Source organism: Leptodactylus fuscus, chromosome 5 (assembly GCF_031893055.1).
Source record: "Leptodactylus fuscus isolate aLepFus1 chromosome 5, aLepFus1.hap2, whole genome shotgun sequence".
Taxonomy (NCBI): Eukaryota; Metazoa; Chordata; class Amphibia; order Anura; family Leptodactylidae; genus Leptodactylus; species Leptodactylus fuscus.
In genome coordinates this window covers 182,824,709-183,079,850 of record NC_134269.1, presented here as the reverse complement: position 1 = coordinate 183,079,850, position 255,142 = coordinate 182,824,709, and the positions used below count along the sequence as shown (strand labels likewise).

The 255,142-nt window shown below is 44.1% G+C and overlaps 1 protein-coding gene across 3 annotated transcripts; it reads left to right on the top strand.

Moving 5' to 3' along the window:
• The first annotated feature begins 64,585 nt into the window (after positions 1–64,585).
• On the top strand, positions 64,586–202,436 carry JADE2 (jade family PHD finger 2). Of its 3 annotated transcripts, none has more exons than XM_075274856.1 (13): positions 64,586–64,601; positions 64,935–65,225; positions 99,033–99,090; positions 99,872–99,957; positions 140,505–140,662; positions 155,839–156,008; positions 161,042–161,253; positions 163,546–163,713; positions 165,334–165,450; positions 181,771–182,259; positions 189,193–189,310; positions 192,757–192,846; positions 195,456–202,436. In XM_075274856.1, the coding sequence occupies exons 3-13, from the start codon at positions 99,033–99,035 to the stop codon at positions 196,325–196,327; spliced, it is 2,538 nt and encodes an 845-aa protein (XP_075130957.1). In that variant the 5' UTR covers positions 64,586–64,601; positions 64,935–65,225; the 3' UTR covers positions 196,328–202,436. The 3 variants fall into 3 exon arrangements, with proteins under 3 accessions (XP_075130957.1, XP_075130956.1, XP_075130958.1); XM_075274855.1 differs by lacking the exon at positions 64,586–64,601 and adding an exon at positions 64,682–64,830; XM_075274857.1 differs by lacking the exons at positions 64,586–64,601; positions 64,935–65,225; positions 99,033–99,090; positions 99,872–99,957 and having other exon boundaries at positions 140,560–140,657.
• Positions 202,437–255,142: the final 52,706 nt, after the last annotated feature.

Here is a 255,142-nt window from a genome sequence, read left to right as displayed (position 1 = left end):
TTGGGGTTACGTGCACCCACAATTTTTGCTACTGGTATATAGTGCCATTGTCTCACTGGGAATTCAAAGAATATATGGGGGTTACGTGCACCCACAATTTTTGCTACTGCTATACAGTGCCATTGTCTCACTGGGAATTCAAAGAATATATTGGGGTTACGTGCACCCATAATTTTTGCTACTGGTATATAGTGCCATTGTCTGACTGGGAATTCAAAGAATATATTGGGGTTACGTGCACCCACAATTTTTGCTACTGGTATATAGTGCCATTGTCTGACTGGGAATTCAAAGAATATATGGGGGTTACGTGCACCCACAATTTTTGCTACTGCTATACAGTGCCATTGTCTCACTGGGAATTCAAAGAATATATTGGGGTTACGTGCACCCACAATTTTTGCTACTGGTATATAGTGCCATTGTCTGACTGGGAATTCAAAGAATATATGGGGGTTACAAATACCCTCATTTCTTGCTACTGCCATATAGTGCCAGTTTCTGACTGGTAATTCAAAGAATATATTGGGGTTACGTGCACCCACAATTTTTGCTACTGGTATATAGTGCCATTGTCTGACTGGGAATTCAAAGAATATATTGGGGTTACAAATACCCTCATTTCTTGCTACTGGTATATAGTGCCATTGTCTGACTGGGAATTCAAAGAATATATTGGGGTTACGTGCACCCACAATTTTTGCTACTGGTAGATAGTGCCATTGTCTCACTGGGAATTCAAAGAATATATTGGGGTTACGTGCATCCACAATTTTTGCTACTTGTATATAGTGCCATTGTCTCACTGGGAATTCAAAGAATATATTGGGCTTACATATAACTTCAATTCCAGGGAGAAGCTTGTCAGTGTAACGTGGCACTGACGGGCTCAATCGCCGCAACCCAGCTTTCCCAGGATCCTGAATGGAACACACTGACAGTGTATTCCCGTATACCCCATATATACACCCCAAATCCCCGTTCCAACGGTGTGCCCCCCCACCTTCACCTCAGAAATACCCTGCAAGTCCCCTAGCAATAGAATTGGGGCTATATACACCCACTATTTTTGCTACTGGTATATAGTGCCATTGTCTGACTGGGAATTCAAAGAATATATTGGGGTTACGTGCACCCACAATTTTTGCTACTGGTATATAGTGCCATTGTCTGACTGGGAATTCAAAGAATATATGGGGGTTACGTGCACCCACAATTTTTGCTACTGCTATACAGTGCCATTGTCTCACTGGGAATTCAAAGAATATATTGGGGTTACAAATACCCTCATTTCTTGCTACTGCCATATAGTGCCAGTTTCTGACTGGTAATTCAAAGAATATATTGGGGTTACGTGCACCCACAATTTTTACTACTGGTATACAGTGCCATTGTCTGACTGGGAATTCAAAGAATATATTGGGGTTACAAATACCCTCATTTCTTGCTACTGGTATATAGTGCCATTGTCTGACTGGGAATTCAAAGAATATATTGGGGTTACGTGCACCCACAATTTTTGCTACTGCTATACAGTGCCATTGTCTCACTGGGAATTCAAAGAATATATTGGGGTTACGTGCACCCACAATTTTTGCTACTGGTAGATAGTGCCATTGTCTCACTGGGAATTCCACAAATAATTTGGGGATTCATTCACCCTACATCTCAGGCTCTTGCCATATTCACCCAGGTTGTCAGTGCTGCACCAGCTCGTTCCCAGACAGCTCGGCCCGAAAAACACGTTACCTATATAGAGGATTTGGACAATGAAGACAACATGTTCTAAATCTAATGTCTGCACCTTCTCCAGAATTAAAATAAAGGCAGCGTTTAACTTTCAAATAGCACTGCACAAAGGAAGAGCTTATCAGCTTGTCTCATGACATGCTACTGAAAAGTGTCATTTGTGTATCTTAATGTAAATATAGTTGTATAAGCTTTTTGGGTTTTAGGCACTGCCAAGTTATTTATTACCACCCGCTCCCTTATAATGATGATGACGCCAAAGTCACTGTGGGTGTTCAGAGCTCACAGCTTTGGTTGACATTTGTCTTGCTCTCTGTCGGTACCAGCTGTCTTTTTGGATACGGTAAAGTTATGTTGACTTTATTAACAGCTATAGAAGCTTTAGCCAGGTTGTGACGGTGTGTAACCCTAACAACACTAAGTGGGATGCACATTAATAGTCAGTCTATGTACGCTAAACGTATCACTGAAGTAATTTTTTTTCCCTCTCCCCTAATATAAGAAAAGAACAGACATTAGACCTAGACCGGGGTTCGAGGCTTGTAAAAATCCAGTATTATTTGTTCTTCATGATGTGAAATATGTGTTGAAAAGCAACCCAAGATGAAGTCAGCCATGTGTGCCAATGTGTTACTTGGCATGCCTTTGCTGGCCCCAACTGTAAGGGTCACTCTCCATTTCCTCCATTTTCCACTCCCCTTCAAACCATTTGTGGTGAAGCAATGGGATGCACTGAAGTGCACCCTCTAGCCTCGTGTGGGACAGGGACATCAGATGCCACTCCAACCCCCTCGTCTTCCTCCGCCAGCCAACGGTGCGAAGATGAGAGGAGTGTGCTCTGAATGTTTTCTGCCTAGCAGAGGCTAGTTCTCACTTACGAAAATGGCCCCACTTTGACCTGTATATCAGGCACAATGGTGTAGGTTTCAAAGAAACATGGCACCAACAAGTTGAAAAACGTGGGCCATGCGTGGACCGTGTTTGAGTCTGGCAAGCTCCAGATCTGCTACCAGGTTCCAGCCATTATCACAGGCGCAAAAATGCCAGGCCCCAGGTGTAGCAGGGAAAAAAAAATGCCATCTCAGCCAGGATGGCATCCCTGACCTCGGAGGCACTGTGCTGTCTGTCCCCCAAGCTGATCAGTTTCAGCACGACCTGCTGACATCTCCCCATGCCAGTGTTACAGTGTTTTCCGCTAGTAGCTGGGGTGGAGGTTGCAGCATCGTAGGGTTTCAGTCTACTCCTGCCATGAATTTTGGCCTGGGAGAGGAGATAGGCCACCCCAGTTTGCACCCGGGGAACAGACTCCACCACATTCACCCTGCCTGTCATTAAAGATAAGCACTGCAGCATCCCTGACCACAGGCGCTTGTCCATGTGTTGGTGGTCAAGTGGACCTTGCAGCAAAGCGCAGAGCTCTGGGCCCGAATGATGTTATGGGACACATGCAGGCGCAAGGCAGGGACAGCACACCAAGAGAAGTAGTAACGGCTAGGCCCAGCATAGGGAGGTGCCCCAGCTGCCATCTGCAGTTTATCGATGAGGCTGTTAAAGGCTTGGGCATGGGGGTGGGTTGTGTTGTACTTCTGCCTGCAATGAAAAGCTTGGGAAATGTGGAGTGGCTGGGAAGAGGCGCATGATGGTGCAGGCCAAAAGGGCGCATGAGGGTGAACTCCCCAATGTGTCAGAGATAGGTGTGTAGGTGTCCTTGCATCATATACTTGCACCATATTTGGCTTTGGAAGTTAATTTTGTGCCAAAAAGTGGTTAAGACAGCGATCCCTCAGCTACTCCCGTTACACTGTCTAGTGAAATTACCATCTTTGGAAGTGGACCACCACTTGTAAGATCCCAAAGGAAGCCGGCAAGAGATGTGCAGTGCAGAAAAAAAGATGAGAAAATAAGTGTAGACTGTAGAGCACAGAGGGATCGGAGAGGACAGAGCTGGTGTCGGCCAGGTATTCCCACAACATGCACCTATACTTGTCCCTCCTGGTGACACTAGGCCCCTGAGTGGCAGTAATTTGTCCAGGGGGGCCATTAACGTGTTCCAGACCTAGGAATAAGTCTTTCAACAGGGTAGAGTTTTGCATGCCTTTGCTTCTACCCACTGTTTTTGCTGCTTAGCTTCCCTCCACATCTACACTGCTTTCACCCCTAAACATCACCCCAGTTTATGCCTTTGTTTCTACCCTGTTTTTTTTGTTGAATTAGCTTCCCTCCACATCTACACTGCTTTAGCCCCTAAACATCACCCCAGTTTATGCCTTTGCTTCTACCCTGTTTTTTTTTGTTGAATTAGCTTCCCTCCACATCTACACTGCTTTAGCCCCTAAACATCACCCCAGTTTATGCCTTTGCTTCTACCCAGGTTTTTTGTTGATTTAGCTTCCCTCTACATCTACACTGATTTAGCCCCTAGACATCACCCCTGTCCATGTGGGGTCGGTGGCCTCGTCATCCACCAACTCCTCTTCCAATTGCGCACTGGCCCCTTACTGCAAACCGCACATGACCACAGCTTGCCCTGATGGCAACTGTGTCTCATGATCCCCACTTAGGTCCAGACAAGTCGGTGGTGGGTCCAAAACCCCAAAATTGGAAGGAAATGGCGGATGCTGCAGTATTTCTAACACCTGTTCCTGGTGCTCGGGCCTGGTCTGTGTTGTACCCTGCACCCTGCTTAACGCAGCTGCCATATCCGAAGTTGTGCTGAGCGCATGCTAATGTTTCGTGTCCAGTGCAATGGATGGGATGGGATTTCACATAAGTCTGCCACCCATGGCCACTCATGGTTGAGCAACTGAGGGAGTTGACTTTGACGAACCCGAGGGTTTTGGAGTTGGAACTACATCAAAGGTCTGTGCTGCTCACACACTCTGCTCAACACATGATATGTTTAGTGCCAGCAGTGTGGAGACGTCGCACAACAGCCGTTGTTCCAGCAGGTACAGGCGTTGTAGGAGTGTATAGAGGCTAGCAGCGGCAACTATAGACTTTAAAAACTATCCGCACAAGCGCCACACTTTCACCACTAGCTCAGGAACATTGGGGTACCTTTTTAAAATGATTAGCAGCAATGAGTTAAAAACGTGGCCCAGGCATGGAATATGTTGCAGGCTGCCAAGCTACAGAACCAATCCCAGGTTACGGCCATTATCACACATGACAACATGCCTGGGCCCAGGTGCAGTGGCAAAAACCACATTGCCGTCTCATCGAGGATGGCATGACTCACTTTGTAGGCAGTGTGCTGTCTGGCCCCCAAGCTGATGAGCTTCAGCACGGCCCGCTGACGTCTCCCCACACCAGTGTTGCAGCGTTTCCAGCTCGTAGCTGGGGTCAATTTAACAGCGGAGGAGGGTGGTGTTTCAGCCCTCCTCCCAGGAATGTTGTGTGGGGAGACAAGTCAGGCCACCACATTTTGCGACCCGGTCCACGCCTCAACTACGTTCAACCACTGTGCCCAAATTGAAAGGTAGCGTCCCTGTCCGCATGCACTTGTCCATTCGTAACTGGTCACATGGAACTTTAGGGCTAAGCGCTGAATTTAGGGACCGCCTCATGTTTGGGGGAAAGTGCTGGTGTGGACGGCACAGTGCGGTGGCGCAGTAGACACTCTGCCCAAAAAGGGCAGAGTGTCCCCCAGCCGGGATTCCAACATCTCCTGGGCCAGATTTCTTGAGATGAGGCCGTTGAAGCCTTGGGTATGTGGGTGGGTTGCGCTGTACTTTAGCATGAAATGAAAGGCTTGGGAGATGGGGAGTTGCTGGGAAGAGGCGCATGATGGCGCGGGCAAAAGGAGAAATGGCAGGAAAAGGTGAGGATAAGGGTGAACTCCCCAAAGTGTCAGAGGCAGATGTGGAGGTGTCCTGGCTGCTGGTCTGGACTGCAGCGCCAGCCCTGTCAACAGTGGGAGAGGCAGTGGCCGCCAGGCCAAACGACGATTATCCTGCGCTTGCTCTCACCCACTGAGCCCAGGGCTTGCCTTCCAAATGATGGCACCCGCAAGAGGTGGTGAGATTCCTCTCCGCAGATCTCCAACCCATCTTGGACTTGCAAATTGCACTAAATTTGTCATGTAACTGACATGTATATGATGAGTCTATCCATTGTCTGTTCATTTTGGTGAAAGTCAGCCTGTCAGCTGACAGACAGCTGTGCTTGTCAGTGATGATGCCACCGGCTGCTTGTACCCCCAGTTTTTGCTGCTTAGCTTGCCTCCACATCCACACTGCTTTTGCCCCTACACATCACCCCTATCCATGCCTGTGCCTCTAGCCATAAGTCTGCCACCCATGGAAACTCATGGTGCAGAAAGTGAGGGAGCTGACTCTGAGGAACCCTTGGGTTTTGTAGCTGGTACTCCATCAAAGGTCTCTGCTGCTCACACACCCTGCTGAACATACGGTATCTAGGGTTAGAGCGTGTGGTGACCTCGCACAACAGTAGGTGCTTCAGGCAGATGTAGGCCTTGCTGGAGTGTATTGCGGCTAGCTCCAGGTACTGTAGACTTGGGAAAGTGGGTGTCCAAGTGCCGCACTTTCACCCTTAGCTCAGCTAATTTGGGGTATGTTTTTAAAAATCATTGCACCACTACATTGAACACGTGGGCCAGGCATGGAACGTGTTGGAGGCTGGCAAGCTCCAGAGCCCTCCAACAAGACAAAAAAGCCTGGCCCCAGGGGCAGCGGGGATAAACAAATTGCCATCTCATCCAGGATGGCATCCCTGACCTCAGAGGCAGTGTGCTGTCCGTCTCCCAAGCTGATGAGCTTCAGCCCAGCCTGCTGACGTCTCCCCACACCAGTGTTGCAGCGTTTTCAGCTCGTAGCTGGGGTCAATCTAACAGCGGAGGAGGAGGAGGGTGGTGTTTCAGCCCTCCTCCCAGGAATGTTTTGTGGGGAGACAAGTCAGGAAAATTCTTGAAACAGGGGAGAGTTTTGCATCTTTGCCCTTGCTGCCTATGGACATCCCTTTGCCTCTAGCCACCATTTTCCCTGCTTTGCTTGCCTCCACATCCACACTGCTTTTGCCCCTAGACATCACCCCAGTCCATGCCTTAGCTTGTACCCCCAGTTTTTCCTGCTTAGCTTGCCTCCACATCCACACTGCTTTTGCCCCTAGACATCACCCCAGTCCATGCCTTAGCTTGTACCCCCAGTTTTTCCTACTTAGCTTGGCTTCACATCCACACTGCTTTTGCCCCTAGACATCACCCCAGTCCATGCCTTAGCTTGTACCCCCAGTTTTTCCTGCTTAGCTTGCCTCCACATCCACACTGCTTTTGCCCCTAGACATCATCCCTATCCATGCCTCTGCCCCTAGCCATAACTCTGCCACCCCTGGAAACTCATGGTGCAGAAACTTTGGGAGCTGACTTTGAGGAACCCTTGGGTTTTGTAGATGGAACTCCATCAAAGGTCTGTGCAGCTCACACACCCTGCTCAAGATATGGTATTGTAGGGTTTCAGCGTGTGTGAATGACGGACAACAGCCTGTGTTTGGACAGATGTAGGCCTTGCTAGAGTGTTTTTAGGCTAGCAGCGACTCCTGTGCACTTGCAAAAGTGGGCGCACAAGCGCCGCATTTTCAACAGTAGCTTCGGTACATTTGGGTATGTTTTCAAAAAACTTTGCACCACTAGGTTACACGTGGGCCAAACATGGAACGTGTTGGAGGCTGGCAAGCTCCAGAGCCGCTACCAGGTTCCAGCCATTATCACAGGCGTAAAAATGCCAGGCCCCAGGTGTAGCAGGGAAAAAAAAATGCCATCTCATCCAGGATGGCATCCCTGACCTCGGAGGCACTGTGCTGTCTGTCCCCCAAGCTGATGAGCTTCAGCACCGCCTGCTGACGTCTCCCCACACCAGTGTTTTAGCGTTTGCCGCTAGTAGCTGTGGTGGAGGTTGCAGCGTTGTAGGGTTTCAGTCTACTCCTGCCATGAATTTTGGCCTGGGAGAGGAGATAGGGTACCTCAGTTTGCACCCCGGGACCAGACTCCACCACATTCACCCTGCCTGTCCTTAAAGATAAGCAGCATCCCTGACCACAGGCGCTTGTCCAAGTGTCGGTGGTCAAGTGGACCTTGCAGCAAAGCGGGGAACTAAGGGCCCACCTGATGTTGAGTGACACGTGCTGGTGCAAGGCGGGGACGCCACACCGGGAGAAGTTGAGACGGCTAGGGACGGCATAGTGAGGTGCCACAGTTGCCATCAGGTCTGGGAAGGCGGGAGTTTCAACAAGCCGGAACGCCAACCTCTCCTGGGCCAGCAGTTTAGCGATGTTGGCGTTCTAGGCTTGCGTGGGTGGGTGGTTAGCGGTGTATTTCTGCCGGCGCTCCAATGTCTGAGAGATGGTGGGTTGTTGTAAAGAACAAGGCCTGATGGTGCCTTTGATGGTGCAGGAGAAGGAGATAAGACAGAAACAGGGGAGGATGAGGGAGAAGTCAACAAAGTGGCGGAGGCAGATGAAGTGATGTCCTGGCTCGTCCTCTGGAGTGCATCGCCAGCACTGTGAGCAGAGGCAGTGGCATGAACGGCGGGCGACGTTTGTCCTGCCGTTGCTGCCTGCCACTGATTCCATTGCTTGGATTCCAATTGACGGTGCATTGAAGTGGTGGACAGGTTGCTCTTCTCAGGGCCCCTACTCGATTTCGAGAGGCAAATTGTGTAGACGACACTATATCTGTCCTCCGCGCATTCCTTGAAAAAACTCTACACCTTCAAGAAACGTGCCCTCGATGGGGGAGTTTTTCTGGGCTGGGTACAAAAGGGAACATCTTCGGACATTCCGGGTCTGGCCTGGCTTCGGCAAAGCAGCTGACCTCTGCCTCTGGACATGTCTCTGCCTCTAGCTACCCTTTTTGGTGCTGCACCTGCCTCAACATCCACACTACTTTCCCAGCTTGACATCCGCCTTGTCCAGGTGGGGTCGGTGTCCTCGTCGTCCACCACCTCCTCTTCCAACTCCTGTCTCGCCTCCTCCTCCTGCACAATGCGCATGTCAACTGGCTTCCCTGACAGCAACTGCGTCTCATCGTCGTCGATGAGGGTGGGTTGCTGGTCATCCGCCACCAAATCGACCGGAGATGGAATGGAGGAGACTCTAGTGTTTGAGCATCTGGACACACATACTCGTCTGTTAGGTCCGTGGAATCGCGAAATGGAGGGGCAGGTTGCGGTACAGTCAAAGGAAGGGAGAACAGCTCTGGGGAGCAGGGACAGTTGGGGTTATTGTTCTGGGAAGATTGGGAATTTTGGGTGGAAGGAGGACAAGACTGTTGGGTAAGAGGAGGTAGAGGCTGACTGGCTGGTGGACAATGTGCTTTAAGCGTTATCCGACAGCCATTGCAAGACCTGTTCCTGGTTCTCGGGCCTACTAATCTTTGTACCATTCAGCCTAGTTAATGTGGAACTTTTGTGCAAAGCGCAGAACTTAGGGCCCGCCTGATGTTAAGGGACACACGCTGGTACAAGGCTCAACTCACCCTAAGTGCCAAAAACACTGCTGGTGCAAGGCTCTACTCATGCCAAGGGCCTCAATCTCTGCTGGTAGCTCAGCTTAAGGTCCTGTAACTTTGTTTGGAAGGGCTCATGTTAAGGGCTAGAAAAGTGAATTTTGGAAGGTCTTACCACATCACACACACACACACACACTCAAAATGACAGTTAAGGGTGAGGGCTTTTGGAATTCCCATTGCCTATTCCATTTGTGGTTGTCATGGGGAACGTGATTTAAAGGGGTGGTTGTTACTGTTTGTTGAGCTTAAATTGGGGTTTGTGTCCATCCATTTGGGGAGTAAAGAAGGTTTCCAGGTATTTTCCCACTTTGATAGAGTTTTTTTTGAATGTGGAAAGTGTGTAGTTGTTAGGCTGTGATGTTGGGGTAATAGAGGGTCTTTGGTGTGTTAGATGCCCCCAGACATGCTTCCCCTGCTGTCCCAGTGTCATTCCAGAGGTGCTGGCATCATTTCCTGGAGTGTCATAGTGGACTTGGTGACCCTCCAGACACGGATTTGGGTTTCCCCCTTAACGAGTATCTGTTCCCCATAGACTATAATGGGGTTCGAAACCCGTTCGAACACACGAACATTGAGCGGCTGTTCGAATCGAATTTCGAACCTCGAACATTTTAGTGTTCGCTCATCTCTAGTGCTCAGGTAGATGAGGCCACATTCCAAGTAAGCCGAACAGCAAAAATATACATGGGTTAAAAGTTTTAGGGTTTTTTTGGCAGCAAGATTTCACTTTGACACAAAGAAAAGTATGTTCTCTATAGCACTAATAAATTCTACAGCAACGTACTACAGGACTACATAGTATGAACTCAGTCCAGAATTTCTCAATGGGAAATTCAGCAGCATTCTTCTCTGCAAGATGCTGAAAATCATGTTTTTTTGCTACGGCTCACCTAAAGATTTCACTAGGGGTCCCCACAGCTTTTACAGCATTATACAGTGTGGGGAATCGCTGTAGCAGTGCAGGAAGCAGGGACACAGACACTGGATTGCACACAAGTTTAGGCTTTATTCACTTGTAGCGCATACACTGCTTTTGCAAAGCCACAGGATAAACAAAACAAAACCCTTCTTGGCTGAGAAACTAACTTAAATGTAAGGAAACTTTTCCCTGACTATACAGGAGACTGGCTACCAGTCTCCCACCTTGGCAACAACAACGGGTGGCACAGTATCTGCTTTGGAGGTCCAGCCTGGACAGTTCAACTCACACACACAGACTATTATGAGGCTTTGATTACCCAGCTGACCTCCCTGGTGTGAATCTTTTCCAAACACCCTTTAGCTGCCTGGCTGGGACATACCTGCAGGGCCGGCTCCAGGTTTTTATGGGCCCTTGGGCGACAGAGCCTCAGTGGGCCCCCTTGTAAAGGAGGTGGGGGAGTCGAGACACTGTGTGTTGCAGATGAAGCGAGTGACGTCATGCAGGAGTGTGGCGTCACCAATGCCATACCTCCCAATCTTTTAAAGAGTAGAAAGAGGGGCAAAATGTGCGCCGCTGCAAATTTAGCTCCACCCACTTTTATGTTGATTCCACCCATTCTCATTCATTTATTATGTGCTCCCACACAGTATAATCCTCCTACAGTCACCTGTAAATTATATGCACCCCCCTCCATCTCTCCCCCAGTTTCATATACACCCTTCCTCTGCCCCCAGTTTCATGTCCCCCCTCCATCTCTGTCCCCAGTTTCATCACGTTCTCCCCCTTCATCTGCCCACAGTTTCATGTCCCCCGTCTCTGCCCCAGTGTCATGCCGTTCCCCCCTCCCCTTCATTTGCCCCTTCAGTTTCATTGGGCCCCCTCCATCTCTGTCCCCAGTGTCATGCCGTTCTCTCCCCACCCCCTCCATCTGCCCTAGTGTCATGCTGTTCTCCCCCCTCCATCTGCCCCAGTGTCATGCTGTTCCCCCCTCCCCTTCATTTGCCCCCCAGTTTCTTTGGGCCCCCTCCATCTCTGTCCCCAGTTTCATGCCGTTCTCTCCCCACCCCCTTCATCTTCTCCAGTGTCATGCCGTTCCCCCCCTCCCTTTCATTTGCCCCCCAGTTTCATGGGCCCCCTTCATTATGTTTCACCTTAATATGTAATACAAAACAAACACTTACACTCACCTTCTATCACTCACCTTCCATCGTTCCCCCGACGCTCCTCTCTCTCTCCCTCCAATCACATACGCGATGCAGGAGCTGTGAGATCAGCTCCTGCTTAGCTCCGGCCCGGCTTGCGTGTGTAGGCGTGATGCGATGACGTCATCGCGCCTACACACGCAAGCCGGGCCGGAGCTTTAAAGCAGGAGCTGATCTCACAGCTCCTGCATCGCGTATGTATTCCAGCTCATCGGCGGACGGCACCGGCACTTGCCCGACTATGCCGTGCGCTGACGCCGGCCCTGCATACCTGTCTTCCCAGACCACACCCTTCACTCTCTCACAACAGGTTGAAACCCAAAGCATGCACATGAGATTCCTTTAACAGTTTTCTGAACTCCACAGCACAGGTATGGCAGATGTCAACAGTTATCAACAGACAATATGCTGCTCACTTACAAAATAAGTGAGTATAACAGGAGAGCAGCTGCCGGGAATTCAATAGCGAATGTGTTAGTGGGACCAGCATGATAATAGCGACAGTGGTCCAGCTATCATATAAGATAAGATAATTCTTTAATAGTCCCACAATGGGGAAATTTCAGTGATACAGTTTCATAGATGGTACAGTAGTTTATAACAAGAGAGTAACACATACAAGCTCATGGCAGATAGAGGAATACTAAGAATCATAGCAACTAAAAAGAAAGAAACACAGACACACTGCAGGATCATTTAGTTCTCTGTGCGAAGTGATGTTGATAATACAGCCCGACCGTGGTTGGAGGACACGAGGAGGGAGAACAGCATGTGGATATAACAGGCAGAGACGTTTTTTGCAGAGGTGGGGGACATATGCTGCTATCATAACATATGGTAGTTCCTTTGGTAGGTAGTGAGATTTCATGCTCACAGCTGATAGTTCGGTATCTTGCATCAGCACTATTGCTCCTTAACCACAAAATATGTCCCAAATGTCCTTCATCACTAGCCCTCCCTTCTTTCTTCTTACCACTGTGTTCTACTGCCCAAAGAAGTCTGCTCTCTTACCAAGCTTCCATAAACTCATGGGGTAGGTGGGTGATGGTAGGTTCCCAGGCTGTAACAGAGTCCCACGTGTCCACAGTAATAGAAAGAAATACCAGTCAGCCGCCCGCAGGCATATTCACACATCAACAATAGACGCCAAAAATCATCTCCTTGAAAGAATAAATCCACACTTCCATGCAGGTTTCTCCTCCATGCTTTGTCTGCCTCATGGTGACCATGCTGTCATTATCTCTTGGGGGGATGGTAATAGGCACATGTCCACATAGGAAATTCCAGCTCATCAGGTCTTGAGTCTTGTCCATGCTTTAACAATAGAAACCTATCCTTCAAGTCACACGTTCAAACCCTCAACACCTCCTGCCGCCTCCAGCTCAAGAACATCCATCGAATCCGCTCCTTCCTCACCCCTGAAACTACTAAGATGCTCGTCCAGGCCCTCATAATCTCCCGCTTAGACTACTGCAACACCCTTCTCCATGGACTCCCAGCAAACACCCTCGCCCCCCTCCAGTCCACCTTAAACTGCGTTTCCCGCTTAATTCACCTCACCCCCCGTTCTTCATTGGCTGCTCCCCTCTGCCAGTCCCTCCACTGGCTACCTATAGCCCAGCGAATTGAGTTCAAGCTACTAACGTTAACATTCAAAGCCATCCACAACCTGGCCCCTCCATATAACTCTGAACTAATCTCCCACTACCTGCCCACACGTAACCTCAGATCCTCCAATGACCTCCTACTCTGCTCTGCTCTCATCCGCTCCTCACACAACCGCCTCCAAGATTTCTCCCGTGCAGCCCCCATACTCTGGAACTCCTTACCAAGACACATAAGACTGATCCCCACAATCGCAGGATTCAAAAAGGCCCTGAAGATTCAGAAAGGCCTACAACCTCCAATAACACTATCACCACACCACCATCTGAACTGTCTCCCCCTTTCCTTCTGTCTCTACCCCTTCCCCCGTAGATTGTAAGCCCTCGTGGGCAGAGCCCTCTACCTCACCGTGCCAGTCGGTCACTGTTAGTATTATATCTACCTGTATATTCTGTGTACTGTATGTAACCCCCAAATGTAAAGCACCATGGAATTAATGGTGCTATATAAATAAACAATAATAAAATAATAAATAAATAGAAACAGAAGGAAAAAAAAATACTCCACATGGTTCGATTTATAGTTGCTAATTCATAGTGCCAGTTGCTTTAGTAGAGGATTCTTGAAGATACAGACAAAAAGAGTAAAAAGGAAAGATAAAGGTTGCTCTCAGCTTGGAGCTCTGTATTGAGGCTGCCACTCATGCGGCGCCATCTCTATCCCTGTGCTGTAACACTCTGTCATAGTAAAGGGATAGCAAAAAAAAAAAAAAAAAAATTGGTGGCAGTGGGTAAAAAAAAAAAAAAAAAGCAAAAACAAATCATAGTGGATCTAACAGCACAATTGCTGGCAGTAACCCTGTTATGTATGGACACTTTAGCTACTTGCATTTAGCTCCAAAGAAATTGATTTGGTGCTAAATTCAAATGTGCAATTCACAGGAGAACCCTGTGATAAATTTATAGCTTGCACAACTGTGAAGCTCACTAATTTCTCAGATTCATCCGGAATTTTTATATATGCCACATGCCTCAGTTCTAAAATCTACATCAGAGCTCGTTCACACGGGGCAAGAGGTGGCAGATTTTGGCGCTGAATCCATGTCATAATCCGGCCTCTCATAATAGAGGGCTATGTAGACCGCTTGCTTACTACTGTCGCTGACGGAAAAAAAGAAGCGTGCTGCCCTTTCTTCAGGCAGATTCTGCGGCTGATTCAGCACCCTCCGGACTAGACCCATTCATTTGGGCCTACTCCGGAGCGGGAAGCCGTGACTGTCGGAAGCTGCAACAGTCGTGGCAGGCGCATTTTGGCATTTGGCTTCCCGCGTCAAAATCAGGACCAAAATACGTCTAACCATGCCCCGTGTGAACTAGTCCTAAGGCCCATGAATCTTGAATTAAGGATACGTAACAGGCAACATATGGGAGGTATTAAGGCAGCTAAAAATGACAAGTAAACAATTTGAAAAACTGAAAGTTATATGTCACAGACACCTAGCAGCCTTCCTGCTCAAACAGGGGTTGTACTCAGCTCATACAGGTTCTGCAACTCCAGGTCTCTACTCTTATTTGTATTGTTAGTTTTTGGGAAGAGCCCAGGTAATGCAATGACCACTCCACCTGTACCTATATTTTGGACCAGACTCTCGAAAGGTGCAGGAAAACCCCTATTAAAAGCATATTTTCCTGCCGCAGGCATGACAGTAGAGGATCAGTCCACAGTGTTCATAAGTTGTAGCTCAGGAAGCACAAAAGTCACTGCACAACCAATCGGCAAAACAGAGTTGTGTGTGTTTAGGGAATTATTGCACCTCCTCCCATTCAAAAAGTACCAGAAGTGGCAGGATGACACAGTTAGGCTCACACGGGGTATTTTGGTCAGGATTTTGAGGCGTATCCGTCTGAAAATCCTGACCAAAAGATGGCTCCCATTGAAATCAATGGGAGCCGGTCAGTTCTTTTTTATGGAACCGTTTGTACCGGCTCCCGGAAAAAAGAGGCGGCATGCAGAAGACGGAAACCATAGAACGGAGACCCCAAACGCAGGTGTGAACCCAGCGTCAGTTTGATATACAGTGTCAGATTAAATTCCCTTGGGCCCATCAGATAAAATGATTTTGGGGATCCAGGCTCCAACATCACCTAATAAAAAGACCACACTACCATTTCAATTTGGTTGTCTGCCGTTGAACAATTATTGTGATATAGTCTGGGCCCACCAGTCCAACACTACCAACATAACTGGTCACCACAGACATGGTTGGCATTTCAATCCAACCTGAACCTTTGCCTAAGATTTGTAAAATAAGATATAGGATACATGGATATATGAAAAGTAGAAACAGAATGTAAGTCAGCTCACCTGTGAAGTGCATAGCTAAAAAAAGACCATCTGAAGTCTGGATAAACAAAAAAAACAAAGAACCAACACTTCCCAGGGCTAAAAAAATACTTTATTGTTCCATCAACAGGGGGCAAAAAACAGCAATATGAACTATCCAAACAAAGCGTCATAGACCATTAAGGACTCAGTGTGAGTCAGAAACGCGTCAGAAAGGAAAGGAAGCTTTGTTTAGATAGATCATACTGCTGTTTTTACCTCCCATGGATGGAACAATAAAAGATTTTTTAGCCTTGAAAAGTGCTGGTTCTTTGTTTGTTTTTTTATACATGGCTATATACACTACTGTATGATGCAAAACATACACCAAGAGAGGCTGCTGTGGGTGTGTTGGCAGCTTGACTCACTATTTACATATGTAGAAGGATCAGTGTAAATAATGCAAAATATGATCATGAAACAATGTAAGTTGTGCATTGAAGATTCCCAAGTCTATTATGGTGTAGTACAAATGCTATTGTTTTTATTGGCATCATTAAAGATCTGGGTGTCCCAGCAGTACTAGGTGTGAGAAACTATGTATATAGCCACCTGTGTTATTAGTTATGTTCATATTTACTAATTATATTCTATTATTGGAAACTGGCAGCGTTTTTAATAGATTGCCAGGCTTTACATTACCTGCAGATGCCTATAATGCTACCAGCTGAAAAGAGTTTTAGATTTACAACTACAGATGCAGCTTTCCACCTCTTTTCAGCTAGAAGACAAAAGATAAGCCATCTAGTTGTCTACAAAGCAATCATGGCTGTCACTAGAGCCATAGTTACTTTCTGGGATGTGGACCTGAAACTGTAAGAGGCAGTTGATAGATATGCTTGTCTTTGCTGCTCAGCTGAGAGGAGTTACTGGTTTTCAGCTTCTATAGGTAAAACAATAGTGTCCTCAATCACTCACATAAAACTAATATTAAAGAGTTTTCAGATATTAAAACAATAATAATACATTTTATTTATATAGCGCCAACATATTTCGCAGCACTGTACAGTTTGTAAGGTTCAAATACAGACAAAAAGAAACATTACAAAGAAAGTCATTTCACACAATGGGACTGAGGGCCCTGCTCGCAAGAGCTTACAATCTATGAGGTGGAGGGGGTGACACAAGAGGTAGCAGGGGCGGCATTGCTTATACAGTGGTCAGACAATTTTGTAATAGAGGTGACTGTCATCACACAAACATAAAACCTTATGAGCCTTCACCAGTTGTGTCCTTTAACATGTGGATGGTGCTTGGACCTATAAAGTTAGCCTGAAATGGCATCATATCATGTGGGGTAATGTGAGAGCTGGAACAGAGTAGGTTACGGTATGGAAGGGTTTTTACATTAGGAATTGTGATAGCCTGTCTGAAAAGATATGTCTTTAGTTTGCGCTTGAAGCTGTAGAAATTGGGAGTTAATCTGATTGTCCGGGATAGAGCATTCCAGAGAAGTGGTGCAACCCGGGAGAAGTCTTGTATATGAGCGTGGGAAGTTCTGATAATAGAGGATGTAAGTGTTAGGTCATTGAGTGAACGGAGAGTAAGGGTTGGGTGGTAGACAGAGATGAGGGAGGAAATGTAGGGAGGTACAGTATTATGGAGAGCCTTGTGGATGAGGGTGATAACTTTATATTTTATTCTATAATGAATAGGCAGCCAATGTAGCGACTGGCTGTTACGGTTCTGTATGTATGTATGTATGTATGTATGTATATATATATATATATATATATATATATATATATATATATATATATATATACAGGACCTCTTAGCTGTAGAACACTACAGCAAGGTCCACAGGCCCAATGGTGGGCCGCTGTATGTCTGAACTCAATGTGAACTGCTGCAAAGACACTGCAGCGTGGACTCAATGTGAACTACTGCAAGACACTGCAGCCTGGACTCAATGTGAACTACTGCAATACACTGCAGCCTGGACTCAATGTGAACAGTGTGTACTGTGCGACACTCCATGTGAACAAGGTGCAACTAAAATCCTGCCAGTTTAGCTCACTGGCCAGGTGCACCAGTACAAGTGAAACACACACGGCTGCCAAGGGTTAACACTCACCCCAGGCCAGCAAACACACACACTTACCCCTGCGACAGCTAGCGGCCACCAGGGAAGTTTAGAACATTCTCCTGCACACAGCTTGGAGTTACCAGGGGAGTTTGCATGGTCCTGCACACAGCTTGGAACCAAACACCCATGCTCCCGCACACAGCTAGGAGCCATACATGAAGTCAGACGGTAACACATAGGCTATCTCAGAGACCAAGCCTGCTGCAGCTCCACAAGCTGGAACGGCATCTACTGCTCCTAGCTCTGGTGTAGAGCTGATAGTTCAGGGCTTACAGACCCTAACAGCTCCCAGATTGAAGCAGAGAAACCCCACACAGAGGCCTAGTCTGACAACCTGCCTGAATACTGGAGCCTATCCCTGACTACTATCATTCACTCTGTGGACCTTGAGGAAATTTTAGACAAAGTGTGAGCCCCCGCTGGGCGTCTGCTCACACTATTTAAAGGGAAGTCCCCGCCCAATATGATAGATAGATGGTGATGACCTCACTGCTCATGCTCAATAGGGGAGAAATGGCACTTAGCTTGTGAACAGTTCCAATATGTCTGAGCATGCTCAGTAAGGTGAAAGCTGGATGGTTAGACTGACCCGCAGGTGGCGCTGTGCGCTATGATAGCAACCTGTGGGACCCATTCCTAACACTGGCACAGATGAGAAGCATCACTGTAGCGTCTAGACTGATAGATGAGCCTGGCCGCTGCATTCAGAATAGATTGTAGAGGGGAGAGTTTAGTAAGGGGAAGGCCGATTAGTAAGGAGTTACAGTAGTCAAGGCGAGAATGAATCAGAGAGACAATAAGTGTCTTTAATATATCTCTGGTAAGGAAAGGACATATTCTGGAGATGTTTTTGAGGTGGAGGTGACATGAGCGGGTGAGTGATTCAATATGGGGGGTGAAGGAATGGTCTGAGTCAAACATAATCCTGAGGCAGCGGGCATGCTGCCTACGAGTTATAGTAAGGCCTGAGACTGCAAAGGATATATCAGGGACAGATCTATTAGATAAGATAAGATAAGATAATCCTTTAATAGTCCCACCTTGGGGAAATTTCAGCGTGTTACAGCAGCATAGTAATACAGATACAGGATAATACAGAGTAATATGTTACAGACGTAGACACAGATAAGCTGAGAAGAGAAGATATACTAGGAGTCCATGGCAGCTAAGGAAAAACAGAAGAGAAAGAGGAAGAGGAAGACCTCATGGTCATCCTCATAATCATTAGTTCTCTGTGCGGAGAGCTCTTCGTTTGGTCTGATGTAGATTATACAGCCTGGTCGCGGTTGGAAGGAAGGACCTGCGATAGCGCTCCTTCTCACACTTGGGGTGAAGCAGACGGTCGCTTACAGTGCTGCCAAGTCCCATCAGGGTCCCATACATGGGGTGGGATTTGTTCTCCCGCATGGAGGTCACCACAGACAGTATCCTTCTGTCACCCACCACCTGTACTGGGTCCAAGGGGCTCCCCAGGACAGAGCTGGCCCTCCTGATCAGCCTGTCAAGTCTATTTCTGTCCCTGGTTGATATACTGCTTCCCCAGCAGGCCACACCGAAAAAGATGGCTGAGGCAACCACAGAGTTGAAGAAGGCCCTAAGAAGTGTCCCCCGGACTCCGAAGGCCCTCAGCCTCCTGAGCAGGTAGAGTCTGCTGTGGCCCTTTCTGTGCAGCGCCTCCAGGTGATCAGCCCAGTCTAGTTTATTATTGAGGAGCACGCCCAGGTACTTATAGGTCCTGACTATCTCAATACATGTTCCTTGGATCTCCACCGGGGTCGGAGCACCTCTCCGTTTACTAAAGTCCACCACCATCTGCTTGGTCTTCCCAGCATTAATCCTGAGCTGGTTCTGCTGGCACCATTCAACAAAATCCCGGTTTAAGTCTCTGTATTCCCTACCATCGCCATCAGTGATAAGGCCGACTATAGCAGAGTCATCGGAGTACTTCTGTAAGTAACAGCTGGATGAGTTGTGCCTGAAGTCAGCAGTGTACAGTGTGAAGAGGAATGGGGCAAGAACTGTACCTTGAGGTGCCCCCGTACTACAGATCACAGTGTCAGACACACAGTCCTGGGCTCTCACATACTGAGGGCGGTTTGTCAGGTAGTCTAGGATCCAGTTGGACAGGTGATGGTCCACACCACCAAGGTTCAGCTTCTCCCTCAGTAGCCCTGGCTGAATGGTGTTGAACGCACTGGAGAAATCAAAGAACATTATTCTCACAGTGTTCCCGGGTTTCTCCAGGTGAGAGAGAGCTCTATGAAGAAGGTGGATGATGGCATCATCTACCCCAATGCCTGGCCAGTAGGCAAACTGGAGGGGGTCCAGAGCGAAGCTCACTAGGGGGCGTAGGTGTGTCAGGACCAGTCTCTCTAGGACCTTCATCAGGTGGGATGTCAGTGCTACAGGTCGGTAGTCATTGTAGCCCATCGGGTTGGGTTTCTTTGGGACTGGTACCACGCAAGATGTTTTCCACAGTTGAGGTACCACCCCCAGCTTCAGGCTCATATTGTACATGTGCGTTATAATACCACACAGCTGGTCACTGCACATTTTAAGAACTCTTGCGCTTATACCATCTGGTCCCCCCGCTTTGTTTGCTCTAATGTTCTTCATTTCCTTACACACCTGAGACTCCTGCAGGATCAGATAGTCAGATTGCAGTTGACCGCAGGTCGGTGGGGGTTGGGTCTTGGTGTGTGAGGGGAGGGCGGTTGGCTGACATGCTGGTGGAGGGAGCATTTGCTTGGAGTCGAATCTATTGAAGAATAGATTAAGCTCGTTAAGCCACTTCCTGTCCCCTACTGTTCGGTGCCCTGTCTTTTCCTTGTGTCCTGAAATTGCCTTAAGGCTGTCCCACACCTCAGAGATTCTACCCTCCCCCATCTGTAGCTCCATCTTCCGTCTGTAGTTGGCTTTCCCTTCTCTGATCAATTGTCTCAGCTGTTTCTGAACCGCCCCCAGGCCATCTTTGTCCCCAGACCTAAAAATTCTCTTTTTTTGCTTGAGGAGAGTTTTAATCTCAGAGTTAATCCATGGTTTGTTATTGGAGAAACACCTCACCTTCCTAGTTGGTACCGTGCTGTCCACACAGAAATTAATGTAGATGGTGGAAACAGTAGTAGTTCAGTCTTAGAGAGGTTTAGTTTCAGATATTTGAGACAGCAGAAAGACTATTGGTGCAGTGGTGATGTCACGGGAAGATGTGTATAATTGGGTGTCATCAGCATAAAGATGGTATCGGAAGCCAAATCTGTTGATGGTTAGTCCAATGGGGGCTGTGTAGAGAGAAAAGAGCAGGGGACCTAGGACCAAACCCTGAGGAACCCCAACAGCAAGGGAAAGAGGGGATGAAACAGAGCCTGCAAATGAATACCTGCGGGGCCTTGTTGGGCAATCTGTTCTTTGGTGTAAAAGCTTTCATATGTGGTGTTCAACCAGTTTTTCTGTGGATAATAGCCCCGTTATGGCTGCAGCAAAACTACTTTTTCTCCCTGAGGCAGGGAGTATGTACAATAAAGGCCAGTCTACCCCTCCCCTATCCATTATTACTACTACTACTGATTTTCTGATGTTCCATGTAATTCTGCCAGGAGTATTAGCAAATAGTTGAGAAAACCCCAAGTGACCATATTATAGGAAATTGAGGCATGAGCGAACCTTTAACGAGGCGAAGTGAGGCGGCCTCCTCAGGCAGCACTATCGGGAGGGGCGGCATGGAGGTTCTCTGGTCTGCGTGCATCCCGTCAGGTACATTGCTCTGCAGGAAACTTTATCTGACGTGGCGCACGCAGCCTAGGCTTCCCTAACTGCTAAATCCTAGTGGGCTAAAGAACCTTTGATGATGTCATAACCATGTGATTAGATTTGTGTGGGCGGATCTTTTTTTTTTTTTTTTTTAAATGTAGATTGTGAGCCCCACATAGAGCTCACAATGTACATTTTTCCCTATCAGTATGTCTTTGGAATATGGGATGGAAATCCATGCAAACATGGGGAGAACATACAAACTCCTTGCAGATGGTTTTTTTGCCCTTGGCATGATTTGAACACCAGGACTCCAGTGCTGCAAGGCTGCAGTGCTAACCACTGAGCCACCGTGTGGCCCCTGTGGGAAGATCTATTTTGGATAATACAGGACAGTGTGATGTTACAGAGAAAGATGAAGCTGCTGGGAATGGAGACTGGTAGAAGATAAGGAGGAGAGAATAGACAGCATATGAGCAAGAGGCAGGAACTGGGGGCAGATGGAGGAGGGACATTAAATTGATGGCAGATGAAGGGGGACATTAAACTGGGGACAAATGAAGGGGGACATTAAATGGGGACAACTGGAGGACATTAAACCATGGGGGGAGGGGGACACGTCTGCCACTAGTTGCCCCCAGTTTAATGTCCCCGTCCAACTACCCCCACTGTTTAGCCCCAGTCTAATGTCCCCCCTCTAGTTTCTGCCAGTTTAAACTAGGGCACGAGGAGAGGGACTTAATACTGGGGCAATTGAAGGGGAACATTATAATGTGGGGACATATAATGTTAGGCTGATTGTACGGTAGGAGCATTATACTGTGTGGAGGCACATGGAAAAATTGATGAGAATGGGCGTAGTCAACTTAGAAGAGGGTGGAGCTAAATTTGCCACGGCGCTCACATTTTGTCCCTCTTTCTACCCCTCTAAAGTTGGGAGGTATGTCCTAAGCTGCCCTGAGCCCACTGCCTCTTTGAGGCCCACCCTAGGGCCGCCATTAATATATACTTTACCGTTAACTAGATCAGCGACTGTAAGACACTGATCTAATTAAAACTCAATCTGCGATTCTGTTTTGTAAACAGTTCGGTAGAAATCCTGTTTTTTTTTCTGTATGCAAATGAGTTATCTTGCAGCACTGGGGGGCGGTCATCAGCGCTCAAACAGCACTGGGGGCGTCCCCAATGCTACGAGAGAAATCTCCAGCAAAGCCTCTATCTTCTTCTGGAATGCCCTCTCCGTGTCTTCTTCCGTTCTGGGTTTCAATCTTCTAGGCCTCAGGCAAAGCCGACTGCGCATGCCCACAGGCCACAAGAAAATGGCCGCTTACACCAGCTTACTGTGTAAGCGGCCACAAGAAAAAGGCTGCTTACACAGCTTACTGTGTAAGCGGCCATTTTTCCTGTGGCCGTGGGCATGCGCAGCTGTCCCCACTGCACATGACCGCTGAGGTTGCTGACATAGGACGTCACATTGCTGTGGGAACTTCCGTTGGAAGAAAACACTGGAGCAGCAGGATTACAACATGCTGGGAGACACTGGAGCACCTTCTCAGGCCTTAAAAAGGGCCTTTCACCATATGGGACACATGCGGTTTAATACAGCGCTAGAAGCCGACAATGCTCTGAAATCGGCTTTCCCGTTCTGTGCCCCAGACGCTGCTTGAGGAAGGGCATTCCTGACTGACTGTCAGAAATGCCATTCTCATAGTGAAGAGCTACGGCACCGATAGCTCTTCACTGGAGGCGTTTTATGATCGTCTGCTTCAGGAAGCAGAGAGGCTAGGTTCACCACTGGTGACGGGTTGTGTTTCATTTGCCACCATTTTGGGGTACATATAATGTTTTCATTAGCTTTTATTTATCTTTTTTGCATTTTGTTTTTACGGCACTTATTCTACATTAAAAATTACATGGTAACTGTGTGCAGTGATACATTACGATCACAGCAATACCATAATTTTATTGTTTTTTTATTAAGTTTTACTGCTTTTTCAAATAAAACGTAAATTTTTGAAAATGAATGATTTTCCTGGTCTCACCATATTCTGACAACTATAACTTTTTTAAATTTACTGTTGGAGATATATCAGGGCTGTTTATTTGCAGGATAAGTTGTACTTTTTATTGGTACCAAGGTTTGTTATGTATGACTTTTTGATCACTTTTTATTGTTATTTTTTTGGGAAAAGCAAAGTGACCAAAATATGTTAATTTGTGCATCGGGGAATATTTATTTTTATGGCGTTCAGCGTATGGGTGTTTTTGTTTTAATTTTTTATTTATTTATTTTTGTTTTTATGATGTGTGCATGTCTGTGTGTTTCTCACTTTTTACATGTCCTACAAGTGGACCTGAAGCTGGAATATTTGATCCCCTGTGCAATGTCCTGCAATCGCACAGTACTACCTATGAGAACTATGCACAGACATTTAGGAGGCCATGCCCTAGCTCAGAATCACACTCCTTGTCTGCTCATGCCTGACCCCGCCCTCTTGACAGTATGGAGACTAAATAGCATATCAGTCACCAAAATGAACAGCATTGATTGCTTGGGAACAGTGCGGGCTAAAGAAAAAATTCCAACTGTGCTAAAATCAGTAGAGCAGTGCATGTTAGATTATGTAAATGCTGGATATGTTGGAGGTAGTGAAAGGTCCTCTTTAAAGAAGTTGTCAATAGCAAAAAGCTATTTTTAAAATAGGCTGGAGAGGTGGGGAAAAAAAAGAAAGAAAAAGAATCATACTCACCTGTCCTCGATGCTCCGGTGTCCTCCCAGTATGGTCTAGTCCTTCTGCTCCAGTGTGTTCCAGAAGCCACTGATTGGCCTAAGCAGTCATGTGACCACTGATGTCCAGCAGCGGCCTCAGGAATTGACTCCGGGACGTAAAAATTTCCAATCAGTGGCCACAGCGGTCACATGCATCGGAGGCTTCAATGGACCGGCAGTACCGGGCTGCGCCAAGAGGCATTGGAACACCAGGGAAAGGAGAGTATGATATTTTTTTTTAAAAAGTTTTTTACCGCCCTCAACCTATTCAGAATATAAAATTTAGTAATTTACCGCAATGAAGTGGCCTGTGAATTATGAGATCAATTGCAGAGCAGCAAGCTGGCTCTTTGCTAAACCATGGTGTTCCATTACTATGCCCTACTAATCAAAATAACAGCGTCATCTTGTCTCTCTGGTATGATGACACTCTTGGTATTGATGCTTGGCCTATCAACCTATCGGGCTATAAACCCTGCAAGCGGCACTTTTCTCTTCGCATGTTTCGTGTGAAAACTGAACAGAAACCACACGGACTACATTCTAGTCCATGGGGTCTGTAGGTTTCCTTAGGTGACCGCTTTTTTTCTGTGTTTAGGTTTTTGTTTGGAGGGTTCCCAAGCAGATTCCCCAAACAGAAACCCGAACACAGATATGAACCAGGCTTTACTGTAAAGAAGACCTATTTATGACTGTGGTAAAGCCTTATTTTCTTCCAGAGGTATAGGTATTTCTGGTCATAGAAGCTTGGGTGTAATCAATGGGAAGATAGCTGTACCTTTCTATTGATATATTCGTACATTGTAATTATTGTACATCGATTTTTTTTTTTCCAACTATTCAACCCCAATTTTAAAATAACTGGTCTTTGTAATCTAACCCAACTATTCCCTTCATTACTTTGGTCACCCTGTTCTGCATCTCCTTTAGTTTAGCTATGACCTTCCTATATAATGTAAGGGATGCATATAACTCATCTGCCCTACCACCCCTAGGCAGATCAGATCACAACCTGGTACATCTGCGACCCACATACATTCCACTGGTGCGCAGAGAACCGGCGGTTACCCGTACCGTGAAGATTTGGTCAGAGGGAAGTGTCGAGTCTCTAAGGGACTGCTTTGATATAACTTTATGGGAAGTGTTTCAAGACTCATTTCCAGAGGACATTGAGGGACTCACACATTGCATAACGGACTACATTAATTTCTGTGTGGACAGCACGGTACCAACTAGTAAGGTGAGGTGTTTCTCCAATAACAAACCATGGATTAACTCTGAGATTAAAACTCTCCTCAAGCAAAAAAAGAGAATTTTTAGGTCTGGGGACAAAGATGGCCTGGGGGCGGTTCAGAAACAGCTGAGACAATTGATCAGGGAAGGGAAAGCCAACTACAGACGGAAGATGGAGCTACAGATGGGGGAGGGTAGAATCTCTGAGGTGTGGGACAGCCTTAAGGCAATTTCAGGACACAAGGAAAAGACAAGGCACTGAACAGTAGGGGACAGGAAGTGGCTTAACGAGCTTAATCTATTCTTCAATAGATTCGACTCCAAGCAAATGCTCCCTCCACCAGCATGTCAGCTAACCGCCCTCCCCTCACACACCAAGACCCAACCCCCACCGACCTGCGGTCAACTGCAATCTGGCTATCTGATCCTGCAGGAGTCTCAGGTGTGTAAGGAAATGAAGAATATTAGAGCGAACAAAGCGGGGGGACCTGATGGTATAAGCGCAAGAGTTCTTAAAATGTGCAGTGACCAGCTGTGTGGTATTATAACGCACATGTACAATATGAGCCTGAAGCTGGGGGTGGTACCTCAACTGTGGAAAACATCTTGCGTGGTACCAGTCCCAAAGAAACCCAACCCGATGGGCTACAATGACTACCGACCTGTAGCACTGACATCACACCTAATGAAGGTCCTAGAGAGACTGGTCCTGACACACCTATGCCCCCTAGTGAGCTCCGCTCTGGACCCCCTCCAGTTTGCCTACCGGCCAGGCATTGGGGTAGATGACGCCATCATCCACCTTCTTCACAGAGCTCTCTCTCACCTGGAGAAACCCGGGAACACTGTGAGAATAATGTTCTTTGATTTCTCCAGTGCGTTCAACACCATTCAGCCAGGGCTACTGAGGGAGAAGCTGAACCTTGGTGGTGTGGACCATCACCTGTCCAACTGGATCCTAGACTACCTGACAAACCGCCCCCAGTATGTGAGAGCCCAGGACTGTGTGTCTGACACTGTGATCTGTAGTACGGGGGCACCTCAAGGTACAGTTCTTGCCCCATTCCTCTTCACACTGTACACTGCTGACTTCAGGCACAACTCATCCAGCTGTTACTTACAGAAGTACTCCGATGACTCTGCTATAGTCGGCCTTATCACTGATGGCGATGATAGGGAATACAGAGACTTAAACCGGGATTTTGTTGAATGGTGCCAGCAGAACCAGCTCAGGATTAATGCTGGGAAGACCAAGGAGATGGTGGTGGACTTTAGTAAACGGAGAGGTGCTCCGACCCCGGTGGAGATCCAAGGAACATGTATTGAGATAGTCAGGACCTATAAGTACCTGGGCGTGCTCCTCAATAATAAACTAGACTGGGCTGATCACCTGGAGGCGCTGCACAGAAAGGGCCACAGCAGACTCTACCTGCTCAGGAGGCTGAGGGCCTTCGGAGTCCAGGGGACACTTCTTAGGGCCTTCTTCAACTCTGTGGTTGCCTCAGCCATCTTTTTTGGTGTGGCCTGCTGGGGAAGCAGTATATCAACCAGGGACAGAAATAGACTTGACAGGCTGATCAGGAGGGCCAGCTCTGTCCTGGGGAGCCCCTTGGACCCAGTACAGGTGGTGGGTGACAGAAGGATACTGTCTGTGGTGACCTCCATGCGGGGGAACAAATCCCACCCCATGTATGGGACCCTGATGGGACTTGGCAGCACTGTAAGCGACCGTCTGCTTCACCCCAAGTGTGAGAAGGAGCGCTATCGCAGGTCCTTCCTTCCAACCGCGACCAGGCTGTATAATCTACATCAGACCAAACGAAGAGCACTCCGCACAGAGAACTAATGATTATGAGGATGACCATGAGGTCTTCCTCTTTCTCTTCTGTTTTTTCCTTAGCTGCCATGGACTCCTAGTATATCTTCTCTTCTCAGCTTATCTGTGTCTACGTCTGTAACATATTACTCTGTATTATCCTGTATCTGTATTACTATGCTGCTGTAACACGCTGAAATTTCCCCAAGGTGGGACTATTAAAGGATTATCTTATCTTATCTTATACAGGTGCCCAAAAGTGTCATCAGTATTGTGACCTCTTCACTGTTTTCGTCTATTTTATATCAATTATGTGATACATTTACAACCTTGTCTCATAGAAGTGAAAGGGACTAAACTGCAATTGCATTGTACGCTGGCTATGAAACAGTGAAAAGGTCATGGGACTTGTACATAAGTTAGTGGGGGTATGGGTGTTGAAACCCCACCAATCTCAAATGAGTTGGAAAGCGCCCCCTTTGATGCCACAATGACAATAGGTTCATTTATTCACTGATGGAAATCCTTATATAACGTGCTAGTAGTGGTAACTACGGTTATCCTGAATTTAGTGTATTCTTGGTTTGCCAAGTGGGCGGTGAATTAAAGTATGTGAAAAGTGTAATTAACACCGGTTCACTGAAAACTAGATAAACCATTTTTCATACAGTAAAGACAGGAGGATACATTTCAAAAGCTTCTGACTAGTAGAGGATTAAACCTCGAGTTGGAAAGCTTTCTGTGTTGGCATGAAACTATACAACTATTATTGTGAATAGCAGCACAGATCTATTCATATGCATCAGTATATAGTTTTAAAGATGCAAGGTAGTTTGGTAATTACAGTGAGGCAAATTTTTCATATTTTCCATCTCCACCCTTCAAGTTTCATAACTGTTTTTAATTTTTCTAGCAACAAAGCCATATAACGGTTTACTCTTTGTGTACTGAGTACTTTTTGTTGGCACCATTTTGGGTGTATATAGTGTTTTGATTAGATTTTAATAATGTTTTTGGGGATGTGTGTAAATTCTGTCATTAATTTTTGCATTTCTTTGATGTTTGCGCTGTATTAAAAATGACATAGCAGCTTTGTGAAGCAGGTGTTTACAATTATGGTAATAACCATATTTATATAGCAAGGGGTCAACACGTATGTGAGGGTTCTTTTAGTGGGTGACACGTTGTAGTTTTTATTGGTACCATTTTCTGGTATATACCACTTTTTTATCCCACTATTTTTGTGGGAAGAGGTGAGGTGACCAAAACACTTACCGCAATGTAATTTATTATTATTAATAATAATAATGCCATTTTATTTAAATAGGATAAATCATGTTACTTTGGATAGCCTAAATGTATAACGTATTTATTTTTGTACTTTTTGTTGCCAAACTTTCAAAATTCCTTTTACTGTGTCCAGGGGCGTAACTACCGTAGAGGCAGCGGAGGCGGCTGCCACAGGGCCCGGGCCATTAGGGGGCCCGGTGACAGCCGCAACCGCTGTTTTTTTGGGTTTTTTTAATAGGCCGTTACGGGCCCTATTCACTTGCCGATCCTGGCTGGGATCGGTAAGTGACACAGCGGGCCCCGCAAATACTATCATTATACTCGGGGGGGGGGGGGGGGGTGGGGGTGTATAATGATCGGAGGCCCGAGAGAGGTAAGGGAACATAACAAATACTGTTACTTACGATCCTGCCAGGCCTCCTTCCTGACGTCCTTTCTGATGTCACATGAACCTGGCCTGCGGGTCATGTGACGTCTGACGTCATTTCAGAAGGACGGCAGCTGAGAAGACAGCGTAGGAGCCGGGGGACAGGTAAGAAACAGTAATTTTTTATGTTTTTATTCCCCCGAATCTCCGATTATTATACTCTGGGGTCTGAAAAGACCCCAGAGTATAATAATTGTTTATGGGTGTCCACTATGGGGTATAATACTGTGTGCAGGGGACACTATTAGGGATGATACTGTGTGCAGGGGCCACTAAGGGACATAATACTGTGTGCAGGGGCCACTAAGGGACATAATAGAGTGCGGAGGAGGGGGTCGGTCGAGGTCTTCGACGTCGGTGTCGGGACCCAAGTCAAAAGTTCGCCACGGGGCCCCACCATTCCTAGTTACGCCACTGACTGTGTCTCACAAGGGTACTCAAACCTGGAATCGCTTTATCCCTTCTTCAGTATACTGCAATACTTCTTTATTGTAATATATTGTACATAGACTGCCTAGGGTAATAGTTAACCAAGAGACCATTGAGCACAATCTCACCACAGGGAGCTTCACCCAGCCACTCAGATGTCATGATATCATGATGTCACGATCAGCCCCCCGCTGCATCTGCAGCTCAAGACACGCTCCTGTTTAGGCCCATTCATTTGGGCCTACTTAGGAGTGGGATGCAGCAATGGAATGCCAGTGCTGCATCAGCATCCCGTCGCGGCTAGACCCGTGGAAAGTTCACAAGGCGGAAAAGATTTCCGCCACCTTTTCCTCAGTGTGAACATACCCTAAAGGTAACAAGTTATTTATGCCCAATGCACCATACATAATTCAGATCATAAGAAAGGATTGTGAAACAGATTTTTTTTTTTTTTGCCCACCAAACAAAGAGTGATCAATTTTAGAATGACAGCAAAATAAAAAAGGAAAAAAAGTGTCCTTAAAGGGGTTGTCCCACGTCGCATACTCGCTAGTCTTTGCTGCAGTAAATTCTTCTGTCTTCCGGCTTTGTTGCGTCATTGGTGGGCGGGGTTACATATGCAAAGCCAGCGGCGAGAACTCGTCGCTTCTATGCCGCTGGCCCTGCGTGTGCGCTGCCGATGCACTAGGCATCGGACGTACAGCCTTCACAATGTAATACAGACCCGGCATCCGCTGTAATAGAGAGGCGGATGCCGAGGAGTGTAGATGCCGGCACAGGTAAAGCCAGCAGCGGCAGGAGTGATGCTGCTATTCCCCTCCTCCGCCCCCCCCCCCCTCCGGAATAGCAGCATTGCTCTTGCCGCTGCTGGCTTCACCTGTGCCGGTGTCTACACTCCACGGCATCCGCCTCTCTATTACAGTGGATGCCGGGTCTGTATTGGTGGCCCCTTCCCTCCCCCCAAAGTGTAAACTACCCCCCTCCAGGCTCGCTCCCGTGCACTTAGCCCCTCCTCCCTCCCCCCTCAGAGCAGCAGATACATCACTTGACTTATGACCAGATAAGTCAAGGGATGTGTCAAAAAAAATGAATAACGTAAGATAGTGGACAAACAAAGCAGTTTTGCTGAAGCAGTGTATTTAGGAAAAGTCTTACATTCACATTAGCAAACAGTATAGATAGGATCCTTGTGATGGGACAACCCCTTTAACTGTCCTTATGAGTTAACAACCATCAAACATCGAAATGTAACTTGTACCTAATATTTAAGCCTTTTGTCTGCACTAGTTTTGCTCCTTCCCTGTGTATTCATTTCCATTATGGTCTTGCAGATGTAAATCACAGTGCAGGTGCAATGAATCATACAGTGTACAGGCTCTGACTGGCCCAGAAGGGTACAGGTGAATCCGCAGTAGGTTCTTAAGCCACGGTGGGCCCCTAACCCCGAACCACTGCATGAGAAGTATACAGCAGAATACACTCAGTGTACTACATAGAAATAGACAACATACAGCATCTCAATCAGTCTATGCATCCATATATATAATGAAAACATAGAGTCAACAAACATCTAAAACACATATATGACTCTAGATAAATGGCCCAATCATATCAACCATCTCTTAACCAGAAAATATGAAATGCAAACAAAAAAGACTCAAAAGTTCAATCAGTCAAGACATTCAACATATAAATAATATAAAAATATTTTTATTAATGAGAATATCTAAAAATACATATAAATATGAAAATATAACACATAGACCCAGACAATACATACTGTACGAAACAGGGCAACCCAGGAAGGGAACCTGTGGCACAGATCACCATAAGAGACCAACAAGTAGACAAAGCAGCATCAATATCTTTCATATATTGTAATAACACAAGTGTGTAAAGAAGGAAAGAGTATAGGGCAAAGAGCCACTTCAATATGGAGGCAACTGAGTAAGATATAGTAAAGTAGATTATCTGTCCAAATATATGTGCACAAAAAGGTAAATGCACGAATTATTGCACATGAAATAAAAAACTTAGTGAAAAGCATCCTCAGCTACACCTCCGTCTCTAATGTGTATCCAAACATGTTAACAGCATATCTTACCCATGGTTTTAGGTGATCAAAGGTGCTAACACAGGACCCCGCCGTATGGGTATAGCCCACCCAACACGCGTTTCGGCACGTGATACCAGCCTTCTTCAGTGTGTAAGGCCCGTGCACGCGGAGTTTACGTGCATACATTTTAGCATAATACACGTGTATAGCATACACGTGTAAAAATAGCAATCCCATTGACTTCAATGGAATTTTTTTACACGTGTGCATCAAACTTAACTGAACTTGAATTATTTTGTAAAGAGGAATGGTCCAAAATACCTTCATCCAGGATCCAGGAACTGGTTAAAAGCTACAGGAACCGACTAGAGACTGTTATCTTTGCAAAAGGAGGATCTACTAAATATTAATGTCACTTTTCTGTTGAGGTGCCCATACTTTTGCACCGGTCAAATTTTGGTTTAACGCATATTGCACATTTTCTGTTAGTACAATAAACCTCATTTCAATCCTGAAATATTACTGTGTCCATCAGTTATTAGATATATCAAACTGAAATGGCTGTTGCAAACACCTAAATATTTAGAACTAAAAATGATTAAGATTAATAGGGGTGCCCAAACTTTTTCATAGGACTGTATGTTTGCAGTCAGTAATGAGGGATTGGTTGTATATGCATTACCACAGTATGAAGCTGATGTAGAAGCTGATGTAGCAGAGCTGGATTTGAGTCAGCTTGCATTACATACAGAGGTAACAGACTCCTAATCTCAGCCCTTATTAGCCAAATTCAATTAAACCAGCTAATAAGTGGAAGAGCCGAGTTGAGAAATCCTGGAGCTCTCACCTCCCCCCTCCCCATCTAAGGAGCTCCGTTACTTGTCAGACATAAACAGCTCAGAGCTGCTGCTGAGTACTCGGCCCCTCCCTCCCCCCTTGAGAGCAGGCAGCTACGTCACTTGGGAAATGAGCAGATAACCCCCGTGGCCATAGAAACTAAGTGTAAACAATGAAGTGAATAAATTAAGATAGTGGCCAACAAAGCAGTTTTGATAAAGTAATGTATTTAGGAAAAGTCTTAAATCCACATAAACTAGCAGTATAGATAGGATGCTTTTCATGGAACAACCCCTTTAACTTCACGTTGCCTTAAATAAACGTCAGTCAGTTCACCTCGGCTGAGAGAGGAATGAATACCAGCAATAAGCGTCTGGTGTCATTATCCTTAATGCCGGCCCTCAGCCTTATCAATTAGGACGACGACAGTTACCCAGGTTTACTGGTCATTTGGTCATAAACGCGACTATGACTTTATCAGTATGATGCCCCATTGTGGCCCTCCCATGAACAATTATTATACTCTGGGGTCTTATAATGATCAGAGACCCAGGGGAGGATACAAACATCAAAAAAAAATGTTAGTTACCTCTCCTGGTCTAGACGTCACCTGATCCAGGCTGGCGTCATGAAGCATAAGGACGCAAGCACGGCCCACGTGAAATTTGGGATGTCACCAAATAGGCCTGAAGCCTTCCAGAGCCTTCCAGAGCGGGGTGCCGCAGGGCTCTGTTCTGGGCCCAGTACTTTTTAATATCTTTATAAATGATCTGGACGATGGAATTATTGGGGAACTCATAAAATTTGCAGATGATACGAAGATAGGAGGAATAGCCAACACTAGAGAGGAGAGAGAGTGTATTCAAAAGGACTTAGACACACTGGAACAATGGGCTGAGGCCAACAAAATGGTATTTAACAGGGACAAATGCAAAGTTCTACATCTGGGTAACAGAAATGTAAAAAACATATACCGTATTTTTCGGACTATAAGACGCACTTTTTTTCCTCCCAATATGGGAGGAAAATGTGTGTGCGTCTTATAGTCCGAATGCAGCGTGCGCAGCGTCTGTGTCCCGTCTGTGCGAATGAAAAGAAGAGCAGCACGGTGCCTGCCTGCCTGCTCTGCCCCTCCTTCCCTGTCTGTGTCGCGTGTTTGCAGGAGCGAGATCTGAGAGGCAGGGAAGTAGGGGCGGGCCAGACAGGTGAAGGAAGCGTGGTTTCAAGCTTGCCGAGAAAACCACGCCTCTTTTACCCGTCTGGCTCGTCCCTCCTTCACTGCCTCTCAGATCTGGCTCCTGCAATAATGCCACACAGACAGGGAAGGAGGGGCGGGCCAAACGGGAGGAGGAGGCGTGGTTTTCTCGGCAAGCTTGAAACCACACCTCCTTCACCCTTCTGGCCCGCCCCTACTTCCCTGCCTGTGTGGCTTCATTGCAGAAGCGACATCTGAGAGGCAGTGAAGGAGGGACGAGCCAGACAGGTGAAAGAGGTGTGTTTTCAAGTTTGCTTAGAAAACCACACCTCCTTCACCCGTCTGGCCCGCCCCTTTTTCTCTTCTTACATAGCTTCACTGCAGGGTGTCTCTTTCCATCCATGGATGAGATTAGATAGAATAGATAGACAGACAGATAGACAGACAGACAGACAGATAGATAGATAGGAGATAGATAGATAGATGGATAGATAGATAGATAGATAGGATAGATTAGATAGATAGGATAGATAGATATGTTCAAATCACCCCCATGGCCCTACAATACATATAAAACAAAAACATTACTGTGAAACACATACACATTTGGTATCCCTGTGTCCGAAAGCCCCCGGTTCTATTTACATTGGTGAAATATTATATTATTAGGTTATTAAATATTTCACCAATTTTTTTTCCTTAAAATTTTTTTTTCCCCTATTTTCCTCCTCTAAAACCTTAGTCTTATGGTCCGGTGCGTCTTATAGTCCGAAAAATACAGTATAGTATGGGAGGAATAGAACTAAGTGATAGCATAGGGGAAAAGGACTTGGGCATAATAGTAGATCACAAATTCAACATGAGCCAACAGTGCGGTGCTGCTGCAAAAAAGGCTAATAAAATTCTGGGATGTATTAAGACAAGCATTGAATCTAGATCAAGAGAGGTCATTATTCCGCTGTACTCTTCCCTGGTCAGACCACACCTGGAATACTGTGTACAGTTCTGGGCGCCTCAATTCAAGAAAGACATCGATATATTGGAGCAAGTCCAGAGAAGAGCAACCAAAATGGTGGAAGGTCTGCAAACCATGTCCTATGAGGAGCGGCTAAAAGAACTGGGATTGTTTAGTTTGCAGAAGAGAAGGCTGAGGGGAGATTTAAAAGCAGTCTACAAATATCTGAAAGGTAGTCACAGTGCAGAGGGATCTACCCTATTCTCATTAGCACAAGGAAGTACAAGAAGCAATGGGATGAAACTAAAGGGAAAGAGATACAGATTAGACATTAGGAAAAACTTTCTGACAGTGAGAGAGTGGAATAGGCTGCCACGGGAGGTGGTGGGCGCTCCATCAATGGAAATCTTCAAGCGGAATCTGGATAAACATATAGCTGGGATGATTTAGGAAAACCTGCACTCGCAGGGGGTTGGACCCGATGGCCCTTGAGGTCCCTTCCAACTCTACCATAAGAAAAAAAAAAGAAATAAGAAATAAGCTCAGAAGAGGTAAGTAACAGAGTTTTTATGTCCCCTCACCTCTCCTAGCCCTTCAATTATTATATGGACAGGTGTAGGGGACCAGGGGTCCGTTATGTAAAACTCGCGCTCTCTGGAGTATAGAAGAGGATGGTAGACCAGGGTCTAAACTCAAACAATTTATTGGATAATGTACAGTACAGAACAGCACGACGCGTTTCGGGCCGCACAATGGCCCTTTCTCAAGTGCAAAGAAGAAAAGCTGTAAAACAGTGTAATAAAAGTAGTTAAAAAAAGGAAGACTACTATCGGACCACCATAGTAAAAACATAAAAATACATACAAATACAGGCGTCTGACCCCTTAAAATTTCTTATCATGTATGGATAAATATTAAAAAGGTAATATAAGTACTAGAGATGAGCGAACAGTGTTCTATCGAACTCATGTTCGATCGGATATTAGGCTGTTCGGCATGTTCGAATCGAATCGAACACCGCGTGGTAAAGTGCGCCATTACTCGATTCCCCTCCCACCTTCCCTGGCGCCTTTTTTGCTCCAATAACAGCGCAGGGTAGGTGGGACAGGAACTACGACACCGGTGACGTTGAAAAAAGTAGGCAAAACCCATTGGCTGCCGAAAACATGTGACCTCTAATTTAAAAGAACAGCGCCGCCCAGCTTCGCGTCATTCTGAGCTTGCAATTCACCGAGGACGGAGGTTTCCGTCCAGCTAGCTAGGGCTTAGATTCTGGGTAGGCAGGGACAGGCTAGGATAGGAAGGAGAAGACAACCAACAGCTCTTGTAAGAGCTAAATTCCAGGGAGAAGCTTGTCAGTGTAACGTGGCACTGACGGGCTCAATCGCCGCAACCCAGCTTTCCCAGGATCCTGAATGGAATACACTGTCAGTGTATTCCCGTATACCCGATATATACCCCGATACCCGTTCCAACGGTGTGCCCCCCCACCTTCACCCCAGAAATACCCTGCAAGTCCCCTAGCAATAGAATTGGGGCTATATACACCCACAATTTTTACTACTGGTATACAGTGCCATTGTCTGACTGGGAATTCAAAGAATATATTGGGAATACAAATACCCTCATTTCTTGCTACTGCCATATAGTGCCAGTTTCTGACTGGTAATTCAAAGAATATATTGGGGTTACGTGCACCCACAATTTTTACTACTGGTATACAGTGCCATTGTCTGACTGGGAATTCAAAGAGTATATTGGGAATACAAATACCCTCATTTCTTGCTACTGCCATATAGTGCCAGTTTCTGACTGGGAATTCAAAGAATATATTGGGGTTACGTGCACCCACAATTTTTACTACTGGTATACAGTGCCATTGTCTGACTGGGAATTCAAAGAATATATTGGGGTTATAAATACCCTCATTTCTTGCTACTGCCATATAGTGCCAGTTTCTGACTGGTAATTCAAAGAATATATTGGGGTTACGTGCACCCACAATTTTTACTACTGGTATACAGTGCCATTGTCTGACTGGGAATTCAAAGAATATATTGGGAATACAAATACCCTCATTTCTTGCTACTGCCATATAGTGCCAGTTTCTGACTGGGAATTCAAAGAATATATTGGGGTTACGTGCACCCACAATTTTTACTACTGGTATACAGTGCCATTGTCTGACTGGGAATTCAAAGAATATATTGGGGTTATAAATACCCTCATTTCTTGCTACTGCCATATAGTGCCAGTTTCTGACTGGTAATTCAAAGAATATATTGGGGTTACGTGCACCCACAATTTTTACTACTGGTATACAGTGCCATTGTCTGACTGGGAATTCAAAGAGTATATTGGGAATACAAATACCCTCATTTCTTGCTACTGCCATATAGTGCCAGTTTCTGACTGGGAATTCAAAGAATATATTGGGGTTACGTGCACCCACAATTTTTACTACTGGTATACAGTGCCATTGTCTGACTGGGAATTCAAAGAATATATTGGGGTTATAAATACCCTCATTTCTTGCTACTGCCATATAGTGCCAGTTTCTGACTGGTAATTCAAAGAATATATTGGGGTTACGTGCACCCACAATTTTTACTACTGGTATACAGTGCCATTGTCTGACTGGGAATTCAAAGAGTATATTGGGAATACAAATACCCTCATTTCTTGCTACTGCCATATAGTGCCAGTTTCTGACTGGTAATTCAAAGAATATATTGGGGTTACGTGCACCCACAATTTTTACTACTGGTATACAGTGCCATTGTCTGACTGGGAATTCAAAGAATATATTGGGGTTATAAATACCCTCATTTCTTGCTACTGCCATATAGTGCCAGTTTCTGACTGGTAATTCAAAGAATATATTGGGGTTACGTGCACCCACAATTTTTACTACTGGTATACAGTGCCATTGTCTGACTGGGAATTCAAAGAGTATATTGGGAATACAAATACCCTCATTTCTTGCTACTGCCATATAGTGCCAGTGTCTGACTGGGAATTCAAAGAATATATTGGGGTTACGTGCACCCACAATTTTTACTACTGGTATACAGTGCCATTGTCTGACTGGGAATTCAAAGAATATATTGGGGTTATAAATACCCTCATTTCTTGCTACTGCCATATAGTGCCAGTTTCTGACTGGTAATTCAAAGAATATATTGGGGTTACGTGCACCCACAATTTTTACTACTGGTATACAGTGCCATTGTCTGACTGGGAATTCAAAGAGTATATTGGGAATACAAATACCCTCATTTCTTGCTACTGCCATATAGTGCCAGTTTCTGACTGGGAATTCAAAGAATATATTGGGGTTACGTGCACCCACAATTTTTACTACTGGTATACAGTGCCATTGTCTGACTGGGAATTCAAAGAATATATTGGGGTTATAAATACCCTCATTTCTTGCTACTGCCATATAGTGCCAGTTTCTGACTGGTAATTCAAAGAATATATTGGGGTTACGTGCACCCACAATTTTTACTACTGGTATACAGTGCCATTGTCTGACTGGGAATTCAAAGAGTATATTGGGAATACAAATACCCTCATTTCTTGCTACTGCCATATAGTGCCAGTTTCTGACTGGTAATTCAAAGAATATATTGGGGTTACGTGCACCCACAATTTTTACTACTGGTATACAGTGCCATTGTCTGACTGGGAATTCAAAGAATATATTGGGGTTATAAATACCCTCATTTCTTGCTACTGCCATATAGTGCCAGTTTCTGACTGGTAATTCAAAGAATATATTGGGGTTACGTGCACCCACAATTTTTACTACTGGTATACAGTGCCATTGTCTGACTGGGAATTCAAAGAGTATATTGGGAATACAAATACCCTCATTTCTTGCTACTGCCATATAGTGCCAGTGTCTGACTGGGAATTCAAAGAATATATTGGGGTTACGTGCACCCACAATTTTTACTACTGGTATACAGTGCCATTGTCTGACTGGGAATTCAAAGAATATATTGGGGTTATAAATACCCTCATTTCTTGCTACTGCCATATAGTGCCAGTTTCTGACTGGTAATTCAAAGAATATATTGGGGTTACGTGCACCCACAATTTTTACTACTGGTATACAGTGCCATTGTCTGACTGGGAATTCAAAGAATATATTGGGAATACAAATACCCTCATTTCTTGCTACTGCCATATAGTGCCAGTTTCTGACTGGGAATTCAAAGAATATATTGGGGTTACGTGCACCCACAATTTTTACTACTGGTATACAGTGCCATTGTCTGACTGGGAATTCAAAGAATATATTGGGGTTATAAATACCCTCATTTCTTGCTACTGCCATATAGTGCCAGTTTCTGACTGGTAATTCAAAGAATATATTGGGGTTACGTGCACCCACAATTTTTACTACTGGTATACAGTGCCATTGTCTGACTGGGAATTCAAAGAGTATATTGGGAATACAAATACCCTCATTTCTTGCTACTGCCATATAGTGCCAGTTTCTGACTGGGAATTCAAAGAATATATTGGGGTTACGTGCACCCACAATTTTTACTACTGGTATACAGTGCCATTGTCTGACTGGGAATTCAAAGAATATATTGGGGTTATAAATACCCTCATTTCTTGCTACTGCCATATAGTGCCAGTTTCTGACTGGTAATTCAAAGAATATATTGGGGTTACGTGCACCCACAATTTTTACTACTGGTATACAGTGCCATTGTCTGACTGGGAATTCAAAGAGTATATTGGGAATACAAATACCCTCATTTCTTGCTACTGCCATATAGTGCCAGTTTCTGACTGGTAATTCAAAGAATATATTGGGGTTACGTGCACCCACAATTTTTACTACTGGTATACAGTGCCATTGTCTGACTGGGAATTCAAAGAATATATTGGGGTTATAAATACCCTCATTTCTTGCTACTGCCATATAGTGCCAGTTTCTGACTGGTAATTCAAAGAATATATTGGGGTTACGTGCACCCACAATTTTTACTACTGGTATACAGTGCCATTGTCTGACTGGGAATTCAAAGAGTATATTGGGAATACAAATACCCTCATTTCTTGCTACTGCCATATAGTGCCAGTGTCTGACTGGGAATTCAAAGAATATATTGGGGTTACGTGCACCCACAATTTTTACTACTGGTATACAGTGCCATTGTCTGACTGGGAATTCAAAGAATATATTGGGGTTATAAATACCCTCATTTCTTGCTACTGCCATATAGTGCCAGTTTCTGACTGGTAATTCAAAGAATATATTGGGGTTACGTGCACCCACAATTTTTACTACTGGTATACAGTGCCATTGTCTGACTGGGAATTCAAAGAATATATTGGGAATACAAATACCCTCATTTCTTGCTACTGCCATATAGTGCCAGTTTCTGACTGGGAATTCAAAGAATATATTGGGGTTACGTGCACCCACAATTTTTACTACTGGTATACAGTGCCATTGTCTGACTGGGAATTCAAAGAATATATTGGGGTTATAAATACCCTCATTTCTTGCTACTGCCATATAGTGCCAGTTTCTGACTGGTAATTCAAAGAATATATTGGGGTTACGTGCACCCACAATTTTTACTACTGGTATACAGTGCCATTGTCTGACTGGGAATTCAAAGAGTATATTGGGAATACAAATACCCTCATTTCTTGCTACTGCCATATAGTGCCAGTTTCTGACTGGGAATTCAAAGAATATATTGGGGTTACGTGCACCCACAATTTTTACTACTGGTATACAGTGCCATTGTCTGACTGGGAATTCAAAGAATATATTGGGGTTATAAATACCCTCATTTCTTGCTACTGCCATATAGTGCCAGTTTCTGACTGGTAATTCAAAGAATATATTGGGGTTACGTGCACCCACAATTTTTACTACTGGTATACAGTGCCATTGTCTGACTGGGAATTCAAAGAGTATATTGGGAATACAAATACCCTCATTTCTTGCTACTGCCATATAGTGCCAGTTTCTGACTGGTAATTCAAAGAATATATTGGGGTTACGTGCACCCACAATTTTTACTACTGGTATACAGTGCCATTGTCTGACTGGGAATTCAAAGAATATATTGGGGTTATAAATACCCTCATTTCTTGCTACTGCCATATAGTGCCAGTTTCTGACTGGTAATTCAAAGAATATATTGGGGTTACGTGCACCCACAATTTTTACTACTGGTATACAGTGCCATTGTCTGACTGGGAATTCAAAGAGTATATTGGGAATACAAATACCCTCATTTCTTGCTACTGCCATATAGTGCCAGTGTCTGACTGGGAATTCAAAGAATATATTGGGGTTACGTGCACCCACAATTTTTACTACTGGTATACAGTGCCATTGTCTGACTGGGAATTCAAAGAGTATATTGGGAATACAAATACCCTCATTTCTTGCTACTGCCATATAGTGCCAGTGTCTGACTGGGAATTCAAAGAATATATTGGGGTTACGTGCACCCACAATTTTTACTACTGGTATACAGTGCCAATTTCTAACTAGGAATTCAAAATGCGCAAGGCTCCCGGAAAGGGACGTGGACGAGGCCGTGGGCGAGGTCGGGGGAATGGTTCTGGGGAGCAAGGTAGCAGTGAAGCCACAGGGCGTCCCGTGCCTACTCCTGTGGGGCAGCAAGCATTGCGCCACTCCACAGTGCCAGGGTTGCTTGCCACATTAACTAAACTGCAGGGTACAAACCTTAGTAGGCCCGAGAACCAGGAACAGGTCTTGCAATGGCTGTCAGAGAACGCTTACAGCACATTGTCCAGCAGCCAGTCAGACTCTGCCTCCTCTCCTCCTATTACCCAACAGTCTTGTCTTCCTTCCTCCCAAAATTCCGAAGCTTTACAGAACAATAACCCAAACTGTCCCTGCTCCCCAGAGCTGTTCTCCGCTCCTTTCATTGTCCCTCAACCTGCCTCTCCACGTCACGATTCCACGAACCTAACAGAGGAGCATCTGTGTCCAGATGCTCAAACACTAGAGTCTCCTCCATCTCCGTTCGATTTGGTGGTGGATGACCAGCAACCCACCCTCATCGACGATGATGTGACGCAGTTGCCGTCAGGGCATCCAGTTGACTGGCGCATTGTGCGGGAGGAGGAGATGAGACAGGAGTTGGAAGAGGAAGTGGTGGATGATGAGGACACTGACCCGACCTGGACAGGGGGGATGTCAAGCGGGGAAAGTAGTGTGGATGTTGAGGCAGGTGCAGCACCAAAAAGGGTAGCTAGAGGCAGAGGCAGAGGTCAGCAGCTTAGGCGAAGCCAGGCCACACCCGGAATCTCCCAAGATGTTCCAGTTCGTACCCAGCCCCGAAAAACTCCCACCTCGAGGGCACGTTTCTCGAAGGTGTGGAGTTTTTTCAAGGAATGCGCCGAGGACAGATATAGTGTTGTCTGCACAATTTGCCTCTCGAAATTGATTAGGGGCTCTGAGAAGAGCAACCTGTCCACCACTTCAATGCGCCGTCATTTGGAATCCAAGCACTGGAATCAGTGGCAGGCAGCAACGGCAGGACAAAGGCCGCCTGCCGTTCACGCCACTGCCACTGCCTCTGCCTCTGCCTCTGCCACTGCCACTGCTGACTGTGCTGGCGATGCACTCCAGAGGACGAGCCAGGACACCACTTCATCTGCCTCCGCCACTTTGTTGACTTCTACCTCATCCTCCCCTGGTCCTGTCTTATCTCCTTCTCCTGCACCATCAAAGGCACCATCAGGCGTTTCTTTACAACAACCCACCATCTCTCAGACATTGGAGCGGCGGCAGAAATACACTGCTAACCACCCACACGCGCAAGCCTTGAACGCCAACATCGCTAAACTGCTGGCCCAGGAGATGTTGGCGTTCCGGCTTGTTGAAACTCCCGCCTTCCTGGACCTGATGGCAACTGCGGCACCTCGCTATGCCGTCCCTAGCCGTCACTACTTCTCCCGGTGTGCCGTCCCCGCCTTGCACCAGCACGTGTCACTCAACATCAGGCGGGCCCTTAGTTCCGCGCTTTGCACAAAGGTCCACTTGACCACCGACGCGTGGACAAGTGCATGCGGACAGGGACGCTACATTTCACTGACGGCACACTGGGTAAATGTAGTTGAGGCTGGGACTGCTTCCCAAACTGGCCCGGTGTACCTCGTCTCCCCGCCTAACATTCCTGGCAGGGACACGAGAAGAACACCCCCCTCCTCCTCCTCCTCTACCGCCTCCTCCTCCGCCTCCTCCTCCGCCACCGCCTCCTCCTCCGCTGTTAGATTGACCCCAGCTACGAGTTGGAAACGTTGCAGCACTGGCGTTGGTAGACGTCAGCAGGCTGTGCTGAAGCTGATCAGCTTGGGGGACAGACAGCACACTGCCTCCGAGGTGAGGGATGCCCTCCTCGATGAGACGGCAATATGGTTTGAGCCGCTGCACCTGGGCCCAGGCATGGTCGTTTGTGATAACGGCCGGAACCTGGTAGCAGCTCTGGAGCTTGCCGGACTCCAACATGTTCCATGCCTGGCCCACGTCTTCAACCTAGTGGTGCAACGTTTCCTAAAGAGCTACCCCAATGTTCCAGAGCTACTGGTGAAAGTGCGGCGCATGTGCGCCCACTTTCGCAAGTCGACAGTAGCCGCTGCTAGCTTAAAATCTCTCCAGCAACGCCTGCATGTGCCACAACACCGGCTTTTGTGCGACGTCCCCACACGCTGGAACTCAACGTTTCAGATGTTGAATAGAGTGGTTGAGCAGCAGAGACCTTTGATGGAATACCAGCTACAAAACCCTAGGGTGCCACAAAGTCAGCTGCCTCAGTTTCACATCCATGAGTGGCCATGGATGAGAGACCTTTGTGACATCCTACGGGTCTTTGAGGAGTCCACAAGGAGGGTGAGCTCTGAGGATGCGATGGTGAGCCTTACAATCCCGCTCTTGTGTGTTCTGAGAGAATCCCTGATTGACATCAGGGATAACTCAGATCACACAGAGGAGTTAGGGATAGCATCCGATCCGTCACAGCTGGAGAGTAGGTCCACACATCTGTCCGCTTCACTGCGTTTAATGGAGGAGGAGGAGGAGGAGGAGGAGGAGGAGGAAGAAGAGTTGTCCGATGATGTGATGGTGATACAGGAGGCTTCCGGGCAACTTCGAATCGTCCCATTGTTGCAGCGCGGATGGGTAGACATGGAGGATGAGGAGGAAATGGAGATTGAACTTTCCGGTGGGGCCAGAGGAGTCATGCCAACTAACACTGTGGCAGACATGGCTGAGTTCATGTTGGGGTGCTTTACAACCGACAAGCGTATTGTCAAAATCATGGAGGACAACCAGTACTGGATCTTTGCTATCCTTGACCCCCGGTATAAAAACAACATCTCGTCTTTTATTCCGGTAGAGGGGAGGGCCAATCGCATCAATGCTTGCCACAGGCAATTGGTGCAGAATATGATGGAGATGTTTCCAGCATGTGACAGTGGCGGCAGGGAGGGCAGTTCCTCCAGTAGGCAACCAAGTTCTCACCGGTCCACACAAACGAGGGGCACACTGTCTAAGGTCTGGGACACCTTGATGGCACCCCCTCGCCAAAGTGCCGCCACGGAGGGTCCTAGTGTCACCAGGCGTGAGAAGTATAGGCGCATGTTGCGGGAATACCTTTCCGACCACAGCCCTGTCCTCTCCGACCCCTCTGCGCCCTACACGTATTGGGTGTCGAAGTTGGACCTGTGGCTTGAACTTGCCCTATATGCCTTGGAGGTGCTGTCCTGTCCTGCCGCCAGCGTCCTATCTGAGAGGGTGTTCAGTGCAGCCGGTGGCATCATCACTGACAAGCGCACCCGTCTGTCAGCTGAGAGTGCCGACCGGCTCACTTTGATAAAAATGAACCACCACTGGATAGAGCCTTCATTTTTGTGCCCACCTGTGTAAAGCACCCCAACATGAAACTCCATGTCTGTACTCAACCTCTCCAATTCCTCCGCATCCTCATACTCATCCACCATAAGCGTTGCACAATTCTGCTAATACTAGGCTCCCTCCAACATGATTTCCCCCAACTCTGCTGGTTAGAGGCTCCCTCCACCCTGATTTCCACCAACTCTGCTGGTTAGAGGCTCCCTCCACCCTGCTTTCCCACAACTCTGCTGGTTAGAGGCTCCTTCCACCATGAATTTGCCCAAACTGGGCTGTTTAGAGGCTCCCTCCACCATGAATTGGTCCAAACTGGGCTGGTTAGAGGCTCCCTCCACCATTAATTGGTCCAAACTGGGCTGGTTAGAGGCTCCCTCCACCATGAATTTGCCCAAACTGGGCTGTTTAGAGGCTCCCTCCACCATGAATTTGCCCAAACTGGGCTGTTTAGAGGCTCCCTCCACCATGAATTGGTCCAAACTGGGTTTTTTAGAGGCTCCCTCCACCATGAATTGGTCCAAACTGGGGTGGTTAGAGGCTCCCTCCACCATTAATTGGTCCAAACTGGGCTGGTTAGAGGCTCCCTCCACCATGAATTGGTCCAAACTGGGCTGGTTAGAGGCTCCCTCCACCATGAATTGGTCCAAACTGGGGTGGTTAGAGGCTCCCTCCACCATTAATTGGTCCAAACTGGGCTGGTTAGAGGCTCCCTCCACCATTAATTGGTCCAAACTGGGCTGGTTAGAGGCTCCCTCCACCATGAATTTGCCCAAACTGGGCTGTTTAGAGGCTCCCTCCACCATTAATTGGTCCAAACTGGGCTGGTTAGAGGCTCCCTCCACAATTAATTGGTCCAAACTGGGCTAATTAGAGGCTCCCTCCACCATGAATTGGTCCAAACTGGGTTTTTTAGAGGCTCCCTCCACCATGAATTTGCCCAAACTGGGCTGTTTAGAGGCTCCCTCCACCATGAATTGGTCCAAACTGGGCTGGTTAGAGGCTCCCTCCACCATGAATTTCCCAAAACTTGGCTGTTTAGAGGCTCCCTCCACCATTAATTGGTCCAAACTGGGCTGGTTAGAGGCTCCCTCCACCATGAATTGGTCCAAACTGGGGTTTTTAGAGGCTCCCTCCACCATGAATTGGTCCAAACTTGGCTGTTTAGAGGCTCCCTCCACCATGAATTGGTCCAAACTGGGGTGGTTAGAGGCTCCCTCCACCATTAATTGGTCCAAACTGGGCTGGTTAGAGGCTCCCTCCACCATTAATTGGTCCAAACTGGGCTGGTTAGAGGCTCCCTCCACCATGAATTTGCCCAAACTGGGCTGTTTAGAGGCTCCCTCCACCATGAATTTGCCCAAACTGGGCTGGTTAGAGGCTCCCTCCACCATGAATTGGTCCAAACGGGTTTTTAGAGGCTCCCTTCACCATGAATTGGTCCAAACTTGGCTGTTTAGAGGCTCCCTCCACCATGAATTGGTCCAAACTGGGGTGGTTAGAGGCTCCCTCCACCATTAATTGGTCCAAACTGGGCTAATTAGAGGCTCCCTCCACCATGAATTGGTCCAAACTGGGTTTTTTAGAGGCTCCCTCCACCATGAATTTGCCCAAACTGGGCTGTTTAGAGGCTCCCTCCACCATGAATTGGTCCAAACTGGGCTGGTTAGAGGCTCCCTCCACCATGAATTGGTCCAAACTGGGTTTTTTAGAGGCTCCCTCCACCATGAATTGGTCCAAACTGGGCTGGTTAGAGGCTCCCTCCACCATGAATTTCCCAAAACTTGGCTGTTTAGAGGCTCCCTCCACCATTAATTGGTCCAAACTGGGCTGGTTAGAGGCTCCCTCCACCATGAATTGGTCCAAACTGGGGTTTTTAGAGGCTCCCTCCACCATGAATTGGTCCAAACTTGGCTGTTTAGAGGCTCCCTCCACCATGAATTGGTCCAAACTGGGGTGGTTAGAGGCTCCCTCCACCATTAATTGGTCCAAACTGGGCTGGTTAGAGGCTCCCTCCACCATTAATTGGTCCAAACTGGGCTGGTTAGAGGCTCCCTCCACCATGAATTTGCCCAAACTGGGCTGTTTAGAGGCTCCCTCCACCATGAATTTGCCCAAACTGGGCTGGTTAGAGGCTCCCTCCACCATGAATTGGTCCAAACGGGTTTTTAGAGGCTCCCTTCACCATGAATTGGTCCAAACTTGGCTGTTTAGAGGCTCCCTCCACCATGAATTGGTCCAAACTGGGGTGGTTAGAGGCTCCCTCCACCATTAATTGGTCCAAACTGGGCTGGTTAGAGGCTCCCTCCACCATTAATTGGTCCAAACTGGGCTGGTTAGAGGCTCCCTCCACCATGAATTGGTCCAAACTGGGGTTTTTAGAGGCTCCCTCCACCATGAATTGGTCCAAACTTGGCTGTTTAGAGGCTCCCTCCACCATTAATTGGTCCAAACTGGGCTGGTTAGAGGCTCCCTCCACCATGAATTGGTCCAAACTGGGTTTTTTAGAGGCTCCCTCCACCATGAATTTGCCCAAACTGGGCTGTTTAGAGGCTCCCTCCACCATGAATTGGTCCAAACTGGGTTTTTTAGAGGCTCCCTCCACCATGAATTGGTCCAAACTGGGCTGGTTAGAGGCTCCCTCCACCATGAATTGGTCCAAACTGGGGTGGTTAGAGGCTCCCTCCACCATTAATTGGTCCAAACTGGGCTGGTTAGAGGCTCCCTCCACCATTAATTGGTCCAAACTGGGCTGGTTAGAGGCTCCCTCCACCATGAATTTGCCCAAACTGGGCTGTTTAGAGGCTCCCTCCACCATTAATTGGTCCAAACTGGGCTGGTTAGAGGCTCCCTCCACAATTAATTGGTCCAAACTGGGCTAATTAGAGGCTCCCTCCACCATGAATTGGTCCAAACTGGGTTTTTTAGAGGCTCCCTCCACCATGAATTTGCCCAAACTGGGCTGTTTAGAGGCTCCCTCCACCATGAATTGGTCCAAACTGGGCTGGTTAGAGGCTCCCTCCACCATGAATTTCCCAAAACTTGGCTGTTTAGAGGCTCCCTCCACCATTAATTGGTCCAAACTGGGCTGGTTAGAGGCTCCCTCCACCATGAATTGGTCCAAACTGGGCTGGTTAGAGGCTCCCTCCACCATTAATTGGTCCAAACTGGGCTGGTTAGAGGCTCCCTCCACCATGAATTTGCCCAAACTGGGCTGGTTAGAGGCTCCCTCCACCATGAATTGGTCCAAACTGGGTTTTTTAGAGGCTCCCTCCACCATGAATTTGCCCAAACTGGGCTGGTTAGAGGCTCCCTCCACCATGAATTGGTCCAAACTGGGCTGGTTAGAGGCTCCCTCCACCATGAATTTGCCCAAACTGGGCTGTTTAGAGGCTCCCTCCACCATTAATTGGTCCAAACTGGGCTGGTTAGAGGCTCCCTCCACCATGAATTTGCCCAAACTGGGCTGTTTAGAGGCTCCCTCCACCATGAATTGGTCCAAACTGGGTTTTTTAGAGGCTCCCTCCACCATGAATTGGTCCAAACTGGGCTGGTTAGAGGCTCCCTCCACCATGAATTTCCCAAAACTTGGCTGTTTAGAGGCTCCCTCCACCATGAATTGGTCCAAACTGGGCTGGTTAGAGGCTCCCTCCACCATGAATTTCCCAAAACTTGGCTGTTTAGAGGCTCCCTCCACCATGAATTGGTCCAAACTGGGCTGGTTAGAGGCTCCCTCCACCATTAATTGGTCCAAACTGGGCTGGTTAGAGGCTCCCTCCACCATGAATTGGTCCAAACTGGGTTTTTTAGAGGCTCCCTCCACCATGAATTTGCCCAAACTGGGCTGTTTAGAGGCTCCCTCCACCATGAATTGGTTCAAACTGGGCTGGTTAGAGGCTCCCTCCACCATTAATTGGTCCAAACTGGGCTGGTTAGAGGCTCCCTCCACCATTAATTGGTCCAAACTGGGCTGGTTAGAGGCTCCCTCCACCATGAATTTGCCCAAACTGGGCTGGTTAGAGGCTCCCTCCACCATGAATTGGTCCAAACTGGGTTTTTTAGAGGCTCCCTCCACCATGAATTTGCCCAAACTGGGCTGGTTAGAGGCTCCCTCCACCATGAATTGGTCCAAACTGGGGTTTTTAGAGGCTCCCTCCACCATGAATTTGCCCAAACTGGGGTGTTTAGAGGCTCCCTCCACCATGAATTTGCCCAAACTCTGCTGGTTAGAGGCTCAATCCACCCTGATTTTCAAAACAAATGTTGGTGCCAACCTCAACTTACTACAAGGGCCAAATTCACTGCTGGTGACAAGCTCTCCTCACTGCAAGTGCCAAATACACATGTTTCAAGGTGTTTTCCTACTGTCAGAGAGGTGGTATTGAGTGTGTAAAGTGTGTAGTTGTTAGGCTGTGATGTTGGGGTAATAGAGGGTCTTTGGTGTGTTAGATGCCCCCAGACATGCTTCCCCTGCTGTCCCAGTGTCATTCCAGAGGTGTTGGCATCATTTCCTGGGGTGTCATAGTGGACTTGGTGACCCTCCAGACACGGATTTGGGTTTCCCCCTTAACGAGTATCTGTTCCCCATAGACTATAATGGGGTTCGAAACCCGTTCGAACACACGAACATTGAGCGGCTGTTCGAATCGAATTTCGAACCTCGAACATTTTAGTGTTCGCTCATCTCTAATAAGTACACATAATGAAGGTATACAAAAAATATAAATAAAATTCTCTGTAAAGGTTACAAAGTAAACACTTAGATAAAATAAAATCTTTGCTCGTACAAACAATCGTTCGAACAAAGATTTTATTTTATCTAATGTCCCAGGCACTGTGGCAGTGGCTACCGCTGTTTTTATTTATATGCCCCTGAATGGATTTGAATTTCTACTGCATTCTCGAAGTGGTTACTTTGTATTTGACTTTTAACCCTTGATCAGGAATCTGAACATCGCTACTGGGAGTCCACCTGGTTAGTACCTCTTGAAGGAGTCTCCACTCAGCAACAAGTGATCCAGCTGGGTAAGCGAAGCTGATTGCAGGACTCTAAATGGTTAGGCAAAGACATGATCAGTGAACCAGGTCAGGACAGGCAGAGTTTGTGCACAATGAAAATATAGGCAGAGGTCAGACAGAGTCAGGAAGAGGTCAGGACAGGCCAGACCGGGTCCAATCAGATAGCCGAAGAAGGTAATATGGACAGTACAATAGCAAATATCTGAAAAATCACTAAAGCTGGCCATACACACTACAGCCACCAATTTAGTTGGAACTCTAATGTGTACGGGGCCTCTTGACACTCGCTCGTTGGCAAATATCAAGCTGTTTTTCAAAATGTTTAATTCTTTTGTTATTGAGGGTTAAGTTTCTGCCAGGTAAGTCTGGCATCAACGTTCTCATCTCTTGCTACTGATAACACATGAATGTTTAGGTGAGACAAGTGTGTCTATGTATGGAGGGTGGAAGAGATAGCTATTGGCCAATAGCTTCCTTATGTGTATGGCCAACTTAAAGAACATGTGCCACCAAAACTACGTAATTTTTTTTTAAAACCAAGTGTTTAAAAAACTATTTTTTAGACTCCATCATTCATTAAATGTTCCAGGTCACTGTTTTTAAAAAAAAGTACTACAGTACTGTACAAAAGTTTTGGCAGGTGCAGGAAAGAATTCTGCAAACAAAGGCTGCATTCACACAGAGTAACGCCAGGCCTCATTTGTGTGTAATTTGTGTGTCTTTTACGGCCGTCATAAAACGTTTACATAGAGTTCTATAGGAAAAGACGGCCGTCATTTACAGCTGTCATTTACGGCCGTCATTGTAATGGCGGCCGTAAATGACGGCTGTAAATGACGGCCGTCTTTTCCTATAGAACTCTATGTAAACGTTTTATGACGGCCGTAAAAGACACACAAATTACACACAAATGACGCCTGGCGTTACTCTGTGTGAATGCAGCCTAAAAGAATGCTTTCAAAGATAGAAGTGCTAGTAGTTTATTTCTGTCAATTAACAAAATTAAGTGAATAACAAAAAGAGAAATCAAATCAATCTTTGGAGGAGAATTCCTAGAAGTGCTGATATGGTCCTCACAGAGTCCTGATCCCAACATTAAGGCCGGGGCGCCACGGGCTGAAAATGCCGCGATTTGCTCATGGCGGAAACGCCGAGCGAAAAATCGCGGTGTTATACAGTACATGCAAAGTGGATGGAATTCATGCGAATCCCATGCCCACTTTGCAGGAAAAACAGCAGCGCGGACATGCAGCGATTTACAGAACTGCGGCAGTTTTGGAAATCGCAGCATGTCAATTATATCTACGGAAACGTTGGTGGCATTCCCGCAGATATAATGGTAACAGAAAGTTCGTGGAGGAAAACTCTGTGACCTTTCTGTTTAAAGAGCTGCGGGAAGAACTGCAATGTGTTCCCACCGCGGTTGTTCCAACAGTGCTTTAGCACGGCGTTTCTGGCCCGTGAGGCCTTAGCCTAAGGCTGCGTGCAGACAGAGTTTTTTGGACCGGATTTTGAGGTGGAGGCCACCTGAGAATCTGGTCCAAAAAACTGTTAGCCATGACTGAATACCAGTGCAGTGCATACAGTGCACCAGCATCCAGTCGTGGCATTCTGCTCTGGATTAGGCCCAAATGAATGGGCCTAGTACAGAGAGAGTGTTGCGAAGCAGACGTTCACGGCTGAATAAGCCACGGAATCCGCCTCAAGAAAGGGCTGGTCGCTTCTTTTTTCAGTGAGCGGGAACAAACCGCTCATGGAAAAAGTAACTCAATGATTTCAATGGGAGGCGTTTTTTTTAAACCAGATTTTATAACGGATTCCGCGTCAAAATCTGGACCAAAAAATCCGATGTAAACCCAGCCTAAGAGGCAAAAGGATTTCATCAAGCCTGAACCAGCAGACGATTTGTTGTTAGTTATCCAAGATGTTTGGAACAATGTTCTTACTACATTTCTTCAAAACCTGTGTTCAAGTATACGTAGAAGAATTGTGGCTGTTTTCGAAAGCAAAGGGTGGTCACATCAAATGTTGATTTGATTTACATTTCCCTTTTGTTCATTCACTTTGGTTTGTTGATTGATAAAAAAATAAAAACTTTCTTTTTTAATCATTCTCACATTGAAGCTTTTATTCAACACCTGCCTAAAACTTTGCACATCACTGTATATCTAGCAATTTTCACTTGAGCCACTAATCCTAATAATAAACTGACCCTTACCAAAGTTACCTTACCAGGTTTTTTTTTTTTTATTCAACAGTCACCTCATTTTCATGAAAGACAAAATAGATGATAACACATAAAAAACCACCATTGTACAGACAGTAGATGATGTCACGGGATATCTACTCACTCTACCTGCACAGAGCATATCTAAAGCTTTCTCCATAGTCACCTAACCCAGGCACTCCCGTGTTCCCCTGCCATAGTCTGGTCCAGCAACACTGAGGGTCTTGTTCTGGTGGAAGTCCTTGCCTCAAGTGACCACTGAGGCCAATCAGTGGTCACAGGAAATGACCCATGAAGCCACAGGAAAGTTTTTTTTCTGGCCTTCTGCCCCAGTCCTGTATCTAGTCTATAGCTGCCTATGACCATGACTATTCTGCAAGGCTTTTATCACTAAACCAAAAAATGAAAGAAGTTTTCTGGTGCACAAGGTATAAAATGTTGCATTTTTTGCACAAAATGTATGTTTGCGCAAAAAAAACCCCTACAACATTTTAAAATCTGTGCTGCCTTCAACACTTTCCCAAAATAGGGACTTGGTGAAGGCTGACAGGGAACAGGGCTATCAGCCCCACCAGATTTACTATAATTTGTCAGAAATCTGCCAAAAATGCTGAGTGAAATGTGCACTATGTGATCAAAAGTATCCGGACACATGGTGAAAATGACTTACAAGTTCGTGGCGCCCTCCATCCCCTAGGGGAGTAATGATGATGATGGGGGGAGAGTTGGAGTACTGGGGGGAGGCGGGTTTGGGGTCCTGGGGAAGGGGGCTTTTGGATGTCTGTCTGCCCCTTACTTGGGCTTGAGGACTTTTTTTTTTTTTTTCCACGGTTAAAGAGTAACTTTCATCACTTGGGGCACATGTGATTTTTATATACCGCTGGAAAGCCGACACTGCGCTGAATTCAGTGCAGTGTCTTCTTTCACGATATGTGCTCCAGGTGAAGAGTTATTGGTGCCAGTACCGTAGCTCTTCACCGTCAGAAGGGCGGTCCTGACAGTCAGTCAGGAACGCCCTTCTTCACAGCAGCGCTTATAGCGCTATAGCACTCCTGATAGTGTTTGTCCATAGATGAGTACTAGGGGGGCGTTCCTTCCCGGTCTCACAGCACAGCACTATAGGCACCTGCTGTGAAGAAGGGCGTTCCTGACTGACTGTCATGAACGCCCTTCTGACGGTGAAGAGCTGTGGTACCAGCACCGATAGCTCTTCACCTGGGGCACAGATCGTGAAAGCCAATTCAAAGCCAAAGCTGAATTCAGCGCACTATCTGCTTTCCAGCGGTATATAAAACCGCTTGTGCCCCAACTCATGAAAGGTCCTCTTTAATAATAGTTTATGGGTGTGCAACTGTGGGGTATAAGTTGGGTGGGCAACTGTGGTGCATAATAGAGCTTGAAGGGTCCACAGTGGCCCCTGTAACCTCTATTATGCCCCACAATCCATTGTACCACTGTGGGGCATAATATAGGCTGCTGGGACTGCTGTGTGACATTATATATGGCGGTTGGGTGCGTGGAGAAGTCAGGAGTCAAAGATGTCTGTGTTGCAAACCTTACAAGTCACAGCTGGAAGAAGTAGTCATGGCTGTCCAAAGGGAAAAGACAAGAAATGTGGGAAGACGTCTGCTGTATGCCTGAGGCGCACGACAGAAAGGCGCCCCCCCTCCCCCGGACAGAATACCGTTGAATTCAGCGCACTGTCAGCTTTCCAGCGGTATATAAAACCGCATATGCCCCAACTCATGAAAGGTCCTCTTTATATAGTGCCCCTTATTAATAAAACCCCCTTATATTAATATATAATTGGGTTTTATTGAAATTTTTGCAAAAGAACAGTATAAAACACAGAAAACAAAACAAAACAAGGGTCGTCAGACCAGACGCACAGGCCCCAAACAATATGAATTGGCAAGGGGGGGAACCCCCCGACCCAATAACGTATAGGACCACAAGGGCCGCGTAAACACAAAAATAAAAGAAGGTGTACAACAGGAACAGGCCAAAACCAGGCCGTAACCAGGAAAACAGAAAGAAAGGGGGGAAGGGGAGGACCCCCTTATATTAATAATGCCCCTAATAGCCCTTATATAAATAACTCCTGTTAATAAATAAAGTGCCCCCTCCTAACGACCCCTTAAATACCCACAACCCGCCTTAAAAAATAAAATAAAAAAGTTATACTCACGTACCTAGGAGTGCTTGATGCAGCCGGCGTCTCCTCTTCATTAGCCGGGATCACAGCGCGCAGGACGTCTGTAGCGTCTCAGCGTAGGAGGCATGTGATGTCATCACACGGCGCCTCCCTCACAGAGAAGCAGACATGTTGTCTGTCTTCTCTGTGTCTACAGCAACACGGCATTAGTTTTAACCCCTTAAGGACCAGGCCATTTTTTGGTTTCGCATTTTCGTTTTTCCCTCCTCACATTTCAAGAGCCATAACTTTTTCATTTTTCAGTTCACAGAGTCACATGATAGCTTATTGTTTGCGGGACAAATTGTACTTTGTAATGGCACCATTCAATATGCTGTGCAATGTACTGGGAAGCTGGAAAAAATTCAGAATGAGGCGCAATTGGAGAAAAAATGCATTTGCGCCATTTTCTTATGGGTTTAATTTTTACAGCATTCACTGTTTGGTACAAATGACATGTTACCTGTGTTCTACGTGTCAGTACAAACGCGGTGATACCAAATTTATATAGTATTTGAAATTTTTTGATACTTTTAAAAAAATGATAAACTTTGCAAAATAGAAAAAAAAATTTGTGTCATCATGTTCTAACACCTGTAACTTTTTCATATTTCCATGTATGGAGCTGGTTGTGGTGTCTTTTTATGCGGGACAAGATGACGTTTCTATTGATACCATTTGGGGAAAGATCCGATGGTTTGATCACTTTTTATTCAATTTTTTATAGGAGGCAAAGTGTTGAAAAAAACGCTTTTTGGCTGTTTTTATTTTTTTTGCCGCTACGCCGTTCGCAGTACGGGATAAATGTTTTAATATTCTAATAGTTCAGGCATTTTGGAGCGCAGGGATACCTAATATGTTTATGTTTAATGTTCTTTAATTACTTTTATAGCTGATCTAGGGAAAGGGGGGTGATTTGAACTTTTATATTTTTTTATTTTTTTAATACTTTTAAAAACTTTTTTTTTTCTTCTGTTACATTTATGATCAGACCCCTTAGGTACCTTGAAACCTAGGGGGTCTGATCGCTCATACTATTCACTGCAATACTACAGTATTGCAGTGAATAGGAAAATCGCAGCACTTCTATTAGACGATGCCTCTGGCATCGTCTAATAGATCTAGTGCAGAGACAAGCCTGGAAGCCTTCAATAGGCTTCCGGCTGTCATAGCAACCGATCACCGCCCTCTTGTGACGTTCAGGAGGGCGGCGATCGGCGAAACATGGCGGCGCCCATGCCGCCTGCGCTGTTTACACGCTGCGGTCGTGTTTGACCGCAGTGTGTAAAGGGTTAACAGCAGCGATCGGCTCGGGCACCGACCGCTGCTGTTATTGGCAGGTCCTGGCTGTATTATACAGCCGGCATCTGCCGTGTATGGAGCGAGCTCAGCGTGTGAGCTCGCTCCATACATCCCCATGCGACCCATGACGTACATGACCCATTACGTCTTGTAGACGCCGATCTATTTAACAGCGCAGCCACTATCAGGAGAGGCGGCATATAATAATGGTCTGGAGCAAATCACGCAGATCAGCGCTCCTCTATGCTGCCCCCCCCGCCTGATAGTGCCGCCTGAGGCCGTCGGCCCTAATTACTGTACAAAATATTACTGCATTGTATTTATTGTAATGTTACCACTAGCATACCTCCCAGCTTTTGGAAAGTCGAAAGAGGGACAAAACGTGTGGCGCGCGCAGCGCGCGGTGGCAAATTTGGCCCTGCCCACTTTTATGTTGACTCCGCCCATTATCATTCATTTTTCACACTTTCACATTTTGCTCCCACACAGTATAATCCTCCTACAGTCACCCGTAAATTATATGTCCCCCCTCTATCTCTGCCCCCAGTTTCATGTCCCCCATCTCTGCCCCCAGATTCATGTCCCCCCCCATCTCTTCCCCCAGATTCATGTCCCCCATCTCTTCCCCCAGATTCATGTCCCCCCTCCATCTCTGCCCTCAGATTCATGTCCCCCATCTCTGCCCCCAGATTCATGTCCCCCATCTCTGCCCCCAGATTCATGTCCCCCATCTCTGCCCCCAGATTCATGTCTCCCCCATCTCTACCCCCAGATTCATGTCCCCCCATCTCTGCCCCCAGATTCATGTCCCCCCATCTCTGCCCCCAGATTCATGTCCCTCCATCTCTGTCCCCAGATTCATGTCCCCCATCTCTGCCCCCAGATTCATGTCCCCTCCATCTCTGCCCCCAGATTCATGTCCCCCCATCTCTGCCCCCAGATTCATGTCCCCCATCTCTGCCCCCAGATTCATGTCTCCCCCATCTCTGCCCCCAGATTCATGTCTCCCCCATCTCTGCCCCCAGATTCATGTCTCCCCCATCTCTACCCCAGATTCATGTCCCCCCATCTCTGCCCCCAGATTCATGTCCCCCGCCATCTCTGCCCCCAGATTCATGTCCCCCGCCATCTCTGCCCCCAGATTCATGTCCCCCCCATCTCTGCCCCCAGATTCATGTCCCCCCCATCTCTTCCCCCAGATTCATGTCCCTCCATCTCTGTCCCCAGATTCATGTCCCCCATCTCTGCCCCCAGATTCATGTCCCCTCCATCTCTGCCCACAGATTCATGTCCCTCCATCTCTGCCCCCAGATCACATCGCATCTACACAGCGACTAGCAGCGGCAAAGCAAGGAGCTGAGCTGTGACAGCTCCTTGTTTTAGCCGCGTCTGTATTCAACTCAGATCTGAGTTGATATCGGGACATACCTCCCTCCAACCGGGACCGCGGGACACGTCACCCAAATCGCGAATGTCCCACGGAAATCGGGACGGTTGGGAGGTATGCCACTTGCATACCGCCTGAGGCGGTTGATCAAAAGATGAACCAGACCCTCCCCCCCACACACACTCAATACCGCCTCAGGCAGCAGAGAGGCTAGGTTCACCACTGGATAGAATCCCTTTAAACGATGATGTGAACTTATCCATACAAATGTGAATTTTTATCATTTGTTATGAAAATACTTGATTACTTTTAGAAGTTGGCTTGTGGGTGAACGGAAGTGCGGAAACTGTAATCTGACCATGCCCAATTTTACAATAATCAGACTGACCCTTTTGGGGATGTCATATTAGGATGCAATACGCCCCCTTGTGACGTTGACACAAACTTTGCTGGTCATGCCCCTATTTTACTTGCAAACCACTAAAATAAAATACTCTTTATACCAGCATACAGTACTATGTTGTCATTCCTCAAGCTTCGTCTCGTATCAGGCCAGAGAACAGAGAGAATGGCCATTTATTGAAGCAACAGTGAAGAACATCACACCTAAAGTGCAAATCAATACAAGGTAAAATGGGCGCTGGGCTGTACTATGATAGCTACGGCCACATGATGGGGCGGAGAAGATGACGTCACATAATAGCAGCGAAATTGGCAACTCCGTTGAAAGCGGCGGCGGGCACCGTCAGCGAGCTGTCAGGTTAAAGAGGCGTGGCTCCGATTAACTAGCTTTGGAGGTAGCCAAGCCCGCAGTTATGGGAGGAGGCGGGGCTTCGTGGTCGCGCGTAAAATGTTGAGGCGGGAAGTGGTGGGTGTGGTTAGTAGGCCACTTCAGGCGCCTGAGTGTTTCACATATCACGCAGTAAAAATTCAGAGACCGTGAAAAATCCTGTGTGGTGGGCGGCAATAACGTAATGTGTCTCCGGCAGTGTTTAGTGACTGCCCCGCTCTCTATAAGAGCACACCCCGGTCTCTCATCTCTTACTGCGTGACTGTGTCCTACAAGGGACCGCTCACTTAACTCTGCGCGTCCTGGGAGGCAGGAAACACCTGCACTTGTTGTGTCATTACAGAAAGCTGCAGGCGACAGAGGCGCTTACTAGTTGTTGCAGATTATGTTCAAGGCCTGAGGTGTTTGAGGAGTTCATGTAGCAATATAGGTGTGAACACTATATATGTGGTGATGACTAGTTTGAACATGGTTCGAGCATGCCAAGCTGTGTAGGCTAGTCCTACGCACTTATCCTCCATACTAATTACTGTGCCCTTCATATACATACAGTCCTGTGTGTATAGAGGGCATAGTAATTAGTATGTGCTATGTAAATGTATCCCTTGATATGGTGCATGCTATCATACAATATTAGGCTGGACGCTCCAACTAGGAAAACATTCATAAAGAACCCCAAACCAATGCAGAATGAAGATTGTGAAGCCATAGGGACATGTGGATTCCAAAGTAAAATCCTGACAGAATCCATTGGCATTGTGTATGAAGGGGTATGTTACATTCACATACTCAGGAAAAAATCCACTCAAAGTAATGCACTGTAGATTGCACAGCATGTGTATTATTGTGGATTCAAGGTGAAAAAGCTATAGAGCTATTACATTTGCATATTTGGCAGAATCTGGAGTTTCGGCTGTCGATTATCTTTAAAGGCTTTTTAGAGACTAATATTAAAGGGGCTGTCTCAGATCAGAAATGTAAATGCAACCAGCAGGGGAGGTAGAAACTGAAATTACACAGATACTTACCTTCATTAGTTCTTCCGTCCCTATGCTGGGCTATAGTGGTGATGTCAATGAGACCACTGTAACCAAGTATCAAATGTCTTATCTAGGACAACCCCTTTAATTAGATCAATCCATTATATCAGTGGGGGTCCAATCACCCACATCAAACAGCTATTTGAGGAGGTAGTGGTGGTTGGCTGGGTGTTACAGTCTGTTCACTACTTACCACGCTTACAGATGAATGCGACATCATTGGCCATTGACACCACAAATGCTAAAATTAACTGAACTGTAGGGTGCTGGGTGTCATTCCCCTGTTCACCCCATCTGATATTGGTGATCAATAGAGTCCACAGCAGAGTCACCCGGGTCAGATCCTGACCATGTTAAAGGAATGATTGCTTAATAAATATGGCTTCCATGCTCAATTCCAATTTTTATATCTTATTACTTAAAACTGTGATACGTACCTGCTGAGGCGTACTGTCCCTGTAAAGCCTGTATATAAAAGACAGGTTGGGATCCAATCACAGCCTTTGCACGTCATTTGTGCATGAAGATGTAATATGGCCATGTACATAAGCTGTTTTGAGTCTTCAAATACCACTGAGAGTGCCTTCAAAGAACGAAAGCTACTCCTGACTTTGGTGCAACAAAAATGCAACTTTTCCCAACTTGTGTGGCCTAAGCCTCAATGGGTTTTCCACTAATGACTTATCCCTTATTAGGGACCTCTGTTCTTGTGATTGGTGGGGGTCCTGACTGTCAGACCCCCAGCGATCAGACATTCCCTATTCTGTGGAAAGAGTAAAAGTGTCATTAGCATATACTACATATTAAAATCAATCTTGTGCTGTGATGTAGTGTCCACTGAGTTTCCCCAACTGTGAAGTGTCCTAGGCTCTCTACACTAAACATACCCAGTTCATTCCTATATAAACTGACATGAGATTGCTACAGTTGTCACTCAAGACAGAGGGAGGGGTTGAGGAGCATTTAAAGGGGTTTTACTGTGACGTATCAATTCATGACCTAACGTTGGGATAAGTTATGGATACATAATGAGTGGTACTCCACAGATGTTGTGTGGCCTCTTCACTGAATACCAAGCATTTTGCTTTACATTGTGTAATGTATTGCAGCTCAGCTCGATTCACATAAAGAGGACCTTTCATGTTTCTTTCAAACATAGCATTTTCTATTACTGCAAAGCTGAATTTAGTGCACTTTCAGTTTTGAAGCTATGTGGCTCAGTACCAGAGATATTGGTGCTGTTAGATATAGCTACTGATATCCCTGTACTCTCAGAGGGGCCAGCCTCACAATTCACCATCATTGCTGGGCAGTGACGAATGCCACTCTTTACAGTACTAGAAGGGGCTTTCCTCACTGCCCAGATATGACTCTGAACTGTGAGCCCAGCCTCTCTCACAACACAGTGATATCAGTAGCCGAAACTAACTGCACCCATATCTCTGACACTGGGGCACATACAGTCCTATGAAAAAGTTTGGGCACCCCTATTAATCTTAATCATTTTTAGTTCTAAATATTTTGGTGTTTATAACAGCCATTTCAGTTTGATATATCTAATAACTGATGGACACAGTAATATTTCAGGATTGAAATGAGGTTTATTGTACTAACAGAAAATGTGCAATATGCATTAAACCAAAATTTGACCGGTGCAAAAGTATGGGCACCTCAACAGAAAAGTGACATTAATATTTAGTAGATCCTCCTTTTGCAAAGATAACAGCCTCTAGTCGCTTCCTGTAGCTTTTAATCAGTTCCTGGATAAAGGTATTTTGGACAAACAATTCAAGTTCAGTTAAGTTAGATGGTCGCTGAGCATGGACAGCCCGCTTCAAATCATCCCACAGATGTTCAATGATATTCAGGTCTGGGGACTGGGATGGCCATTCCAGAACATTGTAATTGTTCCTTTGCATGAATGCCTGAGGATTTGGAGCGGTGTTTTGGATCATTGTCTTGCTGAAATATCCATCCCCGGCGTAACTTCAACTTCGTCACTGATTCTTGAACATTATTCTCAAGAATCTGCTGATACTGAGTGGAATCCATGCGACTCTCAACTTTAACAAGATTCCCGGTGCCGGCATTGGTCACACAGCCCCAAAGCATGATGGAACCTCCACCAAATTTTACAGTGGGTAGCATGTGTTTTTCTTGGAATGCTGTTTCTTTTTGGACGCCATGCATAACGCCTTTTTTTTTTATAACCAAACAACTCAATTTTTGTTTCCAAAATGAAGCTGCCTTGTCCAAATGTGCTTTTTCATACCTCAGGCAACTCTATTTGTGGCGTACGTGCAGAAACGGCTTCTTTCTCATCACTCTCCCATACAGCTTCTATTTGTGCAAAGTGCGCTGTATAGTTGACCGATGCACAGTGACACCATCTGCAGCAAGATGATGCTGCAGCTCTTTGGAGGTGGTCTGTGGATTGTCCTTGACTGTTCTCACCATTCTTCTTCTCTGCCTTTCTGATATTTTTCTTGGCCTGCCACTTCTGGGCTTAACAAGAACTGTCCCTGTGGTCTTCCATTTCCTTACTATGTTCCTCACAGTGGAAACTGACAGGTTAAATCTCTGAGACAACTTTTTGTATCCTTCCCCTGAACAACTATGTTGAACAATCTTTGTTTTCAGATCATTTGAGAGTTGTTTTGAGTAGCCCATGATACCACTCTTCAGAGGAGATTCAAATAGGAGATCAACTTGCAATTGGCCACCTTAAATACCTTTTCTTATGATTGGATACACCTGGCTATGAAGTTCAAAGCTCACTGAGGTTACAAAACCAATTTTGTGCTTCAGTAAGTCAGTAAAAAGTAGTTAGGGGAATTCAAATCAATAAAATGATAAGGGTGCCCATACTTTTGCACCGGTCAAATTTTGGTTTAATGCATATTGCACATTTTCTGTTAGTACAATAAACCTCATTTCAATCCTGAAATATTACTGTGTCCATCAGTTATTAGATATATCAAACTGAAATGGCTGTTGCAAACACCAAAATATTTAGAACAAAAAATGATTAAGATTAATAGGGGTGCCCAAACTTTTTCATAGGACTGTAGCTGTGGAAGTGCTCTGAATTCAGAGGACTGTTATCATTGCAGCAGCATTTAACATGCCACATTGTAGAGGACATGAAAGATTCTCTTTAAACAAAACTGAGTGGCTGCTGTACCATGTGACTGATGAACATGATGTCATTGGTACAGAGAAAACGTGAACACCACAGCCTATTCCAAAAACTCATCTGCATGTTGATCTAAGGACAGGTCAACAAAGTCTGCGAACCCCCTTATCACAAGGGCTCAGGACACTTCAGCAATGTGACAGACTAAACTCTAGACAAGCTCCCTTTAAGTCTGCTTTACGCATCTGTATTACATCTGCATATTAAAGTCCATATTGAAGATTAAAAAACTGTCAGCTGATTTTTACATAACTGAATTTAGATGATCATAGGACTCTATTAATGGTCTAGTTCGGTTCAGTAGGATGGTAGAAGTGACATTACAATGACAGGTACCAGTAGTAATAAGGATCCCTGTGATCTCAGTAGGATGGTAGAAGTGACATTACAATGGCAGGCACCAGTAGTAATAAGGATCCCTGTGATCTCAGTAGGATGGTAGAAGTGACATTACAATCACAGGCACCAGTAGTAATAAGGATCCCTGTGATCTCAGTAGGATGGTAGAAGTGACATTACAATCACAGGCACCAGTAGTAATAAGGATCCCTGTGATCAGTAGGATGGTAGAAGTGACATTACAATGGCAGGCACCAGTAGTAATAAGGATCCCTGTGATCTCAGTAGGATGGTAGAAGTGACATTACAATCACAGGCACCAGTAGTAATAAGGATCCCTGTGATCTCAGTAGGATGGTAGAAGTGACATTACAATCACAAGCACCAGCAGTAATAAGGATCCCTGTGATCAGTAGGATGGTAGAAGTGACATTACAATGGCAGGCACCAGTAGTAATAAGGATCCCTATGATCTCAGTAGGATGGTAGAAGTGACATTACAATGACAGGCACCAGTAGTAATAAGGATCCCTGTGATCTCAGTAGGATGGTAGAAGTGACATTACAATGACAGGCACCAGTAGTAATAAGGATCCCTGTGATCTCAGTGGGATGGTAGAAGTGACATTACAATCACAGGCACCAGTAGTAATAAGGATCCCTGTGATCTCAGTAGGATGGTAGAAGTGACATTACAATCACAGGCACCAGTAGTAATAAGGATCCCTGTGATCAGTAGGATGGTAGAAGTGACATTACAATGACAGGTACCAGTAGTAATAAGGATCCCTATGATCTCAGTAGGATGGTAGAAGTGACATTACAATGACAGGTAATAAGGATCCCTGTGATCTCAGTAGGATGGTAGAAGTGACATTACAATGACAGGTACCAGTAGTAATAAGGATCCCTGTGATCAGTAGGATGGTAGAAGTGACATTACAATGACAGGTACCAGTAGTAATAAGGATCCCTGTGATCTCAGTAGGATGGTAGAAGTGACATTACAATGACAGGTACCAGTAGTAATAAGGATCCCTGTGATCAGTAGGATGGTAGAAGTGACATTACAATCACAGGCACCAGTAGTAATAAGGATCCCTGTGATCAGTAGGATGGTAGAAGTGACATTACAATGACAGGCACCAGTAGTAATAAGGATCCCTGTGATCTCAGTAGGATGGTAGAAGTGACATTACAATGACAGGCACCAGTAGTAATAAGGATCCCTGTGATCAGTAGGATGGTAGAAGTGACATTACAATGACAGGTACCAGTAGTAATAAGGATCCCTATGATCTCAGTAGGATGGTAGAAGTGACATTACAATGACAGGTAATAAGGATCCCTGTGATCTCAGTAGGATGGTAGAAGTGACATTACAATGACAGGTACCAGTAGTAATAAGGATCCCTGTGATCAGTAGGATGGTAGAAGTGACATTACAATGACAGGTACCAGTAGTAATAAGGATCCCTGTGATCTCAGTAGGATGGTAGAAGTGACATTACAATGACAGGTACCAGTAGTAATAAGGATCCCTGTGATCAGTAGGATGGTAGAAGTGACGGTACTATTCCGTTATCGGGCCAGCAGCAGCGCAGTTCAGCAGCAGCTTTCGGGACAGCAGTTCAGCAGCGGGAATTACAATGACATCCGAGGACTGCTGGCCCGATGCTTGTGCCCAGTAACCAGTACATCGATGACCCCCCTCCCCCATCCTTCTCCTCCTGCCAGTGCTGCCCCCCAGCTCTCCTTACATCTTCCCCGTACCCTCTCCCCGCCACACGACTAGGCCTCACCTCAGCGCTAGTACCGAGACCGAAAGGAAAGACACCGGGGCTCAATCCAGGCCCTGACAAGAAACACGCCGACTATAGGAACGGTGAGCTACAGCGAGCCGGAGGGACAAACTTTCTGCAGCGTCCGGCGGCTATCTAGTAGCATTCATTGCTCAAGATTTACGGTGAGGCCTATTACAGGGAGAGGGTACGGGGCAGATGTAAGAAGAGCTGGGGGGCAGCACTGGAAGGAAGAGGAGGATGAGGGCATCGATCGATGTACTGCCTACTACACACAAGCACGGCCTCTATCATCGGGCCAGCATCGGCTTAGTCATGTGGCGGGGAGAGGGTACGGGGTAGATGTAAGGAGAGCTGGGGGGCAGCACTGGAAGGAGGAGGAGATGGAGGGGGGGTCATTGATGTACTGGCTACTGGGCACAAGCATCGGGCCAGCAGTCCTCGGATGTCATTGTAATTCCCGCTGCTGAACTGAACTGCTGTCCCGAAAGCTGGTGCTGAAATGCGCTGCTGCTGGCCCGATAACGGAATAGTACCGAAGTGACATTACAATCACAGGCACCAGTAGTAATAAGGATCCCTGTGATCAGTAGGATGGTAGAAGTGACATTACAATGACAGGCACCAGTAGTAATAAGGATCCCTGTGATCTCAGTAGGATGGTAGAAGTGACATTACAATCACAGGCACCAGTAGTAATAAGGATCCCTGTGATCTCAGTAGGATGGTAGAAGTGACATTACAATGACAGGCACAAGTAGTAATAAGGATCCCTGTGATTTCATACCTAACTTCTACTTTTATCCCAATTTGTCTGGCGATAAATGAACTTGCTAGAGGTAATTGGTGTAAATACTTGTGATGTTATGAATTGGACCAGACATCACTGGATAGACTAGGCCTGGTTTGGCTATGAATTAGCAGTCCCTTGCGTGCAGGCAGTAATCGTGGCCCAATGTGACTTCCTTTGCACTTGCAGAGTACACAGCTCCCGCCCCTGTCACCCATCCGTCATCCTCCAGAGTATTTAGAAAGCAGCAGCAGCAATCCAAATAACAAGTACGTCACTAGTATTCCTGAGCATCATTAGAGTAAGGTGAAGGGAGGAGGAGCTGGGAATACTTCTAGAAGGGGAAGATAGAGAGAGGGGCGGCAAAGTAAGGGGCTGCGAGTAGTAACTTGAGTAGTGAGTGAAGGTGCACTATGACATGGTGTCTCCTAGGAGTGTCAATAAAGTGTGTACAGGGCTCTTCCACTTGTGTTCTGTTGTGTATAATCCAGTGCAGCGGTTGATGTTACATGGCAAAGAGAGGATACCATCAGGCTGCAAGGGACAGGGGTTACACCCCCTCCCTAGCTGGAGACTGACATAGGATTGAGTGCAAAGTAAGCCTAACAGCACCCTCCCCCTTTCCCAGCAGAGCAGCCTGCAACCATTCATATCAGCATACACACGCACATAGAAACATGTATATGTGTATATTTTACAGCAGATCAAGGAAGTCTGCAGCCGAGGACGATCAGCCTGGAAGAGTGGGATCTGCATGAGCAGCCATTTCACTTGGAAGCAGAGGATTATGCTGTGACATACATGGGAGTTACTTTGTATCCAGTCCTAAAAGGAGAGAGCAAGAGAGCTTGTTTGGCTACAGTGTGTGTGCGATGAACCGCTGGACTTTCTCTACAAGGCTCATGGTCTTCCCTGTCTTTTCCGTGGGATCCTCCCCTATTTTAACCTGAGCTTCTTTCCACAGCGAGGACACCACCGACCCCAGAAAAAGGTGAGCGCCCTGCAAGGGGAGGGGGTGTTCAGTGTCTCTTTGGGGTGTGATACCCGTGTGTGATGGAATGATGGTAGTTGTGGCTGCTCTGAGAGCTGGTTGGATTCTGCTGAATTTCTACTGAGCCCTATAGAGGAGGAAGCAACTAGAGGTGGGGGAATGTGCAGCAGCAGTAGCAGCATTAGGCATTGCGCATGTTGGGCAGTCATGTTTAAAGAGTAAGAGGGAGGGGAGAGCTGGAAAGAGCAACTTTTAGCAAAACCTTCCATGGCTTGTTTACCTATAAAACTCTTTATTAATGACTGCGGCACTTGGCACACGGGCATCCTGCTCAGTCATCCTCCTGCGCGCCTGGTATGGCCCGGGGGCAGCTCCCCTGCTTGGCACACTGTGGCTCCATGTTGCTGTGATCACTGCTGGATGGTGCAGCTACTTTTCCTCCAGGTGCACCTTCTGCAGTTCTAGGCGATGTGTTAGGTCGCGCAGGGTTTCTATCACATGGCTGTTACTCAGCATTGCTCAAGGTGATGCTAATACTGCTGGATGAGGGGAAGGTTTGTGATATACATAATTTAATATGTTCTGAATATCAGGAGGTGGCTGAGAGCCGCTCTGCTAATGGAAATCTACTGCTGGCCTCATGCTGCACGTTGAGGGAGAAGACTGTAGGGGGCGTGGCTGTTGTTTACCTTCTGAAACTCACGGTTCCCATCGGGCTGTTCTGGGGGCGTTTTCAAGATGCTAATCATAATGGGCTCTGAGTATAAACATCTCCCCAGCCACATAGTTAGGGGCATTGTGCACCTCCACTTCTGTCGGTGCAGTGCCGGCTATAACCGGACCTCTGATTCTCGGGGATCATACTCAAAACCTGGCGGGAATGGCCTACAAGTCGTGCTGCATACTTACAGAATGGGCTCCAAACTGTGATAGATCTAGCCAGTTATAACACGGCCACTTCCTGGATTGTGCTGTACCTCTCTAGTTCAGGCAGTCTTTAAACTTTGCCCTACATGTACATGTGTATAGGACCTCAGGTAGGTCCCACATACATACATGTACCTATATAGGACCTCAGGTAGGTCCCACATACATGTACCTATATAGGACCTCAGGTAGGTCCCACATACATGTACCTATATAGGACCTCAGGTAGGTCCCACATACATGTACCTATATAGGACCTCAGGTAGGTCCCACATACATGTACCTATATAGGACCTCAGGTAGGTCCCACATACATGTACCTATATAGGACCTCAGGTAGGTCCCACATACATGTACCTATATAGGACCTCAGGTAGGTCCCACATACATGTACCTATATAGGACCTCAGGTAGGTCCCACATACATGTACCTATATAGGACCTCAGGTAGGTCCCACATACATGTACCTATATAGGACCTCAGGTAGGTCCCACATACATGTACCTATATAGGACCTCAGGTAGGTCCCACATACATGTACCTATATAGGACCTCAGGTAGGTCCCACATACATGTACCTATATAGGACCTCAGGTAGGTCCCACATACATGTACCTATATAGGACCTCAGGTAGGTCCCACATACATGTACCTATATAGGACCTCAGGTAGGTCCCACATACATGTACCTATATAGGACCTCAGGTAGGTCCCACATACATGTACCTATATAGGACCTCAGGTAGGTCCCACATACATGTAACCTATATAGGACCTCAGGTAGGTCCCACATACATGTAACCTATATAGGACCTCAGGTAGGTCCCACATACATGTAACCTATATAGGACCTCAGGTAGGTCCCACATACATGTACCTGTATAGGACCTCCAGGTAGGTCCCACATACATGTACCTGTATAGGACCTCCAGGTAGGTCCCACATACATTTACCTGTATAGGACCTCCAGGTAGGTCCCACATACATTTACCTGTATAGGACCTCCAGGTAGGTCCCACATACATTTACCTGTATAGGACCTCCAGGTAGGTCCCACATACATTTACCTGTATAGGACCTCCAGGTAGGTCCCACATACATTTACCTGTATAGGACCTCCAGGTAGGTCCCACATACATTTACCTGTATAGGACCTCCAGGTAGGTCCCACATACATGTACCTATATAGGACCTCCAGGTAGGTCCCACATACATGTACCTATATAGGACCTCAGGTAGGTCCCACATACATGTACCTATATAGGACCTCAGGTAGGTCCCACATACATGTACCTATATAGGACCTCAGGTAGGTCCCACATACATGTACCTATATAGGACCTCAGGTAGGTCCCACATACATGTACCTATATAGGACCTCAGGTAGGCCCCACATACATGTACCTATATAGGACCTCAGGTAGGTCCCACATACATGTACCTATATAGGACCTCAGGTAGGTCCCACATACATGTAACCTATATAGGACCTCAGGTAGGTACATGGGAAAAACAAGCTTCTGTGTCATCAAACTCTGTAATGGAGACCCCACTTAATATGTGATAACTCTAATACCAGACTCTTTTTATGTTGCCTTTGGGTCCCTTCAGTGTCCATGGCCCATTACCTCTGTGCCCCCCACATAATACTACAGCCTTGGTTACAGGTGGTAGGGCCTGAATCCTTCCAGACATTTGCCTCTTTTGTGTTTTTTTTTTTTTCCTCGTCCACCGTCCAAAAGAAGTGCTTTTTATGTTTTTCTCAATTGCATTGCAAAGCAAGGGTTTTTTTGTTGTTGTTGAGCAAGTAGTTCTTTCTAATATTATCAGTTCATATTTCATTCCATTTATTAGAAAGCTGTACAAAATATTCATTGGAGGGAATAAGAAAAGGTGAATTTATGCCATTTATGTCTTTTTTTTTTTTCCCCCTGGCATTCACTGTGTAGTAAAAATGACCCTTACCTTACCTTAGTTTTGGAGGTCAGTAGTTATAATGTGTTCACTTATGCAACAGAATCTCTGGGGCAGAAATCTGAGACAAAGAAGCTTAACTTGTGTATGTTTTAGGCCAGGGCCTCACGGACCAGAAACTGCGAGAAAAATCGTGGCGTTGTACAGTGCAGGCAAAGTGGATGGGATTCATGCGAATCCCATCCCCACTTTGCAGAAAAGATGGCAGCGCGGACACGCTGCGATTTGTAAAGCCGTTGCGGCTTTGCAAATCGCAGCATGTCAATTATATCAACGGAAACGGCGGCAGCTTTCCCGTAGATATAATGTTAAGAGAAAGTCCGCAGAGGAAAACTCTGTGAACTTTCTCTTAAAAGCGCTGCGGAAAGAACTGTTCACGCAGCGGTTCTTCCCGCAGCGCTTTAGTGCTGCGGATATGGTCCATGGGGCCTTAGCCTTATCCATTTGTCTTCTTAAAAAAGTAATGTATACCCCATGGACTCTATTATAGTTATTAGGTTTCCTCAGGATCAGTTGTCATCAAAAGATGAACCCCAATGCAGATGTTAAATCAGCCTTAGGCTGTATTCACACAGAGTAACGCCAGGCGTTTTTTGTGTGTTTTTTGCACATAGCGCCGCGTTTACGCCGCGTAGCGCCGCGTTAACGGCGCGTTAACGCCGCGCTATTTAGCGGTGGCGTTGCCCGGCGTTAACGCGGCGTATACGCGGCGTTAACGCTGCGCTACGCGGCGTAAACGCGGCGCTATGTGCAAAAAACACACAAAAAACGCCTGGCGTTACTCTGTGTGAATACAGCCTTAGGTTGAGACATGTCTCCAGGCTGTGATTGGAATGCACCACAAGGGTGACCTACATGTACCATCCGTGCCTCTATGGCCCCATTCAGTGAGGTCAGTGAGCACAGGCTGTAAAACATACATGAATAGGACCTGTACTGAGTTTTGCTCATGGCCCTGTACATGGGAATGTGAAAATACACAGTCGTGTGTATGGGGCCATGGAAATAAACATGTCAGTGTTCTAGGCATGAAAAATACGGCTAGCACACTGATGGTGCACATGGCTGTGTACAAGAGACCTTACAGAAATGTCAAATTTATATAGTTGATGCTAGGTTCACACTAGCGCCCGGAGTCCGTTCTGAGCTGCATGCAGAAGACGGAAAGCTGTCAGACCGGGTCCGGCCGTGTGCGCCGGTGAGCTCACCGGCGCTCACGGCCGGACATCTTTCAAACCCATTCAAATGAATGGGTTTGAAAGAGTCCTGCAGGTTTCTGTCTCCTGCTCAGTTTTGTGCAGGAAACGGAAACCTGCATGAACGGAGACCGGGCGCAGATGTGAATGAGCCCTTATTTTAATACGATAAGGGCAAGCTGTAACAATAAATACATTTCTATCTTATTAAAGGGGCTCTATCACTGGGAAAAGTCATTTTTAATTAATCACATCTTTGCATAGCCTTTAGAAAGTCTATCCCACACCTACCTTTAGTATAGAGATTGCCTCAGTGGTTTCTGAATAATTAGACTGTTGCACGATACATCGTGCACTCCTCTCCTGTTGTTTCCTATGGGAGGCTGCTGCTGCTGCTGATGACTCCGCTTCCTGTTTGCTTCACACACATAGGAGATAATAGGAGAGAGGAGGCTGCTGGGAACTTCCTGTGCTGGCTGGAAGCTCATTAGCATATTAATAAAAACGGACTTATTCAGAAACCACTGAGGCAATTTACATACTAAAGGTAAGTGTGGAATAGCATTTCTAAAGCCTATGCAAGTATGTGTTTAGATAAAAAAGACTTTTCCCAGTGATAGAGCCCCTTTAACTCAGACATTTTCTGATGTCTTTTTCTTAACTTTATTTTTAGTCCTTCTTGGGGGATATATTTGCTTTACCGTGGAATGCAATTCTACTGTGTGTGACAGAACTCAATAGTAACTTTGCATTGACAGGCTTTAGAAGACTCCTGGCTGCCATAGCAACCCAATGGCTACCTTAATCTTGCCATGGGGCCTGTTCACTTACTAGAGAGCCCCCTCCTTCAAAATAAGCTATGTGATCATGGCATTTGAGAGGATAAATGTATGTGATCTTAGATGTCTTAGATCACAAATTCCGCTGGCAGATGACTGCTGTGTAAAACATCAGGCACTTGCTGGCCTTGGCATGTGCTCCGCTCCTCAGTGGGCATCATGTTTAAAGGGGCTCTATCATTGGAAAAGTCATTTTTAACTAATCACATCCGTGCATAGCCTTTAGAAAGTCTATTCCACACCTACCTTTTATATGTAAATTGCCTCAGTAGATTTTGAATAAGTCCGTTTTTATTCATATGCTAATTAGCTTCTCTGTGCACCCCGGAAGTCTCTTCGTGTACTGTCTTCTGTATATACAGCACAGGCTGCTGCTGACTCCTCCCTGCTCTCTTACATAGCATAGGAGAGCTGGCGGACAATTTCCTGCGCACGCTGGAGCCTAATTAAGCATATGAATGAAAACGGACCTATTCAAACACTACTGAGGCAATTTACATACAAAAGGTAGGTGTGAAATAGCCTTTCTAAAGGCTATGCAAGGATGTGATTAGTTAAAAATGAGTTTTGCCAATGATAGAGCCCCTTTAAACACCTGAGACCTACCTGTATATATATGGCAGATTTCAGGAACGGGTTAAAGGGAAATTCTTGGTCATAAAACTTTAGTGTATTCTTAACCGTTCTCAAGATCTCTGATATTAGATGACACCCTTTATTATTGCTAAGGGAAGATATCATGATCAAAGATGCTAAGTTTATCAATCTCTGTACAGTGCTGTAAAGCCTCTTTTCCACTGAATGGTACCAGACTACTTCAGCTCACTTTTTTTTTTTTTTTTTTAAATGTAGATTGTGAGCCCCACATAGAGCTCACAATGTACATTTTTCCCTATCAGTATGTCTTTTTGGAATATGGGATGGAAATCCATGCAAACACGGGGAGAACATACAAACTCCTTGCAGATGGTTTTTTATCCTTGGTGGGATTTGAACACCAGGACCCCAGCGCTGCAAGGCTACAGTGCTAACCACTGAGCCACCGTGTGGCCCCTGCTTCAGATCACTTTGAACTAATTCTGTTTTTGTTCTCAATCGAAGGACCTCAGAATACTTGATATCAGGTAGTTTTTCGTTATCTTCTTTAGGTAAGCCAAAGTGGTAGTCATGGTCATGGTAGTGGTCATGTGTCATTTATCAAACAGGGGATAGGAAGTAAATCTATAACCGCTTACAACAATTTATTGTAATCCTAAAACTTTAGCTTTTCTTAGTAATTATAAAGTATGTTTGAATGGTGACAGTTGTGATGAAAACTTTTGGTCATCGATTGCTGTCCATTATCATGAGACCATAGCTAAATTCTAACAAATATCTGAACGGAGTAGACCTACGGTGAGTCCCCTGTCTCCAGACATCCCCTAATAGGTCATTCCAAACTTCATTATCCACCTGTAGCCAAAACCATCAAACTACGGTATGTTCCCATTTCAGTCTGAACTAGGTACAGCTAGCGACAGTGGTGACACGTTTTTGGTGGTAGTCTTTCAACCTCCCTAAACTAACAAATCTCAATCTTTCTGAAAAGGACTGTATATTAGGCAGGATGCTGGAAAGTATATTGTAAATATAAGTTCAATTTGCCGAGGTGAGGACAGTTAAAGATTCAGTGAGCAAGCAGATACAGGGTTAATGTTCCATAAAAGTTAAATCTTACAATTCCAGTACATTGTTGTAAACCCTGTTCTGCTTTACTTGAAGTGGGTACTTTCTGCAGTGGGAAACAAACTGCATCTAGTTGAATCTAGATAAAATAAGCTGATTTTAAAATATTAAATTTTTTAAAATTTCCTGTGTTACTCTGCCCACTAAGGCTATGTTCATATCTGTGCCAGAGTCTCCATTACAGTGTTTTCCTGAAAATCGGCAGAGGAAAAAGTCAGTTATGGAGGTCTATTGCAGCTTAAAGAGGACCTTTCATGGTTTGGGGCACAGGCAGTTCTATACACTGCTGGAAAGCTGACAGTGCGCTGAATTCAGCGCACTGTTGGCTTTCCCGATCTGTGCCCCGGGTAAAGAGCCTTTGGTCCTGGTACCATAGCTCTTTACAGTCAGAAGGGCGTTCCTGACAGTCTGTCAAGAACATCCTTCTCCACAGCAGCGCCTATCGCGCTGTACAGTGTGAGCGGGGAGGAACGCCCCCACTCCCTGCTCACAGTGCTCGTCCATAAAAAAAAGTCTGCAGTCAGAAAATAAAAACAGATTAGAAAAAAAAATTATAGATTTTACTGTCTGGGTTTAATAAATAAAAGAAAAGTTGGTGATATTTTCTTTAAGACAAAGGTGAGAATATCTCATGGCAAGTACACTTTCTCTTCTTGTGTTCTTTAAATCGTTATTATGACCAATGCAAATGAGCCTTTCATCCGAAAGCCTAAGCAAAACTCCTGCTTTCTGCCTTGGCTTTTGCTTGCTGAACAGCCTCTAATGCAAATATCTCAGCTCACCAGCAGTGGATCTGCAGTCTGAAAAGACTGGTTCCAATGGAAAACCTTTTATAGGCTATTTCGGTTGAAGGGGTTGTCCCATCTCAAGTCCCATCTTGTCCCATGTCTCATTTGTAGAGCCCTAGAGGTACCATGACAGTGGAAGACTCCCCCCAAATTGACCCCATTTTGGAAACTAGACCTCTTAGGAAACTAGGAATTCATTTAGGGGTACAGTGAGCATTTTGACCCTACAAGCTTTTCTATATGGCACTGCACAACAGATGGTACAGAAGGAGAAATGCAATTTTCAAATCTTTTATTCTATTTCAGTGCCCAGCATGTGCCACCAGAAACATAGACCCCATAAATTGTAATGTGGATTGTCCTGAATATGGAAAGACCTTACATGTGGCTGTTGTGTGATGCCTGACCAAACGACAGGGCTCACAATGGAAAGGGATCATGTATTTGGCACTATAAAAGCATTTCCACTAAGGCATGTATGTAAGGCCCCTGAGGTACCAATAGTGTTGAGAATCCAAAGAAGTGACCCCATTTTAAAAACATTACCCCTTTAGGTATTCATCTAGGGTGTACCACCCTAGGGTGTGAGTGAAGGGTGTGGTCTGGGAAGACAGGTACATTCCAGCCAGGCACCTAAAGGGTGTTTGGTAAAGACCCACACCAGGGAGGTCAGCTGGGTAATCAAGGCCTGATACAATCTATGTGTGAGGACTGGGAGGTGTGGCACCACACTGACAGAGCTGACCTGTCCAGACCAAATCTACAGAGCAGGTACTGTGCCACCCTTTGTTGTTGCTAAAGTGGGAGTCTGGTAGCCAGTCTCCTGTATAGTCAGGGAAAAGTTCCTTATGCCGATAAGTGCCAGAGAAAGGTTTTGTTTTGGTTAGTTTGTGCCTTTGCAAAGGCAGTGAATGCACTACAAGTGAATAAAGCCTGAACTTGTGTGCAACCCAGTGTCTGTGTCCCTGTTTCCTGCACTGCTACAAGCATCTAACTGAGTGATTCCTCATAAGGGGTACAGTAAGCATTTTGACTCCACAGACTTTTTCAAATGGTATTGCACAGCAAATGGTACAGAAAGAGAATTGCAATTGTCAAATCGTCTATGCCTTTCAGTGCCCGATATATTAGGCCCACTTTGTGAGACAACCTGTGCTTTTTATTGGTACTGTTTTGGGGCAAATGTGACTTTTTGATCCCTTTTATAGTGGTCATGTTTAACTGCAGCATTCAAGGGGTTAAAGACTGCGATCAGAGTGAAGCTCTGTGTAACTTAGCCGGTAGCTGTCAGTAATGCCGTGGAAACAGCTTCTGTGTGCGGCATTACAGCACAGTACTGTACTGAGCTGAGTGTAAACAATATACATGCCACGATGTACTATTACGGCACAGAGCGTAAAGGGGTTAACCTCATCCACACATGGAAAAGCTGCTCTTTCAAAAAAAGCAACATGCTACTTTTAGCTTGTGGAATCACAGGCATTTTACCTATAGATGAATGGACCAATGAAAAACGATGTGGGGGAAAAAAAAATACACTGCTTTTTTTGTTTTTATTTTTTTTTTAGCTGTATTTCACTACTTGGGGCCATAGCCTTTGTGCCCCTTACTAGACTTGTCACTGGACACAATCAGACTAGGTTCACACTACTGTCACAGGATAAGGGCAATGGACATTAAATGAGAGATGCAGATTGAGTTTCTTCCATCGGGAGTCCATCTGCCTTCACCTCAATGTAAAAAAATAAAATAAAAAAAAGTGAGAAGATTTTTTCTGTCATGTTTTTTTTTTTTACATTTTTACACGTAGGACTGGTACAGAATGACTGGTACAGATGAAGCACCCTCTGTCTGCATCCACTGTATTGAAAAAATCATGCTGGAAACTTCCTTCTGTCATGTTTGTTTACTTTTTTTTAATCGAAGAGACAGATGAAAGCAGTGGATTGTAATCAATGTTTGGGAAAATACTTTGGGAATACATTCATCCCAAAGTATTTTAAAAAGAAATACTAAATACTACTTCAAAAGTATTTTAAAAATACTTCAAAAATGTAAACAAAAAATTTGATAAAAAACAAAAAAAAATAACTTACCCTTAAGTGCTTAAAGAGGACCTTTCACCATATCCGGGCACATGCAGTTCTATATACTGCCAGAAAGCTGACAGTGCGCTGAATTCAGCGCACTGTCGGCGTTCCCGATCTGTGCCCGGTGTGAAGAGCTTACGGCCCGGTACCGTAGCTCTTCTATGGTCAGAAGGGCGTTTCTGACCATTAGCCAGGAACGTCCTTCTGCCTCGCGGCGCCAATCGCGCTGTGCTGTGGAGCGGGGAGGAACTCCCCCCTCCCTCTGCTCACACAGCTTGTCTGTAGATGAGCATTATCAGGAGAGGGAGGGGGCGTTCCTCCCTGCTCCACAGCACAGCGCGATTGGCGCCGGGAGGCAGAAGGACGTTCCTGGCTAATGGTCAGAAACGCCCTTCTGACTGTAAAGCGCTACGGTACCGGGACCGATAGCGCTTTACACCGGGCACGGATCGGGAAAGCCGACAGTGCGCTGAATTCAGCGCACTGTCAGCTTTCTGGCAGTATATAGAACTGCCTGTGCCCAGATATGGTGACAGGTCCTCTTTAAGGAAGTTGGACCTTGAGTTTATTTGACCCGTGATTAACTTGTTTGGACGGGCTTTGCAGTGAGCATACATTTTTTGTCCTGCCCCTGCCGCTTCGGATTTAAATCTTGTTAATTTTTAAAAAAGTTCCGTCCAAAATTGCAGGGAGATGTGTGTCTTTAAGATCTGAATCATTGTCAGTTGCGTCCTCTTCACTGGTATTACGATTTTCCTCCATTTTTGCAGTAAATTTATGGAATGGATTAGGCGATCGGGATGATTAAAAAATAAAAATAAATCACGCTTCACTACAAGGCGGACTTGCGTTGCTGGAACGCGCTGGAATATTCCTTCCTCTCGTCGCACCTCGCACAAGATATGAGAAACGAGAGTGATGACGTGACTCGCACTGTCTTTTTTTTCTTTTTAAATGCGGTGAGGCGGGTTATTTAATTTACAACGTTTGTTTGAATTTAGACAGTAATTTAAAATACGTAAAATACTTACTAAAAGTGTTTTAATTACAAAATACAAATACCTGACAAGTATTTTAAATACTCCCGAACACTGATTGTAATAATGGTTTTATGAACTTATACCTCAACTAGAAGTTCAAACCACAATTCTAAGGAAAACTAGCAATTGGTTCCAAAGACCCCAAAAAGTCGCCTTAAATAAGAAAAAATGAATCATAATCTACTAATATTGATATAACAAATCCTTACCAAAAAAAATGTCAGAGCTGCTGGAAGCTGTAAATCACTTTCTGTAATGGTGACAGGAGCCTTTCCAGGATCCTGAAATGTACTATAGAGTGCACTGGGCAAATGAAAAGGAGTTGCTCTCACTTGTTGTCTAAAGCAGCAGCTCATCCTGACACCGGTAAATATAAGTACAGAACATGTACTGCACTATACTATAGAGCGGCACTACTAGCTGATCTGTACAGAGACCTCACTAATACAGACATTTAGTAGTGAGTTGACTTGTTGGAACCTCCAGAAAAGCATTGAATGTTCAGTCTGGTTTCAAGGTGCAGTGGTCCAGACAAGGCCATGATTATGGTCATTGTAATCTGATGCACCATTTGTGTAAGTTGTGCACTATAACTTTAGTAAGTTTAGTAATGTTAGGACTGGCATTGGCCATCAATCAAATTAGAAGGGAAACCGTCAACTAATTTTTCAACACGTGCCGGAGGTCCTTATGTACCAAACTCTGTCTATACCAAAAATGTCTGTTATTTGCCTCGATCCTGCTACTTCTGGATCCAGAAGTACAACCCAGACTCACTGCACATGCACTAGACCTTGGGTACAAGCTGCATGATCCTCGGAACAATGAGACTCCTATCTAGCTAAATTTGAAGGTTTTTGTTTTAATTGTTGCCATGCATAGTGAAGTTATTGACCTATTTTGGGCCACTAAGCCATGATCCATAAGCAGCTGTGGGTAGTTTGTGTCCAAAAAAGGCAAGTTCCCTTTAGGTGGTCATTCCTCTAAGTGGTATTGGTGTTTACTTCTTACTATTCTAAGTAGTTTATTGTTGTATAGATTAACATCAGTGATTGCTGGGTTGGATGCAGCACAAGTATATCTGGTGATTTCTAGATAGCGCCCTCTGCTGGACGTTGTGTTTTTACTGATAGCTTGGTCCCTGTAACTGTACTTTTTTGCTTCTGCAATTGTAAATCGTAATAATATGGTGATACCTTTTATGTTTTATCCATGTACGCCTGATATGCTATATGTAGTCAAGGCGTTTGTTCAGTTTTCATATGTGGTGTTTTTTTGTTTTTTTTTCCAGTGATGACATAAGTTGTTGATAGTTTTGAACTCAGTTCATGTGTATTCTACTGGCATAGGATTTTTTTTCTCCTTCTTCATGTATTTGTTGTGGTTGATCTGCTCTTACAAATATGTACAGATGTAGTTTATAAGACTGCAATCTCCATTTTGGTGGGTTTCACATCATTCCGCACATCTCTACATAGCAGTTAATCTTGCTTGCTGCTGCTGAAGATCCCTGGCTCCCACACAGTACAGTATGAAGCCAATAGTAGTTTCCCTGACATTCTGCAGAGCTGGAGGAGAGAGACTGAAATAGCGATTGGTGGAAGTGATGCTGCTCAGCTATTGGTTTCACAGTAAGTGGGAAGGCGTGAAGAGGAAATGTTTCTTGCACTCAAATTTCAAGTTGGTATGTAAAGCTAATATCTCATAAGATTAGGTCATGTCACATTTCCAGGACGCGGAAGATCTATTAACAAAAGTATTATAGAAACCTGTTATTGTCTGCTGCATATTACTAGTTGTGCTTTTCTATTGTCATAGCTTTGACACTGCAAAGACAATGTAAACAGATCCTTACATTGGAAGGATATCCCAATGTATACCACTGTGGCGACAGGTAATTTGTGCCTCTCTTCCCCCCCCCCCCCAAAAAAAGGACCACTAAATCCAAACAAATAAAAAAACAACAAATTAAATTAGAAAAGCAATATATTCCTCTCTATGGTAAGAGCTTTGTTTTTCTTTCCCCACTCCCCATCTAATTTACTCCAGGTGGGCCATTAAGTTTAAGAGGGGGTTTAGGTTGCAATGCTTTCCGTCAAGTGTGGCCTTTTTTTTTTAAGTGACCTGCAATATGAAATGGATACAAACAGTGGTACCACTTATACCAGCAGTAATGGTGCCAGCAGTAGCATAAAGACAGAGATCCCATCTGGCTGTACTTCATTAACTCATACTGACAACAATACAAGTCAGCTCAGCTACCCAGGGAGAGTCTCCTAACTTTCCCAAACTGAATGGCAAATCTGTGTAGTTATTCTTCGACAATTCCCATCTTTCTTATATCCGTGCAATATTATACTTGATTACCTTTGAGGAGCTTTGGAAAGCTGAGAAACAACCAGTGGATAAGTATTCTGAATACCAGACCACACTTGTCCCTAAAACTATATGCATATGTATTTAGTATAGCATACCATTCAATATTTGCTTTTTAGGGTCCTGGAAAAGCTGGGTAGCATACCAGGTAATGCTATAGTAAGGAATACTGGGAGGCGTGGCCTGGCGATGAAAGAGTGAGGACGCGTCTCGCCTCAGCTCCATCCCTGGACTTCGGTACTACGCAGCTATATTGCTGACCGGCTCACCTGTACCTCCCGCAATCATGGGCAAATCTCGGCGGAATACACAGCGGTTGCTGCTGCGGCCTGTCACGTGTCTCCTCCCTCCCCCATGTTGGCTAGGGGCTCCAAATCAGCATGGCTGTCTCTCCCGCCCTCCCCAGCAGCTCCTGCAGCATCACCTCATCCCAGCTCGTCACCGGTCTCCCAACAGTTGTCTGGCAGTGGAGGTAAGCCCCCTCATCCACCACTGGGCTCTCCCTCCTTCTGGCTGGCCCCAGCAGCGCTATTCAACCCTGGCTCTCCATTGCATGTGCCTCCTGTTGCTCCTCCTGGCATTGAGAACTCTGCTTCTGACCTCAAGTGTGGCGTTGGGGCCTCCTTCTCACCACCTTTGCATAGAGCACTGGGACTTAACCCCTTGGTTGCCCCGTGGTCATCTGTCGTGACCTCTAGCCTCCAGACCCCCCTGACACCTACTCCTGGCACAAGCTCTCTCACTGCTGCTGTTGATGGAGGCGCTCCCTGAGGCTATGCTGTCCCTGTTACTTCTCTGACTGACACCTTGGCTGAGCTTCGCCGCCTCAGCACTCATTTGGCGGCGGTTCCTACTAAGTCTGACATGGAGGAGTGCGTGTTGCGATTGGAATAGTCTTATAAATCTGAACTCACTGCAGTTCGTTCTGCAGTTCAACAGCTTGAGGAGAGAGTCGACAGCCTTGATTCATCCACAGCCTCCCATGGCGCCCAACTCACTGCCCTAGATTCCTCCGTTGCTGCCCACACTCAGCAGCTGCAGTACCTGACGGATCATCTCGATGACTTGGAGAACCGCAATTGGTGGAATAACATCAGGTTGCAGGGTCTCCCCGAGTCTGTTGAACCTCAACAATTGGATGCTACTCTGAGCTTTATCTTCAACTTGTTGCTGGGGGCTTCTCCGGACTCTCCTATCGAACTTGACCGTGCCCATTGGTCCTTGGGCCACGCCCACCTGACTCTTCGCTCCCTATTGTCTTGTCCTTTTATCTCTTCCCTTCGTATTTCCTCTTGTCCCTTTGCTCATGTCCTCTCTCAATTTTTGTACATTGAATGTTAGGGGCCTCAATGTACCCCAAAAGCGTAGGCAGATTCTTTATCAGTTGCATAAGAAGTGCTCTCATATTCTTATCTTGCAGGAGACCCATTTCAAGAAGGACCACCTGTCTGACATTTGTCGTTGTTACTACCCTCTCAGGTTCCACAGCGCCAACCCGGTCTCCAAATCCAAGGGGGTCTCTATTGCCCTCCACCGTTTCCTGCAACACGAGGTACTAGACACCCTTATTGACTCTGACGGCAGATTTGTGTTCTTTAAACTGCGCATCGCGGGCACTGTCCTCACTGTTGCTGGTTGCTATCTTCCAAACCAGAACCAGCTGGTGTACTGTAAATCCCTGATTGGCAGGTTGGCGGACTTTTCCGAAGGCGTGGTAGTCCTGGGAGGCGACTTTAATTCTGTTCTGGATCCTCTTATAGATTCCTCTCCCCCCCCCATACTTTACGTGGAGGCTGAATGAAAGCCTACTTAAAGATCCCACCTGTAAGTCTGCCATTGATACGGCCATCAGGGAGTTTCTCCTCACCCATGCTCAGGACTCTACCGCTATCCTACTACAATGGGACGCCTTGAAATGCGTGCTCTGGGGGATTTTGATCCAACACGGCTTGCGCCTGAAAAAGGAATGTGCTGCCTGGGTTGCTGATCGACTCTGGCTTATTCATTCATTGGAGTCTTCTCACAAGCGCACCAGATCCCAGACGACTCTCACCGAGTTGATCAATGCTCGAGAGGAGCTCCGCTCCTATCTCGATGAAATGTATCTGCGGACTAGGGACCGGGTTAGAAAGCATTACTATGAGTTCACTAATAAGTGCAGTCGCTCCTTGGCGCACCGTCTCCACCCACATGAATCTCTCTTGTCTGCGTAACGCGGTGGCTCAGATGCTGCTTAACCCCATGGATATTGCTGCAGAATTTCGGTCCTTCTATCATGATCTATATAATATCTGGGGCCACTACGCGGACTTGGCTCCTTCGGCTCTCCGTGATAAGATCCGGACGTATGTCATGATACACCCATCCTCTCAAGCGCTGGTAGGGTGTCACTTGAGGTGCCCTTCTCTCTGGAGGAACTGTCCCTCGCCATTCAATCTTTCCCTCTGGGCAAATCTCCGGGCCCGGATGGGTTTACAGCACGTTTCTATAAATGCTTCAGTAACCTACTCACACCTGTAATGACGCGCGTCTTCAATAGCGTAGATGGTTCGGCGTAGTTTGCGTCCCATTCTCTCTCCGCTCTGATCACGGTCTTCTGATCACTGTTTATCGCAATGATAAACAGTGGGTCTCCATAGAGACCGACCTGATCTCTCGTTTGCTTTTTTCCTTACCGTGGATCCTGCCACATTTTTGGCCTAAGTCCCCTGGCCACTCTCTTCTCTCCTTGCATTTCCTTAAAGTCTGGGATCTGGTGTGCTCTGCTGGGAGACTGGCTCGGGTTCCGGGCCCTTTGACTCCTTTGTTTGACAACCCCATGTTTCCCCCGGGCCAATCAGTAGCTCAATTTGTTGGCATAGAGGGGATGATGTTCGCCTCTGGCAGGTTGTTAGTGACACTTCTCTCCTCCCCTTCACCCAGTTGTGCCTTTCCCATCCCGATCTCCACCTCTCCTGGTTGGAATATGGTCAGTTGTCGTCCTTCCTAAGGAAGTTTTCACTCCCACCCCTCCTTTAAACGCCCTTGACAGCAGTGGAGTCCTCTGCTGCGTGTACAGCCCCTCCCCCATGCGCACTTTCGGCCCTTTATGATTTTCTCCTTTATGACGCCACTCCAAGGCTTCCCCTTTATGTAGAACAGGGGTGCTCACACTTTTTCAGCATGTGAGCTACTTTATAACATGACCAAGTCCAAAGATCTACTACCCACTTCTTTTGGGTGGGGTCAGGGTGGGCGGGGCCGGGCGGAGCGTGAGAGCAGGAGACAGCGGCGTTCTGTGGCCGCCCAGGGATCCCCGCTGTCTGCTTGTTGGCTGGCTGCATCCCGCGATTGACCCATACGTCCATTGCGATCGACCGGTAGACCGTGATCGACGTATTGGGCACCTGATGTAGAAGCTTGGAACTCTGATCGCCCTTTAAGTCTGCTGCCTGCCGATTACGTTGTCTCACTGCCTTGCAGTGCGCAGGAAAGGAATTTAAAAATTTTGACCTGTTGGTACACGTGTCCCGACATCCTCCACAGGATCTTCCCCACTGTTTCTGACCAGTGCTGGCGCTGTGGCACTGAGAGAGGCACCATGCTTAATATCTGGTGGGATTGTGATGTTCTCCGGCCTTTTTGGGATGCGGTCTTCTCGCTTTATTCTAAGGTGTATGATCACCCCGTTGTCGTTGCTCCCCAACTGGCCTTGTTGTCAGTTATACCTGGTAATCTTTCCAGGATTAAAAAGAACCTCTTGGGACGTTTCCTCACGGCCGCCAGGGCCGTCATTCTGAGACACTGGTGTAGCTCTACACCGCCCTCGTTGCTTGAGTTCCTAAATGAATTCTCCCCATACGGAGAATGGAAGCTCTGGATGCGGAGGACTCTCCCGACCCCTCTTGGTTTGAATGGCTCTGGCGGCCCTGGGTGATTTTCCAGGGATCTTCTGCTTTTTTGTCATCCTTCTCTTTTTTTTTTCTTGACTTCTCTCCCCTTTTCTCTTTTCTTTCCTCCCTCCCTAGTATTCGAAGCGGCCATTTTCTCGTGGTCGGCGGGCATGTGCAGTCCGCTTGCCCGAGGCCTAAAAGTTACAAGCCGCCACCGGAAGAAGACGCGGTGAAGACCTCACTGCAGAAGAAGAGGCGGCGGCGCTGGAGAGAGTTCTCTCGCAGCATTGGGGCCGCCCCCAGTGCTGCGAAAGAACTCATTTACATACCGAGAAAAAACAGGATTTTAGGCGAACGGCGGCACGGAGAAGACAACGAAAGGTAGGAGACTAATAGCCTTTCTTAAGGCTATTCTGACATGTTCGAAAACAAAAGTGATTGAATGATAGGATCCCTTTAAAGGCTGAGGTCATATGAAGTAAAACACTGTTGTAAATAAAAGAAACAGAAAACATTATCCCAAAAATGCCTGTATTTTTCACTACATTTTTCATTCCCCTGACAAACATGTATAGGAAAAAATACACATAATAGTATGTTATTAAGCATTTGAACTTAGAGGCATTTCCAGTAGCAGAATCATATTTAACGCAATCGTGACATCCACCATACTATTACAGTACATACCATAGTGTGCTAGGTTTACACAGCATAATACAGATGCATTGATCAGGGGCATAAACCTGAGGCCTGGTTCACATCTGCGTTAGTTGAGCTGAGAAACTACACGGACCCCATGGACGATAACTGGTTCGGTATTCCGTTCGGGGGGTCCTTAAGCGGACTCCCCAAACGCAGATGTGAACCAGGCCTGACCATGATGTCTTCTTTCTAGCAACTTTCATGGTGGTGATGATCACTGTGCCCTGGAACCAGATCCATGGGTAGAGATCTGTAGCTTTAACAGCTAGAAGCCTATTCAAGGCTTCCAAGATTGTGATTTGTATAGATGTATTATAAAGTGCTGTAAGCAGCCTGTAATAGACTTCTATCAGCTTTTTAGTGTGTTGTAGTAGTGAGCAGACTCCGTGGGTTTAAGACTCCTAGGTGTTCAAAAAGAATCATTAAAAAAATTAAAGGGGCTCTATAGTTGGGAAAAGTTATTTTTAACTAAGCACATACTTGCATAGCCTTTAGATAGGCTATTCTATACATTTTGTATGTAAATCACCTCAGTAGTTATTGAATGAGGCCGGTTTTATTGATCTGTTAATGAGCCTCCAGCGAGCCCGGGAAGTTCTCAGTGAGCACTCTCCTGTGTGTGAAAGCAAGGAAATGAGTCATCTACACAGCAGAGAGAGCTCACTGAGACTTCCAGGGTGCACGCTGGAGGCTAATTAGCATATGGATAAAAATGGTCTCATTCAAAAACTACTGAGGCGATTTACATACAAAAGGTATGTGTGGAATAGCCTTTCTAAAGGCTATGCAAGTATATGTTTAGTTAAAAATAACTTTTCCCAATGATAGTGTGAAGGTTAAAATCATGTAATGTATGAAAAAAAAAAACAGTTATCCTTAAAAGCTGAATGCTAGATATAGTTGCTTATGCTTGAAACTGGTATAATGTTATATGATAAGATGGTGCCTGCATCCAGGATGGGTGCAAGAAAAACAAATGCTTGGCTTGCTGCCAGAAGACAGCCATACTATGTGCACCACTGCACTACCTAAACCCACCGCTACACACTGTATGTGTAAGGATTGGAGTCAGGGTCAGGCAGTGCAAAGTGACACAGCTGGGAAAGCAACACTGTGCAATTAATGACAAAAGGGGTCGCAGGCCCTGCAGCTATAACTATGCTGTAATATCTGAGATGAGGCAGACCAATGCACTTCCTAATTGAAGTGCGCCTACCACAGCTCCTAACCTTCTATCCGGCGGCTAGGATAAGGGGAGAGGAGGCCCTGAAAGTGCTAGCTACTGGAGTCACCTGGTCACACCTAAACAGAAAGCACAGTGTAAATGCAATGCCAAACAAAAGACTAAACAGCATGGAACCAGGGAGGACCACAAGTCCCAGCAAGACACAGAAGAGAAGGCGAGGTCAGACGAGCAAGAGGTCGAGCCAGGAGATATAATAAAGGTACCAAATCAAAAGACAAGGGATAGTCAAAATACAAGCCGGGTATAAAAACCAAGGAACAGATGGAATACAAACAGACAGGGAATCAAACTGAGCAGGGGAACCAGGAAACACAAGTGAATGGCTGGCAAGGATCCATGCCTGGGTGGGGTTTAAATAGCAGCAGAGAACACACCTGATGGCTAATGGCATGGAGACTGAAGGCAAGGAAAAGATTAACCCTTAATGACCTAAGCACACCCAATAGAACTCCTAACACGTCTCCCAGGGAGACGCCGCGCAGCAAGGAGACCGCGGCGACTCCGTATCCTGACAGTATGCCAAGTGAGCAGCATGGCTTCTGAAGTTATTAATATTACCTGTGACCACACTGTCCTGGAAAAGCTGATCTAAGGAGGTCCTGGCTGTCAGACTCCTGCAGATATAATATTGAATGCCTATCCTGAAGGCCATCAATATTAGAAAGATGGATTAAATCTTTAAAGAGGTTGTTCAGGAATTGGAGCAACACATGTGGCGACAAGATCTAAAGTAAAATTAACAAAAAGTATACTCGCCTGTCCCCAGTAATTTTACAGTTCCCTGGCTGTCACAAGGGTTGCTCTAAGTTATGGACAACCTCTTTAAAGGGTTGGGGGCTAAGACATTACAGTGTGTGGGGCAGTGAGGAGTAGTATTAAAGGGGTTGTCTGCTTAATTCTTCTTATGGTCTATTCTCAGGATAGGCCATAAATGCCTGATTGTTAGGGTTGACACAATGTCCCATCACATCAATGATGTGAGGCCAATGAAATACTTGGGCATCTGTTTCATAGCCGAATACCATATGATCCCTTTATGATGGGTTTTTGTCAACACTATTTACCACTCTAGACTTGGGATGTGATTTCCAGTTTTAATTGCAGTACTACATGCCATTCTTCAAGCAGATGATCTATGTATGCAAAAAGCTCACCTCCTTGCACTTTTTTGCTATCATTCGAATTTGTCTGCCACCACGGCACATAATGTTGAACAGTGCTGACGTTTTGGCCTAGGTGTACAGTGATCTGCTTGAATCATAAACCAAGATCTAGCAGTTTAAAGGGTTCTGTCTTTCTCAACTTGTGACAAGTGGTGATAACTGGCATGTTAATTGACAGGAGGCATCGCGCGATCATCCCACAATACATGATCTGATTTTTTTAAAGTTTCGTTTTACAATAACATTAGAACTGGTTCTTAAAGGGATCCTATCATTCAGACGACCACATCGGACTAGCCTTAAAAAAAGGCTATTCTTCTCCTACCTTTCGTTGTCTTCTCCGTGCCGCCGTTCGCCTACAATCCCGGTTCTTGTCGGTATGTAAATTAGCTCTCTCACAGCACTGGGGGCGGGCCCCAGCGCTCAGACAGCACTGGGAGCGTCCCCAATGCTGCGAGAGAACTCTCTCCAGCGCCGCCTCCATCTTCGTCAGGAATGGCCTCTTCATTCTCTTCTTCCGGCGGTGTCTTCTTACTTCTAGGCCTCAGGCAGAGCAGACTGCGCATGCCCACAGGCCCCGAGAAAATGGCCATTTTCTCATAGCCTATGGGCATGCGCAGTCTGCCCTGCCCAAGGCCGGAGGCCTTCGAAGTTTCAAGCCACCGCCGGAAGAAGAGGCTGAAGATGACGCTACTGAAAAAGAGGAGGCGGCGTTGGAGAGAGTTCTCTCACAGCATTGGGGACGCTCCCAGTGCTGCGAGAGAGCTAATTTACATACCGACAAGAACCGGAATTGTAGGCAAACGGCGGCGTGGAGAAGACAACGAAAGGTAGGAGAAGAATAGCCTTTCTTAAGGCTATTCCGACGTGGTACTTAGAAAAAATGTCGTTTGAATGATAGAATCCCTTTAATGTTGCAATTTCAATGTGAGGAGTATAATTCCTCCTTCACCTTCTTGTCATGGCTAGCACAAGAAATTTCTATTGACCTTGGTCGTTGTCATGTTGAACTTAAGCCACTGGGTGGTGTAGCGTATTTCTTTTAGGAACGTAATACTTGCTGCTTTGTTTTGTTGAAGAATGATGATGAATTATTGAGATATTTATAGGAAAATTGCCTGGTTTTAAATTGCAGCACATATTTTGTTTCACACTCGTGAATCTTCTTGCCACCTTAAATGAATAAAAAAACAAACAAAAAAACATGGTAAGAAAGCAATTGACACTCATTGACAAAAAAAGATAACGCACCCAGATAAAAATGTTACATTGCATTAATACTTGGCATGTGTTTATATCTCAAGCAAGCACATAAACGATTAGGGGCAGTTCACACGGTAAACTGGCGTGCAATCTGGCATGTATGCGCGTGTCAAAGTATGCGCGCTCAAAAGAGATCCCATTGATTTCAATGGGGGTTACGATCGTATACAGCACGTAATTTTGCGGCCGCAAAATTATGGGCGTAAAATAATGCGCGTTATACGATCGTAATCCCCATTGAAATCAATGGGATCTTTTTTGAGCGCGCATACTCTGACACGTGTATACATGCCAGATTGCGCGCCAGTTTACTCCATGTGAACTGCCCCTTAGATATGTGGTCTGACTAGTCACTTGGTCTTCTCACAATAGGTACTCCCCCATTGCCCTATATAAAGGTACACAGAGGCTACTTTGGGGTAGTATACTTCTTGGTCAGACATCATGGACTGCTAGACAAGCCTCTATGGCACAATAAACACATTATACCCACTTGACACACTATCTGAGAAGTCATATCAATGGATTGAAAGAAGCAACATGATTGTTTCAAAAAACTGCCAAACATCCAGGCCATTCTAACCTAGCTGGTGCTGTGAGCAGTGGTTACGTGAAGGTACAAAAACATGGCGAACAGGTTCCAGACCGCCCAGTTAGTGTGATCTTCCAAATTGCACAAAGAGCTCCAGTTTTCTTCCTCACCATACCAGGAGGGTACTTAGTGTCATGTTGCCCATTACATGTCATGCCAGCCAAGCCCATGTCACCTTTGTTTGCAATCTTGTCATGAACAAGAAATCTAGGATGCTACAAACCTATCATCTTTAGTCACAAAAATGCCGATTCTGTTTGGGGTCGATGGCAGTTGGGTTTTAATATGGAGGTCCCATGGTGAGTTCTTCAGTTCTGCCTTTATTGTAGAGCAGTATATTGCGCCAATTTCTGTATTGATTTTCTAGGGATCCATTGCATAACAGTCAGACACCTGATAGTGACACGAGGGAAACTAACATCTCAGTGATATGTACAGGACATTTTGTGGCCGCATTTGTTGCCTTTCATGGCAGTGCTTTCAACAGCTCACACATGGCAACATTTCTTTGGTGTCTCCGGTTGCAAGATTGGTCTCCAGTCAAAATTTGTGGGACCACCTTCAGCAACCCACTAGTGTGTAGAATCTACAGGCAAGGCTGCAACATCCATGAGAAGATGTGCTGGAGGATATCATATAAACCAGGGGTCTCAAACTCGCGGGCCGCATGCGGCCCCCCGAACAATTTTGTGCGGCCCGCACAAGCCTAGGGACGCCGGATCCAAGTTGAATCCGGACGTTTCACCATTTTGCCCACAGGCAGTTTTATATACTGCCGGAAAGCTGACAGTGCACTGAGTTCAGCACACTGTCGGCTTTCCCGATGTGGGCCCAGTGTGAAGAGCTTACGGTCCGGTACCGTAGCTCTTCTATGGTCAGAAGAGCGTCTCTGACACTCGGTCAGAGACGTCCTTCTTCACAGCACAGCCAATCGCGCTGTGCTGTGAGAGCCGGGAGGAACGCCCCCTCCCTCTGCTCGCAGTACTCGTCCATAGACGAGCATTATCAGGGAGGGAGGGGGCGTTCCTCCCGGCTCTCACTGAGTGTCAGAGACGCTCTTCTGACCATAGAAGAGCTACGGTACCGGACCGTAAGCTCTTCACACTGGGCCCACATCGGGAAAGCCGACAGTGTGCTGAACTCAGCGCACTGTCAGCTTTCCGGCAGTATATAGAACTGCCTGTGAGCAAAATGGTGGAAGGTCCTCTTTAAACATTGAGGTGGAATAAAGGGGCTCATGACACTGGGGGCAGACGAAGGGAGGGGGGAGAACGGTATGACACTGGGGCAGAAATGGAGGGACATGAATCTGGGGGCAGAGATGGGGGGGACATGAAACTGGGGGCAGAAATGGAGGGACATGAATCTGGGGGCAGAGATGGGGGGACATGAATCTGGGGCAGAGATGGGGGGACATGAATCTGGGGGCAGAGATGGGGGGACATGAATCTGGGGGCAGAGATGGGGGGACATGAATCTGGGGGCAGAGATGGGGGGACATGAATCTGGGGGCAGAGATGGGGGGACATGAATCTGAGGGCAGGGATGGGGGGACATGAATCTGAGGGCAGAGATGGGGGGACATGAATCTGGGGGCAGATGAAGGGTGTATATGTAACTGGGGGAAAGATGGAGGGGGGACATATAGTTTACGGGTGACTGTAGGAGGATTATACAGTGTGGGGGCACATGAAAAATGAATGGGTGGAGTCAACATAAAAGTGGGTGGAGCTAAATTTGCCACGGTGCGGCCCGCCAACTGGCTGGGATCTTGCTCTGCGGCCCACATGCTGAGTTGAGTTTGAGACCCCTGATATAAACCCTGTATGCCTCCATGCTCAATCATATCTTATCTTGTATCCAGGTAACTGAGTACTAGAGCTTCCATTCAATAGCACAGTTTTCCACAATAAACTTATCTTTTCCTCTAATATTATAATCACTTATTTTTATTATTGCATTCACATATAAAGTTTCATTCATTTCCAACAACACCTACTTGGTGTGGCATATTTTTGTCAATGAATTCATTCATTCATTCATTCATTCATTCATTCATTCAGTAGAAGTATAGTAGATAATTTAGCAGTAAGACTAGATGTTTAACTGTAACAAATCAAGCGCTGGTGTGAACCCAGCGTCAGTCAGGAGTGAACTTAATTGATGGGAAAGTGCTTTTTGTATAGTTTCAATTCCTTTTCAACCCACTCCTGGCTCAAACTGCTGCAAAATCTGCAACACAAAATGCTGCATTTCCGGAACGTGGGGACTCAACCTTAGCTATATTTATTACTAGCTTTTACCCGCGACTTCGTCTGCGGTGATTTGAGAATTGAGTGGACACAGACGTGTGAAACTGTAAAAGAGCTTTAAAAAGTTTGGTGGGATAGCAAATGTGATATTTTATATTGTGTATGTAGTAATACAGACAATTTGTTATTTTTGGAGGCTTTTTTTTTTTTTTTTACTTTTAGCTGGTATATGGTGAAGTAGTAATGTACATACTGTACCTTTTTTATGCTCTCCGCTGCAAAACCTTTTTTTTTTTTTTAAACCAGAAAGTCGGACATGCAGTACCCTGTGTGTGATTTAAAAAAAAAAAAAAAACGGTTTTGCGTCGGAGAGCAAAAAACACTCACTGCCATTCATGGCCGGACCCGGTCTGACAGGTTTCCGGCTTCTGCATGCAGAAGATGGAAGCCTAATATGGAGTGCCGAATGGTAGTGTGAACCCAGCGTCAGCCGCGCTTAGGGGCGAACTGTATGACAACAGAAGATGGAACCGCATGAACGGAGAGCAGACGGTGGTGTGAACTGAGTGTACGGGAGCCTTGACACGGAGTGAACGCGTGTGTATTTGTGCAAAATACGCGTGAAAAATAAGACTCCTATTGACTTCAATGACATTTTACAGGCGTGTAAAAAACATCATTGAAGTGAATGGGAGTCTTATTTTGACACGTGTATTTTTACACGTGTATTTTGGCAAAATACATGCGCGTTTACGCTGTGTGAAGGCTCTCTAAGGGTTTTTTTTGCAACCACAATATGGCGGGGCCAGATTAACGGTAGATATAGCATTCTGAGGAATGTGTATTGGTTAGATGAGCTTTTATTGAAATGATGGTCCAAAGTGTGAACCAAAATGGTGGTTTGTTACGTGTGAGTGTGACGTTGAGGGAGTAGGACAAATAGTTTATTAGTAGACGGGGCATTTTTGGGTGGAATGGTAACTAATATGTATATGCATCACAGTAGTTTGGAGTTTTATATGTGTTGTTAGATGATTTTTTTTTTTTTAACTTTTTTTCTTCGTTCCACTGAGGGGTGTGAACCTGCAATCATTTGATTGCAAGTCTCCATAGACGGCATTTTGCCGTCTATGAGAGTTTGTGTGCCTTACTATCGCGGCTGTCCATAGCCCAGCTGCGATAGTAGTATTGTAAACACAGGTGTGGGAGCATTCAGTATACGGGTGTTTGAGGGGGAAGGAGTGTTTGAGGGGGAGGGGGGTCAAGTGTTAATGCCTGCAATCCCAGTCCATTTTAATTGCAGGCAGGAGCAACGGGCCTCCGTGGAAAGCTATATGTAAATGTGAGTGAGTAGAGTGAGGGCTACTCCTGATGTGACCGTAAGGAGTGTGCAGGCAATTTGTGGCAGGAAATGCGGGGCAGTGTGTGTGAGTCTATAGCTGGGGTTAGGAGTCCTGCTTTTGTGAGTCTCCTGCTAGGAAGCCATGTTGTTTAGTGGCACCAAAAGTAACCTATGTTTCAATCCCAAGGGAAAACTATGTTTTTGGAAAATTGCACGCAAATCCGTCCAGGTGTTTTAGCGTGATTGAGGAACAAACATCCAAACTCACAAACATCCAAACACTTTAGTAGGATAATTGTCTAATGTCACTTTGGGGTACCTCTGCTGGCATTGCGGCTACTATAGGTACTACGGCTGGCAATGTTACTTCTGCTTGGTGTTACTGTTGTTACGGGTTCCACATCTATTTTATACTATCAGGTGATCACAGCATTCCTTTCAATAAAATGATCACACTTATTGGAAGCAATTTACTTTAGACCCTGTGCAAGAAAATTGGCATAGATGTGGGGCATCTGTGGTGCACCGTTCGGATTTGCACCAGATGCCTAACTGGCCACTTTCTAAAACAGTGGGTAAAGCAGATTGGAAGTCAAATCAGGGCAGTAACACCTCGACCTGCCATATTTAATGCAATTCCTGCTAGAAAACTCGCAGAGAAGTGTCTATTGCTTTACAATTTCCCAAGCGGACACCTAGTTGGGTCTCTGCTTAGTACCGTGTTTCCCCGAAAATAGGTCATCCCCCGAAAATAAGGCATGGGGGAGGTTTCTATTTAATTGCCTAATATAAGGCACCCCCTGAAAATAAGGCATCCCCCAAAAACCATTGCACTGTGCGCGATGTTCTGTGTGCACAGGAAAGCCGGCTGCTGCCTCTACTGTGATACCGTAGGTTGTATCCACTGTCCCTGCTGTAGGATGAGCTGGGAGATGCCCGCTGTGCATATGCTGCGGGTAGTTGGCTCTCCCAGCTGATCCCACAGCAGCCAGTATCACAGCAGAGGCAGCAGCCAGCTTTCCTGCGCACATGGAACACAGGGCACAGTATTCAGCTGGCTGCAATGCCCACAAAGTGAGGCTCCCTGGCAACTGCCGGCAGCCTCGCTAAGCCCCGCCCACCACTTCCGCCGCCACGATCAACAGCAGCACCAGCGCTGCTATGAAGATGGGGAAGGTAAGTAGCCTACCTCCCCCTCCCATTGCCTAACCTCCTGCATGTCTTATGGAGCGGGTTGCCACTTTGCAAGAATCCTGTCTTAAGACAGGCTTGCACATTCCAGTGAGCGCCCTCTATTGGTTTGCAATACTGAGGCAGCAACTGTCTTCCTAATTACATCATGGAAGGCAGATTTGCATATTCTTCCCATAGTTCCTTGCAAAGTGGAGTGCTAAAGGCTTAACAAGTCTCCACACACCTATATGGTGGTCTCTCCCTAAGGAGTGACAATATCCCCCGAACCCTGTCTAAGCCTCTCACCTCTACCAGGTTATAGTCCTCTCTACATCGGGCTGAAGAGATCCAACCAGATCGAAACAGCTGTCCTCGATTGAGAGACTATACCTGGTAATAATCCCAGCGTCATTGCTAAACAAAGGCCTCTTGGAAGGTCGGGCATGAGGCTAAAGGGAGCAGCCATTATTGGGTTATTTCACTGGAATCCTGTCTTAAGACAGGCTTGCACATTCCAGTGAGCGCCCTCTATTGGTTTGCAATACTGAGGCAGCAACTGTCTTCCTAATTACATCATGGAAGGCAGATTTGCATATTCTTCCCATAGTTACTATGCTACTGTAACAAACTGAAATTTCCCCACTGTGGGACTATTAAAGGATTATCTTATCTTAACTCTTATTTGGCAATCTGATGGATGAGTCTGATTTTGGTGAATGTCATTAGACGTTTTCTTGCCTGTCTGTGCCAACTGTAAAGTTTGATGGAAGAAAGATAATGCAATAGATAGAAGTAATTGGGGTTGGTCTAAGCCCCTTCGTTCCAGTGAAGGAAAATCGTTGCAGTGCTTGGTATGGAAGAACTTGACTGGCCTACAGAAAATCCTAGCTTGAACTATAATTCCGGTGACATATTAAAGGAAGTCTTTCATCACAAAATTGAAATATGAACGAGTCAAAGTACCTTGTGGGGCTGTCAGCACAGTTTACAATGATGTATTTTTTTTCATTCTTGTATAAATCACCCTATAATTTTTTTTTCTTGTTAAATGACTCCTGCATGGCTGGATTGCAGAAGACTCAGTTGTTTTGGCAACCAAAAGCTTTCTGGAGGAATCCATGCTTGCCATAGCAATATTAATATTGGGGAATCCTTTTCCTGGGACACATATAAAAATAAATAAACACATTAACACATTAGGCATGCTCTTGTCTTAAATTGCCAGACTCTAAAAACATAACTTTTTATTATAAGGTACATAGAACACTGTTGTTGGGGAAAAAAAAACTCTAACTGCCCAAATTTGAAAATAAGGGATCTAAACATATTCTCCAAAATGGTATCAATAAAAACTATATGTTGTCTCCAACAAGAGTCCTTACACTGCTCCGTACAAGGAAATATAGCCAAGTTTTTATGAGTGTCACAATATGGCAAGAGATACAAATTTTTCTTTATTTCAAAGTATTTTATATTCTTTATTAGGGTCCATTCACACTGAGTTTTTTGGCGAGGATTTTGGTGCTGAATCTATGTCAGAATCCACATGGAAAAAACGCCTCCCCACAGAGTTCTATGGGTTCTGCTAGCTTTTTTTTTCCACTAGCGGAAAAAAATCTTCTTTCAGGCAGATTCCGCCTACAAAAACCAACTCAATCAATGGGCGGCGGAAAATCCAAGTGGAATTGGCAAAAAAAACGTATGGAAAAACTGCTAGCGTTTTTTTTCAAGGTCTATACACTGTGCTGGAGGAAAAAAAACATTTCCTAATTACTGAAGCTGATTTTTTCCTCCCCAAAATCCTCGCCAAAATACTCCATGTGAATGGACCTTTAGCACAGTTTTTCCTGCTTTATTTCCACGTTTCAAATAGTCTGGAACTTGGATTAGTAAGAAGGAGGCCCTGCATCACACGTTAATTACATGTTTTGTTGTTTTTCTTTTAACATGTAAAAAAATTAAAAACAAAAAACATTAGACTGTAGTCCAACTGGGGGTAGCATGTATTTCAGATTGTGGAATGAACTTCCGCAGCATTCACAATAGACTGGGCAGTGTTTGTGTGCACAATGACCATTGGTAGTGTTTACACTAGACTAGGCAATGACTGACATCAGCATGTACACTAGACTAAACTGCACTATGCAATAACTATTTGTAGCATTAACTGTGCCTTTGGACCTACTAATTGCCTGTAGTATTTACAGAAAAAATATTGATCATTTGTCTAGGTGCTAGACATATTATTCAGTAAGCTCCTAAGCTGGCTCTAGTGGTAGATGTAGGCAGTCAGAATGTCTGTGCCAAGGGTCAGCAACTGTAAAAAAAAATAGTCAGCTACATATATTACTGGCAAACTAAAGAATATAATAATTAAAAAAAAGTATATTACAAAGTTGGAGGAGGGGGCATGAGAGAGAAAATGAGAAAAATAAATACCTGCCCGGCTAGACTCTAACTAAACATAGAATAGGTTACCTCACCTAGAATCACAGAAACCAAAAGCCAGTTGAGTCATTCAGGACACAGCTCCAAAAATATGACCTCTCTCTTTGGCTCTCCAGCCAAACTCTGCCCAAAGTCTGCTGCTGGAGCTGACTTCTTAAGCCTCCTTGACGAGGAGACTCTCAACAGCTGAGTCCCTGCCGGAACTTCCCCAAATTGTGGACTGGAAGGGGGTGGAATGACAGGTCCCACTACCAACCTACTTGCCATTCCTAAAAATCCAGCCCAGTAACCGGAACTGTGAAATAACACTCAGCAGACAGAATTATCTGCTGAGAAACATTCTTTCTGGAGTTTTCTCATCTCACCCACCTTAGTAGTCTGGATGAGATGTACATCCCCTTCATTACCTGGCCGGCCATTGGCTTACACCTTGTTGAAATGAACAAACTCCCTGTGCCGGGTAAAGATGCATGAGGTGCTCACCCCTGCACATTTTTTGAGATCAGTGTGTGTCTCAGAAAGGGGAGTCCTTTCCCTTACTGCGCATTCAGTCTGACCAAAGCCATGCTGAATGTGGCACGACTGGTAGTGGACAGAAATCCCATTCACTTCAATGGGAGCATTGTAGACCGCTGAAATAAAGCTCTCTGCTATTTCCGACACTCTCAATTGACTTCAGCACATTATACTTTGCAAAATACTTTCCCTTCAACATGTACTTGACATTATTTGGGCTGTTTGGTCTGTCTATTGTTTGTGAAACTTCAAATTTCCTTTGTATCCTCAACTTCCAATTTTATTTACACAAGTATTTATCTTAAAGCCAATGTCAGTGTCCTTTAGGACTCTAAGTAATGGAAAGATGGTAATAACTAGAGAGAGTTCATATTTCTTCCATGTTTAATAAGCCTTTTCTGAATGGCAAACATCTTAAAGTGGTTCTTAACTGCTTCCCGCTGTAGCCATTTTTCTATTTTCGAGTTTGACTCTGCCTTCTAGCAGCCATAACTTTTTTTATTTTCTGTTCATAGAGCACTTAATTTTTTCGGGGCTAATTGTATTTCGTAATGGCACCATTTACATTTCAGAATTATGTACTAGGAAGCTGAAAAAAAAATCACAATAGGGTTTTTACGGTATTCACCATGCAGCCAAAATAATGTCTCCTGTCCTGTCCTCCTCTTCACATTGGCCTATTGTGTTAGTTGGCTTCAGCTGGGTTCAGTAGATATACTGTCCTATGAAAAAGTTTGGGCACCCCTATTAATCTTAATCATTTTTAGTTCTAAATATTTTGGTGTTTGCAGCAGCCATTTCAGTTTGATATATCTAATAACTGATGGACAGTAATATTTCAGGATTGAAATGAGGTTTATTGTACTAACAGAAAATGTGCAATATGCATTAAACCAAAATTTGACCAGTGCAAAAGTATGGGCACCTCAACAGAAAAGTGACATTAATATTTAGTAGATCCTCCTTTTGAAAAGGTAACAGCCTCTAGCCGCTTCCTGTAGCTTTTAATCAGTTCCTGGATCCTGGATGAAGGTATTTTGGACCATTCCTCTTTACAAAACAATTCAAGTTCAGTTAAGTTTGATGGTCGCCAAGCATGGACAGCCCACTTCAAATCATCCCACAGATGTTCAATGATATTTAGGTCTGGGGACTGGGATGGCCATTCCAGAACATTGTAATTGTTCCTCTGCATGAATGCCTGAGTCGATTTGGAGCGGTGTTTTGGATCATTGTCTTGCTGAAATATCCATTCCCGGCGTAACTACAACTTCGTCACTGATTCTTGTTCTGATTCATTATTCTCAAAAATCTGTTGATACTGAGTGGAATCTATGCGACCTTCAATTTTAACAAGATTCCCAGTGCCAGCATTGGCCACACAGCCCCAAAGCATGATGGGACCTATACCAAATTTTACAGTGGGTAGCAAGTGTTTTTCTTGGAATGCTGTTTTTTTTTTGGATGCCATGCATAACGCCTTTTTGTATGACCAAACAACTCAATCAATGTTTCATCAGTCCACAGGACCTTCTTCCAAAATGAAGCTGGCTTGTCCAAATGTGCTTTTGCATACCTCAGGCGACTCTGTTTGTGGTGTGCTTGCAGAAACGGCTTCTTTCTCATCACTCTCCCATACAGCTTCTCCTTGTGCAAAGTTCGCTGTATTGTTGACCGATGCACAGTGACACCATCTGCAGCAAGATGATGCTGCAGCTCTTTGGAGGTGGTCTGTGGATTGTCCTTGACTGTTCTCACCATTCTTCTTCTCTGCCTTTCTGATATTTTTCTTGGCCTGCCACTTCTGGGCTTAACAAGAACTGTCCCTGTGGTCTTCCATTTCCTTACTATGTTCCTCACAGTGGAAACTGACAGGTAAAATCTCTGAGACAACGTTTTGTATCCTTCCCCTGAACAACTATGTTGAACAATCTTTGTTTTCAGATCATTTGAGAGTGGGCTGTCCATGTTCGGCGACCATCAAACTTAACTGAACTTGAATTGTTTTGTAAAGAGGAATGGTCCAAAATACCTTCATCCAGGATCCAGGAACTGATTAAAAGCTACAGGAAGTGACTAGAGGCAAAAGGAGGATCTACTAAATATTAATGTCACTTTTCTGTTGAGATGCCCATACTTTTGCACCGGTCAAATTTTGGTTTAACCCCTTCCCGACATGCGCCGTAATAGTACGGCGCGTGTCGGGTCTGTAACTATGGTGACCGCCAGGGAGCCGGGCGGCCGTCATAGCCGCCGGGTGTCTACTGCTTTAAGCAGTAGACAACCGGCTCTGATGCCTCCGATCGGTCCGCTGCTGTCAAAGGCGCCGCAGGTGCCATTTTCCCGGCGGCGCATGGGCGCCGCCATTTTGGCAGGGATCGCCGGCTCCTGGAGCATGCTCCAGGGCCGACCCCCCCGTTGCCATGACAGCCGGGAGCCTTGTTAAAGGCTCCCAGCCGGTCTGCAAATTCTCTCTTTTGCAGGCTGGTGTATACAGCCTGCAAAAGAGATGATGATTTTTTGCAATGCATTGCAATGCATTAGCATTGTAATGCATTGCATTAGTGATCAGACCCCCTGGGGTTCAACACCCCTAGGGGGTCTAATAAATGCAAAAAAAAAATTAAAAAAAAAGTAAAAAAAAAAATATAAAAAGTATTAAAAGTTCAAATCACCCCCCTTTCCCTAGAACAAATATAAAAGTAGTTAAAAACTGTGAAACATATACATGTTAGGTATCCCCGCGTCCGAAATCGCCCGCTCTACAAATCTATAAAAATATTTTTCCTGTTCTGTAAACGCCGTAGCAGGAAAAATAGTCAAAAGTGCCAAACCGCCGTTTTTTCACTGTTTTAATTCTGATAAAAATTTGAATAAAAAGTGATCAAAGCAATAACATTTCCCGAAAATGGTAGAAGTAAAAAGTACACCCGGCCCCGCAAAAAAAGACGCCCTATGCATCCCCGTACACTTACGTATAAAAAAGTTACGGCCGTCGGAATATGGTGACTTTTAGAAAAAAAAATTTTTAACACCGTTTTGGAATTTTTTTTAGGGGTCAAAATGTAAATAAAACCATATAAATTTGGTATCCCTGGAACCATACCGAAACACAGAATACAGGGGATATGTCATTTTGGCTGCACAGTGAACGCCGTAAAACCAAAGCCCGTAAGAAAGTCGCAGAAATGCATTTTTTCTTCAAATCCACCCCATTCTGAATTTTTTTCCTGCTTCCCAGTACATTATATAGAATAATTAATGGTGGCATCATGAAGAAAAAATTGTCCCGCAAAAATTAAGACCTCATATGACTCTGGGAGCGGAGAAATAAAAAAGTTATGGGGTTTAGAAGGAGGGGAGTCAAAAACGAAAAACGAAAATCAAAAAATGCCATCGGCGGGAAGGGGTTAATGCATATTGCACATTTTCTGTTAGTACAATAAACCTCATTCAATCCTGAAATATTACTGTGTCCATCAGTTATTAGATATATCAAACTGAAATGGCTGTTACAAACATCAATATATTTAGAACTAAAAATGATTAAGATTAATAGGGGTGCCCAAACTTTTTCATAGGACTGTATAATATGGACTGTAGGTGACCATGTGGATGAAACATTGCAAAATGTTTTCTGTGAATCTAAACAAAAGTGGTGAATCACATGGAAATGGGGCACCAAAGCCAAATAATAGAGGCATATTTGTAAATCTGTAGACGCTCCTCTACAAGGTACTGTGCTTTTTTTTTTTTTTAAAAGAATTTACTGCTGACAGATAACCTTTAAACTTATTCAGATTTTATCTGGTCAGAGAGAAAGAATTGCGTAACCTTTCATAACAAAAAGGATTCAGATTGAATACATAGGGTAATGCTATCTGAATTATAAATTGCACTATAATTAAAAAGAAAATCACCAAAGTGTTTTTTAAAATGTGGAGACATTGCAGATCTTGGAGATTATTTGTGATGATCTTATTAACTTAACTTTTTCAGCCACTTGTAGGTACAGGATGCTCTGCAGTAGCATTTTGATCAAGCTTTGGAATGGTCAAAATACTTGTAAACCTACCAGTGATGGCCATTTGCAATACAACAAATACAGTGTCCGTGTTTACAAGCTACAAGGCATGTCTAAACTTTCATCATCTAGTTGGAGGAAAACACCTTCTTGTACCTAAAGGAGAAATTGCTACTTTAATAATTGTATTAAGTAGGGTAGTTTCACAGTACGTAATATTGTTTTTAAGTTTTTTTCTTTTTTCATTTTATTTTGCAGATGGAAGAGAAGAGAAGGAAGTTTTCTTTAAGCAGCGATGACTCTGATACCACTGACAGTAAGACATAAATATCATGATTTTTGTAACTTAAAGATGTTGATGGTTTTAGGACATCTTTATAAAAACCAAAAATAGGAAGGGCCTAGCAGCAGGCGTTTATTGGCTTAGAGGGAACTTGTCAGGTGTTTTTTCTACCATATGCTGACTCAGTCATCTGCAGGATCAAGTTATTCCCTTTTCATTGGTGCTCTCAACTTGGAAATAGTGGTAAGGAGGGAATCTAATGTCCAAGTATTTGGCCAAAATCTCATCTTGGGTCTGCACTCACTTGTAGTCAAGATGTATGATGTGTGTAATCGAAGTAAGGCTATGAGTATGCCAATACTTGTGGATTGGCTGTTCTGGAAATCTGGGTTTGACATTAGGGACAAAGGCTTGAGGAGAGTCCTGAACTCCCTTTCGTACTCGGTACCAAGCCTTCCAGATAGGCAATAGAAATAGGTTAGATTCTTCCTTTGGTAATAGAACGTGGAATAGGTTGTGGCCAGAGCATTGGGTAGCCAGGCACCCATCCACAGCGATGTGCTCATAACAAGATGTCCGATGGAGCCAATCAGCCACAATGTGATACAGAGTCGCTGTGTTATAGTGACGTATATAACGGAAATTGATTCCTCCATTCACTTTGCACTACTGTAATATATGCCATTCAATGTGGGATCTGGAATTTAGTTATTTATAATGTTATAGTTATACAATTAATTTACTGTGAGCGCAAAATCTTGCCACGGTACTTAAAGGCATTCCTTCACTTGCATGCTTGTTTCCTTAATTGTAGGTCACATAACATCTTGGTCAAGATGTTCCCAAACACCAACCACAAAAAATTCCTGGGCCAGACAGAAGGAGAAAAAACCATCTGAGGTTTGTTTTTACATTCCTACAATAAGTAATTGAATGTTCTTGCTATGTCAGGTAAATATGTCTGTAGATAGAAAAAAGTATACAGGAAATTAGGAATATGTTATGAAATCACCACACATAGATGAACAAAAAACTTGATAGTCTTCAGTAGTTGATACCTTTTTAATGGCTAACTAATAATGATGACAGATTACAAAGGTTCCAAAACATTGTGTGTGACTAGTGTCACTAGCCCGCAGAGACCTGTGACGCAGAGATTAGAAGCGGGCTGTGCAAAGAGCTTTGCAAAAGATGACCCCAGATGATGACGTAGAGGCCTTCCTGACTGTGTTCGAGAGGGTGGCCGAACGGGAGAAACTGCCAGCTGCGGACTGGGCAGACGTCATCGCTCCCTATCTGACCGGTGAGCCCCAGAAGGCCTATTATGACCTATGCCAGCAGGATGTCCAAGACTATGACAAGTTAAAAGTGGAAATCCTTGCTCAGCTGGGGGTAACCACTGCTGTCCGTGTCCAGCAGGTGCATACCTGGAGCTACAATATTGACAAGCTTGCCAGATCCCAGATGTACGATCTGATACACCTAGTGAAAAAGTGGCTGGAACCAGACACCTGTACCCCTGCGCAGATGGTGGAGAAGGTGGTCCTAGACCGGTTCACCAGCGCTCTCCCTCCTGCGTTATGGTTCTGGGTTGGACATGGAGACCCCAAAGATGCCAACCAACTCGTCAGCCTTCTGGAGAGGTACCTGACTACTGAGGCTGAACTCCACGATGACCCTACAGCGCGACCATCCTCCAGTCAGCTAGAGGTCACCAATATGTTCTGGTTGTCTTGGATTACGCTACTCGCTATCCTGCGGCGGTTCCCTTTCGTAATACGACATCAAAGAGTATTGCCTGTGAGTTGTTTTACATGTTTTCAAGAACAGGCATACCTAAAGAGATACTGACCGACCAAGGCACCCCGTTCATGTCAAAGGTGATGAAGGAGCTTTGTAAGCTGTTCAAAATTTCCCACATGCGGACCTCTGTGTATCACCCCCAGACAAATGGGCTAGTGGAACGCTTTAATAAAACTGTCAAGCATATGCTTGAAAAGGTGGTAGAAAACCTGATGTTCTCTATTAGAGAGGTTCCACAAGTGTCTACCGGTTTCTCCCCTTTTGAATTAGTCTAGGGTAGACACCCCAGGGGCTTACTTGATATAGCCAAAGAAACCTGGGAAACAGGTTTCCCCATACCGTAGTGTCATAGAGCATGTAGCCCAAATGCAGGACCGCATTTCAACAGTCATGCCAATTGTAAAAGAGCATCTGCAAAGAGCACAAGAGGCCCAAAGCAGAATTTACAATCGTTCTGCCAGAATCCAAGAGTTTAACCCAGGGGATAGAGTCCTTATTTTGGTGCCGACTGTGGAATGTAAGTTCTTAGCGAAATGGCAAGGCCCATATGAAATTGTGGAAAAAGTAGGGCCAGTCAACTATAAGGTTCACCAACCAGGGAAAAGGAAGCCTTTTCAAATCTACCATGTGAATTTGATTAAGCCCTGGAACCAGAGGGAATCCTTGGTGGCCTCAAATACAGAGGTGGGTGATTCTTTGCCACCAATCTCTCCCGTCTGCGTGAATGAGACCCTATCAGTGCTCCAGCAACAGGATTCAAGAGAGTTCCTGCAGAAGAATAGACGCAAGTTCTCTGATATACAAGGGCGTAACACACCTAATAGAACACCATGTAGTGACAGAACCTGGGCGGAAAGTACAACTCAAACCCTGTAGGCAGAGGCATGTAGGGAGGTAGTGTCAGCCGAAGTTAAATGTATGCTGGAGATAGGTGTGATTGAGGTGTCTAAAAGTGAGTGGTCTAACTAAATTGTCTTGATACCAAAGCCCAATGGTACTTGGAGGTTCTGTAATGATTTTAGAAAACTGAATGAAATTTCAAAATTTGATGCTTATCCCATGCCCAGGGTTGATGAGCTTATTAAAAAGTTGGGTCATGCCAGGTACATAACCTCACTGGACCTTACAAAAGGTTACTGGCAAATACCTTTGTCAGAGGAAGCCAAAGAGAAAACTGCCTTTGTTGTTCCTGAAGGTCTGTTCCAGTACAGGGTTATGCCATTTGGTTTGCATGGAGCTCCTGCTACCTTTCAGAAGTTGATGGACCAGATCTTGCGGCCACATCATGACTACGCGGCGGCTTACCTGGATGATGTGGTCATTCATAGCCCAGACTGGGGAAGTCATCTCTGTAAGGTGCAGGCAGTACTAGACTCCATAAGTGAGGCAGGCCTTACTATCATCCCTGAAAAATGTGCTTTAGGGCTGGAGGAAGCCGAGTACCTGGGCTATGTTATTGGCAAAGGGGTAATATCAATAAAGTGGAGGCAATGCAGAACTGGCCAAGACCGCTAACCAAGAAACAAGTCAGGGCATTTCTTGGCATTGCTGGCTACTACCGGAGGTTCGTGTGAAACGTTCCCTCTATTGCAGCTCCTCTCACTGACCTGACAAAACTTGGGAAGTCAGTGATGATCCACTGGACACCAGAGGCAGAGCAGGCGTTCCAGAAGCTAAAGTTAGCTCTTTGCAAGCAGCCAGTGCTGATAACCCCTGACTTTAGAAAAGAGTTCCTGGTGCAGACAGATGCCTCAAATGCAGGTCTAGGAGCAGTGCTGTCCCAGGTGGTAAATGGTGAGGAGCATCCAGTGATGTACCTGAGCAGGAAGCTGTCCCCTGCTGAGAAAAATTACGGTATTGTAGAGAGGGAATGTTTGGCCATTAAGTGGGAGTTGGATGCCCTAAGGTAGCAAACACTAATGAGGCGATTTACATACAAAAGGTAGGTGTGGAATAGGGAATAGGAAGCAGAAACTGTGTTCTGTTTATACCTGTAATTTGCAGGTATAAAAAAAAACACCTAAAAATTAGTTTTTCATTCACTTATTCAACTTTGCATTATAGCCTTTTGTCAAAGTAATGCAATAGTGTTAGAAGTAAATATATATAGCTACTTTTGAATTATTTAGAATAAATATCAATAATATAATAAAAATAATACAATCCATTAGGGCTCGTTCATATGGGGCAAGAGGGGGCGGATTTTGGCGCTGAATCCTCCTCAAAATCCACCCCCTCACAATAGAGGTCTATGCAGACCAACTAGCGTTCTTTAAAAAGAAAAAGTAGCGAGCTGTCCTTTCTTCAGGCGGATTCTGAGACGGATTCAGCTGCTGCGTCCGCCTCACGGCAGCACCCTCCGGACTAGGTATATACCTAATGTATTTCTTTGAGGAAATGTGTTAAATGCTGTTAAGTTAATTGTATTATAAATTATCTACAAATCATGGTGTCAATAAGACTCACTGGCCCGAGATATGGATCCTGCTATCTTCATTATAACACTCTATCATCGCACCTATGGGGCTGTAATGTGCATGCTCTAACCACTTTGTGAGGAGGAGGGTCACGTAACAGACAAGTACATGTCTGCACATGAGCTATAACATAACAAGAAACTATCGCAGCCATCGTGCAAATGGATATAAACTATATACATCAGGAAAATGATACTTGGTCTGTTAGCAACGAGCAGGTATGTCTTATGCATAAAGTGATATAGAACCCCTAAACAAGGGCAGGGCCGCCGATAGACCAGTACTACGGCTACTGGCGTCAGGGGCCCGGCCAAATTTAAAAATGGGGTGAGCCCGGTTTTGGCCCGCCACCGTGTGCCGGCCCCCTGGCGCCGGCAGCAGTCATTGTATGTCCTGTTTCAACTCAGATCTGCGTCCAGAGAAAGCAGATCTGAGTTGAACACATACGCGGCTGAAGCGAGGAGCTGACACAGGTCAGCTCCTCGCTTCGCCACTGCACGCCTCTCTCGCTGACACATATGCGGCTGAAGCGAGGAGCTGACCTGTGTCAGCTCCTCGCTTCGCCACTGCACGCCTCTCTCGCTGACACATATGCGGCTGAAGCGAGGAGCTGACCTGTGTCAGCTCCTCGCTTCGCCACTGCCGCCTCTCTCGGTGACACATATGCGGCTGGGGGCAGATGAAGGGTGTATATGAAGCTGGGGGAGAGACGGAGGGGGGACATATAATTTAGGGGTGACTGTAGGAGGATTATACAGTGTGCAGGCAAATGGAAAATTAATGAGTGGGCGGAGTCAACATAACTGGGTGGGGCTAAATTTCCGCACATTTTGTCCCTCTTTTGGTTCTTCAAAAGTTGAGAGGTATGGGTACAGGGGGCAATGGAAAGATGTTAGAAGGTGGACGGGGGGGATTGTTGGGACATCGGGTGTGCGGCACTGCGGAGAGGGAACTGGGGCAATAATATATAATATATAAGTTTTTAGCTGGAGAATAATAATGATGTAGGCCGCTATGCTACTAACATAGCAGCCTGTTTGGGGTTGGGACTTTCACTTTAAAGGAGTGTTCACATTGCGTTTTTGGCCTCCCTTGCCGGGATACGTTGGTAACCAGTCACAATCAGCTCCCCACTTATCCCTGCATGGAGAACTGCAGGCCCCCCTTTTTTTTTTTAATGGCCAGTTCTTCGTGCAGGGATAAGTTGACAGCTGATTCTGACTGGTTACCAACGGATCCCGGCAAGGGAGGCCAAAAACGCAATGTCAATAAACCCTGAGGATTTATTAGGAGGGCTCTTATAAATGGTGTTGGCAGTCTATAGGTGCTGTCACACGTAGCAGATTTTACCTGCAAATAGAATCTGATTAAGCCTTGTAATGCTGCTAAATAAAGGGAACTGTAATACATAATTGGTATGACGCAAAATAAGGTAGGGGGGGGCCTAGACACTTAGGCCATATGGGGCCCCAAAATTCCTGATGGCGGCCCTGAACAAGGGGAACAGAACACTGTATCAAATAGGTATCAGAGTACCTTGACGTAAATATTTTATTCATACAACAGCTTTAGAAAGCGGAGGGACCTCAGAACATAGCTGGGTGTATTCATTCTCCCAGACCTCTTGCCACATGTAACATATGTCTGTTTCTGTTGCACTGCACTATGAACTATGTTATGGACATTGTAGGACTGTGCATGAAGTCTTTTTACTCTTTTTTTTTTTTTTTTCTTATGGTAGAGTTGGAAGGGACCTCAAGGGCCATCGGGTCCAACCCCCTGCAAGTGCAGGTTTTCCTAAATCATCCCAGCTATATGTTTATCCAGATTCCGCTTGAAGATTTCCATTGATGGAGCGCCCACCACCTCCCGTGGCAGCCTATTCCACTCTCTCACTACCCTCACTGTCAGAAAGTTTTTCCTAATGTCTAATCTGTATCTCTTTCCCTTTAGTTTCATCCCATTGCTTCTTGTACTTCCTTGTGCTAATGAGAATAGGGTAGATCCCTCTGCACTGTGACTACCTTTCAGATATTTGTAGACTGCTATTAAATCTCCCCTCAGCCTTCTCTTCTGCAAACTAAACAATCCCAGTTCTTTCAGCCGCTCCTCATAGGACATGGTTTGCAGACCTTCCACCATTTTGGTTGCTCTTCTCTGGACTTGCTCCAATATATCGATGTCTTTCTTGAATTGAGGCGCCCAGAACTGTACACAGTATTCCAGGTGTGGTCGGACCAGGGAAGAGTACAGCGGAATAATGACCTCTCTTGATCTAGATTCAATGCTTGTCTTAATACATCCCAGAATTTTATTAGCCTTTTTTGCAGCAGCACCGCACTGTTGGCTCATGTTGAATTTGTGATCTACTATTATGCCCAAGTCCTTTTCCCCTATGCTATCACTTAGTTCTATTCCTCCCATACTATATATGTTTTTTACATTTCTGTTACCCAGATGTAGAACTTTGCATTTGTCCCTGTTAAATACCATTTTGTTGGCCTCAGCCCATTGTTCCAGTGTGTCTAAGTCCTTTTGAATATACTCTCTCTCCTCTCTAGTACTCCAAGACAACAGGTGACTTGTATCTTATTTATAGCTACTGTGACAATTGGGGGTAATTTAGCATCAAAGGTAAGCGGTGTTCCTGCATTTACAGAGGTATTGGTGGCGCTGGGTGCCAAATAAACAGCAGATCAGGTGGTACAATGCAAAATAAGTGGCTTTATTCAGCTTATACAGTAACGAAAACAACAAACAACCTAGCCCACACACAGGGCAATACCTCACTTCTTGAACCCTGACTAAGCTGGAGTTGGGCTCCTTTTGGATTCCAGCCCTCTTGGGAACAGACCTCCTGTTTGTCTCCAACTGGTCCAGTCCACCTGTTCCTGCAGGCCACCAGCAGCACTCTCCTGCTGTGTGCACTTCCTCTGGAGTCGAGCCCCTTTCTCTCTCTGGTATGGGTGTGGTCCAGGTCCTTTTTAACCCTGTTTTGGGTCGCTCTACAGCGCCCGCTTGGTTCACACCCTCACACTACACAGGAATGTTTTGTAATGAAAGTTCTAAACCGTTACAAAGAGCAGGTTGATAATATTTTATTAAGGATTATGTAAGAGGGCGTTCACACTTGCGCCCGTGTCCACCCACCTGGTCTCTGTCCTGTTCCCTGGGGAAACTGGATAGGGGACGGCTGCCCGGCAGTTTTAAAACATTTGAATGGGTTTTTAAAGCAAATCACTGGTGTCCATATGCAGCCTCTCCAAATGGAAACCGTTTTTTTTTTTTTTTTTTTGCATGGACACAAAGTCGAACATGCAGTTACTTTGTGTCCGTGCAAAAAACGGTTTCCCCACGGAGAGGCTGCATACGGACATCGCCGGTTTGCTTTAAAAACCCATTCATATGAATGGGTTTTAAAACTTACCGCCGGCAAGGTGCCCCCTATCCAGTTTCTCCAGGGAATTGGACAGAGACCCAGCGGGTGGATACGGGCACAAGTGTGAATGCCCCCTAAGTGGCACAGCAGTTCCACTGTTTCTGTATCTCTAAGGGTGGGTTCACATCTGAGCCCTGTGCGTTCTTTGAATTGAATGGGTTTGAAAAGTGAGCGTTTTGTACCTGTCCGCGGCAAAAACGTTTTTTGTTTTTTTTTAACCGGTCACAAAATCGAACATGCAGGACTTTGTGTCCAGTTAAAAAAAAAAGGTGCTCACAGGTGCTCACTATTCAACCCCATTCACTTCAATGGGTTTGAAAACTGACTGCCGGGTTTCCGTCCCCTGTCCAGTTTCTCAGGGCAGAAGACGGAAACCTGCAAGATTGCTTAAAGCGTGCACGGGCGCAGATGTGAATCGACCCTAAGTTGTGAAAACCATATGTCACAGTGTTTTGGTGTGCTATAATGTTTTCGGAACTCCTATTCATGTATGTGGGAGTTATGAAAACCGTGTAGTACTGCTGTGACTTGTTTCCTTAACTCCTGGCCTGGTAGATGGGGCTTAGCTGCATATTTTCATCTTAGCCATGACTGTCAACATGGGAATACTCCTTTAATATTACACAGTTCCTTCCACTGAGGTTAATTGGCAGAGAGAAAAATCTTTTCTCTCTGCCAGTCTGCAGAAACCTGATGGTCCGCGGGTAACTGCTGTTTTAGCGGATGGGCTCTCTGTCATTCAGGTCACCCAAATGAGGGAGAGCCCATCACAGCACAATGCAACCTTAGGAGAACAATGTTTCATGAGCTTGTTGTTGAAGATCTAGCTACTGAGACCCTCAGCTATAAGCAGTTTGCTACTATTAGAAACAAAGTGATGTTAACCTATGGGATGACCTGCTACTTGCATATAATTGGTCACTAATTGAAGGAGCTTTGGCACAATAAATCTTTAAAGACATAAGTGAACTTGAAAAAGTGCAAAGACGGGCAACCAAAATTATTAGGGGAATAGGTGGATTGGAGAACAATGATAGATTACCAAACTTGAGGTTATGAAATGAAAGAAATTTTTTGAGAGAAGTCCTCAATAGTTGACTTGAGGTTATTCAGTTTAGAGAAAAGACGTCTATGGGGAGATCTAATAACAATGTACAAATACATGAAGGGACAATATAAAGAAATTTATAAGGATCTTTTTACTCCTAGGCCAGTGACAGTGATAAGGGGACATCCTCTACGTCTGGAGGAGAGAAAGTTTCACCAGAAACATAGAAGGGGATTCTTCATAGTAAGAACAGCGAGGCTATGGAAGTCTCTGCCCCATGAAGGGGTGATGGTGGATTCATTGAGGGCCTGGATGCCTTTTTTTGAAAAGAACAATATTACAGGTTATGGACTCTAGATTTTAAAGACACGTTCATCCAGGGTTTTTAGGGTCCTTTCACATGGAGGAAAATGGCAATTTATTTGGCGCTGAATTTTCCACGCTGATTAAAAAACCCCTCCCAGTGACTAGCAAAAAGAAAGCGAGCGGAAACCATTGAAATCAATGGAGGGTTTTTTTCAGCACTGAAATTCCATACCAAAATCCTCACCATTTTCCTCTGTGTGAATGGACCCTTATACTGACTGCCAGATTGGAGTTGGGAAGGAATTTTTTCCCCTGAAATAGGGCAATTGGCACGAATTTTGCCTTCCCCTGGATCAACACTGTAGGGGACTGTAGGGTTATAGGTTGGACTTGATGGACTAATGTCTTCATCCAACTTCATCTACTATGTAACTGTTTAAGAAATGATACAGAGCATAGTTTTTCCTTTTTTTTTTTTTTTTTTTTTTTTATTTATGTAGCATTTTTCTTTATGTAGCTTGTTGAAAATTTTTCACAGAATTTTTTTTAGAAAAACACACACACAAAAAGTTTTTGCTCTAAAGCCTGTAATGGATGATTTTCACAAGTCCCTCTTACATTTCAGTGTATTGAGGGGTCCATAAAAACAGAACGAGGGTAAGGCCCCATGTAGCAAGTTGCAGCTGAGACCACAGTGGAAACACATTGCTTTTATTCCGCAGCGTTTATTTCGCAGTGTTTTTCAAAGAATTTCCGCTGAGTTTTCCTTGCAGTCATTCTGCTTCTATTATATAGAAAACGTCAGCATTTCTGTGGGTATACACTCACCGGCCACTTTATTAGGTACACCATTCTAGTAACGGGTTGGACCCCCTTTTGCCTTCAGAACTGCCTCAATTCTTCGTGGCATAGATTCAACAAGGTGCTGGAAGCATTCCTCAGAGATTTTGGTCCATATTGACATGATGGCATCACACAGTTGCCGCAGATTTGTCGGCTGCACATCCATGATGCGAATCTCCCGTTCCACCACATCCCAAAGATGCTCTATTGGATTGAGATCTGGTGACTGTGGAGGCCATTGGAGTACAGTGAACTCATGGTCATGTTCAAGAAACCAGTCTGAGATGATTCCAGCTTTATGACATGGCATTGCATTATCCTGCTGAAAGTAGCCATCAGATGTTGGGTACATTGTGGTCATAAAGGGATGGACATGGTCAGCAACAATACTCAGGTAGGCTTTGGCGTTGCAACGATGCTCAATTGGTACCAAGGGGCCCAAAGAGTGCCAAGAAAATATTCCCCACATCATGACACCACCACCACCGCCTGAACCGTTGATACAAGGCGGGATGGATCCATGCTTTCATGTTGTTGACGCCAAATTCTGACCCTACCATCCGAATGTCGCAGCAGAAATCGAGACTCATCAGACCAGGCAACGTTTTTCCAATCTTCAATTGTTCAATTTCGATGAGCTTGTGCAAATTGTAGCCTCAGTTTCCTGTTCTTAGCTGAAAGGAGTGGCACCCGGTGTGGTCTTCTGCTGCTGTAGCCCATCTGCCTCAAAGTTCGACGTACTGTGCGTTCAGAGATGCTCTTCTGGCTACCTTGGTTGTAACGGGTGGCTATTTGAGTCACTGTTGCCTTTCTATCAGCTCGAACCAGTCTGGCCATTCTCCTCTGGCATCAACAACGCATTTCCGCCCACAGAACTGCCGCTCACTGGATGTTTTTTCTTTTTCGGACCATTCTCTGTAAACCCTAGAGATGGTTGTGCGTGAAAATCCCAGTAGATCAGCAGTTTCTGGAATACTCAGACCAGCCCTTCTGGCACCAACAACCATGCCACATTCAAAGGCACTCAAATCACCTTTCTTCCCCATACTGATGCTCGGTTTGAACTGCAGGAGATTGTCTTGACCATGTCTACATGCCTAAATGCACTGAGTTGCCGCCATGTGATTGGCTGATTAGAAATTAAGTGTTTAACGAGCAGTTGGACAGGTGTACCTAATAAAGTGGCCGGTGAGTGTAATTGGCATGAAAGTGCTTTTAAAGTTGCAGCTTTTCCACTGCAGATTTTTTTTTCTGCAGTTTGGGGATGGGATTAGCCAGAATCTCATCCACTTTGCGGGTACTGTAAAACGTGGTATTTTTGCAATGTCAGGACCTGTCCAAAGCAGGACATGACTTTAGTTTTTGAAGGTTTATTAAAAAAGACCATCAAAACATTGGTCGTGTGAATAGCCACTATTCACTTACGTAAATTTAATGTGACTGATGTAACAGGGCAAATTTTCACTGTTGCATGAATATAGGCTGAGTGCACAAATTGTGAAAATTGGGTTAGCTGCTTTGACAAAGTTTGTGGCTAACCCATTGTACAATAGCAGTGCATAGACTGACTCTCATTTATTCAATGCAGAAAGACAGTGGTATTCAGCCTTTGCAGTGCAAAATTTAAAATCTTGGCCAGCCTCCTGAAATTGTAGTGGAACTTTGCTAGGTGATAGTTATCTGCCTCCATGTTCACATTTTTTCCCGTGTTTCCATTGTTCTGGTCCATGTAGGACCAGAACATTGGACGCCAATTGTGCCCAATAAACCTCTTTGGCTGTAATGGGATCTGTCAGGTGCCTGTTTTTTAAACTGAAACTACCAGACAAAAAACTCAGACTTTTGGCACCATTTTGTTTGCCAATTTTGGACACTGTGACGGAGACTCCAACATAGGTGTAAACCCAGCAAAATTAAAACCCAGCAAAAGTAAAAATTCATTATTATCTTCCATCAGAAAAACTACCTTATATACTTGAGTATAAGCCGACCCGAATATAAGCCGAGGCCCCTAATTTTACCACAAAAAAACTGGGAAAACTTATTGACTCGAGTATAAGCCGAAGGGGAAAATCCACCATTGCTGATAAAAAGTCTGGCCATGTGCATTGCAGCTTAGTAACTCCATGGGGATCATAGGAATAGCAGTTAACCCCATCATGTCCCTCACATTAACCCCCTGTGTGCCTCAAATAAGAGTTACTGATATGTGGGATATGTGGAGGTAATAATTAGGTATCTTCATAATTAAGGTACTTTATTAGTTATTTATTAGTTGAGACACATGAGTAATCCTTATATGGGGCACACAGGGGTTAATATGAGGGACATGATAGGGTTAACTGTTATTAATGTGAGGCACATGGAGTTACTGAAACTAAATTAATAACCCCAAATGCCTGACATGAATAGGCAGAGTAACTAAAGGAAGGTACCTGTATGTTTCACTTTACTGTAGCTTCCTCTCCTCCATACAAGAGACATCTTCCATAAGACACAATGACATCTGCAGGGTAGCTCCACAGGTCTACTACCATCAATAAACAGATGTCCCATAAATTACGGTATCCTACCAGTCAAATAATGAAGTATGTATAAAACGTAACTTTTAATAATTTACTTAAAATCCTCCAACTCGGAGGTAGTATTGTAAACACGTCCAAACTATCGACTAAAAATGGGTGGGTGCCGTCACTAAGGTAAGTATTCCCCAGAGAGAGTATTGAGATGACGTCCTCTCCTCCAGGTAAACCTTTAATTATAATGTATCCGACTCCCCCAATAACATTGACTATACACCGATGATTTAGGATTAGTGCATGTGTCCCAATATCACGTTTATCGGATGCATGTTAGGGCTCGTTCACATCTGTGCCCAGTCTCCGTTCTGCAGGTTTCCGCTTCCTGCACAAAACAGAGGCAGGAGACGGAAACCTGCAGGACTCTTTCAAATCCATTCATTCATTCCACTGAATAGTCAAAAATCAAGTGTCCCACTGCCACTAAATTAAATGAATTCCCTGTGGCTGGATCAGTGCTCAATATGTAGCAAAGTCATGTAGCAGGTAGATACAGTAATAGTGCGCTCAGCCCACTCTCATTAGATACCCCCATAAGAGCCAGTATGTGTACCCCGGCTTCTATCCTAACTACTGTGAGGTTGCTGAACTAACTCCGCAAAGTTGATTCACTAATAGCTCTATTTGCTATCTCTCAATGCGTTTTCCGTGAATTGACAGGTTCATCAGGAGCTAGACACTGATTATTTCTAATGTTTGATAGTTTCTTATGTGGCAAAAATTCAAAGAGACAAAATAATAAATGCAGTGATAACTGCAGTTACCGGCACAGCTCTGATGGTGAGCTGCCAGTGTCCATTGATGTAAGACTGACACCGGGTAGTGTAGATGCTAAATCCTAGTGTGCTAAAGGACCTCTGATGGCGTCATGACCATGTGATCGGACTCTGGTGTGGGTGGAGCTACTAGGATTTAGACTCAACCTTATCTGCAGATGTTACATACCAGTGGCTACAGGACCTTTGATGACATCACAGTCACGTGACCTCATGATAAGCCAATCACAGAGCAGTAGCACTAAAGGACCGCCCCCTTCCAGGTCCTTCCAGTTTTCTGTGCTCCGTGGACAGGGCCGGCATAGTCGGGCAAGTGCCGGGGCCCGCAGAGCCTCTGGGGGCCCCCCAGCACTTGCCTGCCCCAGCACTTGCCTGTCCCGATTTCAGCTCATCAGCGTCCAACGGACGCTGATGAGCTGAATACATAGACAATAAAAGGGGCTTTATCAGCAAAATCATGCTGATAGAGCCCCACATATGCGTGAATAGCCTTTAAAAAGGCTATTCAGGCACCGTAAAAGTTATATTAAACTACCCCCCAGTTTTAAAATAAAACCCTATACTCTGGAACTCCTTACCACGACACATAAGACTGACTCTCACAATCACAGGCTTCAAAAAGGCCCTGAAGACTCACCTATTCAGGAAGGCCTACAACCTCCAATAACACTACCACCACACCGCCATCTGTACAGTCTCCCTCCTCTCCTTCTGTCTCTACCCCCCTTCCCTCATAGATTGTAAGCCCTCGCGGTGCTGGGCCCTCTACCCCACTGTGCCAGCCGATCACTGTTAGTATGATATGTACCTGTATATTTTGTGTATTGTATGTAACCCCCAAATGTAAAGCACCATGGAATTAATGGTGCTATATAAATAAACAATAATAATAATAATAAAAACCCTAAAAAAGAATGTGATCTACTTACGCATCGTGCACGCTGGGCGGACATTCAGGGTGCGCCGTCTTCTTCATCCACGCCTCTTCTTCCTCCGATGTCCTCGGGTCCCGTCCTCCTCCGGCGCTCGCGAACTCACACTGATATAAAAAAATGGCCTGGGCGCATGCGCAGTAGCATGCGGCTTCTACTGCGCATGCGCCCAGGCCATTTTTTTTATATCAGTGTCAGTTCGCGAGCATCGGAGGAGGACGGGAACGGAGAACATCGGAGGAAGAAGACGCGTGGATGAAGATGAAGACACACCCTGAATGCCTGCCCAGCGTGCACGATGTGTAAGTAGATCACATTCTTTTTTAGGGTATTATTTTAAAACTGGGGGGTAGTGTAATATAGCCTTTTTAAAGCCTATTCACGCATATGTGGGGCTCTGTCAGCATGATTTTGCTGATAGAGCCCCTTTAAAGCAGGAGCTGTGACAGCTCAGCTCCTGCTTTAACGCTGCGGTGTGTGTAGGCGTGATGTGATGACGGCAGGGAGAACGGCATGACACTGGGGCAGATGGGGGGGGGGGAGAACGGCATGTCACTGGGGCAGGTGAGGGGGGGAAACGGCATGACACTGGGGCAGATGAAGGGGAGAAACAGCATGACACTGGGGCAGATGGGAGGGGAGAATGGCATGACACTGGGGCAGAAGAAGGGAGGGGAGAATGGCATGACACTGGGGCAGATGAGGGGGGGGGGAGAATGGCATGATACTGGGGCAGATGAGGGGGGGAGAACAGCATGACACCGAGGCAGATGAAGGGGGGTGGGGGCGGCATAACACTGGGGCAGAGATGGAGGGACATGAAACTGTGGGCAGATGAAGGGGGAGAACGGCATGAAACTGGGGACAGAGATGGAGGGGGGACATGAAACTGGGGGCAGAGGAAGGGTGTATATGAAACTGGGGGAGAGATGGAGGGGGGCATATAATTTATGGGTAACTTTAGGAGGATCATACTGTGTGGGAGCACACGAAAAATGAATGAGAATGGGTGGAGTCAACATAAAAGTGGGCAGAGCTAAATTTGCTGCGGCGCGCAGAGCACATTTTATCCCTCTTTCTACTCTTCAAAAGTTGGGAGGTATGGCATTGGTGACGCCACACTCCTGCGTGACGTCACTCACTTCATCTGCGACGTGCAGTGTCCCAACTCCCTCGCCTCCTCCACAAGGGGGCCCACTGAGGCTCTGTCGCCCAAGGGCTCATAAAAACCTGGAGCCGGCCCTGTCCATGGACCCTGACTTATGTGTAAGCCGAGGAGAGCTTTTTCAGCATGAAAAATGTGCTGAAAAAGTCGGCTTATACTCGAGTATATACAGTATATGAAACTAATAGAGATGAGCGAACAGTGTTCTATCGAACTCATGTTCGATCGGATATTAGGCTGTTCGGCATGTTCGAATCGAATCGAACACCGCGTGGTAAAGTGCGCCATTACTCGATTCCCCTCCCACCTTCCCTGGCGCCTTTTTTGCTCCAATAACAGCGCTGGGTAGGTGGGACAGGAACTACGACACCGGTGACGTTGAAAAAAGTAGGCAAAACCCATTGGCTGCCGAAAACATGTGACCTCTAATTTAAAAGAACAGCGACGCCCAGCTTCGCGTCATTCTGAGCTTGCAATTCACCGAGGACGGAGGTTTCCGTCCAGCTAGCTAGGGCTTAGATTCTGGGTAGGCAGGGACAGGCTAGGATAGGAAGGAGAAGACAACCAACAGCTCTTGTAAGAGCTAAATTCCAGGGAGAAGCTTGTCAGTGTAACGTGGCACTGACGGGCTCAATCGCCGCAACCCAGCTTTCCCAGGATCCTGAATGGAATACACTGTCAGTGTATTCCCGTATACCCGATATATACCCCGATACCCGTTCCAACGGTGTGCCCCCCCACCTTCACCCCAGAAATACCCTGCAAGTCCCCTAGCAATAGAATTGGGGCTATATACACCCACAATTTTTACTACTGGTATACAGTGCCATTGTCTGACTGGGAATTCAAAGAATATATTGGGAATACAAATACCCTCATTTCTTGCTACTGCCATATAGTGCCAGTTTCTGACTGGTAATTCAAAGAATATATTGGGGTTACGTGCACCCACAATTTTTACTACTGGTATACAGTGCCATTGTCTGACTGGGAATTCAAAGAATATATTGGGAATACAAATACCCTCATTTCTTGCTACTGCCATATAGTGCCAGTGTCTGACTGGGAATTCAAAGAATATATTGGGGTTACGTGCACCCACAATTTTTACTACTGGTATACAGTGCCATTGTCTGACTGGGAATTCAAAGAGTATATTGGGAATACAAATACCCTCATTTCTTGCTACTGCCATATAGTGCCAGTTTCTGACTGGGAATTCAAAGAATATATTGGGGTTACGTGCACCCACAATTTTTACTACTGGTATACAGTGCCATTGTCTGACTGGGAATTCAAAGAATATATTGGGGTTATAAATACCCTCATTTCTTGCTACTGCCATATAGTGCCAGTTTCTGACTGGTAATTCAAAGAATATATTGGGGTTACGTGCACCCACAATTTTTACTACTGGTATACAGTGCCATTGTCTGACTGGGAATTCAAAGAGTATATTGGGAATACAAATACCCTCATTTCTTGCTACTGCCATATAGTGCCAGTTTCTGACTGGGAATTCAAAGAATATATTGGGGTTACGTGCACCCACAATTTTTACTACTGGTATACAGTGCCATTGTCTGACTGGGAATTCAAAGAATATATTGGGGTTATAAATACCCTCATTTCTTGCTACTGCCATATAGTGCCAGTTTCTGACTGGTAATTCAAAGAATATATTGGGGTTACGTGCACCCACAATTTTTACTACTGGTATACAGTGCCATTGTCTGACTGGGAATTCAAAGAATATATTGGGGTTATAAATACCCTCATTTCTTGCTACTGCCATATAGTGCCAGTTTCTGACTGGGAATTCAAAGAATATATTGGGGTTACGTGCACCCACAATTTTTACTACTGGTATACAGTGCCATTGTCTGACTGGGAATTCAAAGAGTATATTGGGAATACAAATACCCTCATTTCTTGCTACTGCCATATAGTGCCAGTTTCTGACTGGGAATTCAAAGAATATATTGGGGTTACGTGCACCCACAATTTTTACTACTGGTATACAGTGCCATTGTCTGACTGGGAATTCAAAGAATATATTGGGGTTATAAATACCCTCATTTCTTGCTACTGCCATATAGTGCCAGTTTCTGACTGGGAATTCAAAGAATATATTGGGGTTACGTGCACCCACAATTTTTACTACTGGTATACAGTGCCATTGTCTGACTGGGAATTCAAAGAATATATTGGGGTTATAAATACCCTCATTTCTTGCTACTGCCATATAGTGCCAGTTTCTGACTGGTAATTCAAAGAATATATTGGGGTTACGTGCACCCACAATTTTTACTACTGGTATACAGTGCCATTGTCTGACTGGGAATTCAAAGAGTATATTGGGAATACAAATACCCTCATTTCTTGCTACTGCCATATAGTGCCAGTTTCTGACTGGGAATTCAAAGAATATATTGGGGTTACGTGCACCCACAATTTTTACTACTGGTATACAGTGCCATTGTCTGACTGGGAATTCAAAGAATATATTGGGGTTATAAATACCCTCATTTCTTGCTACTGCCATATAGTGCCAGTTTCTGACTGGTAATTCAAAGAATATATTGGGGTTACGTGCACCCACAATTTTTACTACTGGTATACAGTGCCATTGTCTGACTGGGAATTCAAAGAGTATATTGGGAATACAAATACCCTCATTTCTTGCTACTGCCATATAGTGCCAGTTTCTGACTGGGAATTCAAAGAATATATTGGGGTTACGTGCACCCACAATTTTTACTACTGGTATACAGTGCCATTGTCTGACTGGGAATTCAAAGAATATATTGGGGTTATAAATACCCTCATTTCTTGCTACTGCCATATAGTGCCAGTTTCTGACTGGTAATTCAAAGAATATATTGGGGTTACGTGCACCCACAATTTTTACTACTGGTATACAGTGCCATTGTCTGACTGGGAATTCAAAGAATATATTGGGGTTATAAATACCCTCATTTCTTGCTACTGCCATATAGTGCCAGTTTCTGACTGGTAATTCAAAGAATATATTGGGGTTACGTGCACCCACAATTTTTACTACTGGTATACAGTGCCATTGTCTGACTGGGAATTCAAAGAGTATATTGGGAATACAAATACCCTCATTTCTTGCTACTGCCATATAGTGCCAGTTTCTGACTGGGAATTCAAAGAATATATTGGGGTTACGTGCACCCACAATTTTTACTACTGGTATACAGTGCCATTGTCTGACTGGGAATTCAAAGAATATATTGGGGTTATAAATACCCTCATTTCTTGCTACTGCCATATAGTGCCAGTTTCTGACTGGGAATTCAAAGAATATATTGGGGTTACGTGCACCCACAATTTTTACTACTGGTATACAGTGCCATTGTCTGACTGGGAATTCAAAGAGTATATTGGGAATACAAATACCCTCATTTCTTGCTACTGCCATATAGTGCCAGTTTCTGACTGGGAATTCAAAGAATATATTGGGGTTACGTGCACCCACAATTTTTACTACTGGTATACAGTGCCATTGTCTGACTGGGAATTCAAAGAATATATTGGGGTTATAAATACCCTCATTTCTTGCTACTGCCATATAGTGCCAGTTTCTGACTGGGAATTCAAAGAATATATTGGGGTTACGTGCACCCACAATTTTTACTACTGGTATACAGTGCCATTGTCTGACTGGGAATTCAAAGAATATATTGTGGTTATAAATACCCTCATTTCTTGCTACTGCCATATAGTGCCAGTTTCTGACTGGTAATTCAAAGAATATATTGGGGTTACGTGCACCCACAATTTTTACTACTGGTATACAGTGCCATTGTCTGACTGGGAATTCAAAGAGTATATTGGGAATACAAATACCCTCATTTCTTGCTACTGCCATATAGTGCCAGTTTCTGACTGGGAATTCAAAGAATATATTGGGGTTACGTGCACCCACAATTTTTACTACTGGTATACAGTGCCATTGTCTGACTGGGAATTCAAAGAATATATTGGGGTTATAAATACCCTCATTTCTTGCTACTGCCATATAGTGCCAGTTTCTGACTGGTAATTCAAAGAATATATTGGGGTTACGTGCACCCACAATTTTTACTACTGGTATACAGTGCCATTGTCTGACTGGGAATTCAAAGAATATATTGGGGTTATAAATACCCTCATTTCTTGCTACTGCCATATAGTGCCAGTTTCTGACTGGTAATTCAAAGAATATATTGGGGTTACGTGCACCCACAATTTTTACTACTGGTATACAGTGCCATTGTCTGACTGGGAATTCAAAGAGTATATTGGGAATACAAATACCCTCATTTCTTGCTACTGCCATATAGTGCCAGTTTCTGACTGGGAATTCAAAGAATATATTGGGGTTACGTGCACCCACAATTTTTACTACTGGTATACAGTGCCATTGTCTGACTGGGAATTCAAAGAGTATATTGGGAATACAAATACCCTCATTTCTTGCTACTGCCATATAGTGCCAGTTTCTGACTGGGAATTCAAAGAATATATTGGGGTTACGTGCACCCACAATTTTTACTACTGGTATACAGTGCCATTGTCTGACTGGGAATTCAAAGAATATATTGGGGTTATAAATACCCTCATTTCTTGCTACTGCCATATAGTGCCAGTTTCTGACTGGTAATTCAAAGAATATATTGGGGTTACGTGCACCCACAATTTTTACTACTGGTATACAGTGCCATTGTCTGACTGGGAATTCAAAGAGTATATTGGGAATACAAATACCCTCATTTCTTGCTACTGCCATATAGTGCCAGTTTCTGACTGGGAATTCAAAGAATATATTGGGGTTACGTGCACCCACAATTTTTACTACTGGTATACAGTGCCATTGTCTGACTGGGAATTCAAAGAATATATTGGGGTTATAAATACCCTCATTTCTTGCTACTGCCATATAGTGCCAGTTTCTGACTGGGAATTCAAAGAATATATTGGGGTTACGTGCACCCACAATTTTTACTACTGGTATACAGTGCCATTGTCTGACTGGGAATTCAAAGAGTATATTGGGAATACAAATACCCTCATTTCTTGCTACTGCCATATAGTGCCAGTTTCTGACTGGGAATTCAAAGAATATATTGGGCTTACGTGCACCCACAATTTTTACTACTGGTATACAGTGCCATTGTCTGACTGGGAATTCAAAGAATATATTGGGGTTATAAATACCCTCATTTCTTGCTACTGCCATATAGTGCCAGTTTCTGACTGGTAATTCAAAGAATATATTGGGGTTACGTGCACCCACAATTTTTACTACTGGTATACAGTGCCATTGTCTGACTGGGAATTCAAAGAGTATATTGGGAATACAAATACCCTCATTTCTTGCTACTGCCATATAGTGCCAGTTTCTGACTGGGAATTCAAAGAATATATTGGGGTTACGTGCACCCACAATTTTTACTACTGGTATACAGTGCCATTGTCTGACTGGGAATTCAAAGAGTATATTGGGAATACAAATACCCTCATTTCTTGCTACTGCCATATAGTGCCAGTTTCTGACTGGGAATTCAAAGAATATATTGGGGTTACGTGCACCCACAATTTTTACTACTGGTATACAGTGCCAATTTCTAACTAGGAATTCAAAATGCGCAAGGCTCCCGGAAAGGGACGTGGACGAGGCCGTGGGCGAGGTCGGGGGAATGGTTCTGGGGAGCAAGGTAGCAGTGAAGCCACAGGGCGTCCCGTGCCTACTCCTGTGGGGCAGCAAGCATTGCGCCACTCCACAGTGCCAGGGTTGCTTGCCACATTAACTAAACTGCAGGGTACAAACCTTAGTAGGCCCGAGAACCAGGAACAGGTCTTGCAATGGCTGTCAGAGAACGCTTACAGCACATTGTCCAGCAGCCAGTCAGACTCTGCCTCCTCTCCTCCTATTACCCAACAGTCTTGTCTTCCTTCCTCCCAAAATTCCGAAGCTTTACAGAACAATAGCCCAAACTGTCCCTGCTCCCCAGAGCTGTTCTCCGCTCCTTTCATTGTCCCTCAACCTGCCTCTCCACGTCACGATTCCACGAACCTAACAGAGGAGCATCTGTATCCAGATGCTCAAACACTAGAGTCTCCTCCATCTCCGTTCGATTTGGTGGTGGATGACCAGCAACCCACCCTCATCGACGATGATGTGACGCAGTTGCCGTCAGGGCATCCAGTTGACCGGCGCATTGTGCGGGAGGAGGAGATGAGACAGGAGTTGGAAGAGGAAGTGGTGGATGATGAGGACACTGACCCGACCTGGACAGGGGGGATGTCAAGCGGGGAAAGTAGTGTGGATGTTGAGGCAGGTGCAGCACCAAAAAGGGTAGCTAGAGGCAGAGGCAGAGGTCAGCAGCTTAGGCGAAGCCAGGCCACACCCGGAATCTCCCAAGATGTTCCAGTTCGTACCCAGCCCCGAAAAACTCCCACCTCGAGGGCACGTTTCTCGAAGGTGTGGAGTTTTTTCAAGGAATGCGCCGAGGACAGATATAGTGTTGTCTGCACAATTTGCCTCTCGAAATTGATTAGGGGCTCTGAGAAGAGCAACCTGTCCACCACTTCAATGCGCCGTCATTTGGAATCCAAGCACTGGAATCAGTGGCAGGCAGCAACGGCAGGACAAAGGCCGACTGCCGTTCACGCCACTGCCACTGCCTCTGCCTCTGCCACTGCCACTGCTGACTGTGCTGGCGATGCACTCCAGAGGACGAGCCAGGACACCACTTCATCTGCCTCCGCCACTTTGTTGACTTCTACCTCATCCTCCCCTGGTCCTGTCTTATCTCCTTCTCCTGCACCATCAAAGGCACCATCAGGCGTTTCTTTACAACAACCCACCATCTCTCAGACATTGGAGCGGCGGCAGAAATACACTGCTAACCACCCACACGCGCAAGCCTTGAACGCCAACATCGCTAAACTGCTGGCCCAGGAGATGTTGGCGTTCCGGCTTGTTGAAACTCCCGCCTTCCTGGACCTGATGGCAACTGCGGCACCTCGCTATGCCGTCCCTAGCCGTCACTACTTCTCCCGGTGTGCCGTCCCCGCCTTGCACCAGCACGTGTCACTCAACATCAGGCGGGCCCTTAGTTCCGCGCTTTGCACAAAGGTCCACTTGACCACCGACGCGTGGACAAGTGCATGCGGACAGGGACGCTACATTTCACTGACGGCACACTGGGTGAATGTAGTTGAGGCTGGGACTGCTTCCCAAACTGGCCCGGTGTACCTCGTCTCCCCGCCTAACATTCCTGGCAGGGACACGAGAAGAACACCCCCCGCCTCCTCCTCCGCCACCGCCTCCTCCTCCGCCACCGCCTCCTCCTCCGCTGTTAGATTGACCCCAGCTACGAGTTGGAAACGTTGCAGCACTGGCGTTGGTAGACGTCAGCAGGCTGTGCTGAAGCTGATCAGCTTGGGGGACAGACAGCACACTGCCTCCGAGGTGAGGGATGCCCTCCTCGATGAGACGGCAATATGGTTTGAGCCGCTGCACCTGGGCCCAGGCATGGTCGTTTGTGATAACGGCCGGAACCTGGTAGCAGCTCTGGAGCTTGCCGGACTCCAACATGTTCCATGCCTGGCCCACGTCTTCAACCTAGTGGTGCAACGTTTCCTAAAGAGCTACCCCAATGTTCCAGAGCTACTGGTGAAAGTGCGGCGCATGTGCGCCCACTTTCGCAAGTCGACAGTAGCCGCTGCTAGCTTAAAATCTCTCCAGCAACGCCTGCATGTGCCACAACACCGGCTTTTGTGCGACGTCCCCACACGCTGGAACTCAACGTTTCAGATGTTGAATAGAGTGGTTGAGCAGCAGAGACCTTTGATGGAATACCAGCTACAAAACCCTAGGGTGCCACAAAGTCAGCTGCCTCAGTTTCACATCCATGAGTGGCCATGGATGAGAGACCTTTGTGACATCCTACAGGTCTTTGAGGAGTCCACAAGGAGGGTGAGCTCTGAGGATGCGATGGTGAGCCTTACAATCCCGCTCTTGTGTGTTCTGAGAGAATCCCTGATTGACATCAGGGATAACTCAGATCACACAGAGGAGTTAGGGATAGCATCCGATCCGTCACAGCTGGAGAGTAGGTCCACACATCTGTCCGCTTCACTGCGTTTAATGGAGGAGGAGGAGGAGGAGGAGGAGGAAGAAGAGTTGTCCGATGATGTAATGGTGATACAGGAGGCTTCCGGGCAACTTCGAATCGTCCCATTGTTGCAGCGCGGATGGGTAGACATGGAGGATGAGGAGGAAATGGAGATTGAACTTTCCGGTGGGGCCAGAGGAGTCATGCCAACTAACACTGTGGCAGACATGGCTGAGTTCATGTTGGGGTGCTTTACAACCGACAAGCGTATTGTCAAAATCATGGAGGACAACCAGTACTGGATCTTTGCTATCCTTGACCCCCGGTATAAAAACAACATCTCGTCTTTTATTCCGGTAGAGGGGAGGGCCAATCGCATCAATGCTTGCCACAGGCAATTGGTGCAGAATATGATGGAGATGTTTCCAGCATGTGACGTTGGCGGCAGGGAGGGCAGTTCCTCCAGTAGGCAACCAAGTTCTCACCGGTCCACACAAACGAGGGGCACACTGTCTAAGGTCTGGGACACCTTGATGGCACCCCCTCGCCAAAGTGCCGCCACGGAGGGTCCTAGTGTCACCAGGCGTGAGAAGTATAGGCGCATGTTGCGGGAATACCTTTCCGACCACAGCCCTGTCCTCTCCGACCCCTCTGCGCCCTACACGTATTGGGTGTCGAAGTTGGACCTGTGGCTTGAACTTGCCCTATATGCCTTGGAGGTGCTGTCCTGTCCTGCCGCCAGCGTCCTATCTGAGAGGGTGTTCAGTGCAGCCGGTGGCATCATCACTGACAAGCGCACCCGTCTGTCAGCTGAGAGTGCCGACCGGCTCACTTTGATAAAAATGAACCACCACTGGGTAGAGCCGTCATTTTTGTGCCCACCTGTGTAAAGCACCCCAACATGAAACTCCATGTCTGTACTCAACCTCTCCAATTCCTCCGCATCCTCATACTCATCCACCATAAGCGTTGCACAATTCTGCTAATACTAGGCTCCCTCCACCCTGATTTCCCCCAACTCTGCTGGTTAGAGGCTCCCTCCACCCTGATTTCCACCAACTCTGCTGGTTAGAGGCTCCCTCCACCATGAATTTGCCCAAACTGGGCTGTTTAGAGGCTCCCTCCACCATGAATTGGTCCAAACTGGGGTGGTTAGAGGCTCCCTCCACCATGAATTGGTCCAAACTGGGGTGGTTAGAGGCTCCCTCCACCATTAATTGGTCCAAACTGGGCTGGTTAGAGGCTCCCTCCACAATTAATTGGTCCAAACTGGGCTAATTAGAGGCTCCCTCCACCATGAATTGGTCCAAACTGGGTTTTTTAGAGGCTCCCTCCACCATTAATTGGTCCAAACTGGGCTGGTTAGAGGCTCCCTCCACAATTAATTGGTCCAAACTGGGCTAATTAGAGGCTCCCTCCACCATGAATTGGTCCAAACTGGGTTTTTTAGAGGCTCCCTCCACCATGAATTTGCCCAAACTGGGCTGTTTAGAGGCTCCCTCCACCATGAATTGGTCCAAACTGGGCTGGTTAGAGGCTCCCTCCACCATGAATTTCCCAAAACTTGGCTGTTTAGAGGCTCCCTCCACCATGAATTTGCCCAAACTGGGCTGTTTAGAGGCTCCCTCCACCATTAATTGGTCCAAACTGGGCTGGTTAGAGGCTCCCTCCACCATGAATTTGCCCAAACTGGGGTGGTTAGAGGCTCCCTCCACCATTAATTGGTCCAAACTGGGCTGGTTAGAGGCTCCCTCCACCATGAATTTCCCAAAACTTGGCTGTTTAGAGGCTCCCTCCACCATTAATTGGTCCAAACTGGGCTGGTTAGAGGCTCCCTCCACCATGAATTTGCCCAAACTGGGCTGTTTAGAGGCTCCCTCCACCATTAATTGGTCCAAACTGGGCTGGTTAGAGGCTCCCTCCACCATGAATTTGCCCAAACTGGGCTGTTTAGAGGCTCCCTCCACCATGAATTGGTCCAAACTGGGGTGGTTAGAGGCTCCCTCCACCATGAATTGGTCCAAACTGGGGTGGTTAGAGGCTCCCTCCACCATTAATTGGTCCAAACTGGGCTGGTTAGAGGCTCCCTCCACAATTAATTGGTCCAAACTGGGCTAATTAGAGGCTCCCTCCACCATGAATTGGTCCAAACTGGGTTTTTTAGAGGCTCCCTCCACCATTAATTGGTCCAAACTGGGCTGGTTAGAGGCTCCCTCCACAATTAATTGGTCCAAACTGGGCTAATTAGAGGCTCCCTCCACCATGAATTGGTCCAAACTGGGTTTTTTAGAGGCTCCCTCCACCATGAATTTGCCCAAACTGGGCTGTTTAGAGGCTCCCTCCACCATGAATTGGTCCAAACTGGGCTGGTTAGAGGCTCCCTCCACCATGAATTTCCCAAAACTTGGCTGTTTAGAGGCTCCCTCCACCATTAATTGGTCCAAACTGGGCTGGTTAGAGGCTCCCTCCACCATTAATTGGTCCAAACTGGGCTGGTTAGAGGCTCCCTCCACCATTAATTGGTCCAAACTGGGCTGGTTAGAGGCTCCCTCCACCATGAATTTCCCAAAACTTGGCTGTTTAGAGGCTCCCTCCACCATTAATTGGTCCAAACTGGGCTGGTTAGAGGCTCCCTCCACCATGAATTTGCCCAAACTGGGCTGTTTAGAGGCTCCCTCCACCATGAATTTGCCCAAACTGGGCTGTTTAGAGGCTCCCTCCACCATGAATTGGTCCAAACTGGGCTGGTTAGAGGCTCCCTCCACCATGAATTTCCCAAAACTTGGCTGTTTAGAGGCTCCCTCCACCATTAATTGGTCCAAACTGGGCTGGTTAGAGGCTCCCTCCACCATGAATTTGCCCAAACTGGGGTGGTTAGAGGCTCCCTCCACCATTAATTGGTCCAAACTGGGCTGGTTAGAGGCTCCCTCCACAATTAATTGGTCCAAACTGGGCTAATTAGAGGCTCCCTCCACCATGAATTGGTCCAAACTGGGTTTTTTAGAGGCTCCCTCCACCATGAATTTCCCAAAACTTGGCTGTTTAGAGGCTCCCTCCACCATGAATTGGTCCAAACTGGGCTGGTTAGAGGCTCCCTCCACCATGAATTTCCCAAAACTTGGCTGTTTAGAGGCTCCCTCCACCATTAATTGGTCCAAACTGGGCTGGTTAGAGGCTCCCTCCACCATGAATTTGCCCAAACTGGGCTGTTTAGAGGCTCCCTCCACCATGAATTGGTCCAAACTGGGCTGGTTAGAGGCTCCCTCCCCCATGAATTTCCCAAAACTTGGCTGTTTAGAGGCTCCCTCCACCATTAATTGGTCCAAACTGGGCTGGTTAGAGGCTCCCTCCACCATGAATTGGTCCAAACTGGGGTGGTTAGAGGCTCCCTCCACCATTAATTGGTCCAAACTGGGCTGGTTAGAGGCTCCCTCCACAATTAATTGGTCCAAACTGGGCTAATTAGAGGCTCCCTCCACCATGAATTGGTCCAAACTGGGTTTTTTAGAGGCTCCCTCCACCATGAATTTGCCCAAACTGGGCTGTTTAGAGGCTCCCTCCACCATGAATTGGTCCAAACTGGGCTGGTTAGAGGCTCCCTCCACCATGAATTTCCCAAAACTTGGCTGTTTAGAGGCTCCCTCCACCATTAATTGGTCCAAACTGGGCTGGTTAGAGGCTCCCTCCACCATTAATTGGTCCAAACTGGGCTGGTTAGAGGCTCCCTCCACCATGAATTTGCCCAAACTGGGCTGGTTAGAGGCTCCCTCCACCATGAATTTCCCAAAACTTGGCTGTTTAGAGGCTCCCTCCACCATTAATTGGTCCAAACTGGGCTGGTTAGAGGCTCCCTCCACCATGAATTTGCCCAAACTGGGGTGGTTAGAGGCTCCCTCCACCATTAATTGGTCCAAACTGGGCTGGTTAGAGGCTCCCTCCACAATTAATTGGTCCAAACTGGGCTAATTAGAGGCTCCCTCCACCATGAATTGGTCCAAACTGGGTTTTTTAGAGGCTCCCTCCACCATGAATTTGCCCAAACTGGGCTGTTTAGAGGCTCCCTCCACCATGAATTGGTCCAAACTGGGCTGGTTAGAGGCTCCCTCCACCATGAATTTCCCAAAACTTGGCTGTTTAGAGGCTCCCTCCACCATTAATTGGTCCAAACTGGGCTGGTTAGAGGCTCCCTCCACCATTAATTGGTCCAAACTGGGCTGGTTAGAGGCTCCCTCCACCATTAATTGGTCCAAACTGGGCTGGTTAGAGGCTCCCTCCACCATTAATTGGTCCAAACTGGGCTGTTTAGAGGCTCCCTCCACCAATAATTGGTCCAAACTGGGCTGGTTAGAGGCTCCCTCCACCATGAATTTGCCCAAACTGGGCTGTTTAGAGGCTCCCTCCACCATGAATTGGTCCAAACTGGGCTGGTTAGAGGCTCCCTCCACCATGAATTTCCCAAAACTTGGCTGTTTAGAGGCTCCCTCCACCATTAATTGGTCCAAACTGGGCTGGTTAGAGGCTCCCTCCACCATGAATTGGTCCAAACTGGGGTTTTTAGAGGCTCCCTCCACCATGAATTGGTCCAAACTGGGGTTTTTAGAGTCTCCCTCCACCATGAATTGGTCCAAACTGGGGTTTTTAGAGTCTCCCTCCACCATGAATTGGTCCAAACTGGGCTGGTTAGAGGCTCCCTCCACCATGAATTTGCCCAAACTGGGCTGGTTAGAGGCTCCCTCCACCATGAATTTCCCAAAACTTGGCTGTTTAGAGGCTCCCTCCACCATTAATTGGTCCAAACTGGGCTGGTTAGAGGCTCCCTCCACCATGAATTGGTCCAAACTGGGGTTTTTAGAGGCTCCCTCCACCATGAATTGGTCCAAACTGGGGTTTTTAGAGTCTCCCTCCACCATGAATTGGTCCAAACTGGGGTTTTTAGAGTCTCCCTCCACCATGAATTGGTCCAAACTGGGGTTTTTAGAGGCTCCCTCCACCATGAATTTGCCCAAACTCTGCTGGTTAGAGGCTCAATCCACCCTGATTTTCAAAACAAATGTTGGTGCCAACCTCAACTTACTACAAGGGCCAAATTCACTGCTGGTGACAAGCTCTCCTCACTGCAAGTGCCAAATACACATGTTTCAAGGTGTTTTCCTACTGTCAGAGAGGTGGTATTGAGTGTGTAAAGTGTGTAGTTGTTAGGCTGTGATGTTGGGGTAATAGAGGGTCTTTGGTGTGTTAGATGCCCCCAGACATGCTTCCCCTGCTGTCCCAGTGTCATTCCAGAGGTGTTGGCATCATTTCCTGGGGTGTCATAGTGGACTTGGTGACCCTCCAGACACGGATTTGGGTTTCCCCCTTAACGAGTATCTGTTCCCCATAGACTATAATGGGGTTCGAAACCCGTTCGAACACACGAACATTGAGCGGCTGTTCGAATCGAATTTCGAACCTCGAACATTTTAGTGTTCGCTCATCTCTAGAAACTAACCTTTAACTGTGTGGCATTTTCTTTTCTTTCTGTTGCATATTTGAATGATTTTACTATGTTTGTTGTAACATGCACATTTTTTTTCTGTAGAAGCTGTGACTCATTCTTTTTTTTTTTATTATTTAGAAAAAAAAAAATCTTTAAGAAAAAAACCCAAGAACTATGTGGTACCTTTCTGTGCCGTTGCAATTATTTCATTTTCCTGAACACCATTGCTGGGTATTTCAGTTGTCATTTGGCCTCCTAAACAGTTGCTCACATTGTTTGTTATAGCAATTAACATCACCCATGCAAAACCGTAAAATGCTGTGTTGCTAAGCAGCCAGGTTTTTATAGACAATGTGTACATTTCTGCAGAACACAAGAAACCGTAAACAGTCATAGTAAAATAAAAAAAAAAAATGACTTCCCTTTTTCCCCCTAAATTTACTCCATTCTATCAAACCTCTTGTTCATCATTGTCCAATTTAACATTTGTTCTACTTTCATAAATAATTCAGGGGAGTTTGAGTAGAATAATTGAGTTTTTTTTCACTCAGTCTTAAACAATTCACTTGTGAAATGCATTTCGATTAGTGCTTGAGTGGCTTAGTTGATGCAGGATTTCCCATTTACTGATAGGTATCTCTTCAGGCACTCTTCACTGAAAATTTAAAGTCTTAAATTTGTTACATCAAGGTCTGCTTTGTTTAGAGGATTTACAAGTCAGACTGATTTTCTTCGATCCTCTATGCATTGCATCCAATACACATGATATACCGTATATAAGTATATCGAGTATAAGTCGACCCGAATCTAAGCCGACACCTATTTTTACCACAAAAATCGGGGAAAACTTATTGACTCGAGTATAAGCCGAGGAGGGAAAATGCATGACATTCTGTTTGTGCTCATTACCGTATAGGCTTCAGGCCTATACGGTAATATCCCAGATGTCACGTGGTCTGGAATATTACCTTATAGGCTTTGGGCCTATATTACCTTATAGGCTTTGGGCCTATATGGTACTGCTAGCACAGGCTTTGGGCCTATATGGTAATATCCCAGACCACGAGATGTCTGGGATATTACCATATAGGCCTGAAGCCGGCTAGGATTAACATCGGATCCCGGAGAGGTGAGTAAAACTGTTTATTATTTTCTCTCACCTACCCTGGGGCTCCAATTATTATGCTCGGGGGTCTGAAAAGACCCCCGAGTATAATAATAGCGGCAGTGGGATCGCGTCCGGGGCTCGGGCCTACTCACTGCCGGCCTCTGCGGCCTATAGTATAAGGTGAAGCGGGGGCGGCAGTGAGCAGGTCCGGGGAGGTTGGTAAATATTATATAACAAACAAATATTGAGTTCTCATACTTACCGACCTCGCGCTGCTGCTCCTGCCGCTGCTCGTCTTCTGCCGCCACTGCTCATCTTCTCCCGCAACTGCTCACCTTCTCCCGTGGCTGCTCCTGCGTCTCAGCATAGGGGGTGTGAGGACGCCGCCTGTGCTGAGACGCAGTAAGACATAATCGACACGCCGGATGCGCGCCTGAGCTAATGTGGCCACGTCACCCAGCGTGTGATGTAGCCGAGGGAGGGGGCTGGGAATAGATCGGAGGCCCGCTGCAGCCGAGTCAATACGGTCAAGTCAATTACCGTAGTGACTCGAGTGGTAATTGAACTGGTCCACAGTGAAAGACATCTGTGGGAGGCCGCTGGAGCAGGGCCGCAGGGCTGGAGCAGGGCCGCCTTAAGATGTTTCCAAGGCAGAGACGATTCTCTGGAAACATCTTGGGGCGGTCCTGGAGACAGCGCTGCCTCACCACTCACCTATCGGAAGAAGCAGTGCTCCAGCGGCCTCCCACAGATGTCTATCGCTGCAGACCAGTCATGTGACATTTTCAATTACCGCATTGACGCGAGTATAAGCCGAGGCGCACTTTTACAGCACAAAAACTGTGCTGAAAAACTCGGCTTATACTCGAGTATATAGGTAGATAAATTTAATGTTGGTAAATGGTTTGAATTGGCATCTCGGTAATCAATAGTAAAAAGAAAAATTTATGTGTATTTATGAAAATTATGAAAAAATATATGAAAAAATTTGAAAGGAAAGAAATACTACTACTACTACTAAGGGGGCGTTCACACTACCGTCTGTGTCCGACAGGTAGTGTCCACTCCTAGTGTCCGTTCAAAATCTCGCACGGACATTAGGAGCAGACACTAGCTGTGTCCGTGACACTTGTCATTCATTTAAATGACGATCGGGTGCGTTCTTTTGCACTCCGTGCCCTTCCTTCACTGTCCGAATGTAAAGATGTCTGCTTGAAAAGTTGAACACTCAAATAACACATCTTAGATCTGAATGAATGAAATATTCTCATTGAATACTTTATTCTGTTCAAAGTTGAATGTGATGACAACAAAATCACAAAAATAATCAATCAAAATCAAATTTATTAACCAATGGAGGCCTGGATTTCGAGTCACCCCCGAAATTAAGTGGAAAAAACACACTACAGGCTGTTCCAACTTTGATGTGATGTCCTTAAAACATGTCAAAATGAGGCTCAGTAGGGTGTGTGGCCTCCACATGCCTGTATGACCTCCCTACAACGCCTGGGCATGCTCCTGATGAGGTTGCGAATGGTCTCCTGAAGGATCTCCTCCCAGACCTGGACTAAAGTATCTGCCAAATCCTGGACAGTCTGTGGTGCAACCTGACGTTGGTGAATAGAGCGAGACATGATGTCCCAGATGTGCTCAATCGGATTCAGGTCTGGGGGACGGGCGGGCCAGTCTATAGCTTCAATGCTTTCATCTTGTAGGAACTGCTGACACAATCCAGCCACATGAGGTCTGGCATTGTCCTGCATTAGGAGGAACCCAAAACCAACCACACCAGCATATGGTCTCACAAGGGGTCTGAGGATCTCATCTCAGTACCTAATGGCAGTCAGACTAACTCTGGCGAGCACATGGAGGGCTGTGCAGCCCTCCAAAGAAATACCACCCTACACCATTACTGGCCCACTGCCAAACCGGTCATGATGATATTGCAGGCAGCTGATCGCTCTCCTCAGCGTCTCCAGACTCTGTCATGTCTGTCACATGTGCTTAGTGTAAACCTGCTTTCATCTGTGAAGAGCACAGGGTGCCAGGGGCGAAGTTGCCAATCCTGGTGTTCTCTGGCAGATACCAAGCATTTTGCACGGTGTTAGTCTGTGAGCACAACCCCTATCTGTGGACGTTGGGTCCTTACGGAGTTGGTTTCTAACCGTTTGTACAGACACATGCACATTTGTGTCCTGCTGGAGGTAATTTTACAGGGCTCTGGAGTGCTCCTCCTGTTCCTCCTTACACAAAGGCAGAGATAGCGGTCCTGCTGCTGGGTTGTTTCCCTCCTACGGCCCCCTCCACTTCTCCTGGTGTACTGGCCTGTCTCCTGGTAGTGCTTCCAGCCTCTGGACAGACACAGCAAACCTTCTTGCCACAGCTGGCATTAATGTGCCATCCTGGATGAGCTGCACTACCTGAGCCACTTGTGTGGGTTGTAGAAAGTCCATCTCATGCTGCCATGAGTGTGAAAGTACAACCTACATTCAAAAGTGACCAAAACATCAGCCAGAAAGCATTGGTACTGAGATGTGGTCCCCACCTGCAGAACCACTCCTTTATTGAGTGTGTCTCGAAAATTGGCACTAATTTCCATCTGTTGTCTATTCTATTTGCACAACAGCATGTGAAATTGATCATTCAGTGTTACTTGTAGTTAAATTATGTTGCTTAAGTGTTCCTTTTATTTTTCTTGAGCAGTGTTCATTTTTAAAACTATAGTAAAAAAAAACCCATACATGTACGTTTAAAAGTGTGACATATGACGATCTAAATCTGGATTCTGCATTAAGGGTTGTTTCTGTCATATCTCCCTAGATTAAAGAGGACCTTTCATCAGATTGGGCACAGGCAGTTCTATATACTGCTTGAAAGCTGACAGTGCACTGAATTCAGCGCACTGTCCGGTTTCCCGATTTGTGCCCCGGGTAAAGCGCTATCGGTCCTGGTACCGTAGCACTTTACAGTCAGAAGGGCGTTTCTGACACTTAGCCAGGGACGCCCTTCTGCCCAGCAGCTCCTATCACGCTGTACTGTGGAGTGGGTAGGAACGCCTCCTCCCCTCCTGATAATACTCGTCTATGGACGAGCTGTGTGAGCAGAGGGAGGGGGCGTTCCTCCCCACTCACACTCTACAGCGTGATAGGCGCTGCTGGGCAGAAGGGCGTCCCTGACTGACTGTCAGAAACGCCCTTCTGACTGTAAAGCGCTACGGTACTGGAACCGATAGCGCTTTACCCAGGGCACAGATCGGGAAAGCCGACAATGCGCTGAATTCAGGGCACTGTCGGCTTTTCAGCAGTATATAGAACTGCCGGTGCCCCGGACCATGAAAGGTCCTCTTTAAGAAATTTATACTTTAAAATATCCTCTCCCTTTATCAGTATTAGAGATGAGCAAACAGTGTTCTATCGAACACATGTTCGATCGGATATCAGGGTGTTTGCCATGTTCGAATCGAATCGAACACCACGTGGTAAAGTGCGCCAAAATTCGATTCCCCTCCCACCTTCCCTGGCGCCTTTTTTGCACCAATAACAGCGCAGGGGAGGTGGGACAGGAACTACGACACTGGGGGCATTGAAAAAAATTGGAAAAAGTCATTGGCTGCCGAAATCAGGTGACCTCCATTTTAGACGAATAGTGGATTTCAAATCCGGGTCATATGAGAATGTGAACTTTGTGACTATGAGACAGGGATAGCTGTACAGGCAGGGATAGCTAGGGATAACCTTTATTTAGGGGGGAATGTTATTAAAAATAACTTTTTGGGGCTCTATCGGGTGTGTAATTGTGATTTAATGTGTGTGCTAAGCACACACATTCAGCTCTACTTCATCGGGCTAATAGAATGCATTGGCCAGCGCTGATTGGCCAGAGTACGGAACTCGACCAATCAGCGCTGGCTCTGCTGGAGGAGGCGGAGTCTAAGATCGCTCCACACCAGTCTCCATTCAGGTCCGACCTTAGACTCCGCCTCCTCCGGCAGAGCCAGCGCTGATTGGCCGAAGGCTGGCCAATGCATTCCTATGCGAATGCAGAGACTTAGCAGTGCTGAGTCAGTTTTGCTCAACTACACATCTGATGCACACTCGGCACTGCTACATCAGATGTAGCAATCTGATGTAGCAGAGCCGAGGGTGCACTAGAACCCCTGTGCAAACTCAGTTCACGCTAATAGAATGCATTGGCCAGCGCTGATTGGCCAATGCATTCTATTAGCCCGATGAAGTAGAGCTGAATGTGTGTGCTAAGCACACACATTCAGCACTGCTTCATCACGCCAATACAATGCATTAGCCAGTGCTGATTGGCCAGAGTACGGAATTCGGCCAATCAGCGCTGGCTCTGCTGGAGGAGGCGGAGTCTAAGGTCGGACCTGAATGGAGACTGGTGTGGAGCGATCTTAGACTCCGCCTCCTCCAGCAGAGCCAGCGCTGATTGGTCGAGTTCCGTACTCTGGCCAATCAGCGCTGGCCAATGCATTCTATTAGCCCGATGAAGTAGAGCTGAATGTGTGTGCTTAGCACACACATTCAGCTCTACTTCATCAGGCTAATAGAATACATTGGCCAATCAGCGCTGGCCAATGCATTCTATTAGCTTGATGAAGCAGAGTGTGCACAAGGGTTCAAGCGCACCCTCGGCTCTGATGTAGCAGAGCTGAGGGTGCACAAGGGTTCAAGTGCACCCTCGGCTCTCCTACATCAGAGCCGAGGGTGCGCTTGAACCCTTGTGCAGCCTCGGCTCTGCTACATCAGAGCCGAGGGTGCGCTTGAACCCTTGTGCACACTCTGCTTCATCAAGCTAATAGAATGCATTGGCCAGCACTGATTGGCCAGAGTACGGAATTCGGCCAATCAGCGCTGGCCAATGCATTCTATTAGCCCGATGAAGTAGAGCTGAATGTGTGTGCTAAGCACACACATTCAGCACTGCTTCATCACGCCAATACAATGCATTAGCCAGTGCTGATTGGCCAGAGTACGGAATTCGGCCAATCAGCGCTGGCTCTGCTGGAGGAGGCGGAGTCTAAGATCGCTCCACACCAGTCTCCATTCAGGTCCGACCTTAGACTCCGCCTCCTCCAGCAGAGCCAGCGCTGATTGGCCGAATTCCGTACTCTGGCCAATCAGCACTGGCTAATGCATTGTATTGGCGTGATGAAGCAGTGCTGAATGAGTGTGCTTAGCACACACATTCAGCTCTACTTCATCGGGCTAATAGAATGCATTGGCCAATCAGCGCTGGCCAATGCATTCTATTAGCGTGAACTGAGTTTGCACAGGGGTTCTAGTGCACCCTCGGCTCTGCTACATCAGATTGCTACATCTGATGTAGCAGTGCCGAGTGTGCATCAGATGTGTAGTTGAGCAAAACTGACTCAGCACTGCTAAGTCTGCATTCGCATAGGAATGCATTGGCCAGCCTTCGGCCAATCAGCGCTGGCTCTGCCGGAGGAGGCGGAGTCTAAGGTCGGACCTGAATGGAGACTGGTGTGGAGCGATCTTAGACTCCGCCTCCTCCAGCAGAGCCAGCGCTGATTGGCCGAATTCCGTACTCTGGCCAATCAGCACTGGCTAATGCATTGTATTGGCGTGATGAAGCAGTGCTGAATGTGTGTGCTTAGCACACACATTCAGCTCTACTTCATCGGGCTAATAGAATGCATTGGCCAGCGCTGATTGGCCAGAGTACGGAATTCGGCCAATCAGCGCTGGCTCTGCTGGAGGAGGCGGAGTCTAAGATCGCTCCACACCAGTCTCCATTCAGGTCCGACCTTAGACTCCGCCTCCTCCAGCAGAGCCAGCGCTGATTGGCCGAATTCCGTACTCTGGCCAATCAGCACTGGCTAATGCATTGTATTGGCGTGATGAAGCAGTGCTGAATGTGTGTGCTTAGCACACACATTCAGCTCTACTTCATCGGGCTAATAGAATGCATTGGCCAATCAGCGCTGGCCAATGCATTCTATTAGCGTGAACTGAGTTTGCACAGGGGTTCTAGTGCACCCTCGGCTCTGCTACATCAGATTGCTACATCTGATGTAGCAGTGCCGAGTGTGCATCAGATGTGTAGTTGAGCAAAACTGACTCAGCACTGCTAAGTCTGCATTCGCATAGGAATGCATTGGCCAGCCTTCGGCCAATCAGCGCTGGCTCTGCCGGAGGAGGCGGAGTCTAAGGTCGGACCTGAATGGAGACTGGTGTGGAGCGATCTTAGACTCCGCCTCCTCCAGCAGAGCCAGCGCTGATTGGTCGAGTTCCGTACTCTGGCCAATCAGCACTGGCCAATGCATTTCTATGGGGAAAAGTTAGCTTGCGAAAATCGCAAACTGACAGGGATTTCCATGAAATAAAGTGACTTTTATGCCCCCAGACATGCTTCCCCTGCTGTCCCAGTGTCATTCCAGGGTGTTGGTATCATTTCCTGGGGTGTCATAGTGGACTTGGTGACCCTCCAGACACGAATTTGGGTTTCCCCCTTAACGAGTTTATGTTCCCCATAGACTATAATGGGGTTCGAAACCCATTCGAACACTCGAACAGTGAGCGGCTGTTCGAATCGAATTTCGAACCTCGAACATTTTAGTGTTCGCTCATCTCTAATCAGTATGTTTGATTTTTTTGTTTACTCTAGTTTTAAAAATGGGCAAAATAAATAACAAAACTAAATATTTTAAGTATACCCCTAGATGTATAATATAATACTTCATATTTCGCGGGGATCCTTGCATATACCCCTTTTCGTGCATTAAATCTTTTCTATAGCTAGCACAATACTCAAAAGGTTCTGCCCTGGAACAATTTTCCCCTTCTTTTCTGCCAAGAGAAGAATTTTTATTACTTTTTCTTGGTGGTTCATGTAGGTACCCTTGTGGCTTCCTGTAAATAATAGGAAAGAATTAACAAAAAAGGGGATTGTATGGCAGAAGTCTGTGGCTCCAAATTGTTTAAGGTAAATCCTGGGGAGAGACAGTTTTCAGTTATACCTAAGGAAATACTGGTGTGTTCCGTATAGATAAAATAGAGACAGAAAGCTCGCTACGTGGGGGCTTAGCATAAAAGTCATTCTTGTATGTCCCTCTGTACATAAATATGCATCCTTCAGAAATAGTTTTTAAATTTACCTGAGGAAGAAGCCAAGAGCTTCGAAAACTTGTAATCTGTCATCATTATTAGTTACCCATGAAAAAAGATATCAACTGCTGAAGACTGTCAAGTGTTTTGTTTTTTTATATTACATTTTACAGGCAGCCATTTCAGTGAGCAGAGGGTGCAGGTTAAGGGAGCATGTTGAGCCTTTTTGATTACTAACCTTGCTGAAGACTAAGTATTTCTTTATCTGGAAAACCATATCGGGCATTATAGTAGTCCAGGCGTGAGGTTATGGAGGCATGGACCAGCATGAGAGGTCTTCTGTTGGAATAAGGTGTTTGATTTTTGCAAAGTTCATCAGGAGAAAGTACGAAGATTTGATAATGGAGACAGTTTCCCATCAGTAACTAAGTTTTGCACATAGTTCTTTGAAGTGTTGCATTTCCTTGGAATAGAGGTGGTGGATATACAAGTTATTTTGCCTTTACGTGCTGTACACCAACCATGAGAACTTCAGTTTTGTCCCGATTCAGCTTGCCTGCTAGCATTTGTCCATTCTTGTACTTCAGCAAGGAATTTATTTATGGCTGGAGGTGGGTCATTGACTCTGAACGTGAGGGATATGTATAGTTGAGTCTCTCCTGCATAGCAGTGATAAGCCAGGTCTTGACCCTGGATTAATTTGCCTAAAGGAATCTTGTAAACTGCAAAAAGCATTGGGGATCACACCAGTGGCGTAACTAGGAATGGTGGGGCTCCGTGGCTAACTTTTGACATGCGTCCCCTTCCCCCCCCGACTGACGCCGAAGACCTCGACCGACCCCCTCCTACGCATTCCTGCGCGTTCTATTATGCCCCATAGTGGCTCCCTCACACAGTATTATCCCCCATAGTGGCTCCTGCACACAGTATTATCCCCCGTAGTGGCCCCTGTACACAGTATTATCCCCCATAGTGGCCCCTGCACACAGTATTATCCCCCATAGTGGCCCCTGCACACAGTATTATCCCCCATAGTGGCCCCTGCACACAGTATTATCCCCCATAGTGTCCCCTGCACACAGTATTATCCCCCATAGTGTCCCCTGCACACAGTATTATCCCCCATAGTGTCCCCTGCACACAGTATTATCCCCCATAGTGTCCCTTGCACACAGTATTATCCCCCCATAGTGTCCCCTGCACACAGTATTATCCCCCCATAGTGTCCCCTGCACACAGTATTATCCCCCCATAGTGTCCCCTGCACACAGTATTATCCCCCCATAGTGTCCCCTGCACACAGTATTATCCCCCCATAGTGTCCCCTGCACACAGTATTATCCCCCATAGTTTCCCCTGCACACAGTATTATCCCCCCATAGTGTCCCCTGCACACAGTATTATGTCCCACTGTGGACACCCATAAACAATTATTATACTCTGGGGTCTTTTCAGACCCCAGAGTATAATAATTGGAGACCCGGTGGAATAAAAACATAAACTACTGTTACTTACCTGTCCCCCGGCTCCTTCGCTGTCTTCTCCACTGCCGTCCTCCTTCAATGATGTCGGACGTCACATGACCCGGGACGCAGGCCGGGTTCATGTGACGTCAGGAAGGAGGCCTGACAGGATTGTGGAGAGGTAAGTAACAGTGTTTTTTATGTTTCTTACCTCTCCCGGTCCGCCAATCATTATACTCGGGGGTTCGAAAAGAAGCATGTGGCCTGAATTTCCATTCGGCCGTGTTTCAGTACTAAATTTTAGGTTATAGCAATAAATAAGTTCACGTATGATTGCTGTTTTGTTGTTTATATATTTTGCATTGCAAAGTCCAACTCTGATATAGTCTTATGGAGTCGGTTTTTAGCCTTAGCCATTATTATGTTCCACTCATTAATGCTAAAATTTTGTAATTCTTGAATATTTATTTTCTTTCCATTGCTGACTAGTTTGAAAGCAGACAAAAATGCTTTTCTTTTAACACCCCCTATGCAGCCTTTTCTAGTCTTTTTAAGAATCCCTAAGGATTTGTTTTAAAAAAATTATTTAATGTACTTTATCTTGGTGTAGATTACCGTATTTTTCGGACTATAAGACGCACCTAGGTTTTAGAGGAGGAAAATAGGGAAAAAAAATTTTTAAGCAAAAAATGGTAAAATATTTAATATATGGGAGTTGTAGTTTTGCAACAGCTGCAAGGCCACATTGACAGGTGACCCTGCAGCTGTACGGGGACGCATAGAGTGTTCTTTTTTTACGGGGCCAGAAGTACTTTTTAGTTATACCATTTTGGGGAATATCTATTGCTTAGATCACCTTGTATTGAAAAAAACGCGGTGGTTTATGATATATGATTTTCTACTTTTATATATATATTCTAGGGACAGGAGGTGATTTAGAACTTTTATTTATTTTATATTTTTATTATATATTTTTAAAGCTTTTTTTTTTTTTTTTTTTACTATTTTATTCCCCCCAGGGGGCTTGAACCTGCGGTCACTTGATTGCAAGTCCCATAGACGGCAATACAACTGTATTGCCGTCTATGGGACATTCTGTCTATTAGTATTACGGCTGGTCATAGAGACCAGCCGCAATACTAATATAGCAGTGACAGGCCTGGGAGCCTGGGATAGACGCCGGGGCCTGAGACATCGCTGCGCTCCTCTGCCCTGCATGAAGCCCCTGGAGGATGCACAAAGAGTATGAAATCTTATGTATTTTGTCATTGTTCAGGTTTATAGGATGAACGGCAGCACTTAGGTGTATTGGGAGTTAGGAATCATGGGATGGGATCAAAAGGAATGAGAAAAGTTCTTGGAGGGTAAAATAGGTGTGATCAGTCTTTAGGACCAACTTGTGAATAGCCAATGCAAATTGGGTTGTCTTAGTAGCAACTTGAATATAAGTAAAAATACTTGGGAAAAATATATTCTTGTTATAATGTTGGTATTCTTATAGCTATTTGAATTAAGATAATCTCACAACTTTAGATTTCTGGGTTGGGGATCATAAGATACATGAACACACAAATGCCTCCAAGCCATAGGAAAAAGGAACTTCAACCATAAAATATCACATGAAGTCCAGATGAGACATGACACTAGCAGGACTTTCTTACATGTTTCAGGTTTACATTGAACTTAGTTATAGAATATCAGTTTTGAACTACCACCTGCAATAAGTAGGAACGACTGGCAAATCAATGCATTTTTCAGCCAGTACATTCAGCACCTCTCAGTGAAGCAGTTACATAGTCAATTACATTCCACAAAGAGCGATAACTACAAAATTAAATTTGTAAAAATTGGTAGGCACAATCCTTTGGTTTGGTCATAATCTATACAGTTCAGCATGAGGGTTACTTCAGTGCTGAGTTTAGTCCAATGTGTATCATGGAGCTGTTTTGAAGTAATGAAGGCGTGGAGGTCATAGTTGTGCTATTGGATTCCTCTTCATTTCTTTGCTTGAATGTGTAGGTAGTTAGAAATGTTTGCTGTTCTATAGAGAGTTGTGGAGTAGGGAAGTCAGTGGCAACCTTCTCCCAGAGTATGTCCATGATCTCATGGTAGAATGAAGTGGGTAAAATCAGATGTTAACTGGTATGCTGTAGATCTAGTAGGTGAAACACACTCCTGTAAGTGTTTGTATGAAGTATCACCTGCTTTAATCTACGTCAAGCCAGGAAGGTTAGAGTTGCATATAGGAGAGCCATAGTAAGTTTCTACCTCACCAGTGCCTGCCTGAGACCCTTTGAACCTGGATCCAAGACACTCCACCTACTGGATGCACAATCCACCTAATTTAAGTCACGCTGTTCTAGACTATTTCACATGGTAAACCAGCTCTGCCGCCTTATTGTAACCTTGTTAAAACAATGACATTCCATTTCCCTTAGCTTCAGATTTCTAATCACATTGGCTGTACCTGACTAAAAATATGCTTTGTTATTTTATATAGGGCGTCACATTGTTAGATCTTAAATATCGGATCAAGGGAAGTTCTCATCCTACAACCTCCCCTCCCACCACCACCACCAAGACGGTCAGTTGACACTAGAACCAGAGTACCTTTGTAAACTATGTAGTAGTGGATTAACCCACCACAGCTACTTTCTAGTGTACAAAGAAGTCTGCTTCTCTTCCCATAAGTTGTGATAGCTGCTGTTATCAGCCGACTAGTATGGTACCAGGCTCCCACTGACCTGACATTGATGACCTTTCTTAAAGCTGAGAAATCCCTGTAACTATTAAATAAACATGTTTTATTATTATTTTATAGGTTTTTCGGACTGATTTAATAACTGCTATGAAAGTTCCAGATTCCTTCCAGTTTGGACCAGATGAATTTTACATATTGGCTGATTCTTGGAGGCAGGAATGGGAAAAGGGAGTCCAAGTGCCAGCAGGCCTAGAAGCAATACCTCAACCACAGGTCAGGTAAGTAAAATCACAAGTTATTACTTCATTATTATTTCGTGTATTCCACATACAATGTAATTATTGCTTTTTTAAACATATTGTTTTCACAAGATATGTTTCAACCCCTCCGAACACAGCCCTGTGATGACATTGATTTTGTGAGGAAGGCACTTTCTGACACTACAGTCCAGGGATGGGGGAGTAGGCGTTCCTCGGGCATGAAAAGGCCTCTTTAAATTCTTTAAAATGCAATTTAGACACTGATGTTCACCGTAATGTTGCTCAAGGGGCAATGGAAGACACAAATTGGGTTGAAAATAAGCAAAGTACTATACATAGAAGCAGGGTTCAATTAGGCTGGGTTTCGCAAAATATATAACTAATAGGGGTTTCTTTGTTGTGATGCTGTGGAAAGTGCACCCAGGTACCAACTAAGGTTTTTTTTGTTCTGTTTTGTTTTGTTTTTATTCTCAAGGGGAAAAAGTCTATTGGAGTTAAAGTGGTATTCCCACCTCACATACTCATCAGTCTTTACTGCTGTAAAATCCTCTTTCTTCCTGGTTTCTTGCATCATTTGGTGGGCGGGGTTTCACATGCAACCTGCCGTTTAGCTCTGCCCCCAAATTCCTGTGTAGCTCCGCCCACCCATATTGGACTATGTAGTACAGGCAGCAGCAACTCCATTCTGTGTTACATGCAGAGACTGCCTGTCTCTGCCATAATGAACACAACTGAATTAGCTAGCCTGATAACTGGGAGAACAGAAGAAATGAAAGCAGCTCCTCTCCCCTATCTGAGAGCAGGGACCTAGGTCACGTGGTGTAGACACAGGAATAGCTAGAAACACAGGCTCGCTCCCTGCACTTAGCCCCTCCTCCCCCACCCCTGAGAGCAGCCGATACATCACTTGATTCATGAGCAGATAAGTCAGGGCTGTGGCCACAAAGAATTGAATAAAGTAAGATAGTGGAGAAACAAAGCAGTTTTGCTGAAGCAGTGTATTTAGGAAAAGTCTTACATCCACATCCACATAACAAGCAGTATATAGATAGGAACCTTGTGATGGGACAACCCCTTTAAGGAGAGAGAGGGCAATATGCAAGTCAAATGGGAATCCCCCACCAATATAAGATATAATTACTTTGCATAGTCTGGAATCAGAGTTTCTTGCTGGAAGGGCTCTGTTGCCTTTGCCATTGTCTCCACCAAGTCCAAGGAGGTTGTTGCATATGCCCATCAGCTTTGGCTGGAGGTCATGGTGTGGATAACCTTTGAAAGGTCTCTGATCCTCTACCTTGTGTTAGTTGCTGCACTGGTTGCCCATCCACCACAGAATAGAATGTAAAATTACACACTCAAAATCACTCACCTATAAATCCATCCATAGAGTTGCGCCTCCTTACATCTCCTTCCTCGTCACTATCTAACCTTCCTCTCCATTTTGCCAGTGACCTTAGATTTGTACCTTATCTCTTAGAACTTCACCCTCCCATCTAGAAGTTACTGTGTACTTTATGGACTTGGTATCTCTATATTCATGGATACCGGCTGATACAGCTTCAATTATATGACCTTATTTATTAAAAGATGGCTGGACCATTGTATGAAACAAGCACTCTTACCTCCTTGTATCTCCCTATTTCCGCACAGATTGTAAGCTCTCGCTAGCCAGTCTCTCACTCCTATTGTTTGATATGTTAACTCTTTGTCACCTTGTAATGTCAAATACTGTGTTCATGTGTCTTGTGATTTGTTAAGTGCGGCAGAATATGTTGGCGCTATATAAATAAAAATAGTAAAAATTGCTGTTTTTCACTTTCAGTATTGCAACGTGTTTTTCTGTAAACTCCTTCATAATTCCTTCATCTGTTTTACAGCGGATGCTGTGTCTGATGCCACCTGCTCATGTTGAGCGGTTGCCATAGACGCCAGGTGTGATGACAGAAGCCTATATATTATCGTGTATGCATATTTAATCATATTAGATTTATATAATTGAGATATTTCTCAATATAATAAAAATGAGTTTTTGTCTGTCTGTCTGTGGGCTCGTTCACATCTGCGCCAAATCTCCGTCTGTCGGGTTTCTGTCTTCTGTAGACAGAAGACGGAAACCTGACAGACAGTGGGCGCCGGGGAGCGTTTTGTGCTCTACGCAGCGAAACCAGGTTTTTTTTTAGTCAGACACAAAGTACTGCATGTCCGACTTTGTGTCCGGTTAAAAAAAAAAAAAAAAAACGGTTTTGCCACGGAGAGCGTAAAACGCTCACAGGCGGTCACGGCCGGACACTTTTCAAACCCAATCAAATTAATGGGTTTGAATGCAGGTTTCCTTCTCCTGTCGAGTTTTGGGCAGGAAACAGAAACCAGCATAACGGAGGCAGGGGCGCAGATGTGAACAGATGGGAAGGTTTAAGACCAGATCTCAACTCTCTAAGGCGTACCATTGCTGAGATACAGCATTCCCATAAAAATGACCCCCATTAGCCAATACAAACCTGCAAGTCTTTCACTCATATTCCAATTGCAATACACACGGTCACTTCACAATCCAACACTGATGTCCAAACTGAGATATACGCATCAGAGGATTAGATACACAGGTCAGCACACAGTTCCACATGCGGAGGATTAGATACACGCATCTGCACACAGTACTACGAGCTGGAGGATTAGATACACGCGACTGCTCACAATTCCACATGCCGGAGCATTAGATACACGCATCTGCACACAGTACCACTCGCCAGAGGATTAGATACGCAAGTCAGATACACAAGATTAGATACACTAGTCAGCACACAGTACTACTAGCCAGAAGATTAGATACGCGCATGTGCACACGGTACCTCGAGCCGGAGGATTAGATGCACGCGTGTGCACACAGTACCACACGCCGGAGGAATAGATACGCGCATCTGCACACAGTACCACATGCCGGAATATTTTGATACGTGCGTCTACACACAATTCCACACAATTATGTTTGTGTCTGACTGTTGGATCAACATCTGTATATCTTAGTGCGGTTTCCTCTGAGCCTCTCAAGTCAATGGTTGTGGTGGCTTGTATTTGGGGTGTGTGGACTGTGTTAGGGTGTGATTTACACTCATTTTTCAGCCTGAGTGAAAGAGTGAGTGGAATGCGTTGACCCCTGACAGCCGCACTCGCATCACGTGCTAGGATGGCCTTTAATATATAGAAATTAAAATATCCCTTCTTCCATAGTTCACATATAAAATAAACAACATTGTTTAAGAAATAACAAAGAAAATATAAGTTTGATATTGTAGTGATCGTCTTGACCCACAGAATAAAGTGATGGCATCACCATATGGCATATGGCACAATATATGGAATATTTAATGGTTCCATTGGGAAGTTCAATTTGTCCATCAAAAATCCTCATAAGGTTATGCTGATGAAAAAAAAAATATGGCTTTTGTCCTCAAGGGTTTAATAACTCAAAGAAACAAGCACGATCCATTTTAGAATTATAAGCAAGATGACACTTTAGAAAATTCCCTTTATAGTAGCTCTATTAAACAATTTAGGCGTTAGCAAGTGGAGATAAAAGACAGTAGCTTCTTATAAATTCACAATGAATCCTATTTTGTTCTTTATGAGGTTGTGCAGACCTGTCCTGCAGATTCTTTTGTCATCCTACTGCAGATATCTATCTGAGTGCTTGCCAGCTGAAGTGTATCAGTGTACAGGGATTTGCATTGCATACTGTGTCAGCAGATGTCTTTTCTACATGCCCTTCATTGAAAGAAGAAAAATAGTGTTTTAGTAGATATCTGTAAATGACAGCGCATCTATTTCCCTCATTTTAAAGGCTTAGAAAACATTATGAGATAAGATAATTAATTCCATATGCCGGTTTGCTACCATCTTGGCATAAGGAAAAATCAAGGTTTTTTTTTACTTGTGTGTTTTTTCCTTATTTTTATTGGTCTCATAGAGCCAAGCATACGTTAGAACATCTTTGCTTTTCTTTATGCCGATAACAAAATGGAAATTGATTCCCTGAAATGCAGTTGCTGCAAAACAGAACTGTCTAAAAGTATGCATAATCTAAGATCAGTATTTAGCGTAACGTGTCTGTAGCATTTTACTGAATAAATCCCAAAGGAAAGCCAAAGGCATGGGTACCGATGAGGATGAAGGACAGCGTTCTCAAGTAGAATAGATTGATAATACCATCACACAGAGGGGTCACAATTGACCACGGCCCTGATGTATTTATTTCCTGTTCTTTATTCAACACTAAACTATTGTGTAATGTTGCACACAGCTTGCAATCGCTCATTCACATTAAAAGGGTTATCCACTTTCCTAAAATTGATGGCTTATCCTGAAGATAGGTCATCAATTTTAGACTAGGAGGGAGATCTGTATTGGACACCACTGTTGTAACTCATAACTGCCACTATAAAAGAACTGGCAAGTAAGCGCTGCAGTTCCTGGCATGTAAACCATACCAGGAGCTGCGTTCACGTGAAAACAACTGATGTGCAGACATCCTCACAGTTGGGTCCCTGCTGATCTAAAATTGATGGCCTATCTTAAAGGGATTCTATCATCAGAATACACTTTTTTGCTAAATACGCGTAGGAATAGACTTCAGAAAGGATATTCTTCCGTTACCTTTATTATTCTGATCCGCTCTGCTGTTCCTGAGAAATTTCTTCTTTCGTCCCCTGTATTGTCTGAAAACTCTCCAGCGAGACCTCTGTCTTCTTCTCCGGACTGCCTCTTCTCTTGCGCTCCCATTTCGTCTTCATACATAGCTGCCGGGTGTCTACTGTTTTATACGGTAGGCAACCTGCGATAATGTCCCCGGTCGGTGCCTGCACCGATCGGGGACATTAACCATTCCAGCCCCTCGGTCAAAGCTGACCGAGGCGCCATTTTCCTTGTGATCGTCGGCACCCGGAGTAAGCTCCGGCGTCATGTTGCTATGACAGCCGGGAGCCTTGTGAAGGCTCCCTGGCCTGTCATTCTTTTACTTCTATTGCAGGCTATGCTAGGTAGCCTGCAATAGAAGCGTCGGTATTTTGCAGTGCATTTCAATGCATTAGCATTGGAATGCATTGCATTAGTGATCAGACCCCCCTGGGGTTCAAGACCCCTAGGAGGTCTAACAAATGCAAAAAAAAAAAAAGTTTAAAAAAATAAATAAAAAATATTAAAAGTTCAAATCACCGCCTTTTCCCTAGAACACATATTAAAGTACTTCAATACTGTGAAACACCTACAGATTAGGTATCCCTGTGTCCGAAATCGACTGCTCTACAAATCTATAAAAATATTTTTCCTGTATGTTAAACACCGTAGCAGGAAAAAGAGTCAAAAGTGCCAAACCACTGTCTTTTCGCTGTTTTGCTTCTAATAAAAATTTTAATAAAAAGTGATCAAAGCAATAGCATTTCCCCAAAATGGTAGAACTGAAAAGTACACCTGGCACTGCAAAAAAAGATGCCCTAGGCATCCCCGTACATGGATGTATAAAAAAAAAGTTACGGCTGTCGGAATATGGTGACTTTTAGAAAAATATTTTTTTAACACAGTTATGGATTTTTTTAAAGGGGTTAAAATGTAAATAAAACCATTTAAATTTGGTATCCCCGGAATCGTAACGAAACAAAGAATACAGGTGACATGTCATTTTGGTTGCACAGTGAACGCCGTAAAACCGAAGCCCGTAAGAAAGTCGCATAAATGCATTTTTTCTTCAAATCCACCCCATTCTGAATTTTTTTCCAGCATCCCAGTACATTATACATAATAATTAATGGTGGCATCATGAAGAACAATTTGTCCCGCAAAGACCTCATATTGCTCTGGGAGCGGAGAAGTAATAAAGTTATGGGATTTAGAAGGAGGGGAGTCAAAAACGAAAATCAAAATATGCCATCGGTGGGAAGGGGTAAAACGCAATGCCTGACTTTCATTTGTTAATTTTCAAAGAACTTTTATTTGTTTTGTTTTTTTGAGTTGGAAGGGACCTCAAGGGCCATCAGGTCCAACCCCCTGCGAGTGCAGGTTTTCCTAAATCATCCCAGCTATATAGTTATCCAGATTCCGCTAGATTTCCATTGATGGAGAGCTCACCACAGCCTGAGGCAGCCTATTCCAACTCTCTCACTACCCTCACTTGTCAGAAAGTTTTTCCTAATATCTAATCTATATCTCCTTCCTTTTAGTTTCATCCCATTACTTCTTGTAATTTCTTGTAATAATGCAAATAGGGTAGATGCCTCTGCACTGTGACTACCTTTCAAATATTTGTAGACCGCTATTACCATAAGTCCCCTCTCAAACTTCTCTTTTTGCAAACTAAACAATCCCAGTTCTTTTAACCGCTCCTCATAGGACATGGTTTGCAGACCTTCCACCTTGGTTGCTCTTCTCTGGACTTGCTCCAATATATCGATGTCTTTCTTGAATTGAGGCGCCCAGAACTGTACACAGTATTCCAGGTGTGGTCTGACCAGGGAAGAGTACAGCGGAATAATGACCTCTCTTGATCTAGATTCAATGCTTGTCTTGATACATCCCAGAATTTTGTTAGATTTTTTTGCCACAGCACCGCACTGTTGGCTCATGTTAAATTTGTGATCTACTAACCTACTATTATGCCCAAGTCCTTTTCCCCTGTACTATTATTTAGTTCAGTTCCTCCCATACTACTGTATAAGTGCTTTTTACATTCCTTTTACCCAAATGTAGGACTTTACATTGGTCCCTGTTAAATACTATTCTATTCACCGCTGCCCATTGTTCGAGCATATCTAAATCTATTTATTATTATTTTTGTCAGATTCAAGTTATTCCTGTGACCATTGTGGGTTGTACTTTCCATTAAACATCATTTTCCATTAAACATCAATTTTGTCCACGTGTGTATATAACATTTGTTTGACACCACTAGTTTTCCGGATTGGGCTTAAATCTAGCATAATAGATATTAAAGGCATAATATGAAAATGGAGGGTGACAGCGGGCAGGCCTGACAGGTTTGTGACGTGCAACATGGAGGAACCATTCACCTTTAATACAGAGAGGGAGGAGGATGCAGACCAGGACGTTTCTGCCATTGATTCTAATGCAGATATATATCATGTGATAGGCCTAATATTCTGTATGGTGGATATGATTATAAAACAATATAGCAAAATTATATTTGGCTGTTTAAGAAAATCAAATGACCCAAGCAAATACAGGATCTTTAAGGGTCAGTGCACACAGAGTTTTTTGGCGCTGATTTTATAGAATTCTATTGGGAGGCTTTTTTTGGAGGCTGATTTTGAGGCGGATTCAGCGTCAAAATCAGCACCAAAAAACTGTGTGTGCACTGATCCTAAAAGATCCTGTATTTGTTTCCCTCTCTCTCCAAGGTCATTAGAGGACAGTACAGGGGTAGAGATGACAGTAACATTCTGGGATCTTGCTGGTGTCACTTGCAATGTAATGGTACTCATCCCTTACTGACGCACAAAACCAGGAACAGTTGCTACCAGATTTCAAATAAATGCAACACCCCGTTATTTGATTAAATTATTCTAAATTTTTATATAGTACCAATATCTCAGTAATAGCCCTAATATAGCCTATGTAACGTCAAGACCTATTACATGCTTCCTTATCAGTGAAATAGTTGCAGTTACTTTTTTTTTAGTAATTTATTTTACTCTACTTTTGTGACCATTCGTTATTTTTCCAGAGCCTGTGATTTTTTACGTTTCCTAAGTAATGCTGTGCTTGCAGTGTTTAACTTTGATGGGTTGAGGAATTAATGAGAGCAGCAAGCTCTTTTTTATTACCTAAAGAAAATTAAAGCTCTTGGTGTTCATCAGAATGAAAGAGTCACATTAGAAGTTACCTAAAACACTTTTGATACCTGTGCAGCACATTAATCTTTTGCTCTTTTGTACTAGTATAAAAATAAGTCTTTGCTTCTTTCAAGGACCAGAACATGACACTCTTTGCCAACTGGAAGCTTTTCAAAGCATCACCTGTTGCAGCCAGCTCCCCTATAAGAAACAGTCATAGGCATGATTAATAAAGACTACATCATCTTGTCTGCCAGCAGGGATTGCCACAGTCTTTCGTTCTAGATATACCACTTTACTTAGTGAGGTTGTTTTTGCAGGTTTACATTATACTATTTCATAATATTCACATAGTGCCTCAACTTTCATTTCTAGGCTCTGAAACCTACAATACCCTTTTAGAGGGTGGAGAAGCTAGCTCTAGGTGTGCATTAGAGTTAGGGTCCATTCACACGGAGTAAACGCGCACTCATTTTGGCAAAATACACATGTAAAGAATACACGTGTAAAAATAAGACTCATTTTGACATATTTCGACGTGTTTTTTTACACGTGTAACAAAATGTCATTGAAGTCAATGGGTGTCTTATTTTTACACGTGTATTTTGCCAAAATGAGTGCGCGTTTACTCCGTGTGAATGGACCCTTAGGGTTACCTAAATAAAAGATTATCTAGGTTAGAAGCAGTAGAAAAAAATATATAGTGAGAGTTTGACTTAAAGGGGTTGTCCCATGAAAAGCATCCTATCTATACTGCTAGTTTATGTGGATTTATGACTTTTCCTAAATACATTGCTTTATCAAAACTGCTTTGTTTGGCCGCTTAATTTATTCACTTCATTGTTGACACTGCGTTTCTATGGCTGCTGGGCTTATCTGCTCATTTCCCAAGTGACTTAGCTGCCTGCTCTCATGGGGGAAGGGAGGGGCTGAGTTCTGCTTATGTCTGACAAGTAATGGAGCTCCTCAGATAGGGGAGGGGGAGGTGAGAACTCCGGGATTACTGTGCTGTCTATCTTCAGCTTTTCCACTTATTAGCCGGTTTAATTGAATTTGGCTGAAAAGGGCTAAGATAAGGAGTCCGTTACCTCTGTATGTAATGCAAGCTAACTCAAATCCAGCTGTGCTACATCAGTTTCCACATCAGCTTTATACTGTGTTTACAACCAATCCTTCATTACTCACTGCAAACATAGCAGATAGCAGAGCAAGTGAAACCCCACCCACCAATGACCCGAGAAATCCAGGAAGTGAAGAGAGCACAGAGCCCTGCAGGCTGCAGAACAAGAGTTATGGGAATAAAGGGGATATTTATCATCTGCCCTTTTTTAAACCATATTTTTCACAATATTTTTCTTGTTAAATGATGTGCACACATTAGTTAGTTTAGATTCACCTTTATAAGCTATGTGCACTTTGCACCTTTATTGTCCAATAAGGTACAGTTGCCTCTTTTTAATGCAGGCTGACCTCTGGCTTTTTGTACCTTACTTATATACTGGTTTGCATTTGTGCCTTTTTGCCCATTTTTAAAAAGGCACAAGTCATAAATGCAGCGTGAAAAATTTGTGGGGCTTCCTCTCTCATGGTAGAGTTTAGAGTTGTTTGCCATAGTATAAACAAGGAAAATGTTTGTTTTTGTATCGTGTTAGCCAGTGGGTAGGAAAATATAAATAACAAAAAACTTGAGAGTCTTCAGTAGTTGATACCTTTTTTAATGGCTAACTCATAATGATGACAGATTGCAACGTTTCAAAGCTCTCGGCTTATTTTTCAAGTAAATTGAAAAACAATTTCTGAAGGCTGCATATTTATGTACAAAAGGTCACTGGGAATAAAATTTTAGGAGGGAAGGGGGAAAGAAGGTTATTGGTATATACAAGTAAACAATTCCACAGTTCCCAGGTTCTTATCAGTTCACAGAGTGTCTTTATGGCCGTCTCAGTTCAGTGATTTCTGTAGGATGCCATGAACCCATGTGACATATTCATCCCTTCCTCCAGTGTTTGAAGCAGGGTCATCAGCTTGTACTCATAAATCCGTTGCTCTTTCCTTGATTTAAAATTCCCTCTTGAAACCAAAATTTTCATGTCATTGGTGATATTATGATCTTCATCACATAAATGTTTTGGCACGGGAAGGTCCATTCTTTGTTCTCTAATTGTATGGCGATGTGAGTTTATCCTCATTCTGAGCTTCTGACCGGTCTCTCCAACATACAGATTTTCAGTGGAACATTTGGTGCACATTATTAAATACACTACGTTAGGTGTGTTACAGGTGAATGTACCAGGGATTTTATATTCCCTGTTAGAGTTTGGTATCTCGATCTTGTCAGTATGTGAGGGCATGTTTTGAACCTTTTCTGTCCACATGGAAATGTTCCTGTGTTAGTTGGAGGTGACAGTGAGCTGCTAACAACCATATTCCTGAGGTTTGGTGGCTGTCTATAGGGGTTTCTATTATACAGGCCTTTATATTCCCCTTCAGAACTGAAGTCCCTAAAAAATTAGTTTGGAAAATCGCTGTTACAATTCAAAGCCTTCTAACATCCTAAATAAATTAAAAGACAATCAAAAGATGACGCCAATATAAAGCAGAGATATGGTAGATAATATATATTCATGTATTTGTGTGATATAAATGTTTGAAAAGCAGAGCAGTACACATTTTGAAATTTGCAATTTTTTTTTTTTTGAAAATTTCCATCAAATTTCCTTTTTCATAATAAATAAACAAATATTGATTCAATTTTAACACTAACATGAAGTACAGTGTGTCATGAGAAAACAATATCAAAATCACTTGTGTAAATTAAAGCGTCTCAAAGTTATTGCCATATAAATTGACACATGTCAGTTTTGAAAAATGAGGCCTGGTGCTTAAGGCACTTTTGGGCTGTGTCCATAAGGGGTTAAGGTGCGTTTTCATTTCTGAGGACTGTGTTTGAGTAAAGTTGTACAGAAGGGCCACATAAGGGATATTTCTAAAAACTGCAGAATCAGATTAATAACTATTATTATTATTATTATTATTATTAATAAAAAAAAGACATTTGGAAATTTCACCTACATTTTGAATCTATTCCTGTGAAACACCTAAACGTTTAACAAAGTTCCTATATATGGGTTTGTATAATTTGAGGAGTACAGTTTCTAAAATGGGATTTATGGGAGTTTACTATTATATAGGGCCCTCAAAGTCACTTCAGAACTGAATAGGTCCCTAGAAAACAGAATCTTCAAATTTTCTTGAAAATCTTTGAATTTGCTACTAAATTTATAAGCCTTCTAACATCTTAGAAAAGTAAAAGGATGTTAAAGAAATAATGCCTATATAAGGTAGATATATGGTGCAAACCAAAAGTTTGTACACACCTTTTCATTCAAAAAGTTTTCTGTATTTTCATGACTATGAAAATTGTAGATTCACACTGAAGGCATCAAAACTATGAACTAACACATATAGAATTATATACTTAACAAAAACGTGTGAAACAACTGAAAATATGTCTTATATTCTAGGTTCTTCAAAGTAGCCACCTTTTGATTTGATTACTACTTTGCACACTCTTGGCATTCTCTTGATGAGCTTCAAGAGGTAGTCACCTGAAATAATCTTCCAACAGTCTTGAAGAAGTTCCCAGAGATGCTTAGCCTTTGTTGGCCCTTTTGTCTTCACTCTGCGGTCCAGCTGACCCCAAACCATCTCGATTGGGTTCAGGTCTGGTGATTGTGAAAGCCAGGTCATCTGGCGTAGCACCCCATCACTCTCCTTCTTGGTCAAATAGCCATTACACAGCCTGGAGATGTCTTTGGGGTCATTGTCCTGTTGAAAAATAAATGATGGTCCAACTAAACGCAAACCGGATGGAATAGCATGCCACTGCAAGATGCTGTGATGCAAGATGCTGATTCAGTATGCCTTCAATTTTGAATAAATGCCCAACAGTGTCACCAGCAAAGCACCCCCACACCATCACACCTCCTCCTGCATGCTTCTCGGTGGGAACCAGGCATGAAGAATCCATTCGTTCACCTTTTCTGTGTCGCACAAAGACACGGTGGTTGGAACCAAAGATCTCTAATTTGGACTCATCAGACCAAAGCACAGATTTCCACTGGTGTAATGTCCATTCCTTGTGTTCTTTAACCCAAACAAGTCTCTTCTGCTTGTTGCCTGTCCTTAGCAGTGGTTTTCTAGCAGCTATTTTACCATGAAGGCCTGCTGCACAAAGTCTCATCTTAACAGTTGTTGTAGAGATGTGTCTGCTGCTAGAACTCTGTGTGGCATTGACCTGATCTCTAATCTGAGCTGCTGTTAACCTGCGATTTCTGAGGCTGGTGACTCGGATGAACTTATCCTCCGCAGCAGAGGTGACTCTTGGTCTTCCTTTCCTGGGGCAGTCCTCATGTGAGCCAATTTCTTTGTAGCGCTTGATGGTTTTTGCAACTGCCCTTGGGGACACTTTCAAAGTTTTCCCAATTTTTGACTGACCTTCATTTCTTAAAGTAATGATGGCCACTCGTTTTTCTTTACTTAGTTGCTTTTTTCTTGTCATAATACAAATTCTAACAGTCTATTCAGTAGGACTATCAGCTGTGTATCCACCAGACTTCTGCACAACACAACTGATGGTCCCAACCCCATTTATAAGTCAAGAAATCCCACTTATTAAACCTGACAGGGCACACCTGTGAAGTGAAAACCATTTCCGGTGACTACCTCTTGAAGCTCCTCAAGAGAATGCCAAGAGTGTGCAAAGCAGTAATCAAAGCAAAAGGTGGCTACTTTGAGGAACCTAGAATATAAGACATATTTTCAGTTGTTTCACACTTTTTTTGTTAAGTATTGACATGGTCTGGGGTTGCTAGGTGGGGTGGCATAGACACACGAAGTCCAGTTTCTTTAGTACAAAGCAAAAGTACAGTTTTATTTTCACTCAAAAAGGTAGTGCAGCAACAAAAGGAAACAATACAAAAATAAATACCTGCCCGACTAGGCTCTAACTCAACATAGGTTACCTCACCTATAATAGCAGACTCAATCGTAGGTTGCATCAACCAAGACAGCTCCAACAGTCTGACCTTCCTGCTGCCTCTCCAGCCAAGCTCTGTCCAAAGTCTTGCTGCTGGAGCTGACCTTTTAAACCTCACCGATGAGGACAATTCACAGCAGCTGACACGCTGCAGAAACATCCACAATGTGTGGACTGGAGGGGGTTGGAATGACAGGTCCCACTACCAACCTACCTGCCATTCCTAAAAATCCAGCCCAATAGAGAGAACTTGAAATAACGCTCAGCAGACAAAAGTTATTTGCAGAGAACCAGTCTTTCTGGAGTTTTTCATCTCACCCACCTGAGTAGTCTGGGTGAGATGTACACCCCCTCCATTATCTGACCAGCCATCGGCTTACAGTAAATTCCACATATGTTAATTCATAGTTTTGATGCCTTCAGTGTGAAGCTACAATTTTCATAGTTATGAAAATACAGAAAACTCTTTGAATGAGAAGGTGTGTCCAAACTTTTGGTCTGTACTGTATGGTAAATGTTGATTATTAAGAATTTTGTGTGATATGACTGTGTTTTTACCATAAGGGTGCATACCATAAGGGTGAATACACTAAGTATACGCTGAGCTGATTCTGAACATAAAGCACGTTCAGAATCACCGCGTACAAAGCAGATCCTATTCATTTCAATGGGAGCCGGCATATGTGCGCTCCCCATTGAGATGAATGGGCTGCTTTTTTCCCTATTGCGCGTATCACATTGAAACCAATAGGTAAAAAAGCAGCCCATTCATTTCAATGGGGAGTGCACGTATGCCGGCTCCCATTGAAATGAATGGGATCTGCTTTGTACGCGCTGATTCTGAACATGCTTTACGTTCAGAATCAGCTCAGCGTATACTTAATGTAAATGCACCCTAGAAGGTTTCTGCACCAACATAGCAGGGGATTCCTTACTGTAAGAGAAGTAAGACTGTGGAGTTTTTCGCCAAAGAATTTTTTTTGACAGTGAACTCACTAAAAGTGGTCAAAGGGGTATCTGGATGCCTTTCTTGGGTGTGATAATATTACAAATTATGGTTAAGGATTATCTTATCTTACTAGATTCCCAAAGAAAAGTTGATAATTTAAGAATTTTCTGATTGTCATATTTTTTCTAAAATGAGGAAAATTGTAGACATTTTGTCTTCAAACTGGATAAACTTATTGGGAGGAATTTATAATGCACACCATATTTATAATTGTATGCAAGTCTTAAAACATTTCCTGTCTGGATATAGAAGTGCCAGATTGATTCAGCCCCTTGATTCCAGTGCATCTTGTGAGGTCCTGTGTGCCAAAATCTAAATCTGGGCTAAGAACTGCTTAGATTTCTGTGTAACATATGCCAGATTTCTAGTATTAGTTATAGTAAATTTGATCCCCACCCACTTTTGTAAAATGTGGTGAGTGGGACTTGGAAGGAAAAAGTGGTGCTTCTTAGATGCAAAAGGGGGCGTGCTCCAAAAATGTCCCTCATCTAATCCCATCTAGTCCACTTTTTCTATTTCAGTAAATTCCCCCTATTATCTTTTTCAGCTTTATAAACTATGATATGATATGATATGATACTAGGTTATCTTAGAAATATAGCATGTAATGGTAGGACAACTCCTTTAAAGACCAGAATCCCAATTGTGGAAAGTATGTGAGAGACTGACATTCGGGCACATTTTCCTACATATGACTAGTATTAAAGGGATAGTCTTATAAAAATAATTTGTAAAATAGCATGGTTACCCATTGAATGTTATTAGCCAGCTTGTATATGTCGCTAGAAAAATCTTTTTGAACACTGTGGGTGCAGAGGTTGCTACCAGGCCCTGGAGTCTAAGAGGGCCCATAGGCTTCTCTCTAACATAAAAAGACATCAGTGTTATAGATAGCACCTGCCGTTACAGATAATTGCATTGTGACCCAGAAGCTTCAAATTATTCCTCTGCCAGTGGAAAATCCCCTTTTTGGCTAGGATCCCATGTTTCAGAAACACAGCATATTTTGTTGCAAATTTTGCTGTGTTTTTCTGAGCCAAAGTTAGGAGTGGATTTTTAGAGAAGGGAAATGTCTGGAAGACCTTCCTTTATATTTATCATTCCATTTCAAGCCACTCCTGACTTTGGTTCAGAAAAGTTCAGCAAAATCTGCAACAAAAAACGCTCCATTTGGGCTTTAGCTTACTGGTGTGTTTTGACATGTATTTGCAATGTAAGCTATCATATATGATTAGTGCTTATCACTTCAAGCATGCTATTAAAGTTTGTTTTTTTTATTATTAAAACAACAAACTTTTATTTTGTTTAGGTTGATTGAAATATTGGAGGAAATCTCACCATTAACTGTAGAAGACTCATTACCTGAATTACAGCATCCAGGGGGCTTCCAGACTATGGCACAGAGAACCTGTAGATATGACCTGGATGAGATGGACACATACTGGTTGGAACTTGTTAACACAGAATTAAAGAAAATGGGTATGTATAGATTAAAATGGATTCTGTACATGGTTAATGTATAACACCGTTGAGGGCAGAATTAGTTTGTCTGTCTGCGTGTCTTTATGTCTCTTTCTGCTTTACGTCATGTGCAGGCCAGCAGACCTTGTGCAGACCTTTGCCTCTGTCCACTATTATTTATAGTTGGAAACTGATTTAGCATTCTCCATTATACAGTTATCCTTCAAGTTATAATGGCCTCAGAATACAATATTTTCTACATACAATTGTCTTTTGTGGACCTTTGTAACTTGAAAACAGATACCACATACAGTGGCTAGAGGTTCCAACAAACCAGCATGGTCATCTCACTGGTGAACCCTCTCTATTAGTGAAGTGCATGCACTGGCTGGCTGACTAGTAGTTGTGTACTTCTTTACCTGTGCCAGGACACGCTACTTCTTTGGACGCCAGATGAGAGCAGCACCATGTTATTTTCCAGGTGGACTGTGTGTACTTTTCAGGACCCTGAGAAAAGCTTCTATCACCATCACAGAAAGTGATTTACAGCTCTTATGTGTAAGGATTTGCTCTGTCTATATTAGTTATCTGATGATATTTCTTTGATCTCTGTTTCATCTTTAAATATGGTTACTGCTCAGGAGCCGAGCTGGTGCCATTCCTACCCTGTCTCCACTGTACCATCTGTTTCTCTCATCTGTCACAGGTGCAGACAGAACTCCGTGTGTCAGTTGTCTATCTGCATTCATCCCCATGTCCAAAAACATGGTGGAAACTGGAAACTTCAAACTCACAAAAGTAAACCAACATGATGGAAGAAAGTGTCCAATATATATATATATATATATATATATATATATATATATATATATATATATATATATATATAATATATATATACACAGAGATGTACATACAACTGAGTATGCTGCATATATGCTGCGATGTAGCAGAGCCGAGACGCGGGAGCAGGCGGATCATCCACAACAGCAATTGGCTAAATATAAGCGGCTCAGCACCAACACTAACCCGCAGACGAAGTTGCGGGCAGATGCTTATATAATATATCTATATATATTTATTTATTTCAGCATCCGCCCTCGACTTCATCTGCGGGTTGGTGTTGGCGCTGAGCCGCTTATATTTACCCTGCTGTTGTGGATGATCCGCCTGCTCCCGCGTGTCGGCTCTGCTACATCGCAGCATATATGCAGCATACTCAGTTGTATGGACATCTCTGCATATGGAGAGCGTACTTAGCTGTGCTACAACGCTGCTTATGCTCTGCTACATCTGGCCATTTGGATTATAGGGGTGTTCTTATGTCAGTGTGTGAGCAGCTTCTCTGTTGGAAACGGCTGAACGGATGTTGTAAAAATATGCCACAGTTCGATCAGCCTGCTCCCGCATCTCAGCTCTGCTACATCACTGCATATGTGTAGGATACCCAGCTGTATGCACATGTTTGCATATGGAGAGCCTACCTAGCTTTGCTACAGCGCTGTGTAAGCTCTGCTACATCGGGCAATTGTGATTACATGGGTTTTGTTATGTGACTCTCTGAGCAGCTTCTGTGTTACAAAGGGCTGAATGGATGTTGCTGAAATGTGCCAAAGTTCCCCCCTCCCCCATCAGAGGCAGAACAACACATTCCCCTTTGTACTCACTGAAACTCTACACCCAATATACTCCTCTTGCCCACACACAGCCTGCATGCTCTGTAGTCTTCTGAGCTTCCGTGATACTCCATTTTCTTCGGCTTTCACACTGTGCAGCTTCATCCTACATAGTTCTACCCACAAAATAGCATGTAGCTCTGCCCACTGCCTAGCATGATCCTATCCTAGAATGGCTCAAGGACCTGTGATGATGTCATCACAGGTCCTTTAGTGTTGTGTGAACTTAAATTCCTTCACTGCGGTCGATTAGTGATGTTATTTACCGGGATAAAAAGTAGCCTATGTTTTAATTGGGGTTCCTATCTATGTATGTGGCAAATTTCATGCAAATCCGTTCAGCCGTTTTTTTCTGATTGAGGAACAAACATCCAAACCCACAATCTTTTAATTATAATATTATATAGGATATAGGATTATAATATTATATAGGATTAGTAGGATAGGATAGGATTTATAATATCAGTAGGATTTATAATATTAGTAGGATAATATTAGTGGGATTTAATATATTAGTAGGATAGGATAATATATATAGATATATATATATATATATATATATATATATATATATATACACACTCACCGGCCACTTTATTAGGTACACCTGTCCAACTGCTCGTTAACACTTAATTTCTAATCAGCCAATCACATGGCGGCAACTCAGTGCATTTAGGCATGTAGACATGGTCAAGACAATCTCCTGCAGTTCAAACCGAGCATCAGTATGGGGAAGAAAGGTGATTTGAGTGCCTTTGAACGTGGCATGGTTGTTGGTGCCAGAAGGGCTGGTCTGAGTATTTCAGAAACTGCTGATCTACTGGGATTTTCACGCACAACCATCTCTAGGGTTTACAGAGAATGGTCCGAAAAAGAAAAAAAATCCAGTGAGTGGCAGTTCTGTGGGCGGAAATGCGTTGTTGATGCCAGAGGTCAGAGGAGAATGGCCAGACTGGTTCGAGCTGATAGAAAGGCAACAGTAACTCAAATAGCCACCCGTTACAACCAAGGTAGCCAGAAGAGCATCTCTGAACGCACAGTACGTCGAACTTTGAGGCAGATGGGCTACAGCAGCAGAAGACCACACCGGGTGCCACTCCTTTCAGCTAAGAACAGGAAACTGAGGCTACAATTTGCACAAGCTCATCGAAATTGGACAATTGAAGATTGGAAAAACGTTGCCTGGTCTGATGAGTCTCGATTTCTGCTGCGACATTCGGATGGTAGGGTCAGAATTTGCCGTCAACAACATGAAAGCATGGATCCATCCTGCCTGGTATCAACGGTTTAGGCTGGTGGTGGTGGTGTCATGGTGTGGGGAATATTTACTTGGCACTCTTTGGGCCCCTTGGTACCAATTGAGCATCGTTGCAACGCCAAAGCCTACCTGAGTATTGTTGCTGACCATGTCCATCCCTTTATGACCACAATGTACCCAACATCTGATGGCTACTTTCAGCAGGATAATGCGCCATGTCATAAAGCTGGAATCATCTCAGACTGGTTTCTTGAACATGACAATGAGTTCACTGTACTCCAATGGCCTCCACAGTCACCAGATCTCAATCCAATAGAGCATCTTTGGGATGTGATGGAACGGGAGATTCGCATCATGGATGTGCAGCCGACAAATCTGCGGCAACTGTGTGATGCCATCATGTCAATATGGACCAAAATCTCTGAGGAATGCTTCCAGCACCTTGTTGAATCTATGCCACGAAGAATTGAGGCAGTTCTGAAGGCAAAAGGGGGTCCAACCCGTTACTAGCATGGTGTACCTAATAAAGTGGCCGGTGAGTGTATATATATATATTGTATATATTTAGTAAGGGGTTCCAGCTCACACGGATGGGGAATGGCAATGACTCAGTTCAGACAGTCGGTTTTTGTTTCTTTATTGCATTCTATAGTGAAATTGTTATAGTACTATTGAGCCCAGCCACAGGGTGGGCTCTAATTGGAATATAGCATTGGTAGACCCGGAAGACTTCAGAAGACTCTCAGCTGACATACCGAAAAAAAGAACTAGTCAAACTAACCTTGTAGATAGTGTAGTCACATCTGACCACAAACTTGAGAGAAAAAGTATATCGCCCAGACCCCACACAGCCTCTCTTCATTCATGCAGCTACCCGGATGTTTCTCTTCCCAGCTTCTTTGCTCAGAATTTCTTCTTAGCATTTTTGGACAGGAAAACCTGAGAAGAAGAATAACCACACAGTAGTATGAACAGTAAGGGCAGGGTTAGGGGAAGACCTTCAAGTAGTAGACAAACTGCTGGGAAAGTCTGCTAGGTGATGGCATGTTTTATCTTAAAAGTAGCAACATCGCAGTTAGTCTAAGAATGTCTATGTGGCATTTGCAAATTCTTGGTCACCATCTGCACAAGTAAGTAAAATTGGTCATGATTCACTACAAAATGGAGGTTACAGGCACACAGATCTATGATGAAGCCACAGGAAACACATTGTTGTTGCCAAAGCTAAAAATATGCTATTCCCCACTTTCGGTGTGCAGTTTGTGAGAAGGTGACAGGCAGAGTGCTGGAGTCACGGTTTATCTCCCCCAGATTCCTTTTTTTTAAAAAAAAAAAAAAAATTATGTAGATTGTGAGACCCATCTATGGCTCACAATGAACATTTTTCCCTATCAGTGTGTCTTTGGAGTATGGGAGGGAATCCACGCAAACACGGGGAGAACGTACAAACTCCTTGCAGATGTTGTTCCTGGTGAGATTCGAACCCAGGACTCCAGCTCTGCAAGGCTGCAGTGCTAACCACTGAGCCGCCATGTTGCCTTCCCCCCAGATTCCTGACATATGTGCAGTCCAGAGCGGATCTTGAATAAGCTGCGGCCTAGGTGTGAGTCATAGGCTTGTTACTGGGCCATAAAAGGCTGCAGAGCCTGCACTTCATGGCAGATCCTGGGAGGAAAGGAAGTGCCTGGGTCTGTCCAGACACGGAGAGCCTTGTGTTACGGTACAGTTGTATTTTGGTTGATTGGTGTGGCTGTTAGTAAGTCACAAATACAGTTAGTATTTTCTGTTTAGTTAGCGCTCAGACGAACAGGTTTTGTTTTGCCTGAAGTTAAGGCTGTATTTTATTTTGCTTATCCTGTGCCTGACGTAAAGGTTTATTTATTTTGCTGTTTTTTTTAAATAAACTGGTTTTGCTGCAAGATTTGTGTTCCTGTCTCTGACTGTTTGAGTCCGCACCACTGCTTCTACTGAGCTACCTTCCCAACAAGGTATATCAGGATCAGCCTTTGTGTTTTAAAACTCTCAGCAAAAAGTCTCAGCAAATTTTACAAAAAAGCAGCTTAAATCAAAATAATTATTTTCTTTGACTAAATACTTTTTGTACCTTTTACCTACAGAATTGCCATTGCTGAATGAACTAACCCTTGAGAAGGTTCTGGAGGAGTTAGAGATGGTCTGCTATGAAAATATGAATGTCGCCATTGAGACAGAGGAAGGGTTGGGAATTGAATATGATGAAGATGTTGTCTGTGATGTTTGCCGCTCACCCGAAGGGGAGGATGGAAATGAGATGGTTTTTTGTGATAAATGCAATGTCTGCGTGCACCAGGTAAGGAAAAATATTGTTATACCCAAAAAACATTTTCTGTAAATTCAATGGAGGTTCTGACACCCTGATTTACAAATATAATGAGGCAGTGTGGCCAGGTTCACACTTGTGCTGTGCTTTTTGTTACTTGGGTCCACTGGAGGTGGAAAGCCCTTCATCTAAAACAGCAGTTACCCACAGATACCCATGGAACCCACTGGGTGTCCCCTATTTTTGTACTCAAACCGATGCAGAGAAAAGTCCTAAATGCAGAACTTTTCTCTCCACTAATTTTTGGCAAAATCTGCAACAGAGTCTCCCATGGACACTCTGATGCAGATGTAAACCTAGCCTTAGTGTTTTACGCAAAAGTTTCTGCATGTATATATGCTTTATTTGGTTAACAAATCCAGATCATTCTAATGAAAAGAAAATGTTAACTGATTTGTTTTATTATAACTATAGAACTGCATCACTGTAGCATAATGGTTAGCAAGAATAAAACTTCAAACCTCTATGGCTCTTTGTAACAATTGAAAAGGAAAATTATAATATGATTGATTGATAGGAAAGGTGATAACATGGACAGAAGTCCACATTACCCCCTCACCTTCAAGTCACATACAGGTTATTCTCAGACAATGATGAGGTATCATAGTCTCTGCAGCTTTGTTCCTCTGCCCCTCTTCTTCCACCTCCATGCTGCCCCGAAATGCTATCAGGAATTGTGATCGGCTTTGATGTCTCCATTCTGAACAGCTTTTTCAAAAGCGAATCGCACTGGATCTGTAAGGGCTATCATGATGATCTTTCATGATGATTTTCATCTTTAAAATGAATCCAAAATCAACTTCATAGCTCTGAAGATAATTTTGGAAATTGATAGAATTATACAGTACTGTACAAAGTTTTTAGTCAGTTGTTGGGAAAAGAAGTATGAATGCTATCAAAGGTAGAAGTGTTAATAGTTTAGTTTTGTCAATTCACAATCTCAAGTGAATGAGCCAAAGAACACATCTAAATGAAATCAATATTTGGTGTGAGCATATTTTGGAGGAGGAGTCCTGGAAGTGATGATATAGCCCTTCACAGAGCTCTGATCTCAACTTCATTGAGTCTTTCTAAGATTACATGAAGAGGCAGAAGGACTTGAGCAAGCCAAGGTCCATAGAAGATCTGTCGTTAGTTCTCCTAGTTGTTTGGAACAACTTCCCTGTCGAGTTTCTTCAATAATTGTTTGCAAGTGTACCTGTAAGAATTGATATTGCTTTGAAGGCAAAGGGAGGTGATTTCAAATATTGATTTGATATAGGTTTCTTTTTTCTGTTATCCACAGAATAGGAGATAAGTTGTAGTTTATAAGGGTCTAACCACAGGGCCCCCTGCCGATCCCAAGAACTGGGGTCCATTGATGCATCTGCTATGTCTGGCATTTCTATAGAGATGAGTGGAGTGGCAGCAATGACTGCTCCATTCAAACAGTGGTTCAGGGGTACCCGATCCTTGTGAACTACAAGTAGTACTTTTATTATTATTTATTTTAGAGCATGTTGATCCAGAAGTTGTATACGTAGGAAAACGGTTTAATTACATAATACATAATCCAAGTACTGTACAAAAAATATGGACTGAATAAAGTTAGGGGGCGTTCAGTAGCTACATTCACCGCTCTCAATTTGTACAACATATAAGCAACAAAAAAAATCACTGAACTGGAATGTGGTGGTACAAATAAGCAACAGAGCAAACTTGTCTCCATCATTACAACTTATTAGTGGGGGTTCTGGATGTTAAACTCCAGTAAATCTAGTAATAATGTTCTATCCTAAGGATAGAACATGAATACTGAAAAAAACAGATTAACCCTTTAGGAGCAGAGAAGAAGAAAGTATAGAAAACGGTCTTTTGAAAATCAGTGTGTGGATTGGGGAGGGATTATATTCTAAGCTTTACCATGAGGAAATTAAGAAGGTAAATGTGGGGGAGAAGGAGGAGGCTATGTCCCAATACCTGCTCAATGAGATCTAAGCCTGGCACCAAAAGTGTTGAATCAGGGGGAATGAGCAGAAAAAGTGAGATATATGAGCTACACGAGCACCATACCTTCGGCAAGCATCTAGAGCATCAAGATAGAAAAAAATAAGTAAGGCCATAGTGTGAAAAGAGCTTCTTGAGACAACCGATCAAAACTGCACTAAATAGTGGTCTTTCAAAGGCGAGAGGTTTCACTATCATTAATATTTTCTGTGTGCAAAATAAAATATGCGTGTTAAACAACAAAGTATATTTATTGTAATTTTTCTGGTTCTTTAGGCTTGCTATGGAATCCTTAAAGTTCCTACAGGAAACTGGCTCTGTCGATCTTGTGCACTTGGCGTTCAAGCAAAATGTTTACTTTGCCCAAAGAGAGGAGGAGCTTTGAAGCCTACGAGAAGTGGGACAAAATGGGTCCACGTTAGCTGTGCCTTATGGATACCTGAAGTAAGTTATTTAACCCTTTCTCGAGCCGACTATACATGAAGCTGAGTCTGTGCCTTAGGCAACTAGTGCCTGGTGATTTACACAGCAGACAACCACCTGAGACCTGTCTCTGATCACACATTAAACCTCTCAGATGCTGTTGTCAAATGCAACCCCATAACCTGTTTGCATACATTACATTAGGAACATGCAAATTGAACCATAGGCACTATGGTATTGCATTCAATGATACTAGAAATTGCATTATCACATATTCTAACACCGATAACGGGGTCCAAACATAAAGTTAATTTTGAGTAAAGTCTAAGAAAAAAATATGGATAAAAATAAGTAAAAATAAATAAATAAAAACAGAACTCGCTTCCTTTCCCATTTTACAGATAAAATAAATATACAAAAAATATTACTATTACCATGTCAAAAATGTCTGTATTATTACTATATTATACAGTGAAAGCCGTGCTACAATATAAGATCAAAATGCTACAATTAAGGTTTTTTTCCCCATCATTTCACATCCCAGAAAATGTAATAAAAGGTGATCAAAATGATACATAACATTCTAATAATAATAATAATAATAAAAAGCCCTTTGAAAAGTTATGGATGTCGGGGAGGCTTGGACTTGCCCACAGTGATACAAGTGAATCCTCTGGTGAACCCCTGAGCCATGGTGTTCTCCTAAACCAATCTTTGCATCAATAGTGTACAGTACACTTTCTGCGCTGCATACAGATGAGCAGTGTAAAGAGCAGAGCATGAAAAGCAGAGATGTAACCAGGGTCGGACTGGCCCTCCGAGGAATCCCCCGGTGGGCCCCGAGCCTTGACTGTTAGTACTTATTTTGTCAATGAAAATGCATTGGTTAGGGGCCCTATAGGGATGACCAGGGGCCCCGATTGGGCACCTAACCAATGCATTTGCATTAATCCCTCACATTAACCCCTGTGTGCCCCATATAAGGGTTACTAATATGTGAGATATATGGGGGTAATAATAATGAAGATATTTAATTATTTTAAAAATTTAATTAAAACAGTGTAAAATGTATGAAACTAGAGAAAAACAGCATAAAACATTAAAGGGATTCTACCATTAAAAACCTTTTTTTTCTCGTCGACACAATGGAATAGCTTTAAGGAAGGCTATTCTTCTCCTACCTTTAGATGTCTCCACCCCGCCATTCGGTTATTGCCGCTATGCAAATGAATTCTCTTGAAGCACTGGGGGCGGGCTCCAGCGCTCAAACAGCACTGGGGGTGTCCCTAATGGTGCGAAAGAACTCTCCAGCGCTGCCTCCATCTTCTTCAGGAACGGGGTCTTCACGCATTTTCTTCTGTGGGTTGGCTTCAAACTTCTAGGCCTCGGGCCTAGGACAAAGCCGAATGCGCATGCCCGCCGACCACAAGAAAATAGCCGCTTACACAGTATTGTAGCGTTGCTGTGGGACACTACATTTGCATACATACTTGTGATCTGTATCCTATTCTAATTGTTATTTTACCACTTTGATATATTCTTTTATTTCTATTTTTGTAATGAAATATTTTTGTTATATAATGCTTTTATTATAAAATATGAAATGGAGATAACCCTTTGTGTCTTTTTTTTTTTTTGCAGGTCAGCATTGGTTGTCCAGAAAAGATGGAGCCTATTACTAAGATTTCACATATCCCACCAAGCCGATGGGCTTTGTCGTGTAGCCTGTGTAAAGAATGCACCGGTACTTGTATCCAGGTATGTCTTTGCTAGCAATGATGTTATTTTGCTGAGTTATGTGAACCAGCAGGACAAACTAATCAATTTGGATCGATAGGTTGCGTAATTGGTACTGCCATTGTCATGACGGCAATTATATGTCGGCCAGTTAGGGTACAATTTAGAGCATATTAGGGATATATCCTTCTTGGCTGAACACCTGCATTCAACTGAAGAGATAACGGGTAGGGGCTCGTTTACATCTGCGCCCAGGGTCTCCGCTTTCAGGTTTACGTTTCCTGCCCAAATTAATGGGTTTGAAAAGTGAGTGCCAGTGAGCATTTTGTGCTCTTCGTGGCGAAACCGTGTTTTTTTTTTTAACCGGACACAAAGTCGGACATAGAGGACTTTGTGTCCGGTTTAAAAAAAACAGTTTCGCAGCGGAGAGCACAAAACGCTCACCGGTGCTCATGGCCAGACACGGTCTGACAGGTTTCAGTCTTCTGCCTGGGGGCGTGAACCCAGCGTCAGACCTTCTTTTTATATCTGACAGACTGCAAGCCCTTTTGGGCAGGGACCTCTACCTACTGTGCTAGTCAGTCACTGTTAGTATTATATTTGTTTTGTATATTTTGTGTACCCTCAAATGTACAGCACCATGGAATTAATGGTGCTATATAAATAAACAATAATAATAAATAAACAGTAATAATAATATCAAGCATTGTTGGTGCTCTTGCAGCGTTAGACTGTTCAGTGTTGTTCCATCTGTCCATCTTCCGTGGCCCCTCCTGGTCAGGCTATGATACACAACTGGTTTTATATTTTTATGATCTGGCTTTTAAATGTTTATATTATATTAATAGTTACATTTTAGTTGGTCTGCATTTGCTGATCCTGATGACTGAGGCTGGTCTTACACGACCGTAGTGGTTTTTGCGGTCCACAATTTGCGGATCCGCAGCACAAATTTCACTTTAAAAATTAATTCCGCAGACATCCGCAAAGTGCATCCGCAACGTTCCGTGTGTATCAGTATTATGCGGATCCGCAAAAAACAAAACACACCACAAAACACACATGTTGATATCCGCAATTGCGGATATACACTGATGTATGTTCAGTGTATATCCGCATAAATGCACGCGCCCATAGACTTCTATTGGACCTTCCGTGCCATGCCGTGCCGTAAAAGCACGGCCATTACGGACATGCGGTATACTGTCCGGACCACGGTTGCAGCACGCCACACCACTGACAAAATCTACGATCGTGTAAGATGCCTCATAGAAAATTATGGGACCATTTGCGGTGCAAAACTACGGTCGTGTAAGACCATGCTGATTGTGGTGGACAGATTTCATTTTTATACTGTATTTTTGTGGTTGCTGCTTTGTGAATAAGCAGGGCATTTGTTCATTTTGATATATTGACTGAATGTGTCAGTACTCCTGAAGTCAATAATTATCCTATATTGTTGATATATTTTTATACAGTGCATCATAAGATTTATTATTAGATTATTGTTATTGTACTACTTTGTGTCACTGTGAAGCATAACTTTTGGTGGATATATATTATCTACTAAATGATGTAAGAAGTCGTACACAATCTGTGTAATCCCCATGCTCTTTGTGGTAAGTTTATTGTACTGTACTTATTGTTGTTATTTATCTTAGTGGTTCACTTTTTTAAGTAAGTTATTGAGTTAATTGTTTAATAGTGGTATATCATGTGGATTTATGTGGTTTATAGGTATTGTATGTTGTGGTTATTAAGAATTTGTGATTTAGCATTTTAAGATAAGATAATCCTTTAATAGTCCCACAATGGGGAAATTTCAGTGATACAGTTTCATAGATGGTACAGTAGTATATAACAAGAGAGAAAAAACACATAAAAGCTCATGGCAGATAGAGAAATCCTAGGAATGATAGCAACTAAAAAGCAAGAAACACAGACACACTGCAGGATCATTTAGTTCTCTGTGAGGAGTGATGTTAATAATACAGCCGAATGTGGTTGGAGGACATGAAGAGGGGGTCACAGCATGTAGATATAACAGGCATAAAATGTTTTTTGTAGAGGTGGGAGACCTATGCAGCTATCACAATAACAGGTGGTAGTTCCTTTGGTAGGTAGTGAGATCTCCTGCTCACAGCTGATAGTTCGGTATCTTGCATCAGCGCTATTGTCCATTAACCACAAAAAAAAAAAAAAATGCCCCAAATGTCCTTCATCACAAGCCCTCCTCCTTTCTTCTTACCACTGTGTTCTACTGCCCAGAGAGGTCTGAAGCCATCCAGGTAGACAGGGTGCTGCGCTCTTGCCAAGCTTCCATAAACACATGGGGTAGGTGGGTGATGGTAGGTTCCCAGGTTGTAACAGAGTCCCACGGGTCCACAGTAATAGAGAGAAATACCAGTCAGCTGTAGGCATCTTCACATATCAGCAATAGACACCAAAAATCATCTCCTTGAAAGAAGAAGTCTGCACTTTCCTGCAGGTCTCTCCTCCATGCCGCATTTTATTGTAAAACAGGAAATTATGTCATGTATGTATTACTAAATATTAATGTATATACAGTCCTATGAAAAAGTTTGGGCACCCCTATTAATCTTAATCATTTTTAGTTCTAAATATTTTGGTGTTTGCAACAGCCATTTCAGTTTGATATATCTAATAACTGATGGACACAGTAATATTTCAGGATTGAAATGAGGTTTATTGTACTAACAGAAAATGCGCAATATGCATTAAACCAAAATTTGACCGGTGCAAAAGTATGGGCACCTCAACAGAAAAGTGACATTAATATTTAGTACATCCTCCTTTTGCAAAGATAACAGCCTCTAGTCGCTTCCTGTAGCTTTTTAATCAGTTCCTGGATCCTGGATAAAGGTATTTTGGACAAACAATTCAAGTTCAGTTAAGTTAGATGGTCGCCGAGCATGGACAGCCCGCTTCAAATTATCCCACAGATGTTCAATGATATTCAGGTCTGGGGACTGGGATGGCCATTCCAGAACATTGTAATTGTTCCTCTGCATGAATGCCTGAGGATTTGGAGCAGTGTTTTGGATCATTGTCTTGCTGAAATATCCATCCCCGGCGTAACTTCAACTTCGTCACTGATTCTTGAACATTATTCTCAAGAATCTGCTGATACTGAGTGGAATCCATGCGACCCTCAACTTTAACAAGATTCCCGATGCCGGCATTGGCCACACAGCCCCAAAGCATGATGGAACCTCCACCAAATTTTACAGTGGGTAGCATGTGTTATTCTTGGAATGCTGTTTCTTTTTGGACGCCATGCATAACGCCTTTTTTTATAACCAAACAACTCAATTTTTGTTTCCAAAATGAAGCTGCCTTGTCCAAATGTGCTTTTTCATACCTCAGGCAACTCTATTTGTGGCGTATGTGCAGAAACGGCTTCTTTCTCATCACTCTCCCATACAGCTTCTATTTGTGCAAAGTGCACTGTATAGTTGACCGATGCACAGTGACACCATCTGCAGCAAGATGATGCTGCAGCTCTTTGGAGGTGGTCTGCGGATTGTCCTTGACTGTTCTCACCATTCTTCTTCTCTGCCTTTCTGATATTTTTCTTGGCCTGCCACTTCTGGGCTTAACAAGAACTGTCCCTGTGGTCTTCCATTTCCTTACTATGTTCCTCACAGTGGAAACTGACAGGTTAAATCTCTGAGACAACTTTTTGTATCCTTCCCCTGAACAACTATGTTGAACAATCTTTGTTTTCAGATCATTTGAGAGTTGTTTTGAGTAGCCCATGATGCCACTCTTCAGAGGAGATTCAAATAGGAGATCAACTTGCAATTGGCCACCTTAAATACCTTTTCTTATGATTGGATACATCTGGCTATGAAGTTCAAAGCTCACTGAGGTTACAAAACCAATTTTGTGCTTCAGTAAGTCAGTAAAAAGTAGTTAGGGGAATTCAAATCAATAAAATGATAAGGGTGCCCATACTTTTGCACCGGTCAAATTTTGGTTTAATGCATATTGCACATTTTCTGTTAGTACAATAAACCTCATTTCAATCCTGAAATATTACTGTGTCCATCAGTTATTAGATATATCAAACTGAAATGGCTGTTGCAAACACCAAAATATTTAGAACAAAAAATGATTAAGATTAATAGGGGTGCCCAAACTTTTTCATAGGACTGTACATTTCACTGATTCATTGTATTTATGCTTAAAAAAGACTCCTTTGGGTTGAAACGTTGCATCATGTCTGGTGACTAAAGAGTTCACTTTTTTCATGGGACTAGAGTGCTTTAGCTTTTATCATTCATTTGTGCGTGAATTCCTGTGTTCACATGATCCTATAGAATCCCGGAGGATTTATACTCATTCCTAGTGTTAACTATAAACTGTAACATCTGTGGCCTTTAGCAGTTGATACTATTGGCACAGTACGACAGGAAGTCTAGGATCAGGCCCTGCCTTTAGGTAATAGAAAATATGGTCCGTCAAATCATACTTGTCTAGTTCAGAAAACTGCAGATGTTCAACTTTGTTAGTATCTTCAATTGTTGTTTAAGCTGCAAAAGTACTTAGAGGTCTAAGCATGTCATTTCCAGACACTGACACTCTTAACATAAGCCATTAGTGCAGTTGGTTCTTCGTTATAGGAAATCCCCAAAGATTTTTGATAGCTGCACAGATATTTCTCAGTTCAGCAATAGAAACATGTAATAGAGTAATGTGTAAACGCCTATTGAGTATCCCAGACACTATAGATTTACAAAGGCTGGCTGTGATACTTTTTTGGCATCATAAGCTATTGCCTTGTTTTCATTTACCTTTTTGCCAACCAATCAAATATTTATGAAGCCCATGTGCCCTCTATGCTAGTATTGGTTATTTGACCCTAAACATGCATGGACTCAAAGCTAGTTAGGGTGCACATTCATTAGTAAGATGACATTAGTAAAATGACTGGATCTTAAAGGGTTTGTCCCGGATTACCACTTTTTTATGTGGCCGGGGAAGGTGAAAAAAACAAAAACATACTCGCCTGTTCCTGATGCTTCAGTGTGGTCCATTTCTGCTGCTGTGGGGTTTTCTTCAGCACGTGACCACTGCAGTCAATCAGCAGCCTAAACAAAGGGACACAGGACATCACAGTGTGGCAGGGACTTCTGCTGGAAGATATCAGTGTGAGTTCAATACCTGGGACCCGTGCTGATCAGCTGTTTGAAGGTACTGTTGTGCTTTCACTATTTATATTGCACAGTATCTGTAATTACATTGCACATTATAAAACAGGCTGTAATAATAGTGCACAGCTGCTATAAAACAGATGGGGTGTAATGTGAATAGTGAAAGGGCCCCACACAGTGTAATATGCTCCACAGTGGCCTCCACACAGTATAGTATGCTCATAGTGGCCCCAAGCAGTAAAATATGTTCCCCAAAGCCCTCAACATTATAGTATGTTTCCCCAGTGGCCCCACACAGTATAAAATGCTCCCAAAAGTTGCTTCAAGTGAATGGAGAGCACTATGGGACATTATACTGTGTGAAGAGACCACTGTTATGCCCATAGTAGCCTTTATACAGTATAATGTCCCATAACAGCTTTCCACATAATGCCCTTCACACAGTATAATATCACATGGAGTGGTCACTTTGGCCACATTATACAGTGTGCACTGTGGGACATTATTAATAAAGGGATTCTGCAAATTCCGAAGGGGCCTTAGCAGATGGCTGCCTAAAGTCACTAGCACTTACTACATGGAGGTCTGTAAAGGGGTCTCTTCTTGCAGGGGGGGCCATAAAGGGGCAGTATACTGTGTCGTGGGCCAGTAAAGAGAACAGCAAATTTTATGTGGGCCAATAAGTGATACAGTGTGGGGGGTTTTATACCATGTGAGATCAGGAAATGCAACGTTTTACCGTGTGGGAGCCACTAGGAACGGGATTGCATTGTCATTTGAAGGAAAAGGGGCCCCAGTTAAAAGGTTTGCTATGAGGCCTAGTCTTTGCTAGTTACATGTTTTCCTTTTCTGCCTGCTTTTTATAAAGGCCACAAACTTTAAAGTCAATGCCACTTTTGTTGCAAGCTGCCATTCCTGAATTACCCAATGAAAGAGCTCTCCCAGGTTGACATTTCTGCAAGTGCAGTGGAAAGTGAAAGCCACTGAGATTTTTCAATTCATGTTTTGACTTGGCTTAGTATATGTACTGGTCTCCTTGGGACAAGTCCAATGAATACAGAAACGGACAGACACTTCATACCTGGACAATGCCAGAAGATACTTTTTCTATTGAAAACTGTAAATCCTTTTTTTCTTGGGTGCATTTTATCTTATTGCATGAGATAACTCCTTTCCCAAAAGGAGAGTCCAATTTAAAAGTTTACTCTATTCATACTTGTAAGTATTCAATATTTATTCTCCGTTGGTTTGTCTTGCTTTGGGCAGCCATAAGGTCCAGCAAATAAGTTGACATAAATAGAAAGCTCAGAGGACCTCCTACCTGTCCCTTATATTTCTCAAATGGTAAGGTGTAAACTTACCCGTATTTCCCATAAAATGAAGATTTTGAGACATCTTGTCTTAGAACTCTGCATTGCCATTCTTTATGAAATATGTAAATAAATTTGATCTAGATGTTACCAATCCTATGTCCAATCCTAAAGTAACTACAAAGTCTAAGGCCTGGTTTACATCTGCGTTCGGTAATTCCATTCGGAAGTCCACATGGGGACCCCCAAATTGAATACCGAACGCATTGACAAGTAATGAGTAGAGATGAGCGAACAGTGTTCTATCGAACTCATGTTCGATCGGATATTAGGCTGTTCGGCATGTTCGAATCGAACACCGCGTGGTAAAGTGCGCCATTACTCGATTCCCCTCCCACCTTCCCTGGCGCCTTTTTTGCTCCAATAACAGCGCAGGGTAGGTGGGACAGGAACTACGACACCGGTGACGTTGAAAAAAGTAGGCAAAACCCATTGGCTGCCGAAAACATGTGACCTCTAATTTAAAAGAACAGCGACGCCCAGCTTCGCGTCATTCTGAGCTTGCAATTCACCGGGGACGGAGGTTTCCGTCCAGTTAGCTAGGGGTTAGATTCTGGGTAGGCAGGGACAGGCTAGGATAGGAAGGAGAAGACAACCAACAGCTCTTATAAGAGCTAAATTCCAGGGAGAAGCTTGTCAGTGTAACGTGGCACTGACGGGCTTAATCGCCGCAACCCAGCTTTCCACGGATCCTGAATGGAATACACTGACAGTGTATTCCCGTATACCCGATATATACCCCCGATACCCGTTCCAACGGTGTGCCCCCCCACCTTCACCCCAGAAATACCCTGCAAGTCCCCTAGCAATAAAATTGGGGCTATATACACCCACTATTTTTGCTACTGCCATATAGTGCCATTGTCTCACTGGGAATTCAAAGAATATATTGGGTTTACAAATAACTTCAATTCCAGGGAGAAGCTTGTCAGTGTAACGTGGCACTGACGGGCTCAATCGCCGCAACCCAGCTTTCCCAGGATCCTGAATGGAACACACTGACAGTGTATTCCCGTATACCCCATATATACACCCCAAATCCCCGTTCCAACGGTGTGCCCCCCCACCTTCACCTCAGAAATACCCTGCAAGTCCCCTAGCAATAGAATTGGGGCTATATACACCCACTATTTTTGCTACTGCCATATAGTGCCATTGTCTCACTGGGAATTCAAAGAATATATTGGGTTTACAAATAACTTCAATTCCAGGGAGAAGCTTGTCAGTGTAACGTGGCACTGACGGGCTCAATCGCCGCAACCCAGCTTTCCCAGGATCCTGAATGGAACACACTGACAGTGTATTCCCGTATACCCCATATATACACCCCAAATCCCCGTTCCAACGGTGTGCCCCCCACCTTCACCTCAGAAATACCCTGCAAGTCCCCTAGCAATAGAATTGGGGCTATATACACCCACTATTTTTGCTACTGGTATATAGTGCCATTGTCTGACTGGGAATTCAAAGAATATATTGGGGTTACGTGCACCCACAATTTTTGCTACTGGTATATAGTGCCATTGTCTCACTGGGAATTCAAAGAATATATTGGGGTTACGTGCACCCACAATTTTTGCTACTGGTATATAGTGCCATTGTCTGACTGGGAATTCAAAGAATATATTGGGGTTACAAATACCCTCATTTCTTGCTACTGCCATATAGTGCCAGTTTCTGACTGGTAATTCAAAGAATATATTGGGGTTATAAATACCCTCATTTCTTGCTACTGGTATATAGTGCCATTGTCTGACTGGGAATTCAAAGAATATATTGGGGTTACAAATACCCTCATTTCTTGCTACTGGTATATAGTGCCATTGTCTGACTGGGAATTCAAAGAATATATTGGGGTTATAAATACCCTCATTTCTTCCTACTGCCATATAGTGCCAGTTTCTGACTGGTAATTCAAAGAATATATTGGGGTTATAAATACCCTCATTTCTTGCTACTGGTATATAGTGCCATTGTCTGACTGGGAATTCAAAGAATATATTGGGGTTATAAATACCCTCATTTCTTGCTACTGGTATATAGTGCCATTGTCTGACTGGGAATTCAAAGAATATATTGGGGTTACAAATACCCTCATTTCTTGCTACTGCCATATAGTGCCAGTTTCTGACTGGTAATTCAAAGAATATATTGGGGTTACGTGCACCCACAATTTTTGCTACTGGTATATAGTGCCATTGTCTAACTGGGAATTCAAAGAATATATTGGGGTTACAAATACCCTCATTTCTTGCTACTGCCATATAGTGCCAGTTTCTGACTGGTAATTCAAAGAATATATTGGGGTTATAAATACCCTCATTTCTTGCTACTGGTATATAGTGCCATTGTCTGACTGGGAATTCAAAGAATATATTGGGGTTACGTGCACCCACAATTTTTGCTACTGGTATATAGTGCCAATTTCTAACTGGGAATTCAAAATGCGCAAGGCTCCCGGAAAGGGACGTGGACGAGGCCGTGGGCGAGGTCGGGGGAATGGTTCTGGGGAGCAAGGTAGCAGTGAAGCCACAGGGCGTCCCGTGCCTACTCCTGTGGGGCAGCAAGCATTGCGCCACTCCACAGTGCCAGGGTTGCTTGCCACATTAACTAAACTGCAGGGTACAAACCTTAGTAGGCCCGAGAACCAGGAACAGGTCTTGCAATGGCTGTCAGAGAACGCTTACAGCACATTGTCCAGCAGCCAGTCAGACTCTGCCTCCTCTCCTCCTATTACCCAACAGTCTTGTCCTCCTTCCTCCCAAAATTCCCAAGCTTCACAGAACAATAACCCCAACTGTCCCTGCTCCCCAGAGCTGTTCTCCGCTCCTTTCATTGTCCCTCAACCTGCCTCTCCACGTCACGATTCCACGAACCTAACAGAGGAGCATCTGTGTCCAGATGCTCAAACACTAGAGTCTCCTCCATCTCCGTTCGATTTGGTGGTGGATGACCAGCAACCCACCCTCATCGACGATGATGTGACGCAGTTGCCGTCAGGGCATCCAGTTGACCGGCGCATTGTGCGGGAGGAGGAGATGAGACAGGAGTTGGAAGAGGAACTGGTGGATGATGAGGACACTGACCCGACCTGGACAGGGGGGATGTCAAGCGGGGAAAGTAGTGTGGATGTTGAGGCAGGTGCAGCACCAAAAAGGGTAGCTAGAGGCAGAGGCAGAGGTCAGCAGCTTAGGCGAAGCCAGGCCACACCCGGAATCTCCCAAGATGTTCCAGTTCGTACCCAGCCCCGAAAAACTCCCACCTCGAGGGCACGTTTCTCGAAGGTGTGGAGTTTTTTCAAGGAATGCGCCGAGGACAGATATAGTGTTGTCTGCACAATTTGCCTCTCGAAATTGATTAGGGGCTCTGAGAAGAGCAACCTGTCCACCACTTCAATGCGCCGTCATTTGGAATCCAAGCACTGGAATCAGTGGCAGGCAGCAACGGCAGGACAAAGGCCGCCTGCCGTTCACGCCACTGCCACTGCCTCTGCCACTGCCACTGCCACTGCTGACTGTGCTGGCGATGCACTCCAGAGGACGAGCCAGGACACCACTTCATCTGCCTCCGCCACTTTGTTGACTTCTCCCTCATCCTCCCCTGTTCCTGTCTTATCTCCTTCTCCTGCACCATCAAAGGCACCATCAGGCGCTTCTTTACAACAACCCACCATCTCTCAGACATTGGAGCGGCGGCAGAAATACACTGCTAACCACCCATACGCGCAAGCCTTGAACGCCAACATCGCTAAACTGCTGGCCCAGGAGATGTTGGCGTTCCGGCTTGTTGAAACTCCCGCCTTCCTGGACCTGATGGCAACTGCGGCACCTCGCTATGCCGTCCCTAGCCGTCACTACTTCTCCCGGTGTGCCGTCCCCGCCTTGCACCAGCACGTGTCACTCAACATCAGGCGGGCCCTTAGTTCCGCGCTTTGCACAAAGGTCCACTTGACCACCGACGCGTGGACAAATGCATGCGGACAGGGACGCTACATTTCACTGACGGCACACTGGGTGAATGTAGTTGAGGCTGGGACTGCTTCCCAAACTGGCCCGGTGTACCTCGTCTCCCCGCCTAACATTCCTGGCAGGGACACGAGAAGAACACCCCCCTCCTCCTCCTCCTCTACCGCCTCCTCCTCCGCCACCGCCTCCTCCTCCGCCACCGCCTCCTCCTCCGCTGTTAGATTGACCCCAGCTACGAGTTGGAAACGTTGCAGCACTGGCGTTGGTAGACGTCAGCAGGCTGTGCTGAAGCTGATCAGCTTGGGGGACAGACAGCACACTGCCTCCGAGGTGAGGGATGCCCTCCTCGATGAGACGGCAATATGGTTTGAGCCGCTGCACCTGGGCCCAGGCATGGTCGTTTGTGATAACGACCGGAACCTGGTAGCAGCTCTGGAGCTTGCCGGACTCCAACATGTTCCATGCCTGGCCCACGTCTTCAACCTAGTGGTGCAACGTTTCCTAAAGAGCTACCCCAATGTTCCAGAGCTACTGGTTAAAGTGCGGCGCATGTGCGCCCACTTTCGCAAGTCGACAGTAGCCGCTGCTAGCTTAAAATCTCTCCAGCAACGCCTGCATGTGCCACAACACCGGCTTTTGTGCGACGTCCCCACACGCTGGAACTCAACGTTTCAGATGTTGAATAGAGTGGTTGAGCAGCAGAGACCTTTGATGGAATACCAGCTACAAAACCCTAGGGTGCCACAAAGTCAGCTGCCTCAGTTTCACATCCATGAGTGGCCATGGATGAGAGACCTTTGTGACATCCTACGGGTCTTTGAGGAGTCCACAAGGAGGGTGAGCTCTGAGGATGCGATGGTGAGCCTTACAATCTCGCTCTTGTGTGTTCTGAGAGAATCCCTGATTGACATCAGGGATAACTCAGATCACACAGAGGAGTTAGGGATAGCATCCGATCCGTCACAGCTGGAGAGTAGGTCCACACATCTGTCCGCTTTACTGCGTTTAATGGAGGAGGAGGAGGAGGAGGAAGATGATCCGATGATGTGATGGTGATACAGGAGGCTTCCGGGCAACTTCGAATCGTCCCATTGTTGCAGCGCGGATGGGTAGACATGGAGGATGAGGAGGAAATGGAGATTGAACTTTCCGGTGGGGCCAGAGGAGTCATGCCAACTAACACTGTGGCAGACATGGCTGAGTTCATGTTGGGGTGCTTTACAACCGACAAGCGTATTGTCAAAATCATGGAGGACAACCAGTACTGGATCTTTGCTATCCTTGACCCCCGGTATAAAAACAACATCTCGTCTTTTATTCCGTTAGAGGGGAGGGCCAATCGCATCAATGCTTGCCACAGGCAATTGGTGCAGAATATGATGGAGATGTTTCCAGCATGTGACATTGGCGGCAGGGAGGGCAGTTCCTCCAGTAGGCAACCAAGTTCTCACCGGTCCACACAAACGAGGGGCACACTGTCTAAGGTCTGGGACACCTTGATGGCACCCCCTCGCCAAATTGCCGCCACGGAGGGTCCTAGTGTCACCAGGCGTGAGAAGTATAGGCGCATGTTGCGGGAATACCTTTCCGACCACAGCCCTGTCCTCTCCGACCCCTCTGCGCCCTACACGTATTGGGTGTCGAAGTTGGACCTGTGGCTTGAACTTGCCCTATATGCCTTGGAGGTGCTGTCCTGTCCTGCCGCCAGCGTCCTATCTGAGAGGGTGTTCAGTGCAGCCGGTGGCATCATCACTGACAAGCGCACCCGTCTGTCAGCTGAGAGTGCCGACCGGCTCACTTTGATAAAAATGAACCACCACTGGATAGAGCCTTCATTTTTGTGCCCACCTGTGTAAAGCACCCCAACATGAAACTCCATGTCTGTACTCAACCTCTCCAATTCCTCCGCATCCTCATACTCATCCACCATAAGCGTTGCACAATTCTGCTAATACTAGGCTCCCTCCACCCTGATTTCCCCCAACTCTGCTGGTTAGAGGCTCCCTCCACCCTGATTTCCACCAATTCTGCTGGTTAGAGGCTCCCTCCACCCTGCTTTCCCACAACTCTGCTGGTTAGAGGCTCCCTCCACCCTGCTTTCCCACAACTCTGCTGGTTAGAGGCTCCCTCCACCCTGCTTTCCCACAACTCTGCTGGTTAGAGGCTCCCTCCACCCTGATTTCCACCAACTCTGCTGGTTAGAGGCTCCCTCCACCCTGCTTTCCCACAACTCTGCTGGTTAGAGGCTCCCTCCACCCTGATTTCCACCAACTCTGCTGGTTAGAGGCTCCCTCCACCATGAATTGGTCCAAACTGGGCTGTTTAGAGGCTCCCTCCACCATGAATTGGTCCAAACTGGGGTTTTTAGAGGCTCCCTCCACCATGAATTGGTCCAAACTGGGCTGTTTAGAGGCTCCCTCCACCATGAATTGGTCCAAACTGGGGTTTTTAGAGGCTCCCTCCACCATGAATTGGTCCAAACTGGGCTGGTTAGAGGCTCCCTCCACCATGAATTTGCCCAAACTGGGCTGTTTAGAGGCTCCCTCCACCATGAATTTGCCCAAACTGGGCTGTTTAGAGGCTCCCTCCACCATGAATTGGTCCAAACTGGGGTTTTTAGAGGCTCCCTCCACCATGAATTGGTCCAAACTGGGCTGTTTAGAGGCTCCCTCCACCATGAATTGGTCCAAACTGGGGTTTTAAAGGCTCCCTCCACCATGAATTGGTCCAAACTGGGCTGGTTAGAGGCTCCCTCCACCATGAATTTGCCCAAACTGGGCTGTTTAGAGGCTCCCTCCACCATGAATTTGCCCAAACTGGGCTGTTTAGAGGCTCCCTCCACCATGAATTGGTCCAAACTGGGGTTTTTAGAGGCTCCCTCCACCATGAATTGGTCCAAACTGGGCTGTTTATAGGCTCCCTCCACCATGAATTGGTCCAAACTGGGGTTTTTAGAGGCTCCCTCCACCATGAATTGGTCCAAACTGGGCTGGTTAGAGGCTCCCTCCACCATGAATTTGCATAAACTGGGCTGTTTAGAGGCTCCCTCCACCATGAATTTGCCCAAACTGGGCTGTTTAGAGGCTCCCTCCACCATGAATTGGTCCAAACTGGGGTTTTTAGAGGCTCCCTCCACCATGAATTGGTCCAAACTGGGGTTTTTAGAGGCTCCCTCCACCATGAATTTGCCCAAACTGGGCTGTTTAGAGGCTCCCTCCACCATGAATTTGCCCAAACTGAGCTGTTTAGAGGATCCCTCCACCAACGAATTGGTCCAAACTGGGGTTTTTAGAGGCTCCCTCCACCATGAATTGGTCCAAACTGGGGGTTTTTAGAGGCTCCCTCCACCATGAATTTGCCCAAACTGGGCTGTTTAGAGGCTCCCTCCATCATGAATTGGTCCAAACTGGGGTTTTTAGAGGCTCCCTCCACCATGAATTGGTCCAAACTGGGGTTTTTAGAGGCTCCCTCCACCATGAATTGGTCCAAACTGGGGTTTTTAGAGGCTCCCTCCACCATGAATTGGTCCAAACTGGGCTGGTTAGAGGCTCCCTCCACCATGAATTTGCCCAAACTGGGCTGTTTAGAGGCTCCCTCCACCATGAATTGGTCCAAACTGGGGTTTTTAGAGGCTCCCTCCACCATGAATTGGTCCAAACTGGGGTTTTTAGAGGCTCCCTCCACCATGAATTGGTCCAAACTGGGCTGGTTAGAGGCTCCCTCCACCATGAATTTGCCCAAACTGGGCTGTTTAGAGGCTCCCTCCACCATGAATTTGCCCAAACTGGGCTGTTTAGAGGCTCCCTCCACCATGAATTGGTCCAAACTGGGGTTTTTAGAGGCTCCCTCCACCATGAATTGGTCCAAACTGGGCTGTTTAGAGGCTCCCTCCACCATGAATTGGTCCAAACTGGGGTTTATAAGAGGCTCCCTCCACCATGAATTGGTCCAAACTGGGGTTTTTAGAGGCTCCCTCCACCATGAATTGGTCCAAACTGGGGGTTTTTAGAGGCTCCCTCCACCATGAATTTGCCCAAACTGGGCTGTTTAGAGGCTCCCTCCATCATGAATTGGGCCAAACTGGGGTTTTTAGAGGCTCCCTCCACCATGAATTGGTCCAAACTGGGGTTTTTAGAGGCTCCCTCCACCATGAATTGGTCCAAACTGGGGTTTTTAGAGGCTCCCTCCACCATGAATTGGTCCAAACTGGGGTTTTTAGAGGCTCCCTCCACCATGAATTGGTCCAAACTGGGGGTTTTTAGAGGCTCCCTCCACCATGAATTTGCCCAAACTGGGCTGTTTAGAGGCTCCCCTCCATCATGAATTGGTCCAAACTGGGGTTTTTAGAGGCTCCCTCCACCATGAATTGGTCCAAACTGGGGTTTTTAGAGGCTCCCTCCACCATGAATTTGCCCAAACTGGGGTTTTTAGAGGCTCCCTCCACCATGAATTTGCCCAAACTCTGCTGGTTAGAGGCTCGATCCACCCTGATTTTCAAAACAAATGTTGGTGCCAACCTCAACTTACTACAAGGGCCAAATTCACTGCTGGTGACAAGCTCTCCTCACTGCAAGTGCCAAATACACATGTTTCAAGGTGTTTTCCTACTGTCAGAGAGGTGGTATTGAGTGTGTAAAGTGTGTAGTTGTTAGGCTGTGATGTTGGGGTAATAGAGGGTCTTTGGTGTGTTAGATGCCCCCAGACATGCTTCCCCTGCTGTCCCAGTGTCATTCCAGAGGTGTTGGCATCATTTCCTGGGGTGTCATAGTGGACTTGGTGACCCTCCAGACACGGATTTGGGTTTCCCCCTTAACGAGTATCTGTTCCCCATAGACTATAATGGGGTTCGAAACCCGTTCGAACACACGAACATTGAGCGGCTGTTCGAATCGAATTTCGAACCTCGAACATTTTAGTGTTCGCTCATCTCTAGTAATGAGCAATGAGAGAACACAGACCCGTTTTCTGCGCGCTGTCCAAATGAGTCATATGGAGATTAATGTACTTCATTAACTACTTTCCTCTCTGCCCCAGATTTAGCGGAGACTGCACGGAAAACAAACGAACCCCATTATAGACTAAGGGGTCCGTGTGTTTTCATTGCTCACCGCCTGTCAATGCGTTCGGTATTCCGTTCGGGGGGTCTCCATGCGGACTCCCCGAACAGAATACCGAATGCAGATGTGAACCAGGCTTTATACTGCTCTCAGTGACAGTTTCACAGTATGTACAGATATGTACAATTCCAAAAAAAAAAGAAGGAAATCCTAATGGTAGTTCTTAGTTTCTCTATCCATTTTCAGGAAGAAGAACCATAGAAAAACATTCACTACAATGTAGTGTTATAAATAAATTTTCCATATTTTACTTTCTTTTTGAGAAATACATCTCTTTACTAAATATGATGTGTCAGGAGGCCTGATCCTCTTTAATGGGATTATGCCATCACCCCATGCCTTGCCTCTTTCAATCTGGAATTCTGCATTAAGCATCTGATTTTGCAGCGAGATAATGTGACTGGCTGTCCTTTTTCCTGTGTAGTGACTGCTGCAGAGAAAATGTAGCATAAGTGTTCTGCTATTTATCTGAAAGACCTCCATATAATTCTATGCATTGTCATTTTATCAGGTCTCTATCTCATAAACAATTCCAGTAGAAATGTTACTGTAGAGTTTTGTCAGGAGTCGTAGATGTGTCCCTGGAATAATTTGTAATATTTGCTTCTACAGATAATATATACTATATTATAATCATATTCTACTTTTATTTTTATTCTAACTTGAAAAAAAAATTAAATTTGGGGTAACATATGTCTGTTTTACCTTTTAGTGTTCCATGTCAACCTGTGCTACTGCGTTTCATGTTACCTGCGCCTTTGACCACAACCTTGAGATGCACACCACCTTGGCAGAAAATGATGAAGTGAAGTTCAAGTCCTATTGTCTAGAGCACAGCAAAGGAGCCACCAAACCAGAGGATCAGTGCAGCCAAAGACCATGCTCGTCTGTTGCCTCCATGGATGCTGACCAATTGCAGAAGGATCTTGAAAAGGTCACCTTAAGAAAACAGAAGCTTCAGCAACTGGAGGAGGATTTTCATGAACTTGTTAAGTCAGAGGATGTGGCTGAGAACCTTAATGTTAGCAAGAATGTGGTTGACTTTATTTACCAGTACTGGAAGCTGAAGAGGAAGGCAAACTTTAACAAGCCTCTTTTAGGTCCTAAAAAAGAAGAAGTGGATGATTTAGCTCAGCAAGAGCAAGATGTATTATACAGGAGATTAAAACTTTTTACACATCTAAGGCAGGATTTGGAAAGGGTAAGTAGCTAACATTCAATTATGACTATGTTAACTTAATATAATATGTATACTGTTCATCAAGCCAAATTTACAGGTTATTTACAAATAGGTTTACATTATAAAAATATTTCTAGATTCTGCTGACTACAACTTAGTTTTTTTTTTCATTTTATTATATTTTGGAGCAATATTTCTTAGACATTCTACTAGTTTTATGTTTTTAGACACTCTGGTACCTCCAATTACCCAGTGTGATTGTTTGATAATTGGTTGATAATGAGAGTGAATGGCAGTACATCAAAGTGGCATTATTACATTAGTGGTTGATAATGAGAGTATTACATATGCCTACATAGAGTGTGTGTGATCCCTTGCTGATTTTGTAAGGATGCCCACTGACAAAGACATGAACAGTCTATACTTTTAAGGGTAGGCTAATTTTAACAGTGAGAGATAAAATATCAACAATAAAATCCAGAAAATCACATTGTATACATTTGATAAATTTGCATAGAGAAATAAGTATTTGATCCCTCTGGCAAACAAGTTTTAATACTTGGTGGGAAAACCCTTCTTGGCAAGCTCAGCAGTCAGATGGTTTTTGTAGTTGATGATGAGGTTTGCGCGCATGTCAGGAGGAAGTTTGGTCCATTCCTCTTTGCAGATTAAGGTCTGGAGACTGGTTAGGCCACTTCATGATTTTAATGTGCTCCTCTGACGAGACAGTATTTAGTCCTGGTATAGCGGTTAGCGGGTGATGTGACAGTATTTAGTCGTGGTATAGCGGTCAGCGGCTGACGTGACAGCATTTAGTCCTGGCATAGTGGTCAACGAATTGATGTGACTGTATTTAGTCGTGGTATAGTGGTCAGGGGGTGACGTGACAGTATTTAGTCCTGGTATCGTGGTCAGCGGGTGACGTAACAGTATTTAGTCCTGATATAGCGGTCAGTGGGTGATGTGACAGTATCAGCCCTGGTATAGTGGTCAGTGCATGATGTGACAGTATTTAGTCCTGGTATAACGGTCAGTGCATGATGTGACAGTATTTAGTCCTGGTATAGCGGTCAGTGGGTGATGTGACAGTATTTAGTCCCGGTATAGCAGTCCACGGGTGATGTGACAGTATTTAGTCCTGGTATAGCGGTCAGCAGGTGATGTGACAGTATTTAGTCCTGGTATAGCGGTCAGTGGGTGACATGATGGCATTTAGTCCTAGTATAGCTGTCAGCGGGTGATTTGACAGTATTTAGTCCTTGTATAGCAGTCATCTGGTGACGTGACAGTATTTAGTCCTGGTATAGTGTCACCAGGTGAGGTGACAGTATTTAGTCCTGGTATAGCTGTCAGTGGGTGATGTGACAGTAGTTAGTCCTGGTATAGCGGTCAGCGGGTGATGTGACAGTGTTTAGTCCTGGTATAGCGGTCAGTGGGTGACATGATGGTATTTAGTCCTAGTATAGATGTCAGCGGGTGATTTGACAGTATTTAGTCCTTGTATAGCAGTCAGCTGGTGACGTGACAGTATTTAGTCCTGGTATAGCGGTCACCAGGTGAGGTGACAGTATTTAGTCCTGGTATAGCGGTCAGTGTCTGATGTGACAGTATTTAGTCCTCGTATAGCGGTCAGCGGGTGATGTGACAGTATTTAGTCCTGGTACACAAAAGAAATGGATTGACAATGCTCACATTATTTACATAAGTATCAAATTTATTAAATACATACATAGGTAACAACACAATTAAAAGGTGATAGAGAGGATAATACCATCAGACGGATGTAACTACACTACACACAGGGTAAGTATAAATTGGTAAAAGTGGTATGTATGAACAAAGTATCCTACATAGGTTAAATCTCCTACAGTAGTAGAGACCAAAGATTTCTGCAGTCAAAGTCTACCTTCACAAATAATGCATAATGTAGCAACAATCTTACAGTACAATAACCTTCAGCATCATAAATAAAACGTATAGGGGAGATTGGCTAACATGCTGCTATGAAGGAGATGAGCCTGGTTGGAATAAATGTACTAGTATAATAGCTGATGTAGACCCACTCCCTATAACATAAGTGTCTCAAGGGGTCAGCGTAACTAACAGGCCAAGAAAATACATAGAAACATAGTAGAGGACAGCAAAAAATCAAGTATTAGAGTCATTGGCTATGTAGGCATATTAAAGAGGCATAGCATAACATACCCATAGAGCAAGTGGAGGGAAGACCCCAGCTGAGTAGTGTCGTCACCCGTCCCCGACGTGCGTTTCGGTGTTTTGCACCTTCTTCCTTCTTTTTATTTATTTTTATTTATTAGTATTTAGTCCTGGTATAGCGGTCAGTGTCTGATGTGACAGTATTTAGTCCTGGTATAGCGGTCAGCGGGTGATGTGACAGTATTCACTCACTCACAGTCCTGGTATAGCGGTCTTATTTGATAACTTTGTATGTATATAAATATTTTTTAGTGTATAGAGAAGGGCATGTGCCTTGTTGCTTTTGCACCTGATCTTTAAAGATAAGGCACAGAAGTAACTAGTTTGCCTAGGCAAAAAAACCTTACAGATGTACAAACAACCACTTAAACATTAAGAACACCCCTGTAAGTACCAGTAACGAGGCCTGCGGCACATTGCATTAACAGAATGTGACTATATTGTATGTACAAGTGGGGCCTCACTTTTAACCCCTTAGCGACCCTTGACGTAACTGTACGTCATGGGTCGCATGGGGATGTATGGAGCGAGCTCACACGCTGAGCTCGCTCCATACACGGCAGATGCCGGCTGTATAATACAGCCAGGACCTGCCACTAACAGCAGCGGTCGGTGCCCGAGCCGATCGCTGCTGTTAACCCTTTACACACTGCGGTCAAACGTGACCGCAGTGTGTAAACGGCGCCGGCGGCATGGGCGCCGCCATGTTTTGCCGATCGCCGCCCTCCTGAACGTCACAAGAGGGCGGTGATCGGTTGCTATGACAGCCGGAAGCCTATTGAAGGCTTCCAGGCTTGTCTCTGCACTAGATCTATTAGACGATGCCAGAGGCATCGTCTAATAGAAGTGCTGCGATTTTCCTATTCACTGCAATACTGTAGTATTGCAGTGAATAGTATGAGCGATCAGACTCCCTAGGTTTCAAGGTACCTAAGGGGTCTGATCATAAATGTAACAGAAGAAAAAAAAAAGTTTTTAAAAGTATTAAAAAAATTAAAAAAATATAAAAGTTCAAATCACCCCCCTTTCCCTAGATCAGCTATAAAAGTAATTAAAGAACATTAAACATAAACATATTAGGTATCCCTGCGCTCCAAAATGCCTGAACTATTAGAATATTAAAACATTTATCCCGTACTGCAAACGGCGTAGCGGCAAAAAAAATAAAAACAGCCAAAAAGCGTTTTTTTCAACACTTTGCCTCCTATAAAAAATTGAATAAAAAGTGATCAAACCATCGGATCTTTCCCCAAATGGTATCAATAGAAACGTCATCTTGTCCCGCATAAAAAGACACCACAACCAGCTCCATACATGGAAATATGAAAAAGTTACAGGTGTTAGAACTTGATGACACAATTTTTTTTTTCTATTTTGCAAAGTTTATCATTTTTTTAAAAGTATCAAAAAATTTCAAATACTATATAAATTTGGTATCACCGCGTTTGTACTGACACGTAGAACACAGGTAACATGTCATTTGTACCAAACAGTGAATGCTGTATAAATTAAACCCATAAGAAAATGGCGCAAATGCATTTTTTCTCCAATTGCGCCTCATTCTGAATTTTTTTCCAGCTTCCCAGTACATTGCACAGCATATTGAATGGTGCCATTACAAAGTACAATTTGTCCCACAAACAATAAGCTATCATGTGACTCTGTGAACTGAAAAATGAAAAAGTTATGGCTCTTGAAATGTGAGGAGGGAAAAACGAAAATGCGAAACCAAAAAATGGCCTGGTCCTTAAGGGGTTAATTTTGCCCAGGGCCCCACTTTGTCTAAAACCGGCCCTGGTGATGTATTTACATGCTCGGGAGAAATTGTGTAACACATTGTTTTTGCTTTTTCACCTTGAAATCCTCATTAAAATGAAAAAAAAAAAAGAAGCTAAAGTGATATTTTAGTACATAAAATGTATTTTTAATTTTGCAGCCCAATGTTAAGAAATTTTATAAATCCCCTGTGAGCTCAACCTGCTCATTATAGTCTTTCATAAGTTCCTTGAGGGGTATAGTTTGCAAAATGGGGAGGCTCCATTGTGCCAGTGTACTGTATGAGCTCTGTAGATAAGACATGGAACCAGAAAACTTCAAACGCCAAAACAGTCCTTTTTCAAGGTTACCTGTCAGCAGGAAAATACAATACATTCAGCAGGCATCATGTTATGGAGCCAAAGATCCTGAGCAGATTGATGTATAGGTTTGTAGGAAGATGGTCAGCATAATTTCTATTCTCTGTATGCACATGCCATAGAGGGAAGGTGGCCAATCAGTAACAGGACTACCTCCTTGACTTTATAACAAAGTATGAGGAGAAATTTCAATGAATAAATGATGGGTTATACTGAATGTTTTCCTGCAAAACATGATGCTTGCAAATTGCACTGCATCTTCTTGAGACCTACCTTGTGCGCATAGGTATTTCTGTTTTCAGGAAGTTTGGGGTGTTTTTTCTCCTATTACCCGTTGTCAAATTTAAACATTTGTTGAAAAAGCAACATTTTATTGGGGATAATGCAGTTTTTAATTTTCATACCCCAGTGTTAATGAGGGTTTGGTTCAGACTTAGTGTCTCGGCAGCTAATCAGAAGGTGGGTTAAAGAGCCACTGAGACAAAATCCAAGTATAGAGGGAGTTGGGCAAAAAGAGTTTGCATCCTCAGCTGTTAAAGAGGACCTTTCACCTCCTGGGGCACATGTGGTTTTATATACCGCTAGGAAGCCGACAGTGCGCTGAATTCAGTACACTATCGGCTTTCACGTTCTGTGTCCCCGGTGAAGAGCTATCGGTGCCGGTTCCGTAGCTCTTCACTGTCAGAAGAGCGTTTCTGACAGTCAGTCAGGACTTCCCTGCCCCACGGACAGTAAAAGAACGCACCCGATGTCCATTTAAATCAAAGCAAAATGTCACGGACACAGCTAATGTCCGCACAAGATTTTGAACGGACGTTAGCAGCGGACACTAGCTGTTGGACACCGACGGTAGTGTGAAGGCCCCCTTATTCAAAAAACACTGAGGCAATTTACCGTATTTTTCGGACTATAAGACGCACCGGACCATAAGACATACTAAGCTTTTAGAGGAGGAAAATAGGGGAAAAAAATGTTGAAGCAAAAAAATTTGTAAAATATTTAATATTTAATAATATAATATTTCACCAGTGTAAATAGAATCAGGGGTTTTCGGACACAGGGATACCAAATGTGTATGTGTTTCAACAGTGATATTTTTTTTTATATGTATTCTAGGGATATGGGGGTGATTTGAACATTGTATGTGTATATATACATATATATATATATATATATATATATATATATATATATATATATATATACACACACACACACACACCGTATTTTCCGGCGTATAACACGACTCCCGGCTTTTCCAGTTAAAATTTAGACTTTGGGATATACTTGCTGTATAAGAAAATATTCATTGGTCTCAGTTTGGTGCCATCAGCTGTACATGCTAATACCACTGTAAAACTGGACTTGTCATGCCCTGTTGTTTTAATTAAAATTGTTTCATGCACTTTGTGCACAGGTTTGGCATCCATGGATGGAAAGAGACACCCACAACATGCTGTATTTTTCATTCTGATGTTAGGAGGCATTCAGGGTCTAAACTAATGTGGTGGATGTCAGAAGAAATACTATAGAAAGAAATAGGATCAACTCTAATTTCAGATCTCACTCCTGCAGTGAAGCTATGCAAGGAGGTGTATTTTGCTCGGCACAGCGCTGCTCTCCTTTTGCTTCGCACAGACGGGACAGGGACGGGACACAGACGCACAGCCGCTGCATTCGGACTATAAGACGCTCCCCCATTTTCCTCCCATATTTGGAGGAAAAAAAATGCGTCTTATAGTCCGAAAAATACAGTACATACTAAAGGTAGGTGTGGAATAGCATTTCTAAAGGCTATGCAAGGATGTGATTAGTTAAAAATGACTTTTCCCCTTTAAAGACTCCTACATGGAGCTGTTATTGGTCAACTTTATATAAACTTCACTGAATTTAGAAATTGAAATTTGTAGATTTTTTTCCCCAAAAACAAATACATATTAAAGCTATTTGGTTAAAATTCTTGTCCAATCTTATTTTAGCTAGATAAGGAGTGCTCTTCTCAACATAGTGGTTTTTTTTGTAGAGGTTTCCTATATATAAGGGCTAGTTCACATGGGGGGTGGATTGGCGCAGCTTCCTGCTCCGGAGTAGGCCCAAATGGATGGGCCTAGCCCAGAGGGTGCTGCCGAAGGGCGGACGCCGGGGCTGAATCAGCTGCAGAATCCGCCTGAAGAAAGGGCAGCTCGCTTCTTTTTTCTGTGAGCAGCAACATGCCGCTCACGGAAAAAGTAAGCTAGTGGTCTACATAGACCTCCATTGTGAGGGGGTGGATTCTGATGTCAATTCAGCGCCAAAATCCGCCCCCTCTTGCCCCGTGTGAATGAGCCCTAATAAAGTTAGAGCTACATGGTCATAAGCAAAGATTGCTATGCCGCCGTGCTTTAATCTTTGTTATGCTCAACTAAAATGGGTATTTCCATAGGAAACTATATCCATAGGATATGCCATAAAATACACGGTTTGGTTATTTTCGTAACTCCCATACAAGCGAATGGAGAGACGTAGCCTTTCAGATCAGATGCTTATATCCTAAGAATATAGCCATAAACAATGTTATTTTGAAATGTGTAATTTTATTACTTGTTATAATTTCTGTCTACAGGTTAGGAATTTATGTTACATGATCACCAGGCGTGAAAAAATGAAACACTCCATATGCAAACTTGAGGAGCAAATTTTTCAGCTGCAGACAAAGCTCATTGAGAAAGATCTTCGACAAGGTAAGAAAGACAAACCAAAAACATTACGTAATATTTTGTTAACTTTACATTAAAAAAGAATGTATAAAAGCTTCTGTTTGGCAGTGGTAATTAAGCCATAAATCATTACAAGTTGTCTTGTGTGTATTCATCTTAAACAAGCAGTTTTATTTTTTTTACTATTCTTCAAAGCTTCTCTTATTTATACTGTATGTTTTGTTTTTTTGTTTTTTTATGTGGTTTTAAGAATATCAGCACTTTATAACTTCACTGATCATATTTTAGATTTTGCTAGTATTACAGTATTAGTATGTTTAAAGTAGAATTGAGGGGTTTTCCCATTTCAAGTAGGTCGGTGTTTGGGCTTACCTTAGCAAGAGTTCCACTAGCTTCTCCTTCCTACAAGACCCTGTTGAGTGGTTTCACCACAGAAAAAAGGGGCGGAGTTTAAGCTGACCAAGGTGTCATTTTACCAGCAGTGTGTAGGCGCTGCCATTTTGCTGGTGATCATTGGCATGACAGCCGGGAGCCTTGTGAAGGCTCTCAGGCCTATCTGTGGTCTTTTCCTATCTCAAGCGAGTCTATGTAGCATACATTCACCCCCCTCTTCCTAGAACACATAACAGTACTTAAATACTGTGAAACACATTAAGTATCCCTATTAGAGATGAGCGACAACTGTTTGGATCAGCCGATCCGAACAGCACGCTCCCATAGAAATGAATGGAAGCACCTGTGACGCTGGCTGCCGGCAAAGTCAGCGTCACAGGTGCTTCCATTCATTTCTATGGGAGCGTGCTGTTCGGATCGGCTGATCCGAACAATGTTTACTCATCTCTAATCCCTATGTCCAAAAACACCAACTCTACAAATCTATAAAAATATTTTTCCTGTATGGTAAACGCCATAGCGGTGAAAAAAAGTCAAAAGTGCCAAACTGCCGTTTTTTCACTGTTTTGCCTCTGATAAAATTTTTAATAAAAAGTGATCAAAGCAGTAGCAATTTCTGAACAATTCCTAACTAAAAAGTATGCCTGGTCTGGCAAAAAAAAGACGCCCCATGTATCCCTACAGGTCAAATATGGTGACTTTTCGGAAAAAAAAAAGGCATAGTTTTGAATTATTGTTCAGGGGTTAAAATGTAAATAAAACCCATATAAATTTGGTATCCACACACACACCGCTCCATTACACGCTGGGTGACATAAGCTCAGGCCCGCAGTTTGAAATGTACAGCATCGCCAAGCTCCTGCCGCCGCTGGTTTCCTGCAGCGACAGGAGCGTGGCGATGCTGTGGGCCCCGACACCCCTCCCGGTGTCTGTATGCCGGGTCCGGATTCCGTTTGGGGGGAGTCCCCATGCGGACTCCCCTGAAATTAAATGCATATGTGAACGAGGGGTAAGTTGCACGTACATATAGAACAGAAATTCATGGCACTCATAAAATGTAATATGCTATAGATCAGGGGTGCTCACACTTTGTCAGCATGTGAGCTACTTTATAACATGCCCAAGTCAAAAGATCTACTACCCACTTCTTGTAGGCGGGGCCGGCGGAGCGTGAGAGCAGGAGACAGCGGCGTTCTGTGGCCACCCAGGGATCCCCGCTGTCTGCTTGTTCACAACGCAGGCTGAGAGTTATCTCTGGACACTGGCAGGCTGGCGCTGCGGCAGCCCCGCCTGCCAGTGTCCGTAGATGACTCTCAGCCTGCGCTGTGAACAAGCAGCACCCCGGCCCCCTCCATCCCTAAGAACGGCCTGCAAGTGTCCGGAGTGCTTGTTCACAGCGCTGGCTGAGAGTCGACTCTCAGCCTGCACTGCGAACAAGCAGACACCGGGGATCCCTGGTTGCATCCTGCGATCGACCCATACATCCATTGCGATCGACCGGTAGATCGCGATCGACGTATTGGGCACCTCTGCTATAGATTATGTTTTGAGCATGTTTTGAAGAAGGAGGAACAGACTGTTGGGTAGGAGGAGTTGAGGTAGAGGCTGACTGGCTGGTGGAGAAAGTGCTGTAAACATTATCCGCTAGCCATTATAACACCTGTTCCTGGTGCTCGGACCTGGTTAATATTGTACCCTGCACCCTACTTAATGTGGCCATTAAGCCGGGGACTGTGGGGAAGCACAATGCTTGCTGCGGCAGAGGAGTAGGCACGGGATGCGCTGTAGCTTGACCGCAACCTTGCTCCCCGCTGCATTTCCATGCCCCCGGCCTCGTCCCCATACTCGTCCACGTCCCTTTGCGCTAGTCTTACGCATTTTTAGATGTATATAAATGCGAATTGTATCGTGTATACACCAACGAAAAGCAGGATTCAGTGTATATAGCCTGACTGAATAGCTGTGTATCCCACTTGGGTGTTTGGGGGTACACACCGAGGAAAGCTGGATTGAGCGTATTTGGCCTGACTGAATTGCTGTGTATCCCACTTATGTGTTTGGGGGTACACACCGTGGAAAGCTGGGTTTGAGCGTGTATGGACTCCTCTCCCTGCAGTATAGCTCTGAAAAGAGCTGTTGTTGTTCTTCAGAATTCCTGCCTATCAGAAGATAATCCCTATCTAGCCCTCAGCAGATCTCTGTCCCTATCTCGCCAAGCCGCAAATGAGACGAACATGGCGGCCACTATTCTTATAAATTGGAGGTCACCTGATTTCAGCAGCCAATGGCTTTTTCCAATTTTTTTTTCAATGCCTACATTGTCGTAGTTCCTGTCCCACCTCCCCTGCACAGTTATTGGTGCAAAAAAGCACCAGGGAAGGTGGGAGGGGATATGAATTTTTACTGCGTTTGCTGCATGGTATTCAATTCTAATCGAATATCTTGAATAGCCTGATATTCGATCGAATAGCTATTCGATCGAACGCTGTTCACTCATCTCTTTATTATAATGTGTGGATGACGCTATGGGACATTATATTGTGTGCTGCAATTTATCCAATTCCTGTTTGTTTTTCCAGATATTGGTTAAACCCTGAGAGGGCTTAGGCAGGAGTAACATATGTGAGGCCACTATGGGCCTGGTCATTAATGACAGAGTTATCAGTATGTTTAGTACGGTCAAAAGGGTCCTATTATAAATGTGTTGAGGTCTACAAGAAATTATCAAATTAATTAAATTCAGTAGTAGGCCAGAGAATGCACATTTTTGTGGGAGTGATTCACTTTTTTGGAGGGTGGAGAGCTTTAAAATGCCTTGTACCCCCTTTATCAAGTGTTTTAGTCACGTTTCGGATTAAAGAGTGTTCTTGCTATGAAAGGGATGTTGCTTCACTGAAAATAGAAACATTGTGTACCGTAAATTTTCGGTGCTAATAGAATGTGTAAAGTTAGACTGGTCAGTCTAATAATGCAACAGATTTATCAAACAGCTTTAGACACTTTGATAAATCTGGTAATATTTTAGACTGTATAAAACATAGACAGTATTAGTAAATCTTCCCCTTTTATTTCAACAGATTCTAGAAAGAAGCCAAAAGGAAAAAAAACAAGTCTTGAAAAAAAGGAAAGAACAAGAAGAGGAAAAGAATCTGTTTTGGGACATCTGGGTAAGTTGACAATATAAGTGATGTTTATATTTATGGTCAGGAACTAAGAGAACTCCTTAAGGAGAGTGCCATCAAGGCCTTATGGCACCCTCCTTAAGGAGTTCTCTTAGTCCCTGACCCTGGTCTACAGTCTCTCACCTAGCCAAACTAGTTTCCCTACGCTGTGCAGACAAGATCCAACCAGATCGAAACATTGCTGTCCACAGTAGGGAGTCTGTTCCTTTTGGTCTAGTTTGGCAATAATCGCGCATCATGGTAGGCTGTCTGAAATAGCCATGTCTGGTGTTTAAATAGGCTGTCCTAGAGGCAGCAAAAAGAGATATTGTTTTCCTAATTACATCCTGGAAAACAGATTTGTTTATATTTATGTGCATAATATATAAATAGACTGTAGGATATAGCTGGACTTGGGCTCTACTGGTGAGCATTTTTCCATTTTCATCCCTCCCAACCATCTCGGATTCTGTGGGACAGTCTAGGATTGTGGGTCGTTTCGATTGTGGGTCCTGGGTGAGGTATGTCCCGGATTCAACTCATCTGCGTCCTGATGATGCAGATGAGTTGTCTTCAATAGTGAATGAAGCAGGAGCTATCTGCAGACTGCTCCTGCTTCACTGCTTTGCATCACTCTGGCCCCCGGTTGCAGTAGGCGCGATGTGATGACGTCCCTCACATCGCACCTGCAGGTCCTAGAACACTCAGAGAAGATACTGACGACAGAGCAACAGGAGAGCTAGCAGAGGTGAGTATCCGTGTTTTTTATGTTAAACTTGGCTGCAAATTGAAGAGTAACATGAAACTAGGGGTAAATGAAGGGGGTACATTAAACTGAAGGCTGATGAAGGGGGGATATGAAACTGGGGGAAGATGAGGGGAAACATTAAACTTGTCGCAGATGAAGGGAGGTTATTTAACTGGGGACAGATGAGGGGGAGGGACATTAAACTAATGGAAAATGGAGGGAATACGGACATTAAATAGGGGGAGATTAAGAGGGACATTAAACTGGGGACAACATGTCTCTAGTTTCCCCAGTTTAATGTTACCCTACAGTACATGTCCCCTTCCAGCTACCACAGTTTTATCTCCCCCTCTTGTTGCCCCCAGTTTAATATCCCACTCCAGCTGCCATTAATTTACTGTCCCCCTCCAACTACCCCCACTGTTTAGTGTCCCCCTCCAGTTGCCTCAGTTTAATGTCCCTCCTATTTGCACCCAATTCCTCTTTACTTTCTAACATTTGAACAGGTTCTATCTACTTCTATGGAATGGACTGTATTACAGTCCACACCAATAGGTCTGCCTATGCACAAAATAAACACCCAATTTCAGTTGTTTGCTGAGTTGCACATGAGTTGCCCTAAAAAGGGCCCACTGAGGCTCTATTGCCCAAAGGCTTACACAAACCTGGAGCCCTGATTAAGAGGTGGTGGAATGCTGATGCAGAGCAATAGTATTCCATTGCGGCTTTCTACCACTGATTAGTCCCAAATGAATGTGCCAAATCAAAGGGGAGTCTCAAACCACGGTCTCTGTGGCTGAATCAGCTGCAGAATCCACAGCAAGATTGAGCAGGATGCTTTTTTTCAGCATCCTACTCCAATCTTTGCCTTCCATAGAAAATAATAAGAGGCAGCATGAGAGAATCTGCCGCCGAGTTGGAGAATAGATCTGCTGCAAAATCAGTGCCAGATTCCACCGTGTGAACAGGGCCTGATACTTTTATCTGCAATGAACGCTTTCATATGTGTTAATGGAAGTGATTAATGCAAGTTCCCCCACAAATGCTTTCTCTCTTTATCGCTCTTTCTTTCAAAAAAATAAAATAAATAAAATATATACCATATACATATATATCCCTTATCATGTATATGATATCATGTATATACATATACACACACACACACATATCCAGTCTCAGCTCTCTAGGATGTACCTTCCTGAGTTACAGTATTCCCAAAAAAATTACCTGCATTAGCCAATTGAAATCTTATTGCAACTGCTATATGCACAGTCACATGTCCCTTATCAGCCAATAGAAGCTCCCAGGTGCTTAGTCTGCACATGCACATAGATTTACTCTAGGTTTCCATAACAACCCAGCCATTTTTCTTCACTGCTGTAGGTCAGATAGCTTTACTCTAGGTTCCAAAACAACCGATTGCAGGTTTTTCACTGCTATCCAATTTGAGATACACATGATCACATGACACTTATGGACCAATGGAAACTCACAGGTTCTTCAGTCTTCACATACACACAGCTTTACACCAGGTTTCCATAGCAATCAACCTATTCTTATGGGGCCACTACACAAACAAAAAATGAAATATACCCGTGCGAAGCCGGGTCCTTCTGCTAGTATTGTATACTTTGGCATTAAATGTTACTGGTCCTTAAGCTAAAATTAGCTAGATCAATATGTGGTCAAAATGCACCTAAGGCATGGGAGTCATCGCCCATCTAAATCTAGCCATGAATTCAAAATCTGCAATAAAAAAAAAAATTACATTTTCAGGAAGTTTTTTGCAATTTTAACATGACTGTTAATTTTTTGTGCTAAAGTGCTTTAAAATAATTTAATGTCTTTTGATTTCTTATTCTTTCAGATCTGACGTCATCATTCCCAATAGATGAAACATTTTTTAGCAGCTGGTTGGCTCAGCCAGTTCAAATTACCGCTGAGAATATGACAATGACTCAGTGGTCCTTAAACAATGGCCGCAGGGAGAATGATGCCTCGGGTCTTCTTTCTGAAGAACTGTTACAAGATGAAGAGACCTTGTTAAGCATCATGATGGATAACTCACTCAAGTCTCCTTTCAAACAGATAGAGACTGTAAAGAAGGTGAAAAGCAAAACAAGAACACATGGAAAGAAAAAAACTCTCAGAAACAGCCATGGCACTATTTCACAGGATGACCAAGTTGCCTTGTGGAATGAGTTAAAGTGTTTGACAGGTGAAGAAGTAATTCCTTCCAACTACAATCACAGACGCAGCAGAGCTAGCAAAGGGTTTGCCAAGGTACAAGTGGAAAAGAAAGGGCATAGTGATAAAAAGACCTTAAAGAAAGGTTCATCACTCTCACCTGTGCTGAGGACCAATGACTCACAAGACTTTCCAGATCTCAGTGAAGTGGAAAATGGTGAAATGACAGTTAAACCTGTTCAACCTGAGTCTAATTCTCCTGTCAAAGTGCCTGACTCACTAGGTTGTACAAAGTCAATGGTGAGGTTTAGATTACCAAAGGGCGGAAAGGCCAGTGTGGAGTCACAGAGAGAGAATTCTGAAAGAGCAAGTGGACTACAAATAAAAGAAATGCGTCAGGCAAAGTCCCACGTAGAGGTTGAAACTGATGGCTACTACTCAGATATAGAAATGACCGACTCTGAGGAGGAATCAAGTCAAGGAAGAACACAGCTCAATCAGTTTGACTCCTCAAGTGATGACATTGTCCGAATGAGTATTTTGGCATCTTAATTTTCCAGCTGAAAGGAAACTGGAATACTTGATGCCTAAACCATGATATGACTGCCATTTACTATTCTGCCTGCTCTCAGCAGAGGTGTCTGTCATATGTATAGATAATCTGTTTTACATATTTTACATATATGTAACACGTCTTTCCAGCACAGTTGTCTTTCTCTACCTGTAGACATGTTTAAGCCTCACAGACAGTTACTGCACTGTAGATGTCCCTTTGTAGCTAACATGCATTTCCCAGTTAAATGCAAGCATGTGCATCAAGGGACCTGTGCTTCTTCTTTCACAGCAGGCCATTAAAAGATGATATGAATACAGCTGTAGTAGGAACGGGCATTACATTTATGACCAGACACAAGTCATTTGTGAGCTAAAGTTTTTCCAGTAATCATTTAATGATACTAATGTTTAGTAGAATAAATTCATTGCTGCTAGTAGTTTAAAGCACAAATGCAATGCTTATTTGAAAAAAAGCACTTGTTATATGTAGAGGAAGGCAACTTTTGCTATTGTAAAAGTTTATCCTGAACCCATTATCTTCTGTCCAGGGCTTTTTTTGTTGGCCATGAACAGACATATAAACAGCAGAAGTGTGCAGCACTATGAGCTAGGCTCTCCTTATCCATACATCTGCTGGTCCTGGTAGTGGAATATGCAAACAACTATTTGGAAGATATTGACATGTATGCCGTCTTACAGCTGGTTAGGTTTACTTGCTCAGGTGAAAAAAAAAACAAAAAAACCTAGGCTCACCTCGATGGTAAGCCCAGGATGGGAAAGCATAGGCATTAGTTTTGTAACAAAACATTTTAATTGAAACATATGTTGCCATACGGGAGAACATCCACATCTACACTGGTTAAATGAAGCATTAGGGTTCTCATGTGTTTTTCATTATTATGTATCTTACTACATAAACTGTAAAATGCATAATGTTCTAATGCATGACCTATGACACTCTTCCTATGGTCCATCTTTTTCATGATGTAAAGCTTATGCCAGAAAAGATTTAGTTCATTTAGGTTGTAAAGATTCAATCCACATAAATGTTTGACAAAAGCATAAGGAAATGAATGCTTTTATACCCAATGGAAAATGTTTTTTTTTTTTTTTTCTTTTTTTAATTCCAGTATAAAAAAAAAAGTAGAACTACTTTAACGTAGATGACTGTAAAGTTTTTTAAAAGTTCATTTTAGCACAGGGGGCGCCACAAGAACTATCATTGCACTTAGTATGGAAGCTTTCGGATTATCATCACAGAACGATGTTTTAGAAACCAGATATCCAGTAGCAAACTACATATATTGTCAAAGGAACCGATAACAAAATGTATCTATTTATTCTTTTAGTTCTTGATCATTGATCTTGTTTATACTGTGGCAATGCACTAGTAATCTGAGGAACATTATACAGTTGCAGTGATTTAATGGTTAAGTATGGCAGTTTAGGTAGCTTTTCTGATGGCGTTTTGTCCTATGCTCTCTTCAAAGGACCTGATGCTGTCTTTGTATTGCACTGTACATAACCTGTGGCATCTTGACCTTTTATCATAATGCTGATTTTCAGTTGCGCTTCCTAGTTACTCCGAGGAACAGCTCCGCCACTTCAAATACAGCTCTGTCCTACTCTTAAGCTGAGGAGCTAAATACAATCCTAACTGTACATATTCAGTAATGACTGCTATTGGAATGTGGTATATACTTAGAAGAACATGGCATCTGCTGTGGCAATGTCCTATGATAACTTTACAAACCAATAAACTGAAAGGTCATATAGCGCTTCCAATTCTGAAAACCCTTTTTTACAATGAGCATTCACTATAAGGGTCAACTACCAGCTACTAGCTTCAAACATTGTTTCCTATTGTATCTATGTTCGCTTCAGATGTATAGATGTAAATGTCTCAGGTCTTTACCTCGTTTGCACTTCAATTTTTTGAGAGATATGTAAAAATTCATGTGTGGTAAGTTTGTGTTCAACAATTCAGTGACATTGTAAAAATGACCCTCCTTTTATTGCATAGTACTTGTGATAAGTTTAATGTGTGACAAGGTTTTATGTTCTTGAGTGGAAGGATGATATCATTTTTGCCTTTGCTAAGAAGTGTAGGTAAAATTCTGTGCTGTGAGAAAGCCCATATAGCTTTGGGAACAGCAAGAATATCTATTACTGTTAATGGCATATATATATATATATATATATATATATATATATATAATGGCATGTATATATATATATCAGTCTGTTGATTTTCTTTTTACAGCGACATTACAACATTTTTAGCATTCTTTTCTGTTGGGGACTACTAGCACATCAGCTGTCATACAACTATTGCAGTCCCTCCTAAGCCTTAAAACGAATCTTTTTTTTTCTAGATTTTTCAGACACTGATAATAAGACATGCACTTGATCGTCTCATTCCACCATTCAATAGTCACTAAAATATTTGATATATTTCAGATTCTGTGACTCCAGGGTGAGCTCAGGGAAAACCACAGGTCAAATAAACAATAACAGCAAAATAACAAAACACAGGGCTTTTCTGCAGTCCACAAACCTGTAGCTTTCCACAAAAGCAAAAGATGCACCAGATATGCCATGTATCAGCAAAATTCACTGAACAGATGCCAAAGAATGATTGTACATGACTAAGAATTACATAATTCAAAATATGGATCTTAGGCGAGTATTTGAAAACAAACACTAATAGCAGTTATTGCAAACTTGGATCACATGAGCGAACACCGAGATGTGAAGTCTGTGATGGCTGTGCCTCCGGCTGGATTATTCTCAACACAGTCACTAGTTCATTTTATCAGCTGTTCTTAGACTTCCACATATTATCAACCATACCACCAGCTTAAAGAGTCGCATTTGCACTCTTATCAAGATACATCATCCTCACAGTTTTTATCAACAGATATACAAACCTGATAATAAACCATCTAATGCTTAAGATCAGTTATACCCCTTACACTGGCATTGTTGTGTAAGATGTCAACTAAACATGCGGGATGAGCAATGCGAGTAAGCGAAGTTCAAGGGACTGTTGGTAACTCGTAGAATGCACCGTAGTTGGAAAGCTCTATATAGCTCCTGTCTTCATTGGTTAAGGGGCCAATGAAGGGGCATGTGTGTTAAAACAATGTTAAATACAGTGTAGGATTAGTTGAACTTTACATGCTTGGTAGTTTTTAGATACAGTTACTAGTATAGCTTACAAACCAATAAGTAATATGCTGCATTAAATTGTCCTTGCTTCTGTGTGCTTCAGTTAAACTATGGGTAAAATATGTCCACAATACACTGCTTTGTGCTTGTAGTGTTACTCGCCTGACCAATACAGGAACTAAACAGTCCAAGAATTTCTTTAAAGAACAGCTGGCTTTCAATGTTATATGTCAACACTAAAGGGGACCTGTTCTGTTCACACAGAGGGCCAAATATATTCTTTTCAGAATTTGTAAAAGTCTCAGTGATTTATCAAGACAAGATGTTCATCTTTTCACTAGCTCTTAACTAGCTTAAAATATATTTTAAGTGACTACCAAAGTGGAACTACAGTTCATGAATTATTTACAATGTTTCGAGAAGATATATGCCATCTTTAGGATGGGGTTTGTGAACGTGAAATTTACTTAATAATGTATGTAGAATCTGGATCCCTCCTATCATAATGTTAACAATGGAGTGAAGATGATAAAATTCATATTCACGACAACAATTTATCTGCAGTCTGGAATTAGATTTTCACGCCTTTGTTCTACGGTGGTTTCCAATTGCAATATTAGGCATTCCAGTTTAAGGCCCCAAGTTGTGCAAATGTAGCTTATTGGCTGCTGCAAAACACCGTGGGTAAAAAAACAACACAGCATTTTACAATACCAATGAAGTGATTGGTATTTTGATTAATCTCATCCAAAAAAAAGACTTGCAATAGTTGCTTTTTAATAAAACGTGTGTACGTTAATTTTAGCTACAGAATCACAAGCATTTTATAGGGAAAAGAAAAAAGCAGAGAAAAATGCTCAAAGAAAAATACTGTAAAAATACAAAATGCATTTTTTAAGCTGTGATTCTCTATGTGGGGCTAAGGCCTAATGAGTTTTCTTGGATCAGGGGGATAAATGTTAAGTGTAGAGATTGAGAGCAGCATCATGACAGTCAGGTTGAGACTGTTTCTAGGATCACAATATAGTATCAGTAACAGTAGAGAATGATGCCGAGCTCTGCTTCTGATGCTGTTTTATGATCTTATTGGTGACGCTGGTCAAGTTATCATCAGTCTTTCTGTGACCGCAGTCATAATGGTGGCGTATGGATGGAAAGTTTTTCTGTTAGCTGTAGGCATTTTATTCCTTCAATGTGTCCTACCTCCCTCTCTCTGTGCCATCCGTGAAGTTGATACAAATTTTAAAGGGGTATTCCAGTTATTGATAGGATAGGTAATTAATATGAGATCAGTGGGGGCGCAACACCCAGGAACCTCACTGATAATCTGCAAAAAGCAAATAGCACAGCCCCTTTAATGTTTACGTCACATGCCACTATTTAACTTGTATACATCGCACGGATGTTATAAAATAGAGATGTGCGAATAGTGAAGTAGTAAAACAAGTGCCACAGTTTCTTCAAACAGCTGAGATCAATTCAAGATTGGTGGGAGTCAAACTGTTATATGCTGGTAAGCTGTACTGCTTACTTGCCATGGTCCTGATAATGGCAGTTGTGGGTACTGTTCCATACACGTCTATAGGATATGGCTGCAGCTCCTATAACTGCCACTATCAAGAATATGGGATGGGGCAGGGGAGTTCAAAATTTGCACCTGGGGCCCAAAGTTATGCCACTGATAGTGATTATTATTAGGGTTGGCATCAATATGATATCAGTGGGGGCCCAGTTATTGCCACCTCAACCGAGCAGTTCATCAGAAAGGGTTGCAACACTTGCTTTTGAATGGGATTGAGTTGTAATGAGTTGGTAAACAGTTAAAGGGATTTGTCACTCCACAGAACACTACAGCCCCTTTATTCCATTGATCATGATAATGCTAAGAGTCAAACCTCATTAATTTGTCAAACAAAGGATAGACCATCGTTATTAAGGTCTCTTAGAACAATTAAAAAATATCTTGCCACATACACTTGTTACGCTTTATGCTTGTTTACAATCTTGATTTCCGTTTTGCAAAGACAATGTGAGATTACATTGTTAATAGATTAGATGTTATGTAGGTTGTAACCACCTATATCCAAAATTGGAACTGAGATATGCTGACCATTATGCATGTATTTGAGGGACATTTCAGCTCTTACTTAATTCCATTTGTTCCTCATAAGATTGTCTAGAATTGGTAGACAAAATTGACAATTGCCCATAAATATTCATATCGCAGTATTTCATGGCCATATAACTAAACTAACTTGATACACATGACGAAATTGTACCACCGTGTTGTTATTTTATGGTATTTTCAAACACATCTATGAGATTTTGCAGCTCATGCTACAGTCCCCTACATGTCCTCTTGGCAACAACATGAAATTTCCAGTTGTCCTTTAAAGAAACTTCTGCCTACTTTTTCCATACTTTTTCCAAGTTAAACAGTATCACATCAGATGCAGAAACTTATATGAATGTCACAGGAGGACAATTCTCCTGTCTTTGTTTTATAAAAAAAAAATACGTGATGTGCCATTTGTTAATATTAAGAGAAATATTAAAACTATATTGAAAAGAGCAATTATAAATTATTTTTGGCTTATGTTGCAATATTTATTTTCTTGTATTAGAAATTCCTTTGTAGACGGAAAAAAATGTATTTTTCATTAATGCAAAGACCTATTTCTCCTTTTTGTACATTTTCCATGTTAGGCGATCCTTACAGCAATATAATATATGGAACTTGTTCAGTGTTACTGTATATGCATGCGATTTGTGTTGCTTGGAATAGTTTTGTCTGCCATTGTTTTCTTCTTGTTTTAGAGTTCAGCTTTTGTTTTAAGACACATGGGACCACAACCCATTGCTCATCAGAACTCTTTTTTGCGTTCCTTCAATGTGATTGCAAATACAGTTATTAAAGCAATGTTTTATGTCTAAATCTGAGTAATGTCATTCATGGAAAGCAAAAATGTGTCATATACTTTAGATTGAGAAAATAATATTTGTCATTTACATATTTTGGCGTAAACCTACAGTAGTTGTCCACTTGGGGCAATCCCTTTTTGTTATAAAGGTTTGGTGGGTATGTGTAGACGTAAGAAGCTATCTCTGCTTCAACCATTGTTCTGTTTTTCTACAGCACCAGTGCTGGAAAAACTGATGCATTACAAAGGGTTCTTTAAAATTAGTAGGCAAACATGTTACGTGAAGACCTTACATAGACATTCACTGTAGTTGATCGCCTTTTTGGCTTATAAATAAGGGACTGGGCAAACAATTACTTTCTTAACCCAATTCCCGTTTCTCAATTTTCAGCTTAATTCAGTAGAACATGAAGTAGGGTTTTAACCAAACTTTAAAGTAAAGATCAAAAACAGAGTTCCAGAATGGTCAAATCCCCTCATACTCCCACCAGATGTGAAGAAAGGAATCTTTTTCGGTGCCACAATGCCAACACTGGACAAACTAGGATACATCTTATGTAGGAGATCTGGACATCAATTACCAGAGTTAGGATTTTTTTAAAAAAAATTCCTGCACATTACATGTCAAAGGTAGTTTATGAGCAAATGAAATTTTTTTTAGAACAATCAGAAAGAGAAATTGAAATCTGCAAGTCCCTAGCCCAAATCACAGTATAAGAAGGGGCTCCTAATGTAGCTGTTACGTTCGTGTCTATGCCCAGACCCAGAATCTGGACTGCAGACTGCACCGCTAAGGGAACACGGGAAGGAGATGTTCCCTGACGCTACGGCGGCTAGCTAGGCCCTGCCTGTGGGTGGTGGTCAGCTGTTCCCAAGCTAGCCTTGGCCCAAACAACTCCTGGCTCTCAAACACGAAGGCCTAGCCGACAGGCTGAGAACTACAAGAGAGTTAGGGACTGGGGATACTAAGGTGGTCACCCCTACAGAAACTAAGGTGCAGCTGCAGATAAATCAGACAGGATGGGGTGTGCTGGACAACGGACACGCAGCACAACACAATATGGAACAAGAAAATGAGGAGAGGGACAGTGGAGAGGTGAGGAAAGGGTTAACACAGGACTGGGGCAAAACAAACGAACCCAAACCTCACAAATAACCAGATAGTGCCAGGCAAACAGAACTGAAGTGTCCTTCAGGGTAGAGTAGAAGTGTGGAGGGACAAACCAGACTCACACACAAGGCAACACTCACACCACTTCCTAGTCAGTTGTAATTCCACAAAACAATACTCCTTCCAGAGCCACAAATTCCAGTTGGTAACAACAAAAATCGGCAACTAGTGAAGCCAGCCCTCCTCCTAATAAAGGCCCCAGAATTGTCCCATAGGATAATGGTAACAACCAACACCTGAGGTTCGATCCCAAGAACCTCAAGTAAATTCTGAAGGCCAATACTCAATGCCCAAACAGATGGCCCAATGGCAAGGAAACCACCTGAAGACCCCATACCACCGAATCAAAACACCGACCAAACCCCACCAGAAAAACACACAATTTTTATACAAGTCTTCAGGTCGTGACAGTAGCATCACTCAGCAGAATGTTATAAAGAAAAGAAACTACATGTCTAGGTGAATGAGACTGAAGCAAAGCCTTTTCCAGTTCGGTGGGGCCAGGAGATAAGACTGATACCAAAGAAAATTTTTAAATAAAACAAGACAACTAATAATGCTCCAGCCAGGACAAAATGAAGCCTGGATTGGAGACATGCAACTGATTTAAAGAAGTGATTGAACCCGAACCCAGGTCATTACGCAATCTTACATCCTACTGGTCAGACCAGCACAAAAAAAAACCTTGCAAAAGACAACCTAGCAGAAATATAGTTCAATGGAACAGGGGACTCAAAGGACCAGGGACCCTCACTATGTCCTGACTCCGACACACTGAATCCCAGACCCTAAAAAAATGAGCAGAAAGAAATGTATACTGAACCTGCCATGGCTGATAATTAGCAGGGATCCAAGGCAGAGAGGAAAGGGATCAGATAGTGCAAATCAAAAAGTCACGGCAAAATCACAGGATCTGGTAAACCCGTACTCCCTTCACAAAAACCCTGAAGAACCTAGAAAAAAAGGGAGCGAGGGGCCTCAATCGGTATTGCTTGAAATAGATATAGAAAATGAGGGATAATATCCATTTTAAGGCATTGATACTTTCAAAATAAGAGCGGTCCAACACTCCATATCTCCACAAATTTGCCTCAGTCTGTGCCAAAAGAGGAAGATAATTAGATGAGGGGTCAGAGACTATCTGAATCCCTAGATACTTAATAGAGTGTGCCTGCCATCTGAAAGAAAACTGCGCGGCCAGATGAGCAACCTCCTCGGAAGATAACTTAATATTCAAGACCTCGCTGTTAGACAGGCTGACTTTAAAATTACTCAATAGACCAAACCTATGAAACTGGAGAATGGAGAATCAAAGAAAATGATATCCCTGGACACGTAACATAGAGATGTAGGTCATCGGCATATAAAGTTGCCTTAACCTGTCTATTCCCCATCTGCAGACCGTGTACACTAGGGCTAGCCCACAGGGCAACCGCCAGATGTTTCATCAGTAGGGGATACAATAAAGAGGACAGAGTGCACCCCTGTCTTGTCCCGTTTCTCATCGTCCCATTTATCTGAACCCTGGCAGAAATGTCCCCATAAAGCGAAAGGATCCTCCCCAGAAACACTGGGCATTGGCCCACCTGCTTAAGAGTGGGCCTCAAGAAGCCAGAACACAGTCGAATGCCTTTTCAGTGTCAACCGAAAGAAGACAAAGCGGTATTGAACTGCCTCAGGCTACATTGATTGCCAAAAGTGTTTTACCAATATTGTCCCGAGCTTCCCTACCAACACAAAATCAACCTGGCCAGTATGGACCAGGCCTGGCATAAGGGAAGATAAACGATTAGCTAACAAATAGTAATAAAATTTAACGTCAACATTTATCAAAGAAGGCCAATAACTAGCACAATTAGAAGGGTCTTTCCCAGGTTTTGAGATAACTGTAATTAACCCTTTCCCGCCGATGGCATTTTTTGATTTTTGTTTTTCGTTTTTGACTCCCCTCCTTCTAAACCCCATAACTTTTTTATTTCTCTGCTCCCAGAGCCATATGAGGTCTTAATTTTTGCGGGACAAATTTTTCTTCATGATGCCACCATTAATTATTCTATATAATGTACTGGGAAGCAGGAAAAAAATTCAGAATGGGGTGGATTTGAAGAAAAAATACATTTCTGCGACTTTCTTACGGGCTTTGGTTTTACGGCGTTCACTGTGCAACCAAAATGACATGTCCCCTGTATTCTGTGTTTCGGTACGGTTCCAGGGATACCAAATTTATATGGTTTTATTTACATTTTGACCCCTTAAAAAAAATCCAAAACTGTGTTAAAAAAATTTTTTTCTAAAAGTCGCCATATTCCAACAGCCGTAACTTTTTTATACGTCAGTGTACGGGGATGCATAGGGCGTAATTTTTTGCAGGGCTGGGTGTACTTTTCAGTTCTACCATTTTTGGGAAATGTTATTGCTTTGATCACTTTTTATTCAAATTTTTATCAGAATCAAAACAGTGAAAAAACGGTGGTTTGGCACTTTTGACTATTTTTCCTGCTACGGCGTTTACCAAACAGGAAAAATATTTTTATAGATTTGTAGAGCGGGCGACTTCGGACGCGGGGATACCTAACATGTATGTGTTTCACAGTTTTTAACTACTTTTATATGTATTCTAGGGAAAGGGGGGTGATTTGAATTTTTAATACTTTTTATTTTTTTTTATATTTTTTTTTACTTTTTTTTTTTTGCATTTATTAGATCCCCTAGGGGTGTTGAACCCCAGGGGGTCTGATCACTAATGCAATGCATTACAATGCTAATGCATTACAAAAAAATCATCCTTTCTTTTGCAGGCTGCATAGACCAGCCTGCAAAAGAGAGAATTTGCAGACAAACCTGGGAGCCTTGTAAAGGCTCCCAGCTGTCATGCCAACGTGACGTGACAGGGATAATACACACAGGCCATGACGTCGTCACCCATGCTCCAGGAGCCGGCGATCACCAGCAAAATGGCGGCGCCCAAGCGCCACTGGGAAAATGGTGCCTCCGGCGCCTTTGACTGTGGCGCCGGAGGGGATAATGCCTCCGATCGGTCCGGGGACCGATCGGAGGCATTAGAGCCGGTTGTCTACTGCTTAAAGCAGTAGACACCCGGCGGCTATGGCGGCCGCCCGGCTCCTATTACGGCGCATGTCGGGAAGGGGTTAAAGTCATCAGTGCGTGGGGGGGAAGGGGACTTTTTAAAAATATTTATTTATTTACCTAAACTAGTCCAACACAGGGCCACTCTGAAAAACAAACCAAATGGCCCTATCCTGCGCTAGTTTGGACCTCTGCATCTGAGCGCATACAGCGTTATCACGCTGCCTCCTCTTAGCCATGGACATCTTTTGCCGTATGAAGAGGAGGTGGTGCGGGAGCGGCAAGTGATCACAAGGTAGGTAAGTAAATTCTTTTGTTTTTTTTTATTTAATAGGCCTTATTATGTACCTCCTTGGGCCTGCTGAAGCCCGCCCCCCGCTTCCCTTCTGCTATAGGACGCGGGGGGCGGTTGTGAGCCGTGATCCCCAACTACGGCTATTATTATAATCAGGTGTCTTTTCAGAAACCCCCCTCCCGAGTATAATCAGAGAGCCAGGGGAGGTGAGGGAAAATAATAAACAGTGTTACTCACCTCACCTTGTTCCGGTGTTACTCCTAGCAGGCTTCGGGCCTGTATGGTAATGTCCCAAACAATGTGACGTCTGGGATATTATCATACAGGCCCGAAGGCTGCTAGGAGTAACATCGGATCCAAGAGAGATGAGTGACACTGTTTATTATGTTACTTCCACCTCCCCTGGGTCTCTCATTATTATACTCTGTGGTCTGAAAAGACCTCGGAGTATAATAATAGTTCAGGGGTGGACATAATACAGTGTGTGTGGCATAATAGAGTTGGGTGGGCAACTGTGTGGCATAATAGAGGTTGTAGGGACCACTGTGGCCCCTGCAACCTCTATTATGCCCCACAGCAGCCCCTGCAACCTCTGTTATGCTCCAGAGCTGATGTGGGGCATAATAGTGGTTGCAGGGGGCTGCAGTGGGACATAATAAATATATATATATACTTATACAGTTTATATGAAAAAGGTTACAAGATGGCTGACAAAATGCAAAGATGAAGGATTTGACTCTTAACACAAAACATTACTGCACTGTATTCACTTTAATGTTACTGCTAGTACCTCCCCCACCCCCGCTGCCTCATGTGGACGATTAAAAGAAAAACGAGATCGCTAACAGCCCCCCCCCCCCATCTTCAGTTGATCGTCTGCCTCAGGCAGCAGAGGGACTAGGTTCACCACTGGAAATTGGGTTTCACTACTGAGACTATTAGAAGCCCACAGAAGAACTGGGGCTAATACGTCTGTATATCCATCAGGTCCCAGAGATTTACCAGGGGGGATGTTCGAGTGACCTCAAGGAGCTCCTCTATAGAAAACGGCTCATCTAGAGGAGGAACATAGTCTTGCAATTTATCGCAGACAGAATCTGGGTTCATATCCACATATTGACCTTGTAAAAGGCTCGATAATAGCAACCGATTCGTGAAGGTCTCCCTCTCCCCCTCCTGACTATGGATTTGGGGAATATATATTACAAGGCCGACCAGGAAAGTAAATGACAGACCAGAGACTGACCACATTTATCTGCAAACTCATAATAGTGTTTTCAAAAACTATTATCTCTGAAATAGATGATCAAGATTCCTACAGAGTTCCTCTGTGACATTGAGGAGCTCTGTATAAGTTGCATGGTCTAAGGTTCGCTTATGGATAGACTCCTAAGAATGGATGGTCGCCAGTCCTGTGGCCACCCAAGCAGACCTCTCCTTCAATCAGGAACCGTGTTTGATGAACACTCCCTGAAGAACACATTTCAGGGCCTCCCACCATACTGGAAACAGAGTTCGGTCAGCAGCATGGTCCGATTGTGCTATAGCAGCATCCAGGTGCTTATAGCTGGACAGGATGCAGCACCGTTACTATTCAAGTAATAGGAGTGGTACAGCAGCGCCATCCACTGTATAGTGGTGTTTCTGGGTAATTGCAGTGCTGTTACTATTGCTTGAATAGGAGCAATGTGGCTTCCTGTCCACAAGCAGCGTCTGTCACCAGAAAGCTGCTAATACAGCTGATCTGTGTGGGGTTCAGGTGTCTGACAGATTACATACTGACATATCAATGAGCTGTTATGTGCATAGATTATCAGTATAAAAAAATAGGCCGGGAAAACCTCCTTACTTGATCTGATGCTTGTTAAGATAGGAGTCTGTGTAGTGCACGAATACCTCATGGAGGTCATCACCATGTGGAGGTATTGTTCTACCTGGGCCTAGTATAGAGGTATTAATGGTCTTGATGAGTTTTGTTTGGTAACTGTCTGTATATTGGTAAGAATACTCCCCAGCATAGCGGTACACATAGTGGTGCACACCTGGTGGTTTCACAACTATATATATGTTTACAATTTATTTTTTTATTCCTAATCTTCTAAGACTATATCAATGTCGCTGGAAGTGCAGATTTGATCAAACACCAGCTCCGCTCACCCCAGCATGTCATTCACCTCCTCCCCACCACACCAGGGTCCCACTCCTGACTGCTTGCTCAAACCAAACCTCTTGCACTCAACTGCCATTTCACAAGTCCCAATGGATACGACCACTAATGCAGAAACTTTCTAAGGTCAGAAAATCAGCCATGATTTCCTTATTGTGGCCGGGATATCTTCTGATACATGTAGTGTCCCTGAATGATAATCCAGCTACAATAAGAAAATCATAGCTGGGCTCACTGACATGTCCCAGACCATAGAAAGTTTCTGCATTAGTGGTCGTAACCATTGGCAACTGATCAAGATAATAGACTGTCACCACTAAGAAAGTTAGAGAAAATCTTTAAAGCTCTGCAGAATTTTTAATTATTTATATTTGCAAAAATGTTTAACTTTTAATTATCTACAAATATAGATATGATTATGTAGATGGGAATACCCCTTTAAACATAGAATAATATACTATGCAATGTATAGTATACATAGAGGTACAGCAACACCTAGTGGTAAATAATATGTAATGACTCAAGGACCTAACACATCCTCTATTATCAGAACCTCCCACTCTCATATACAAGACTTCTCCCGAGCTGCACCACTTCTCTGGAATGCTCTACCCCGGACAATCAGATTAACTCCCAATTTCTACAGTTTCAAACGCAAACTAAAGACACATCTTTTCAGACAGGCCTATCACAATTTCTAACGTAAACCCTTCCGTACTATAATTAGAATCCCCAAAGTTTAACCTTCCTCTGACCCCGCTCCCACATTACCCCACATGATATGATGTCTTTTCAGGATAACTTTATTTGTCCAAGCTCAATCCACATGTTACAGGACACCACTAGTGACGGCTCATAAAGTTTGGTTTGTGTAATGACAGTCACCTCTATTACAAAATTGTCAGAACACTGTATAAGCAATGCCGCCCCTGCTACCTCTTGTGTCACCCCCTCTACCTCATAGATTGTAAGCTCTTGCAAGCAGGGCCCTCAGTCCCATTGTGTGAAATTACGTTCTTTGTTACGTATCTGTCTGTATTTGAACCCTACAAATTGTACAGTGCTGCGGAATATGTTGGCGCTATAGAAATAAAATTTATTATTATTATATTATGTAATGCATGAGCAATATAGATTGAAGTGTAATAATGGGATATACCATGTATAAAGCTACATCGCCACCTTGTGGTGAATAGTGTGCAATACACAAAATAATGTAAATTGAAATACAATAATGAACTATAGCATGGCTACAAAAGACCAAATTACAAAATACTATAAAGTAATAACATGTTAACGAATAACGAATAATAATCTAATAATGGTGCCAAGTAAATACTAATGATAATAAGGGCTGCAGCACATGTACATTAAATATAATATCTTAAAATATTAAAGTGACTTAAAGGTACAAGTGTCGGTGTGCAGTGCAAAACACAAAGTGACAATAATGATGAAAGCAATAAAAAATGTAGAGAGAAGAAAAAGAGGAAGAGGTGTTGTAGCAGAAGTGTGGAACACCAATGATGAAATTGTAGATCAAACTGACTGAGTAGATGGGCAACGAAACCTATATAATATATAAGTTCAAAACACATACATGTTAAAATAGAGAGACAATAATAATAATAAATTTTATTTATATAGCGCCAACATATTCCACAGCGCTGTACAATTTTTAGGGTTCAAATACAGACAGAAAGATACATTACAAAAAAAATCAACAAAGAAACCTCATATGCCTCGCCTAAAAAATAATGAAAGTAAATAATATCTATGCTTGTAGATATGAAACTTAAAGGGGTTGGCCACTTTCAGACCAATATTGACAAACAAATGTACAATAAAAAGATATACAATTTTCCAATATACTTGCTGTATCAATTCCTCATGGTTTTCTAGATTTCAGCTCGCTGTCATTCATTCTGTTACTTCTAGAGGATCAAATTCTGACTATGGTCATGTGATTTACGGTCCATAGTCATGTGGAAATCTGAAGTGCCCTTAAAAATTGCCCCCACTGGGATCTTCTCAATTAATGATTTTGGATGGGCCGACTTGCTATTAGGAAGAAAATTAGTGTGTGTGTGTGTGTGTGTGTGTGTGGGGGGGGTTTATGGAAAAGATCTGTATTAATCATTCCATCCATCCCCATCATTAAAGGGATTCTACCATTAAAAATCTTTTTTTCTGTGGCTAACACGTCGGAATAGCCTTTAGAAAGGCTATTCGTCTCTTACCTTTAGATGGGATCTCCACCGCACCGTTCCTTAGTAATACCAGTTTTTACCGATATGTAAATTAGTTCTCCGGCAGCGATGGGGGCGAGCCCCAGCGCTGAAAATGCAATGAGGGCGTCCCCACCGCTGCCCGAGAACAGGATCCTGCGCCGCCTCTATCTTCTGCTGGATCCTCCCCTTCTTTCTTCGTCTTTCTTCTGACGCCTGCGCAGTTGGCTCTGCCACTGAGGCACTAGTAGAGCCGACTGCACATGCGCGCAATTGCGGCCTCGGAACTATGGCCGTGCATGCGCAGTCAGCTCTACTAGTGTCAGAGCCGACAGAGGTGAAGCCGCCAAAGAAAGACGAAGACAGATGGGGAGGATCCAGCAGAAGATAGAGGCAGCACAGGATCCTGTTCTCGGGCAGCGGTGGGGATGCCCTCATCACATTTTCAGCGCTGGGGCCCGCCCTCATCGCTGCCAGAGAACTAATTTACATACCGGTAAAAACCGGTATTACTAAGGAACAGCGCGGCGGAGATCCCATCTAAAGGTAAGAGACGAATAGCCTTTCTAAAGGCTATTCCGACGTGTTAGCCACAGAAAAAAGATTTTTAATGGTAGAATCCCTTTAATTTCATGTCCAGATATTCAATATGAGTATGACTGTAATGCTACTTCAGATGAATATTTTTCCAAAACCAAACAAATATATGGATAGCAATGTGTGGGAAAGCAACATTTAGAATATAAAATACTCACTATACCCCTTAATAAATTCCTTGAGGAGTTTAGTTTCCAAATTAGGGAGAAGAGGGAAGGGATAGAATATGACACAATTCCTGAAACCAACACCTGCCCTACAAAAGATCAATGGCTTTCTTTATGCATATTCCACAGTGCTTAACAGACATTGTCAGTCACTGTCCCATATAGAGGCTCACAATCTACATTCCTTATCAGCAGGGTTGGACTGGGTGTCTAGGGCCCACCAGTGGAATTGTTTTTAGGGGCCCACCATCAGGACCCCTGCAGACCAGCGATACCGAGACAGGGTGGCTAAAGATAACATGTTGGGAGCCATGCAGCTCACCTGCCATATGATGTGCAACAACGCACTACCTAAACCCACTGTTACACACTGTATGGAAAGTGATCAGCATGGCTCCTAATGTTACCATTACCTGTAGCCACGCTGTCCTGGAAGAGCTGATCTGTAGAGGTCCTGGCTGTTGTATCATCACAGATGTAATATTGATGTCCTATCCTAAGGACAGACCATAAATATTACAAATATGGATAAATCCTTTAAAGATTTGTCTAGGAATTGGAGCAATCCATGTGCTGGGAGAGAGGTGTAAAATAAAAAAATAAATAAATAAATAGAAAGCGCCTTCACCTGTCCCCGTTACTCTGTTGTACGCTGCCAGTGTCCATTTAGTCTCGTGCCGGCGCCTCCTTGCTGGGAGTCCTGCACTTCATGGGACCACTAAGACTAATTAGGTGCAGGATTTCCAGAAATGAGGCCATGAGACCAAACAGACACAGGCGGGAGACAATGAGGTGCTAGGGACAAAAACTCAATGAAAAACACTGCGTCTCACTGTTGTGCCTAATCCTTAAAGAGGACCTTTTACCATTTGGGGCACATGCGGATTAATACACTGCTTGAAAGCCGACAGTGCGCTGAATTCAGCTTTCCCATTCTGTGCCACCGGTGAAGAGCTATTGGTGCCATTACCGTAGCTATTCAGTGTCAGAAGGGCGTTTCTGACAGTCAGGAAAGCCCCTTCCTCACTGTAGCGTCTATTGCCCTTCTGACAGTGAAGAGCTACGGTACTGGCACCGATAGTTCTTCAACGGGGGCACAGAACGGGAAAGCCGACAGTGTGCTGAATTCAGCGCACTGTCGACTTTCTAGCAGTGTATAAAACTGCATGTGCCCCAGGTGGTGAGAGCTCCTCTTTAACATCTCAAAATACTGTACACCACACTATAAGGACAAGGCCTAGCACAGCGTCCCACAGCCAAAAAGCGCAGTCTGAAAACCCTGCGACAGCAACACATCAGTTTTCAAGCTTCCCCCCCCCCCTTTCTTTTTTCCGTTTGTTCTAAAAGAATTTTTTGGAATACTATGCTTTATAATTTACACGAGGGGAGGCGGTCGGTTGACCTCTTATAGGGGAGGTTCCACTTTGATTAAGTAAAAGTTCCACCTGTCCTAATTGCTCGCAGGGGCAGGAATACCCCAGTTGTTGCGCTGCTGTTTGGACTATCTACATAATCCTCCATTCTTCAACTGCTCCTCAAGGTTGTTAGCATATAGATCCATTTACTGTCAGCAAGTTGTAGGCCCATAACTCACTTTGCCTTGCATTTTAGTTAAGCCCATGAATGTATGTGAATAGAGCTTTAGGTGTGAATATAGCTTTAGATGTGAATATAGCTTTAGGCCTGGACTAGACGCTTTTAGAAGATTCAGGATGAAACCCTACATTGCAAAAACCCTATGTTTTACAGTACCTGCAAAGTGAATGAGATTCTGGATATTCCGTTAAACATATTGTAGAAAAGCTGCGTCTTCAAAAATCACAGCATGTCAATTATACCTGTGGATATGCTGGCGTTTTCCATATAGGAATAATAAGGGCAAAAAAAAGGAGAAAAATGAAAAATACAGTGGAAAAAAGGCAATGCTTTTCCATTGCAGTTTTTTACTCCAGCATTTTTTTGCTGCATTTTGCTACATGGGGCTTTAGCCTCACAGACATAGCTATACAGTAAAAAAAAAACAATTACAGTCTCAAAGATGGTTAAAAAAAATACACATTTTATTAATACAAGTGCATCTCAATAAATTACAATATCAACAAAAAAGTTATTTTATTTTTAGTATTTCAATTAAATTAAAAAAGTGAAACACATTATATTGAGTCATTACAAACATAGTGAACTTTTTCAAGTGTTAACTTATGTTAAAGGGGTTGTCCCATCTAAAGGATCCTATCTATACTGGTAGCTTATGTAAATTGAAGCCTTTTTCTAAATATATTCCTTTAGAAATTCTGCTTTGTTTGCGTGTGTATTTGAATTTATTCCCCCCATTGTTTACACAGCGTATAACCACGGATTTGGGAGATAAGACAAGTGATGTCACTTACTCAGTGTCTACAAGAAAATCCGTTCAGTTAATTGCACTTTGCCACAAAAGGTCATTGCTAAAGAAGCTGGCTGTTCACAGAATGCTGTATCAAAGCATATTAATGGAAAGTTTGAGTGGAAGGAAAAACTGTGGTAGAAAAAGGTGCACAAGCATCCGGGATAACTGCAGCCTTGATAGGATTGTTAAGAAAAGGCCATTCAAACATTTGGGGGAGATTCACAAGGAGTGGACTGCTGCTGGAGTCAGTGCTTCAAGAGCCATCATACAGACGTCTATGATAGGACATGGGCTACAAGTGTCGCATTCCATGTGTCAAGCCACTCATGACAACGCCAGAAGTGTCTTACCTGGGCCACGGAGAGAAAGAACTGGGCTGTTGCTCAGAGGTCAAAGGTGTTTTAAGATGAAAGTAAATATTGCATTTCATTTGGAAATCAAGGTCCCAGAGTCTGGAAGAAGAAGGGAGAGGCTGCACACAATCCAAGTTGCTTGAGGTCTAGTGTAAAGTTTCCACGATCAGTGATGGTTTGGGGAGCCATGTCATCTGCTGGTGTAGGTTTTCCCATTTCAGTCTTTCACCATCTGCTTGCAGTGTTTGGTCCTCTCACTTCCTGTATTTCTCCTCCTTCCCCCTCGCTCCTATTAAACAGCCGGAAAAGTCTTGCAACACTTCTGTAGATCAGATATTATGCACATAATTGTACAGAACGTGTAATGCTTCTGTCTGTTTGGGTCACTGCGCCACCCTCTGCTAGCATGCTGCATGCAGGAGACGTATGCAGTTTGGTTCCTTGCTTACAGTTTTTGGTTGCACTGTGTGAATACGGCTCTAGTTCTGTAATTGTAATTGTAAATCACCACACCTGTCTTCTGCCCTTGTTTGCCTCTGTTCATGAAGTGGTTAATTCTAGACTTGCCGTGTGATTGACAGCCTGTCGACCTATCAACTACAGGGCGGGTTCTTCCTCCCTATTTATTCTTGGCTCACATTCACATTGGTGCTTGCTATTGCCTCGAGCTTGCTGACGTTTCTCTTACTGTTTAGTTACTTGTATTCTTAATCCTGACCTTGGCTTTCCCTATTGACTATTCTTTTGGACTTCGATTTGGCACTGCATTGCTCGACTGTTACTGGACCCTTGGCTAGCTGACCTCCCTTCGTTGTTGTTTGTCTGCGGGAGATATAACCTCACATAGCAGGCAAAGAAAGCTAAATTTCTAAAATGATATACTTAGGAAAAGTCTTCAATTTACATAAGTCACCAGTCTAGATAGGATCCTTGGCATAACCCCTTTAACTCAGCCATCTACCAGGAAATTCTAAAGCACTTCATGCTTCCCTCTGACGACAAGCTTTTTTGGAGATGAAATTTTCATTTTCCAACAGGACTTGGCACCTGTCCACACTGCCAAAAGTACCAAGACCTGGTTTAATAACCAGAGTATCACTGTGCTTGATTGGCCAGCAAACTCACCTGACCTATAAGGTATTGTTAAGAGGAAGATGAGACACCAGACCCAACAATGCAGACAATCTGAAGGCTGCTATCATGCACCCTGGGCTTCCATAACACCTTTGCAGTGCCACAGGCTGATCACCTCCATGCCACATTGCCGCATTGTTGTAGTCATTCATGCAAAAGGAGCCCCCACCAAGTATTCAGTGCATTTACTGGACATACTTTTCATTTGGCCAACATTTCTGTGTTAAATAATTGTTTTACAGTTGGCCTTATATAATATTCTAATTTTCTGAGATGACTTTTGGGTTTTCCTTGGCTGTAAGTCAAAACCATCAACATTAACAGAAATAAATACTTGAAAAAGTTCACTCTGTTTGTAATCCTACTTCATATCCCACTAACATTACAAATGTGAAAGTTTGTGTGTTTGTATATTTGTTCCTCAATCACGCAAAAAACGCTGAACAGATTTGAATGAAAATCGGCATATAGATAGTTTGTAACCTCAATTAAAACATAGGCTAGTTTTTATCCCGGTAAATGACATGGTTTCACAACTGTTATGAATTTATGTTCACATACTATATTATACTGCTTTTGCCAGGCAGCTTATCTCAGAGAGATAACAGGCCTTGCTTTATCAGAAGCTTTGAAAACACTCAGCTAACCCTCAGTGGATTCTGTACAAGCATTTGCATATTATCTGATCAGCTCCAGGCAGTGTGCTCACACTGACATGGGAAAAGACCTTTAATCCAAATTGGCAGTTTGCTACTTTTAAACATGCTGGGAAAATAAAATCTAATTTGTTGCAAAATTCTAAAACTTTGACAGCTATGAAGGTAGCCAGAAGTCACAGAGTTCTCCTCAAGCGGAGCTGACGGGGATCATCGACGCCAACAACACACTCATTATATGGCTTCCCAGCAAGCTGCTGAGATGCCGGAACAATCACAGGCACAGTGCAAAGAACGAGTTTAGCGGCAGGCCAGATTGACAGTCGCCGAAACGCTGGAGCAGGTGGATTATCGACTCCAACAACACACTCATTATATGGCTTCCCAGTGAGCTGCTGAGATGCCGGAACAATCACGGGCACAGCACGAAGAATTAGTTCAGCAGCAGGCCAGCTGCTGAAACGCCGGAGCATGCGGATCACCAACGCCAACAACACGCTCATTATATCCCAACACACTGGGATGCCGGAACAATCATGGGCACAGCGCGAGGAACGGGTTCAGCAGCAGGCCAGCTTGACAGCTGCTGGAATGCCAGAGGATCGTCAAGGGAGTAATTTGCTGAATATAGGCGGCTTATCGATGCCTACAACATGCAGACAAAGTCCCGCGACAGAGACACACACATATACGACATACAAATTACACAAGCGCAAAACTGGGCAATTCTTATAGGGCCACTACACAAACAAAAAATGAAATATACCCTTGTGAAGCCAGGTCCTTCTAGTGATTCAATATAATAGATGTGTTTAACTTTTTCAATTGAATTACTAAAAAAAAAATAACGTTTTGATGATATTCTAACAAGTATACTTGTTAAAAACAGAAAAGAGCTCACAGTCCATTTGGGTTGAAAATCAGGCTCAAGGGAGAGTGCAGAGACAAACTAATATAGTGGGTTATTCTGCCACCATTGTGCGTGTGAGATGTTTCTGATGAGTGTGAGTTGCAATTTCTTGCACAAACAATGGAAGATAGTGAGGGCAATGCAGTGGCTCAGTGGTTATCACTGCAGCCTTGCAGCGCTGGAGTCCTGGGTTCGTATCCCACCAGGAACAACATCTGCAAGTAGTTTGTATGTTCTCCCCATGTTACCGTGGATTGCCTCCCATTCTACAAAGACATACTGATAGGAAAAAAAAGTACATTGTGGTCCCTATATGGGGCTCATAATCTACATAAGAAAAAAACAAACAAAAAACAACAAAATAATGGAAGATAGTGAACTTGCTATATATATATTGTTTTTCTCTCAGCAACACAGTGCATGTAAAAGTCCAGTGAGGGAGTTATAATGAAATAATCCTCTCTCCAGCCCTGTGTTGCATATGAGACAAGGAAAGGCTGTATTAACAGGATGTGAGGTCACAGAAAGGAGGAATTACAATGACAAAAGTAATTAGATATAGGGAATTTACTGAAACCAAATATTACAAAAAGCACTAGGTGGCAGCAAAGAACTAAATATAACACTCAATGAAATCCACATATCCATACATAGATCCCAGTGGGAAATCATAGCTGGGACAGCTATGTAAACAACAAGGAAGCAACACTTTGTGAGAGGGATTAATTTCCTAATCTCACTTACTGTCTCATTTTTTCCCCCACTCTGTTTCTCCCTACAATAGCCTAATTGTATTTTTAGGTAGTAATTTTTCTAATTTTACATGAGGATGGATACAGTAGCATACCTCCCAACTTTTGAACAACAGAAAGAGGGACAAAACGCGTGCCGCAGCAAATTCAGCCCCGCCCACTTTCATGTTGACTCCGCCCATTCTCATTCATTTTTCATGTCCCCCGATACAGTATAATCTTCCTTCCTTCACCCGCACATTATATGTCTCCACATTGTAATGTCCCTCTTCCAACTGCCCCACAGTATTACGTCCCTCTCCTGATGCCCCAGTTTAAACATTAAACTGGATCAGCTGGAGAGGGACATTAGCAATGGGGGTAGTTGGAGGGGGCAATAAATAAATGGCAGATGAAGTGGGACATTAAACTGTGGGCAACTAGAAGCAAACATTAAATCGTAGGGGTAGCTGGACAGTGACATTAAACTGGGGGCAACTAGAGGCAGACAGGTCCCCCTCCAGCTCTTCCCATGGTTTAACCTTTTCGCTGCCAAAGGTCTCTGGAAATTTTGCACCTCCAGTAGCCAGAGCAATTTTCACAGTTTTGAGATGGACAAATCAAACCTAAATTGCAAAATTAAAAAAGCATCCAACCCCCCATACCTATATATTTTATAAGTAAACACCTGCAGCATTGTCAGAATGCCACTTAGTACTGTATACGAACAGGCACCTTCATGCAATTTTGATTTAAAGTGAATGTTTTATGAAAAAATGCAAATAAATGTTCATTCATATCACTATACCCTGCTCCCGCATACACGTGTCTTCAGAAAATCACTAGAACTGGAAGGAACAAAAATCTGCTTTGAAGCTGGAAATGTTAAAAAAGTATCATCCTATAAAATGTAGTGATTACACACCATGAAAAGTAAGTGAACCCCTAAACCCTATATATTGTTTGAAAGTAGACAACCTGAAGATTATAAATGTCTTAATGGGTCATCAATAGCCACATCCACCTTCATGCAACTTTGCGACCAACACAAATAGTTTTTGGAAAAAATACGCTAAAACATATATTTGCACCTAATATTCATGTTCAATCTCAGATTCATATACAAAATACATTTAAAATAATAGCTTAAGGTGTATACAATGTGTATATATACTATATATACTGCAAACATCAACTACAACAAGTTCTTACCATATATACTCGAGTCAGCAAAAAAAAAAAAAAAATTTAATGCATACAATCTCCCATAAAATAGTGCAAAAAAAAAAAAAAAAAAGTTAAAGTTCTAAATCCCTCCTTTCCCTAGAATACATACAAAAGTAGAAAATTACTGTGAAACACATACACATTAGGTATCCCTGTGTCTGAAAGTGCCCGGTCTACTGAATATAGGGGATCTGCAGTGCTCCTGTTCCGTCGGGAAGGGGTTAATAGGAGCACTGCAGATACCCTATATTCAGCCAGGCTGAATTCCAAGTGGGGGAAGAAAAATCAGTTCTCAAGCTCAGGGAAGGGGCAGACAGACAACCAAAACACCCCCTCCCCTTTCCCAGCACCCAGCATCTACTGCACCCAAACACTCCGACCATTTTAATTTTTGAAATTTTCAAGTAGCTGCTGCATTTCCCCCCTAGGCTTATACTCAAGTCAATAAGTTTTCCCAGTTTTTTGTGGTAAAATGAGGGGCCTCGGCTTATATTCGGGTCGGCTTATACTTGAGTATATACGGTAGACTCCCAAAAACACGAATACAGAAGACAAGCAGGATTTAGCTGTTATTCACTAATATGTTAAAAAGCTATACTGCACCTACCAAACTGTGACTGTGACACCAAATTCTAACTTTTTTCAGAATACACAGCATTCCGTATATAAAAATACAATTTAATAGTTCATATATACAACCACCTTCAATCAACTTTGCGGCATACAGAGATTGCTAGGATTAATTGAACAAAAATTCAAATTTGCTACTAAAGTGCGGCGCAAGCAATCCCTTTCTGCAAACATAATGTACTGTCCATAAAACTGCAACATATGAGGACTTCATACATATCACACATGTATATATTCACAGGGGCGGGTGTTAAAGAATCGCCAAAATCGCAGAAATGCGCCATCCCATTTTGTGCATGCACATTAAATAGGACTTTACATAAAAATTTTATTTTCCATCCCCCTATAAAAATTTTAGCAATCTATACGTGATAATCTCTAGTGATAATCGTTATTACTATTATTTTAGCGTGTAACGTATTTTACTGTAGAAAGCTCAGGTATGGACAGGACAGGGATTGGGTGAAATGTAAACTTTATTCATGACTTTGTATGTGTTGTGTAAGTGTTTGGTGCAACTTTTTTTTTGGCGCTGCGACATGGACAATGGTAAATGTCTGGGTCACAGCGCCAATAACCTTCCTGGCTGTGTTCAGGGAGTATAACATAAGAATACCCCACTAGTAAAGCTCAGGGGGAATTATATTATACCTGTATGTGACAGTCAGACAGCAAAAGTACAGTATGCCCTCTGATTGACAGGAGGGGGGAAATAGGGACTAAATCCCTCCTCCCAACCCTTCTAGGGTCACATGGTGGAACAGCAGGTGGAGCTACTAAATTCATATTTTGTATCCGTCTTCTCCCAAGAAACTAATGGAAATATCGACATTAATGGTGATGGAGATGAGGGGAAGGAGGACTCCAAGCTGACTATAAGCAAAGGTCTGGTAAGAGAGCACTTAGCCAAGTTACAGGAAACCAAGTCCCCAGGACCAGATGATTTACACCCTAGAGTCCTGAAAGAGATAGCAGAGGAAATAACAGAACCCCTTGCTATAATCTTCGGTAAGTCATGGGAAACAGGAGTGGTCCCTTTAGATTGGAAAAGGGCAAATGTTGTCCCCATCTACAAAAAGGGGAAAAGGGACGATCCAGGAAATTACAGGCCGGTAAGTCTGACCTCGATAGCAGGAAAAATCTTTGAGCAAATTGTCAAGGAACATTTACTTCGGTACCTGGATGGGAAGGCATTAATTAACCAGAGCCAGCACGGCTTTATGACAAATAAATCTTGTCAGACTAACCTGATTTCCTTCTACAACAAAATCACTGAATGGTTGGACCAAGGGAATGCCGTGGACATAGTATATCTTGACTTCAGTAAGGCATTTGATAAAGTATCACATAACCTTCTTATTGAAAAAATGATTAAGTATGGCTTTGAAAAAAAATCAGTTAGGTGGATTCACAACTGGCTTAATGATCGGGCACAACGAGTAATACTAAATGGCTACGCATCAAACTGGAAGAAAGTCAAAAGCGGGGTGCCGCAGGGCTCTGTTCTGGGCCCAGTACTTTTTAATATCTTTATAAATGATCTGGACGATGGAATTATTGGGGAACTCATAAAATTTGCAGATGATACGAAGATAGGAGGAATAGCCAACACTAGAGAGGAGAGAGAGTGTATTCAAAAGGACTTAGACACACTGGAACAATGGGCTGAGGCGAACAAAATGGTATTTAACAGGGACAAATGCAAAGTTCTACATCTGGGTAACAGAAATGTAAAAAACATATATAGTATGGGAGGAATAGAACTAAGTGATAGCATAGGGGAAAAGGACTTGGGCATAATAGTAGATCACAAATTCAACATGAGCCAACAGTGCGGTGCTGCTGCAAAAAAGGCTAATAAAATTCTGGGATGTATTAAGACAAGCATTGAATCTAGATCAAGAGAGGTCATTATTCCGCTGTACTCTTCCCTGGTCAGACCACACCTGGAATACTGTGTACAGTTCTGGGCGCCTCAATTCAAGAAAGACATCGATATATTGGAGCAAGTCCAGAGAAGAGCAACCAAAATGGTGGAAGGTCTGCAAACCATGTCCTATGAGGAGCGGCTAAAAGAACTGGGACTGTTTAGTTTGCAGAAGAGAAGGCTGAGGGGAGATTTAATAGCAGTCTACAAATATCTGAAAGGTAGTCACAGTGCAGAGGGATCTACCCTATTCTCATTAGCACAAGGAAGTACAAGAAGCAATGGGATGAAACTAAAGGGAAAGAGATACAGATTAGACATTAGGAAAAACTTTCTGACAGTGAGGGTAGTGAGAGAGTGGAATAGGCTGCCACGGGAGGTGGTGGGCGCTCCATCAATGGAAATCTTCAAGCGGAATCTGGATAAACATATAGCTGGAATGATTTAGGAAAACCTGCACTCGCAGGGGGTTGGACCCGATGGCCCTTGAGGTCCCTTCCAACTCTACCATAAGTAAGAAGGTTGTGCAAAGATCAGAGAAAATGCTTCTCTGTCTGTGTCTCTGTGCAAGCTGCAGCTGTTCCTCATCCCCCCTTCCTGTTTCACTAATGCTTCCCGAGACAGGAGGGGGGGACACTTTTAAGTTCTGTATCTCAGGACTCGTTTGGCCTATGAAGATAATTTTAGATTCATTTTAAAGATGAATTGCTGTTAAAAACGCTGTCGGGAATTGAGATCTTCAATGAGATCTAACTCCCCAATCGCTTTGGCACAGAAAGGGTTAACGTGAAGAACTTGGTATCATTTTAAAGATGAGATTATCATAGAACCTTTGCAGGATGCAGACGGCAGGAGCTATCACTATAGCAGGCAGAGACCTGAGCGATTAAGCTCCACCCCCTGGGTTTCCTGCACCCCTCTCATTGGAGGGCAGTGAGAGAAGGGGAGTGTCCTTATAGATATATATATATATATATATATATATATTTGCATTTATTAGACCCCCCCCAGGGGGTCTGATCACTAATGCAATGCGTTACAATGCTAATGCATTGCAAAGTACCGGCACTTCTATTGCAGGCTTTGTAGTGAAGCCTGCTATAGAAGCAATGTAATGACAAGCCAGCGAGCCTTCATAAGGCTCCCGGCTATCATAGTAACATGACACCGGTCCCGGAGCTTAGTCCGGGCGCTGCCGGGAAAATGGCGCCTCGGTCAGCTTTGACCGAGATGCCGGAAGAGTTAATGCCTCCGATCGGTCCAGGGACTGATCGGAGACATTAGCGCCGATTGTCTACTGAGTAAAGCAGTAGACACCCAGCGGCTATGGCGGCAGCCCTGCTCCCGGGCAGTCGCCATAGTTATACACCCGGCATGCGCCGTCTTAGTATGGCAGATGTCAGGAAAGGGTTAACTATGGCGGCTGCCATAGCTGCCCGGTGTCTGCTGTTTTATACAGCACCGATCGTGGGCATAAACCCCTCTGGCACCGAGGTGACATTTTTACCAGCAGTGCATGGGCGCTGCCATTTTTCCGAGGATCGCTGGCACCCGGAACAAGCCCCAGGGCCAGCTTTCCGTTGTTATGACAGCCGGGAACCTTTCATTCAATATGTTCTATTGCAGGCAACTCTATGTAGCCTGCAATAGAACTGGCTTATTATTGCAATGCATTAGCAATGTAATGGATTGCTTTAGTTATCAGACCCCCTGGGGTTCAAGACCCCTAGGGGGTCTAATAAATGCAAAAAAAAAAAAAAAGGATTAAAAATTCAAATCACCCCTTTCCCAAGAACACATATAAAAGTACTTAAATATAGTGAAACACATACACATTAGGATCCCTGTGACATCTTTGATACCTTTTTGTATCCGGATTTTCAATTACCAGCATTGCTTATACAGTAATTTGTCGTGCTTATATGTCCTTGTTAGAGATGAGCGAACAGTGAAATATTTGATATCCGTTTCGAATAGCCCCTCAATATTCGACTATTTGAAAGAATATCGAATCCCATTATAGTCTATGGGGAAAAACCGTTCGTTTCAGAGGAACCCACAATTCGACTCAAGAAGGTCACCAAGTCCACTATGACACCTCAGGAAATGATGCCAACACCTCTGGAATGCAACTGGGACCGCAGGGGAAGCATGCTTGGGGGCATCTAACAAGCCCAAGTCACAGTTTTACCCCAACATCACAGCCTATCAACTATACATGTTCCACACTCAAAAAAACCTCTATCAAAGTGGGAAAATACCTGGAAACCTTCTTTCCTCCCCAATTGGCTGGGCAGAAACCCAAATTTTACGCTACAGAAACATTTGTTCTTTTGCCAACAAAAAGGCAAGACTATCACAATGAATATTAAAAATCTGTCCAAACTTTATTAACAAAAATGTTAAAACACAAATATCCAATAGAAAAAAAGAAGAGAAGGAAAAAACACATACAAATGGACCAGCATACAGGTAAGTATGGTATATAATGACAATTCCCAGCAATAGGGGCAATATAAATGCAATGACTGGTATTTTAAATGTGGAAAGCCACTACCATAATGTTGCCATGAACATGGCTAAACCATAGTCAGTAATCTTGCAAGGTAATGAAGATACAAATTGACACCCTATAATGACACAATAACAAGAATTTGAAATGCCATAACTTTACCATGTAATGCATGGGAAGAGCCCCAACGTATGTTTCACTTAAACTGGCTTCTTCAGGGGGTGTGACTCAAAGTATACTGGTGGGTATATATAGGGAAGGAAAAATTAACGGTGGGGGAGGATGGTTTTACACAAACTGATTTATTTTGAAAAGAAACCTCCACTAATTCCCTGCTACACTTTAATACAGCTCATCTGCGCCATCTTGTACAAAACATACCAGTTGGATAGTTCTTACGTGCCCGCAGGATATGTTCCACGGACGAATCCTTCATAAATCTTCTTGTGATCTGAGTAGGCGGTTTTGTGATCGTGGATACAGTGACCATTCCATTATGAAAGGTTTTAAGCAAGCTGTTTCTTCTAACAGAAAAGATATTTTGAAAACACAGATAAGAAAACCAGAATACAATAATAATGTTCGCTTTATTACCAACTACACTTCCAGGTGTCATCAGATGGGTCGCATTCTCCATAAGTATTGGAGTCTATTAACAACAGATCCAATTAAAAAAAAACTGTGTGAACAAACGTCTGAACATTACGTATCGGTGACCAAGAAATTTAAAGGACACCTTAATACGCAGCCATTACATTTCCAATTCACAACCACGTATTTTTGATGTTCCAGTCAATACTTTTGGATGTAAACCATGTGGTAGATGCGTCGCCTGCCCTAATGTTGACAACATCAAAGATTTTTGGAATTCTGACAAATCACTTTTTTTCAAGATACGTCATTACTTTGCTCTTTGTCCTTGTGGACTGATCTATGTTGGCCTAACTAGTAAGGGAATTTCGGAGACGAATTAGGGAGCATGTTTTGGCAATTGATAATGCAAAGGATGTGAGTGATACTCAAAACTTAAAAACACTCCCAAAACATTTTAAGCTTTGCCACAATTCTGATTCGTCTTTAATACGATTCCGTGCCATTGATCAAGTTAAAGTTCGTCACCGGCTGGGAAATTGGTGCCAACTTCTTGGCCAAAAAGAGTCCCGTTGGATTTTCACCTTGGATATGTTACAGCCTAAAGGTTTGAATGAAAATTTTAATTTCATTTCTCTCCTTTAACAATTTTTTTTTTTTCCCCACCATGTTGTCTTTGTGTTTTTTTTCTGCAGTTTCTTTGTTCATTTATTTTGTGGCTCTAATTTTTGTGACCTACTTAGTTGTCATCTTATTCTGTTTTCTTTTTTGCACTTTTATTTTAATGCACATCGCACCGGCACTTTTTTCACCTTTTTATTTCACGTTTATCATCATTTTAATTTCATAATAATATATTGTATAATCCTATTAATATTATAAATGTGAAATGTTTGTGGGTTTGTGACTTTGGATGTTCGGATGTTTGGCGGTCAATCACGCAAAAACCGCTCCACCGATTTGGCTGAAATTTTCCACAAACATAGTCACTACACTCGATTGCGCAATAGGCTATTTTTTGTCACAATAGCGCACATACGTTTTTCCCAGGACCCCCACAAAATCCAAACTCACATCACTATCTCTGCAATCTCACACACTTTGGACCCCGATTTGGCTGAAATTTTCCACAAACATAGTCCCTACACTCGATTGCGCAATAGGCTACTTTTCGTCACAATAGCGCACATACGTTTTTCCCAGGACCCTTTGGATGTTCGGATGTTTGGCGATCAATCACGCAAAAACCGCTCCACCGATTTGGCTGAAATTTTCCACAAACATAGTCCCTACACTCGATTACGCAATAGGCTACTTTTCGTCACAATAGCGCACATACGTTTTTCCCAGGACCCCCACAAAACCCAAACTCACATCACTATCTCTGCAATCTCACACACTTTGGACCATAGCAAGCCACAAAATTCATATTACCCTCTACAGCAGAGGTCAGCAACCCCTGGCACACATGCCAAGAGTGGCACTCCTGCCATATTTCACTGGCATGCCAGCAGCACAGGACCTGCAAGAGTTAAATGAAGTCTCTGCTAGAGCTGAGGCATAAGGACACTCCCCTTTGAGAGGGGTGCAGGAAACCCAGGGGGTGGAGCTTAATCGCTCAAGTCTCTGCCTGCCTGCTATAGTGATAGCTCCTGCCGAAGCTGCTAGCAAACTGAAAGTAAGAAACACACAGCTCCCTTCCTTTACTTCCTATTCTCATTAATGTCAGGCATTTGGGGTTATTAGTTTAGTCTTAGTAACTCCATGTGCCTCACATTAATAGGAATAAACCCCATCATGTCCCTCATATTAACCCCTGTGTGCCCCATATAAAGGTTACTAGAGATGAGCGAACACTAAAATGTTCGAGGTTCGAAATTCGATTCGAACAGCCGCTCACTGTTCGAGTGTTCGAATGGGTTTCGAACCCCATTATAGTCTATGGGGAACATAAACTCGTTAAGGGGGAAACCCAAATTCGTGTCTGGAGGGTCACCAAGTCCACTATGACACCCCAGGAAATGATACCAACACCCTGGAATGACACTGGGACAGCAGGGGAAGCATGTCTGGGGGCATAAAAGTCACTTTATTTCATGGAAATCCCTGTCAGTTTGCGATTTTCGCAAGCTAACTTTTCCCCATAGAAATGCATTGGCCAGTGCTGATTGGCCAGAGTACGGAACTCGACCAATCAGCGCTGGCTCTGCTGGAGGAGGCGGAGTCTAAGATAGCTCCACACCAGTCTCCATTCAGGTCCGACCTTAGACTCCGCCTCCTCCGGCAGAGCCAGCGCTGATTGGCCGAAGGCTGGCCAATGCATTCCTATGCGAATGCAGACTTAGCAGTGCTGAGTCAGTTTTGCTCAACTACACATCTGATGCACACTCGGCACTGCTACATCAGATGTAGCAATCTGATGTAGCAGAGCCGAGGGTGCACTAGAACCCCTGTGCAAACTCAGTTCACGCTAATAGAATGCATTGGCCAGCGCTGATTGGCCAATGCATTCTATTAGCCCGATGAAGTAGAGCTGAATGTGTGTGCTAAGCACACACATTCAGCACTGCTTCATCAAGCCAATACAATGCATTAGCCAGTGCTGATTGGCCAGAGTACGGAATTCGGCCAATCAGCGCTGGCCAATGCATTCTATTAGCCCGATGAAGTAGAGCTGAATGTGTGTGCTAAGCACACACATTCAGCACTGCTTCATCAAGCCAATACAATGCATTAGCCAGTGCTGATTGGCCAGAGTACGGAATTCGGCCAATCAGCGCTGGCTCTGCTGGAGGAGGCGGAGTCTAAGATCGCTCCACACCAGTCTCCATTCAGGTCCGACCTTAGACTCCGCCTCCTCCGGCAGAGCCAGCGCTGATTGGCCGAAGGCTGGCCAATGCATTCCTATGCGAATGCAGACTTAGCAGTGCTGAGTCAGTTTTGCTCAACTACACATCTGATGCACACTCGGCACTGCTACATCAGATGTAGCAATCTGATGTAGCAGAGCCGAGGGTGCACTAGAACCCCTGTGCAAACTCAGTTCACGCTAATAGAATGCATTGGCCAGCGCTGATTGGCCAATGCATTCTATTAGCCCGATGAAGTAGAGCTGAATGTGTGTGCTAAGCACACACATTCAGCACTGCTTCATCAAGCCAATACAATGCATTAGCCAGTGCTGATTGGCCAGAGTACGGAATTCGGCCAATCAGCGCTGGCCAATGCATTCTATTAGCCCGATGAAGTAGAGCTGAATGTGTGTGCTAAGCACACACATTCAGCACTGCTTCATCAAGCCAATACAATGCATTAGCCAGTGCTGATTGGCCAGAGTACGGAATTCGGCCAATCAGCGCTGGCTCTGCTGGAGGAGGCGGAGTCTAAGGTCGGACCTGAATGGAGACTGGTGTGGAGCGATCTTAGACTCCGCCTCCTCCAGCAGAGCCAGCGCTGATTGGCCGAATTCCGTACTCTGGCCAATCAGCACTGGCTAATGCATTGTATTGGCGTGATGAAGCAGTGCTGAATGTGTGTGCTTAGCACACACATTCAGCTCTACTTCATCGGGCTAATAGAATGCATTGGCCAGCGCTGATTGGCCGAATTCCGTACTCTGGCCAATCAGTGCTGGCCAATGCATTCTATTAGCTTGATGAAGCAGAGTGTGCACAAGGGTTCAAGCGCACCCTCGGCTCTGATGTAGCAGAGCCGAGGCTGCACAAGGGTTCAAGCGCACCCTCGGCTCTGATGTAGGAGAGCCGAGGGTGCACTTGAACCCTTGTGCAGCCTCGGCTCTGCTACATCAGAGCCGAGGGTGCGCTTGAACCCTTGTGCACACTCTGCTTCATCAAGCTAATAGAATGCATTGGCCAGCGCTGATTGGCCAATGTATTCTATTAGCCTGATGAAGTAGAGCTGAATGTGTGTGCTAAGCACACACATTCAGCTCTACTTCATCGGGCTAATAGAATGCATTGGCCAGCGCTGATTGGCCAGAGTACGGAACTCGACCAATCAGCGCTGGCTCTGCTGGAGGAGGCGGAGTCTAAGATCGCTCCACACCAGTCTCCATTCAGGTCCGACCTTAGACTCCGCCTCCTCCAGCAGAGCCAGCGCTGATTGGCCGAATTCCGTACTCTGGCCAATCAGCACTGGCTAATGCATTGTATTGGCGTGATGAAGCAGTGCTGAATGTGTGTGCTTAGCACACACATTCAGCTCTACTTCATCGGGCTAATAGAATGCATTGGCCAATCAGCGCTGGCCAATGCATTCTATTAGCGTGAACTGAGTTTGCACAGGGGTTCTAGTGCACCCTCGGCTCTGCTACATCAGATTGCTACATCTGATGTAGCAGTGCCGAGTGTGCATCAGATGTGTAGTTGAGCAAAACTGACTCAGCACTGCTAAGTCTCTGCATTCGCATAGGAATGCATTGGCCAGCCTTCGGCCAATCAGCGCTGGCTCTGCCGGAGGAGGCGGAGTCTAAGGTCGGACCTGAATGGAGACTGGTGTGGAGCGATCTTAGACTCCGCCTCCTCCAGCAGAGCCAGCGCTGATTGGTCGAGTTCCGTACTCTGGCCAATCAGCGCTGGCCAATGCATTCTATTAGCCCGATGAAGTAGAGCTGAATGTGTGTGCTTAGCACACACATTCAGCTCTACTTCATCAGGCTAATAGAATACATTGGCCAATCAGCGCTGGCCAATGCATTCTATTAGCTTGATGAAGCAGAGTGTGCACAAGGGTTCAAGCGCACCCTCGGCTCTGATGTAGCAGAGCTGAGGGTGCACAAGGGTTCAAGTGCACCCTCGGCTCTCCTACATCAGAGCCGAGGGTGCGCTTGAACCCTTGTGCAGCCTCGGCTCTGCTACATCAGAGCCGAGGGTGCGCTTGAACCCTTGTGCACACTCTGCTTCATCAAGCTAATAGAATGCATTGGCCAGCACTGATTGGCCAGAGTACGGAATTCGGCCAATCAGCGCTGGCCAATGCATCCCTATGGGAAAAAGTTTATCTCACAAAAATCACAATTACACACCCGATAGAGCCCCAAAAAGTTATTTTTAATAACATTCCCCCCTAAATAAAGGTTATCCCTAGCTATCCCTGCCTGTACAGCTATCCCTGTCTCATAGTCACAAAGTTCACATTCTCATATGACCCGGATTTGAAATCCACTATTCGTCTAAAATGGAGGTCACCTGATTTCGGCAGCCAATGACTTTTTCCAATTTTTTTCAATGCCCCCAGTGTCGTAGTTCCTGTCCCACCTCCCCTGCGCTGTTATTGGTGCAAAAAAGGCGCCAGGGAAGGTGGGAGGGGAATCGAATTTTGGCGCACTTTACCACGTGGTGTTTGATTCGATTCGAACATGGCGAACACCCTGATATCCGATTGAACATGTGTTCGATAGAACACTGTTCGCTCATCTCTAAAGGTTACTAATATGTGAGACATATGGAGGGACTAATAAAAGACCTCAGTAATGAAGATACTTAATTATTACCTCCAAGTCTCTCACATATCAGTAACTAGAGATGAGCGAGTACTGTTGGGATCAGCCGATCCGAACAGCACGCTCCATAGAAATGAATGGATGCACCTGGTTCTTCCGCTTGGACGTAGCCAGCGCGCTTAACCCCCCGCGTGCCGGCTACGTCCATTCATTTCTATGCGAGCGTGCTGTTCGGATCGGCTGATCCCAACAGTACTCGCTCATCTCTATCAGTAACTCTTACACTGGGGTTAATGTGAGGGACATGATGGGGTTAATTGCTATTAATAAGAGGCGCATGGAGTTACTAAACTGTCATGCACAGGGCCAGACTTTATTTTGCTTGCTCAAGAGTATCCTGTGCCCAAAACTTACATGTACAAATCATACAATGTCGTATATCAAAGTATATTAACCTGAAATACTTCTGTCCCAAAGACACTATGTACAGTTTATACCAACACCGTATAGCGGCTGAAATACAAATTACATTCATCACAAAAGTCTCATGTGCTCTCAGAATTACAACAAAAACAAGATACGCAGTTACATTTTATATCCCATACCTTATACACAGTACGAAAACCTTACCTGCGCCTGTATATACCCACTTCTACAATCACCGCAGACGAAGTTAGTTATAGTTATACCAGCTAGTATATATATATATATATATATATATATATATATATATTTCACTTTTTTCCACTATGCACATAAATACATTTTATATGTATGTTTTTCTTGAGTCTATATTTATTATGATTCATAATGTCAATTGTATTTTAATCTTTATTGTCTTTGTTCACTTGATATCATGTGTATCCTTACAATTGTGGTTGGTGTTACACAGTTAACTCATACAGTGTTGGTCAAAAGAATTGGCACCCCTGCAATTCTGTCAGATAATACTCATTTTCTTCCAGAAAATGATTGCAATCACAAGTTCTTTGGTAAGTTAAAGCGTTCCAAAGTTATTGCCACATAAAGTAACACGTCAGTTTTGAAAAATCGAGCTTGGTCAGGAAGTCAAAAAGTGCCATCGGTGGGAAGGGGTTAATGATTCTAATACTTATAGGCATCTCACTACAGATCCAACTCAGGTCTTTTCAGACAGTTTGGATAAAATTACTTGAGGAAAGACGCTCGTTAGGCATTTTTTCTGATTCTGACATCAAATGAAACCTAAATTCCGGTCTTCCATGGACTTGCCAAGATCCATAAAAACATCTTCCCCCTTCCACTGAGACCCATCATATTCGGCATCGGTTCTTTAAATGAAAAACTAATGTCAATGGATCGATGATATACTACAGCCCCTGGTCACTTGAGTTCCAGGGTATATAAAAGACACAAAGGAGTTGCTTGGGATGTTTGATGGGTTTCAGTGGAGGGGGGTTTACATTTGGTTATCAATCGACATGGCATCACTTTACTCTTCAATACCACACACTGTAGCTCGACAAGCCATAACATTCTACCTGTCCAAATTTACTGATTTTTCTTTATCATTTTGTGAACACATTTTGACAGTAATTGATTTTAATTGATCTCACAACTATTTTACTTTTAATGGGGAATATTTTTAGACGCGGGGGGCGCCAAATTTTCGCTCTAATTGGCGAATCTCGTGATGGCTTATTGGGAACATTTGTTTATTTTCAGTAGTCAAAATCCATTTAAAGATGCCATTGTGTGGTTTGGTTGATATATCGACAATTTGTTGATCATTTGGAGTGGTGAGATGGCCAGAATTTCCACATTTATGGATTATTTGAATAACACATTCAGTCTCAAATTTACCCATCGCATTGAGACTTTGAGTATTGACTTCCTGGATATTACTCTTACTATTGAAGAATCTTCAAACAAGGTGACAACCAGTCTGTACAGAAAGCCCTTATCTGGAAACACCCTATTACATGCTGCTAGTCAGCATCCCAAACACATGGTTAAATCACTACCGATTGGTGAATTAATCAGGGCCAAGAGAGCTTGTACAGTTGATAGAGTGTATCAAAAAAATTTAATAGAAATAGAAAGGAGGTTTAGGGAACGTGGTTATCCCCGCTGGACCATCAAGAGGGCCAAGAAAATAGTTTCAAAATGTGACAGAAAAATGCTGTTAAGAAAATCAAATAAAACTACAACCAACAATTCGGACGTATATTTCTCCACTACTTTTAGCAACAGCTACAAACAAGTAGTGGATGTTATCCGTAAAAATATGCCCATACTGTACCAAGACGATGTATTGAGGTCTATACTGTCAAAAGGGTGTAAGTACATTTCAAAGAGAGGGAAAACTTTGGAAAACATGCTTTCCCCTAGTTTATATATCAAAGACATATCACCCTCATCCTCCACTTGGTTACATATAACTGTTTTTTTTTTTTTTTTTTTTTTTAACTGCAGCACTAGCCGCTGCAATGTTTGCAAGGTTGCACATAAAACTACCATTTTCAAAAATGTGGAAAGAAATTGTACTTACCAAATCAAAATTTTTTTTCAATTGTTCTAGCACGTTATATATGATCACGTGCACCGCCTGTGACATGGACTATATTGGATGTACCACAAGTCCATTGAAAATGAGAATTGCAGAACATATTTATAGTATTACAAATAAGAACTGCACTAAATCTACAGGTGTATCACAACATTTCATCCAATTCCATAACCATGATATTAGCACATTCGTCTTCAAAGCCATAGACCATGTAAAAAGATCGGTCCGTGGTGGCAATGGTGAAAATAAGCTGAAATTGAGGGAAGCGTTGTGGATCTTTAAATTAAACACGTCACCCGAAAGGGTTAAACAGAAGACACGACTTTTCTTACATTTACTGATTAGTTATCTCTATTTGATCATTGGTTTTCATATATGTTTTTTTGGTTCATTATACATATGTTATGTTGAATTAGTAGCATGAGTATTAGTTCATTTTTTTGTTTATCAGCCTGTTGAATTTGGTTTTTCACAGTTATACAGTCACATGTGACTCACATAAGTGATAAGATCATATCAATTCAATTTCTGACTACGTATATACCCACCAGTAAACTTGTGTTTTGACCAATTATCTCTAGGTCCATGTTCAGACTTAGCGTCCCATTCCCGGGGAAGCGGTACTTGTTCATATTTATTTTTTTGCATATCCATTGACACCCTGGGCATATGCAGTTTTTGAGTCACCATTCAACCATATATTTTTTCATAGGACATATTACATTGATTCATCCTATGATGATAATTTTTGTTTAAACATCTCTTACGTCCATATAATTATATGTGAGGTATATGAGAGAAGTGACATGATCGCGTTAAGCTAACCTTTGATTACACTTACCTGCATCTCCGGGTCTGTGTTTTCCTGGGGGCGTAGTTTCATCCATCATGGAGCCACGCATATGCTTTATGGTATGAGGTATGTTCTGCCTTTACTTACACTTATGCCAGACATTCTTGGCAAATGGGATTTTCTCCTTACTGTGCACCAACATGAGTGTCGGACCGCGCCACACATTTTTTATGAGAATCAAGATTTTCTTTATATAACCAGAATGTCAATGTATCTTAATAAGATAATAAAGATAAGGGTTCGTTAGGGTCTGTATTCTTCACGTAATATATAAACGACACATGGGTCTTAATGAATGTATATCATTGTTTTCACACTTGTATTTCATATATAGTGTGTTAGTCGTATCTAGTTTTGACAATGACTAAAAATCGCTTATATCATTCTGTCCTATATTCATGGTGTTTCCATCATAGTACTGAATATTTGTCTATATATTCAACAGTAGTTTTCTTGATTTGTTTTTATTTTACATTGTGTGTATGTAGGAGTGTTTCTAATTACCACACTATTAGGCATAAATGATTTCAGCTGTCTTGCCACTCGATATTTGCCTATGTATACACTTTATTCGCAGTATGCGTTAGCTATGACTAAGAGAGTATTCCTCTCGAAACGCGTCAGCTATTGACCAAATCTACTACCTTTTTTTTATATACCATCCTTATCTGTGAATTATGCTGCATTTTAAAGTTTTTTGGAATTAATAAAAACCAAGATTTTATTGAAGAAGAATTTGCTGGATTTTCATCTTTTACTACATATTACCAATGTATCAACACATTTCCAGCCGGTGGAATGATGAATCCGTGCGGTTAATCCATTGTTTGGAAAGTAAGTGTTTCGTTTGTGATCTTGGTTTTTTGAAAGACATTTGACTATTGATGAAAATAATTCCGGGTGGCTGTGTTTCTTCCTCTTCCCTTCTCTATATATTGAGCGTATATAGCCGGACCTAATTGCTCTGTATCCCTGTTAGTTTTTGGGGGGACACACAGTGGAAAGCTGGGTTGAGCGTATATATCCGGACTTAATTGCTCTGTATCCCTGTTAGTTTTTTTGGGGACACACAGTGGAAAGCTGGGTTGAGCGTATATAGCCGGACCTAATTGCTCTGTATCCCTGTTAGTTTTTTTGGGGGGGGGCACCAGGGGTGAACCTACCCCTTTCGCCGCCCGAGGCGAACTACAGAAAGCCGCCCCCCCCCCCCCGCGGGCGGAGGGGGCAGAGCGGAGGGGGCGTGCCGAAGCGACGGGGGCGGGGATTAGCGCCGTTCGCAGGTAGAGAGCAGGCACGAAGAGGACCTGCTCTCCGCTTGGTGCTAAGCCAGTCCAGGACAGCTTGTCCTGGACTGGCTTAGGTAAGCAAAAATGCCGCCCTCCCTGGTGCCCTGGCATAGCGCCGCCTGAAGCGGTCGCTTCAGGTCGCCTCATGGGAGGTGCGGCGCTGGGGGGCACAGTGGAAAGCTGGGTTGAGCGTATGTAGCCGGACTGAATTGCTCTGCATCCCTGTTAGTTGTTTGGGGGGGGGGGGGGGGGACATCCTGTGGAAAGCTGGGCTGAGCATATATAGCCGGACCTAATTGCTCTGTATGGGTGCATGCACACTACGTAACGCCGGGCGTGTATGAGAGCCGTACACGCCGGCATTACGGCAGACTGCCGAACACTTCCCATTCACTTCAATGGGAGCGCTCGTAACAGCGGCGTTTACGAGCGCTCCCATTGAAGTGAATGGGAAGTGTTCGGCAGCCCTGCTGTAACGCCGGCGTGTACGGCTCTCATACACGCCCGGCGTTACGTAGTGTGCATGCACCCTATCCCTGTTAGATTTTGAACACCCCATGGAAAGCTCGACTCCTCTCCCTGCAGTATAGCTCTGAAAAGAGTTGTTATTGTTCTTCAGTTTTTCCCTGCCTAGCTGAAGCTAATCCCTATCTAGCCCTCAGCAGCACAACTGTCCCTACGTCTTCAAGCTGCAAAATGAAACAAAGATGGCGGCCGCTATTCTTATAAATCCAAGGTCACATGTTTTCGTCAGCCAATGGGTTTTTAATTTTTTTTTTCCAATGCCTACGTTGTCGTAGTTCCTGTCCCACCTCCCCTGCACAATTATCGGTGCATAAAAAGATTGTAATCGAATACCTCGAACGGCCTGATAGTTGGTCGAATACCTTTTCGATCGAATGGCGTTTGCTCATCTCGAGTCCTTGTCACCCGAATCACGGTAAGTCCTGGTTTTTGTAGTTACTTTATTGCCAGGCCACCGTGACTTATTACCATTTTTATTTATTTATATTAATGGTACAATACTGGTTCAATTTATATGTGTTTTTTTCAATCTTGGAATTTTTTTAATGTATTATTAATGCAAATTATATGATCATATTGGATGTTACTTGTATAGTACCAATATATCCTGCAGCAATTTACAGACATTGTCAATCAGGAGGAGTTAGCACAGATCTCTGTTAGTCAGATCAGTGTCAATACCAGGCAGTAGTAAGCAAATGGAAAATTGCACTACCATTCTGTTATGCCTGTAATTCCTTATATCAGCGCATGTTCTAAAATATAAAATGGTGGTATAATATGTTGACGACAACAACAGTACAATGCAGGCGCAGTACTGGGTATGCCAAAATCTACAATGGCAGCTAATGACTTGCCTTTCCCTAGCATGCTTTGACAAGTCTTATGCAAATTTGTATATCATACCATACAGAGTACAGCATTCGGCCAATCAACGCTGGTTCTGCCGCAGGAGGCGGAGTCTAAGATCGGTCCACAGCAGTCTCCATTGTGGTCCGATCTCAGATGTAGCAGAGCTGGCCGTGTGCTGAGCTCTGCTACACCCGAGATGTAGCAATATGAGTGTGCGCTGAGCTCTGCTACATCAGAGATGTAGCAGAGCTGAGTGTGCGCTGAGCTCTACTACACCCGAGATGTAGCAGAGCTGAGTGTGCGCTGAGCTGTGCTACACCCGAGATGCAGCAGAGCTGAGTGTGTATCTTATATCACTATTAAACTTATATCACTTTATACCTTTTTCCTGTCTGTATTTAGCTTGGTGTTCATGAAACACTGGTTTTACTTGGACCATACTAGTCATAGGCTTGCATGTTGTGTATGCCACATGCTTTCAGAAGCATATGTAACATTCATATCCATCCTGACTTAGTTACATGTAATTTCGCATGTTTTACATATCATATGCTTATAGTGTTATCACCCTATACTGTATGGGTGCTCGCTGTGATTGTGATTTACGCTCATTGTGATGATTGTTTACTGCATCTTTCAATCACACTGTATATTGTCATCTACATATGATCTGTTGTTCACATTTCTGTGATATGGACTATTTTTAGGTCTACACATACACTGATGTTTACAGGTCAGGATAGTTTTCTACATATCACACTTATTTATTTGTATACTGATATGTGTGTATCATGCAGACGTTTGTGATATATTTCTACTTTTTTACATACTTACCATAAGATATATAGATGTTCTCCTGCCATTGTTGGGTTCTGTATCTGGTAGCATTCCTTTTTCCACCATATTTTTATATTGTTATCTAATAAAGAATTTTGTAATTTTGGATTACTTTTCTGCTCTGTTCAAGTTTGTTAGTGTTTGGTTACATCTCTGGTTTAGCAGAGATCAGCGCACACTCAGCTCTGCTACACCTGTGTGCTAAACACTGCTACATCTGAGATCGGACCACAATGGATCTTAGACTTCGCCTCCTCTGGCAGAACCAGCGTTGATTGGCCAAATGCTGTACTCTGTATGGCATTCGGCTAATCAATGCTGGTCAATGCATTCCTATGTCAGCTCCCGCATCCCAAAGAGCTGTTTGAGTAACATTCCCACCTAAATAAAGGTAATCCCTAGCTAACCCTGCCAGTACATCTATCCCTGTCTCACAGTCACATAGTTCACAGTCTCAAATGACCCAAATTTGAAATCGACCATTCGTGGAAGTCGCCTGATTTCGGCAGCCAATTACTTTTTTCTGATTTTTTTTTCGATGCCTCCGTTGTCGTAGTTCCTGTCCCACCTCCCCTGCACAGTTATTGGTGCAAAAAAGCGCCAGAGAAGGTGGGAGAGGATACAAATTTTTAGTGCGTTTGCCTCGTGGTACGAACGGCCTGATATTCGATCGAATATCAATTCAATCGAACGCTGTTCGCTCATCTCTAATCATAATACTTATTGTACAAAACAATTTGTTTCTTTTTTTAATGTTTTTTTTTTTAGCCTGTTATGATTTTATGTATTTTGACAGTTTTTATTAAAGGGATCCTATAATTTAGAAGGTATTTTTTCTCCCTAGCACGTCAGAATAACCTTAAGAAAGGCTATTCATCTCCTACCTTTAGATGTCTTCTCTGGGCCGCTGTTTGGTAGAAATACTGTTTTTTACCGGTATGCATAAGAGCTCTCTCGCAGCACTGGGGGCGTCACCAATACTGCCAGAGAACTCTCTCCAGCGCCGCCTCCATCTTTGTCAGGAGAATCCTCTTCTTGTGTCTTCTTCCGGCGTAGGCGGGCGGTGAAACTTGTAGGCCATTTTCTTGTAGCCTGTGGGCATGCGCAGTCGCCTCTGCCCAGTCCCGAGGCCTACAAGTTTCACCGCCTACGCCGGAAGAAGCCTACCCCGCAAAATCGCAAAATCATTAGAACACAACTGGCTGCAGCAGGAAGGGAGTATATAAGCTGTGCGAGTGTATATCAGGGGACACCCCAGATTTACAGCTTATCAGGGAAAAGACACCAGAAGTGACCCCCAGAGTGACTCCCCCAATCATAGGAACTACTGGGACATAGTACGGAATTTGGTGTTTGCATTGTATTCCGCATAGCTTACATATTCCCTCTTCACCATCCGCTGAGCAGTCACGTCTGGGATACGAATACTCACTACACCCCCTGATAAATTCTTTGAGGGGTGCAGTTTTCAAAATGGGGTCACTCCTTTGGGGAATCCACTTTTCTGGTACCTTACAGGCTCTACAAAGATGACATGGCGTCCAGATACCAAACATCTGAATCTGTACTCCAAAAGCCGCATCGCGCTCCTTCCCTTCTGCGCCCTGCTGGGTGCCAAAACTGCAGTTTATGGCACATGTATGACACTGGTGTACCTAGGATAAATGTACATGATGTCATATGTGGGTATAAACTGATATTAGGGCACAGCCAGACACAGAAGGGAAGAAGGGTTATTAGGTTTTTGGAGCACAGATGGTTTGGTTTTTGGATGCCATGACACTTGCAGAGCTGAAACGCCAGTAAAGTAGAATCCCCTGATATGAGACCTTATTTTGGAAACTACAGCCCTGAAGGATTTCTCCAGGGGCACAGAGAGCATTTTTAACCCCCAAGTCTTGCTATAACTTATTATCCATAAATGAATACGAAGCTAATTGTAAAAGGTAAAAATGAAAATTTTTTCAGGAATACGTCATGCGTAATGTTGTGCCCGACTTGTATCAGAGATGAACGCTCTAAAAGCTGTTGTGCCTGGGATACCCACTTACCAGTTTTTGGGGTGTGTATCTCTGCTGATATAAGTTGGGCACAACATATTGGGCACTGAAATGGCAAATGTATTTTTAACAGTTAACTTCTTTAACCACTTCAGTACCGGGCCAATTTGTGGTCCAGGACCAGACACATTTTAGGTTTATTATGTATGTGCGGTTTTGAGGTCTGTAAAATTTTTCTTGTATGTCTTAGTCAACTAATTTTTGCGTCTTTTTTCGGGGACACATAGGGCTTTATTTTTATGTTATTTTTATTTTCAAATGTGTTTTAATTTTTTTTATATCCAGGAAAATATAAACAAAATAGGAGGGAAATTGTGTCTGGTTTTTAATTTATAATTTTTTTTTTTATTTAATAACACAAAGTGTCACTGAAAAACTTTATAAAATAGTTTTTCCTCTCCGTTACGGTAATTTTTATTTTGTATGGTGTCGTCGGGGGCGGGGCTATAACCTTTAATAACAGCGTTTTATTAGCGTATTATTTATTTATTTTTTATTATTATTTTATTTACATTTTTTAAAAACTTTTTTTTATTATATTTATATTTTTTTTCCAGATTGTGTCCCCATAAGGTGATAAGAGACCTTTGGGGACATCTGATCACTTTTTTTTTTTGTACTTGAGGCTGATTTCTCCTATAACTGGGGCTGGTACATTTAACCTCAGTTACAGGAGGAATACAGACTCCTGCACACTGTATACACAGTATACAGAGCTGATCTGAGTCCTGTAGGACCCAGCAGCTCTGGCAGGACACTGAGCCAGGCGGATCACATGTCTGCCGGGTCAGAGGGCAGCTGATTTATGGCTGCGTCCATAGCCGTGTATACAGCGCTCATTGAGCACTGTATACACAGCGATCGAGAAGGCAGGGGAGGTAATAAATCTGCCTTGTCTTCTCTCTAGGAGCTCCGGCTGAAGTTACAGCCGGCTCCTAGTGAAAGCAGCTACACGATCTCCGTGTAGCTGCTGTGTTCTGCTGGACGTACAGGTACGTCCTGGCAGAACTAGACAACCACTTCCCGGACGTATATAGTCTATGGGCGGTCCGGAAGTGGTTAAAGAGGACCTTTCATCAGATCGGGCACATGCAGTTTTATATACTGCTGGAAAGCTGACAGTGCACTGAATTCAGCGCACTATCGGCTTTCCCGATCTGTGCCCGGTGTAAAGCGCTATTGGTCCTGAGACTGTAGCGCTTTAGTGTTAGAAGGGCATTTCTGACACTTAGCTAGGGACGCCCTTCTGCCCAGCAGCGCCTATCGCGCTGTACTGTGGAGCGGGGAGGAACGTCCCCCCTCCCTCTGCTCACACAGCTCGTCCATAGACGAGTATTATCAGGAGAGGGAGGGGGCGTTCCTCCCCGCTCCACAGTACAGCGCGATAGGCGCTGATGGGCAGAAGGGCGTCCCTGGCTAAGTGTCAGAAACGCCCTTCTGACTGTAAATCGCTACGGTACCGGGACCGATAGCGCTTTATACCGGGCACAGATCGGGAAAGCCGACAGTGCGCTGAATTCAGTGCACTGTTAGCTTTCCAGCAGTGTATAAAACTGCATGTGCCCGATCTGATGAAAGGTCCTCTTTAACTTCTTAACTTTAAATTATCAGCAGCGCATTTATTTCTGGAAACTAAATAAATGCAATACTCAAGGGTTAAAAATGCTCGCTACGCCACTTGATAAATCCCATCAGTGGGGTTGTGTCCAAAATGGGGTGACATGTCTGCAGATTCCACTTTATTGGCAATTCAGGGTCTTTGCAAAAGTGACGTCCAAAAACCAAACTGTGCGCCAAAAACGATATGTGCTTTTGGAGTGCAGATTTAGATTCTTCATTTTTGGACTCCATGTCACATTTGCAGAGACCCTAAAATTTCCCCTACAAAATGAGGTCACTTCTCGGCCAATTCCAGTTTACTGGCACTTCCAGGGCTCTGCAAAAACAACATGGTGCCCAGAAGATACTATAGATCTATACTATTTTAGGTTCCCTTCTGGCACTGTATATGTCTTATTAGGATGAGACCTAGTATCTCTTTTTGGTTTATTTGCTCCAATACAAGACCTTAGCTTTAAAACTCTCCAAATTATATTGACTCAGGGTTAAGCTTAACAGCGTTTTCTGCCAGAACAGCTGAATCACAATTGCACAATCTGACACGTGGGGGTTTGAGGATTGTTTTTTATCAGTAGAGTGCAAAGTTTCTATACACGCTGGTGACTGATGTAACAAAGGTAAAGGTAATATTCTTATGTTTATATAAGGGTCTGAATGGAATTTACAACTAAAGAGAACAATTATTATTTTTTTTGGTATAATATGCTATTTTAATTTACTGTTTTATATTAGTTTTCCAAAAGTAGGGAGTGCATAGGTTAAAGGGTTTTTCCAAGCTGAAAATATCTATTGACATATGCTAAGGAAAGTCATTAATATTAGGTCGGTGAGGATTTGACACCCAGCACCCCTATTCATCAGATGTTCTCTTGTAGATACACAGAGAATGGAGCAAGAGGTAAAAACCACTTGTCTCTCTGTAGTGGCTGAATTGAAGTGAAATCAATTAAAATAAATGGGAGCTGATTTGTAATACCCTGGTCTTTCCACTACATAGAGCCGCGATGACGAACCTATGGCACGCGTGCCAGAGAGGGCACGCAGAGTCCTCTATGCTGGCACGTGTGCGGTTGCCCGGATCGCTTACTAACAGGCAATCCACTACACGATTCCCTGTTGATGAGAGATCGCTCTTTTCAGTTGTATGTGCCAATGCACATGCAGCTGAAAGCTGTCAGTGTAGGCTGTAGATCGTGGGACCACGGCCTACACTGACTGCAGAGTGTGACCCGACACAGGCGCGATGACGTATGTCATCAGCAGCCGCAGTCAAAAGGAGGACGCACGGTGGCTCTTCCTGGGTAAGTATAATAGTGAGTGTCAGTGTTAGTGTCATAGTCATACTGAAGAGCATATAATACTGGGGGGAGGGGCATACTGAGGAGCATATAATACTGGGGGGGAACCTACTGTGGAGCATATAATACTGTGTGGTGGGCCTAGTGTGGAGCATATAATACTGTAGGGGGGGGCCTGCTGTGGAGCATATAATACTGTGTGGTGGGCCTAGTGTGGAGCATATAATACTGTAGGGGGGGCCTGCTGTGGAGCATATAATACTGTCTGGGGGTAACTGTAGAGCAGGTAATACTGTCTGGGGGCCACAGCGGAGCATATTATACTGTCTGGGGTCCCTTCACTATTTATATCACAGAGTATCTGTTTTATAGCAGACGTGATATTAGTACAGCCTGTAATAACATTGCATGGTCACTATTACACAAATTCTGTGCGATGTAAATAGTGAACATTAATTATTCAAAAATACCAAATGCAGAGACCTTTACATTTCTGTACAAGCTCTATAAAGCCCCACTCACACAACCGTAATTTGTGGGTCTGTAATTGTGGATCCACACAATATTAAGTTTAAATTGCCGTGTTGGCACTTCGCGATAATTTAGTGGGTTTTAGGTTGCAGTTTGGGCACTCCATCTCTAAAAGGTTTGCCTTCACTGACATAGAGAATAGTCTTCTAGTCTTCTTCCTAGTTTTAGTTTCAGCTGCTAACAGCTGATTCATGGGGGTACTGGATGTCAGACTCCCATTGATCTGACTGATGACCTATTCATAGGATCCTATTAATGTTATAAATGTGAAATGTTTGTGGGTTTGGATGTTCAGCGGTCAATCACACAAAACCCGCTCCACCGATTTGGCTCAAATTTTCCACAAACATAGTTAATACACCCAATTGCGCAATAGGCTACTTTTCAACACAATAACCCACATACGTTTTCCACAGGACCCCCACAAAAAACAAACTGACATCACCATCTCTGCAATCTCACACACTTTGCACCTTAGCAAGCCCCTAAACTTCACATTACCCTCTACAGCCTAGCCCCTAACCCCACTTACTCACATTCACCTATACTTTCCCACTTTCACCCTCACCATACTGCAGGAAGCTACCTCTGTCACTCACCGGATCAGCCATCTTTGCCGACCCCCACTACTTGGAGGATCCGCGGCACCACCCACTACACCACTACACTATCTTGACAGTAGCATGCGCACTTTGCACACATAAAGAACGTGTTTCCAGCACGCCACCATTTTTCACCTACAGCTTAGGCCGCAGCACCCGAAAGACTGGCTTCAGGCCGCAACACTACCCGACGCCGCTATCACCTCCCTGCTGTTTCCTCTGCAGGATACATCCACCATCCCGACACTGGTAAGTTCACATACCATTCTTCCACTACCAGGACCTCTGGCCTCTATATTCTGCTGTACCAACACCTTACGCTCCATAATAACCTTACCCCTCTCCCGCAATGCCCTATCGTTCCACTTCTCCTCCCCAAACACACCTCACAATCACTTGCACCTCACTTCACCCCCCTTGCTACGGCCCATGCCACTCATGTTCGTATGCCAACCGCCCGCGATAGCCACCACTTCTTTGCATACCACCGCACACTTCCCTTACACTGCCTTTGCTCAACGCCGGCATACCCCGTTGTACTATGATGCATGCTGGCACTTTCGGTACGCCCGCCATAGCCCTTCCCTTCCACAATCGCTCATACAGTGCGCTACCCCCGTCATGTCTCCAGTTTGTGCCCACATTAGCTCATCCGCCACCTTCTCTTACCTGTCCCGCGGCTCCGGTCTGTCCCTCGCTGCGCGTAGGCATCCTTCTGCTCATCTCTGCTGCCTACACTGAGCTAGGGCAGTGTCTTAATCCCATGCATTCCAATTATACCAAATAATTTCCCATTTCAGTTCAAATGACTTCAATTTCCCATACCTTTGACACACTACTAACATTTCACCCGCCACTCTATTTACACACTTCTACAATCACCGCAGACGAAGTCGTGGGTAGCAGCTAGTAAGTCATAAATCGGTTTAGCTTAGAAAACTGCTTTGAGCCAGGGTCCCACATGACATAAAAGCTGCAGTTTGGCCAAAGCAAAAACCGCAGCGTTTTACATTCCCTGCAAAGTGGATGGGATGCTAGCAAATCCCATCCATACATTGTGGGGAAAATGTGCAGCGATTTCTAAAACCTCTGCAGACTTTCTGAGAAAACTGCTGCGGGATAAACTGCGATGCATTGCCTTAGGCTATGGCCCCAAGCACAGCCCAAAAAGAAAATAGCATAAAAATATGCGGTGGAGACACAATAAATTGTTTGGGAGCTCTTGGTGCCATTCCTTCATAAGGAGTACCATGTCTATACAGACAATTTATATACTAGTGTCCCCCTCTATGAACCCTAACCCAGAGACCTGTGGGACAGGACATAAAAAACAGAATGAGAGTTCCACTACAGTTAGTGTTCTGGAGTGTGGAAAAAGGGGGAACCCCCTTAGGTAATAGGCCTTGTTCTGATCCCTGCTCATGTCCACTTCAAACTACATCCTCAAGGAGTCCTTTTGCGTCCGAAAACACACCGCTGTCAGTAATCTCATATGGAAATCATTGGGCCACCGAGAAGGCAGGCGGGGAAGCGGAGGTGGCCATGAGCAAGACTGGGGACTGGTAAGTAGGGCTGTGGGTCCGCAGCAAAAGTATTATACTGAGTGGAGCAGCTGCTATGGGACATTATAGTGTGCCTGCCCCCACCCCCTCCCAAAAAAACAAACAAACCCTGAACTCATCCTAAGACCAGATCTCAGTGTAAGAAGGTGGCAATTCACCTTATACAATCAGTTACCTATAATGCCTACAATATGTATAAAATCATCCAGAGTTTCCTGACTTGTCTGTAGTTGAAGAAACTTCAGATTGAGGAGATGTGTAGGATGTCACTGGTGCCAAAACCTACTCTCAGCAACTGAAAGAGGAAACTTTTAGGATTTTTGCATCATGTCAGTGCAAGTATATCGGTCCATGATAATAATAATAATAATAATAATAATAAAAGCCACCGCATTTTTCATCTCCCTTTGACTTCAATTGGTTTTTCAGGCAGATTCTGCCTGAAGATAGGTTATGTCGCTTTTTTCCCCTCTAGCCGAAAAAGAAAATCAGTTACAGGAAAAAAAAAACTCCTACTGACTCTCATTCATTGAAATGAATGAGAGGTGTTTTCCACCTCAAAATCAGCCTGTAAAAACTGTGTGACCATACCCTTACCAGCTGGACCAGCGTCAACTGTAATTTAAGCCAGAAGGAGAATTTGAGAAACACCTAAAGTTTGACCCACTGGTTTGTGCAGTACCAGAAAAACTCCAAAATAGTGCAGTGCATATAGTGTTGAATGTACATACATACATGCCACAAAACAAACTTAGGCCTCGTTCACATCTGCGTCAGTAATCCATTCGGGGAGTCTGCATGGGGACCCTCCCGAACGGACTATTGAACGCATTGGCAAGTGGTGTGCAGTGAAAGCACACGGACCCCATAGACTATTATGGGGTCTGTGTGCTTTCCGCACAGAACATGCGGACAGGAAAGTACTTCATGATCTATTTTCCTCTCTACATGACTTGTGCGGGCAGTGTGTAACCCCATTACAGTCTATGGGATCCATGTGCTTTCACTGCACACTGGTGGCCAATTTGTTTGGTAGTCCGTTCGGGGGGGAAGAGAAGACTGACTTGGCAGAGGTGAGAGGCTTCTAGACAAGGTTAAGGAGATATCGTCACTCCTTAGGGAGAGACCACCATTTAGGTGTGTGGAGTCTTGTTAAGCCATTTTGCACTCTACTGTGTAAAGGAACATGGGAAGAATATGCAAATCTGTCTTCCATGATGTAATTAGGAAGACAGTGCCTCAGTCATGCAGTCCAATAGAGGGCACTGCCTGATATCCCCTTAACCCTGTCTAGAAGCCTCTCACCTCTGCCAAGTCAGTCTCTCTATGCCGGGCTGAAGAGATCCAATCAGATCGAAACAGCTGTCCTCAGTAGAGATGAGCGAACACTGTTTGGATCAGCCGATCCGAACAGCACGCTCCCATAGAAATGAATGGAAGCTCCTGTGACGCCGGCCGGCTGCCGGCAAAGTCAGCGTCACAGGTGCTTCCATTCATTTCTATGGGAGCGTGCTGTTCGGATCGGCTGATCCGAACAGTGTTCGCTCATCTCTAGTCCTCAGCAGAGAGACTGTACTTGGTAAAATCCCACATCATTGCATTGCAGCAAAGGCCTCTGGGAAGGTTGGGCATGATTTTAAAGGGAGCGCCCTCTATTGGACTGCATGACTGAGACACTGTCTTCCTAATTACATCATGGAAGACAGATTTGCATATTCTTCCCATGCTCCTTTGCACAGTGGAGCGCACAATGGCGACGATATCGCCTTAACCTTGTTGGAAGTAGTAATTGTGTGGCTCTGTACCAAGTGATCTATGGTTCAGTACTGTTGCTGACCAGTTCAGTAGTTGGGGATCTTTGTCTTAGTCGATTAAATGATCATTTAAATCCACCCTCTCCCTCACTAAACATACTAGCTTGGTTAGACGCAAATGTTTAACTGCTTTTTTTTTTCCACTAAAAAAAAAAAAAAAAAAAAAAAAAAAAAAAAAGCATTAGAAATGATGTGGCCAGATTTTACAATTATTAATATTACATATACTCTTTTACATGCATTACACACTACATACTTGCATATATACACATTTACAAACATATATACATTCATACATACATTTACCTACTCATATACACGTTTATTAGGGGTGGGCAATTAATTGGGTATTTTACCTCAATTACGATTGTTTAAATCACACCACTAAAATAGGAGTATCTGCTGGGTGAACCTTCATAAGGTTCTTCTTGTGAGGTTCACCTAGCAATTTTGTTTGGACCCAACTGAAACTGCTTTTATACTCTGGGGTCCCTTCAGACCCAGGAGTATAATTCGTGGAGGCGATCATACATTTAAAAAATAAAAATAAAATGTTACTCCCCTCCTAGGTATGGCATGCCACTCCTGTCTGACGTCAGGGGAAAGTTGAGGCCTCTGATTTCATATTGCATAGACGTCAGACTGGAAAGGAAGAGGAGCCCCAGAGTCCAGGAGACATTTGCTTATTGTAATCTGGGGTCTGAAAAGACCAAAAAGTATAATAGAAGTTTCTGTTCGGATGTTTCTGGTCTCAATGAAACTGCAGATTATAATAACCGAATCAAAGTAACTTGTGTGAACTAAATATAGTTATCTGCTTTGATGTTCGGTTTCAGTTAATTTTGAGATAATTGCCTAGCCCTAGTATTTACATACATAAACATATACACATCACACTAACATTTATGTATCTTTACTGCGAAAAGATGAGACCATTATCGCAGGGCTGAAGAGTCAGTAGACAAGACCACTGACTCTGACTGCGTTATTTTTGCACAGCCCAACTCCTGAACAGAATCCAACTCCTTTATAAATGGTAGATAGCCATGGTCAAGCAGAAGCAGTAAGTCTCTAATTTTATTAAACAAAAAACAAGTTACAGAATTCCTATGAAAGTAAATATGTAGCAAATTATCTAATTAATTATACACTGCTAGAAATCTGCCTTACTCCACAGTGCAACTTGTGCTTTGAATTCCTTGACGAGAAAAGTGCATTATAGATTTCCTTTTGAAGCGGGAGTCGGTAACTTGTTTCTCCACTGCAGATCTACTGAAGTCCTAATGCAGGAGAGAAGTGGAATATGTAAGACATCAAGACCAATGCTCTCCTGCACCAGGTCTTCAAGAGGCAACAGCAGAAAATACAATGGGCAAGGCCTGGAGCAGAGGTGAGAGGGAATTTCGAGTTATATTCTGTATGCACTGCTCGCTAAATCATTCAGGTAGTGTCAGGGTGGTTTTAACTATTAAACTTGCATGTGCCCTTAGATATAATACTAGTCTGAACAACTGCTCGGGGACCAAAGTTCTCCTGGGGTCCCATGACTGCCCAAACTACCCACCAGGTTTGATTTATTCCTATACAGTTGTGTATATGTTATGCCCAACTGTTAAATGAGTATCCCAGGTATAACAGTTCTTGGAGAATTCATCTCTGACACAAGCTCAGCACATCATAGTACTCGCTGAAAATATGAATTTCTGGAAAAAGTACCATTTTCACATGGTAATACCAAATATGTATTGTTTTTATTAATTTTTGTATATATAAAATTCATTTTACAGTTGGTTCACACTAGCGTTCGGGGACACCGTCCCCCATTCTGCTTAAAATAGGTGGAGAGAACTCTGGAAACTGGACAGAAACCTGACAGACCCCATTATAGGGGTGCTTTTTATGCGGATAAATGCTAGTGGGAACCTAATGTAATATAGGAAAAGGGAATTTTTGGGGCCTTATTAATTTATTTTTGATTTCTAACTTGGGTAACCTGAACCAGCCACAGGTGCCACCACTAATAAGTGAAATAGTGATTAATTCCAGACTATTACTCATTACTGGCCTTGTTAAGAACAAAACAGCACAGCCAGTAATAAGGATAGACTGGAAGTAATCAGTTATTCACTTATTTATTAGTGACAGCATCTGGGGCCCCAGAACTGAGTACAATTCTACCTGCATTCAGATACATAATAGGAAGATTCATGAAAGGCATCTAGAGTTGGGTTCACATCAGCGGTTGGATTCAGTTAGGGGATTCCATCCCCGAATCCACTTTAAAAATATTTTTCTCTCCGCATTTTTCAAGCGGAAACCCAGCTAACTCCATTATAGTCTATGGCTGTTTTTTAAGTGGATTGGGTTTCCATTTTTTGGGTCTTCAAGCAGACACAAAGAACTGCAACTCGAGCACAGGCATGACCCTTGAGTAAGAAAGTGACTTGACCATTTCATATAAAATTGTGTATGTTACCGGCAATGTATGAAATGCAGCATTGTATAGAATGCCTAAAACTAGCCGGCAATGTATGAAAAGATTTGTCATTTCACACATTGCTTAAGCATTGCCGAATGAGAAAGCGGCAAAGTATGAAATAATAGGTGACCTTCGTCCTCGCTTCTTCGGCAAGGCACTAGCATCATCATCTCTGATGACTGCGCGCTTCTAGCATGACCTTTGTTTGGCTCCTCGGCAAGGCACTACTAGCAGCAGTAGCATCATCATCTCCTCCGATGATGATTGTGCGCTTCGCTTCTAGCGTGAAGCTGCTGCCGCACGCGCAATACGAGACTGTCTATCTCTGCCGTTGCCTCAGGCTTACACTTCATTCAGCAGCATCTCTGATGATCACTCACACGCGCACTTCGCGTCTAGCATAATACCCGACTGTCTTCTTTGCCGTTGCCTCTGGCATTTGAAATTCCACTTAGTTCGGTTTGGTTCGTGAATGAATGTCCATGAAAATGGTTTTTTTTTTTTTTGTTTTTTATATGCAGATTGTGAGCCCCATATAGGAATCAAAATGTAAGTTTTTTTCCCCCTATCAGTATGTCTTTGTAGAATGGGAGGAAATCCACGCAAACACGGGGAATGTCCATGAAAATGTGGGAAGGGGGAAGAGGAGCAAGCTGGAGGGTTGGAGAAGGACATGAAACACCGATTCGATGAGGAACTGTCCAAAATTCAAGGGAACACTGCCAAAAGCAGTATTTGCTTAAAGGGGTTGTCCCATCACAATGATCCTATCTATACTGCTTGTTAATGTGGATGTAAGACTTTTCCTAAATACACTGCTTCAGCAAAACTGCTTTGTTTGTCCACTATCTTACTTTATTCAATTCATTGTTGACACAGCCCTTGACTTATCTGCTCAAAAGTCAAATGATGTATCTACTGCTCTCAGGGGGGAGGGAGGAGGGGCTAAGTGTAAAGGAGCGAGCCTGTGTTTCTAGCTATTCCTGTGTCTGCACCACGTGACCTAGCTCCCTGCTGTCAGATAGGGGAGAGGAGCTGCTTTTATTTCTGAACGTCTTCTGTTCTCAGGCTAGCTAATACAATTGTGCTCATTATGGCAAAGACAGGCAAGACAGTCTCTGTATGTAACACAGAATGGAGTTGCTGCTGCCTGTACTTCATAGTCCAATATTGAGGACCTTTGATGACATCACAGGCCTTTCTGCCGCACCATAGGATCACGCTATGCGGTGGGCGGAGCTACAGGTTAATTTAGGGGCGGAGATAAACGGCAGGTTGTATGTGAAACCCCGCCCACCAAATGACACAAGAAACCAGGAAGAAAGAAGATTTTACAGCAGTGAAGACTGGTGAGTATGCGACGTGGGAATACCCAGGGGCGGATCCAGGGCCGGGCAATTGCCCGGGGCCCCGCGCCAGGGTCCGGACCTAACAAAATACAGGTCGGGTCGAACGGCAGGACAATTGCCGAGGGCCCCAGCACTTGCAGGGGCCCCTGTCGGTGGAATACTTTTCCTATTAGTATAGGGAAAGTATATGTTGGACGCACACTGTGTACCTGCAGCATCGGCTAATACACAGCAGCCAGCACAGGGAGCTGCAGCTATTGATCCAGGAAGCTCCGTTCAGCGCTCTCAGGATGTTCCTCCTCACCCCCCTTCTCTGGCTGCCCTCTGTCAACCAATGAGAGGGTAAGGAGAGCCCAGGAGGCGGAGCTTATCGCTATACAGAAGATGGACCCTGCCGTCCTGCATCTTGCACACATGAGAGGGAGGAGAGAAAGCTTCAGTAAAGTGAAAGTAAAGAAAGAACACACAGGTACAGGCTGGTGGGGGAAGGGGGGTTACTATGCCTATTAATGGCAGGCATTTGGAGTTATTTATTTAGTTTTAGTAACTCCATGTGCCTCACATTAATAGCAACTAACCCCATCATGTCCCTCACATTAACCCCGTGTACTTCACCATAAGGGTTACTGATATGTGAGATATATGGAGGTACTAATAATGAAGATACTTATTATTACCTCCATGTCTCTCACATATCAGTAACTCTTATGTGAGGCACACAGGGGTTAATGTGAAGGACATGATAGGGTTAATTGCTATTAATATGAGGCACATGGAGTATCTAAGCTGTAATGCACATGACTGTACTTCTTATCCTCAATTGTAGATAGAAGTATGGACTATTATATTTCAATGGGCCCAGTACATACGGCTGTTGTTTTGTGACTGTGTGTTAGGGCCAAATTGAAGAGCTGCAAATCATGGAGCAGGTCCTATATGTGTCCTATACCTAGACCAGTCATGTTCTCATAAATGGGTGCTATTACATACTGCACTGCCAGCTTTTAGTGCTATTAACCCTTTCCCGACATCCGTAATAGTACGGCGCATGCCGGGTGTGTAACTATGGCGACCGCAATAGACAACCGGCTCTAATGTCTCCGATCGGTCCGGGCATTAACTCCTCCGGTGCCGCCATTTTGCCGGTGATTACCGTCGCCTGGAGCAAGCTCCAGGGCCGACATCACGTTTCCATGACAGCCGGGAGCCTTTACAAGGCTCCCGGCTGGTCTGCAATCTCTTTTGCAGGCTGGTCTATGCAGCCTGCAAAAGAAATGATGATTTTTTTGCAATGCATTAGCATTGTAATGCATTGCATTAGTGATCAGACTCCCTGGGGTTCAAGACCCATAGGGGAGCTAATAAATGCAAAAATTTTTTTTTTTAAAAAGTAAAAAAAATATAAATTTTTTAAAAAAGTATTAAAAATTCAAATCACCCCCTTTCCCTAGAACACATATAAAAATAGTTAAATACTGTGAAACACATACATGTTAGGTATCCCTGTGTCTGAAATCGCCTGCTCTATAATCTCTAAATCTATAAAAATATTTTTTCTATACGGTAAACGCCGTAGCAGTAGTCAAAAGTGCCAAACTGCCATTTTTTCACTGTTTTGATAGAATTTTTTTTTTTTTTTTTAACAGTTTTGGATTTTTTTTAAGGGGTTAAAATGTAAATAGAACCATATAAATTTGGTATCCCCGGAATCGTATTGAAACACAGAATACAGGGGATATTTCATTTTGGCTGCACAGTGAATGCCGTAAAACTGAAGCCCGTAAGAAAGTCACAGAAATGCATTTTTTCTTCAAATTCACCCCATTCTGAATTTTTTTCCAGCTTCTCAGTACATTATACAGAATAATTAATGGTGGTATCATGAAGAAAAATTTATCCTGCAAAGATTAAAATCTCATATGGCTCTGGGAGCGGAGAATTAAAAAAGTTATGGGATTTAGAAGGAGGGGACTCAAAAACGAAAATCAAAAAATGCCATCGGCGGGAACGGGTTAATTTCGGCAGCAATATCTCTCCACTCTCAGAAGAGCGAGTCTTATAGCTCAGCGTCATTCCTGGGCTGTGAGGATCGCCCTCCTGACTGTACTCTTCCATAGTCTTGTACTGTCAGAGGGGCGTTTTCTACCGCCCAGTGATGCCACTAGGCTAGAAGGCCCACCTTTCCAACAGTGGAGAGATATTGGTGCTGAAACTAACTGCACCAATATCTCCATCGTGGCGAATACTGGAAAAGTTGACACAGCACTGAACTCATTCAGCTTTCTAGCAGTATATAATACCGCACATCTCTGAGGACATGAAAGGTTCTCTTTGAATACACGTCATCTGCATCAGTTCTCTGGTTGTCTAGGACCATTGTCCAACCTGCAGAGGTGCGGTGTATGTCATTGTAAGGCATTGGCACCAACAAGTGAGGAGTACAAGGCTCCTAGGAAGAACCTGCTTACTACAGCGTCTTAGTACAGTACAGGGCAGGAAGAGGTTAATTGCTGGCTAACATTATGAGGGGGCATCTGCATATAAAAGGGGTCTGGTTATGTTCTTCATATGGGGAATGGAGGAAACTGATAGTCGTGAAGTTCTTGGGGCTGTGAGGGGAATACTATACAGTAAAAACAGCTATTTGTGGATTGTATTATGTGGGCAGAGATGAATCTGGTAGTAAGTGGTCTCAAATGCATTTTTAGGGCTTATTTTTTCCAAAAATCCAGGGGGAGGGGGGCAATAAGTTGGGCCCTGCCAAAGTCAATTGCCCAGGGCCCCGCAAAGTCTGGATCCGCCACTGGGAAAAGTCATTTTTAACTATGCATGCATAGCCTTTAGAAAGGCTATTCCACACGTACCTTTTGTATGTAATGTAAATTGTCTCAGTGGCTTGTGAATGAGCCCGTTTTTATTAACATGCTAATTAGCCTCTCGTTGCACCCCAGAAGTCTCATCGTGCACCCTCTGCCTATTCATTCCTATATATGTATAAAACACAGGCTGCTGTTGATGACCTCCTGTTTCCACATACAGATAGGAGAGAATAGTAGAGAGGAGGCTGCTGGGAACTTCCTGTGCTGGCTGGAAGCTAATTAGCATATGAATAAAACCGGGTGTTTCATACTTTGCATAAATAGCATTTGGCATTCTATAGAGTGCCTAGGTATTCTATACAATGCCTAGGCAAAGTACGTAATGATTCTCCCATGTCATACATTGCCTTAAAGAGGACCTTTCACCGATTTGGGCACAGGCAGTTCTATATACTGCTGGAAAGCTGACAGTGTGCCGAATTCAGCGCACTATCGGCTTTCCTGATCTGTGCCCCGGGTAAAGCGCTATTGGTCCTGGTACCGTAGCACTTTACAGTCAGAAGGGCGTTTCTGAGTTAGCCAGGGACGCCCTTCTTCACAGCCTATCGCGCTGCACAGTGTGAGCGGGGAGGACCGCCCCCTCCCCTCCTGATAACACTTGTCTATGGACAAGTACTGTGAGCAGAGGGAGGAGGCGTTCCTCCCCGCTCACACTGTACAGCGCGATAGGCGCCGCTGTGGAGAAGGGCGTCCCTGGCTGTCAGAAACGCCCTGTAAAGCAGGGTAGTTTAATATAACATTTACAGTGCCTGAATAGCCTTTTTAAAGGCTATTCACGCATATGTGGGGCTCTATCAGCATGATTTTGCTGATAGAGCCTCTTTAAAGCTGACAAGCCGTCCCCTGTCCAGTTTCACCACGATTTAGGAGCGGACAGCAGTGCTAGTGTGAACCCAGCCTTAGGCATATTTGTTGCATTTGACTATTTTCTCAGCGCCTTGGAGGCCGTGACCACTTTTTACAAGAAACTGCAAATAATAGGCACAAATCTGTCATAAAGGGATGTTAAGAAGATGATGAATATGGCTAATAGTTATTATGGATGAAATTAAAGGGGTATTCCCATGTTGCATACTCACCAGTCTTCACTGTTGTAAAATCTTCTTTCTTCCTGGTTTCTTGCATCATTTGGTAGGCGGGGTTTCACATGCAACCTGCCGTTAAGCTCTGCCCCCAAATTAGTGTGTAGCTCCGCCCACCCATATTGGACTATGAAGTACAGGCAGCAGCAACTCCATTCTGTGTTACATACAGAGACTGCCTGTCTCTGCCATAATGAACACAATTGAATTAGCTAGCCTGATAGCTGGGAGAACAGAAGAAATAAAAGCAGCTCCTCTCCCCTGAGTACAGGACCTAGGTCACGTGGTGTAGACACAGGAATAGCTAGAA

What these genes read in the sequence shown, in the direction of transcription:
- JADE2 (XM_075274856.1), top strand. Translation starts at nt 99,033, where the DNA reads ATGGAAGAGAAGAGAAGGAAGTTTTCTTTAAGCAGCGATGACTCTGAT. An exon ending in GCACCGGTACTTGTATCCAG is followed by an intron (nt 165,451 to 181,770) that starts GTATGTCTTTGC and finishes TTTACCTTTTAG; the next exon opens with TGTTCCATGTCAACCTGTGC. An exon ending in TGAGAAAGATCTTCGACAAG is followed by an intron (nt 189,311 to 192,756) that starts GTAAGAAAGACA and finishes TTATTTCAACAG; the next exon opens with ATTCTAGAAAGAAGCCAAAA.